This window comes from Dicentrarchus labrax, unplaced genomic scaffold, assembly GCF_905237075.1.
Source record: "Dicentrarchus labrax unplaced genomic scaffold, dlabrax2021, whole genome shotgun sequence".
Lineage (NCBI taxonomy): Eukaryota > Metazoa > Chordata > Actinopteri > Moronidae > Dicentrarchus > Dicentrarchus labrax.
The window spans coordinates 23,441,476-23,686,475 of record NW_026136708.1 but is presented as its reverse complement, the minus strand read 5'-3'; the positions used below and the strand labels follow the sequence as shown (position 1 = coordinate 23,686,475).

Sequence of the window (245,000 nt, the reverse complement as noted above, 5' to 3'; positions counted from 1 at the left end):
CTCATTGCCCCCTACCGGCCCTCACTGCCCCCTACCGGCCCCTACTGCCCCCTACCGGCCCTCACTGCCCCCCTACCGGCCCCTACTGGCCCCTACTGGCCCTCACTGCCCCCCTACCCTACGGCCCTCACTGCCCCCTACTGGCCCTCACTGCCCCCTACTGCCCCCTACTGGCCCTCACTGCCCCCTACTGGCCCCCTACTGGCCCCCTACTGCCCCCTACTAGCCCTCACTGCCCCCCTACTGGCCCCTACTGCCCCCTACTGGCCCTCACTGCCCCCTACTGGCCCCTACTGCCCCCTACTGGCCCCCACTGCCCCCTACTGGCCCTCACTGCCCCCTACTGGCCCCTACTGCCCCCTACCGGCCCTCACTGCCCCCTACCGGCCCTCACTGCCCCCCTACCGGCCCCTACTGCCCCCTACCGGCCCTCATTGCCCCCTACCGGCCCTCACTGCCCCCTACCGGCCCCTACTGCCCCCTACCGGCCCCTACTGCCCCCTACCGGCCCTCACTGCCCCCCTACCGGCCCTCACTGCCCCCTACCGGCCCTCACTGCCCCCTACCGGCCCCTACTGGCCCCTACTGGCCCTCACTGCCCCCTACCGGCCCTCACTGCCCCCTACTGGCCCTCACTGCCCCCTACTAGCCCTCACTGCCCCCTACTGCCCCCTACTGGCCCTCACTGCCCCCACTGAGCTCAGTGTTGATGCTGGGAATGATTTCAGTCTGAACTCAGGCAATATAATAATTAATGGATCTGACTGCACTCAGAGGTCTATTAATGGCCGCCGCTGCTTCCTCCCCCCCGTCCTCCTCTTCCTGTGGGAGTGGACTCAGCTGACCCTGATCACCACTAATGATCTGTGATCTGAGATGTTTATGACAGACGCTGATGTGAGGACTTTCTTGGCTTACTTGTGCATGTGTTCCACTCCGGTCAGGATCATGATGCCGTAGGTGAGTCCACTCTGAACCAGGAAGTGAAGGGCGTACCTGGAAAACAAAATACACTGGAGATTCCCCTTCCAACAACGAACTGCTGACAGACTCTGAGCTCGAGGCAGCAGCGCTCCCGGAGGTCTAACGGTACCGGAGCTGTAAGCATCAGTCCGGGCAGAGTCATTGTAATCTCTGATCTTTAAAGGGATGGATCACCACCTCTGTTATGGTGGAAAGTAAAATGGCCGCCACAAAGTGTTTTTGTGGTTGTTGTTTTCATTTATTTGATCTGGTTTATCATTATGTATTATTTCACACTGACTGACTACAGGTGGAAATTAGCCTTCTGGCTAACTCAGTATTTATTGATATCCACTGTCCCTGAACTGTACAACCGAGTTTCATGCTCAAATAAAAACTAATTCTCATAAATCACCTGGGCTGCTACAATGCTAACAGCGAGCTAACGTCTGTTTATTGAACATTTAATGTTGTAAATTATTAAACAATAAACTGCTAAATGTTGAATCATGTAAACAAGCTACACAAGCTAACGTTAGCAATCCACACTTACAATCTACCATCAAATAAAATTAACTTAATGAATTGTAATTTTCTTCTTCGCTGTTAAACACTCAGAGACCGTTGAGGAGCGTCTCACCAGCCGAAGCAGAAGAGAGCGAAGTACAGTCCCAGTAAAGTGGCCACCACGTGTCTGATGAAGGGACTGGTCTTACTGGGATGAAGGAAGAGACGAAACCAGAAGGCCGACAGCAAAGCACAGAGCTGACACACCACAAAGTTCACCTGCAGACAGAACAGAGGGAGAAATCACACCTGAGGGTCCTCACAGTGCTGCAGCTCAGCTCATGTGACCAGTAGTGTTAGCAGTAGCAATATTAGCAGGGTTAGCAGTGTTAGCGGTAAAGTTAGCGGTGATGGTGGTCATTCAGTGTCAGCAGGTTCCTTACAGAGTACAGTCCTATATATATATATATATATATATATATACACAGCAGAGGTGGGAGTAAGTCACACATGTGCAAGTCTCAAGCAAGTCCGAGTCATTTTTGAGAGAGTCGAGTCGAGTCATAGAAATATAATAAGCTGGATGACAACTGTCTTAAAGTGCTGGACTTTTATTTGCAACAAATATTTCAGTGTAATATCCAATTCCTGACATTACTGCTGTGTACTGATTTAATATCCTACACACAATTATTATTGATATCGTCGCTGTTAGCAGAAACCTCTTATTGGCTAATGTAACTTTTGATTTACTGGTGACCCTTCAAGTGTTATAAGAGGAGAGATATTCCCTTGGGGAACAAGCTGTGCGTAAAATGTGTGTATGTGTGTAAAGTGTGAGTGGACGAGCGAGAGTGAGCGAGCGAGAGAAAGAGAGTGTGTGCGTGCGGATGCAGGAGTGAAATAAAGACCACGCTATCTCAATGTCAACCTGGAGCTCCCGTGTCTGTGTTTATAATTTTGGGAACAGCTGCTGTGTAACCAGCTCCTTCCAGGTCCATCGTCCAGTGCTCCGCTCCGGCCTCTACAACCGCTGCAGTCAGTGATGGTGCGTCACTTGGTTAGATTACAGGTTGCCAGGTTCGCCCACATGCAACAGGAAACATCCGATCAAAATATATATATATATTTTTGATAATTCACATATTAATAAAGGCAGCAGTGACTTGTCGAGTCATTTCATGCAAGTCTAAGTCAAGTCTCAAGTCCTGATTAGCAAGTCAAAGTCAAGTCAAGTCTTTTATCACTGTTAATCAAGCAAGTCTGGCGACTTCTCAGAATCAGAAATACTTTAATAATCCCAGGGGGAAATTACTTTTGTTACAACTCCAAATCTACGTGCAACATATTTACATACAACATATAATCATAATTAAGAACATATCTCTATATAAATATATATATTAATATATCTATATTGAGCTGCAATCATGGGAAAGACAAAAAAGCTTCCACATAGCTGAGAGAGGAGATTATTCCATCACACCTGAAGGGCCTTGGGTATAAGAAGTTTTCCAAATAATGTAATATTCCAAGAGACACCATTGGGAGCATTATAAGGAAGTTTAAAACTTATGGAACAGCTGCAAACCTGCCTGGCTGTGGAAGAAAGCCCAACATTTCATCAAGGGCCCTTAGCAACTGAGTCAGAACAACTCAGAGAAACCCCCGTGTGATTGCGAGACACCTACAGGATGACCTGATGACGGCTGGTCCAAGTGCTTCAGTGGCAACTTTAAGACGTGCACTGAATAAACAATGACTTCATGGCCGGACTCCAAGACCCTCTCTTGACCACAAGGAACATCAAACATCAACTAGAATATACCAGCAGGAATTTGGACCACCGAGTTTACAGAGACAGTTCTATGGACTGATGAAACCACACTGGAGCTGTTTGGACATTTGGACCAGCGGTATGTCTGGCGTGTGAAAGGCCAGGCTTATGACCAGAACAATACCATCCCCACGGTTAAACATGGAGGTGGGTCATTGATGATGTGGGGCTGTTTATCTGCGGCAGGAAGTGGCAATCTTGATCATGTACCTCCATGTACATCATGGATTCCCAGAAATACCTGTCCATTTTAAAGAGGAACGTAATGCCTTCTGTTGACAAATTAAACCTTGGTGATCAGTGGACTTTCCAATAAGACAATGATCTCAGGCACACCTCCAAGTCAACCAAAGCTTGGTTGAGAACAAGATCCTGGAACGTCCGAGAGTGGCCTCAGTCACCAGATTTAAAATCTCTGGTGGGATTCAAAGAAGGCAGTTTCTGTATTGAGCTCGAGACTTTTGCACGTGGAGAATGGACAAAGATTCCGATCGAGAGTCGTAAGAAGCTCATCAGCACTTACCAAAAACAATTGTTAGAAGTTCTAAAAGCTGAAGGATGATCCACAAAGTACTGAAGCTGGGGGTTGAATAATACTGTACGTGTGTCAAAGAGTTACATTCTTCATTTGAACTTCAGTTAAATCAACAATCAGTAACTCAAATATATATCAAATATTTGTTGTTATTCTACTTCGTTTAAGAATGCTTGATTCTGATTGGCTGGGAGGAAGAAATTAACTTAAAAATGCATATTGCCCGCTGACTGAGCCCAGCGTCATCAAATAGTAGATCAATACGCCGCTTGTATTTTTTATCACATACATTTCAAACATGAGGTCCATTGTACAAATACACCTTGTTTTAAAAAATGTCTAAAATGTGTCGGAAATCTATCGCAGGGTCAGTCGATACATAGTTTTGCAAGCGAGATACAATGTAGCAACTAACGTTACGTTATTAAACTAACATTAGTGATCGGATGCAGCCTTGTGTGGTTGCTATAGAAACTAATTAGCTACAGCTGATCTAACGTTATTCACCGTAGTTCTAAAGGGGACTACTTTTTGAGGGAGATGAACTCAGAGTATACATTTAATAAGCATACAATACGAATAAGAAACAGCATTATTATTATTATTATATTAAGTATTTGAATTGTTTTATTAAGTTGGCAAGCAAGAAGTAGAATAAACGGGATAATAACCTCAAGGCAGGGCAATAAACAGCTTGATATGGCCGGTGCGTGGACGGCTTACGTCTCGGGCGGTAACCTTCCACGAGCCGGGCATATCAAACTGTTTATTGCCCTGCCTTGGGGTGATTATCCCTTACTTGTTTAATGAGGTTTTTTCTCATTTATTGTCATTATCTTTCATCCACATCACTATAATGTCTTGTCCTGAGGTGAGGGGGTTGAATATTTCTGATTGCAACTGTATATATACAGTTTTTATATACAGTATATACTGTATGTGTCTTTCAGGTTATTAATATAATGAACAGAATTAACGTCAGCAGTAGTTTGTCTGTGCAGGTTTTCGCAGCAGTGATGAAAAATGGAAGTGATTAATATTTTAATTATTATTATTATTATTATGATCAGAGGTCGCGGAGATAAAAGGAGACGATGAAGACTGAAGAGAAGGCGACCTCCAGCGTAATGAACAACAGGAAAGATGGATGACAAGAGGAGTTTATTATTACTCAGAGTGTTTGTGGAGGACAAACGTCTTCTTCTTATCAAACTCAATTATTCATGTTCACAGTCCTCTGATGTGCGTATTGATCTTTGTTTCTTAACAGCTGATTGATGCTCACTATCTTTAACACTGCAGGAAATATACCACAGTGACTGCTGGAGGAAGTGCAGTGTCACAGCGCACGTTAATTAGTCAGTTACCACCTAGCTCGCTCTCTGTTGCTGCTACAGTACATTTATATACACTCCACCTTTCATTTCATCACGACTTTTGTTCCTGGAAATAGTCTGGTCCCAAATAGCTAACTAGCCTGGATCCACATTCTCGCAGTGGACAGTGAACGTCTCACAGTGGACAGAGGACGATGAACGTCTCACAGTGGACAGAGGACGATGAACGTCTCGCAGTGGTCAGTGAACGTCTCGCAGTGGACAGAGGACGGTGAACGTCTCGCAGTGGACAGTGAAGGTCTCGCAGTGGTCAGTGAACGTCTCGCAGTGGTCAGTGAAGGTCTCTCAGTGGTCAGTGAATGTCTCGCAGTGGTCAGTGAAGGTCTCTCAGTGGTCAGTGAATGTCTCGCAGTGAACGTCCAGCAGTGGACAGTGGACGTCTCATAGTGGACAGAGGACGGTGAACGTCTCGCAGTGGACAGTGAAGGTCTCGCAGTGGTCAGTGAAGGTCTCGCAGTGGACAGTGAACGACTCGCAGTGGACAGTAAAAGTCTCGCCGTGGACAGTAAACGTCTCGCAGTGGACAGAGGACGGTGAACGTCTCGCAGTGGTCAGTGAAAGTCTCGCAGTGGACAGTGGAGGTCTCGCAGTGGTCAGTGAAGGTCTCGCAGTGGACAGTAAACGTCTCGCAGCGGACAGTCAAGGTCTCGCAGTGGTCAGTGAAGGTCTCGCAGTGGTCAGTGAAGGTCTCGCAGTGGACAGTAAACGTCTCGCAGTGGTCAGTGAAAGTCTCGCAGTGGACAGTGGAGGTCTCGCAGTGGTCAGTGAAGGTCTCGCAGTGGACAGTGGAGGTCTCGCCGTGGACAGTAAACGTCTCGCAGCGGACAGTGAAAGTCTCGCAGTGGACAGTGGAGGTCTCGCAGTGGTCAGTGAAGGTCTCGCAGTGGACAGTGGAGGTCTCGCCGTGGACAGTAAACGTCTCGCAGTGGTCAGTGAAAGTCTCGCAGTGGACAGTGGAGGTCTCGCAGTGGTCAGTGAAGGTCTCGCAGTGGACAGTGAAGGTCTCGCAGCGGACAGTGGAGGTCTCGCAGTGGACAGTAAACGTCTCGCAGTGGACAGTGAAGGTCTCGCAGTGGACAGTGAACGACTCGCCGTGGACAGTAAACGTCTCGCAGCGGACAGTCAAGGTCTCGCAGTGGTCAGTGAAGGTCTCGCAGTGGACAGTAAACGTCTCGCAGTGGTCAGTAAACGTCTCGCAGTGGTCAGTCACCATTAACACAGTAACAAGCCATAATTTTAGAAATGTATTAACAGAATTAAACTTAAATTTGACAGTTTAATCAGTATTTTATGATTATTTACAGTTACAGATTTTTCATGTTATTTTACATTAGATGTAAATTCACAGGATATTTGTGTAATTTTATTAATATTTCCATGTATTTAAAAATACAGAGGAAATCTGTAAAATAAACAGATTTGTTTCCTGTTATTTGGCCCAGAGTTTGTGCTGTCAGGCAGTGTGCTGTTGGACGGTGTCTGGCTGTCTGTCAGACGCTGTGTTGTGTTTCAGTCTGACGGCAGCTGACACCGCTGAGCGACTGTGAGCGTAACATCTGATCCGCCTGTGGACAGAAACCGGCGACGCTTGTTGATGTGTCGTTCATTAATAATGAACGCCGTGTAAACTGAGCGATTACAGCCGGACGCTCTGAGGAGAACAACCACTGCCGCTGGTTCCTCCTGCGTCCACCGCCGGCCTTCGTTAAATAACAGACGACACGCTCGCTGTTAGTTAGAAACTGAGCTGTGACTAACGAGGTCAGGGCCGGACGATGGAGGACAAACACACATTATTGTTAATATTATTATTAACATTAATATTATGCTCTTTTTAAGTTGTTCTTGTGTCAGTAATGGACACATTCAACCAACAATCCTCCATGTTGGATTGAAAACTGGCAGTTTTTATGAGTTCAAAACAATCAGCAACCTCTGTGTCTGCAGTTCCTCTACCGGCCACCAGAGGCTCCCGCAGTGAGTCACACTCATTATTAACCTGAATAAACTCGTGCTAACGTCAGTTTACAGAATATAAAAGAGATTCCTCAGGTAACTCGATGAGCTTCGTGTAATCCACTCGTAGAGAGCACAGAGGAGCTCCACGGCTCTGGATCATAGTCCAGCTCCGCGGCTCTGGATCACAGTCCAGCTCCGCGGTTCTGGATCACAGTCCAGCTCCACGGCTCTGGATCACAGTCCAGCTCCGCGGTTCTGGATCACAGTCCAGCTCCGCGGTTCTGGATCACAGTCCAGCTCCACGGTTCTGGATCATAGTCCAGCTCCGCGGTTCTGGATCATATTTCTGACACTATTTTAATGTCTTTAGCCACTAACAAGTAGCTGCCCACAGTGCGCGAGTGGTTGTCAGTTACAGACAATATAATCACTGAATATCAGTAATGTTCAGTTTGGTGTTTGTATGTTTTGATAATGAAACCGAGCCCTTTACGTTCTTTAAAGGAATCTGTGCTGCTGATGAAGCATGTTTGTTATTGTTTGTGTGTGTTATAACTGTATAATAATAATAATAATATAACTGTGTAATAATAATAATAATATAACTGTGTAATAATAATAATATAACTGTGTAATAATAATAATAATATAACTGTGTAATAATAATAATATATTATGTATAATAATAATAATAAATAATAATAATATATTAAGTGTAATAATAATAATAATAATAATAATAATAATATAACTTAATAATAATAAACTTTAATAATAATAATAATACAAAAATAATAATAATACAATAATATTAATATACTTTATAATAATAATAATAATAATAATAATAATATAACTGTGTAATAATAATAATATATTATGTATAATAATAATAATATAACTTTAATAATAATAATAATAATATATTATGTGTAATAATAATAATATAACTGTGTAATAATAATAATAATAATAATAATAATATAACTGTGTAATAATAATAATAATAATAATAATAATAATATATTAAGTGTAATAATAATAATAATAATAATAATAATAATAATAATAATATAACTGTGTAATAATAATAATAATAATAATAATATATTAAATGTAATAATAATAATATATTAAGTGTAATAATAATAATATATTAAGTGTAATAATAATAATAATAATAATAATAATAATAATAATATATTAAGTGTAATAATAATAATATATTAAGTGTAATAATAATAATAATAATAATAATAATATATTAAGTGTAATAATAATAATATATTAAGTGTAATAATAATAATAATAATAATAATAATAATAATAATATATAAGTGTAATAATAATAATAATAATAATAATAATAATAATATATTAAGTGTAATAATAATAATATATTAAGTGTAATAATAATAATATATTAAGTGTAATAATAATAATAATAATAATAATAATAATAATATATTAAGTGTAATAATAATAATAATAATAATAATAATATATTAAGTGTAATAATAATAATATATTAAGTGTAATAATAATAATAATAATAATAATAATAATAATATATTAAGTGTAATAAAGTGTTTCTGATACGATTACTGGAGGAAATAATAATTAGTTGATATAATTAATATGCTGTGTGGCTAACTGACGAAGCTAACGTTAGCATGCTAATATCTGAGCTGAAAGTTAAATAAATTCTGTTTATTATTGTTTAAATCACATTTCACTAAAAATACCTGAAATTACCAACGCTGTGTGAATGAGTGAATAACGTCCGTTAGCTTAGCATATTCAGTCACTTCCTGTTTACACAGCTGGCTGCTCCTGATTGGACGGCGCTACAGATGTTTCCTAGCAACAGATTTACACATTAAAGTCTAAACATTGTGAAGCTTTAATGTTTGAACTACAGAGTTCTGCTTCCTGGCTCTCAGCCAATCAGAGCAGAGGAGCTACCTGATACATCACCTGCTGATCTGTGAGTTTATCGATCATTTCTTACTTCCTTTTATTGATCTGATTTTTATTCTATTTAGTGAATTTGATCAGTTTTAATAGTGACAGGTGAATGTGGGCGGAGCTTAAGATTAAAACGTGAATAATGATCCCAGAATGAAATGTGATGGTATTATTGATCCTGTGGTGAAATATTACAGTGATATTGATCCACTGAGTCCACATATGATCAGATATTGGAGCTCAATAAACACAATCAGTTTATATAATGAATGCTATCTCCATTATGGGGCCTATAAATATAATCAATCAGAGATTAAATGCAATCACACTGAACATCCGGTGTGAGAGCATAAAGACTCCACCGAGCCCCCATCATCAACATGGACCCGGATCAGTGAAGACCTGGACCGATACGAGGCCTCCATCCATTTTGGACCAACCACCGCCTCTCTGTGAGCCTCCTCCGCCCGCTCTCCTCCTCCCTCTCCCCGGCTCTGTGCTGCTCTCTCCGGCCGAGCATGTCGCATTTACCGCGGTGTGTGAACCACCGGCAGCCGGCGGTCTCCGCCCCGGAGCCCGGAGCCCGGAGCCCCGGAGCCCGGAGCCCCGGAGGCTGGTGCGGGTCTTACCTGGTCCAGCGGCAGGTTGGTGATCTCGCTGACCGGCTGCAGGAGGCTGGAGCCGGTGCAGGCCGTGGATCGGCTCTCTTCAGCGGCCATGGCTCCGTGTGTGCGGCCGGGTCTGCTGCTTCTGTGTCCGGCTGCAGCGGCTCAGAGGCGGCGGCGGAGGCTCCGTGATCCGCCGACTGTCTGTCTCTCTGTCTGTCTGCCTGCCTGTCTGTGTGTCTGTCTGTGTGTGTGTCTGTGTGTCCTGCTGCTGATGATGCTCCTTCCTCCTCTTCTTCCTGTTCCTCCTCCTCCTCCTCCTCCTCAGTCTGTCTGTCTCCCCCCTCCTCCCTTTCATGCCCCCTCTTTCTTCACCCCCTCACATCCATCTCTGCTCCTCCTCCCTCTTTATTCTTTTATTCTTCCTCCTTCTCCTCTACCTCCATCCTCTGTTTCTATTCTTCTACCACTGTTTCTCCTCCTCTTCCTCCCTTCAGTATGTAGTGTTTTTACTCCTGATGGATGAGGAGACAATGGGCCCCTCACAGACACTGAGGCCCCCCACCATTAATACATAATCCATTTCTCTCCCTCTGTCCTCCTGCTCCTCCCTCTTTTACTCTCACTTTCTAATCCCTCCTCTTCCTCCTCCTCTCCCTCCTCTCCCTCCTCTATGGAAGCTCATTCAGATTCTGTAAGTTAATAAAATGACAAACTTTCTCCAATAAACACATTTTATCTTCTGTTTCTTCTTTTAGTCCTTTAATCAACAAACTGCTGGTTTGTTTGTTGTTTTTCTATTTGTTTGTTGTCGTGGTTGTTTATATTTGTCTGTGGTATTTGTTTGTGTTTACATATTGAAGCATTGTTTTATCCCAATAAAAACAAAACAAATCAAACTGTAAAAAAAGAGAAAATAATAATAATATAATTTTAAAAATTCACTAAATGAAGTTTGAAGGTTTTTCAGATTTCCTGTTGAAATAATTTTTATTTTCTTTTGTAGAAAACTTCAAACAGTGAACTTTTATTATTTGTGTGTTTGAAAGTTAAATGAAAATCCTTCAATTAAATTATCAATCAAAATATATAGAATTATTAAATACAGATGTTTTAGAGATTCAAGTTTTCCTAAAGAAATATAAATTATTGTTGAAGAGTTTGATTTTAATTCTGAAGGTTTTTTTTTTTTTACAATTCCGGTTAAAAAAACTTTAACAAAAGTAGATTTTATATATATATATTTTTTTTTAATTCATCAGTTGGAAAACAAACAAAGAGCCCAGGTGCATGCTGGTCCTTCACAGAACAACAAAGAAATATTAACTTTGTGTCTGTTTCCAAATAATTTCTACACATTTCCTGCAATCACTTCTCATTAATTAATTAATTAACTCTTAATGAAAGCCAGACGTCACCTGAACACACAGAGACACATTCCTGTCATTCATTTATGTTTGTTAGGCTTTAAAATTTGCTTTTATATGAAAGAATTTCCCCTATAATTAGTTCCATTTTACATAATGTTGCTCAGGAAATAATTTTGGCTAAAATAAATAAATAATATAAATAAATGTAAAAATAAACTAATGTTTACAGTATCTGAATATTTCAGGCTCAGTGCCAGAAGAGAAGATATATTTAATATTACCAACAGTCAGATTAAACTGCTTCCTGTCAACAGTTCTGTTGGTCTGTTTCATATTTAAATTTTATTCTTTTATTCTAATTTTATAGTTTTACTAAATAAAGCACACATCCAAATAAAATGCTCACTAGAAGTAAAAAAAGTAAATGAACAGACAATATTATTATATTATTAATTATAATATTTATAATAATTAAATAATGAAAAACAACAAACATTTAGTTGTTGTGTTGTTTCCAGGACTGCGCTCTCAGTCCGCCCTGCAGGGGGCGCCCCTCAGTCCTCCAGCGCTGTGTCAGCGGACATTCAAACCGTAGAAGAAGAAGGGACTTCCGTGTTTTGGTTGGTTGTCCTGACAGCGGTTAGCTTCAGTTAGCTTCAGTTAGCTTCAGTTAGCTCCAGATAAACATGTCGGCCACTGAAGACGACACCGAGCTGCGGGACCTGCTGATCCAGAACCTGGAGAACAACGGAGTCCTCAACAAGCTCAAGGTCCCGAACTTTAAATCGATCAGTACCGATATCGATCCGGACCGGCTGCTAGCAGTGCTATGCTAACGTTAGCTCAGCAGTGGAAGCAGTCGGTTAAACTAGAACCGGATCCTTCTAGCAGAACCAGAACCAGAACCAGAACCCGTCTACGGATCTTATCTATCATCTTCTATCAGAACTTTATTTTCCCGCCGGTGCCGCTTCGAACCGGATGATGTAATATAGCCGGTAGCTAGCTGTGCTAACCGGCTAATGGAGTTATTATTATTATTATATATAATTATATTATATATATATAATATTATATAATAATTATATAAATTATTATTATATATAATTATTATTATATATAATAATTATATAATATTATATATTATTATATATTATTATATTATATATAATATATAATAATATATAATTATTATTATATATAATAATTATATATAATAATAATTATTATATATAATAATAATTATTATTATATATAATTATTATATATAATAATAATAATTATTATATATAATTATTATTATATATAATAATTATATATAAATATAATATAATTATATATTATTATATATATTATTATATTATTATTATTATATAATAATTATATATATAATAATATAAATAATATAATAATATATAATATAATATTATATTATATATTATTATATATATATAATAATATATAATATAATATTATATTATATATAAATATAATTATATATATATATATATATATATATACAATATAAATATATATAATTATATTGTATATAAAATAATATATTTATATATAATTATATGTAAATATATATAATAATTATATACTCAGCTGTCACACTGGGGAACCCCACTCGGAACCAGAACCAGTTCTCCTTCAGAACCTCCCCACTTCATGTGTATGTGTAACACACACTGATTGATTATTGATCAGCAGTGATCAATAATCGCCTGAGAGTGCAGAGGTCACATCCTGTTCTACAGCAGCACACAATGATACATTCAGTCTGCTTTATACTTTTATTTCACTTGATAGGCTCCTTCACAATAAAAGCCTCTCTCTGCTGGAGCTTATAGACATCCCATAATGTCTGTGTGTGTTTGCTCCTGCAGGCAGAGATGAGGGCTGCAGTCTTCTTGGCGATGGAGGAGCAGGACCGACTGGAGGTAACCCCAGACCCTGTCACTGGTTCCTCTGGTTCCTCTGGTTCCACTGGTTCCACTGGTTCCTCTGGTTCCACTGGTTCCTCTGGTTCCTCTGGTTTCACTGGTTCCACTGGTTTCACTGGTTCCACTGGTTCCTCTGATTCCACTGGTTCCTCTGGTTTCACTGGTTCCACTGGTTCCACTGGTTCCTCTGGTTTCACTGGTTCCACTGGTTTCACTGGTTCCTCTGATTCCACTGGTTCCTCTGGTTTCACTGGTTCCACTGGTTCCACTGGTTCCTCTGGTTCCTCTGGTTTCACTGGTTCCACTGGTTCCTCTGATTCCACTGGTTCCTCTGGTTTCGCTGGTTCCACTGGTTCCTCTGGTTCCTCTGGTTCCACTGGTTCCTCTGGTTCCTCTGGTTTCGCTGGTTCCACTGGTTCCTCTGGTTCCTCTGGTTCCTCTGGTTTCGCTGGTTCCACTGGTTCCTCTGGTTCCTCTGGTTCCTCTGGTTTCGCTGGTTCCTCTGGTTCCTCTGGTTCCACTGGTTCCTCTGGTTCCTCTGGTTCCACTGGTTTCACTGGTTTCACTGGTTCCACTGGTTCCTCTGATTCCACTGGTTCCTCTGGTTTCACTGGTTCCACTGGTTCCACTGGTTCCACTGGTTCCTCTGGTTCCACTGGTTTCACTGGTTCCACTGGTTCCTCTGATTCCACTGGTTCCTCTGGTTTCACTGGTTCCACTGGTTCCACTGGTTCCTCTGGTTCCTCTGGTTTCACTGGTTCCACTGGTTCCTCTGATTCCACTGGTTCCTCTGGTTTCGCTGGTTCCACTGGTTCCTCTGATTCCTCTGGTTCCACTGGTTCCTCTGGTTTCGCTGGTTCCACTGGTTCCTCTGGTTCCTCTGGTTTCGCTGGTTCCACTGGTTCCTCTGGTTCCTCTGATTCCTCTGGTTCCTCTGGTTCCACTGGTTCCTCTGGTTCCTCTGGTTCCACTGGTTTGGCTGGTTCCTCTGGTTCCTCTGGAGCTGACTCTGTTCTCTGTTTCAGAATAAAAGTCCTCTGGTCAATGAAAACCTGAAGAAATGTCTCAACACGAAAGACGGTCAGTTCATCCTGATTGTTATTGACCTGTACTGTCAGCTGCCACCAGGGGGGGGTAGAGAGCCACACACACACACACACACACACACACACACACACACACACACACACACACACACACACACACACACAGAAGACAGACAGACAGACAGACAGACAGACAGACAGACAGACACAGAATTGTATTAATTGCTTTCAGATTCTGAAGGGGGGGAAGCTGCTTTCTTCAACAAATAACTTAATTAAAGAATATTTAAGTTCCAGAGGTAAAATAATGTTTCTATCTATAATGTACTAATGTTAACTAATATAACTTTATATACTGTAGTTTAATAATACCACAATATCATCATCAGACTCTGTTTACTCTGTGCTGTGCTGGTTAAACTTTATACATTATAGACACATATCAGAAATCAATATGTCTGCAATAGACCAATGTATCGGTCGGGTTAATATAAAATACGTCTGTATTAATACATAAGTATAATAAACTATAATACTCTTTCTTATTAATACTGCAGTGATAATATAAACTGTAGAGTTTGTCATTTATTATTAGGTTCCAGTATTTACTCATTACACTGCTGTTATACATATCTATCTATATATGATATCTTATAGTCTATATACTATAGTTTAATGTACATATTATTTACACTGTAGTTTAATGTACATATTATTTATACTATAGTTTAATGTACATATTATTTACACTATAGTTTAATGTACATATTATTTACACTGTAGTTTAATGTACATATTATTTATATTATAGTTTAATGTACATATTATTTATACTATAGTTTAATGTACATATTATTTACACTGTAGTTTAATGTACATATTATTTATACTATAGTTTAATGTACATATTATTTACACTGTAGTTTAATGTACGTATTATTTATACTATAGCTTAATGTATGTATTATTTATACTATAGTTTAATGTACATATTATTTATATTATAGTTTAATGTATGTATTATTTACACTGTAGTTTAATGTACATATTATTTATACTATAGTTTAATGTACGTATTATTTATACTATAGTTTAATGTACATATTATTTACACTGTAGTTTAATGTACGTATTATTTATACTATAGCTTAATGTATGTATTATTTATACTATAGTTTAATGTACATATTATTTATATTATAGTTTAATGTACGTATTATTTACACTGTAGTTTAATGTACATATTATTTATACTATAGTTTAATGTACGTATTATTTATACTATAGTTTAATGTACATATTATTTACACTGTAGTTTAATGTACATATTATTTATACTATAGTTTAATGTACATATTATTTATACTATAGTTTAATGTACGTATTATTTATACTATAGTTTAATGTACGTATTATTTATACTATAGTTTAATGTACGTATTATTTATACTATAGTTTAATGTACATATTATTTATACTATAGTTTAATGTACGTATTATTTATACTATAGTTTAATGTACGTATTATTTATACTATAGTTTAATGTACATATTATTTATACTGTAGTTTAATGTACATATTATTTATACTATAATTTAATGTACATATTATTTACACTGTAGTTTAATGTACATATTATTTATACTATAGTTTAATGTACGTATTATTTATACTATAGTTTAATGTACATATTATCTATACTATAGTTTAATGTACATATTATTTATACTGTAGTTTAATGTACATATTATTTATACTATAATTTAATGTACATATTATTTACACTGTAGTTTAATGTACATATTATTTATACTATAGTTTAATGTACATATTATTTATACTATAGTTTAATGTACATATTATTTATACTATAGTTTAATGTACGTATTATTTATACTATAGTTTAATGTACATATTATTTATACTATAGTTTAATGTACATATTATTTATACTATAGTTTAATGTACGTATTATTTATACTATAGTTTAATGTACGTATTATTTATACTATAGTTTAATGTACGTATTATTTATACTATAGTTTAATGTACGTATTATTTATACTATAGTTTAATGTACATATTATTTATACTGTAGTTTAATGTACATATTATTTATACTATAATTTAATGTACATATTATTTACACTGTAGTTTAATGTACATATTATTTATACTATAGTTTAATGTACATTTTATACTGTAGTTTAATGTACATATTATTTATGCTATAATTTAATGTACATATCATTTATACTGTAGTTTAATGAATATATTTTTACACTTTTATATTATATTTCTATATATTTCAGGGCGTCTGGTGGCCAGTTTGATCATGGACTTCCTGCAGGTCTTTAATCTGGACTTCACCCTTGCCGTGTTCCAGCCAGAGATCAACTCGGTGAGTTCCCAAACTGGTCCCAACAACAACAACAACAACAACAACAACAAGAGTGCACCTAGTGGTGACGGCTGATGATTAATCACACATACCATTGTAGAGATATAAACTATAAACTTCTACATTTTAAAGAGCGCGACCTAGTGGCGATGGCCTGAAATTGTGCACGATGCTTAAGGAAGACATGTGGAACTATGGACCCAAGTTTGATGTCAATCGGACATACCAATGTGGAGAAATGGTCCACTTCCTTTTTTGACAAAAAATCTACAGGAAGTTGGAATTTTATAGCGTGCTTATTTTTTGAAATTTCAAAAATGTTCAAATTACTCTTTTTGCCAGGGCGGTCCCCAGGTGCTAGGTGAAAAATTTCGTGCGAATCGGACAAAGCGTGTAGGAGGAACATGAAAAAGTAGTTTAAGGACATTTCGCGCTCTAACGAAAATAAATTATAGGCGGAAGTGGGCGGGGCCTATATGGGGAGATTCAGCTCCATTCACCGAACACGTGGATATAAGGTTTATGAATGTGCGATAAACTATGCAGAAGTTATTAGCCTAAATGCACTTTTTATGATAATAGCGCCACCTAGTGGCCAACACGAAAGCGATGCATAGAATATCCCCATTTTTACCAGGCCTGACAACTTTGCCAAATAAAATTGACTTTTCGTAAATGTTCAGGGGGGCAAAAATGCAGTCGAAGGGGGCTAAAAATAATAATAATAAGAAGAATAGGTAAGAAATCGAGCAAAAACAATAGGGACCTCCAGCGGTCGCTGGCTCGGTCCCTAATAATCCATCCACCTCACAGGTGTGGCATATCAAGATGCTGATCAGACAGATGGGTATTGCAGAGGTGTGCCTTAGGCTGGCCACAATAAAAGGCCACTCGAAAATGTGCAGTTCCCTCACACAGCACAATGCCACAGATGTCGCAAGTTTTGAGGGAGCGTGCAATTGACATGCTGACTGCAGGAATGTCCACCGGAGCTGTTGCCCGTGAATTGAATGTTCATTTCTCTACCATAAGCCGTCTCCAAAGGCATTTCTTAGAATTTGGCAGTACATCGAACCGGCCTCACAACCGCAGACCACGTGTAACTGCACCAGCCCAGGACCTCCACATCCAGCATCTTCACCTCTAAGATCGTCTGAGACCAGCCATCCGGACAGCTGCTGCAACAATCGGTTTGCATAACCAAAGAATTTCTGCACAAACTGTCAGGAACCGTCTCAGGGAAGCTCATCTGCATGCTCGTCGTCCTCATCAGGGTCTCGACCTGACTGCAGTTCATCATCGTAACTGACTTGAGTGGGCAAATGCTCACATTCGATGGTGTCTGGCACTTCGGAGAGGTGTTCTCTTCATGGATGAATCCCGGTTTTCACTGTACAGGGCAGATGGCAGACAGCGTGTATGGCGTCGTGTGGGTGAGCGGTTTGCTGATGTCAACGTTGTGGATCAAGGGGCCCATGGCGGCGGTGGGGTTATGGTATGGACAGGTGGCGGTGGGGTTATGGTATGGACAGGCGTGTGTTATGGACAATGAAGACAGGTGAATTTTATTGATGGCATTTTGAATGCACAGAGATACTGTGACGAGATCCTGAGGCCCATTGTTGTGCCATTCATCCACGACCATCACCTCATGTTTTTCATTCATCTTCATCCCCTTATCCGGGGTCGGGTCGCAGGGGTAGCAAGTTCAGCAGAGGACCCCAAACTTCCCTTTCCCTGGCCACATCGGCCAACTCTGACTGGGGGATCCCGAGGCGTCCCCAGGCCAGTGTTGAGATATAATCTCTCCACCTGGTCCTCGGTCTGCTCCGTGGCCTCCTCCCAGCTGGACGTGCCAGGAACACCTCCCTCGAACCATCTCAGCTGGCTCCTTTCGACGCAGAGGACAAGCCGCTCTACTCCAAGTCCCTCGCAGATGTCCGAGCTTCTCACCCTATCCCTAAGGGAGACGCTGGCCACCCTCCTGAGGAAACCCATTTTGGTCGCTTGTACCCGGGATCTCGTACTTTCGGTCACGACCCATCTCTCATGACCATAGGTCACCTGTGCAATACCGATGCTGTCTGGTCAGCATGTTGATATGCAACACCTGTGAGGTGGATGGATTATTATATATTATGCTCACTAACACAGATTTTGACAGATTTGTGAACAATATTTGAGAGAAATAGGCCTTTTGTTCACATAGAGAAAGTCTTAGATCTTTGAGTTCAGCTCATGATGAATGGGGACAAAAACAAAAGTGTTGCGTTTATAATTTTGTTCAGTGTATGAATACATAAAAAATGACACACTGACTCACACACACACACACACACACTGACTCACACACACACACGCACTGACTCACACACACACACGCACTGACTCACACTGACTCAGACACACACACACACACTGATTCACACACACACACACTCACTGACTCACACACACACACACACTGACTCACACTGACTCACACACACACACACTGACTCACACTGACTCACACACACACACACACACACACTGACTCACACTGATTCACACACACACACACTGACTCACACTGACTCACACACACACACACTGAGAAATATAAATGGTGTTTCTCTGCAGCTGAACGGTCTGGACAGTCGGGACCTGGTCTGCAGAGACCTGGGTCTGTCAGAGTCCGAGGTGAACAGGAACTCTCCTCTGCTGCTGGAGCTGGTCCGGAGAGGACGACACAAAGCCACCGAGGTGAGACTAACTGACTATCAGCCAATCAGCTGTCAGAGCTGCAATTCCTCTAGCGGCCACCAGGTGCTGCCGTCATTATGTATCAGACTAACACCTGCGGATCGGATTCCTCTTGAAATCAATGAGACGATGGTAGAAATAGTACCGCTCTGTCCACAGCGGGCGCCACAATCAACACGCTGACGGGTCCTTGTTTTAGATAAGGAAGCAAATTCTTGTAATGGATTACTTCAGTACTCTGTAATGATTGTGCAGCTCGTCAGAAAGTTAACTTCTGATTTGTTTCCTCTTGTGTGAACAGACGGACAGAAGTGGAAACATCTGCAAGGTGTGCTGTGTGAGTGTGTGAGCTGTGTGTGTGTGTGTGAGCTTGAGTGTGTGTGTGTGTGTGTGTGTGTGTGTGTGTGTGTGTGTGTGTGTGTGTGTGAGCTGTGTGAGTGTGTGTGTGTGTGTGTGTGTGTGTGTGTGTGTGTGTGTGTGTGTGTGTGTGTGTGGCGCTGTGTGAGTGTGTGTGTGTGTGTGTGTGTGTGTGTGTGTGTGTGTGTGTGTGTGTGTGTGTGTCATGAGGAGGTGTACTTCCTGTTGATCTCAGAGTGGCACACAGTAACAATAATACTTCTCTCTCACTGTCAGTTCAGTGTTGAAAATGATCACTGATCGCTGATTATCCTGAATCTGAGTGTCTTTATATCGTATATCATCCCATCTCTGTTAGCATGCTAAACTAAGAACATGGTAAAACATTAGCGTGTTAGCAGCCTCACAGCTAGCATGTGCTAGCGCTCTGAGCCGTGTTAAGCACTGAGTGTTTGTTTGTTCAGGCTGCCGAGGACTCTGCTGTTCCTGAGGAGAAGATGAGCTCTCCACCCGTCAGTAAGGTACGTCAGAGACCGGCTCTCCCTCAGAGACCGGCTCCTCCCTCCTTCAGAGACCGGCTCACTGTCAGAGACCGGCTCTCCCTCAGAGACCGGCTCCCCGTCAGAGACCGGCTCTCCCTCAGAGACCGGCTCACTGTCAGAGACCGGCTCACTGTCAGAGACCGGCTCTCCCTCAGAGACCGGCTCACTGTCAGAGACCGGCTCACTGTCAGAGACCGGCTCTCCGTCAGAGACCGGCTCTCCGTCAGAGACCGGCTCACTGTCAGAGACCGGCTCTCCCTCAGAGACCGGCTCCCCCTCAGAGACCGGCTCACTGTCAGAGACCGGCTCACTGTCAGAGACCGGCTCTCCCTCAGAGACCGGCTCTCCCTCAGAGACCGGCTCTCCGTCAGAGACCACCTTCTCGGTTTTGCAGACTAACACTATATAGAAAATGAACATGTGATTACCATCAGATGGTGAAAGTGAGTTTATGGCTGATATGATCAGACTGTAAAGGTGTATATTATACAGTGAGACAGAGTTTAAGTTGATAGTGTCCCTGTTCCTGTCGTGCACAGATCCCCAGATATAAAGGCCACAGTCTCAGAGGACAGAGTCAGACAGCAGCCAAGGTATAAAGACACTGCTTCATAATCTGCTTCCTCTGGTCACTAACACTGACGCACACAGACTGACACAGACTGCTTTCACCTCTTTCTGCAACGTCCCAGCAGCCCCAGCAGCCCTCATGGAGGGTTTTATAATGATCCAGTTCATTTAGTCAACATAATCAATAAAGCAGACGAGTGCTGACAGCACCAACGTAAACACTGCCACAGTTTCATCACAAGTAGACCTCATACAATCAGTAGGACAATAACAACGCTATGCTACCAGACAGTGAGCCAACGTTCCGCTAGTAGACGGCGGGCTAACTAACAGTCAGTATAATGTAACGGCGTGGTCAACAATAGAACTAGCAGCTATCCACATTTTGGATGTGGGAGGATCTCTTATAGAAAGTATGAGTGAGTTGAACAGCCAATGGGATGTGAGTATCAGTGCTGTCAGATTTATCACACATTGTTCATTTAGAACGATGAACATCAGGAAGTAATGGACCCCCAGCAGCCAATCAGAGAGCAGGATTCAGCCCGATACATAGATAATAAAAGATTGGGATCCAAAGCTACAGAGGAAGTTTAATTAGCAGATATTTGGGCTGCTGACCTAAATGAAGCGGCTGTGGTGAATCCGTCAGTGTAGTGAGAGCAGAGTGGGAGGATGTTACCGTCACTGTGAGAGCTGCACTTTAATGTTAATACTTCATTTCCCTCAGAAACAGGAAACACAGCCTCCCCAGACAGACACTGGCTGCACTGGAGTCGGTGGAACACACAGGAAGTGATGTCATGATATGGAGGAGTCCCCCTCAGTTTCACTTTGACGTCTCTGCCAGTTAAAGTAGGAGTGGAGACGTGATTTAGCTTTCACACACAGTCTGTGGAGGAAACGTTCCTCCTGAAAGTGAAACGGTTTCAGCAGAATAAACAGCAGAATAAAGTGGAACTGCAGCTCTCCATGAATCCTTCAGTCTGAACCACCGCCACAGTCTCTAACCCAAACAGCAGCATATAAAGCAGCTTTTCTACGGCGACACAAAGGTCTTTATACCTAAACCTGATGTTTGCTGATACTGCAGATTAATGGCAGCTAGCACAGTATGCTACGTAGCTCTGACTTTTAGCTCTAGACTCTGCTGGACACTAACAATAACAGAGTTCCTCCACCAGACCGATACCTTCACACACAACCAGAAACAGTGGATATAGTTGCCAATGTACAGCAGGGCGCAGACGCAAGAGCTGCTGTGATTTGTGTAGACTTCTAAACTGAGTAGATCTGGTTCATTACAGATGGATCCACACTTCCTGTCATCAGTAGAGATCAGATCTCTCTCCCAGGCTTGTTTACTGGATCGGGAGGTTCGAGACGAGTTCAGGGCTCTATAAAGTGATAGGATTAGTTAATGTCCACAATCTTCTTGTCAATACAGCATCAATACAATCCATAAAAATACAGTGTATACTGATCAATATCATCCATACAGATACAGTGTATACTGATCAATACAATCCATAAAAATACAGTGTATACTGATCAATATCATCCATACAGATACAGTGTATACTGATCAATATCATCCATAAAGATACAGTGTATACTGATCAATATCATCCATACAGATACAGTGTATACTGATCAATATCATCTGTAAACACTTACATTAGCACGAGGCTACGTTAGCATGTGAGAACAGCTGCTGCTGACCAGAACAAACTGCTGATGTCATCATCACCTGCCGCACTAACTCACCTGCCGCACTCACTCACCTGCCGCACTCACCTGCCGCACTAACTCACCTGCCGCACTAACTCACCTGCCGCACTCACCTGCCGCACTAACTCACCTGCCGCACTAACTCACCTGCCGCTCTAACTCACCTGCCGCACTCACTCACCTGCCGCACTCAACTCACCTGCCGCACTAACTCACCTGCCGCACTCACCTGCCGCACTCAACTCACCTGCCGCACTAACTCACCTGCCGCACTAACTCACCTGCCGCACTCACTCACCTGCTGCAGTTGTACTTAAAGCCTCAGGTCCTGATGAAGATGATGAAGATGATGAAGATGATCAGAGTCAGTGCAGATCAGCGGCTGTAGTCAAATCATCAATACAATATGTGATTGATTGCTCCCACCTGACTGCCAATGAAATCTATATCAATAACTATTGATTTAATACAAGCCGGTATTTAAATAATGGCTCTTCATAGCCCCGCCCCCTTTCTGCTCTGTGCTCCAATCACAGCTCAGCAAGCCTCGGTCAACTTCCTCCTTTCCTGTATTTATAAATGCTATATGCTAAGCTAATCTATGTTGGAAAGACGACCACATTATGAAGATGGTTCAAAGATAAAAGAGACAAATATATAATCAATAATCAATCTTAAGTTAGCTGTTGACATAAAGGAGTTTGTATAAAATGAATTATTAGTGGATTTAATGAGTATATAAACATATATATATATAAATATAACCCTTTATAGTTTATAACAGATCTATATTTCCTCTTTAATCTTTCACCATCTGTCTGATGTTCTGCTTCCTGTTTCTGTCTGTTGTCATGCCGACGCTCAGGAGTCGGAGCGCGCGTCGTCTCTGGGGAAAGGAGACTTCCAGCAGCCGGTCTCCAGAGCCGACGGGGCGTCCGACAACAGGACCTCCTCGTCCGGTCTGAAGAAGGATCGTTTGGACCTGGACCTGGAGGACGACCCCGACGAGGGAGATTCTTTCTTTGACGACCCGCTGCCCAAACCGCAGAAGACCTACGGCTGGTGAGGAACGCCTGACCTTTCACCTCTCACTGAGAGTTTGATACCTTCAATTCAATTCAATTCAATTCAATTTATTTGTATAGCGCCAATTCATAACAGAAGTTATCTCAGGACACTTTTCAAATAGAGCAGGTCTAGACCGAACTCTTTAACATTACCGACCTTCTGTCTGTACTGCTTAGCTTAGCATAAAGACTGGAAACAGTGGGAAACTGCTAGCCTGGCTTTCTATAAACCACATTACCAAACAACAGATAACGTTTTAAGGTATTTTCAGACGGGGAGCAACTAGCTTTGTATAAACCGTGAGTCTGTTCATTAAGGTACACATAGTGAACTGATATCTGAAGATCTGTCTTTATTGTTGTTGTTGTTGTTGTTGTTTACATTATCACAGGATCAGCATCAGTGCTTTCCTGTCAGTCTTTGTTCAACGTTGAGATATTGTGTGTTCTCTGTCTCTGCTGCCTGTGAAGTTCTTCAGAAAGGAGCAACAGTCAGTAAGTATGAGCGCTCACTGACCCTCTGCAGAGCTCCAGGATCAAACCCTCTCTGGACAGATCATCTCTTGTAAAGATCTCCACAGCAGAGATTCATTCTCCACTTTCAGGACACGTGTCTCTCAGATAAATACCCTCAACTCAAGGTCCACTGTCTTCAGCTGTCTCCTGAGCGTTTGACCACCTCTCAGGGTTCAACGTGAGGCGAGACGCTGTCACTGCAGTTCCTCCAACTGGGGCTAACGACTATTTTCATAATGATCTGATCATTTCCTCCATTAATTGATTATTAGTTTGATCCATCGACCTGTAGAAAGCAGAAAATATCCACTTTCAGAAGCTGCAATCAGAGAATTTGGATCGATTATCCAAACATTAGTTGATTAATAGCTGACAACGAACCAGTTCATCCACTAATCGTTGCAGTCGTTGGTGCTTCAGCTCATGATCTGTTCATTCTCACGAACTGAGCATGTGCAGCTTTCCACAGAGAGGAGACGACGCTTGCTGCCTGCAGATGTTTGTGGATCAGCTGATTATCCAGATAACTGATAATTGGTCAGCTGATTAATGGTTGTGTGATAGTTCGGGAACCGGCGTGAGTTGTATTGAAATGGTAGAAACATTTTGAATCTTTTACAATCGTCTGCTGCAGAAAATCACTAGTTTCCTCCTCCAGTGGAGAGAGCAGGAAGGATTATTCCTCTTTTAATGCCGCTCTGGAGACTTTGACTTTAAGCTTCTTACAGACTCAGACGAGTCTCACAGCTCCATGTTGTCTTCAGCTCTCTGTGCAGATCCCCCCCCTCGTCGTCTGAGGATGCACTGATGATCAACTCACCTGAACGTGTCTCCAAAGAGACAGTGGAGACGTGTGGAGTCCTCAAAGAGTCTACAACATATTAAAGATATTAAAGTGTGAACCATCTATATGTTGTCCAATGATGGTCAAACACAGCACAGTCATTTAGTTCTGTTTAATAATGCTACAGGAACATACAGGAAGTGGAAATCAGTGCATCTTCAGTCTCTGAGCTCGTCCTACCTGTCCTACCTGTCTCTTTTATCTCCTCAAACTGTCTTTATGTCTTAAATGTCCTTGTATCTCTGTTCTACTTCCTGTCTCCTTGCTTACTCCCACCTGTGCGTCCCCCCTGTTGTCTCTCTGAGGGAGGAGGGTCTCTCTGGGCCGGTCGTCCCCCCCATGAGACGAGGCAAAAGCCTCAGCGAGTGAGTCCAGTGCACGGCGTCCCGACTGAGTGAGGAGTGTTTGTGGTCTGAGGACTCGTTCACACAGAGACACTGTGGTCAAACTGATGAGGAGATCCAGTAACAACACACGACCTCCTTAATGTCTGTCTGTGTGTCTGTCTGACTGTGTGTGTCTGTCTGTCTGACTGTGTGTCTGTCTGTCTGTCTGTCTGTCTGTCTGTCTGTGTGTCTGTCTGTGTGTCTGTCTGACTGTGTGTCTGTCTGTCTGTCTGTCTGTCTGTGTGTCTGTCTGTGTGTCTGTCTGACTGTGTGTCTGTCTGCGTGTCTGTCTGACTGTGTGTCTGTCTGTCTGTCTGTCTGACTGTGTGTCTGACTGTGTGTCTGTCTGTGTGTCTGTTTGTCTGTCTGTGTGTGTGTGTGTGTGTCTGTCTGTCTGTCTGTGTGTGTGTCTGCTAGGACACATTCACAGACAAATTCACAGACATATTCAGAGACGGCAGCCAACCAGCTCATACCTCCTGCACCTGCGCGAGAGGTAATAACCCGTCTATAGCAGCAGCAGCAGCTCTGTGGGTGGAGGGTTGCCCGCTCTCGTCCGGGTTCTTCCTCAGAGATGAAGAAGTTCAGATCAGATCCTTTCTGCATGAGCGGTCTCTGAGTGTGTCCTGGTCTTGTGTCTTTGTGAGGACCAGTCTCAGACCTCCAAGCTGACTCTCTCTTCTTTTCCCTCTTCCTCCTCTTCCTCCTCTTCCTCTCTCTGGTCTCAGTTTGTCTGTCCTGTCTGCTGACTCAGAGGGTGAGCGAGATGATCCTCTCTCTGAACGCAGTCAGACCTCTGAGCTCAGGTGAGCCACAGGTGGACCCATCTTAAACCTGCAGTGTCTCTGAGAGCCAGCAGGGGGCAGCTCCACTCTGATTGTATTGAGTCTTATGGAGAAGTTGATTAATGAGCTCAGCAAACAGTTTCCTGATGAGTTTCTGGTCTCAGTCTCTAGTTTCAGTCTTCTTCCATACAGCATGATGTTCATTTAGTAACTGATGGTCCCATTGAGAGTAAAACAGACCATAAAGCAGGGTATGCTTTAGGGCGGGGCTACCTTGTGATTGACAGCTCATTCTCAGTGAGTCCGTCCAGCTCAACCAAACTCAGATCAAACTGTCAGTAGTTTCCCATACATCCTGGAAAATCTGAGAAACCTGTAAATTCAGAGACTAGTTTTCCAGCCATGGACACACCTGAAAATAATCTGTGTTGTCCTGCAAATATTTAATAGTATTGTAGCTCCTCACTCAGATTACGTCACCCTGAGTGTGTATTTAGTCTGTTTGGTTGGATAATCTGCACTCTGTGATAATTCAGTGCTGGTTTACAGACGTTTCTTTCTGTCAGTTGAGACATTTCAACCAGCTGCACTCACACAGCCTGTTATTAAAGATCATTTACATTGTTGTGTAAGTTGATAATTGTTCATTTTACATACAGCGGACACTTTCTTTAATAGACCAATAGGTTAGAAGATAAATAAAGTCAGTTCTATGTGATTGAACAGTTTATGGCAGCCATTGTGAGCGAGTGCTGTCCTGTATATAAGATAGTTGTGTGTACATACGTATAATTCACTGTTAACAGAGACGATCTGACTAAATGTTAGCACATAAAGACCCTGCATGGTTCACGTTTCAGCTCAAAAGTTGGTGGCTCAGTCATTAAATATCCTTTAATGGAGATCCAGATCATGATTCTGTGGAAGAAAAATGTAATGGGCTTCCAAAGAATCCAGATCAGGATCCAGATCTGTGAGTAATCCTCTGACTGTGTACTGTTTGTGTCTCAGGAAGGTGGAGACATCCAGGCCCAGAGAAAGTCCAGCAGGGTCCCTGTCCGAGGCCCAGAGACCAGGAGGAGGAGGAGGAGGAGGAGGAGGAGGAGGAGGAGGAGGAAGCAGTGTGTCAGAGCAGAGCCACAGCAGGAACGGTCAGTACAGTGCCCCCTACAGGCTGCAGACGTCATTACAGTCACTGTCTGAACAGTAGAGCTGAGGGGCGTCCCGTCCTCTGGACAGCAGCGTCAACCTGAAGACTTTTGATTTTCTTCCTGCAGGTGTGTCGAACTCCAGAGAACGAGGCTTCAGAGACTCAAAGGCCCCGAACGATAAAACCGGATCTCTGCATTTAGGTAGGAACTGTCAGAACTTCTGTCCTCCTGCAGGAAACAATCTGTCCCTGTTGGGTTCTCTGTGTTTCACTTCCACTATCGGGGTAATCATTTGTACCATTATGCTGTCATTTGATGTACTGATACCTACAGTAAGTAGGTCCAGTAATCTCACTAGCATCAGGTAAGTGGTTCCCCAAAGGCCTGTTTTGAAGGGGAAGGAGTTCTGAATGAGCCAGTACATCTATACTACAATCAGTATTGATGAAATCCTGACAATCAGGCAGTTTATATTGTTTGTAGTTGGTTAAAAGCAAAATGTTCTTTTTTACAGCAGCATAAAACAGTAAAAATGATAAAAAATAAGTGTAACTTTAGCACCAAATCAAAGAATAGGTATTGTTGCTTGTATTCATAATGTATTGATTGACGCCTTCTGCTTTAAAATATGAAGCTGTCCCTCTAGCGACTGTCAAAGTCAGGTGACGTAGTGTAGAGTCTACATATGGAGTTGGTGGGGTGGAGGTCACTGTTGGTGTCTTAACCAAAAGTTAACATTTCCTTTTAAGTAACTTGCAACCTTTTCCTAACCCTAACCAAACTTTATTCTGAAAGTGTAACTGAACGTTGCATATTTATTATTTGCATCCAGAAGTTTCAACCTTTAAAGGAACATCAAACATTTTAAATAATTAAATTATTTAACAACCAACTGTAAAAGTTTTTTCTTCGAGTGATAAATGTGAATGTCATCTGCAAACATTTCAATAATGTGTCTGGATTTTCTCTTCTGTTGGTTTTTGGTCTGTTCATTTTGGGGGTTGTTGTAGAAAAACTTAATAAAGCTTGTTAAAGAATTCAAATTGTTTAATTTGACTAATTAAAACTTTGTTTCACAGATGACGATGTTGAATATGACGATGACTTTAACAGGTAAGATGGACAACATGTTTCAATTCTTCTACATTATGAGGTTTTCATTCTTTCCAGTTCCTTCAGGCTCAATACTTAGTTTGTTTTTAACTCATAGTTTGTCTAAAGGTTCGGTCACGTTAACTCTTTAAAACCTATTTAACAGCTTCAGTCAGAAAAAAATGCTAGAAACTGTCAGAAACTTGACATTTTTGTTGAAAAGTACGTTTTGTTTAATTCTGACTCCTTCAAAGAGCTGTTTCAGGGTTTTTCCTTCAACCTCCAATAATCAACCGTACAAATGAACAAAGTACATTTGGTTGTTTCTTACATTAAAATTGTTCCCCTGCAGTATCTTCTATCTCAGGTCTTTTACACCAACAGGGAACTGTTCCAGTTCAAACACCTGGTTTTAACCTGTTGCAGCATTTTGACCAAATATTCAGTTTAGTTTTATTTGTATGACACCAGATCATAACAGACATTATCTACAAAAGGAAGTCCTAGAAGTTTGCTTTATGTGGGACTTGTAATTTACATAATTGATTAATTTCATCAGGCTTGATAGATCGATAGATTGATAGATATAACTGGGTATCATCTGCATAACAATGAAAGTTATTGGAGTGATTCCTAATAATGTTGCCTAAGGGAAGCATATATAAAGTGAATAGAATTGGTCCAAGTACAGAACCTTGTGGAACTCCATGACTAACTTTAGTGTTTATGGAGGATTTGGTTTGGAATCCAAAAAGTTGGCTTCAAGAAAGCAACTCTGGAACCAAAGTGGGAGTGTCATACACTACAGGTCGTTGTACAACGCCCTCCACTGATACTTAGTATCCTTGATTAAAGTAGTACTGCTCAAAACTGGTTCACTATAATACCAAGGTTCCAAGAATCGGTTCAAAACCATCCCTGAAACTGTCTCTGCTCTGAACAGAACTGTAGCTTTGACTACATGTAAGGCTTCCTATTAGTGGACTGAGTCTCTGCAGGAGGTTTTGAGTCTGCAGGAGGTTTTGAGTCTCTGTAGGAGGTTTTGAGTCTGCAGAAGGTTTTGAGTCACTGTAGGAGGTTTTGAGTCTCTGCAGGAGGTTTTGAGTCTGCAGGTGGTTTTGAGTCTGTAGGAGGTTTTGAGTCTCTGCAGTAGGTTTTGAGTCTCTGTATGATGTTTTGAGTCTCTGCAGGAGGTGTTGAGTCTCTGTAGGAGGTTTGGAGTCTCTGCAGGTGGTTTTGAGTCTCTGCAGGAGGTTTGGAGTCTTGTAGAAACAAACCGGTCTGAACACTCTGTTTCTGTTGGTCCAGCCATCGGTCCGACCTCTCCAAGAGTGAGCTCAGCATCGGCGAGGAGATTGAGGAAGTTTCCATCGAGGGACCTGACAACAGCGACAAGGTGATCAGACCCTCAGAGTCCTGGTTCAGGTCTTACCCGCTCTGTTCTTTAAATCTTTACCTTCAACCTGTTTGTGTTTGTTCTGCAGTTGGATGAGACCACCCAGGACCTGAGTGTGTCTCAGCTCAGTCAGAGTCACGGAGTCGATTACATGGAGGAAGTGGCCTGACCCTCCCATCACCCAACACCCTCTGCTCTCCCATCGTGCACCTCTTTGTATCGTCAATATTTAAGTCTGTACAGTTTCAATGAGCGAATAAATAAATGGATTTGTATCGAGAGGTTGTTGTATGCAGGGTTTGAGCCTCTGATGTTGTTTAAATGTAAACCACGGCGTCACATATCCAGATATAAAGCATCATCGTTATTCCAGTGTAAGTCCCTGTACACCTCGTTAGCAACCACCTAGTAACCCTTTCAGTATGTTATCCGTCCAGTCGCGGCAGTGTGGATGTTAGCAACCTCCTAGAAAATAATACTGAACGTCTCCGATTCAACATTTAGGACTCTATGACCACTTAGCAAAAGCTTAGCAACCGACAGAAACACCCAATAAAACAGCAGCTCTTTAAAAGTCTCACACACAAACTGACCTCGGAGGACCCAAACCACCAACATCAATAATAAATCAATACACCAATAAATAAGTACAGTCGCTCACTCAGTCGCTTGATCAGCCAATGAAACACCTCCAACAACAGACCCCCTCATTCTCATAATTAATTTTTTAAATTTATTTTACCAGGAAGTCTGATTGAGATCAATAATCTCACAAAAAGCCCAATGAAACATTAAAATACAAATAATATAAAAACTCCAGTGACCACATTCATTATGATGAGGTTCATCAGTGGGCAAAAACTGGGCTAATTTTGCAGATTATTATCCAAAGTGCTTGGTAAGAACTGCAGCTTTTACACTACAGTCACATTCACTCATTCACACTCATTCATTCATCTGCTGTTGTCTGCGAGTGGTCAACGATGTCCAACCAACCGAATCATAAATATGTAATGAAACGGATGTACGTTACGCTACATCCAGGAAACTACACAATAAATTCACAAAGAAATCCAAATGTAAACTGTGGTTGCTTTTTAAAGCTGCAGTAAGTATTTTTAAATCTGAAACTTTGACTGACAGTAGAACGTGAGACAGATAATCTGTGAAACAATCAGGTTCTTCTGGTTCCTCCTACTGCTCCTAACAGGAATTACAAGAATCCACTGGGCCGAACATAAATGACCAATCAGAGCCGAGAAAGATAGAAAGACACTTTGGGTTGGAGGCTTGAAGATATTTGATTGTCTCATTCCCAGGACGTCAGTATGACGAGACTCAACAATCTACTGTCTTTCTCGGCTCTGATTGGTTGTTCGAATTGTGGATGATTTGTTAAAGTGTGACGTCGTATGTGGGAGTTGGTTACAGCGCCACCTGCTGCAGCAGCACGGTGAGACATAGAGATAAAAGGGACAATCACTGATACAGAACCACATAAAAGATCAAATACACACCAGTGACAGAACAGGCATACAAAAACAGTAATCTATTACAGTTACATAAAAAACTTTCATCAGATTACAGTTATATGAAAATCTGGATATTTAGCAGGAGGACAATTTTAAGAGGACAGAATTTATGCTAAAATCTTGTTTTCAAGATTCAAGATTCAAGAAGCTTTATTTATCCCGAGGGAAATTACTGTGCAACAGTTTCAATACAAAGGTCGTAAAGTAAAGTAATACAGGGTCAGAGTAAAAATAAGCTGACATAAAATAAAATAAAACAAAAAAATAAAATAAAGGCTAACATAAAATAAATCAAACAATTAACTAAATGCAACAAAATGTAAGCACTTACAGGTAACATAAGTAGAAAAGAAGAAAACAAGTAACTAAATGTTACAAAGTGCAACCAAAATTGCAGTTAAACGTAGGTACAGTATATACAATATACAACAATACGCACCGTGCAGCTTAGCAGCATAAATTGAAATAAAATAAGCACAAACTAAGTAAGTGATAAGGAGCGATTGGATAAAGTGGTAACAGTGGTAAAAGTGATTTAAAAACTTGTAGCAGCATTTGTTATCAGCATAAATTAACTATGGTACAGTACAACTACATAAAGTGATGAAGTGAAAGTTGGGTAAAAAAAACGGTAAAGTGACATTTGTTCAGGACACAGTGTCTCCACTGTCCCTCTCGCGACCGGAGGTAGATGAGTTATAGAGTCTGATGGCCACAGGAAGAAAAGACTTCCTCTGGCGTTCAGGGTTACATCGGGGGGGATGAGTCTGTTGCTGAAGGTGCTTCTGCTCGAGGTTAGCACCTGGTGGAGAGGGTGAGCGTTGTTGTCCAGGATACTGTGCAACAGAAATTCGCTTTGCATCTGGACTGATGGTCTGTGCTGGAGCAGCTCTCTGCTTCTCCAAACTGAGGGATCGCTGAGCAGCAGCTAATGTAGCTAACACACTGACTATAGATAAGTACTTCATACGACCCCACTTCAAAAAACCCGAACTATCCCTTTAAGGTTGAAGATCGGCAACATTTCCGTTTAATCTTTTGTTTACACTGTAGTTTATTCTATCCGTTATACACCGTTCTTCTGCTGCAAATACTCACTAGCTCACCAAATCCGTAGCTGAAAGTCATCCCATTACAAATACACTGTTTATTTCTGTTTGGGTAACTTTTGCTAGAAACTACAGTGGCCAGCTGTTTTAGGAGTAGTATAGTATATTTTCATGACCTGTTTTCATGACCATACCACATTGTGCCTCATATACTGTAAATGTCAGACCCAGTGACAGGCTGGCATGAAATGGCTTTCATAATACTTAGTAAGGAGGCCATAATATTTTTGACTCATGGCTGAAGTTAAGTTTCTCCAGCTCTCCCCAGGTTGGCAAAAAATGCATCTCAAAATGAATCAGATTGATGCTTTAAAATATGGAATATTCAAAATGTTCTTTTACGGGGGCATGCTCCCCCGGACCCCCCTAGAGGTGTAATATCCTTCTCACCTTTTTCACCCCTGACCCGTTTTCATGCCTGTTACAGTAAGAATCTTTTTCACACATTAATATTTATTTCTAGAAATAAACATTTATTCTTTGAACATCGAAAACTTTCTGCTGTTATTGTGACTTTAAAGAACGTCGCTGAGCGAGGAGACATTTCAAACCACAGACATCAGTGTTTGTGTGAAACCTCGAATTCAGGTCTTCCTCTTTCAGGTCCCTCTCTCTCTCTCTCTCTCTCTCTCTCTCTCTCTTTCTCTCACAGACACATTTCCCTTTTATCAGCGGTGTGTTTTCAGTGTGAGATCGATGCCGTGCAGCCGCCTCCACCATCACCTGTATGAGCGCCAAGCAATAGCAGCAGCAGCAGCCAGTGAGTTTTATTTCTACTTTTATTCTGTTATTTCTGTTCCTCACTCTCTCAGTAAAACCACAGCCCTCCTTCACTTCTTATTTCTTTTTTTTTTCTTATCTCTTTCACTTTTATTTTCTGTCTTTGACAAAACTTCTGTCTTGTGAGTTTGGAAGTTGTGAAGCGAAGGGGGTTGTCTCAGTCCAGATTAAATCTAAACTTTAGGTTTTAATATGGAGCAGCTGGACGGACGGACAGAAACGTGCAGATAAGTAGATTCGGTTCATGTTTCGTTGTCTTTGTTTGGGGAACCTGAGGCAGATGATGTCATATGTCAGATAAGATCACACCGAGTCATTTTTGTGTCATTTTATCATGAAAATCTACAGGATGTGAAAAAAGATGGTGTTTTCCTTCAGGTCAGAGTTGGGTCATATTAAAATACACAGATTAATATCAGTGGACGCTCCTCTGTCTGCATACAGATATATAAATATATACTAACACTAACCAGTTTCAACCACATTCACTCAGAAAATTGGAGTCGGGTTCAGATTTTGTGTCCCGTTATAAAATTAAATTTATTACTAAGTCCAGTTTGGTGACGACTGAACAAACACTAAAGGTAGCAGGATACTCTGATCAGTGTTAGCATGTTTTCCCTTCTCTGAGATTAGTTAACTCTGGGGCTTTGGTTTAACACCACAAGCAAAATGCTGAGAAGGCATTCTGAAAATGTAAATTTCTGATTTATAGCAGGCCCAGTGTTTTCCCTTTGTGTGGCCCCCCAGTGGTGGATTTGAATGAAACTTTCAGGGTGTGTTCAGGGTCCTTATATGGACATATCCTGTGAGTTTTGTAAAGATCGGTTTGATCTGTTTATGTGCTGAGCCATACCCCTCTGAAGCTAATTGATCAATATGTTAAAAACTAAATAAGAGATCAATAAGCTTTATGCAACTATTGATCAGCTCCGTCCGACGATGATCCACAGAACGTTTGGCAGCAGTCAGCTCGACGGTTCAGGAGCAGCCGGCATTTTTCAAAGAATTCAAAATGGTGGACTTGGAGAGGTTTTATCAAGCAAATCTCTTTATTTCCAGTAAATGAGCCAAGTTTCATTTTTGCAGATCACTCCAGCCCACAGCAATTAAAACCGACGCAGCAGACAAATAATAATCATCATAATAAAATAATTATAATAAAGCTGCAAGCAGCGAAGAAGAGCACAACTTTTAATCGTAATGGTCTTTAGATTGCACTGAATCTGAAGTTGATGCCATCAATGCAATAAGTTATTTTACCTACAGAAAAGAAAATGTTGATACAGATTCCATTGAACATTTCAAGAAACACAAACTCAGTTTCGTAAGTGAAAAAAGATTCTTGAGCTTTTTACTCGGGATGTCCCGCCACTGTTTCATGAGGGTTCGAGCGCGTTGTGGCCGTCAAAACTGCAAAAATAGTAATTCCTTCCATTTCAAAGAGCTTTGAAGTTTCTCTTTTAGAAACTTGTGTTTGAAGCAAATTGAATGTGCAGGGTTGATAAGAAGAGAGCAGGTTTATTAGCACAAATGTGTTAATTATGATGTTAGTGATGGAAATATTTCACAATATTGATCTTTCTTGTTGAAGTGGCCCGCAGACAGTGAGAGAGCCCTGCTGTGCAGGCCGGTGGAAGAATAATAATAAAACTAATATTAATAATAATGATAATGATGATATAGCAGTGAAGTACTTCCTATAAAAACAGGATGTTTTTAAATGCAGGTCTCCGGGCAGTAAATCACAGCCTCAGCCGATGGTTTAAGGAAGTCAGGTGATTTAAAGGAAGTCAGGTGAACAAATACCTGTACAGGTGAGTCAGGTCAGCAGAATGCAGCTCAGCAGGTTAATGTGGCTCTCACCTTAGTCCGGCTGCAGACGATCAGACAGACAATCAAACTGGAACTGCTGTTTAATAAAAAGCTGCTTTAAACCAGCGCAGTTTGTTGTTTGTTTAACTTCAGCTGACATTTGAATTACGGGAAGTCCGAGAGTACAAACGGAGCATCTGTCGGCCAGTTTGAAGTCCGCATGGCGTCCATCAAGCAGAAGTAGAGAGCAGGAACACAAGGCGTTTGAGGAACTGTCATCTTTTAATAAAAAACAGTTTATTTCTCCTTTAAGATCTTTGTATAAACACATTGTGTGTAAAATCTTCATCTGCAAAGTAAAAAGTGACGAACCTGAAGGTTCAAGTTCCTCAGGTTGATCCTTGAGTAAAGGTTAGTAAAGAGTCTCGATCTGGTCTCACATCAGAGTCCAGACAATTTTAGAGAATTGAAATGCATATATATTGCCATTGTGACCTTTTCAAAATAAAACTTTTGGTGAATAATTGTGTATATATAAATGTATATTAAAAACAACCAACAACATTAAATGTAAAATGCCCAAAATAATAATGAAAGTCTCAAATATCATTTTTAAACATGTCAAAGTAAATCCAACAGATGGTAGAAATACAGTCAAAATAAAAGAAGTAAGTTAACAAAAATGCAGTCACTTATTCACATCAATTGAACCCAACTCAAAAAAGTAAAAACTGTTTCAAGTGAACTTGAATGTGTGCAGTATTTTAAATGTTAGTGATATAATTCCAGTTTGTTCCACTCCCTTTATATTGACTTTATATCATTACAAAAACACAAGCCCCAAAATTAATTGGCTCCCATTTTGATTTTAATTGATATTATGTTAGCTGTTTTGACAGGTAATATTTTGCTTTAGTGGAAGTAAAATCAGTTTACATTTGTATAAAGAAGATGCTTTAAAGTTAGTCTGACTTTATTAAGATAAATAACACATTTTAAATGAGTTTAGTAAGAGTTTAATATACTTAAGTTCAAATAACTGAATGAAAATGATAAAAATTAACTTAATTTACCCAAGTTACCTTAACAACAAATACTTGAGTTACAAATATTTTTTCATGCCTAAATTGTTGGATTTAATAATAAAAGCTTTTAATGTCATCTTTAAATATATCAAAGTAAATCTTAAATATGGTAGAAATACAGTGAAAATACATTAAAAAGCTTGCTAGCTGGTAAACTAACAATAACTCACCAAGGTAGATAAAAAACTATTTAATATGAGTTCTGGTTCTCTTTGTGGAGTCAAAGTAACGTAAATACCTTAGAATTTAAATTAATATTCTAGCTTTTATTTGAACAGACCTTTAATAATTTCTGCACCAAAATCATGTTCAGCAAAAATGGAAATACTGTCAGATTGTTTATTTAAACTATGAATATTCATCATAATTCATACATCACCAATCATTGATTTGATGATTTGATCACGTGGTTAGTGTAAAATGAAGTGAAGGATTGAATTGTGGAGAACCTGACTGATCTAACGCTGTGTAGCACATCCATATTGACAAAAGTTTAAACAGTAAGAAGGCAGTTATTGTAATTTGGTCTAAAATGTTCCAGTTCTCCGTTCTATGATTGTATAGAAGAAGAAAGCTTTCTCATACAAACTGTAGTAAGTTGGGAGAAACCCAAATCAGAAGACTCTTCTGGTCGAGGCAGACGACCACCCACCTAGAGCCGAAGGATCTGTCCTAGGTTTCTGCCTTTTAACAGGCAGTTTTTCCTTGCCCTTGTCGCCAAGTGCTTGCTCATGGTGCTACTGTTGGGTCTCTGTAAATAATGTTTTAAAGAGTTCGGTCTAGACCTACTCTATTTGAAAAGTGTCCTGAGATAACTTCTGTTATGAATTGGCGCTATACAAATAAAATTTAATTGAAATGAATTGAATTCTGAACATTAAAAGCAGATTGCAGGTCCTCAATCGACCTCGCTAAAGATGAGGCAGAACTATACATAACTCTGTCGTCTGCATAAAAATGTAATGTTGCATTAATGATATAAATTGTAAATAAAATGTGACCCAGTACGGACTCCTGTGGGACACCGTTTCATATATTTAAAAAGCTTAAGAATAAACCAACTTGGACACATAATCATGAAAATTCTTATTTAATGTTTTCAGCGGGGAACAGTCACTCTGATCAAACCAACAATCCTCTGACATAAGTGTGAAACCTGTAAGGAAACCACACATTATACATTAACTGGGTCACTCAGTGTTTCACAGTCAACTGACCTCTTTTTCTGCAAACTTCCTCTGAGTGCTCAGACACCTGAGAACAAACACTGACACAATCAACACCTTAAACGACCACAACTAGAACATCTTCAACCCTTTTTACGAGCAGAACTAAGTCCTACCCCGATTCTTGTGTGCCACTTTCACATCATTTAAATATCTCGAGTTTTATAGTTTTTACATCACGAAACTTGGAGAAAGTCAAAAAGTTGTTTCTGTCCTAAATTAATAAATAAAGTGTGTCACTGATACATGAACAGCTTTTAGAGTTTGAATCACAATGTGAAAATATTTTAAATCTCAATATATGTGTACTTACATTATCCCAAATGTTTACAACAATGTTCGGTCTGTTATTTTATTCATGTAACGCTGCGTTTCACCTGTCGCCTGTCAATGGCGTAATATCCCCTTTGTGCTGAATTAATTGGAGCGTTTTAATGGACTTATTGGGGCAACCTGATAATAAAGAGTTGCAGTTATCCAGCCTTGAAGTAACAAATACATGGATTAGTTTTTTTGCATCTGTCTGTGATAGTATGTTTCTAATTTTTCTAAAGAAGGCAGTCCTAGAGGTCTGCTTTATGTGGGAGTTAAATGACAAATCCTGATCAAAGATAACTCCAAGATTCCTGACAGTGGTGCTAGAGGCCAAGTTAATGCCATCTAGAGTAACTATATCTTTAGACAGTGAGTCTCTAAGGTTTTTTGGGGCCAAGAACAAGAATTTCGTTTTTTTCTGAGTTTAACATCAGAAAATTGCAGGTCATCCAGAATTTTATGTCCTTAAGACATGTTTGTAATTTAGATAATTGATTAATTTCATTGGGCTTGATTGATAGATATAACTGCGTATCATCTGCATTACAGTGAAAGTTAATGGAGTGATTCCTAATAATGTTGCCTAAAGGGAGCATATATAAAGTAAATAGTATTGGTCCAAGTACAGAACCTTGTGGAACTCCATGATTAACTGTAGTATCTATTGAAGATTCATCGTTAACATGTACAAACTGCGAACGATCTGATAAATATGACTTAAACCAGCTTAGTGCGGTTCCTTTAATGCCAATTTGATGCTCAAGTCTCTGTAAAAGAATATTATGGTCAATGGTGTCAAATGCAGCACTAAGATCTAATAATACAAGTACAGAGACAAGTCCATTGTCAGAAGCAGTCAGAAGGTCATTATTAACTTTAACCAGAGCTGTCTCTGTGCTATGATGGACTCTAAATCCTGACCGAAAATCCTCAAATAAACTATTGTTATGTAGAAAGTCACACAACTCTTTGGCGACTACTTTCTCCAGAATCTTAGAGAGGAAGGGGAGGTTAGAAATCGGTCTATAGTTGGCTAAAACCCCTGGGTCAAGAGTGGGCTTTTTAAGAAGGGGTTTAATTACAGCTACTTTAAAGGACTGTGGTACATATCCTGATAATAAAGAAAGATGAATCATATCCAGTAAAGAAGTGCCAATTTCGGGTCTAACAGACAGGTTGATGGCTTCGATGAAGAAATGATTGAAATTAACTGATGAAGATCGATAGAAAACAGTCTAAATATATATCTAAGTTTACAGTGGCAGAAGTCCCTGAACTTGGAGAGCCACTGATAACTGTTGATGGCAGTTGGTGATTAATTTTCTCTCTAATAGTAATAATTTTATTATAGAAGAAGCTCATGAAGTCATTGCTACTTAAGTTTATGGGGATATGTGGCTCAATAGAGCTGTGACTCTCTGTCAGCCTGGCTACAGTGCTGAAGAGGAACCTAGGGTTATTCTTATTTTCTTCTATTAGTGCTGAGTAATAGGCTCCTCTGGCATTACGAAGGGCCTTTCTATAAGTTTTAAGATTATCTTGCCAATTTGAGCGATATTCTGATAATTTGGAAGAGCGCCATTTCCTTTCAGATTTCCTAGCTATTTGTTTTAACTGGCGGGTTTGGTGGTTGTACCACGGTGCTAGTCTCCTATGTTTTAATAATTTCCTTTTTATAGGAGCGATAGAATCTAATGTTCTTCGTAGTGAGCCTGCAGCACTATCGACAAGATTATCAATTTCTGAAGGAATCTCCTCCTTAAATTTAGCTACAGCACTGTCAGATAGACATCTGCTGTAGGAAGTTTTGCCTAATGGCTTATAATCTAATAGTATGAATTCAAAAGTTATTAAATAATGGTCAGATAGGAAACATTATGTGGGAAGACTATTAAATGTTCAATATCAATGCCATATGATAGAACAAGGTCAAGAGTGTGATTAAAACAATGAGTTGGTTTATTTACACTCTGACAGAAGCCAATTGAGTCTATTAATGATATAAATGCATTACTAAGGCTGTCATTGTCAACATCCACATGAATATTAAAATCACCTACAATAATTACTTTATCTGATTTAAGGACTAAACTTGATAAAAACTCTGAGAATTCAGATATAAAATCAGAGTACGGTCCAGGAGCGCGGTACACTATAACAAATAGAACTGGCTGCAGTGTTTTCCAGTTTGGGTGAGAAAGACTAAGAACAAGGCTTTCAAATGAATTATAATTTAGTTTAGGTTTAGGGTCCATTAAAACGCTCGAATCATATATGGCTGCTACTCCACCTCCTCGGCCTGTGCCTCGAGGAATGTGAGTATTTATATGACGGGGGGGGGTGGATTCATTTAGGCTAACATACTCCTCGTGGGACAACCAGGTCTCAGTAAGACAAAGTAAATCAATATAATAATCTGATATTAATTCATTCACTAAAACAGCTTTAGAGGACAGAGACTTGATATTTAACAGCCCACATTTCATTCTCTTATTTTGTGCTACTGAGGAGTTGGTTTTAATTTTTATTAGATTTTTATGTTGAACTCCTCTTGTTTTTATTTCTTTAAATAATTTAGGTGGTCAGGGGACAGACACAGTCTCTATGGGGTTTTGGGTGGGTGACTGTTCTAAAGAAAGCACAGAGAAGTGTTTAAGACAGCAGCTCTGCTTCCTGGTCCTAACTCTGGACTGTCAGGTTTTAGAAATAAACTTCGCCATATTTCTAGATAAGAGAGCCGCTCCATCCAAAGTGGGATGGATGCCGTCTCTCCTAATCAGACCAGGTTTTCCCCAAAAAGGCTTCCAGTTATCAATGAAGCCCACATCGTTTGCTGGACACCACCTCGACAGCCAGCGGTGGAATGACGACATGCGGCTATACATGTCATCACTGGTCACATTGGGGAGGGGTCCAGAGAAAACTACGGAGTCCGACATTGTTTTAGCATAATTACACACCGACTCCACATTAATCTTAGTGACCTCCGATTGGCGTAAACGGGTGTCATTACCGCTGACGTGGATAACAATCTTACTGTATTTACGTTTATCTTTAGCCAGGAGTTTTAAATTTGATTCAGTGTCGCCCGCTCTGGCCCCAGGGATACATTTAACTATGGCCGCTGGCTTCACTAACTTCACGTTTCTGACTATGGAGCTGCCAATAACCGGAGTTGGTTCCTCAGCGGGTGTGTCGCTGAGTGGGGAAAATTATATTAGATTAGATATATTAGAAACATGAATGGGTTGGTGGTGACCTGTGGGCTTCAGTGTTTTAGTCTTCCTTCGCTCAGTCACCCAGCCTCCCTGTTTTCCCGGCTGCTCGGGATCTACTGGGGCAACTACCGGAGGAACTACCGGGGGAACTACCGGGGGAACTACCGGGGGATCTACAGAGCTCACAGAAGCTACCTTCGGTCGGACCGCACCGGCTGCTGGGGGCTGACTAACTATAGCGGCTAAAGATATCTCTGTGGTGCGGTGCCGTTCCTCTAACTCACTAAGCCTCGCCTCCAGCGCAGTAAATAAACTACATTTAATGCAAGAACCATTATCTTTAAAGGATGCAGAGGAATAACTGAACATCTGGCACACTGAGCAGGACAGAGGAGAGGGAGAGGGAGAAGCCATAGCTAACTGCTAATGCTAATGAAGCTAGCGTGTATGAAAAACTTTTGAAAATAGCGAAAAGTCGCTAAAAGTTGTTTAGGTAGAACTAGTATACGTATAATCGTTAAGCTGGAAAATAACCGCTGTAACAAGTAAAACAAATTTATATTTAGCGTTCACTGACAGAGCTACAGCACCAAACAGTGTACACAGAGCAGGAAGTGAACCGGGAATGAGTCAGTACGCTTACCGTAGCACGTAGATCCAACTATCATTTTCACTACCTCATCACACTTCATATTTTCTTATTGTTTGGATGTGAGAGGCCCCCTAGTGGCAGAAACTACAGATTGTACCTTTTAAGGCATTCAGACTAGAGTAGGAGGGTCATCAGTATCCTGGGAAAAAATGGCGAAGCTGCTGGGAAGTAGCAGATCTAATAAATTATGTAGTTTCTGATCATTGCACACTTGCCGATAGCACATTTTAGGCAGAATCGGAACAACTTTAAATATCTGCCTTAATCTTGAATGTCTTCTTCTTTTTAATTCCTGAAAACTTAACATTGAAATCAAACTATGAGTTTAACTTCTCTGTTCTGTCTTTACAGTAAAAGAAGATGAATTACTCACAGGACAACCTGATGTTCACCCAATCAGAATACAACTCAAACACTGATGACTACAACAACTCTGTGACACCGACTCCCGACTATGATGTGTCAGCACCTTGTTATCACCAGAAGAACCAGAGCCTTGGGGAGGTGATCGGTCCGTACGTCCACTCCATCATCTGCATCCTGGGCCTCGTGGGAAACAGCCTGGTAATCGTAACCTATGCCTTCTACAAGAGGACCAAGTCCATGACCGACGTGTACCTGCTCAATGTTGCCATCGCTGACCTGCTGTTCGTGATATCGCTGCCACTTATCGTCTACAATGAGCTGACGTCGTGGTCGATGGGGTTGGTGGCCTGCAAACTGCTGCGCGGCTCCTATAGTGTCAACCTGTACAGCGGCATGTTGCTGCTTGCCTGCATCAGCACTGACCGCTACATCGCCATCGTACAGGCCCGCCGCAGCTTCAGACTGCGCTCGCTGCCGTACAGCCGCCTCATCTGCGCCATTGTCTGGGCCACCGCCTTGCTGCTGTCTGTCCCGACGTTCTACTTCTACAGCCTGTACGAGCCGTCCCACAGCGAGTTCTTTTTCGACCAAGATTACGAACAAGAGACAACTTATAATACGTCTGAGTACGTTTGCGAGTTCTTGTTTAGTGACAACAACACGGCCTGGACGATCAAGGTGGCAGTCCCCAGCACCCAGATCGCCGTGGGCTTCTTCCTGCCACTCCTCATTATGGTCTTCTGCTATACTGCTGTCATCGTCACCCTGCTGAGAGCCAAAAACTTCCAGCGGCACAAGGCGGTGCGTGTGGTGTTTGCTGTGGTGGCAGTGTTCATTGTCTGCCACCTGCCCTACAACCTCACGCTGCTCTACGACACTGCCTACATGTTCGAGCAGCAGTTGTGTGAAGAATCGGACACCCTGCAGGTAGTCAAAACGGTGACGCAGACCATCGCCTACCTGCACTGCTGCCTGAACCCGGTGCTGTACGCCTTCGTCGGGGTGAAGTTCAGGAACCACTTCCGGAGGATCGTCCAGGACCTGTGGTGTCTGGGGAAGAAGTACATCGCCCCGCGCCGCTTCTCCAGGGTCACCTCCGAGATGTACGTGTCCACTCGCCGCTCGGTGGACGGATCCAGTGACAACGGCTCGTCTTTTACCATGTGAGGACACCCGGCGGGTTCGTCTGCAAATCCTGAACCCTGAAGGTCTGAGGAGCTCAGGAAGAGACTTGAGTCTGTAAATCACTGTGCAATCGTGTTGCTTTAAGTTCTGATTCTCAGTTGTCTCAACATAAATCTCAGGGGTTAAGATGATTTAATGATCTGCTGCACCAGTTCTATCCGTCTTTCTTTTCTATCAGTTTTGTTTTAGGGGCTAAACCTGTCGAAACAACCTGAGAAGGAAACGTCGCTCTTTCTCTGAACTGATTGAAAGAGTTCATGAAGTTTGGTTAGCAGCTGTTTTTCAGAAGGACTTTAGGGCCCCTGGTCTGAGATTTGTTCTGCATAACCTCTTAGAAATGATGTCTACATACTAACTGGTTCTGGTTCTGTCTGGATTGGGTTCATGTGTGAATTGAATTTAATCATTCATGAATTATTTAGAGAAACTAGAATCTATTTTTGTTTTTTCTTTTTCCAGCAGTTTCATTGCAAAAAAATCTTAAAAACTGAAAAACTACTACTAAAAAAAACATTTTAGTTTAAAGTCCGGGATGGACTGGCTGATCAGATATTCATATATATATTCAGAGATATGAATATAATAAGGATTCAGTATTTCTGGTTGTGTGGAATGACCTTTAACACGTAATGAAATATAATAAAACATCAAATATTCTAATAATTCAAATTATTTTCAGAAGATATTTTCATTCTTTAAGCATTGAGCTCTTTAACTGCAGCTTCACTTTAATCTGATTAAAACCTGCTGAGTATAAACTTCTGGAGGCGGATCAGTGGATTTAATACTGACCTCTCGGTGACCTCCAGATTCCACTTCCTGTTCCTGTGAGTTTTATTTTATAGGATTGCTGAATGTAATTTTTCTGTACTTACTGGCTGCTTCCTGCTCTGTTTATTATACAATAAATGCCTCCATCCACAATCATTGTTGATTTAATGAAGACGTCTCACTCTGTCACAAAAAAGTTGGTTAAAACTTTAGTTTCAAATTGTGCCATTGTTTATTTTGGTTCCTGAACGCTCCATGGTTGTTTTAACGCTTTTAAAAGATGGTATATATTTATTTTGGTAGTTCCCATGTGAACACAGAAAGGTCCGACATCCTTTCAGTAATTACAGATAAAATGCAGACTGTTCAGTTGCTGCTCTGCTGCCCCCCAGTGGACAAAACACAAATAAATCAATGAATGCAGCTTTAAGTAGATTTGATTTCACCTTCATGGGTTTGAAATACAGCTGCAGTGAACAAATATTATGTTTTATTTTTACAGATTATTATAAAGCTCGGTTTTAGAATATTCTAAGTAGTACAATTCAAGTTTTTAACGATCCTCCAGCCAAAACTATTCATCATAAATGGACATTTTACTGAAACGTACATCCCTGATGTTCTCGCAGAGAGGACACAAAACAAAACCTCACAACAGACAGTCTATCCTACTGTCTCTAATGGTTCCTAAACACAACACTGTCAGACTCATAGGTTCATACGAGTGAACACAACATGAAAGGAGGGAACAATATCAGTCTGTACAGTCAGCATACAGACGGTTAACAACCACACAGTCGTACACTGGTTTCATAAAGATCTTCATACACAGACTACAGAGGACAGCTGACGGTGCTGCAATGTTGGACTCTGCCGCTCACCCACCTGACTCACATGATTCCTCCTGAAGGTTCAATATCCTTATTGAATATTTAACTGTTTACCACCAGGAAACACATTAACACTGTAGTTCTATATTCACCAACAACCTCCTTTAGTGAATAGAAACATAAGCCTGTTTATTATTTACATTATACAATTATATATATATATAATGTCCAACCCTGTTACTGTTCTTTATTAAGCAGCCAGTAGATGTGACGTTGTGAGTTTTACAGTGTTGAGAAGCAGGTTGAGAGTTTCCTAACAGAGAGGAAGGAAACAGTTTAACGTCTGAAGAACCGTCGTCCTCAGACTGAGTCTGAGGATGTAATGTACTGTATGTATATATCTACAATCTATATGTATATATATAGACTGTATACAGGAAACTCTTATTAGAACTGCTGGTGATGAGATTAAAGCTCCAGTGTGTCACATTAATATATTAGGTATGTTTTCATTAGTGTATAATCACCTGGATATAAGACTCGTGTGTTTGTTTCCTTAGAATGAGACGTTTTTATCTACAGAGGGAGCGGCTCCTCTTCTGGTGGAGTCCATGTTTCTACAGTGGCCCAGAAGGGACATGAAGGTGCATATTGATTATAACTTAAAAAACATAAAACAATGGGCGCCCAGTTAGCTCAGTCGGAAGAGCTGGCAACCCATATGCGGAGTTGCTGCAGCGGCCCAGGTTCAAATCCAACCTCTGCTGCGTGTCATCCCCCTCTCTCCACCCCCCCCCGCCCATCCTCAGCTGTCCCTCTCAAACAAAGCAAGACCCCAGCTTCCCCCACCCTTATTTTTTTTTTGTTTCCATCAACAGCTGCAGATAAACTCGATGCAATTATATCACTTTGTTTATTTACGGTGGCTGGAGGACAAAAAAAACAAACACATTAAAATATATGTGTATATATATACATACATAATACATATATATGTATATATATTGTCAAGTAATTACCTATTAAAACACAGACAGCATCTTAAATAACAAAAAACCAAAAGCTGTATAATGATTGAAGTTGAATCTAAGTATAAATGCATAGTAGTAAGATCGAACTATGGAACACAAGGTCAAGAGAGCAAATCATGTTGAAGTGTTGTAACTAGGTGAAAAGGCCTGGTTGCAACCAGACATGTCTGGTACAGAGAGAACGGGGAAGTTGAGCACACACAGCGGACACACATCTTGTTAAGTTGAGCGCACATAGAGGACCATCTTGTGAAGAGCAAAAGAGGAAGTAGCACGGCCCCAAACCGAACACCCTAGGGGGATAAAAGGGGCTACACAAGGAGGATCGTGGTTAGTCTTCGGCCGGCTCTCGGGTTCAAGACTTGCTGATCGATCGGCCACATCGGAGCAACTCATCTTTGAACTAAGAATTTCAACTCAAGAGACAAAGCAACGAACAAGCCATCATCGCAGAAAGAGAAGTCCAACAACATACAGTCGAGACGGGAGCGGCGGGCAGAGGAGGATTAACCAGCTCCACCCGGCTTTAGGTTCCAATTAATCACCAAGAGCAGCATCCAACAGTACGGCAGGCGAGGAAGAACTGTATCGGCCGGTACACCTCTTCCCTCTCTCTCTACAAGCTGGACATTCGAACATTCAGCAACAAGCCTTTTCATCAGGGGTTTGAAATTTAAACAATTACTTACTTAACGTTAGAAACCTAGTTAATCATTATTAGTGAATGTGAACAATCAGTTTTTGAATCAGTTTTCGCTGTATGCTTGCCCTTGGTAAATCTTGCAATAAAAATATCCATTGAAGTTAAAGAATAAATTGTCATTGGATTTATGATATCTCATCAGGCAGTAATTATTAGGTAGTGTGTTCATAAACTTAACGGTTCTAACAGATTACTCTAGCCAAAGAAATTAAACAGACCCTTGGGGCTTACTGTACAAGCCCCTAAAATAATCCTAGCAACTAAGAAGTGCACAGGTCAATAAGAGGAGAGCTGCCGTTAACGAACGTGACTAGTGCAGTATTTGGCCCTAGGGCTATTCGGTCAGGTGCTGCACTAGAGTGAGCAGGGTAGGCGTTCGGAAGAAGGCAGTTAGAAGCTAGGCGTGTCTCCTCACCACCAGCTTAAATAGTCCTTTTAACCTAGTAGGGTAACACTCATAGGTAAGAGGCTCGGACCCTTTATAACGGAGAGCTGGTCCAGTACCACCTATACGGGGGTAACTTGGGATCCAACAATATATACATATATATACATATATATGTATATATATATATATAAACTGACCAGAACAACATAAAATAAAATAAAATAAAAGATAAAAGATTCAATCTCTATTTCTGCTCATATTCATTATTGCTTTATATTTATACGTCGTTTACTGGTGTCGGTGTCTTTACTGGTTTTTAAATGTTCTGTATTACTCAGGTTGTGGTTTCCACGACCCGCCCGGAGGAGCAGATACAGTCGTTGAGTTTAGAGGCCTCCAGCAGAACGACAGTCTCTCCTCCACTTCCTGTTTCCTCAAATCAAACCCACAGAAACATTTGACCATCATCTGCAAATCCATGAACGAGGGACGAGGTTCCACTAAAGCTCTGAGCTCTGATTTCTCCTGCACTGAAACAGCGTTTTAATAATGATAATGTTGTATAATTACATAATAAATACAGATAAATATTATTAGAATAAAGTTGTTTCTCACACTGATTGTGATTGAATTTGTTTTTATTGAATCTTTATGTTCAGTATCAGCTGGACTGACCTGAATGTGTTCACTGTAAACATCTTTTTAAAAACAGCTAATGATCCTGCAGTAGCTGATGCGTTCATTATTATAATAATATAATATAATATAATAATATGTGAATGGTAGCTTTATTATGAAATGTTACTTCCTGTTCTCAGCAGACGGTTTTAGTTGTAGACGAGGAAGAAGATGAAGATGAAGCTGCTGCAGGAAGACAACAGAGGACTCAGTTTGACCTTCAGAGAGAACAGATGGACCTGCTCTGTGTGTGTGTGTGTGTGTGTGTGTGTGTGTGTGTGTGTGTGTGTGTGTGTGGTGTGTTCAGGGACCCAGAGTCACCAGTGAGCAGTTCTCTGTACAGCTGAGTGTTAAAGGAACACTCCTCTGTTTAATGTTAATTATCTTTATTATATTTAATTATTAACTCACTGTAGAATCAATCTGACGGATGTTTTCTTTAATCCGTCTGAGTTTATTATTTGTTTCAGTTCTTTATAACTTCAGATTACAGATGTTTTATTAAGGTATTGAAATATTGTTTTTCTCACAGAACTGCAAAAGTTACGACTAAAATTGGAACTTTATCTGAAAATATTAAAAGTTATTATCAGTAAAATTATGACTTTATATTTTACAGTTTTTTACAGTAAAGTTACAAATTAATTTGTATATATCAACTTTTTCTTGTACATTTACCACTTTATGTAAAAAATATTATAACTTTTGAATTGTCTAAAAGCTAGATTTACAAACTACATGTTTCAGACTTTGTTCCTGTAAAAGTGTAATTTTATCTGCTAATATTTTATTTGGATTCTCTTAATAAACAAATAGTTTCTAATAAATATTTCTTATAAAATATATAACATATGATGCATCGTTATAACTGAACCTCAGCAGTAATAAAGTGGAAGAGTTCTTTTACAGGAAATATTTTTATTACTGAAGTTAAATATTCTGCTCCAAGTTTCCACGGTAACGCTTTCTTTAACAGTTATTTCTGCTTTCTAATGAAAAACATCCCAGAATTCCCGGCGGGCCTGTTTCCTCGGAGGGAACAAAGATCCGGTTGTTGGACAGAAGAATCCGGTTCATGGGACGGAGGTCGTCGCTGCGTCATGCTGCGCTCTCATTGGTCAAATGAACTGTTGATCCTTTAGTTCTGTTTGTACTCTCTGCTGTAATCGGATTACTCTCAGACATACTCACACTGTGTCTGTAAATAATGTCTCACTATCTTCGTCCTCTCTCGTTCCAGAAGCTCGTCAATGAGACGCACTGTTCTTCAGTACCGACACAGACTGACGCTCACTGATACACCAACACACCAAATGATGGATTCATCCACTGCTCAAAGTAGTTCCTATTCACAGTGTTACTCCCAGCTCTCAGGGTTATAATACTTCACTGAAACTCAACTCAACTCAAACTGGGTGAAGATACTAAAACTACACTTTAGAAATATTATTGTGTAATAATCTGTAAAATATACAAATAAACAGGAAATGTCAATTTAGGGTCAAAACAACAAACAATTTTACTGAGTTCATAATTTAATTCCTGAACTTCTTCAATCTGCCCTGAACACAGAAACTTATAAAAACTAAACTGAAACAAACCAACAAACAAACAAACAAACACCATAAACTGAAAACAAAAAAAAAGTATAAAAACATTTGAAGTAAACTTTTGTTTTAAGTTCATTAAATGTAGTTGTTTTAATATAGATATATATATAGAGAGAGATTTAATATCAATGTGAATAATTAAAATAGTATTATGTTAATTATGTTCTTGTTAAATACAATAAAATCAATAAAATATTAAATATTGATGACCTGTGGGCAGGGGGCGGGGCCAGAACAACCTGGACCAGGAGATGATGATGTCATGTGTGTTTGTTTTACCTGGTGATGGAGGTCGGGTGGGCGGGGTTTAAGTTTACACAGCTTTTAACAATGTTTTTGCGTGTGTGTGTGTGTGTGTGTGTGTGTGTGTGTGTGTGTGTGTCTCTCTGTGTGTGTAATAAACTCTGAGCTGCAGGAATCAAAGGTATTTTTACTTAATATATAAACTTAATAACTTAATAAACACACGTTTGTAGTTTTTCCATATTATTTGTGTGACCTCATCAATATAATGTTTGCAGCTTATTAAAGTTGATCTAATCAATAAATTAGAGGTTTAATCTTGCAGCCGTTTATTAATTCCAATAAATCCACTGAATAACTTTTTACAGTAAACAAACAAACAGTTATAGCTGATGACAAACAATGAAACAATAGATATATTGATTAATGTCACAGTCTGTATAACAACGTCATACAATCATTGATTGACAACCAGGATCAATTCTGGGTTATTTAATAGCTATTAACAACATTTTATAACTTTATAGGATAAAACTGATCAAAATAAACTCATTTATTGTAGATCAATTAAATTCATTACAATCAAATGCAACATTTCACTAACTGAATTAAAACGTGTGAACAGAATTGATCTAAAATCACTTTAATAAAAACAGCTGATGAAACCTATAATAATCGATTATTAGAAAGGCAGCCAATTAACTTTCATGTTTGTGATGATGTAAAGTCAACTTAAAGAAAATGAGTCAGTGGAACAAACTGCAATGAATGAATGAATGAATGAACGAATGAATGAATGAATGAATGAAAATAGTGCACAAACTGTTAATTTTGACTTTAATTAATCAGAATGAGACTGAACTGTTGAGTCATTCTGTTTAAGGCTCAGGGAGTAACAGATTACATGTAACTGAGTAATCAGGATACAAAAAAAGGTAACTGTAATCCATTACAGTTGCAGAACTAAAGATGTAATCAGATTACAGTTACATTGTTCTGTCTAATAGAAGAGATCAATACTGATTATTGATTTTTATTCACATATTTGGTGTTGAGGTAATCCAACAGTAACAGGAAGTAATCAAATTACTCTAATATTCTGATACTTGGATTACTGACTGTAACTGTAATCAGATTACATTCCAACCCTGGCAGTTGGTTTTCAATAATCTCAATAATCAATAATCGATAATCTGATTTCATGCAGCAGCAGCAGCAGAAAAGTTTGAAAGAAAAAGGCACCACAGTCTGTGATCTCAGTCCCGGACCCGGACTGGACCCGGACTCTCCCGGGTTGGATCATCAGTCCCGGTCCAGTGAGAGGACGAACGGCTCCAGGGCTCCTCTGGCGTCCGCGGGGGAGGGCAGGACCTCCGGCAGGAACCCCTCCCGGTCCTCCCGGACCTCGAACTGCAGCGTCTGGCTCCGGTTGACGCAATAGATCCGGTCCCCGAGCACCGCGCACCGGAACGGCTGCGGGTTGTGGAGCGGGAAGGACGCGCCGCCGTGCCACACCTTCACCACCGTGTTGTACTTGTACACGCTCACCCCCGCGCGCTCCCGGTCCACGTCGAAGCGGTACACGAGGCTGCGGTGCGCCACCATGTCCGCGGACCGGCGCCGGCTCTCGTTGAACGGACACTCCTCCCACTCGTCCCGGCGGGAGTCGTAGCGCAGCAGCCGGTAGAAGAGCGAGCCTCCGGACACAAACAGCTCCCCGCCGCACGACGTCGCCTCGTGCGCAACCGCGAACGAGCCTTTGGGGAGGGGGGCCACCGGAGACCACCTGTCCGCGCGCGGGTCGTAGCGCTCCACGGTGAACAGACACTCCCCCCCGACGGCGTACAGGTACCCGTCCATGGAGACCAGTCTGAGCTGGCAGCGGGGCTGGCTCAGCGGGCGGATCTGGCTCCAGGCTCCGGTCAGCGGGTTGTAGCAGAAGACCCGGTCCGAGGCTTTGTGCGCCCTCATCCCTCCCGCCACGAACAGGTAGTTGTACAGAGTACACATCCCGGAGCCTTTGGCCGGGATCTGCTCCGGGAGGCTGGTCAGCAGCTCCCACTGCCGGCGCTCCGGGTGGAAGTAGAACACCCGCCGGGGGTTGGCGTCCTCCGGGCCGGGCTGCAGGGGGCTCTGCGGCCGGCTGCTCTCCCGGCTTCCCCCGCGGTCCAACACCTCGCTGCTCTCGGCCACCGCCAGCACCTTCCTGCCCTCCATCCTCCGGGCCAGGATGAGCTCCCGCTCCCCCGCCGTCAGCCGGCCGTACACCCCGGGGGTCCTCAGCACCTGCAGGTAGTTGTGGCTCATGTAGCGGTAGACCCGGTCCCGGTCGCCCTCCGCGCCGCCGCTCTTCGCTGCGCTCAGCAGCTCGTAGCAGTTCTCTGCGCTGATCTGTGGCGGTTCTGCAGCTGGGGATCCGAGCTGTGAACAAAGACCCCCGGAGGATCTGTCGGACTCCGAACCCTCACTGGCCTCCATCTGTTGCGGACTGGTTGCGGATCAGATCGATCCTGGTTCTGTCTGAGAATATTATGCGTCTGCAGATCCAGACCACAATGAACGCCCCTTCCTCCCCTCCTTTATTCTCTGTTGCTTCAAGTTTTCCTTCCTCGTCGTAGACCAGATCCTCCTCTTAGACCAGAACTCGTGTCATAAACGTCCCTTCCGGGCCTCCATCCTCCGCTCCTCCAGCGGGGCGCGGCGGCTGATGAAGCCGGGTTTCACCGCCTGTCGTGTTGGGAGGTTCGCTGCGTCCTCCCGCTGCAGAGCCCGGAGGTGTCTGCGGACACAAAGGCGCTGAGTGGCCGCCGGACCCTCCTCCTCTCTGGGCTCCGTGCTGGAGCCGACGCCCCTCTGACTCCGCAGGAACAACGAGTCTCTGCAGAACCGGAACCAGAACCCTCAGTGGTTCTGGAAGCAGTAAAGGAGCACTGTGAATAATATAAAGTATATGAATGGATTATAATTAATGTGTTCATCACTTTAATGTGGCAACAGGAGCTAATCAATAATAATACATTTATTATTGATTATATATTTTTTTTCTCTCAGAAGTGTTTTTACTGGAGATGAAGGTACAAATATATATAAAATATATATATTATCCACAAACAACAAATATCTTCTTATTTTATATTTAGGGAAAGACAAACACACAAACAAACAAACAAACAACAGAACAACAACAACAACAACATGTATTTGATATATTGATCTCTGAACAGAAAGTGCAGTATCTGAGTTAAAGTACTTAGTTACATTCTACCACCTGCTGTACTTTCCTTCATTAAATGTTAATCAGGGCGGCTGTGACTCAGGAGGTTTCGGGTTCGATTCCCTCCTGCTGCAGGTTGAAGTGCCCTTGAGCAAAATACTGAACCTCAACCCGAGAGAGAGAGAGAGAGAGAGAGAGAGAGAGAGAGAGAGAGAGAGAGAGAGAGAGACAGGGAGAGAGAGACTGTCTCACTATACAGGTTCATTTTGATTGTTTTCTTTTTTGATGCGTTCATTTCATATAAGCTGTTGGAATATTCAGGGTCTCCACTCCTCAACCTTTGAGCTGAAGAGTGGAAATGAGTTCATGAAATCTACACAGTAAATTTGGAAGTGTTAATTCAACTCCCTGGGAGTTAAATTCAACACTTTCAAAGTGTCTATATTGGTCCACTGTAGATCGAGTTAAAACAACACTTTTGAAAGTGTTGAACAGTTAACACTGTGACAGAGTTGGAACAACACTCTCAATAGTTAAAATTTAACACACATCAGTGTTGAATTTACCTAACACTAGTGTGCAGTGTCAAAAGTTAACACTATCAGTGTGTTTTTTAACACTGAATAAGATTCAAATGATATTAACACTGTGGAGATAAATCTTTTATAGTTGATTTCATTTTAAAAATACTACTGGGGGTCAATTAATAATTCCCAATTTCAATACCAAAAACAATACATGCCACTTGAATTTACAAAGAAAAGTTGCAGTCTGAATCAACCTGTATTTCAAACAAGCACACCACATAAAAAACAGCAAAGATGTTGATATCATTGTATTGGAGTCATGGAGTTCCACAAGGTTCTGTACTTGGACCAATATTATTTACTTTATATCCCTTTAGGCAACATTATTAGGGATCACTCCATTAACTTTCACTGTTATGCAGATGATACGCAGTTATATCTATCGATCAAGCCCGATGAAATTAATCAATTATCTAAATTACAAACATGTCATAAACATGTGATCTCAGTCCCGGACATAAAATCCTGGATGAGCTGCAATTTTCTGATGTTAAACTCAGAAAAAAACGAAATTCTTGTTCTTGGCCCCAAAAACCTTAGAGACTCACTGTCTAAAGATATAGTTACTCTAGATGGCATTACCTTGGCCTCTAGCACCACTGTCAGGAATCTTGGAGTTATCTTTGATCAGGATTTGTCTTTTAACTCCCACATGAAGCAAACCTCTAGGACTGCCTTCTTTCATTTACGTAATATTACAAAAATTAGACACATATTATCACAGACAGATGCAGAAAAACTAATCCATGCATTTGTTACTTCAAGGCTGGATTACTGCAACTCCTTATTATCAGGTTGCCCCAATAAGTCCATTAAAACGCTCCAATTAATTCAGAACGCTGCAGCACGAGTACTGACAGGAACTAGAAAAAGAGATCACATCTCTCCTGTACTAGCTTCTCTGCACTGGCTCCCTGTAAAATGTAGAATAGATTTTAAAATCCTCCTCCTCACCTATAAAGCTCTTCATGGTCAGGCCCCTTCATATCTTAAAGAGCTCATAGTACCCTATTACCCCACTAGAACACTACGTTCTCTGAATGCTGGGCTACTTGTGGTTCCTATAGTCTCTAAAAGTAGAACAGGAGCCAGAGCCTTCAGTTACCAAGCTCCTCTCCTGTGGAACCAGCTTCCAGTTGTGGTTCGGGAGGCAGACACCCTCACCACATTCAAGAGTAGGCTTAAGACATTCCTCTTTGATAAAGCTTATAGTTAGGGTGGATCAGGTGAGTCCTGAACCATCCCTTAGTTATCTGCTATAGGCCTAGACTATCGGGGATTTCCCATGGTGCACTGAGTTCCTCTCTTCCTCTCTCTTTCTGCACTCATTCATGTTCCATTAATGCATGTTACTAACTCCACTTCTTCCCCGGAGTTCTTGTGCTTTCTCGTCTCGCAGGTTCTTATCGATCCTGGTGGAGCCTCCTGCCATGGTCCTGCTAGATTGCCATTACCAATACTGCTGTTGCTGTGCACCTGTCTGTCTGTCTGTCTGTCTCTCTCTCTCTCTCTCTCTCTCTCTCTCTGTCTCTCTCTCTCTCACCCCAACTGGTCGAGACAGACGACCACCCACCTAGAGCCGAAGGATCTGTCCTAGGTTTCTGCCTTTTAACAGGCAGTGTTTCCTTGCCCTTGTCGCCAAGGTCTTGCTCATGGTGGTACTGTTGGGTCTCTGTAAATAATGTTATAAATAGTTCGATCTAGACCTACTCTATTTGAAAAGTGTCCTGAGATAACTTCTGTTATGAATTGGTGCTATACAAATGAAATAAATTGAATTGAATTGAATTGAATTGACAGAAACATGGTGTCAAGATGATTTGCTCACTCACTTTCCCCCAGGATATAATGAAGTCATGGTGCCCTCCATAAAACTAAAAAACATGCGTAAGGGCAGAACATCGGGGGGGATTTTGGTGTGGTATAAAGGAGATCTTTGCAATCAGATCTCACCAGTAAAACAGGGTAAATCGCACATTTGGTTGAGGTTAGATCAAACCCTAGGCATAACCGATAGGGATCTATACCTCTGTGCAATTTACATACCCCCAGTGGATTCTCCTTATTTTGAAGAGGACATTTTTGACACCCTAAATTCAGAAATCACCTATTTCCAGGCCCAGGGAAATATACTTCTAACTGGAGATCTGAATGGATGTACAGGAATTGAACCTGATATCATTGACACACAGGGCAACAACCATGTATTCGGTCAGCCCCCGTTTACCACACCAAACGTCACCAGTTGGAATAAACTTGACTCAATATTAAATCAAAGTGGCAGGGAGATCTCTGTCGGGCCTTAGGCCTGTACATAGTTAATGGTAGGTTCAGAGGGGACTCTTTAGGGAGGTTCAGCTCTTGGGTCTAGTGTTGTAGACTATGCAATCACTGACATGGACCCCTCAACTATCAGTGCATTCACTGTCAGACAGCAATCCCCCCTTTCAGACCACAACCAAATTAATGTGTTCTTTAAATTGTCAGGTCAAATTAGTAACACAAAAAGGGAACCCAGTAAGCTGTATAAATTAAATTCTTCTTACAGATGGGCCCCAGACAGTGGAGACAAATTCATCAAGGCTTTAAACTCCCCTGATCTGATGAATTACAAATCAATATATACTCAAAATCAATATGTCCCTACCAGAGATGGGGTAAAAAGGCAGCTATTAGGGCTGACCTCATAAAGCAAAGACGGAGACCTGTTAAAAGGCAAAATACTGACAAATCAAGATCAAGAATGCAAAAAATAAAAATAAAAAATCAGAAAAGAGCTGAGAAAAATAGCAAATGAGAAACATCGCCAACCGAACAACCCAGCCCTGCGCATTCGATACAATGACATTTTAAATACATATAAATACACAATTAGGATAAAAAAAACTACATTATACCCAATTGAAACTTGAAGATACTGAGAATGCCATTAACCAAAATCAATTCTGGGATATGTGGAACAAGTTCAACACAAAGCAACAGCAGACATTACCCATCCAAAACGGTGACATCTGGAGATCACATTTTGAAAATCTGTACAAAGACATACCAATCAATCAAATTCATTCAGATTAGTGTATTATGAAAGAAAAACTCCAAAAATTAGAAGAAACAATTAAAGACAACCAAAACCCCCTTGATTTCGAAATTACTTGGGAAGTAATAACCACACAGACAAAATGTCTGAAGCCAAGGAAAGCTTGTGGTCCAGACAGCATTAGAAACAAAATGCTCAAAAGCAGCACCCCAGAAATGCAGGGTGCCATATTACATTTGTTCAATGTTATACTACAGGCAGGAGGTTTTCCCAACATCTGGTGCAAAGGGCTCATTTCCCCCATTCATAAGAGTGGGGACAAATCAGACCCTAATAACTACCGTGGCATCTGTGTCAGCAGCTGTCTATGTAAACTATTCTGTAGTATTCTTAATACAAGAATACTAGATTTCCTTGAGGAACAGTTAATCTTAAGTAAAAGTCAGATTGGCTTCCTCCCAAAACACCACACCACCGACAGTGTATATACCCTTCATACTTTAATCAACAAACATGTACAACAAACTAAGAATGGAAAAATATTCACCTGCTTTATTGATTTCAAGAAAGCTTTGGACTCTATTTGGCATGAAGGGCTCTATTACAGACTTTTAAACTGTGGTATAGGTGGCAAAATGTCTGATCTGGTTAAATCGATGTATTTGGAAAACGTGTGCTGTTAAAATTGGAGACAAACTAACTGATTTCTTCCCCCAGAGAAGAGGCGTTTGGCAGGGTTGCAAATCTAAGTCCGACTTTATTTAATGTGTATATAAATGAACTGGCTGTTGAGTTAGATAAATGTGCTGCTCCGGGCCTCTCCCTCCTAGATAGAGAGGTAAAGTCTCTGTTTTATGCTGATGACCTTGTTCTACTGTCTCCTACTGAACAAGGACTACAGCTACAGCTGGACGTAGTAGAAAAGTACTGTCAGAACTGGGCCCTGGCAGTAAACATGAAGAAAACCAATGTCATGATCTTTCAAAAACGCCCCAGGTGTCATGAGAACAAACACCAATTTACCATCAATAATCATGTCATTGAACACAGCATGAGTTATACCTACCTTGGTATAACCATAACAGCATCAGGGAGTTTCAACATGGCAGTGAATGCACTAAAAGAAAAAGCTCAAAGAGCTCTATATGCAATTAAGAGAAAATGTTATAATTTCCATATTCCAATAAAAATCTGGCTTAAAATATTTGATAGTGTCATCCAGCCCATTAGGCTGTACGGCAGTGAAGTATGGGGTCCACTCAGTCATCAGAGCTTTACCCGTTGGGACAAACATCCAACAGAATCTCTACATGCAGAATTCTGCAGATACATTTTACACGCACACAGAAACACACCAACAAATGCATGTAGAGCAGAATTAGACAGATACCCACTGATAATTAACATTCAGAAGAGAACGCTCAACTTCTTTAACCACCTGAAATCCAGCCCCAGAGACACCCTCCACTCCAAAGCCCTCCAAACCCAAGAGCTGAGCCCAGAAAAGAGTCCCCTATGTCAGTTGGTACTGAGGCTAACTGCCCCCTCTCAGACACACTCTGACCAGCCTCACAACAACACTGCTCTACAAACAGTAATCAGAGTAAAGCAAATGATAGCACAATGTAAAGAAAGCTATCTGGACCATTGGGAAGAAACAACTAAAAGCCAAAGTAGATTGGAATGTTATCTTGCCCTTAAAAGAGATTATGAATGAGCAGAATATCTCTCTACTGTCAGAGATAGAAAGCAGAGACAGATCCTAACCAAGTACAGGCTCAGTGACCACAAACCGCCAATCCAAACAGGAAGACACAAAACATCATGGCAACCAAAAGAAAACAAAAAATGTGGTCACTGTTGGACAGGTGAGGTTGAGACAGAGATGCACTTTCTCCTACAATGTACAAAATTAAATAATACTAGAAACATTTATTTAAGTTCAGCTCTTTGGTTCCAGATTTCAAAGAGCTGAACGACCTCTCCAAATTAAAAATACTCCTGGAGGAGGAGAGCGGGCACACCTTGCTGCCCAGTATGTATTAACATGCCACAACCTGAGGGACACACACACACACACACACACACACACACACACACACACTGTATATAACTAATATAATGTTCATAATGTTTATATCTTTGATTTATTGTATTGTATTTGATTGTTTGCTTTGGCAGTATTGTTTTTAAAAAAAACAATACTGCCAATAAAGCCCATTTTGAATTTGAATTTGACAGACAGACAGAGAGACAGAGAGAGAGAGAGACAGAGAGAGAGAGAGAGAGAGAGAGAGAGAGAGAGAGAGACAGGGAGAGAGAGAGAGAGAGAGAGAGAGGCTGCAGTATGAAGGAATATATCAGTACAATCTGTTTACATTTATTGGATTTGTATCAAAGTATAAATCTGTTTATTGTTGTATGTTTGTGTTTGTTTTATGACTTTTACAGTTAATATTGATTAATATACTATATGATATTAATCAATATTTACAGAAGACTTTCTCTCATTATAATCAGAAAATGATGATTGATTATCTGCTGCTGAACTTTAATATTTACAGATTGTTTGTCTGAAGAGTTTATTACATAAATAAAGATAAATATGAAATCATATAAAAGAACAGAATAACAAACAGATAATAACAACAAATACAATCAAACAAAAAATTGAAATAAATAACATGATTAAATTTTATTGAATGATTGTTTCAATCAATAATTTATCAAATCAGATCAATAACTGTTCATAAAAACACTCTCTGAGTCAAACACATGAATTTATTAACAAACGGCTCCACCTGCTGTCCAAACCTCACAATCACACCCAGGAGCTTTAGACCAGGACCAGGACCAGAACCAGGACCTGGGGCCTGTTTCAGAAAGCAGGTTCAACAAACTCTGAGTTAAAACCTTAACCCTAGGTTGACCAGCTCTGAGTTTTCAGTTTCAGAACAGGTGATAACACTTAGTTCAATCAACTCTGAGTCAAGGTAACCCTGAGTGAAGCATTAGGATGTAAACAGCCCTCATCAATGGAACACAGATAACATGATTCACCATGGCAACAAGTGATAAAAAGCCTCGATCCTCCTACTTCTCCCCAGTGGAGTTGGAAATATTAATGACCGCGTATTCAGAAAGTGAGCCTATACACACACACAATGTCCATTAGTGTAGCCATAGTCACAACAGTGCCAATTTCTACAAAAGGAAGCAGTGATACATCAGGCGGAGTTGAAACATTTAAAAAAATGACAGTATTTAAGAACCACAGAAGACACTTATGGATTTATCCCAGGTATCCCCATCACTAGCCGAGTCAAATCCTCAGGTAGGTAGTTCAGCAGAGGAGCCCACATTTCATTGAAAGACCACTCGTTACCCCTCGCAAGTCTTTCATGGGGCAGGACCCTGAATATTTCCCTATACCATAATGTGACAGGTGGTTTATCATTGATCCAATTAATTAAAATACATTTTCTAGCCAATAATAGCAATTTGTCACATAGTTTGAACTTTAAATGGGTTAGCGTCACCTCCCTTGAGGGGAGGCCGAGAATGAAAAGGCCTGGGTCTCTCTTAACTTATGCATGAAAGGTGCCACTCAGTTCCTGTGAAATTGTACCCCAAAATCTTTTTATCAATTTACATTGCCAGAAGTAATGATAATATGTTCCAGTGTCTCTATGACACTTGTTACACAGAGGTGAAACCTGACGGTCCATCTTATTTAGTATGTAAGGAGTTATGTGTAGACGGTGTAATATTTTATACTGTGTCTCTCTCAATCTATTACATGTAAAGGTGGATTGAAATACTTCAATGGTCTCCTGCCAGTCATCCTCAATATACTCCGAGCATATATAAAAAAAAAAGCAATACTGTGGCAGCGTCAAAAGAGCGGGAGCTCGCGTGGCAGAAAATTGCTGACCGAGTCAATGCGTGAGTGTTAATTGGAGAAAAAAAGAAATGTTTTGTCTTGAATGTTCCACTTATTCAACAGTTATATTTCATATGTGTGTTTGTGCACACAGGTGCAACCCAACAGGCACCGAACGGACTTGGCAGCAACTAAAGATGAAATATAAAAATGTAGTTCAAACAGGTAAGGTATAATTAAAGTACAAGCAATTGTGATGTTGTTTAGCCTGCCCTCATTAAACAGCATTTACTGGCTACATTCAACATGTGACAGATATATTTAAGTAATTAGGGAAATCTGCTAAACAAAGAAAAATCCCAACACTGCTAGTATTTAATATTGTCTACATGAAAGCAACACCTAAATACCTTTTATACATACAAGTCTCCAAATGTGTGTTTTCTGGATATGTTTAAATTTGACCTCCATTATAGCCAACAGAAAAAAGGCTGAGAAAAACAGGGGACAAAGGCTGAATGTGATGGCCCCCCCCACCCACAGGGGGCCCCTTCCTTTGGGGGGGTCTTGGGGGGGCTCTTCAACCCCCCCCCCCCCCCAGGACACAGGGACCTGCACACTATTGTAATTATTCAAATGAATGGCATGTAAAATCCTAGTGTGGGCTCAGTAATCCACCCTTCTCTTAGACACAACTTGGCACACGTTCTTGTAATCATTCAACTGTCTAATCTTCATTTTAAAGAGTTGTTGCTACCATTTTAAAAAAAAAAATAAAATAGGGGGGGCCTTTTTTTTTCTTTCTTTCAACTGTCTAATCTTCATCTTCTACCAGTTACTGATGGTGTAATCTGTCTCGTGGAGGCTTCTGCCATAACAGACCTCCATGCTGTTGTAAGTACTCTTAATATTCCACAGATTTGTCATAATGGGTAGAATATAACACAATCATTCTGTTTCATTACAGGAGGATGATGAAGACACCTTATCAGCTGCCACAGAGGGAAGATGCAGAGAGGCCTGTTGAGGTTTACACCTTTTTTTTAAAATAACTTTGGTTTCAGTTAATGGTGTTGTTCCACAATACAACTTGCAACTTCTTTCTCTCTAACAGAGCAATGCTGGAAATTACAATGAGGAAGAAGGTCCATCAACCTCCACAGCACAGCTTACCTCAGTAAGATGTTGTTCAGCATTGACCCACAACTTACAATGGTACTGTGAAATTCAACGTCATTTCTGTTCCTATAGCTCCCTGTGAAACAACTCTACAAGGTATATTTACAATCACAAATCACATCTAGAAATGGAACATATAAGGCTGCAGATCACCAAGACAAATGGAAATACAACTGCTGGACCATCAGTTAAAGGTGGGTGACGTGCCCACAGGCGGATGATTTTTAATTGTTTCAACAACAAAGGATTAACAACTGTACAACATTTGTCCTTCTAGGAAATAAAGAAGAGCTCATAAAATGAGAGGCATATTGTCGTTCTTTGACACTGGGGAGGTGATGGGTCAGTTAGAAATGATTGAAGCATATCATGTCTCTAACAGCTCTTCCATCTTGTGCATCAGCGGGGGGGTCAGGATTATTATCTGGATCATTGGGGCAAAGAGTAGGACATTGTTCTCCTCTAATAGTGGCAATGTTATGGAGAACCACACATACCACTATAATGTCACAAGCCCTTTCTGGAGTGACCCTGAGCCTACGAAGGCACTGGAACCGGGCCTTGAGTATCCCGATGGTCAACTCCACTCTGGCTTGTGTCCTGCAGTGAGCTTCTCTTTGAGAAGTCTGGTGGGTCTGTGACTTGGGAACACTACAAACGTGTATAGTGTAGTATAGTATAGTAGCCGTTTCAGTGCAAGTGTCACATTTCAGACAGCCCGACAGACAGTTGCCTCGGACACGAGCTCTGCATCACCGATGTTATACAAAAACCTGCTGTTGGCAAAAAAGTGCAATACAAAGAATTTGCTCGGAACTGAGAGCGTGTCCACGATGTGTCATGTGAACGATGTGAGGGCTGAGAATGTTGTTTAGATAAATTATTGATGATGCAGGATCATCAGGGAATGATAAAACATCCAATCGGGGTCTAATAATCCTCTCCCGACGGACATTTCTGCGGAGTATCTGCACCTCGACATCAACTGGCTCTTCAAGAGAAGGACACGCCATGTCTGCCACTGCCTTCAGTCTGCAGGCTTCAACGTAAGAGCAGGAGAAACTCAGGGTTAGTAGAAGAAGAAGAAAAGGTTAGGTTCACGGAGTATGTTGCCCGGGTTAACTAACTCAGAGTTTTCACTAAACCTGCTTTCTGAAACGGGCCCCAGGTCTTTCTGTGTGTTTTGGTGAATTACAATAAACAAGAATACTAAATACACAATAAAAACATTTATTATTTATTAGTTATGAATAGTAGAGTTATTATAACAAAGAGGGTTGGAGTCAGTGCAGGTCCAGGTCTGGTTGAGTCCAGCTGTGGTCAGTACTGTACAGTGACCTGCAGGGGGCGCTGCAGGACTGACAGAGAACACATGAATTCAATTCAATTCAATTCAATTTTTGTATAGCGCCAATTCATAACTAGACCAAACTCCTTATAACATTATTTACAGAGACCCAACAGTACCACCATGAGCAAGTATACAGCAGCATATACAGTAAAGTACCTGTAATCAGTGTTGGGAGTAACTAAGTAATTAAGTATAACTGCATTACTAACAGCGTTATTTTTTCAGTAACGGAGTAATCTAATTAATTACTTTTCCCATCGTTGTAACGCCGTTACCGTTACTGAGAATGTAAAGTGGCGCGTTACTTGCGTTCCTACAATGTGGTGAATGAAGTGCAGCAGTGTCAGGCTTTCTGACAGCCACACATCAGCTGCCAGCAGAGGGCAGCGTGGTGATGATGACACCGTTGCAAATGCGATGATGATCGGCTGGGTGGGCGGATGTCCTGCTCACGCTGTCTCACTGCACGCTGTCTCACTGCACGCTGTCTCACTGCACGCTCTAACTACTATAAACACAAGACAGAGACAATGGCGACGAGCTAGGGAAATTCAAAGGTAGCGATATCAAACTGGAAGTACCGACACTACTACTCTCTTACTGAAGTTAAAGGAAGAATGTTTAACATGTGTGAATTTTATTTTCAATATTTATTTTGTATATATTTTTATTTCTATGCATATGGCTGGCTGTAATCTATTGAGTTCAAATAAATACCAAATGTTCTAAAATACTTTATATAGTGTTTGTATTCTTTATTCAGTGATTATAAACATCTTTGACGTTATAGAAGATGTTATAGAATGGAATTATAGACCATAAAAAATAACATCACAGTTACTTTGCTGAGTAACTTATTACTTTTACAATGTGGTAACTGAGTTACTAACTTTTTGGGAGAAGTAATTTGTAACTATAACTAATTACTTTATTAAAGTAAGATACCCAACACTGCCTGTAATGCAGTGTAATGTCTCTGACTCTATGGGACTTTATTAGATTATTAATCAATAATCAATAATCAGTGTTGAAGTACTGTATATACAGTTAGCTGTGCCCTCTAACATAGGATGGTGCAGTCAGTGTTTGGTTTGTCCCTTCTGGGCTACTGTAGGAACATGGCGGAGTCCGCCACCAGAGGGTTTGATGATTACACATATTACAGGTGTTTAATGATGAGTTCCATTTGAATTAGACTTAGACTTTTAGACTTTCTTTATTTGTCATTTTGATTTGCATCAAAAATAAAATTTCGTTACAATGGCACATGGCACAACAGGAATAGAGGAGAGGCAGTATGTACAGTCAAAATATATATATATATAAATATCAAACTTTTTAATACCAAAAAAGAGAAGAGAAACCTGTAGATAATATATATTGCACAATTTTAGTTGCCTTTTGTAAAAGAACTCTGTAGAAGGTGGTGAGAATGGGAGCGGGTAGGTGCACTCTCCTCATCCGGCGCAGAAGCAGTGGACTCTGGGGCCCTGGGGGGGACCGGTGCTCAGGGAGATGACACTGGAGACGTTTTTTCCCACCCGCACACACTGAGGTCTGTTGGTGCTGAATCCAAGCTCCCCAGCTGCTCCAACTAGAGTCGCCAACTCCGACCCCTAAATCAAAGATGGCTGCTCTGCACATGGATCAGGTGAAGGTTGTATTAATATTCGGTTCATTAGCACTCAATAAATCAATCTCAGTGTTATGTTGTTCACTGCCAGTGAGGGCTAACGAAGGCTAAGGAAGGCTAACAGCTAACCTGATTAGAACCTGGTTTTTTGACTTTGGCCCTCTGAGGTAACTGGAACCACCTTGAGTCTGATATTTCTCTGCCAGTGTGTGTGAGAGCAGACCGGAATATATGGACATCAGATTTATTCAACATTAAATTAATAAATGAAATCAACTCTGTGATCTCCTCTAAATGCTCAGAATATTGTAGAGTTTTCTGTTAGGCTCATCAGAGGATATTAAACTCTTGTTATTGTTAATATTTAAATGTGAAATCAGGTTTATTTTTCATGTTTTTCATTGTAGGAAGATGGAAGAAGCTGAATTATCTCATAATCAACATACAGATTTATTTCTCCGTGTTCTTGGTTTCATTCATTTATTTCCTTCCTTATTCGAGCTGCTCTCAGCTTCAGTCAGTAATGGAGTCTAATGACCCATCAGAGGCCACTTCCTGCCACTAGGGGGCCTCGTCACTCCAAGAGTTAGTTTCATTTTCCTGTGAGGTTACAAATTAAAAAACTAAATATATCCTGCTACAGATTTATTAATTATTTAATTAAGAAATTGATTCTGAAAGAAAACCAAACAGTTTTTTTTAAGTAAATATTGATTCCAGATTCGTCCAGCAGCAGAAACAAACCAAAATCTCACATTTAATCAGTTTATTTCAATATTTATGTACATTTTATATCACACGTGATTCTGGTGTTGATTCATATATTTATAGAATTATGGTTGTCTGATCAGAATCTGTTAAAACACCATGTTTCCATAAATCCCACGGAAGAGACGACGTCAGCTGATAATATATATATAAAATAAAATAAAATAAAATAGAATAGAATAGAATATAAAATAATATAATATAGGTAATAGGTAAGAATATTCTGGGATGTAACTCCTGACAGTAAAGTTAGTTGTTTACAGTGTTTACAGCATTATATATTTGTTTTTATGTATCTTTTCCTTATTGATGAGTTGATCAGTTTTATTGACCCAGTTGTTCATTAAGTTAAATCCGGTTTGTCCAGAGTCTTCATCAGCTGGACTTCCTTTATGAAACAATCAGCTTTTATTGTGAAATGAAAGAAAAGAGTATTGATCTGATTTCAGTGCTGCATGTTGTGATATTCACAGTCAGCAGGAGGAGAACATTATAAATGTAAATGATTTGGACTCCAGCAGCGGTTTAATAACAATGCAGAGAATCAATTATAGAATCACATCAGGGTTCCTTTCCTTAATCAAACATGGCGGCAGCGAGGAGGAGGTCACCTGCAGGTCGCTTCAGATCCACTGAGGATCTCTGCTGGAAGCACTGATGGAGGACAAAAGCCTGTACACCCTTTACACCATTTCTCTTTTTCCCTGCACACACTGCGCACCTGTACACCTGTACACACTGCACACCTGCACACCTGTACACACTGCACACCTGTACACCTGCACACACTGCACACCTGCACACACTGCACACCTGTACACACTGCACACCTGTACACCTGCACACACTGCACACCTGCACACCTGCACACACTGCACACCTGTACACCTGCACACACTGTACACCTGTACACCTGCACACACTGTACACCTGTACACACTGTACACACTGCACACCTGTACACCTGCACACACTGTACACCTGTACACACTGCGCAACTGTACACACTACACACACTGCACACCTGTACACACTGCACACCTGTACACACTGCACACCTGTACACACTGCACACCCGTACACACTGCGCACTTGTACACACTGCCCACACTGCACATCTGTACACACCGCACACCTGTATACACCGCACACCTGTACACCTGCACACACTTCGCACACTGCACACCTGTACTCACCTGTAAACCTGTACACACTGCACACCTGTACTCACCTGTAAACCTGTACACACTGCACACCTGTACACAAGAGCCACAGACACACTGACCTCTGCAGGGGTTTGTTTAAGGACCCCAGTCTGCAGAAATATTCACACACACGTGTATACCACAGGGAAAAACTACCTGGGATCAGTGTCTGAGACTGGGGGGGTTTCCATAGAACCATTTTCATTCAGATATCTTGAGGTCAGAGGTCAGTGGAACCCTTTGAAAATGGGCATGTCGTTTTTCCATCACCAATATGAAGCCCAACCTTGGAGCGCTATTTATTTACCCCCCTTCCTGATATTATTGGTACTGATGGATGTGTTAGTCCAGTTTCATATGATAGTCTTCATCAGCAACTCTGACGAGAGGAAGACAGAAAACGGACGTCTTGATTGTCTGAAGTCACTCAGAGGAAACAGGAAGTCAGCAGGGAGACGAAGATCAGAGGAGGAGAAGAAGAACTCACCTGCAGAGAGAGAGTTGTTGTTGTTGTTGTTGTTGTTGTTTACCATTTAATTTTTCTTATTTCTTTATGAATCATATGTTTCTTTTTCTTTCTTTATTTCCTAATATTAGCACTTAATAAAGCACATTAGATTAAATAAACATACGGACACGTTTCATTATAAAACACCAACAATGAGTTTCACACTGCAGAGACCTGATACACAGAATATTAATGATTAATTCATTATTAATGTATGAATAATACAGACGTTAACGTTTCATTAGAAATAAAGAGAGAAGGATAAAACATGAGGTAAGATGCTAAGAAATGTATTTTAAATAAAAATATGATTAAATCTGAAGAAATGTCGCCAATATCATCTGTAGAGCCGTCCAATCAGGAGCAACCAGCTGTGTAAACAGGAAGTCAGTCAGTGTTTCAGAGGTAGCACTCATACAGTTTATAATGAGAGGGAAATATCTATTTATGCTAAGCTAACTGATGTTTTTAGTCAAATATGAACATAAAGTTTTGTTATGTTATTCTAGTGACATGTAATTTAAAATCTTCCATTAAATCATTTAACAAGTTTCCGCTCAGATATTAGCATGCTAACGTTAGCTTTGTCAGTTAGCTACCAGCAGTTACAGCTGCGGTTAGTATCGATAACTAATCTCTATGGGAGAACTGTTTGTGAACTGCAACCTGTTTTCATTTAGTGACTAAACATAATGTCAGTCAGATTCCAGTCTCATATTAATGAGATGGATGAGCTGCAATTTTCTGATGTTAAACTCAGAAAAAACAAAATTCTTGTTCTTGGCCCCAAAAACCTTAGAGACTCACTGTCTAAAGATATAGTTACTCTAGATGGCATTAACTTGGCCTCTAGCACCACTGTCAGGAATCTTGGAGTTATCTTTGATCAGGATTTGTCATTTAACTCCCACATAAAGCAGACCTCTAGGACTGCCTTCTTTCATTTACGTAATATTAGAAAAATTAGACACATACTATCACAGACAGATGCAGAAAAACTAATCCATGCATTTGTTACTTCAAGGCTGGATTACTGCAACTCTTTATTATCAGGTTGCCCCAATAAGTCCATTAAAACGCTCCAATTAATTCAGAACGCTGCAGCACGAGTACTGACAGGAACTAGAAAAAGAGATCACATCTCTCCTGTACTAGCTTCTCTGCATTGGCTCCCTGTAAAATGTAGAATTGAATTTAAAATCCTCCTCCTCACCTATAAAGCTCTTCATGGTCAGGCCCCTTCATACCTTAAAGAGCTCATAGTACCCTATTACCCCTCTAGAACACTACGTTCTCTGAATGCTGGGCTACTTGTGGTTCCTATAGTCTCTAAAAAGTAGAACAGGAGCCAGAGCCTTCAGTTACCAAGCTCCTCTCCTGTGGAACCAGCTTCCAGTTGTGGTTCTGGAGGCAGACACCCTGACCACATTCAAGAGTAGGCTTAAGACATTCCTCTTTGATAAAGCTTATAGTTAGGGCTGGATCAGGTGAGTCCTGAACCATCCCTTAGTTATGCTGCTATAGGCCTAGACTATCGGGGGATTTCCCATGGTGCACTGAGCTCCTCTCTTCCTCTCTCTTTCTGCACTCATTCATGTTCCATTAATGCATGTTACTAACTTCACTTCTTCCCCGGAGTTCTTGTGCTTTCTCGTCTCGCAGGTTCTCATGGATCCTGGTGGAGCCTCCTGCCATGGTCCTGCTAGATTGCCATTACCAATACTGTTGTTGCTGTGCACCTGTCTGTCTGTCTGTCTGTCTGTCTCTCTCTCTCTCTCTCTCTCTCTTACCCCAACTGGTCGAGACAGACGACCACCCACCTAGAGCCGGAGGATCTGTCCTAGGTTTCTGCCTTTTAACAGGCAGTGTTTCCTTGCCCTTGTCGCCAAGTGCTTGCTCATGGTGGTACTGTTGGGTCTCTGTAATTAATGTTAAAGAGTTCGGTCTAGACCTGCTCTATTTGAAAAGTGTCCTGAGATAACTTCTGTTATGAATTGGCGCTATACAAATAAAATTGAATTGAATTGAAAATTAATGAAGATATTTTTAATAAAAACAACATGAACAAGTGAAACTGCTGCAGACTGAAGTTGAGCACACGTCAGTTATTGACCGATTTCTGAGCTTCTGTCTGTTTCAACCATCTTTAAATCATTTATTCCAGATAAAGAACAGGTTAGAAACTCATGATAAACACAGACACGTTCCTCAGCTCACTTCCTGTTTTATTTAAAGGGTGACAGTTCAGTTCAGCCAGAGTTCATCTGATCCATCACAGAGAGAAACTTTAATCTGAATCCTGTCGTACGCAGAGAGTCACACCGAGCCTCCGACTGAACACAGACGTCTGGATTAAGAGATCAGAAGTGTTTCTGTCACAGTTCACAGGTCGATGAGAGGAAACAGCTGACAGTTAACTGACGGCGAGCAGGTCAGGTGACAGCGGCTAATTAAGACCTGTCAGACAGAGAGAAGAGGAGAAAGAGGAAGAGGAGGAGGAGGACAGGTTGTTTCCTCCTGAATGAAAACTAGTTTACTCACAAATAAATCAATAAAAGCCTTTTCATCTTGGTGCCCAGAAAGTGCAGTACAAAGAGCAACAGGAACAGTCGGCGGTGACTTTTCCTAAACTGAGGCGAATAAACTAAAGCTTTATTTTGAAAGGGTAACTTGACGAAGGTAAAATGAGTGTTTTTGTCTCTGGAGTCTGGTGGAGAGTGATAGTGATATTACGGCTGTTTGTGGTTAAACTAAAGGTCTATCTCTGTAGGGATCCTTTCCATAATGCTGTCAGACACTGACAATAACAACCTGAGTCTGTCAGTGGAACAAACAACAACTACTGTTAGTGGAACAAACAACAACTACTGTTAGTGGAACAAACAACAACTACTGTTAGTGGAACAAACAACAACTACTGTCAGTGGAACAAACAACAACTACTGTTAGTGGGACAAACAACAACTACTGTTAGTGGAACAAACAACAACTACTGTTAGTGGAACAAACAACAACTACTGTTAGTGGGACAAACAACAACTACTGTTAGTGGGACAAACAACAACTACTGTTAGTGGAACAAACAACAACTACTGTTAGTGGAACAAACAACAACTACTGTTAGTGGAACAAACAACAACTACTGTTAGTGGAACAAACAACAACTACTGTTAGTGGAACAAACAACAACTACTGTTAGTGGGACAAACAACAACAACAACTGTTAGTGGAACAAACAACAACTACTGTTAGTGGAACAAACAACTACTGTCAGTGGAACAAACAACAACAACTGTTAGTGTACACACACACACACACACACACACACACACACACACACACACACACCTTGTTCTTCTGTTCTTGTGGGGACCATCGTTCATTTACCTTTAAGTTGACAAAATGTCCCCACTTTGTAAAAACCTCCCAGTTTGTCCTCGGACGGACAGACAGACACTCTCCTCCAGCCAACAGGTTGCCGTGTTGACCCTGAGCATCCCTCCCCTCGCCTGTTCAGCCTCCATGGCAACAGTTACTATGGCGACTCCCCCTCCTCCATCTCTCTGCTGCGTCCTCTGTGATGTGAGCCGGGAACAAACCTCAGCACTGAGGGTCAAAGGTCACAGGCAGTAATATTTATCATATTCATGTTTGACCAATATTAGATCCCTTTTGATGTAATATTTAAAAAAATTAGATCATAATTATTGTTTCTGAAACATTAAACACAAGCTAACATGAAATAAAAACCTATGAAATGATGAAGACACTAAAATCTTTAATATGAAAAGAAAATGAAAAGAAAAATGTTTTGTTTTATTTACTGTGTTTATGATTATCTGTGATGTAAAATGACTCTGGGTCACTGAGTCTGGTGGGCTGTTTGTTTTTCAGAGTTAGAGTGATGCACCGTTCTTCTAAAGGACTTAAACCAGCGTATGTGTCTGAGGAACCAATAATCTGCTCTCTGTTTGATGTGATGTTGTGCTGTCAATCACTGACCCACCAAACGTCCCTCCTGTCCTTCAGGGGTCTGATATCAGATGTTATTTCCCCCCAGTGTCGGTTTTGGGATGAAACTTTTATCTTCAGTAGTCGTGTGCGTTTCCTGAGTGGATTAAAGCAGCAGACAGACTCGTCTGACATTTACGCTCCGTCAGAGATATCAGTTCATCTCCCGACGAGTCCGCGCTGGAGGATTTTAGGTCTGAACGCTGCTGCTGAGCTCTGAAATCAGATGAGAGGAAGTGAAATGTCAAAAAACAGACAAACATCAGCTGATTGAAGCTGGTTCATCAAAGCCAGCGACGCCCCGGCAGACTGAACCAGCAGCTCACTTCCTGTCCGGGTCCAGATGTTTCACACTCGCTCCAGTTCTTATCTTTGAAACATTTCAAGGTTCATCTTTGTTGTGTACAGTTACCATGGTTACCGTGGGACGCTGATACAACTCATTATGAACTCTATAAACCTAGCATTAGCATTAGCATTAGCACAGCTAGCAGATCCACTTTAGATGATGTGGAACTCTGTGATTGGCTCAGATACATCCAATCAGATATGTTTGTGGGTGGAGTCAGATGACTGTAACCATGGCTGCGTTCAGTCTGATTGAATATACACAACTTATATCTGAATATAATTTACTCCTTATTCTTATTTAATGATTATTTTAATGGCTCAACTTTATTTCAGCGGTTTTGTATTTTGTTACTTCCTGTCAGTAACTGATGGTTAAATGTCCTCGTCTGTGTGTGTTATGAATAAAGTTGCTTTGAACAGTGTACGTACAGACGCCTGAACGTTCACACCAATCACACAGCTCCAATGTTTGTTAAGCAGATCAATAACCTCAGACTGAAGCACAATCAGCCACCGGGAGCTGAAATATTTCCACTTCCTGTTTAAACATTTTTATTTAGAAAATGTCAGAAATGGATTCAGTGTCCTCAACAAACCCAAAACCTCCTTTATTGTCCCAATCAGCCAATCAGCTGCTGAGATATTGTCCATATAGCTGATTATTAATGCTAATGATGCTAATTGTCCAACATATGCAGGTTAGCATCAGTCGGTGTAACACTTGGGAGTAAAATCTGAGGAATAAACATCAGATCTTCATCATGTCTCTGATATAAACAACTAACAATGAAAATCACAGAGTAACTGAACTTTATCTTTATTAACATTTATGATCCACTCGTCTTTCACATCTCGTCTTTTCTTTAGAAATCATTATAAAACTGTACAGTAACAAAACAAATAAAAACAGTCTGAATACATCGTTAAAGGTCAAATATTAAAAACTGTGTTTCTCTTCGTCAACAACTGAACGCAGGACGACAAAAAATGTTTTCATGCACTTCAAAAAGAGCCCGAGGAGGAGGAAGAGGAGGAGGAGGAGGAGGAGGAGAAGGAGAAGGAGGAGGAGGAGGAGGACAGACTCAAAAGGTAAAAAATGGAAATAGAGAAATGTTCTAAAATAAAAAATCCTTTGTCTGCTGACTTTGTTTGAATGAGAAAGAGGAGGAGAAAGAGGAGGAGGAAGAGCGAGCTCCTTTAGGAGATGTTGGAACTCTTCCTCGTATCGCTGCCAGGAGCTCGCTCAGAGCTCTGGTTCCCAACCTGGTTCCTTAAGGAACCTTCTATAGAAAGAAACTCACACAGAAAGAGTCCAGAGCTCCTGATCCTCCACGAGACAGACAGACAGACAGACATTTGTAATCTGAGAGAAAGTCTGAGTCAGTGTTGGTGTCAAAGCCAGCGAATGAATCCAGTATGACGAAGGCAGAGACTGAGGTTTGCAATCTTCCCTCCTTCTTATCACATAAACACAGCGTCTACTCCAAATATCTTCTCTTTGCATAACAGATCTAGTAGTTTCCTTTAAGATCAGCACCATAAAAACAGACATGATAAGTAGAAAAAAACATCATAAATAAGGAAAATAATACTTCAACTTCATCAACGTATTAAATTAGGTATAATAAATATAAAGGCACTTCCAGAGCTTTCATCCTTTTAGAGACCTGTTCCTCATTAATCTGATCCAGGACCAGCAGGGAGTTCCTCCAGACGTCTCCAGAGAGAACAAACATCAAATGAATCCACAAACGTTAGATGTGTCTTCAGAAACTCGTCACCAACGCGTCCTGTCTTTACTTCCTGTGTCCAGAGCTGTTGGATAAAGTGACGTTTTAGAAGAACTGGATACTGCAGGGTGTCCTCTGTTGGTCTGTTGGGATGTTTCACACATTACACAGCCTCCGGTCAGTGAGTGTAATCTGGATGAGCCTCCTGCTCCCTCCTTCAACTCCTGTTTGAATCTTTTGTGTGAAAATAGTAAAAAACGCCGCTAATCTTATAGATGCTAACATGCCAACATCTACATAAAAGGCTATTTGAGAACCAGTATGACAACAGAAACTATTGACCCTTCCTACATCGTTTGGAAGCTGATCCACTTTCTCATTTCGTGTATTTTATTTCCCAGGATGGTGAAGTCACGGCTCTGATTGGCTAACCCTGACCAATCCCACTCCTCATGCCTAAACGGAACCAACCAAACCAACAAAGGCTACGAGTACCAACCAATCAGAGAGTAGGGCTCATCATGACTTCACCATCCTGAGGCAAAAAGTGTGCTTCCTGTAGATATGCTATATGCTAAGCTAATCTGTTATCTGTTGAAAACCACATTTTGAAAAATGTTAAAAGATCAAATAAATACACTACTCACAAAAAGTTAGGGATATTCCACTTTCGGGTGAAATTTAATGAAAATGTAAAAAGTTGATGCTACAGTGATATTATATCATGAAAGTAGGTCATTTAAGTAGAAAGTTAAATTACGATCACCTGGAAAGGTTATAGTGTATTTTATGTACATTCTGAAATTTCATCCGAAAGCCGAATATCCCTAACTTTTTGTGAGTAGTGTATATCACGTAGTCACATCTTAAGTTAGCTAATGTTGGCTAACTAGATTACTAATCAATCAATAGCTAGCTAATAACTAGCAACGTAACTCAATAGCTAATGATTGATGTAGATTCACTAGCTAATTAGCTAGCATTTTGCTAACATTATCTAACTTAAGACGTGAATATATATATGTGTCTTATCTTTTAACCATCTTCAAAATGTGGTTGTCTTTTCAGCGTAAATTAGCTTAGCATATAGCATATCTTGCTCAGCCATGATTGGAGCACAGAGCAGGAAGGGGCGGGGCTTATGAAGGGGTAATTAAAGCCTATCTGGAGAACGAGACCCTGTAAATGCTCCTCAGATGTCTCCCCAGCTGATTCCTGTGACACTGAAGGAAACATGAAGGTTCTGCAGATATAAGAACCGTCTTTTTTCTGTGGATTTATGGTTTATTGATCAGAGATAACGATATCCTCACGGTGATCCGTCCAATTGTTGTTGTAGATATTTCACTGGGATCAACATGGCTCCACACAGATGATACAGACAGTAATCATCGCCACTGTGGACGTCCTGTCAGACTCTTATAACGGCGGTCTGTGGTGGGTCAGGGGAGGGACCGCTGGGGCGGACTCACAGTGGCGGGGCAGTATCCAGCTCTTTTAAGAATCCTCTTACACCTCCACTTCTTGCTGCCCTCCCTGTGTGGCGGTGGTGGCTGTCGTCACGGCGATGTCAAAGCAGGTCTCCATCATGACGCGGGACTTGCAGAGGTTGACGCAGTATTCCAACTCCGCCGTGGCCTGAGCCAGAGCCTCCAGGTACTCCTGGGACTCCCGGTCCAGGTCTTGGTCGACGTCAACTGGAGGGAGGACAGAGACAGGAAGAGATGGGTTAGTGTTCAAAACATTAAAATATCCTGATAAACTGATTTATGATCAATATTGATCTTAAAGGTTCTCTGTGTAACATTAAACTGTAGCTAACAGCGCCACCAGTGGCCGTTCAGTGAACTGCAGTCAGCGTCCTGTTGCATCATCCTGGGCGTCGGCCAACAGTGACAAACACTGAACGCTGTAAAATAACTGTCAATCATATTCAGAATAACGTTACTATCTGCAATGTTCCTATATTTTATTTGGACCGTTAGCTCAATGCTAATAACTACAACCATTTATTATTATTATTATAGAAATAAAAACAAGAGGAGTTCAACATAAAAATCTAATAAAAATTAAAACTAACTCCTCAGTAGCACAAAATAAGAGAATGAAATGTGGACTGTTAAATATCAGGTCTCTGTCCTCTAAAGCTGTTTTAGTGAATGAATTAATATCAGATTATGATATTGATTTACTTTGTCTTACTGAGACCTGGTTGTCCCACGAGGAGTATGTTAGCCTAAATGAATCCACCCCCCCCAGTCATATTAATACTCACATTCCTCGAGGCACAGGCCGAGGAGGTGGAGTAGCAGCTATATATGATTCGAGCGTTTTAATGGACCCTAAACCTAAACTAAATTATAATTCATTTGAAAGCCTTGTTCTTAGTCTTTCTCACCCAAACTGGAAAACACTGCAGCCAGTTCTATTTGTTATAGTGTACCGCGCTCCTGGACCGTACTCTGATTTTATATCTGAATTCTCAGAGTTTCTATCAAGCTTAGTCCTTAAATCAGATAAAGTAATTATTGTAGGTGATTTTAATATTCATGTGGATGTTAACAATGACAGCCTTAGTAATGCATTTATATCATTAATAGACTCAATTGGCTTCTGTCAGAGTGTAAATAAACCAACTCATTGTTTTAATCACACTCTTAGCATCCCTTAGTTATGCTGCTATAGGCCTAGACTATCGGGGGATTTCCCATGGTGCACTGAGCTCCTCTCTTCCTCTCTCTTTCTGCACTCATTCATGTTCCATTAATGCATGTTACTAACTTCACTTCTTCCCCGAAACTCTTGTGCCTTCTAATGTTTTAAAGAGTTCGGTCTAGACCTGCTCTATTTGAAAAGTGTCCTGAGATAACGTCTGTTATGAATTGGCGCTATACAAATAAAATTGAATTGAATTATTAAATTTTGTTATTAAACCACTTTGACGTGGAAGTGATCTGATCTCTCTGTGTCGTTCTTCTCTTTTAGGTTTGAGTGACTGAATGTAAGTTAACGTAAAGTCTGACTGTGTGTGCGTGTGTGTGTGTGTGTGTGTGTGTGTGTGTGTGTGTGTGTGTGTTACTTTGTGTGTGTGTGTGTGTGTGTGTGTGTGTGTGTGTGTGTGTGTGTGTGACTGTGTGTGTTACTGTGTGTGTGTGAGTGTGTACGTGTATGTGTGTTGGTGGACAGTGTACTGTGACTGATGGTGCAGACACTGATGGTGCAGGGCATGCTGGGATACACTGATGAAGGCTGACCAGGACTCTGTATCTGATTTATGAGCTGAGACCAGGAGCCTCTCCACCTGACCCCCATGTGGCTGAGAGGAAATAATGTCTTATTGATCTCGGGACACATTCGGGGCCTCTGCCGACTCTTTCTTTACTTTCTGCAGAGCTGAAGAATCTTTTGTTCGAGGTGACCTGAGAGTTTGTCCCGCTGACAGAAATAATAAAAAGATGTAAATATAATCCTCTCCCTATGGGCTGTTTGTCTTTGCTCCAACACTCTCCTCTCCAAACAGCCCGGAGCACCGCGAGCTGCCTCCTTTTGTTCAGAAGAGCCAGAAATAGAAGCATAATGGAGCGAGTTGAGCTGCAGAGGATGAGGGTTTAACCGGCGAGGCTTCGGGGCCGGCGGCGACACTCAGCTGGAAACACACTCTGTTTGTCCACTCGGCGTGTTCGGGGTCAGGAGCTGCTCAGTGCACTCATTTGCCTTTTGTGCTGCTGATGGAGGAGGCTGCTGCTGTCTCTGGTTCTCTGCAGAGGATCTGGATCCACACACTGAATTAGGATTGTTTGGAGCAGGTTGGAGCTACTCTGGGCTGACAATCAGTCCCTCCAGGGTTCCTCACGGTGTTATTGGGATTGTTTCAGCCTAAATGTCTGATTTCATAGCAGCTTTTCTGAACAGTTGCGACACGTGATGTTTTTAGGCTTTTTTAAAAGAAATTTAAAGAAAGTCTGAAGAATATTTTAGATCAAACTACTTGTTTTTACTGATTAGAAGCAGGGAACTAGACCTGCTCCTTAAACATTTCTTCTGGTCTTCTGGATGCAGTCTGATAAGGGAGAAGATATAGTTGCTGTAAAACCAGAAGCACGTCTCCTTTTACGAGCCTGGACAAATAATAGGTCTCAATTAGAGGCCTGTTCCAAATAAAGGCTAAGTGACTGAAGAAAATAAACTTTTACTGTATATATGGTGACTTATCTTATCTATAAACATATATCTATGTGAGACACAGTGTCAGATTACTTAACCAACGTTAGCAAAAGTAGCACCAAAGTTTTAAGTTACCAACGTTTCTGAGTAATTTTTACATTCGAGAAATAAAATGATGCATTGTAACACATCATGTTTTCCAGAGCTGATAATAATAAAAATAGACCTTTTTCACAGCTGCCATTTCCACATGAAATAGTAGGGCAAACACACTAATGATACTGATTATTAGGTTCCATTCCATTTACTGTCGCAAAGCCTTTCCTGCTATTGAAGTAGCTAACGAGTTAATTTAATGTTAATCAATAAGTAGTTTGGTAACAAACCAACAGTTTATTCAGATTACCTAAAGATCTTATTTTGGCGGTAATCCCTCACTGATATCTTTCTATCACCAAAAACAGATTTATTTATTTATTATTGATTAAAAACATTAAAAGCATTAATATCGTTGGTGAGTCCTTAAAATCTATCAATTGAACTACATGTGGTCATCAAATCTTCGATAATGTTATAATGACTATTATTATTAATATAAATACATTTAATTCATTTAGCTGAAAATGTAGTTAGTTGGTGGAGCCTCCTGCCATGGTCCTGCTAGATTGCCATTGCCAATACTGTTGTTGCTGTGCACCTGTCTGTCTGTCTCTCTCTCCCTCTCTCTCTCTCTCTCTCTCTCTCTCTCTCTCTCTCTCTCTCACCCCAACTGGTCGAGACAGACGACCATCCACCTAGAGCCGGAGGATCTGTCCTAGGTTTCTGCCTTTTAACAGGCAGTGTTTCCTTGCCCTTGTCTCCAAGTGCTTGCTCATGGTGGTACTGTTGGGTCTCTGTAATTAATGTTAAAGAGTTCGGTCTAGACCTGCTCTATTTGAAAAGTGTCCTGAGATAACTTCTGTTATGAATTGGCGCTATACAAATAAAATTGAATTGAATTGAATTGAATTAACAATCTGTACAACCCTCGATCTAAATGAAAAAGAAGTGGAATATACTGGCTTTAAATTAGGAATCAGTGCGCTTTGAATCCCATTTGAGTTGCTGTCTCCGCTCTGTGAGATGATGTCAGGATTATACTCACACTCTCCGCTCCATTTGCTCGGGTCCAGCATCAGCCGGCTCTTGGCTTCCTCCAGCTCCACCTTCAGCCTCTCGTGTTTGCTCTTCAGCTCTCTGATCTGCTGCTGCCTCTTCTCCAGCATCCTCAGCCGGGCGTTAAAGTACAGCAGACCCTGAGGACCAAACAGTCAGTCAGTCAGTCAGTGAGTCCCGACCTGGAGCCTCTGAGGTGTGAGCGGTTTACACAGCCCAGGTGGAGGGTGGTGGAGGGGGATTAGTGGCAGTGGAAAGATGGGCCTCTAACCTGCTCTGAGACTTCAATCTGTGTCCACTGCTGGATTTAATTAGGAGCCAGCTGGAGATAAAATTAGCATGGGCGCTAATCTGCTGGCTGTAGACTTAATCTGCGGGACGAACGAGCGGGGATTAAGGACAGCTGAGGACAAACAGGTGACAGAGAGGTGGATCAGTGTCGCCTCTCAGCTTCACTTAATTACAGGTGTTTAATGGAGGACGTCCCCACTGAATGGAAGCACCTTCTACTCTCATTTATCCATCAAGGCTTTTTATTTATTCATTCTACTCAAACACATAAGGATGAGGTTACAGGTGTGTTTTTTTGGTGTTGTTTTACAGGAAGACAGAATTATCAGATTTTGATATGAAAATTGAAAGAAATTGAGTTTTTTTGCAGAAAATAATCTAGTCAACAAAAGTTATATTATTTTATATATATATATGATACTGACACATTTGGTTCAGCAAGATAATCGTCACTATTGAACTCCACTTTCTGATTTTTGAAGCGTAAATGCGAAATGTTAGCCTATACCTCAAATTAACTAGCTAATGTTAGCGCTGTCTCCAGGCTCTAGCTAGTTAGCCGGCTAGGTATGTAGCATACGCAGCTTTGCTATAAAAGTGAACTCCTATAAAACTGTTGAAATAACATTTTTGTAATAATGAGTTTTTATAATTTCTTAGAAAGTTATTGCTTCATTATATTATATTTGACACAATTTATCTTTTTAAAAATTAAAAATTTATTTATTTATTTAAAATTTAACACATATAAAGACAGTGTTTGTTGTCTCATTTACAATAATCACAATAACATTATGTGATTTACTTTTACTTTTTAAAAGATTTTTATTTGATAAATTATTACGGTATTTATTATTTATTTTAAGATTTTTGTGGATTTAAAATAGTAAAGTATAGTAACACTAATTTGTATTGAAATCAGCTGACGTAACAAACAGAGGAGAGAGAGACACAGATTTGTGCTGATTGGTGATAATATACTGATAAAGTATAACTCACCTTTTCCACGTCATGGAAGGGCTGCTGAGAGAAGACAGAAACACAGAGAGGAAGATAAACTGCAGATCATCGTTCTCTAATTGAAAATAAATCAGATCTCCCTGCAGTGGTTCCTTCCCTCCACACACTGAAGGTTAATGACCCGTTAACACAGAGAGGCGATGGCCGTAAAGAGCAACCAGCCGAGGCCAAACCTTCATCCATCACTGCCTCCTCCTCCTCCTCTTCCAGCCATCACTCACATCTAAACTAATTAAGACTTAAGTGTAATTGACTGAGTGATAAACTCAATTACTGATAGCTCTAACCTCAGTCGAATGCTCCTTTATCATCCAGGTTCAGAATCAAACACAGTCACATTTTACAGGTAATGCAGCTCAGTAACAAGGTGAACTGAAACAGAGCTTTTACACTCCTCAAACTACTCATTCATTACATTTATCTGGAGTCCAGTGAATGTTTGCTGACTTTCTCTGGATACATTTCTGCCTATTTTTTATAATCACATTTTAAACTTTCCTTATTTCACGTATCAGTTTCTCAGCTGTAAGTCAAACCTGCCAGGAACCAAAAATATTGCAGCTGCCTATAAAATGTCAAATCTTTATACACACATAACATATCAAAATCAAACTATGTACAGTCTATTTACATGTAAAGTGGTTTTAACTGAACTGCTTTTTGTGTCTTTTAATTGAAAGTCTATACATAAGTCTGTACTGTACTGACATTACTAATAATTCATATTTATACACACACATTCTTATTTAAATTCTTCAAACAAGTTTGTAGTTGTCTGTTCAAATATTTCCAATGCGATTGTTACACTTTTTTAGGTGTTTTAAGTGTTCTTACAGGATAAGAAGGTTTTTTTTGCTGTGTAATACAGATTTGTGAGTGTTTCAGCATTACGACCTGAAATACCTGAGTTTGTGTTCAAGGCACAAAATATTCATATCTGTGCAAAATAGCCTCGATAACACATGTTACCGCTCGCACTCTCTCTTTACTAATAACAACTATCATTTTTAAAATATTTATTAAAAAGTAATGTTTTATCTGAAACTTACATCAAAGCAGCAACACGTTCATTTAAACCCGACAGGTCACAAAATTAAAAATGAGGTACTGAAACTGAAAGGTGCATAAAAGTACTGATATAGTACATTAAAACTGCAATCATAACTTCTGGAACTGCCTGCTGACAGCGTATGGGAACTACTGAGTGACTTCTGTAGTTTTATATTCATTATTGTTCATCCTCTGTCCCGATAATGTTCAGTTAATTCTGCAGTTTTATGTGTCTTGATGCTGGAAAATCCTTTTTAAGGGTAAAGTGGCCTTACTGAAGGTAACAGTGATTTACTCTTTATATTCAAATCCATCAGCCTGTGAATTTGTAGATTCTTTAATTAGGGACCGAGCCAGCGACCAGTGGAGGTCCCTATTGTTTTTCCTTGATTTCTTACCTATTATTATTATTTTTAGGAACTTTGATTGCGTTTTTGCCCCCCTGAACAAAAAAACGAAAACTCAATTTTATTTGGCAAAGTTGTCAGGCCTGGTGAAATATTTGATATTCTATGCATCACTTATGGGTCGGCCACTAGGTGGCGCTACTATTAAGGAAATAGCGATTACTTTTTTGATACTTAATAACTCCCACATCGTTTGTCGCACATTCAAAACTCAATCTCCCCATATAGGCCCCGCCCACTGCCGCCCTAATTTTTCTTCGCTACAGTGCGAAATGTCCGTGAACTACTTTTTCGTGTTCCTCCTACGCGCTTTGTCTGATTTGCACAAATTTTTTCACCTAGCACCCAATTTTGAAATTTCTAAAAATAAGCACGCTATAAAATTAAGACTTCCTGTAGATTTTTCGTCAAAAAAGGAAGTGGAGTATTTCTCCACATTGGTATGTGCGATTGACACCAAACTTCGGTCCATAGTTCCACATGTCTTCCTTAGGCATTGTGCACAGTCTTGAACAATTTGATGCCACCACCACAAGGTGGCGCTCTTTAAAAGTAAAACGTTTATATCTCTGCATAGGTATGTATGATTAAGATGAAACTTGGTACGATGCTTCCCCATGGCTCCCTGAGGCTCACTTAAAAAGGACAAAAAAAATACGCCACTAGGTGGTGATCTTTTGGCATGATAAATCCCTGTGCGGAGACCGTAATAGTTATGAATATGAAATTCCCAGGGCACGTGTAGAGTAGTGCCTGAAGCTCACAAACAAAAAATCGTGTTTGTCGTGTGTGTAGCACCCGCTACAGGATAAAAAAACAGCAGCCCCGGCGCCACGTTTTACCGATATGTACGAAACTCGGTAGGCACGTGTAACATGCCGGGACATACAAAAAAGCCTCTTGGACCCATACCCAAAACCCCACAGGAAGTCGGCTATTTTGATTTAAAGTTTCACTTTCGGCAAACTTTTCGCGTTGTATTTGAACAAACTCCTCCTAGGGAATTTATCAGATCTACTTCAAAATTGGTCAGTACAGTCAAAAAATGGTGCTGATTAAAAGTTGTGCTATTTGTGCATGTACGTTGAACGGCGTGTCCGTGGCATGCCCTCAAAGTTGGCCAGGTTGAATCGAATGTCAAATTGTGATGCTATTTCCAGCATTTAAGGGCTTCTGTTTTAACTAACTCCTCCTACAGATTTGATCAGATTGACTTCAAATTCGATCACTTCAATCTACACACATTGGTTATCAAAAGTTGTGCTATTTGTGACTGTATGTTTAACCGTGTGCCCGTGACGACGTGTCGAATTCCACCGATTGGCCATCAAACAGATAGTACTCATATCTTCAGTGTACAGTCCCACCCTGAACACGTCCTCATAACTTCAGCGTACATGATCCAATCTCAATGAAACTTCACGTGTTAGATAACAGTCCCACCCTGAACACGTCTACATGACAATATTCAGACATAGTGATAGCGCCACACACTGTTAACAGAGTTAACACAAAACACATTGTTGATGATATGTGTTGACTATGGTGAGGGGGCGTGTCTGTGGGGTGGCAGGAAATTTTGATGGACCGCCACAAAACACGAATTCGCTATAACTTGAGTGTACATTGTCCAATCGGCTCCACACTTCAAATGTTTGATAACAGTACCGCCCTGAACACGTGTACAGGACAATATTCAGACATAGTGATAGCGCCACCTACTGGCAACAGGAAGTAAGCGCTGCGTGCCGATTTTGAACTGATTAACGGCAGATTTTCATGTTGTGGTCCACACGTGTTACGACGGCACGCGACGCGGCTGCAGCATGCCCCGAGTTGCGTGGAGTGCGAGGTCCCGCCCAACGCTGCTTGCAGCTTTAATTTATTTATAATAATTGCTGAAGAATTAGACATGGTTGCACCTTTTTTCAAAAGTCAGAACATATAAACTGAATAGTTTTCAGAATCTATCCACACAAATCCCTCCTTAAGCTCCACAGCCTATTAAATATCATTCTATGCCGATGATACACTCATTTATTTGGCAGATGTTCAGAATTCACTTGTGCGACTCAGTCAGAACTAACATAATGTTTCTTTCTGGGTTTCAATGTAAACAGCGTTACTTACTCAGAGACGCAAATCAGCAGTTAAGCTCTACTCACTACGATCATTAATTTTGAAGATTATATGAAATCATAGAAAAACCTTAGCCGAGCTGATAAATATCTAGTTATAAAAAATAATATTTTATCCTCCATAAACTGTTCAGTACTCCGTTGATTCTCAGCATTAGATTAGATTTAACTCGACGGGTGAATATGTGTGAAATCTACAATTATGACTTATTTTGTGTTGCTGTTGAAAAATGTATGAAAAATTCTTCCACTGAGTTTGCAAACATTACTGCACCATAACAACTGAATTCATTCAAAAGTGACTCACTCAACCTCTAACTGAACGTTTTGAAGCAGTTCAGGGTCTTGTTGTTTCAGAAAGTGATTTTTAGAAACAATGCAGTCATTAAACATCCTCCTGAACAGAAATCTGAGCAGATGGAGTCCGCCTCACCTCTGACCCCGTCATCACCTCCCTCCTCCTCTGCAGGCGCTCCACGTCGTCGATCTCGTACACCTTTATCTCGAAGGGCTCCTTCAGGGAGCCGCCCAGCGGTGGCAGGTCCACCCACTGACCCCCCACCTTCCTGCCCAGAGAGGAGGTGTCCGGGAGGGGAGCTGGAATCAGACGCCGCCGCTGGAAACCTGATGAAAGTCAAATGAATTAATTGATAAAACAGATGTTTTGTCCTGGCGGATATTTGAATGAAGCTTTATTGAGTTCCTGATATCAGCAGATACACAGACAGCTCATTATTTTTAATTATAGCCTCATCTTTTCACTCGGTTTAGTGCTACCAATACCACTGTTCTGTGTCAACAACCATTTGCGCTGCTGATAAGCTTTTAACACCTCCGCCGTCAACCTAAAGACCTCTATCTTATTTTTAATGACTTTGTACACATGGCTGTCAGATTGCTGCTGTTCAAATTAATTTCATGATTAACTGCAAAGAGTGAAACCAGAAGCAACGGCACAAAGAAAAAGCTATTACTGATTTATTAAAAACATTGTGGATCGCTGGGAGAGGACTCAGAAATAGTGACAGATTGAGGAGGAGAGTGTGTGGGTGTGTATGCTTTGGAGTGGTGTGTAGTGGATGGGGAGGGAGGGTGTGTGGGTGATAATTGGAGTTGGATATGTACACCGGGAATTGCCGCGGCTTCATGAAATATTCATGAGGCAGAAACGAGCCAAGATCCACAGACTGATGGCAGGCAGATCACACAAGTGCTGATTCCATATGCATCAGGCTGCCTGACCTGTGTGTCGCTGCCGCCAACAAGCTGCATGAATCACAGTCAGCTGCTGTGAGGCTCAATACACTACAACATCGTCCCAGATAACGTGCACGCATGTAGATTTTACGATAATGCTGGGCGGAGAGATAAATTCATGCAGTGAAGTATGAGGGAGGAGAGCAGCCTTTGATAGATGCTCCCACAGCAATAATACCTGTTCTCCACAGTGTGCTCAGCATTCATGAAAATATTATATAGAACAGCACAAATTGTGACGGATGGGAGCACATTTTGGAAAAAGTCATAAATATGTTAATTTCTGGATGTAGCTTCCAGACGAGTTTTATGGCTCTTTCACTTTCTGGATCAATACATTGAGAAAAAGCTGTTGAATGTCAAATCTGAGTATTAAACTTTGAGGATATAAAAGCTCATTTCAATAATAATTGGATAAGAAGAACAAGTGCCACAGCCTTGCCTTTTGAGTATTCACTTTTACATTCCTCTACATTAGCTGCTCACAGACTTTTAATGCCAGCAAGTTATAATATATCTAAAGAAAAACAAATGATGCTACACATAGAATTTGCTACTATAGTTACATCAGATACTACTGACTACATTTATCTAAAGCAGTGGTTCTCAAACCTTTTTCCATCGGTGTCCGTTTTATTAACCAGAACACTTAAACCAGGCGGCAGGGTGAAGTGACTGCGGCAGTTTTTTATTAAAATAATATGTATTGATTTAACAATGCAATAGTTTCAGAAAGGCTAAATAACAACAACATAAGGCTACTGTTTCAAAATGAAAGAATTCATTATTAATCAGAGTACCCACTGGCAGAGCGCTGAATATGTCTTGAATTTATGAGGGGTATAAAAGGACAGCTGACCTTCACTTCCCTGTCGTTTCTCTTCCATCTGTAGATTATTACAATGGGACAGTTAGGAAAAGTTCTGTTTATAACCACGAAAAGCAGGTGAACAGGTAGAGATCTCCTCCTCTATTGTACTATGGACGGCGCGGCCAGATCATTTTGTTGTTTTAGTCTTTTTTATAGACAGAAAGCGTAAACAGAGGGGCAACAAATAAAACTGAGGAGGCAACAAATAAAACTGAGTGGGCTAAACCCCCTTTAGCCCGCTCGTGGTGCCAGGCCAGACTTAAATGCTATATTTCAAATTTATAGAATCCATCACTAAATTTATGGCAAACCACATTTTTGTCATCATGCAATGACATGACAGTATTGTAGTTGCATTGTCTTTGTCATAAGTTGCACGTACAATTTAATGAGAAACACAAGTTTCACTGAGGATCTCTGTCGTTCTCTGTGGCTGGAAACTGCAGTGAAATGTAGTTTATCTAACTTATACTGACATTTTTTATTTAACTTGTTATAATATAATTTCTTTTATGCAATTATGCATGACTAATAATTTTTAAATTAACCTTTAAAAAAAAAAAATTCTCTAGTACCCCTAGGGGTAGGCGTTCCTCCATTTCAGGAACACTGATCTAAAGTATAACTATATTATGACACAATAGCAGTAGTGTATAATGTAAGAGCAGATTTAACATGTTTTTTTTTTTTTTTTTATAACTTAACATCTGTAAGCTAAAATGCTCATAAGAACAAAAGATAATTAAAATCTAATGTACTCATGATGTCCTGAATCCCTGCTGCCTTGAGAATGAACCCTCTTAGATTTTAATGACCCCATTACTTTTCCTCTAATGCCACATTTTAGCTCCATAATTGGTAAGACTAATTGAAAATATTCAATTTTGAGGTAAAACTTGTGGCGTATGTCGGGGTTTTCAGGGGCAGAGAGACGGAGCTGCTGCTGACCACAGACAGCTGCTTCAATTCAGGTAGCGCTGCAGTAGAGAGCCGGGGCAGAGCCAAAGCTTCTGGAGGAATAAACATCTGTAGTCACACCGGATTCTGCTCTCATCTTATTTTTAAAACTTTTGGGATTAAAATGTGGATTTATCTTCACTCTCTTTTCTCAATCTGTCTGCTGAGACAAAAACCAAATAATCGGTGCCACCTTTTTCTATCTTTTGCAAAGTGGACTCACCATTTCCTCTCTTCTTGGGCGATTTAGAAACTCTGCTTCTATTGGACGAGGACACTCCACTCTCGCTCATGGAGTCATGAGCTGATGAAGTGCTGCCAGTGGTCTCACTGTCTCGGATCATGCTCTCATAGCCGCTGCTCCCCCCACTGTGGTAAAACAAGGCAGTGCGACCCATGGCGGGGGGCAGCTCCCCACTGAGGATGCTGCTGTTGTCACTGCCGTGCCCACTGCTGTAACGCTGTGGCCTTCGAGGCGCAGTGATCTTGCTGTAAGGTGATGGTAGTGGCGTGTTGATTGGCGACCCGCTGACACTACTCATCCCACTGTCAGTGCCATCATTTCCTGTTGCTCCGGGCCCCCTGCTGACCTGCTTCCTCGGGCTCCCGGTGGCTAGCTCACTAACGCGGCTGTTAGCCGCCCTGCTGATGGCCTGCTTTGTGCCCATGATGGTGCCTCTTCCCATCTTGGCTCCAGTCCCTGACCGAGCTGGAGACTTACTAGTTGGAGGTAGGCTGGTGTTGCGACCAACTACATTATCAAGAGGTTTAGAGGAGGTGCTCAGGCTCTTGGAACTACTGGTAGACAGGGTCCGAACTTTTGATCCACCAGATACTGCTGCTCGCGAGCTGCTGTTGCCTTTGACCTGCCCTAGTTTGCTTGTAGTTGCAAAGACACCAGGAGAAACTTGGGAAGAAGCAGCAGCAGATGTGGAGGCTGATGCTGGAAGCCCCAGTCGTGGCACTGATCGGTTGCACCTGCTGTTACCTCCTAAAGTAGCACCACTGTTCTCCCTGAACAGCTCATGCTTGGACCCAGCTAAAGTTTGACTCTCACATCTTTCCAGAGACGTCAGACTGCCATAGTACCTGGAGGACTCTGCTTTGGCCCCACGAATCTTTAGGCTAGAAGTTGTCCTGGCAGAGCCATGTTCAGGTTTTACACTTGATGTCCTGTGGCTGAAAGAATCTGCCTGCAGCCTGATGTTGAATTCTTCCTCTGAGGTTGATGTTTTAGGAAACGAGGACTTTCCAATGTCGCTGCTTGTTTTTAAGGCACTTGGAGATAGTGCAGTCCTTGTCTTTTGTTCTTGGCTTGGTTGTCTGACAGGTGGAGCAGGAGGAGAGATGTTTCCAGATCCAGACTTGGAGATCACGATGCTTTTATGCTCGTTTGACTTTTTTCCCAAGGACGAAAACCTCAGGGTACCCATCACTGAAGTGCCCTCATGACCCCATTTTGATTCAGAACTCTGAGGAATGGAAACAGTTCCTAGAGTCGTTGCACCTCGGGTGAGTCGTGGCAGCTTGATGAGAGTGTCTCCTCTCCTGCTGCTGAACCTCTCACAACCATCCACAATCCTCTGAGCTGAAGATGACCCTTGTGCCTTTGGAGGTCGAGGTACACTGTTACTGTTTCCTCTGGGCCTCTTAAAGGAAACACTACTCATGCCACTTCTTGGTGGCTTACCTGCAGAGAGAAACTCAACCTCTCTGGGATCAAAGTCACTGCTTCCCTGAAGCAAAAAGTCATCATGTCTGCCTTCCTGTCTGCTGCAGCTCACAGTTGCAGATGAGGTAGGCTTGGTTTTTCTGGGAAGACTGGAATGGGCGGTGTGATGGGGGTTCTGGGCTGAAGTGTTTAGAGTATTGGCTCTCATCTTGAGAGAGCCTTTGAGAGAGGCTTTGGTTGAGTCAGGGGAGGGAGGACACTTGGTAAAGAAAGGTTTGTTCGGAGTAGCGTGGTTACTGTCCAGCTCTGAGAAACAGCCACTATCATTCAGGGAGCTCTTGATGCCATGCTGCAAAAATGGCTGTTTAAGAAATATACTTGGCGAGGTCAGCGTTGATGCATTCTCTGCTGACATGTTTTTGTCCCTCAAGTAAAGGCTTCTTATTGAATGAATGCTTTCACTTTCAGATGATTCAGCACTCACTTCCCTGGGCCAAGAGCCAACAGCTGACTGCTTGTTGCCATGTTGGGAAACCAGCCTTTCCTGGCAGGCGGTGCCAACCTCAGCCCTGGGTCCCACAGCTCCTTGCTGAGATGTGTAAGCATCATACTCGTCGTTAATACTGCTGATGATGCTTACAGGGCGGGAGCCAGAGGCTACTGCCTGCTGAGAGCAGTCACTGTTGAAGCTGAGTAGGTTGGAGGGGCGGCCATTGTCGGGGATGAGGCCATGAGGAAGTTCCTCTACAACTGTAAACACCAGCTCATCCTCCCCATTCAGCTCCACAGGCTGCTGCAGTGTAACTGTCGTCCTCAGGAAATTCCTGTCGAGGCATCTTCCTAACAGAGTTGCCCGAAGATCGTTCACCTCCACGGAGCTTCTGCTTGTATGAGGGACCCTTTCCGGGTTAGGGGACCCCACTGGTTGGTCGTGCCTCAGTGCTTGTTGACTCATACCCACAGGGGGAGTCCTGCCGACAACCTCCCTAGGCTGAGATGCAGCCCTGAATGTCCTGGGTAGGGATGGTGAGGCCGACGGCTTAGGTACACCTCCTTTGAGGTAGACCTTCTCTCGCACAACAGGTTCTAATTCCTGGGAAAAAAATCCACTGGACATCACCACACATGGCTGAAAGGGGGCTGATAGTTTCTCCCCATCTGCACTAGTTCGTTTGGAAGTGTCCATGAGGCCACCGGCTGAAGGTAATTTGGATTTTTCCTGATCTGGTATATTTGTGCTTGTTGTTGGTGTACTTTCTAAGAACCCGTGGGAGGAGTTCTTATCAGATTTGGGTGGAGAAGTTGCCTCTGTGGGTTTAGTGGCTCCAGTCTGAGTCCTGAGCGCTGCTGCTTGTGGTGCTTTGCCTTCTGTGCCGAACACAGCTGGGCCCTCGCTGCCATCTATGCAGTCAAGTCTCTCCTGCAGCTCTGCAAATGTGTTACACTTGAAGTGATCCCCATCAGACCTGGGTGCATCTTTGACTTGCTTTTTATTCAGGGAGGGGATGATGGGAACAAAGGACGGTGGTCCCTCGTTGTCGCTTAATTCTCGGTCTGAGATGGCCGTTCCTCCAGGCCCAACGTAGATGACGGTGTCGCAGGAGTGTTCACTGCTGGAGGAATAGTCCGGGTCGCTGGAGAGCAGCAGAGGCGTGTCCGGGTCGAGGGCCACGGTCCGTGGGTGGAAAGGTCGCAGATGAGGAGGTCGATGGGACGGGCCTTCCTCACAGGAACTCTCCCCTCCGGATGAGCTGGAGGCATACTGCAGAGAGAGAAATACTAGTATTAACATACTAAAAGAGACCTAAACTATACAGCAGTCAACCTGAAGGCAAATCCAATTCTGGAGCGTCCTCTGTCGATACAGTGTGAGGTTAAAAGTGCACACTGTGGACTAGATTCACATTAATGTCAATGAGATGTAGAAGGTGTTTCCATATGGCTTTTTCAATCTATATAACACAAATACAGCCTCTAATTAGGGTGAAAGCCTTTTCATCTCACCGCAGAGACTACAGTCCCCCTAGAAACAGTGATATTGATTATCTGTCATATCATTGCAGAAAGACTCACTGAATTATGACTGTATGACTCTGACTCAATTACACAGATTTACATTATGGATTTGAAGGTTTTTACTGTCACCAGCCTCAGGAAATTAGCTCCAACTCATTCAGAGATCAAAACCTTTGTATCTCCCAAAGAATAATCGGAACATTTTGAAGAAACCTCTTAAATCTTTTTATTATCTTTAAATTTAAAGTAACTTCAATGTCAGAAATGTCATCTATAGTTTCTGTATATTTGATAATAAAGGCCAGTGCACCATTTTTTTTTTACGCTCCATTCACATTTCCCTGTTATTTAGTCACATTACATGTATCGTGGTATCTAAGCAGGGAGGACATCAGTTGTATCACTCCAGAGATCTTGTAACAAAATTGTAACAACTAAACTAAATAAAATAAATAAACTTTTGTAAAGTCCCACAGTGCCCTTCACGTGGACATATTTTAGGGTTTTCTTCCCACAAAGGAAAACAATCCATGAAGAATTGAAGAAAGACTGACTCATGTTGGATTTCTGAAAACAGTATTGATTATTTAGTATTTACATTTCTGATCAATCCCTTGTATATATACATATATAGATATGTTTTTTTTTTTTTTTTCTTGAAATTGTGTGAATGAAGCTGAAAAGGAAGTGTAACAAATAAAAATCATCCAGTTAAATACTGTTGGGACTAGATTTTCACAAAAAAAAATTTGGGACAAATCTACACAGACAATAAAAGTGTCTTTTGCGTTCTTAATGGAATTCACTGGCAAATAAATCAACAACCTGTTTGGTTTTGTCGATAAATATCAGCAAACCAATAATCAGTCAGTCGATCCTCGACGGCAGTGAGCCGGAGAAATAAAACCTGAAGTACCTTGGACTTCTTCTTCCTCATGCGGTGGATGCGGGAGGCAAGCTGCACCGTGGTCAGCGTCTCCATGTAGTTCGCCGGGGAGTCTGAGATGTGGGCTATCATGGTGGTTTGACAGTTGATGTTTCCCAGGGATTCACTGAGCAGCATGGTGAGCTTACTGTCCCTGAATAATACATCAAGAAACCCCTCGTTAGCCAAAAAAAAGGCCTGAGAAACCCCGCAGGATCCCAGGAACCATTCATTACCCTGACAGCAACAGTTGTGCACAAAAAGGAATAGAAATGATCTCTCATCTCACATTAATGAAGCCCACTTTGAACTACACACCACATGTGATCTGCAGTGAGAAATCCTGCCTTTGAAAAAACCTGATCACACACTGAATCTACATACTGCAATCTAAGCATCTTTATTCACTACTTATTCACTACGTTTTCCTTGCCTCTTCCGGATCAACCAAACAACTTCCACAATAAGTTTCTATTCAAGTTATGCACATTTGTGAAATTCTAGAAAATGTACTCTCAATCAGTGTTTACAACGTTTATATGAAAACAATTAAAATGATGGTTGAGATATGATATGAAGCGATATCATTAATTGAAGACAAATGAAAACATCCCTAACCCTTTTCTGTGTTTTTATCCTTTTCAAGCCTTTTGCATTAAGCTAGCTTCACATAGAGACACAGTTGTTTAGGAGAACCTAACCAGCTAGGCCGTACGAAGGGGTTTAGATATACCAAGTTCCAAAAACTGAACTTCTATTGTCTACCAATCAGAAAGACTATCAAAGTCCAGACCCTGACGACCTCGGTACATGCTCTCCAGAGGTGGTGGGACTCAATTACAAGTCAGGGTAGTGAGTGGACAATAATCTGAAATTCTGGCACCATTTTCTATGGTAACCTGTCCGTGGAGGTCTGCCACTGTGTGCTCAGCGAGGCGGATTTTAGAGGTAGTGCGATTGAAATACGAAGTCATACAATTAATGTGAAAATGTTTCAACTCCCAAAAAAATTTCTTTGTGATTTGAAAATCTGTTTAAAAAATGATCAAGTTTGTGTGTTCCTCTTATTCACAAGTTAAAGAAGAAAAAGAAGAAAACAAAACCCAATCTTATTTTGTCTGCCTCAGACTTTCTGGCATCTTTACTGCACAAACAGTAAATGAGCATAAAATCAGATGGAAACGAATCGAATGAATCAACAACACCCTAAAAACAGCTTAAAACCCATAGGGAGACATAAGTGAGGCACTGAGCCAGACAAAATGCCAAAATACAAAAATACAATCCTGAGAATAAAGACAGAGCTGCAGAAAGCAATCAGGCTGCATAACAAACACCCTGAGGACTGAACACGTCCATCAGCATTACACAGTGATTTATTCATCAGTCTAATCAACCATTCAACCGACTGAAAACCCATTAAAACAGAATGACTTCACTCCCCTCTGTCCTCACTGGGATCTCTGGTCCATCTGTTGTTTGGTCACTGTGACCTCTGACCCCTGATGGGTTCATTAAAATGCCCAGAGTGTGAGTCCCTACCTGTAGGGAACATGCTTGGCTCCGTTGGCGAGGGCGAGGATGACGTTTCCCAGCGCGGACAGAGACAGACACTGACCTCCGCCTCCCTCTCTGGTCCTGCTGATGTCCGTCTCACAGCTTCCCAGATCCAGGAGGTGGAGACGGCTCCGACCAGACACTGAGAGACACAATACAGCCTGTTTAACTGCTTGTCAACGATTGGTTGCTTAAATCACTGCTCAGTTCATTGATTTGGTTATTGACAGAATCTTACAAACAGTGAAGGAATATTCACTGCTGTTGTTTTACATTTCACTTAAAACATAAAAAATGTCTATGGACCCTGGTCTGTATGGGAACTGGAGCAGAGACTTCAGTGATTCTGCTCGGTGGATTTCTGTGAGCAAACATCGTCCCTGCAGGAGTAAATAAAAAATTACAGTTCTAGTATCAGAGGGGATGAGGTCTACAGAGGAAGGCATCAGAGACCCGAACAAGAGTACAGATGGAACACACATCATCAATGATAATATCAGTTTACCGACCAGAGCTCAGAGGTTACAGGTTTCATAAGTCCCATATCAGGCTCCAAGTCATGCGCCAGCCTAGTCCCGTTTCAGTCAATTTACAAGTTTGATGTCTCAAATCAAGGAAGGTAATCCCAAATCAAGGCAGGTAAGTCCCAAGTGAAGACCAACAAGTCCCAAGTTGAGTCCTCAATCAAGGTAGGCCTGGCTACAAGTCGGGTCCAGACTAAAGTGCACATTAAGGTACTACATTTTCAAGTCAAGCTCAAAGTCAACACCAAGTCCCAAATCAAGTCCTGACTCAGTTTAGAGGTCAAGGCCAGCAAGTCTGAAGTAAAGTCCCAAATCAAGGTTAGCAAGTTCAAAGTCAAGACCAGCCAGTCCCAAGTAAAGCTCCAAGTCATGACGGGAAAGTCAGAAGTCTCCAATCAAGGTAGGAAAGACCACAAGTCAAGTCCAGAGGTGCCACATTAAGGTTGGTCTACCTTAAGTTTTTTAAAAGGCTGAAGTCACTGGTTTTAAAGTCATAGTTCAAAGTCTTCTTGGATTATGATTATTAGATTCTCCTAAATATTAATATGCAAACCCATAAATAAATTTTTGCATTAGATGTTTAAAATATCTCATTTGAATCATTTTAAAAACATCTGTTTTTGTCACGATACAGGACTCTGACTCAGACAGATCAGCCTGATGTCTCTGTGCTCATTTTAACTGCCTGTTAATTTCATTAAGTCAGAGAAATGATGGTGTGAATGATCAACCACCCGCATCAGCAAGATTTAGAAACTGCTGAGAGTGGCTGAGTGTACAGTTTTATATCCGGTGGTCTATAAACACTGCAGGACACAGAGGACTCAGGCCTCATTAGCCATGCAGATTTATTCCAGCTGTGGATGGAGATGCAGAGAAACAGTAATAATTGTGGAAATGTCTCTGCTGTGACAGGTAGATGGGGGCAGAGGTGGCGTTAGCGTAGACCTTTCTGCTTGTTAATGTTGCTGTTGAGCAAGTCTGCACCTCCAAATGAAGCTTATTAGCGGCTACGTGTTTGTAAATGAGCCGCAGAGGGAAGAAGAGACTAACGGCTGGTGTGATTTCTAACATAAAACATTGGTACTCAACATTTCCAGGTTCTCAATGGGGCTGGAAAATAGACTAATACCCAAGATCCTCGGCTGCTGGTGCTATCGGACGTGTGAATCAGAGCGGCAGTGAATCCATCCAAAACTGACCCACAATAAAGGCATTAGTTTTCTCCACAGTGGGATTTAGCTTCAGCTCGCCGTTGGTTTGAAGCTCTGAGATTGGATGTTTGTTGGTGAAATGTTCCTTGGGAGTTGTAGTCGACTTCTGTCCTTCAGTTTTTATCTTCATTGATCTTCTATATTTGATTAGAACAACTCCACTTACAGACAAACCGACCTGCTGCCTTGTTGCTCTTGTCCAGCCTCTCCTGGTAGAGGTGCAGGGTGAACAGGAAGTGCGAGTTCCTCCGAGCCTCCTGGTCACTCGGCGCCCGGCTGCTCCTCCTCGCTGCCAAGGCGGCGTCCAGGAAAAACGCAGCTCGCTCTGCGTTGGTCGCCCGCAGCTCCGTCTGGTTCTGCAGCTGATGGAGGGAGAGATAATGAGACACGGCAAAGGTAGAAGCAACCCAGAGGGAACCGAGGATAATGAATCGTATTAAAATAAAAATGGTGCTGTGGACGAGGGTGAGAGGTAGACATATTTTAGTCTGTAGACTGGAGGTTTGCAAAGTCCGCCCCCTCAGAAACAACCCCCATAATTCATGGGCTGTAAACAGGAAGTGCTGCCATCAAGTCAATACAGGCGAGTCCAAAGTAAAGTTTATTAAAGTTATGGAGACGTCTCTTCTACAATGAAAAATGACGTGACTGAGAAAAACCGAGAGAACGATAACGGCTGAAATGAGACAGAATGAGGTTTGATAGGGAGAAAAAAAAAGTCTGTGTGAAGGAGAAAAATGTGGAGACAGAAAAAGAAAATTAAAGTGAGAGGAGATAAAAAAAAAATGTGGCAGACAGAAGGAGCCCGAGGGAGATAAAAGCGACTGAACAAGAATAAAAGGAAAGAGGTCAGAACTAATTGGACAGTTGTGGGCAGAGATGAAGTCTCTGGGGTGGAGGTCAGAGAGGAGGAGAGGAAGGGAGGACACAGTGAGATAAAGAGAATTTTCAGCAAACTGGTTTCTGGATCATGGGAGTTGTTGTCTTCACCACCATTGCTGTCATTTTATTTTGAAAATCTAATCACTGTGCTGCTACTCCCTCCTCCAGTAATGAGGTGGAGGGATGAAATATGGGGAGGAGGTGAAAGAATGAATGGAGGAGGTTTTCTCTACCTGAGATCCACAGAGGGGGTCTTCCTGCAGTGAGACCACAGGCCCCGAGGCCTCCTGGTGGCCCCCAGCTGAGGAGGAGGAGGGTTCAGCCAGGAGGTCGGTGAGCGTCTCCTCCCGACCGGAAATCTCCACGGCGGACACTCGGACAGAGAAACGAGCTCCACACTTTTCCCTCCGCTCCTCGATCACCTTGAACAGCCAGGAGACGGCTGTGGGAGCCACGCCCAGACTCTGGGTGGAGCAGTCCCGACCAATCATGGTGTACGTCTTACCTGGGGAGGGCGGAGCCAACGCAACAGTCACGTGACTTGTTCAAAAGTGTGTGTGTGTGTGTGTGTGTGTGTGTGTGTGTGTAGTTACCCAGGTTAGCGTGTCCGAAGCAGAAGATGCAGCCGTCCGCTCCGTTAACCACCGACTGGATGACCTCAGCCACCGTCCCCGAACACACCTCAGCCTATCAGGATCAAGGTCCAGTTAGTGTCGTCCAATCATGTTAGAGACCCAGAGAGGTTAAATACAGACTGTTTATTAAGATACAGTAAATAATAAAATGATAGTTAATGTTACATTAACATAAAACTCTCTAAATTAGCTTGAATTAGATTAAATTAGATTAACGTAATCTCATATATTTAAGTTATGATCCAGTAATTTAAAATGCTCGACTCAGGCTAGAAAAAAGGGCGCCGGTGCAGAAAGTTGTGAAGCATTTATGATGAAACATCTTCAGGGCCAGGGTTAGCATCACGAGGGCACTTCTGCAGCACTAACTAACTAATGAATAACATAAATTAGATAGCTAGTTCGGTAGCATTTTGCTAACATTAGCTAACGTAAGATGTGACTATATGTTTATCTCTTTATCTTTAAATCATCTTTAAAATGTGACTGTCTTTTCAACATAGATTAGCTTAGCATATAGCTATAGCATCTCTAAGCACAGGAAAGGAGGAAGTTGACCAAGGCTTGCTCAACTGTAATTGGAGCACAGAGCAAAAAAAGGGGAGGGGCTTACAATTGTGATGTATTTGGTCCGTAATAAGAGGATATAATAGAGTAAGAATACAACTTTGGATTCAGAATGAGAAGACACAACTCACAGAATAATTCTTTATTTTTTTCATTTTTTCATTGCCTTTATTTGAGGACAGCTGAAGACAGAGAGGAAAGGGGGGCAGAGAGAGAGAGGGGATGACACACAGCAAAGGGCCGCAGGTCTGATTCGAACCCTGGGCCGCTGCAGCAAGGTCTCAGCCTCGGTACATGGGTCGCCACCTCTACCCACTGAGCTAACCGGGCACCCCACAGAATGGTGTGATCATTTATCACATCCAGTCTGAACTCTGCAGGCGTCTGTTTCTCTTTTCTGTCACTGAGTTTTTTTTAAATAATTCTAATGTTTACATCTTCAATCTGCTTCCTCCTGACGTTAACCCAGTCTGATCTATATCCTCCTGTCGTCTGTGGCTAAACAGTGCTGCAGAGGTCACATCCCTGATGAAGAGCTCAGACGTTATTCAACAGATTCTCAGATTGGAAAGTTGCTACAGACTGATTATTGATCACATCCATGAGCTTTTTAAAATCAATCTGACATGTCTTCTTCGTTCAAAAGTGAAGCAGACCCAGTCCCATCTCACCTGTGAAGCATCCTGGGAGAAGACAGCGTCGAACATGAAGGTCTTTGGAGCAGAGGTCGAGGAGCGCCTCGGGGCAGCGGCGGAGAGTCCGCTGGCGGACGTCTCGCAGAGAGTCAGCTGCTTCTTCCTGCCGTCCACTTTGAGCGGGGACATGGACTCTGAGGACTCACTGCTGCGCACCGAACAGATCCGGACCATCACTCGGACCTGGACACGGACAGGAAGTCACCGTCTTTAATATCTCTGGCAGCAGTTAACGTGAAAATTAAATAACAGGACAATATAATAAATAAATAATTTGAAATGGAAACAAAAAGAAAACCTGCTGCTGGTCGAAGAGGAACTACAAAAAAAAAGTACCTTCTAAGAACCGGTTTGCTTTTCCACAAGCTAGAGAATCACAGCATTACGTCACTGTACGTCTCCGATGTTAGCGATTGTTACTGAGGCTATGCTAGCTGGCTAACTAGCTAGCATCTGATGTAACATTAAAGTTATGAACAAAACACTGATGTGAGAAATTAGTAGCTATGCTAGTTTGGATAATTTTAGCTAGCTGATTAGGCCCTCAACAAAAATAACTTTATCAATGTACAAAAACACAACTTTATTATGGCTGTACAGAAACACCACAACAGCTCTCTGCATTGTTTCATGAGGACTTCCGCTTGCTGTGTTGTGACTCTCTGATGGGTTTTTATTGGTCTGTCACAGAGCTGCTGAGTCTGCGCTTCGTGGCGGCGAGGAGGTCAAGTTTAAAGCCAATAACAATCTGAGACGCAGCAGTTTTTAAATGATGTGTCGCTATGAGTCAGCGGAGCGAATCATCACCTCCTCAGTGGCTGCAGCTGCAGACAGGAAGCAGCTGATCTCCAGTCAGTAAAATACACGCTGAACTTTAAATCCAGAAATGGTCTTTAATATATGACCCAAAGCTTGTGAACAAGAAACAGTACAGAATGTGAACTGTTACACCAAAGGAAGGCCTGTGTTTTAGTTCAGTTTTAGTTAATTAAAGAAAGAAAGAAAGAACAAAAATATTGATTTTGTTTCAGTCAATTCAAACACAACAGTGTAGAGTATCCTAGTACGCAGTGAGAAGTATATCTGGCTTTAGTGCGCTTTGTGGAGATAAATCAGAGGAAGCTGTTTGTACGAGTGACCGTTCAGACGACAGCGTCACAATGAGCAGCTATACAATCTGATCTCAGAGCAGCAGAAACCTCTGAGATATCTGAGCTGCACCAGGAATAGATCATTCTCATTAAAATGCTCTTTCATTTTTCTCTGCCGTTCAGGACCAGAGGTCCGATTAGGGGAGTTGGGGGACATCTAAACGTTGACTCCTGCAGATGCTAGTTGGATCAGAGTTGAAGAAGAATCAGGCTGATCAGATCCTGAAGATCTTTTCATGAAGACTTTGAAGCTGAACTACAGACGGGGAGTTATTAGAGGCTGCAGATGGCAGCAGGAGGGAGGTGAGGGAAAATGTTTCATCTTAAAGACCTGCCACTGACTTCAGTTACAGTTACAGGATGAAGAGTCCAGAGTGTCCAGAGAAGATCTGACATTATTGGGAATAACAGTCCAATAATAGAAAGTAAAGACAGTTTGAGAGAAACCTGGTTCCAGACCTCTGCACCACCATCATCTTCCTGCAGCCTTAGACATGTTGAATATCTGTGATGGAACCAGCAGCCATAAAGAACATGTAGATCTTTGGTTTGGATAAGGGCTGAGATTACAGAGTTATATATATAAAATAAATATTTGAAATCTGGTTGTATAGAAGGAGAAACTTTTCTTCTTCCCTCTAATGTCAAACAGTCACACACTACAGGATGTATTATTATTATAAGGTTTTTCTTACGTTCGCTGCCATCTTTCTCCATTTGGCGCCAGAGTCTGTGCAGTAGTGATCAGGGTTGGAAAATGATCTTGGTGAGCGGGTCTGGAGGTTAAAAATGGATCAGTAAACCCTCACATTACCAGATAAACTGTCCTGAACACGCCCTGCTGCAAGTAATCAGCACTGAGGCGAAGGAGGGAAGATCTTGGACATCTTTACCTTTAGATTTGTTAGTGTAAACTGAGCAGTCTGCTATAAATTGACCTCAGTTCACTGGTACAAAGAGAATTTATTGCCAGAGTGGGAACTATTTGGAAGCTGTAGATGGGCAGCCGAAATCTACCCACATATTGCCAGATTAAATACAAATATATTTGAATTTATGGGGTCTGGAGCTGTCAGGAGGTTGAGTGTGTCAGGTGATGTGGTTCTCTGAGCCACATGTGGGTCCAGGCGTCGGGTGTTGAACCTCTGCGGGTTCATCACTGAGCAGACGGCAGCAGATCTGGCAACAAGATCGACTGTGACAGCCGAGTGTCTGATCTGCAGCCAGCAGCAGAGTGCGAGTCTGTAAACACATTACATAATGTCAGCACACACCAGACTGATGCTGCCAGCGCCCCCCAGAGGCTGCAGAGCTCATCACAGTCTGAACTGTTCCTCCTCTGGAGAGCAGGAAGAAGATCAGATTTCATTAGTTAAAAAGCAGACGGTCTGACGCATTAATGGCAAAGGAAAGGAGGGTTAGTAAAAAGATTCCGGTTTATCTTCTGGGGGATCCGTACTGGGGGTCGGGATCTGGTCTGTATAAGACATTCAGCCATAGACAGAGACTGTGATTGTGTCCTCGCTATCAGCTCCTTCATCCCCACAACCCTGTGACCTCTCTCTGCCCACCAACCCCCAACCACCACAGACGGTTCCCACAACCTGCCGCCCTGCTGACGTATCAGACAGGATTCATGAGATTCCAGCAGCCTGAGAGCCAGCTGATCTACATCTACTGCACGGCATTCTGGGTAACAACGCAACAGCTCACCTTCCCCATCCCCGGCGCGTCCTTGACCTTTGACCCGGCCCGGAGGAGGCATGGTGGGACTGCGGGCGGGGAGAGCTGCAGGGCGCCGCTAAAGCCACCAGTGTAGACCAGGGGCCCCGGGGCCTCACTGGGTGGAGAGGCGGGGCCCGGCTGGGACTTCTTCCTGCGGGACAGACTGAGCTTCTGAGCCGCCCTGAAGATAAAAGACAAAGAGTCAGTCAGAGAGTTCAGAACCAACAAGTTTCTGATCGTTTCACCTCCATGTCTTATTACTATCGTTATTATATAATACTGATTCTCCTGTTTAAAGTTAGACAAGAGAAACTCATCACAGTGAATTTAGGATTTATTTAAACCAAAACAGAGTTGGAGATTGTTGAAAGACTAACAAAGACGGTTCTGATGAGTTTTAAGATCTGTGAGGTAAAATCAGTCGTTTTGTCTATGGTGGATTTTCAGTCATCTCAACAGTTTCCTCTTCAGCCTCCACCTGCCATCAGATAGGATGTTTGTTAGTGAAATGCACCATGGGAGTCGTAGTTAACGTATAACTCAAAATGTGTGTTCATGTTCACAAGCCTCTCCTATCTTTGACTTCTCACTGAAGAAGCAGATATTTTCTAACACATCTTCATCCAAAGTATAGAAGAGAGAGAACTGTGAACATCTGAAAGACCTCCTCCTGTTCCTGACTCTACACGGCCGATTTTATCCTGAAAGAACTGGAGCTGAGCTGAGGCTCTGATCAGGTTCAGAACACACACGGGAGGAAGAGGAGGATGAGGAGGAGGAGGAGGATGATGAGAAGAAGATGTGATCTCCTCCTCCTCCTCCTCACTGGGTCCAATCAGAGTTCAGAGGCTCTAATTACAGAGAGAGCCTCTGGGAATACACAGTGTGTGTGTGTGTGTGTGTGTGTGTGTGTGTGTGTGTGTGTGAACATTTATCACACACTAACTGAGGAAACAAACTGCAGCGCTGCAAGGTGAACGTGTGCTGACATTTACACTTCATCAATGGCAACCTGGAGAGTTGATTTAAGCTCCTGCCTCCTCTCTTCTTCTGTGGTGCTCATTGTATATTGTTCTGTGTTCACAGCTCTCGAGGTGGTCAGCCTCAATGCTAACCTTATAGTCACCAAGTGCTGAGCAAGTGTGGGTGGAATATTTAAGGCTTTTAAAGTAACTTCAACTTTGTGTCATTTCACATAAGCAAAAGTTCGGTTTCTGTTTTCTGCCATCTGTCACAGGATTATGGATTCACATGTAGCAGGTCTGTTGTAGGTTCATTGTACAGTTTAGTGTGAGGATCTGATCCACTTTGACAAGAACCACATTGTGATGGACGACTGGGTCAGAGCATCTCCAAACCTGCAGCTCTTGTGGGGGGTTCCCGGTCTGCAGAGGTCAGTACCTATAAAAAGTGGTCCAAGGAAGGAACAGAACCAGAGACAGGGTGATGGGGGGCTGAGGCTCATTGATGCAGGTGGGGAGTGAAGGTTGGCCCATGTGGTCTGATCCAACAGACGAGCTACTGTAGCCCAAACTGCTGAAACAGTTAATGCTGGTTCTGATAGAAAGGGCTCAGAACACACAGTGCAGAGCAGTCTGTTGGTCTGGGACCAGTCAGGGAGTCCAGTGCTCACAGTGTTTGGTGTATGAACAGACGCAGCGTGTAGCTCCTTCAAATTTCCTACGTTATTGTTTGAATCTGTTTTGGCTTTTTTGTTGAAACTCTGACAGAAATTATCTCCAGTCATCAGAAAAAGGAAGCGTGGAGTTTGGATTTCTTGATAATGTGAAATATCCATAAAGTGTCACTTTATCAGTTTACTCAATAACAGAAAAGGACTTCTTTAAGGGAAAATCTTGGAAACCAGTTGCCTAATAGAAGAAGCCATCAGTGAATGCAGTATTGTGCAACAGCAGCCCAAACTGCTGTACATTTTCCGAAATGATCAGCTGAAAACAAACTTTAACACGTTTATAAAGGAGGATTTACTGTTGGATTAAACTTAATCAGCTCAGTGGTTAGTGAGTATATAAATACTGTATATATAGTGTGTGAGGGCTGTTTCCACTTTATCGTCTACTGTACATCCAAGTTGAAGCGTTCAGTTGTTAAGAAAAAGCAAAAATTGAGCAGAAAAGAGCAGAAAGTGATTTATTGTTATAATGTGTTATTAGAGGGCAGATTAACTGGTTTCAACGATGCAGCAGGAGACAAATGGAAGAAAAATTATCTTTCTGTTAAACTCCGGTGCTGTTTCCTGTGAGGGTCTCAGAGGGTTAATAATGTGACTGTAATAGACAGCCTCCAACAGAAACAGCCCTCAGAGACCAATGAAAAGGGCAGTGACTTGTTTTTAAGAGCGATTCAAGTTTAAGATGACAGAATGTTATTTTATAACCTGACATTAAAGCTAACGCTGCCTATGATCTGTGAATTAACTCTCTTTATGGTTCAATCTTTATTTTTTACTCTCCACAGTATTTCTGTTCCTCTGAACCCACAATCCCTTAAATCTCAAGCTTGTTTGAAACCTTTAAAAATAAAGATTCCTCATATAACGGTGTTAAGTATCTCTCAAAAATACAAGAAATAGTTCAAATGAGACGAGATTTGTGGTGTGATACTCACAGTTCCTTCCAATCCATTATCTGCTCAAAGTTCTTCTCCTTGAAGAGGAACCAGGTCCAAACTCGTCCTCATTCACCATCGTAAAACAACCAGATTTAATCCAACAAGAACGGAGAATCACAACTCTACAGGAAGGAAACCTGATGAATACCATCGAGGCTGAGCGGCAACAGCGATGAAAGTTGTGTTTGATTGTGCAACATGGCAGCATGTGGAGCCAGAGCTGGATCGGAAAATTAAGATTTTCAGGATAAAACAAGTCAGAGATGAAGCGTTATCCAGTGAAAAGAAACTCAGACAGCTTCACAAAGGTTCAAGGAGCATTTTAGGAGGTTTAGACCAGTTTTTCAATCCAAAATCTGAAACAATGTTTCATAGCAACAAGTATCCAAAGGAATCCTGTCAGAATCTGATTGAATTAGTTGTTCCAGGACAGATTTTGATGGTGATCCGTATTTCTTTCTTTTCAAATAACTTATTTTTAATATATGATTTGTTTATCTTGATGTATCTTTGTGTTCTCACCAAAAATCTTCTCAATCAAATCTATGTCTTCAACAACAAACATCCAGTAGGATAATATCTTTAATCTGTCCATGCATCCAGTGAGGAAGTCTAAATCATTACATTGTCTCACCAAGGAATTTCCTTAAAATATTCCAACAGGTTTCAGTCTCACAAACATCAGAGGGTATCGATTCACTCTTAATGTATCAGTAAACTGAGCTCCCATCCATCAATAACTTCATCTGTAAAGTGATGTCTTGGTTATTCGAGTCTATGTCACCAAATTACTGAGGAAATCTGGGAGTGTGCCAAGACTTTTCTTTGTTCAGCAATCCAAACTACTTATAACCCTTAAACTTTTATGTATCGGTAAGCAGTTTCTGCAGCTGTATCCTTATTTCAGTTTCATTCTCACCAAAAAGAGAATTTAGAGTTTTCCGCAATTCAAAACCAACCAACGGTCCAAATGTATCCTTAAAATATCTCTAAACTGTACTATCTTCCTCATCCAAGACCTATGGGCATATGGGAGTTTTGCTCATTTCATCAACCAAATTTATTTGTACGTCTGCCAACAAACGTCCTATATTGATTTATCCGTAAAAGATCAGTGAACTCTACATCCGTCCACCAGTAACCTCTGAAATGCACAGTAAAGTCCTGTCTTAGTGACTGAAGTCATTCCTGACCAAAGCCTTCAGGAAATTCCTCCAAGACATCATTTGGTTGTCAATTAAAATTACTCGAATCACTTAAATTTTAACGTATCCGTAAAGCTTATTTTCAGAATTTGGGAGTTTTCCAAGACTTTCCTCAGTCCGTCAATCAAAAATACATCCAACAGCCCAAATCTGCCTTTAAAATATCTCCGTCCTCCCATCAGTGACTCCTTTGATCATCTGTAAAGTCTCTGACCAGAGTTCTTCCCACCAAACCTCTCAGGGAATTTGTTGCTAATATTCCAACAGGTTTCAGTCCATTCGTCAATAAAAACAACGTCCGTCTCGCTTCATTCTTCACACGTCAGTAAACTTTCCATTTCTGTCCGTCTGCGTCCTCGTGTTTCATCTCTGACAGGAAGTCTGCTGGATCGGAGTCGGTCCGACCAGCTGGAAGTTTTCAGGGAAAAACGAGTTGAGTTCCTGTTGAAACATCATCCACAAAGAAACGGAGGGAAGTCCTTCAGAGGATTGTGGATGTTTAGTTCAGTTTGTATCCGACTGCATCCTCAAGCCAAACGCTGCACCAGATCTCCACCAGAAAACCCCAAATATAGATCCCTGCATCCGTTCTTGCTCCGGTTTTCTTTCTATTCTTCACTTTGTCTACCTCTTTTTCATCCTCCCAGTCCTTTATTCCTTATTCCTCCTGCTGTTTTCCTGTCATTTGATCTTTTTCCCTCCCTTCCACCTCTTTTTTCTACCTTTACTTTAATCTTTTCTTCTATCTTAACCTCTTTCCTCTTCCTTTATCCCCCCTTTTCCTCTCACTTCACCTAATCTTGTCTCTTTTTTCCATCCTTTATTTGTCCTCCTTTTGTCCATTCTACCTCTCTTCTTCCTTTCTGATTTTCTCCTCCTCCTTCCTCCTCTCCCTCTCTTCTCTCCTGTAGCTCCTCAGTCTGTTCCTGCAGTATCGCAATGCTTTCCCTCCCCACCCCTTCCTCCTCCCTCCTTCCTCCTCCTCCTCCTCCTCCTCCTCCTCCTCCTCTAACTCTGAGAGAGAGAGAGAGAGAGAGAGAGAGAGAGAGAGAGGGGATGAAGGGAAGCAGCAGCAGAGGAGGAATAAAGGATTAGAGGTAGAAATAAACGAGTGAATGAAGAGCGGGTGGATTCCTGCCTCTCGTTGCCGTTGTTGCCGGGAAACACTGGCGATGCTCCAACCTCTCTCCCCTCCTCCCCTCCCCTCCCTCCTTGCGTCCGTCCGTCCGTCTGCCTCGCTCACCTTCCCTCCCTCTCCTCCCCCCTCTCTCTCTCTTCACAGCCCTGCCTCCTCGCCGTGTCGACACACAACAGCCATGAAAACACACACACACACGCACACACGCACACACGCACACACCACAAAAAAACACACACACACACACACACACACAGACACACGCATACTTGACATGCTACATGAATACTTCATGAGATGACAGACACCCCCATCACTCCCCCATCACTCCCCCCACTACCGGACTTCAAAGACTAAGTGTGTGTATGTGTGTGTGTGTGTGTGTGTGTGTGTGTGTGTGTGTGTGTGTGTGTGTGAGCAAATTGAAGAATGGAAATAAATAAAATGTTTGTGTTTATTTTTAAGTTTCCCGTTTTATGGATAAAACTTGCTCTCTTATCAGACTCTGCTCAACATAAATATTATTATTATTTATTATTATATACAACAGTTATTATTATTTTATCATCTGATCAGAATCAGAAATACTTTATTGATCCCGGAGGAAGATTTGTTTATTTTCAGTTGCTCTCAATACATATAAGAACGGTAAAATATGTTTTATATTACAATATCCAACAACTATATATAGAAAATATTAAAATAGAAAACTACACTCAGAGTCTGACGTTTGTTCATTATAATAAAATATATAGAAGATAGGAATATGCTACAGTACAGACAGAAGAGCTGGATAAAGAAATGCAGTATTAGTGACAGAGTTACAGAGAGCAAAAAACCCTAGAAAGGAAATTTATACTAAATTATTTTCATACAATCCAACATGAAGTGTCTTAAACCTGTATTCTATGTAATAAGGCCAGCAGGGGGAGCTCCACTCTGATACAATTCAGTCTTATGGAGAATGAGACGAGTTCTCAGTTGATTTATGAGCTCAGTAAACAGTTTCCTGATGAGTTTCTGGTCTCAGTCTCTAGTTTCAGTCTTCTTCCATACAGCATGATGTTCATTTAGTAACTGATGGTCCCATTTAGAGTAAAAACAGACCATAAAGCAGGGTATGCTTTAGGGCGGGGCTACCTTGTGATTGACAGCTCATTCTCAGTGAGTCCACAAACCAATGGGTGACGATTGGGACAATGACAGGGAATAATGGTTCATTCTGTCGAATCAGGTCCATACATTCATTTTCCAGCACTGTTTGTCAGTCTCAGGTAATCGCTCTTATTTTGGGGAAAACATGAAACGTAGCCACATTAGCAACAATGCTAATAGCATGAGAACACTGAGCACTAAAACTGAAATGCTCTTTACATCATAATTGTGTCTTTATTCTTGAGAACGCCGACGTTGGCCCTAATTATATATGATAATTAATGAAATGGTAAAACTGGTGGAACGACTGGTCCTGAGTCAGTTTTCTTTCATTCTGACTGCAGCTGATCATCAGCTCTCTGCAGGCTAACTCTGACAGATTCCCTCAGGCTGCTCACCTCGTATTGATCGGTGTCTGGTTCAGAGTATTGATCGGGACTGGACTGGATATGGATCTGTGGATCCTGGCTGATTGATCGGCTCAGGATACTTTCACTCTCTCTCTCTCTCTCTGCAGATATCTCTCTAAAGTTTTTCTTGCAGCATTGATCTGCTCCTCTGATCTCTCATCATCTGTCCAATCATACTGATTTATTGATTTTCTTTATCACCCCTGAACCTGTTTACTCACAGACCCACAGTCCGGGGGAAATGAGGGAATGTGAAGCTAAATGTTTATTTTCAATGTGAGCATCACATCTGAATGTACGTTGACTGCATAACAAGGTGAGTTAGGTCAACCAGTAACGGCCGAAACCAAAAACTGCCTCCAAGAGATGCAACTCTACCACAAACAGACATAAAACCGTCACAAAGAGACATAAAGAGACATAAAGAGACACAAAAAGACGCTGTGGATGCTGACAGTCTTGAGTTACGAGCTTTAGAGTCACTGCTGATGATAAAACATGTCAGTGGATTCTTCTGATTGGACAGAAGTTACATTTTTAGAGTGAAGCTCGCTGTGATTTATATGGGGCTTGAACTGTGATTAAAACCATACATATAGTTGCAGTTTGCGGAGGTGGGTGTGGTTTACAGTCCGCTGCAGGAGAGAGAGATGGTGCTCAGTGAGTTATCACTCTCTCTCTCTTAATGCAACAGTGTGTGAGTTGGCCGCCACACACAGACCAGAGAGGGATGGGGGATGAAGAGGGCTAAAGAAGCCTCAGAAACAGTCAGAAAGCTGAGTATTTGTGTTTAGGTTGTGTGCGGCAGAGGAAATAATACATTTGTGTTAATGAATTGATCAGTGGTGCTTGATAGTTTTCTGGGGGAACCTATGGTTGCAGAGAGACCTGCTGCACAGTTTAACAGAATGTAAATCACACTGTAAACAGTCTAATTGTGAAAATAAAGGACGTCTCTGACGGCAGTTCAGGCCTCGTTAGCCTGGACAGCCGTTAGCTTGTCGGCAGCTCTGCACCATCAGACTTCACCCTCCTGCTAATTATCCTGCCACATAACAGACACTCTGCACGTCTAAACTTAGACTCTCTGTCCTCCACCTTCTGCTGTCTGCTGACGAAGCTGCGCTGACAGAGCGAGGGTTCAGTTCCCACAGAGATGTGTGAGCGAGCAAGGCACCAACAACTCGACAACGACAATGTTCACATTATTGTGTCCAGCTCCATCTACATTTTCTTACATTAACATATATACTTTAAAAAGAATGGTGTGTGCATTGTGCAGAATATGCATGGAGAAAAAGTAATTATCAAAGAGGGAAATTTTATTGATTGTAAGAATTGGTATTCAGCAGACATTCCTCCACTTTTAAAATAAAGCACAATCTAATTCAGGAGGTCTGACCGAGCAGAGACTCAGATGGATGTTTCAGCCTGAGGAGCTCTGCTGGGAATCGAACCCTCAACCCTGAGACCATGTTAATACATCACTGCAGTGAGAGGTCAGTGGGCTGCCTGGGGGGGGGGGGGTTTGCTGAAGAGTAATGTGACCCACATCCAGAAAAAGCCTCAGTAAGCGGGGCATCCTGCTGAGACAAACCTGGATGTTTGATTTCAGGAAGCAGCTTTAATCCACCTGAAGATGACTTTTCCAGCTTGGCGTCTCGGAATGAGCTTCATTCTCTCTCACTGAACCTCATCTGGTTGTACAAAGTACAAAGTTTAAAATCATTGGACCCTGAAAACGAAAATGAAAATTGCAATAGCCAGTTTGGACCAGTAGAGTCGGTTGCTGTGCATGTTTATGGCATGATATGTAGAATTCAAATATTTTACACTAAAATCTCAAAATCAACACGACTGAATTGTAGTATTTAAGAACTTACAGATTTAATTTATAGAGCTTTGCTGTGCTGTTCATCAGTTTCTTTCACAGGTCACAGCCTTCGACCCCCACGTACCACCAAAACAAATCCCCCCTAACTCTTCTTTACAAGGTCACGTCGCTGTGTCCTGAGATCAGCGCCGTCCAAGACAATTGTGATTGGTTTAAAGAAATACAAATACAGCAGAATGATAATGGGTCCATCCAGCGCTGACCAGGGCTCCAACAATGTGTGGAGACCACAAGGAGACGTGGATGTCAGGACAGTGTTTGTGGCCCCTGAGGCTGGATCGCAGAGGGAAATAAATGAGATCCCACTAAAAGTTATCTGTGCCTTCAGATTCCTCTGAATGATTCCTCTTCAACGTCTCATTTAAGCAGCACTGGATCAATCAATGCGTCTTCAGTAAAACAAGCACATATCCGAACTGACTGATGGTAGACAGACAGAGTAAAAGACAAATGAAGGGACTATTGGGAGGGAGTTCTGTGCTGAACTCAGTGGGCAGCAGCTCGTGGAGTCAGACCCTGTGTGGTTAATAATCCTCCTGGTTGTTTTCAGGAGGTGTTTTGGTGCATTGCTGCTGCAGCGGTAGTGATGCAGTGAGTCTCACACATTCAGCAGAGAGGCTCTTCAGTCCAGGATGTCGATACAGAAACTCGGGCCGGAAGCCAGAAAGCCACTTTGGGGAACTCGAACCTCCTCAGTGGGGATCTGGAATTAATGTGCAGTTCATTTGGGGAAATATTCTTGTTTTAATCACACAGGGCAACAACGAGCTCAAAGATCTGCTTGATGAAAACACTCTCTGACCTCTGACCTGACCCACAACTTCTGTCTCCAGACCTCCGCACAAACCACAGCGAGCTCTCCCTCCATCCTCTGAATAATGGACGAATTCATCTTCATCTCTTTGCTCCTTTTGAAGGAGTTTGAAGCTGAATGTGGGATGAGCTTCGTCGTGGGGAGTCTGTGTTTCATGTGAGACGACATTCAACTTTAATGTTTTCATGATCTCAGAGAACTCTTCCTCTCTTCTGTTCAAAGGCACCCCATCCTCCTCTTCGTCCTCTGTGCTCTCTGTACCATGAACAGCAGCTAATGCATACCATATCAGCTAGGGGAGGAGGGGGGGAGGGTCTGACTGGTGACTTTGACACTGTGGGGGTTTGTCACCGATAATTACAACTGAAGCGTTTAAACAGAGACGTGGTGAAATCAGCCAAACCTCCTGGACCAGCCGACACCTCCAAACACCCCCAGAAACCCCTGACCCTCGAAGCCCGGAAAAATGCCAAAGACAGCAATTTATATGTAAGGATGTGTGGAGCCCATTGCTGTGGTAAGAGTTAGGATCGTAAAGATTCACTGATACCAGTCAGAAATCAGTACGTGGACCCCTGGATCGAGCTAAATGTACCATGAACCAGTCGATTGTTCACTTCTAAAGTCATGAATCTGTTGATGAAGCTTTGCTGCTAACAGCGTCTCAGCGTCATCTAAAGTTCTAAATACAAACAACAACACGCAACATATCAAACAGTGTATAAAACAGAGAGCATTATAAAATGAGCCTAATATTGTTCACAGAGAGGATTGTGGGATTTCTCTGCTGACTGACAGATGGAGTGAAGCCGTCGCTGGCTGCCATATTGTAATGACCCGCAGTCGTCTGGTAGCGTTTTCATATTGCTTCATGTTAATGCGGTCGTCCCCTGTTGAACCTCCAACTGTCTGTTGGCAGAAAGCCTGAAATCATTTCTGTGTCTCTGGAATCTGTCCAGACTCAACATTCATCAGTTTCTGCTGCACAGAGACTGAATTCATCTCTTTATTTTCATTCATTCTGGAGTCCAGTTCAGTTGGACCTTTCAGACCTGAACCAATGGAACACCAAGAGACATGAACCTGGACCTGACCACCAACTGACCTGACCACCAACTGACCTCTGCCAACTGACCTCCACACTGAATCACTGCTGCACACAATCAACACAATCATATGGACTGAAAACAGAAAACTGCTTTAAACGAGTGTGTGTGTGTGTGTGTGTGTGTGTGTGTGTGTGTGTGTGTGTGTGTGTGTGTGTTTGTTTGTGTGTGTGCAGGAAGCTGCAGGCTAATCAAGCCTTCAAAGATCTTCAGTTAAAAGCAGAGTGACTCTCTGCTGCCTCCCCTCAGCCTTCAGCACCCTCTGACAGATGCATGCTGGGAAGTCTTTGTAGTGAACGCTGGGTAATACCATCCCACAGACTCGTCTTCAGCAGAGCTCAGGTGTTTGAACAGGATGGAGCGTCTGCTGTATGTCAGAGATGCATTTATACAGCGTAGATATTTAAAGCTGCAACAACCTCCTCCTGAATGAGCTGATTTCAGGAAGAACTACGTCCCCGTTAAGTCGTTTTAATATCAAACTTTAAGTCTTCATTGTACACTGAACCCTGTAAACTTTACATACTGCGATGGATACAGAGCGCTGAGCAATGGGTTTGTTTTTTGGGCTGAACTTCACATTCAGTGTCTCGGTTCAATAATGTCAGCCGGTGGACTCTGACAGCCTGTTTAGTTTGACCTCTTTCATTCTGTCTCACTGCAGCTGGATAGAAATGTTGTGTCTCATTTGTTTATCAGACTCAGACAACACGCTGCCTCTGTTCGATCAGCTGATCAGGACCAATAAATCAGCAGACAAACCCTCCTGAACCCTGAAGCCCTCGCTGCTCCGCTGCTCTCTGACAGCTCCAACCACTCAAACCGGATAAAAATAGTAAATCTGCCAATTAGATTCTGTGTGGAGGGAAGAGCCAGCGTTTGACTTCTGAAGCACAACCGAATCTGGATCGGGAACGGTGGGATGAAATTCTATGAAACTTTTTTATTGATCCCTGAGGGTGAATTCATGAGATTCAGTCTGTGAAACTGCAGGAAGGAAATATCCTGAGAATAGACTCAAGTTCTGTTGGAAACGAGCTTCTAAATTTCCCTCGCAGTCAAAGTACCTTTACATCCAAACTTTAATCATTGAAGACGTTGAAGTAGAAACGATATGATACGATACGATTCAAATGATGTCACAGTTTATTTTATTCACTCCTTACATTTAATGGTTGTGCAGATTTGTTTTCCTTATTATAGCCTGAGGATTAACCACATCAGTGTGGCATTCACTGACCTGATGAAGAAGGCAGCTGCAGCAGACGGTGTTTGGCTGGTTTGGGTGGCGATGCTGTGAGTCGAACTCTTAATGGTCACGTAAACTCCATCTGAACCCTGGCGGACGAGACACAAAGGAGACTGAAAACTCTTTTCTGTGCAATAAAATAAGCAACAATAAAAATGTTATGTCTGGTTAGACTTTCAAAAAAAAGCTTGTGTGGTTAACACTGTGAAATGGTCACAGTTTGGTTAAGATTAGGCAAAAAAACGACTTGTTTAGGTTTAGGAAAGATGTAACGTGCCTGATTAAACAGTACTTTAAACAAAACTTATACATTAGGATATGTTTATAATAACTCACAGACGTTTTGGAGAACATTGACTTGATGATTTGTTACTTTAGTGTTAATCTCTGTAAACTCTGTATATTAGAGTGGCTATCTGCTGAAGCCCTGCAGCGTTGGCCGTCACCCCCAGAAACTAAATTATTGTCGACGTAACTACATGCACATTTATTCCCATAAATAAATCTCTCTCTCTGTTCTCGGCTTCTGATTTCTGCAGATTAACGTCCTCTAACGGGGACCGGGCAGATCCCAGAGGAGAGGTTGCAGCAGGAAAACATGGCCGCCCCTGCCAGTGGTTGGTTAGCTTGACACTCCATTAGCAGGAGGAGGAAGCTCTGGTCTGGATGAGGAGGTCATTAAGTAATTAGCTCTGGTCATTAGCCTGCTCGCTGGCATCCAAACTTCCCATTCTGCTCAATCACAACATGGCCGCTCAGTCAAGAACTGAAGGCTTTTTTCCGGCTCACTGTAGCTAATGGCTAATCCTGCTGGGCAGTGCTAATGACCAGACAGCACTGAAGGCTTGCTGTTGGACTGATAGCACAGCTCTGATATTTAGTGACATTTGACAGTATATCTTTGAGCTTTTATGATCAGTTTGAATCTGATCAGTTTACATTAGAATTCACATAAAAATAAAAACACCTACACAACTGTTAGTATTATTAACTGTATCCAGGAGCAGATAATCAGGTTCTAAATCCTGTTTTCAAAGGTTGTGGTTGCATCTGTCCTCGTTCTGTCAGGGCACAAGCTCTTTCCAATCTTCTCTGTTTTTTTCTGTTCATCTCTGGGCTCAGATCCGCGGCCTGGTTACGGTGGATTACTGTGGTAACAGGAAGCGGTAAACGGGGGGAGTCCATTATTCAGCTGTTGGACTGGGACACACTCTGCCAGATAACAGGATTACACAGAGAGCTGCCGGCAGGACAGAAACACAAACCTGAGCCGAGGAACAACACGGACACATTTGGTCTGGTTTTAATTTGGTGACAGAAATGGTTTTGGTTCAGTTAGTTGGATTTGGTTGGTTTGTTTTGTCGTTATATAGTTTTGGTATAAGGAAATGTTTGTGACAGCATCGAATAAGGTTTATTTCATTTGTTTTATTTCCCTTTAGTTTGGTTATAGTGTTTTTTGGGGGGGTTAAGTTTGACTAAGTATGTTTGATGTTGTTTAGCCTGGTCAATCCTGGAAAACCTGGAAATTTAGAGACTCCAGACATGGAAACAAATGGAAATTGATTAAAATGAGCAAATATCCTGAAAATAAATTATGTTGTCCGAGTAGTTGTATTTTAGCCCCTTACTCGGATCGCCTCTGTAAACCAAAGTATTACCACGAAACAGACTTTCAGCGCACCTTTCGGCATCAAGTGTAATGACAAATTTTTTTTTAGCTGTAAACAAAATTCTCAGCCTTTTAGCAAACACCTTCACTTTCTAGAATATTAATTTCTGTAAAGAATTAGAGAAAACTGTCAGTTCACTAGAGATCGCTCCACTGAGACTGCAGCTGTGGTGAGAACAGCCAAGTGCGACACTAAACCAAGCTAATGCAGAGTTAACGCAGAGGTTTACCACCTCCGAGGGCTACCGGTAAATTATATGACCGTTTGTGAGTGAGTGCTGTCCAGTATAATCAGGAAAACTCCTGGAGAATGATTTCTTTAAAAAGTGGGAACCCTGATTTAGTTTTAGTAAGGTTGGGTCATTATAGTGCGATAAAGTTTGGTTGTTTTAGGGTTTAGTTTAGTTAAGTTTGGTTTTGTTTGGTGATAGTTTTTGATTTAGTTTAGCTTAGTTGGTGTAATTTGGGTTAATTTACTTAGGTATGTTTGGTTTGCTTTAATCCAGCTCAGTTAATAATGTTGTTTAGTTTATCTAGTTTGGGTTTGATTTAGTCTGGTTTGTTGGGTTCATCTACAGTTTAGTTTGGTATAGATTTCTTCAGCTTGGTTCATGTTTTGGTTCAGTTTAGGTTGTAGTTCTGTTCTGTTTGATTGGTCTTTGATTTAGCTTGGTTTGGCATTCCTTGTTTTATTTTTTGTAGTTCAGTGTTTCTCAAACTTTTTACAGCGTGTAGCCGCTCAGAAAATACCAGTCTCTACCAGTACCCCCGTTATTATTTATTCAGCTACAGACGGCTCACACAGGAGGCAGATTTATTCCTAATAAGAAGATTATTGGTTGTTGAATCCTGAACTGGAGTACACTTGGTGGAGAAGGGGTCCTCCTGGTCCATGCTTCTCTTCCCAATAATTCCGGTTTGGAGCCACAATTGACTTTTTAACCATTCATTTGACCTCCACCCACTATCTTACAATCACAGTTTAGCTCTGTACTAACTGTGGATGTATGAGCGCTACGTTCATGAACGTGACTGTATCAGGCTGATACTGAAACTAAATATTAAAGGAAATGTAAAACAGGTTTGTAGCAGAAGTCGTGTGTTTGTTGTGAAGCAGTAGGTTTCTATTTTGGTCCTGGAGAGAGAGTTTTGTGGAGGATTAGAGTTTTGTGGAGGATCAGAGTTTTGTGGAGGATCAGACTCGACTGCTGTGGTGTCTTCCAGCATGCTGATGGGGAATAATGAGGTGGATAATGAAGATGTGGCTTCCTGCAGCGGTTGGAGGCTTTTTTTTTTTTTTTTTTAAACTAAAAAAAAAATTTTTTTTTTTTTTTTTCCCCCAAAAAATTTTTTTTTTTTTTTTTTAAATTTTTTTTTTTTTTTTTTTTTTTTTTTTTTCCCCCCTCCCCCTTTTTTTTTTTTTTTTTTTTTTTTTTTTTTTTTTTTTTTTTTTTTTACCTCCCACAAAAACCAGCCCTTTTGTTTTTTTTTTTTTTTTTTTTTTATTTTTAAAATTTTTTTTTTCATATTAACAAAAAAAGATGAAAAAATATTTTTTTTTTTTTTTTTTTTTTTTTGTTTTTTTTTTTTTTTTTTTTTTTTTGTTTTCCCCAAATTATTTAATTAAACCCTCTTATTTTTTAAGAGCGGGGCCACGGGTACTGAAAGGAAAGAGAAAAAGAGGTCACATCTCTCCTGTACTAGCTTCTCTGCATTGGCTCCCTATAAAATGTAGAATTGAATTTAAAGCCGGCCCTACCCCCCTCCCACTTTCTGTGGAGAGTGCAGATGCTGCCGTCTCACCCCACATTAACAGCTGCTCCGGGAGTCCTAAACCATCCCTTTTTTTTTGTCCTTTATGTTTCCATGAGTCTGCAGAGCTGAGACTCCACAGGATTTTTTAGTAAGATCTCATTTTCTCTGAGTTCACCTGTTGAAACACTAAACTCTGGGAAATTAAAAAGTCAGCTGAGTGTAAAGAAATGGTGTTCATTTTCTCTGAGTTCACCTGGAAACACTAAACTCTGGGAAATTAAAAAGTCAGCTGAGTGTATAAAAAATGGTGTTAATTGGTGTTAATTGGACTGCAGGGGATGCTGTGACAACCCTCTAAATCTACATTTCAGACTTAGTTTCAGTGACAGAAATGTGAATATTGGTACACATACTGAACGTATTTACAGAATGTGACATGAAGTCATCTTGGAAAAATCTGAAATTAAACAAAATAACCAAAACTTTCATCCTTGTAAATCCTTTCATCTTATTAGCTTAAATAGGTAGAAACAGCCTGGCTCTGCCCTTACAGTTACAAAATCCACCTTCCAGCCGCTCTAAAGCGTTTAATAAGTGAAAAGTTAAACTTCTTCTTAATTTCCAGATTCATTAAACCTCAAAAAAAGAATCAAATCAAAGAGGATTTCTCTTATATTATTAACACGTGCTACAAATGTCCATCTACGGGGGTCACATAGTGCAGCGGGGGTTTCAGACTGATGGCCCATTTATAATGATGTCATGGCGCTCGGGGTGGAAGGACGGGTCGATCGTGTCAGGAACACGGTCGCTGTGATGAATCCATACGGAGACTTATGAATTATGTAACAAACTGCTGGAGGTCGACATAGTCAGACAGAAATAAACAGCAGCTCTCCACGAATCCATTACAGTCCCTCCAAACCAGAGATTCACTGAATCAGGTTGAACAAATGACTCAGATAATAAAGACTTTAATATGTAAATCTGTTGCTAGGAAACATTTGTACCACCATCCAATCATGAGCAATCTGCTGTGTAAACAGGAAGTCCCTGTAGCATCACAACTCTGTTTTAAAAATGTTTTTTCTACTTTTGTTAGAGCATTATTGATAAAAAGCAATAACCAATAACAATTTCATAATGTTTAATTTGCACAGGTTGATATAGTTTTATTATGATTATTGTTTTTTTCACAAAGAACCCCTGATGTCATTACGTCATTCAACTTCTCTCTCAATAAAACATTAAGTTTTAGTTCCTGCAGGGTGAATTAATGGTTCACTGGCAACTGAAACCTGAAGAAATCCTAAAAACAGCAGTCACGTAAAGTACAAACAATGTGGAGTTACAATAAGACGACCTGAAGAGTGTTCACCCCCCTGATCAGGTGTCTGATAAATAACCTCTGCAGTGACCTCAGATGATATTTACATCTGTAATCAGGTCTCATTGATCTCACAGCGTCAGTCGGCTGAATGTGAATCTAAAACGCAGACGAGTGGAGACGAACATCATCGACTGTAAGACACTGCGAGCACTGGACTCCCTGACTGGTCCCAGACCAACAGACTGGCTGTGGGCTGCTTAGTGGAGGACTGCAGCCTGGCTGTAGGTGAGGCAGTGGGCTATGACAGTATTACGGTGGTGGTTGTTCTGGACAGCACAGACAAAGTAAATCAGCTGCTGGAAAGCAGAATAGTGATAAAAGGTACTTTCACCCAGGTGTCATCACTAGGTAATCCTGCCAAAAAAGTGATTATTATTGATGATTATTGATGATGATGATTATTATTATTAGTGCCGCTGGTGTCCCCTGTGAAAATGATCCCCATCAGTTGCAAGCCTCCTCTCCTGAAACATGTCGTGTCTTTAAGGAGACAGGTTTTCATGGTCCTTAAAAAGAGTGATGAGGAGCTGAACTTAGTGTTCAGATTCAGGGTGGATGATTACGATTATATTGTGCACGTGACCTCAGACACAATGAAATGTTTCGGGTGTGGAATTGAGGGGCACTTGATTCGTTCGTTTCTGGAGAGAGCTGGCAGAGCCTCTGTACCGGCTGAGCCGCAGAGGAACACGCAGGATCCTCAGGGGGAAAACAGGGCTGACAGTGATCAGGACGGCAAGGTCATGGCATGTAGCAGACCTGCAGGTAAATATCAGTCACACCGCGACCCGAGTGGCAGAGTCTGTGTTATATGATGAGGAAGTTATGATTGATGATGACGTTTCCAAACTGTCAACCAATAGAAAAGTTCAGAAAGCAAACCCAACAGTGAACAGGCTTCTAAAGTGTCAAAGACAACCCCGGTGTGTTCCTCCTCTCAGTCAGAGGACAGTCTGGTGAGCACACAGGACAGTGTAGGGGATCTCACTGGGAGCTCACAGCTGGAGGTGCAGAGTGTTTACTCCTTCACCAGAATTCGCTCTTTCTTAAAGGACACAAAAGGTATGAGACTAGTTAAAATGGAGGAGTTTTTCCCAGATCTACAGCTGTTCCTTGACTCAGTTAAATATTTCTCAAAAAACGCAGGCCGTTTACTGACCAAGAGGTGTTAAGAGTTTGGTCGCAAATTGCTCATGAATGACTTTTTACTGTTGTCCTCCTCCTTTCTGCTGTTCCTATCTGCCTTGTTTGGATGCAGTCTTTCCATCACAATGTGTGACATAAAGCTGGGCTCTTTAAACATTAATGGTGCCAGAGGACGTAAAGAGAGCTTCTCTATTCAGTTTGTTCACGGTTGGAAAATTAGATGTAATTTTTTGCAAGAGACTCACAGCACAGCTAAGAATGAACCTGCATGGAGGAGGGGGTGGGATGGAGAAGTCTTCCTCAGCCATAAGAGCAGTAACAGTGGAGGAGTTGCTGTCCTGTTTAGAGGCTTTTTACCCAGTTCTTGTGTTACTGAAGAAATTATTGAGTGTCGTTTGTTGAAAATACAAGCTGTGTTTGAAAATGTGAAAATGACCTTCATTAATGTTTACGCTCCAACCGTAGGCACAGAAAGGGTGTTTTTTTTTAGACATTTTAAACACTGTTGTTAACAACTGTAGTGGGGAAGGTTACATGTTCCTGGGTGGTGATTTTAACTGTACTGAAAATGCAACTCTTGACAGGAACCATCCAGAACCACATGGAGCCTCCAAGATTTGTCTTATTAAGTTAATTGAAGAAAATAATTTATGTGACACTTGGAGGGTTTTTCACGCCACACAGCGCCAGTATACTTGGGTCCATGCTAGAGATAACTCTCTATCTATGGCCAGGCTTGACAGAGTTTGCTTTCTTTTTGTTTTAGAAAAACTACACAGAGACAAAACCTGAATACTCTTCGTTACAACAGTGGTGGGATATAGGGAAGGGTAAAATAAAACATCTGTGCCTACAGTAAACTCTCAATGTCACAAGGGACATGACCAGGTCTAGAAGCGCCACAGAGAGTGGCAGCTTGACGCAACAGCTCCCACTCCGCCTCTTTATTTTTTCGCCTTAAATCTTATACTTCTTTATTCCTTCTTAAATAGCACTGTGTTTATTGTTGTAAACAGACCTCCAGTGTTGGTAGTTAATTTTTTACTTTTTTAGCCGTAGTTGAACTATTTTTTTTATATATAAACAATGTGTAGGAATGTGGACACAACAACCACCACACAACAAAACACCAAAGGTTATTCACGTGAGGACTTCCTACGGTATCGGGATTTACGTGTCACATGCCCGAGGGAGATCCCGGTGGAGTTAAGGAGACGAAGGAGAGGAACCAGAGCAGGCACGTTGGTGAGGACCAAGAAGACAGAGAGGCGATGGAGATACAAGCCATGTCTTCCCTCGGTTGTCATGGGAAACGTACGCTCGCTGAAGAACAAGATGGACGAGCTCTCAGCCCTGGTCAACGGACAGCGAGAGTATCGGGAGTACAGCATATTATGTCTGACGGAGATATGGCTGAATGACATTACACCAGACTGTTCAGTGGAACTGGCCGGTTTTCCACTAGTTCAGGCAGACAGGAAGAAACAGAGCGGTAGAAAGTCTGGAGGAGGGCTCGCTGTCTTTGTGAACTCTAAATGGTGTAACCCTGGACATGTTGTCAAGAAGGCAGAAATCTGCAAACCTGATATTGAACTGCTGGCCATAGGGTTAAGGCCATACTATCTGCCCCGTGAGTTTACGGCCACTATTGTCGTCACTGTTTACATTCCTCTATCGGCAGCAGCGGCGCACGCCTGTGACGTCATCCACTCCACCGTTGCAGATCTGCAGACACGTCATCCCAGGGAAGCTGAAAGCCATCATGGACAACCCCACTCATCCTCTCCACGCTGAACTGAGGCAGCTCAGGAGCATCTTCAGCTTCAGACTGACCCAGCCCCGAGCCTCAAAGCAGTTTGGAGGCTCCTTTGTACCATCAGCCATCAGACTCCACAACGCCACAGCACCCAGTTCCTCCAACCCCAGCAGATAAAGACTGGTTTAGAACTCCTACCTACAACACACTAACCTATTGCACTATTTATATTCAATTTCCACTTTGGTAGTTTATTAGTTTTAGTTTAGTTTTAGTTTTTTAGTTTTAGTCAAGTTTAATTTTCTGCTCATATTTTGGGCTCCAGGTCCTACTTGAACAATGCATAGTGTATATACTTTAATTTATAGTTTTTATATCTTCTAATATTAATAATATCTGCAATATTTTTTACTGTGATATTCTTTGTTTTCTGTTTTTGCTCTGCTTTGCCCTATTGCTGCTGTGTCAACCAGAATTTCTCCTTAGGGGGATAAATAAAGGAATTATCTATCTATCTATCTATCTATCTATCTATCTATCTATCTATCTATCTATCTATGAAAGCTCTGGAGAGAGAAATAGTGGAGCTGCAGGATTTAGCAGCTTCCACAAGAGAAAGAGAACATATTAAAGTTCTCAAAAGAAAAAAGTCAGCTCTAAAAATGGATGCTCCCTCTCACTTTTTCTTTGGCCTTGAACGTAAGAATGGACAAAAAAGACTCATGCATTCCCTGCGGTCCGACACAGGGCAGCTGCTGCAGGAGTCAGGAGAGATATGGAGCTGTGCAGTTGTCTTCTACAAGGAGCTCTTCAAAGAGGAGTTCCAGGAGAGATCGGAGGTGGCGAAGTCTTTCCCTGTCTTGGGTCTACCCAAGGTTCCCGTGTAGGCCAATGCTGAGCTGGACGCACAGATCTCTGTGGCTGAACTAGCTGCGGCCCTGCAGAGCCTGAATAGCGGGAAAGCTCCAGGGATTGATGGTCTTCCTGCAGATTTTTACAAGGTTTTCTGGCCTGTAATTGGCCAAGACTTGTTACTTGTTCTCAGAGACAGTTTTAACAAAGGACGGTTACCTCTGAGCTGCAGGAGAGCGGTCCTCACCCTCCTCCCCAAGAAAGGGGATCTACAGCTGATAAAGAACTGGATTTCTTCTGGGACCGTCTGCACTGGGTCCCACAGAGCGTGCTGTTTCTGCCCAAGGAGGATGGAGGTTTGGGTCTTGCTGAGCCTCTGTTTCTGATGGACCTGAGTGCTCACAAACTATGCAACCTTCCAAAGTTGTATAATGGACTGTTTACTGTGGGGGGCAGGAGCAGAGTCTGGCCAACTGTGTTTCCTTGTTTTGGCTTTTGAAAGAGCCAGTGGTGTACAGGACCCGCTTCAACGTAGAGCGCACAGCAGGACCTTCTGTGCTGCAGCTGCTTCGCTCGGCGGGGGTCATCACGCTGGGACACGTGGTGCAACTATGCGGACCACGACTGATCAACGCTGCAGCTCTGGCCTCTCGTGTGGGAGTCAGGTCTGTCAGGTTCATAACAGAACTGCTCAACACCTGGAGGTGTGAGCTGACACGGGCTGAACTCTCCTTGTTAACAGCTCACTGTAACGGACACCGTCAGCCAAACAGTTATGATCCCTTCCCTGCAATGACACTTGTTCCTGATTTTAAAGACTGCACTGGTCGACTGCTGGAGTCCAGCAACACTCCACCTAACAGGTTAAATGTTATGACAGGAAAAACTATGTACAAACTGTTGGTTCAGGTTCTGAACTAGGACAAGCTCAGTGGTCGGACTGACACCCCTTGGAGAGCTTATCTAGGGCTTAATGGTGAGGTCAGACCTGCGTGGGGAGTACTCTATAAACCACCGTTTACAAAAAGGGTGGAAGATCTGCAGTGGAGAATTCTTCACAGGATTGTAGCTGTGAATGCTTTTGTTTCTGTGATCAACCCAAATGTAAGTGAGAAGTGTTATTTCTGCTCGCAGAGAGAAACAGTGTTTCACTGCTTCATGGACTGTGGCAGGCTGGACTCCTTGTTTCAGCTGCTGGAGCGAATGTTCAGGATGCTTGGAGACACTTTTTCTATGGAAATGTTCATTTTAGGTTCTACTTACTCACAGAAGAGGAGACTGAAATGTCAGTTGTTGAATTTTATTTTGGGCCAAGCTAAAATGGCGATCTACCTCAGTAGAAGGAATAAGTTGGAAATTTCTTTGGATGTTGATGCACCTACGTTGTTTGTTAGAATGGTGAAGGCCAGATTACATGTCGACTTCAGTTTTTACAGAACCACAAATAATGTGGAAGAGTTCTCAAACATATGGAGCCTTAACAATGTTTTATGTTCTGTTGTAAAGAATGAGTTGATATTTGGACTCGTTTTGAATTAATTTATGCTTATTTTGTTGTTGTTTATTTATTCATTCATTTTTATTTTATTAACTATTTTTGTTTTGAAAATGCAATATTATTGTATTTACAAATTGTGTTAAGCAAATAAAGAGGTTTTGAAAATTAAAAAAAAATTCTCTCCCTCCATGCTGTCTCTCTCTCTTGCCATACTGTCTCTCTCTCTCTCTCTCTCTCTCTCTCTCTCTCTCTCCACCATACTGTCTCTCTCTCTCTCTCTCTCTCTCTCTCTCTCTCTCCATACTGTCTCTCTCTTCATACTGTCTCTCTCTCTATACTGTCTCTCTCTCCATGCTCTCTCTCTCTCTCTCTCTCTCTCACACCATACTGTCTCTCTCTCTCTCTCTCTCTCTCTCTCTCTCTCTCTCTCTACTGTCTCTCTCTCTCTACTGTCTCTCTCTCCATGCTCTCTCTCTCTCTCCTTCACACCATACTGTCTCTCTCTCCATGCTGTCTCTCTCTCTCCATACTGTCTCTCTCTCTATACTGTCTCTCTCTCTCTCTCTCTCTCTCTCTCTCTCTCTCTCTCCATACTGTCTCTCTCTCCATGCTGTTTCTCTCTCTCGCCATACTCCCTCTCTCTCTCCATACTGTCTCTCTCTCTCTCTCTCTCTCCATACTGTCTCTCTCTACACACTGTCTCTCTCTCTCCATGCTGTCTCTCTCTCCCTCTCTCCATACTGTCCGTCTCTCTATACTGTCTCTCTCTCTACATACTGTCTCTCTCTCTCTCCATACTGTCTCTCTCTCCATACTGTCTCTCAGGTACAGTCAGACAGTTTGTCCCTCCTTACTTACCGTACTGTGTTGTTGGTGTTCAGCTGTGCGGCAGGAGACCCTCCACACCCCCTCCAGGTAGTGCTGTGCGTTCAGGGGGAGGGGCGTGACTGTGGCGAGCCCCTTGACTCCGCCCCCGCCCAGGTATGTGCTCTGAACTCCGCCCCATCCCCACGGAGCCCCGCCCCCCTGCTGCTCCTCATAGGACCATTTCTGCTGCTTCACCGGCAGCTCCTCGCCCCCCCAGCTGGTGGAGGTGGCAGCGGCAGTGGGTACAGCTGGGCCGGCTGGGCGAGGAGTCATCTCCCTGCCGAGGCCCAGAGCTCGACGCAGAGCCAGGCGTCTCAGCTGGTGGAAGGAGGCGCCACAGACGTCACAGTGGGTGTCGAGCGAAGCATGGCGGCCACGGCGAGGCCACTGGAGGCGCTGGAGCTTATCGAACAGGAAGGAGGCGTAGGCCGGGTCCTGAAGGGAGACGATGGGATTGGTCAGTTTAAGGATCATTCAACATTTCCAAGGATTCAGATTGAACAACAACCTTTAAAGGAGATTTCATCTTGTCCCAGAGCCTGATGAGGTCTGTTACACACACTGTAACACACACTGTAACACACAGTAACACACAGTAACACACACTGTAACACACACTAATACACACAGTAACACACAGTAACACACACTGTAACACACAGTAACACACAGTAACACACACTGTAACACACACTGTAACACACAGTAACACACAGTAACACACACTGTAACACACACTAATACACACAGTAACACACAGTAACACACACTGTAACACACAGTAACACACTGTAACACACAGTAACACACACTGTAACACACACTAATACACACAGTAACACACAGTAACACACACTGTAACACACAGTAACACACTGTAACACACAGTAACACACACTGTAACACACACTAATACACACAGTAACACACAGTAACACACACTGTAACACACACTAATACACACAGTAACACACTGTAACACACAGTAACACACAGTAACACACAGTAACACACACTGTAACACACAGTAACACACAGTAACACACACTGTAACACACAGTAACACACACTGTAACACACAGTAACACACATTGTAACACACACTTACACACAGTAACACACACTGTAACACACAGTAACACACTGTAACACACACTAACACACAGTAACACACTGTAACACACACTGTAACACACACTAATACACACAGTAACACACAGTAACACACAGTAACACACACTGTAACACAGTAACACACAGTAACACACACTGTAACACACACTAATACACACAGTAACACACAGTAACACACACTGTAACACACACACACAGTAACACACACACACACACACACACACACACACACACAAAGTAACACACACACACACTTATACACACAGAGTTGTACATTATGTGGTTGTTGTTGGACTGAATGCTGCAGTGACAGTGAACGTTGTATTTAACTGTTAATAATAGAATATAATGTTAGCTGATATATTAATGTTTATATGTGAACGTCGTATTTAACTGTTAATAATAGAATATAATGTTAGCTGATATATTAATGTTTATATGTGAACGTCGTATTTAACTGTTAATAATAGAATATAATGTTAGCTGATATATTAATGTTTATATGTGAACGTCGTATTTAACTGTTAATAATAGAATATAATGTTAGCTGATATATTAATGTTTATATGTGAACGTTGTATTTAACTGTTAATAATAGAATATAATGTTAGCTGATATATTAATGTTTATATGTGAACGTCGTATTTAACTGTTAATAATAGAATATAATGTTAGCTGATATATTAATGTTTATATGTGAACGTCGTATTTAACTGTTAATATTTCTGCTACATTCAGATGGAAACGTGTTTAAAGTGATATTATACACATTTCACCAGTCTGTGAGGGCAGAGTGAAACTGCTCTCAGGTCAGTTTCAGTGTGAAACAAGCTGCTCCACTCAGACTTTTACGGCTCCTTTGTTTGACCTTTGACCTCTCATCTTTCTGCAGCAGAGCAGCTGGCGGAAGGTCAAAGAGCAACAATTCAACAATTCAACAGGGAAAACTGCGTCAGACTTCTGTTCCGAATATTTCCTGACGTTAAAGGAGGAAGGAAGGAAGGAAGGAAGGAAGAAAGGAAGTAAAGGAGAAGAAACAAAAGAAGCAAAGAAATCAGCTTTCTTAATCAATAGAATCCTTCTGAAATATAAATTATGTTTCTTTTGGTAATGAAAGTTCATACACAGTCAATCAGTCCCTCACAGATCAGTTAACTCACATCCAAACATACAGATCTTATTCCCACAGGCATTTTTCCCAAAATGCCTTTTTTTAAATGATTAGAATAAAATTGTAATGTTTTTCTAACTTTAAGTAATGTTTTTCTTTCTTTCGCAATTTCAGTGCAAAAAAAGTCTAAAAATGTCGCAACAGGAATCGAAATGTTAGAAAAAAGCTCAAACTTTGTTTCATCCTGTTCAAAGTGCTTCACACTGTCAAGATCATAATGGAGGAATAATGAAGTAAACATCTCATTTTAAGGTGTAACAACAGTAATAAGGTAAGTAATTTAAGGTGTAACAACAAAATAAAATAAAATTAGAAAACAGACAGAAATAACAAACAAATAAAAACAAACAGGATATATATATATATATATTAAAGTGGGAACCAGCTCAGAGTCAGCGAACACAAACCTTATTCAGAACTAACCTGATGAATCTAAACAGCTCTCAGAGTCTGGACGAGTCCTTTAGGATCCTGAAGCTGCTTCAGCACTGAGCGTCTGAGCTCAGAGCTGCAGTCTGTTTCTGTCCTCAGACTTCAGTAAATCTCTGTCTCTATTCAGGTTGTGACAGCGAGGCGTCACAGCAGCTGCACGCAGAGACAACTTCTGTCCTCAATCCAACAAACACTCTCAGCAACACTCATCTGTTCCTGAGCGGGAAATAAAAACTCACCAAACCGTCTCTGTTAGTGTTTCCAACAATCACCAACTCTGGTTTGGTGGAAATAAATCCTTAATCCTTTCAATCCTTCAATCGGAGCAGACCGGCTATGGAAACAAACCACAGAGAGGCTGCGATGTCAAATGTTCTGAGTTAAGGACATGTTGGGATTGAGTGAGTAGGTAGGGGGCGGGGTGCGAGTGTGACAGGGATGAGGGCTGTGCGAGTGCGCGTGTGTGTGTGTGAGTGAGCCTGAGGTGAGCGCTAAGGACAGGTAGAGGGAGTTACGGCTAACTTTATGTTTTGGTTGTTTTGCCGTGGTTACGGCCGACAGTGACCTGTACTGTTCCAGCAATAAATGTTGGCTTGCTGAATAACTTTGTCATCTTTTTCAACACGTCCTGGCGGACGCTACATTTGGTGTCAGAAGTAAAACACCCGAGTCTTCCCTGCTAATCTCCGTTAGCCGCGGCTAACTCTGCCCCGACAGCCTGCAGACATGGCGGCACAGCGTGACCGGACCGGCGCTCATCCGAAAGTCAAGGAAGAGGTGATGGACAGTCTTCATGCTGGTACGCTTGGGCGTGAGGGGGAGTTTGGCCGTACTTCAGAGCATGTGGCTCACCTAAAGCAACCGGCCAGGGAGCTAGCCGCTCGCTTTGACTCGCCGAACTCGGAGGTGCGCACCGGGAGTGCCGCACGGCCGGATGGGAACAAAGACTGCAGCCGCCAGTGTGACCAGCTCCAAGTGAAAATGCCGAAGTACTCCGGTAAGGCAGACTGGGAAGCCTTCCATGCTCAATTTGAACTGTTAGGGCAGGCTGCAGGCTGGTCTGAGGACACTAAGGCACTCCAGCTGGCTCTATGCCTTTCAGAAGAAGCAGTAACATGTTTGCTGCTGCTCAGTCCAGCCGAAAGAGCTAACTATTATGGGGCTTTAGTTGGGGCTCTACAGCGGAGGTTTGGACAATGCAGCCAGCCTGGCGTCCTGCGTTCAGAACTGTCAAGCAGGCAGAGACAGCCCGGTGAGCCGCTCCGTGTATTGGCTAATGACATTGAGGCCCTGGCAAGGAGAGCATACGCTCACATGCCCCCTGACGTGCAGAGCGAGCTAGCCAGGGACCAGTTCATCCGGGCCATAACCCCTAGGGAGCTGCACATCCAGACACAACTGGCACACCCCCGCAGGAGGCACTGGAGCTGGCCTTGGAGAGAGAGGTCGTGGGAGGAGCGGCAGAGAGCGACCATGCCGGGGGCAGCCCTGTTGTGAGAACTGTGGTACAGGAGGGCCCGGGGCAAGAGAAGCCGGCATGGGCGGCTGAGTTGACTGAACTGATCCGTGCTGTGTCACTGCAATCACCGCACAGCAGCACCCGTCCTCACCGAAGCCCTCCTGTGTGTTGGGTGTGTGGCCAGGCTGGCCATATCAGCGTGAGGTGCCCCAAGCGTGCTGGTGTTCAGGGAAACGCCCCGGGGTCTGTGTAAATGGGACGACGCAGACCCCCACCCCCGTGTCCCACCCTGCCTTGCCCCTGGTGGACGGAGCCCAGCTGCATGGACGGGGGAGCGGGGCTCCACTCCCCCCAGAAGCAGATAACACCGCTGAGTCCGCGAGAGTGGTGGGTTGGACCCACGCAGGAGATTTTTGCCATGTCCCTGTCATCCTGGCAGGGGCTCCATGCACAGCCCTTGTTGACACTGGCTCCACCGCTACACTGTTGAGACCAGACCTGATCCCGGCGGGGACACAGTTGAAACCTACAGTAGTGAAGCTGAGAACTGTGACTGGTGAGTTAGCCCCTATGCTTGGAAGAGGGGTGGTGGTCATATGGGTGGGGGGGCTGGCAGTGAACTTTAAGGTGTGGGTTGCAGCGGTGCAGGACCCCTGCATATTGGGACTGGACTTCCTGCGGGCCGCCCGCTGTGTGTTAGACCTGGGGAGGAACACGCTGGCCTTTCCGGGGGGTCCCACAGTTGAAATGGTGCACCCGTCACAAGCCGCAAAACCACATCTGCCAACCTTGAGAGCAGCAGAGGCGCATCATGAGTCAAATCCCCCACTCCAGGCTTCCCCCTCTGCACCTGTGGCCCCCATCCCCCATGCCCCAGCTGATGTGCAGCCCCCTGCCCTGGACCAGCAGCCCACAGCAGGAGGACAGGTGGACAGACTGGCAGCAGTAAGAGAGGTGTGGAAACGCAGCTGCGATGACTTGGAACACGAGCAGCAGGAGGAGCTGTGGCAAGTGTTGGTGGAATTTAATGACATTTTTGCACTGACAGAAGAGGAAGTGGGCCTGACACATCTGGTGCAGCATGAGATCGACACTGGGGATGCACGGCCCATCAAGACACGCCCCCGCCGCCTTCCCCTGGCGCATCAGGCAGCTGCAGACAGAGCGATTGATGAGATGTTGATGGCTGGCATCATCGAGCCCTCAGACAGCCCCTGGGCCTCGGGGGTTGTGATGGTCAATAAAAAGAAAAGTCCGAAGATGAGGTTCTGCGTCGATTACAGACCACTAAACAGCGTGACCAAGAAAGACTCATACCCACTGCCCCGCATCGATGAGTCTCTGGACTTAGTGTCTGGCTCGTCCTGGTTCCCCTCTTTAGACCTACGCAACGGGTATTGGCAGGTGCCCCTCAGCCAGACCAAAGACAGCTTTCTGTACCGGCAGAGGGTTGTGGCAGTTTCGAGTTCTCTCCTTTGGCCTGTGCAACGCGCCGGCCACGTTCGAACGGCTGATGGAAAAGGTGTTAGCCGACATTCCCCGAAAGGAATGTCTGGTCTACCTGGACGATATCCTGGTCCACGGGAGCTCCTTCCAGGCAGCCTTAGAGGCCCTGCGGCGGGTTCTACAGAGGATAGCAGTGGCAGGTCTGAAGCTCCACCCTGGCAAGTGCTGCTTCATGAGGAAAGAGCTGGAGTTTCTGGGACACAGAGTTGGGGGAGAGGGCATCAGCACGTTGGAGGAAAAAGTGCGAGCAGTGAAGAACTGGCCAGCCCCCACCAACTTGCGAGAGCTGAAGAGCTTCATTGGACTGGCGTCCTACTACAGGCGGTTTGTGCGTGGCTTCTCTTGTATAGCTGCACCTCTGTTCCGCCTGCAGCAGAAAGACTGTGATTTTACCTGGACTCCTGAATGTGAGCGGGCCTTCAGCTCTTTGAAGAAGGCCTTGACAGAGTCTCCCATCCTCACCCCCCCCCCTCACAATAAGCCACTTCAAGTATTACCTCTGCGGCCTGCCCTTCACGGTCCGAACTGACCATGCAGCCCTCCAGTGGTTGATGTCCTTCAAGGAGCCAGAAGGGCAAATTGCACACTGGCTGGAAGAACTGGCGCCGTACGTCTTCAAAGTGGAGTACAGGGCTGGAGCTCGCCATACCAATGCTGACGCCATGTCTCGGCGCCCCTGTGCTCACAGCGGCTGCCGATACTGTGAAAAGAGAGAGGCCCGGGAGGAAGAGCTCCGTATGGAGGAGGAACGAGATCTCATGCATAATGGAGACGGGCCGGTCTGCACAGGGGCACAGATTGTCGACTCACCCAAATAGAGAGCGCAGCAGGAACAGGATGCTGAGCTACAACCAGTGCTACAGTGGGTGGAGTCAGGACAAAAGCCACAGTGGAATGAGGTTGCGGGGTGCTCTCCGGGTGAAGGATGGAGTGCTCCAGAGAGCCTGGAAAGAGCCAGCTACAGGGGAGGAGAGGTGGCAGGTGGTGGTCCCCAGAGCACTGAGAGAGTCAGTGCTAAAGGCCTCTCCCTCTTGAGGGCCAGAGGGGGGGACTTCAAGGCCAGGGACCTGGTGTGGGTGCATAGTCCAAGGAGAAAGAAGGGCGTAGTGTAGCGACCCTGCAGTAATGTTCTGTTATATTGTCAAATGTTCTGAGTTAATGACATGTTGGGATTGAGTGAGTAGGTAGGGGGCGGGGTGCGAGTGTGACGGGGATGAGGGCTGTGCGAGTGCGCGTGTGTGTGTGTGAGTGAGCCTGAGGTGAGCGCTAAGGACAGGTAGAGGGAGTTACGGCTAACTTTATGTTTTGGTTGTTTTGCCGTGGTTACGGCCGACAGTGACCTGTACTGATCCAGCAATAAATGTTGGCTTGCTGAATAACTTTGTCATCTTTTTCAACACGTCCTGGCGGACGCTACATTTGGTGTCAGAAGTGAAACACCGGAGTCTTCCCTGCTAATCTCCGTTAGCCGTGGCTAACTCTGCTCCGACAGCCTGCAGACATGGCTTTGTCATCTTTTTCAACACGTCCTGGCGGACGCTACATTATGTGTATAGAGAGAGAGAGAGAATATAATGTTAGCTGATATATTAATGTTTATATATAGAGAGAATATAATGTTAGCTGATATATTAATGTTTATATATAGAGAGAATATAATGTTAGCTGATATATTAATGTTTATATATAGAGAGAATATAATGTTTGCTGATATATTAATGTTTATATATATATAGAGAATATAATGTTAGATGATATATAAATGTTTATATATAGAGAGAATATAATGTTAGATGATAAATTAATGTTTATATATAGAGAGAATATAATGTTAGATGATATATAAATGTTTATATATAGAGAGAATATAATGTTAGATGATAATGTTTATATATAGAGAGAATATAATGTTAGATGATAATGTTTATATATAGAGAGAATATAATGTTAGACGATATATTAATGTTTATATATAGAGAGAATATAATGTTAGACGATATATTAATGTTTATATATAGAGAGAGAATATAATGTTAGACGATATATTAATGTTTATATATAGAGAGAATATAATGTTAGACGATATATTAATGTTTATATATAGAGAGAATATAATGTTAGATGATATATTAATGTTTATATATAGAGAGAATATGACGTTAGATGATATATTAATGTTTATATATAGAGAGAATATAATGTTAGATGATATATTAATGCTCTAAAAGAACCTGTAACTTCCCTCCATTAGGCTCTAAGTGCTGCTTTATATTCTATATTTACAGTATTCAGTCTGCAGTGAAGCAGTGGGACTGGGTTCCTGCTGTCTGTGCTGTTGTGGAGGTTCAGGTTCAGTGATGTGAGTCAGTGGTGATCAGCTGACTGACCTCCGCTGACAGACAGCAACAGTAATTAAAGTGAACAGAGACAGTAATGAAGTGTCCAGCAGCTCGTCACAGTCTCAATTAACAATGTTCACGTTTCATCAACCGTCAGTGGTTGCAGGATGAAGACGAGACCACCACCAAGGCTGCCCCCCCCCTCACCAGACTGACCAGCTGAGACTGGATGAAAAAGATATGGAAATAAAGCAATGTATTGATTTCTAATGCCGCCTTTAGATATTTCTATTCGGTACTAATGTACCACAATAATGTTTCTGAGATCAAATATCTTCATTTGGGGGCTTTTCCAAGCAAATATTCATATGTGATTATTTGCAGCCCCCAACAGTCTCTATGAACATCTCTCTACATTCGCTCTGTTGTCAGAGGAAACGGAGAGTGGTCCCATCCTAATAGAGAAGAAAGAAAATGATTAATATTATATATTTTATTAGTAAATCTCCAAAATCAAAAGGTGTAAATTGTTTCAAAATACATTCAGGTTTTGTTTCCATCTTCATGTCCATTATGTTGTAAACCAGAGTTTCTCCTGAACCAGGAGCATTTAAACACAAGTTGAAACAATTTTTTTTACTTCATAAGAAACAAAAGCATCATAATTTAAAAAGTGATTTATTGTACAAAAAAGATTTTGGGATGAGATTTATTTACCAGCAGTCATTGTATCGTGTTAAAAGACAAACGGATCCTAAACACTGTTTTTATATTCAGTAGGTTCTGATTGTAGAAGTAATGATTATAACAACACCCTTAAGATGGTTCTCCATAAAGAACATTAAAGTCTGTCTGAACTGGACATAAAATAAAATATCATTAACCTGCTTTTCAACAGGTCTTTTTGGTTCACTGTGGCTTTAATTGTCCTGTTTGAGTTGTAAATGATCTTATTTCTAATTGAGTGTTTGCCCTGATGACTAACAGAAGGAGTCTATTTGTCTTTGGCCTCTTCTGGGCTTTGTTCATACAAACTCTAACAGGCTGTGAAACAGAAATAACTAACTTCTTACTCTACAGAGATTATTTTCACTCTGCACTTTCAGAGAAAATAGATTTTTCCACTCAATTCATTTCACCCGACAGTCGCATTAATCAACACAGTAATTCCCCTCTCTGGATATGAGAGACTTTTGAATGCTAATTACTCTTTTAACGCGTGTTTGATGTTTCTGAAAGTAAAAGCTGAACTCGCTGCGTCGCCTCCCTCGGCTCTAATTATCTCATTAATCATGAGGGCTGCTGGGAAAACGTCTCCTTACTGACGTTTGTTTTACTTGACGGTGGAACCTGCAGTCAGCAGAACGGAGAACACGTTGGAAATCACAGGTTCTGTCAACTGTTCACTAAACAACAAAATCAATTTTAGATGAATTATAAACTCAGTGTGTCACCTGGGGGTCAGCAGACAGCAGCTTCACGGCTGCTGATCATCAGGTTCAGTCTTGTTTCTATTCAACAGGTTTCCACTCTGAACTCGGTTATACGGTCACTGGGTCGGTGGCTGTAGGAATCCTCTAAACAAAACCTTCTTACAGCTGTTTATTAATGTAAATGGTAAATGGACCTGTACTTGTGTAGTTTCCTTTCTAGTCTTCTGACCACTCAAAGCGCTTTTACACTACAGACACATTCACCCTTTCACACACATTCACCCTTTCACACACATTCACCCTTTCACACACATTCATCCTTTCACACACATTCACCCTTTCACACACACTCACACACACTCACACACGGCATCAGGAGCAATTCAGGGTTCAGTATCTTGCTCAAGGATACTTCGACATGTGGCACCAGGAGCCGGGGATCAAACCCACAACCTTCCGATTAGGGGATGACCCGATCAGCCTCTGAGCCACAGCCGCCCCTCATGTGCACTGTCCCTTTAAATAAACAAACAAACAAACGGCATTATGGGATAAAAACATCAGTCACAGTGGAGGGGGGGTGTTCAGTGGTGAGAACATCATATCTACTAAAACGCAAACGTCTGACTGACTCCAGCATCAAACTCTGACACTGTATGTGTGAGTCTGTGTGTGTGTGTGTGTGTGTGTGTGTGTGTGTGTGTGTGTGTGTGTGTGTGTGTGTGTGTGTGTTTGTGTGTGAGTCTGTGTGTGTGTGTGTGTGTGTGTGTGTGTGTGTGTGTGTGTGTGTTTGTGTGTGAGTCTGTGTGTGTGTGTGTGTGTGTGTGTGTGTGTGTGTGTGTGTGTGTGTGTGTGTGTGTGTGTGTGTGTGTGTGTGTGTGTGTGTGTGTGTGTGTGTGTGTGTGTGTGTGTGTGTGTGTGTGTGTGTGTGAGAGTGTGTGTGTGTGTGTGTGTGAGTGTGTGTGTGTGTGTGTGTTCTCCAGGGAAACTTCCCCTGGATTCACTTCAGCCACCTTGGCCAAGGACCTCTCTTCCTCCTCCTCCTCCTCCTCCTCCTCCTCCTCTTCCTCCTCCCGATCAACCCGACTCATTCAGAGATTAATAATGGAATAAGATCCTGTTGAAGAGACATTCTGACCTCAGGTAGCAGAGATCTGGAGGTTTTCCCTCTTTTTAATGTCTGTATTGATTTCCTCTCAGTCTGTTGTTAGCAGTGAGGTGTGGGGGGTGGCCCGGACTGGGGCCGGTGCCGGGGCCCCTGGGGACAGATTTACTGCTGTGAGGAGCCTCAGAGGACGCTGACTCTGCACTGATAAACAGTCTGTCTCACACACACAGACACACACACACACACACACACACACACAAACACACACACACTCGTGTTGTACATTCAGTCATTTCTCCGTCCTGTGAAGTCGAACCTTGAGGACTTGTTGTACCGACGCTCTCTGAGGCAGATTGGGATTGATGATGATAAAACGTCGTCTCAACCCGGAACTCCAGCAGCCGTTAATATAAAGTGAGAACTGTAATGAGTCAATGGAGCCGCTTTAATTCAGTTGATTAGAGGTCTGATATGATCGTCTGTCGTCGTCCATGCGGAGCTCGTTTCCAACCCTCCAGGCTCTGAGCTCCTCTGATGCTTGTTAGCGTAGCGAGGAGCGACTCTGTGCTCCAGACTCGTCCTCATGAGCTGCTCGGCGGCCATGTTGAAGGTGATGTGTGGTGACAGAGCGAGGTGAGGACAGATATCTGAGTCTGACCTCACTGATATAGTTGTAGTGAACCTGTATGGAAGCCTGTAGGGGACTATTTGATTCCAGTTTACACTGGACAATATTCAAATGTTGTAATATTAAAAATTTGAGGATGAAATGTAAACAATGTAACCTGAAGCAACATATAATTCAAAATGAAAATGTTATTTTCTAACAATTTGAAAATGAAAAAGACATAAATCTGATTTTCAGACTTAAAGCTCCAGTATGTAACATTAATATAATATTCATAGGTATGTTTGCATTAGTGTATAAATAAGAATCGTGTAACTACAGTGGGAGCGGGTCCTCTGCTGGCGGAGTCCGCCATGTTGAACCAATATGTTTCTACAGTAGCCCAGAACGGACAAACCAAACTCTGGCTCTAGATGTGTTTTTATGTTTTTCACGAGTTTCGCAGCAACCTCAGTTTCTCCTACAAACTTCACAGCTTGTCATTCCAAGATCGTCAAATACTGACGCGAGCGGTGTTCAGTTGGTTGCAATCTGCAACTTTACCACTAGATGCCACTAAATCCTAGAGACTGGTCCCTTAGTGGACAATATTCAAATGCAGTAAACAGCGCCCCCTTGTCCAATCACATTGTGACATGTTGATGGTCTCTAATCCTGTAATATCAGTGGTTGTTCCCTCTGCACAGAACGCTCTGTGGGATTCACTGACGGGGAACTGAGGCTGTTATATCCTCTATGTTCTCCTCTAAGCTCACAGAAACTCTCAGTTTACTTCCAGAACGCAGCAATTTCTGCTCTACCGATGCCTCCATAAGTTTGTTTCTGTGACTTTGGAGTTTTAAAGTGTTAATACATCATAACGGACGGGACCCAATAAATGCAACCTTTCTCTCTGCAAGTTGTTCGGTGCTGTAGTGTTTTTTTAACTTTTACTATTTGTTGTTGTTGTTGTTGCTGTCAATATTTGTGTTACCATGTCATGTTTCATATGTCTTCCTGTCTTACTGTTAAGTATCTGGCACTATCAATATTACATACCAGGTTCTAAAATAAAAACAACAAAATATGTCACACATTTTATATTATTAATCTTAGTCTAATAAATATTACATGTTTTTTTGCTATAAAACATTTCAATGATAAATTCAGTTTTGATTATTTAGTCACAGGAATGTTTTCTGCTTTAACACTTAACATGTATTATATGTCTGTGACAAACTGAACCAAAGGAACAATCTGAGTCTGCAGTCCAGAGTTCACTCTCAGTCGTGCTCTCCGTTGTTCTCTTCAGAGGACGTGGTCGCTGTGTTCCAGCAGGCTGAAGGATGGGGTTGGTGTTCAGGTCCTGCAGTGAGCAGTGATCATCAGTCTCACTTACAAACAGCTTCGTTTGGACTCCATTTGTCGCCTCAAACAGATCTGGGGCTTCATCTGTCCTCAAACACAGAGTCATTTATCTTCAGCAGGACCCTGAGCCTCACGCAGTATTATGATACTGTATGTAGTTCAAGTTTTAAACTGTTAGTGCTCCAGTTCCTGTCAGCACAACGAGCTGCTGCACCACAACACGTTGGCATGTTTATGTTTGTTTGGTATGAATCATTTTTATCGTGTATGGCATTATTGCTAAGATTGTGAATACTTCCAGCCATGGCTGTGTTAGAGGTGCAGGACTTAAATATTGCAGTAAAATACCCAAAGTGAGTAAACATACGACGGCAGCACAATAAACTGCTCGGGGTTCAGAGGGTTAACTTCTAGTGACGGGAAGTTTGGCTCATTATAGAGAACCAGATCATTTAGTTCCACTTCTGGCTTTTATAATTCATCTAATTTAGGAATATTTGGACTTATGATTGATTGGTATACGTGCACATATATCACTTAAATTATTCAGTCTAATTATACTAAATCCTAAAATGTCTATAATTTACCCAGGGGCCTGAGCAGCGACCACTGCAGACCCTAACGGTCTCGGACATCGGCGCAGTAGAATGGCTTTACAGTGTCTTTGCCGATATGTATGAAAATTCGACGTTTTGCAGAAAGTTGTTGTTGTCATAATCACAGCGCCACCTACTAGAAACAGGAAGTAAGTCTTTGTAGTTTATAGACATTTTCACGTTGTGGTCTACACATGGTGTCCTGGCACGCAACCATAGTGCCACCACATGCTGACTGTGACAGTTCATCAACTTTAATTTTACACTTGATATAATTACCTTTAATAAAAACATAATCAGTGAAACATTCCTGTTTCAAATACGTGATAGGATCTTTGCATTATTCTGTCGTATATTAATGTGATTAGTAAAAAAGGAGAAAGAAAGAAAGAAAGAAAGAAAGACAGGATTCAACTCATTCATGAACGTCAGTCTCTATTACAAATTAATGTGTGTCCACTATTATAGTGCACACCTGGATTCAAACCTGCAACTATCTACAACAAACAGTCCAACAGAGTGTGTGCGTGTGTGTGTGTGTGTGTGTGCAGCAGAGCGAAGAACTGAGTGAGAGACCGAGCGGGCGAGCGAGCACAAGAAAGAATGACATGAAAAGAGAAAGAGGCAGCAAAATCAGATCATCGGGCAAATCGGAGCCAACCAGAGAGAGAGAGAGAGAGAGAGAGAGAGAGAGAGAGAGAGAGTTAACACCATAGAAAGTGAAGCTCTCTCGCCCCATCAGAGCTGCACTCATGTCCTCGCTTTGTTATAAAAACCTGACAGACAAGCTCAATGTCAAACTAACTTCTCTGAACACGTCTGAACCGAGGCCTCCACACTTCACTAGCTCTGAGAACTCACAGCAACAGGAAGATTCACACACTGCTCCTTTAAAGGAGTGTGTGTCCTCTTTAAACTGACGTCCTGTTTTCTTTCTCTGAAAGCAGAAATAATAGTGAACCTGTATGGAAGCCTGTAGGGGACTATTTGATTCCAGTTTACACTGGACAATATTCAAATGTTGTAATATTAAAAATTTGAAGATGAAATGTAAACAATGTAACCTGAAGCAACATATAATTCAAAATGAAAATGTTATTTTCTAACAATTTGAAAATGAGAAAGAAATCTGATTTTCAGACTTAAAGCTCCAGTATGTAACATTAATATAATATTCATATATCAGATCATTCACACACTGCTCCTTTAAAGGAGTGTGTGTCCTCTTTAAACCGACGTCCTGTTTTCTTTCTCTGAAAGCAGAAATAATGACGTCTACCTGCAATATAATCACTTTCTATGGAGGGAAATCAGCTTTGTGAGACTTCATTTTCACTGTCATGAGCTCTGTTTGGTCCCGCCCCTCTCCTGTCCCTAGCTTACATCATCATTTAAACATTTAGTGTTCCCGACCTTCAGAGCGGCGCTGTCGGCCAGAGCGGCAGCTTGTCTGTTCAGCTGTGACGTCATGATGTGGCAGCGCTGACACAGCCTCTGCAGCTCCTCCCCCTCCTCCTCCGGCTTGCCGTAGCGGCTCAGTTCGCTGGCCGACAGTGAACCTTCCGGGTTCGGCCGGGACGCGCAGCTTATCGTCTCCTCACCATCCTCTCCTGCGGAACGAAGGCGCTTCCTGCGACACGTCGAGCCCAGAGGAAGAGGAGTCTCGCCCTCCACCACCTGCAGGCAGACAGAAACAACCTGTTGACCTTTTGACCTTCGGCACATTACATCAGTGACAGTTTCTGTTTCTATGATCGACAGCAGATTCAAGACTTTTAACTTCAGACTGCTTTCAGACTGTATAAACATAACAGGTTAACATGCATCAAGCACAACAGAGCGAGACATGAAAACCTTCAAAATAAAGATATATATATATAATGGCTATAATTTACAGTAAGGCTGAGCACAGCACAGATTGGTAAAATGAGATAAAATGTGCAAACTCAATCAATAAACACTGAAATGTCAGCGGAATTTTTCCTCTAGTAGATCCCTAATTTACTCGACTGACTTTCATAATAATGGTTTTAATTTGAAAGTTAGGTCTAGTCTGTTTTTCTTTGTAACTTTTATTTATTTAACACATATAGTAAACATACATTTCATTACATGAAATCTGATGCTTTCAAACCAGTGGGAACTCAGGATTAGATCTAAATGCAAAACAGCACAGGCAGCAGGATGACTTCAGTGATTTCATGTAATAATTAATCTTACAGACAGGTACACAAACAGATGCAGCTCCAGGTAAAGCAAAAAGTAAAATAAACAGCAGAGAAACACAAGGACAAAACAACCAGGATTAACTGACAGAAACTGATGGAACAAGGGAACACAAAGACTAAACGCACAGGTAAGGGAAAGGTGGAATAATCAGGGCGGGGCAAACAATCAAAAATGGAGTGAAAAGTGATAAAGACAGCATATATATTACATACAACAGGCATCATATTATATTATATTATATGAACATAGTCACAGGATGCTTTAAAGAACAGTTTAGTTTTCTATGAAGAGAATAAAGTGATACTCACTGTGTATCTCCTGTAGTCCGGTCTGTGTCCCCGAGCTGTGTTCCAGTACTGTGAGTACATCCCTCTTAATAAACTCTATTATTTAAATAAAACACTCTGATTATTTAATAATTCTCTTTCCTACATTTGCTGTCAGAGACGCAGCTTCAGTCTCGGTGAGCCGGTGGAAGTGAGTGTGTGAACTGAATGATGCCACTGAAGCGTGAACCTTCAGACTACAGGACAGGAAGTGAAGGCTGAGATTAGATCCTCTGCTCTGACACTCTGTTACATAACTGCTGTATGTATACTGAGTTAATAATTACTAAACATTATTTGGTACAAAATCCTGTTCTGAGGTACTTGAACTTTCATTCACTTTGTATTTCTACTCCACTACATTATTTTATACCTTTAGTTACTTTACAGATTAAGATTATTATTATAGTCAGTTAAGATCAGACTTTTTTGATCCTAGTGTTCAGCATTTACCAGCAGCACCATTAACATAATGAACACATTAATGCATCAATAATAATAATAATAATCCAATAATAATAATAATAATATATTATTCTGAAATGATAATAGTTCAACAGATGGTTCTACAGGTGCATCTCAATAAATTAGAATATCACGACAAAGTTAATTTATTTCAGTAATTCAATTCAAAAAGTGAAACTCATATATAGATTCATTACACACAGACTGAAATATTTCAAGCCTTTATTTCTTTTAATTTTGATGATTATGGCTTACAGCTAACAAAACCAAAAATTCAGTATCTCAGAAATTTGAATATTTCATAAGACCAATACATTTTAATACAGCAATGTCGGCCTACTCACAAGTATGTTCATATATATGCACTCAATACTTGGTCGGGGCTCCTTTGCATGAATTACTGCATCAGTGCAGCGTGGCATGGAGGCAATCAGCCTGTGGCACTGCCGAGGTGTTATGGAAGTCCAGGTTGCTTTGATAGCGGCCTTCAGGTCATCTGCATTGTTGGGTCTGGTGTCTCTCACATTCCTCTTGACAATAGCCCATAGATTCTCTATGGGGTTCAGGTCAGGTGAGATTGCTGGCCAATCAAGCACAGTAAAACCATAGTCATTGAACCAGGTATTGGTACTTTTGGCAGTCTGGGCAGGTGCCAAGTCCTGCTGGGAAATGAAATCAGCATCTCCATTATGCTTATCAGCAAAAGGAAGCATGAAGTGTTCTAAAATGTCCTGGTAGATGGCCGTGTTGACTTTGGACTTGATAAAACACAGTGGACAAACACCAGCAGATCCCCAAATCATCACTGACTGTGGAAACTTCACACTGGACTAAAAGCAACTTGGATTCTTTTCCACTCTTCCTCCAGACTTTGGAGGAAGACCTCAATTCCCAAATGAAATGCAAACTTCACTTTCATCTGAAAAGGGGACTTTGGACCACTGAGCAACAGTCCAGTCCTTTTTCTCCTTAGCCCAGGTAAGACCCTTCTGACAGTTGTAGCCCATGTCCTGGATACATCTGTGTGTGGTGGCTCTTGATGCACTGACTCCAGGTTTTCATTAGCTGTAAACCATAATCATCAAAATTAAAAGAAATAAAGGCTTGAAATATTATAAAATCTATATATTAGTTTCACTTTTTTAATTGAATTACTTAAATAAATTAACGCTACCATGATATTCTAATTTATTGAGATGCACTCGTATATAATTTTTTTTTTAAATTTTATATATGTATTTAATGTGAATTTAAATAATATAGGTCCATTCTCAATCTGCTTTGTATATTTACAGATAAACCATTTAATGGTCCAATTCTAAAGTCATGAATCTGTTGACTGCAGTCTCCACTCTCCTGAGTGTAACAAGAATAAAACTTAATAATTACCACATCTTTAAATATGATTTCTGCCTTAGTCATGATACACGCCCTAAGGTCTGCTAAAGGATTTTTAGCAGCAGACCAGACCTGGCCTTATCCCCAATGTTGAGGATGCTTGGTCTTATTTTAAAAACTTGTTCCCTTCCAACCTCAGAATCAGAATCAGGATCAGAATTTATTGCCAGGTAGGTTTTTATACACACTTTGTCTTGGTGCAATGGTACTTAAAATATACAATCACACAAAAATATACAAATCACACACACAAGAATAAAGTACTTTTAAAAATATAAATAAATAAAGATAAGAAAGATGAGAGAAGATAAGAAAACTGTACAGAAGATGGGAGTGCATTAATGTAATGCATATATACAGAGTGGGTACGAGAGTCAGTGACAGTGGGGGGTCTGGGCCTTTGTTAATGAGGCCAGCTGCAGATGGAAAGAAACTGTTTTTAACAAACCATAACCCTGAACAGACATACTCCTACAAATACAAAACATACTGTATATATCAAAAACTGCTATATCCTTGTTTTCATACTGGATTGTCTGAGCCTATCCATCAAAAACATCTGCTCTGCAATGAACACATCTGACTGAGAATCCTTTTGAGAAATAAGGAACAAATGCCCCCATTCAACCAGCAAGGCAAAATCAAATTACTGTAAACAACAATTCCTTAAGACTGTTAAAATCATAAGAACAAAATAACATAACATCCTCTCAATCTCTTACTGCAATCCAAACAGAAGACATTGTTATATCGGATAAAGTCAAAATGGTGAACTATTTCAATAAGCATTTTCTTTAAGGTTGGTTGTGCCTTTGAATCTTACTCCTGTCAACCTGCTAGCTCAGTTTCAGGCACTGGTCCTCTATCCATCTCGCTTTACCTCTCGGAAGTATTTGAGAAATTGGTCAACAAACAATTCACTCCAACCCAGCAGTCTGTGATGACCCCTCCCACTCTGGTTGTTCTGTGTCTCTTCCCCTTTTTCCTTGGCAAGAGACAGAGTGGCAGAGGGTGTTGCTAGTAGATGTCTCAGGACACTTTTCAAATAGAGCAGGTCAGAGAGACAGACAGACAGACAGACAGAGACAGACAGACAGACAGACAGACAGGTACACAGCAACAACAGTATTGGTAATGGCAATCTAGCAGGACCATGGCAGGAGGCTCCACCAGGATCGATAAGAACCTGCGAGACGAAAAAGGACAAGAACTCCGGGGAAGAAGTGAAGTTAGTAACATGCATTAATGGAACATGAATGAGTGCAGAAAGAGAGAGGAAGAGAGGAGCTCAGTGCACCATGGGAAATCCCCCGATAGTCTAGGCCTATAGCAGCATAACTAAGGGATGGTTCAGGACTCACCTGATCCAGCCCTAACTATAAGCTTTATCAAAGAGGAATGTCTTAAGCCTACTCTTGAATGTGGTGAGGGTGTCTGCCTCCAGAACCACAACTGGAAGCTGGTTCCACAGGAGAGGAGCTTGGTAACTGAAGGCTCTGGCTCCTGTTCTACTTTTAGAGACTATAGGAACCACAAGTAGCCCAGCATTCAGAGAACGTAGTGTTCTAGAGGGGTAATAGGGTACTATGAGTTCTTTAAGATATGAAGGGGCCTGACCATGAAGAGCTTTGTAGGTGAGGAGGAGAATTTTAAAATCTATTCTAAATTTTATAGGGAGCCAATGCAGAGAAGCTAGTACAGGAGAGATGTGATCTCTTTTTCTAGTTCCTGTCAGTACTCGTGCTGCAGCGTTCTGAATTAATTGGAGTGTTTTAATGGACTTATTGGGGCAACCTGATAATAAAGAGTTGCAGTAATCCAGCCTTGAAGTAACAAATGCATGGATTAGTTTTTCTGCATCTGTCTGTGATAGGATGTGTCTAATTTTTGTAATATTACATAAATGAAAGAAGGCAGTCCTAGAGGTCTGCTTTATGTGGGAGTTAAATGACAAATCCTGATCAAAGATAACTCCAAGATTCCTGACAGTGGTGCTAGAGGCCAAGTTAATGCCATAGAGTAACCATATCTTTAGACAATGAGTCTCTAAGATTTTTGGGGCCAAGTACAAGAATTTCGTTTTTTCTGAGTTTAACATCAGAAAATTGCAGCTCATCCAGGATTTTATGTCCTAAAGACATGTTTGTAATTTAGATAATTGATTAATTTCATCGGGCTTGATTGATAGATATAACTGCGTATCATCTGCACAACAGTGAAAGGTAATGGAGTGATTCCTAATAATTTTGCCTAAAGGGAGCATATATAGAGTAAATAGTATTGGTCCAAGTACAGAACCTTGTGGAACTCCATGACTAACTGTAGTATTTTTTAAAGATTCATCGTTAACATATTCATTGTTTTTTTAAGTAGGCTTTCACATAAAGCCTCCGTATATTGGTCCTTAACAATAAACACGGGACAAGGGAAACAAAAAGCATATATAGAAAAATAGAAAATTAAATGAACAAATATAATAAAGGCAATAATAGATACGGTGGAAGATGTACAGTTTGTGCAGGAATGTGCAAAAGATAACAGTTTTAAAGAATATTTGCAATGCACAGTAGTAGATTTGTAGGCCTATTAAACACATTGTGACTGGTAGCCTTTTTTAAATTTAAATTCCAACCTTGGCAATGAAGTCATATTTTTTACTGGTTGTCTGCGTGTATATCGACTACATCAAACAACATGGTAAGAGTTCAGGTGTAAAGAATCTGAAATGTGCTTTTCATAGTGCATTTTCAGAACGTTCACCACAGCAGACACTCATTAAAACATACTTTTACATAAATATGATATTACATTTCTGCCAATAGAGCCTCCTAAATGTTACACACTGGAGCTTTAATGGGTTTAATTGGATGATATATTAAAATGTATATTAAAGTAGATTGTCCCCTATTCTCACAAGTAAATTATCACCATAATTGACAGTAACAATTGTTGTCCACCTACACATTGTTGCAGACCTAATTACCAAATACTTCTGTACGTATACACATAGACTCAATTCAATTCAATTAAATTCAGTTTTTGTCTCATAACATTTATTGAAGAAGATATCCAAACATCACAATGTTGATATAATTTAGATTTGGTCTAAATGTTGTATATGCTGAACAGTAATACACATGTGATTCAGCAGATATCAGCTTTAGAATAAATCAAACACTTCCAAACAATGAATCTTTTCTGAGCTTGTTTCCGAAATAAGAACTTAAAACAAAGATTAACAACTCAATGAAGATTGGCTAATTTACTTGATGCAGTTTGTTAAAATCAAAGATAAAAAAAAAAATCAGATGATTGAGATGATTACACAGATGTTAATAAAAATACAAAAAACATATATTTGTGTTTCTGAGAAGCTCGAACAAAGTGACTGAACACTGGATTTATAATATAAAACGGAAAAATGTTGAATAAAAACCACTGTTTACGTGTGTTAACTCAAAATATGAATGAAAATAAGAAGGAACTGCAAATTGTCAGTCCGTTACACATTCTTGTGGTGTATAACAATACATTTCCGTGATTCCTTCATACAAATAAAACTTTGATCACTGAGAAGTAGCAGTGGTTAAAGCAGGATAATCTATTATTTTTGATAACAACATGGCTCATTGTGGATGGCGATATGGTGATGTCTGCAACTTGACCAATCAGCAGCCTCATCAGCAGACCGTTGACGTCAGAGCTGAAGTGCGTTAAACTGCATTTCCTCTAATGTCCACTGGATATTGCACTAAGGTGACCTGAAACATTTGGGACAGCCCATCCTATCCTGAACCAGTGAGAGTAATAGATTAGTGACACTAATATTAAAAAATATTGCAGTGTACTATTATGTATTTTGGAGCAATGCCAAATTGTCATTAATAATTATCGCATATGGGTGAGATGAGCAACAATCTGTTGTTGTCACCAGAAGGAAAGACTTCAAACGAGAAAACTCTCAATCAATTTGTTTGTTTGTCTGGTGTTTTTACAGGGAGTTTCACTCATTCTCATCTGGTCACCCTAAACTGTTCTATATTGAGTTTAATTATGTTTTTCGTCTTTTCATCTTTTGTAATATAGAAAAAGCAAATGTTATTTTGATATTGTAAAACAAAGTGATGCTCCATCCAGTACCAAAATTTAAATCAAATTATTGGAATCTGTTATAAGTCCCAAATGGATTGACAGGTCTTTAAATACTATGACTTAATACCACATAAGCAGCCATCTTTAGTCAGCAGTATGAGAGTTTTTCTACAGAGGAGACTCTCTAACCTAGAGAACACAGAAACACTGAGGAGTCAAATGTGCGAAACCCAAACCCAGGATAAAGAGATTCAGTGAATGTGGTGTAGAAGGTGTGGAGGTGGATCAGTGTGTCAGAGGAGACTCTGTAGAAGGACAGAGTCCCAGCAGGACAGTCCACATACACTGCTACTCTACCGGAGGAAGAAGAGGAAGGATGAAGGTCTGTTCTTCTACTATTGTGAAAAACAGAGTAACCATCACCAAAGCAACCCAGACTCCAGGAGAGATCATTCCTTCCAAACCTGCTGCCCTTGCTGTTTCCTCTTTTGCTGATTCTTCTGTAAGTCACTGCTACATGAACTTCCCCTTCCCACTCAACCTCCCAGTAACAGCGACCAGTCAGACCATTGCTACACAGCAGGTGACAGGAGTCATCAAATCTCTCTGGATGATCAGGATATGACTGACACTCTCTCATCCGAGTCACCTTCATGTTGTTGTCAGACAGTTTAAGGAATCTGTTCACTGTGTTTGGGTCCACCGTGAGTTCACAGAAATCTGATGGAGACACACACACAACAGCAGCCGGTTATTTGTTGAGTTTGTTTGTTTATTTACTACTTGATTTATTGTACATTTGAAACAGATTCATGATCAGACTTGTAGAGTAACATTACATGTATCAGAATACATCAGATTACAGTTACATTTAGTAAAGATGAGATGACACTGAGCAGAGTACACCTTTTAAATGGAAAACAAATCTTGGTTTCCATTTTCTTTTCTAAAGTTACAATGTTCCTATCGATATTTCTTTCAACTGTTGTTGCATATTTGGTATTGACTTAATCCAAAAGTAAAAAAGTGAAAAAAAGAGAAATTGACAGTGTGCCGTTTTTATGTCATGAATTAAACAAAATCTACACTTACACTTTCTCAGTCCAGGTTTGAGCCTGTGTTCTCCACCGTTGTCCACCCTGGAGGAGTCAGGACACAGTCAGACCAGCATTTTGTCTCTGATTGAATTGTCATTTTTCAAACAAGAAAACACAATTACATGGTCTGTACATATTTTGTTGTTTTGGAATTTGTATTAGTGTGATGTACTGACCAACTATAATAACAACTGTTTGCCCAGTTTTCCTCCCACATGGTAAAACCCTTCTGAATGTGTTGTACCTTACAATAAACTGTTTCAGCAAGATTCACATTGGAACATCAAGGCATTTACTGCCTTTAATATGATAGGACAGGATAGCTGTAGAGTGATAGCAAAAGGGGAGAGAGAGAGAGAGAGAGAGAGAGAGAGAGAGAGAGAGAGAGAGAGAAAGCAAGGGAGAGCTCACTGCTGAAGGCTGCAGTGATAATGTAGTCAAAAACATTGAACATTGCACAGGCCAGCACAGGGACACAGTGGAGATGCCAAAACAGAGGCTCCAACAAAAAAAAAAACACAGCGTCATCTGGCTGAACCAGTGTACTGCGAAGGCCAAACCTTCATGCAAGCATACATTTCCTGATACTTTAGCTTGTATTTGTATTTGTACTTTATGTGTACTTTTTTACCTGAGGTATTCTAGTGTTGACCTGATATCACTCTCGTCTAGACTAAAGTCACAGCTCTATTGAGCCACGTATCCACATAACCTTAAGTAGCAACAACTTCATGAGCTTCTTTTATAATACAATTATTACTATAAGAGACAAAATTAATCACCAAATGCCCTCACTGGCTCTCCAAGTTCAGGAACATTAACTAATGTAAAATCAGATATATATTTAGACAGTTTTTTCATCGATCTTCATCAGTTAACTTTCTTCATCGAAGCCATCAACTAGGCTGCTAAAAGAAGTCGTACCTTTAATTGGCACTTCTTTACTAGATATGATCAGTCTTTCCTTATTGTCAGGATATGTACCACAGTCCTTTAAAATAGCTGTAATTAAACCTTTTAAAAAGCCCACTCTTGACCCACGGGTTTTAGCCAACTATAGACCCATTTTAACCTCCCCTTTACAAAGGTCACAGAAAAACTGCTTGGATCACATAGGTAATTCACAGGGCAGTTGTCAGACTTACCAAGAAAGCAAAAATTATTACAGTTCCCAACAGTGCTGGCAGTAAAGGAAGAAAATAGATCAAATCCCAAAACCAACCCCTTTAGCAGATGACTCAAACTGTGGATGGAGTGTTGAGAATCATCCGGAGATCATCAGCAGACATGTCCTAGGAATAATTTAATGTCTTACATTGTTGGTAAGACATGGATATGGATATGGATACGTGGAGTCAATAGAATTGCATCTAGTGTTTAACAAACAGTAGGTGTGTAATTGGCTGACAACAGCAGTCTTTTGGTTCTGTCTGGAAGGGGCTCAGACAGATTACCAATCACAAACCTAAAACCCCCCACTCCATCAACGAATTGCGCCTAGCAAACGATCTGAATGAGTTCTACTGTCGCTTTGACAGACAAAGAGACAGTCCTGACAACATCCCCCCGTGACACCCCTCATCAGCTCCACCTCACCAGTCCCATCAAGCTCTAGACACCTCCCTCATTGGGCTCATCTACAGATGGGAGATTGACCATCTGGTGACCTGGTGCAGCCAGAACAACCTGGAGCTAATTGCTCTAAAAACCAATGATATGGTTGTGGACTTCATGAAGAACCCAGCCCCGCCCGCCCCCATCATCCTGTGTGACTTCCCGGTTGACTCTATGGAGTCCTTCCGCTTCCTGGGTATCATCATTACCCAGGACCTCAAGTGGGAGCTGAACATCAGCCGCAGCTGAGGAAGTTCAACCTGCCAAAGACGATGATGGTGCACTTCTACACCGCCACCGAGTCCATCCTCACCTCTTCCATCACCATCTGGTATGCTGCTGCCACTGCCAAGGATAAGGGCAGACTGCAGCGAATCATTCGATCTGCTCAGAAGGTGATCAACTGCAATCTGCCATCCCTCCAGGACCTGTACGCCTCTAGGACCCTGAGGCATGCAGGCAAGATTGTGGCTGACCCCTCCCACCCTGGCCACAAACTCTTTGAAACACTTCCCTCTGGTAGGAAGCTGCGGTCTGAATTGTTTAACTTGCAATATTTGACTTTAGTATATCTCTTATAGTCAACAAATAAACAGCCTGGATGAAAACCCTTTTTTTTCCAATTTGGTATGGTATTGTATTTGCCTTTCTTCCAAACTATACATGAATGTTTACGGAGGGAAGAATATTTTCACTGAAAGGGTGTCTGTCCAATAGAAGATGTCAGACATTCCTAAGCCACATTGCTTTCACAAGCAGAATTACAGTATTTAAGAAATCATTCCTGATGGTAAACCCCATTAATTTCTGGCCCACCATCAGTAACAAAAAGCAAAAAATGTCTGTCCATACCTCAGAGTGTCCAGTCTCCAGTGTGGATCATCCAGTCCAGCAGACAGCAGTTTCACTCCTGAGTCTCCTGGATGGTTATAGCTCAGGTCCAGCTCTCTCAGATGGGAGGGGTTGGAACTCAGAGCTGAGGCCAGAGAAACACAGCCTTCCTCTGTGATCAGACAGCCTGAGAGACTGAAAATATTATCCACAATGAAATTCAGAATGACAGTATATTATACTGCAAATAACATAAATTGATCATCTCACTGAAATTCAATGATAACAGTTAATAAAAACCAGCTTATCATTTACATTCTGACCTGAGAGTTTCTAATACACAGTGTGGACTCTTCAGTCCAGCAGAGAGAAGCTTCACTCCTGAATCCTGCAGGTCGTTGTTACTCAGGTCCAGCTCTCTCAGACTAGAGGACTGGGAGCTGAGAACTGAGGACAGAGCTTCACAGCTTCTCCATGACAGTTTACAAAGACTCAGCCTGGGGAAGAAATATCAATGAAGCAAGACATGATTTGTTTATTATTGGTAACTTATTAAGCATTTTTACTATTAATACACTTTTTGTTTATGTTTCCACCTACAAAGATTTGTTGGAAGCTTTGACCACTGGCAGCAGCCTCAGAAGAGCCTCCTCTGAAGCAGAGTATTTCTTCAGGTCAAACATGTCCAGATCTTTTTCTGATGACAGTAAGATGAAGACCAGAGCTGACCACTGAGCAGGAGAGAGTTTAGCTGTGTAGAGACTTCCTGATTTCAGGTACCACTGAATCTCATTCACTAGAGAACGGTCCTTCAGTTCATTTAGACAGTGGAACAGATTGATGCTTCTCTCTGGTGAGAAATTCTCAGTGGTTTTCTTCTTGATGTACTGGATTGTTTCCCGAGTGGTCTGTGAGCAATTTCTTGTCGGTGTCAGCAGACCTCTTAGGAGGGCCTGATTAGTTTCTAGTGAAAGACCCAGAAGGAAGCGGAGGAACAAGTCCAGGTGTCCATTTGGACTCTGTAAGGCCTTGTCCACAGCAGTCTGATAGAGATTTGTTGGTTCATGTTTGTTCGTCTGTACCTCAGCCCCACAGGACTTTGCTTCTGCCAGCAGATTGACTCCAGAGTTGATGAATGTCAGATGGACATGAAGAGCAGCCAGAAACTCCTGAACACTCAGATGGATGAAGCAGAAGACCTTGTCCTGGTACAGTCCACTCTCCTCTTTAAAGATCTGTGTGAACACTCCTGAGTACACTGAGGCTGCTCTGATATCGATGCCACACTCTGTCAGGTCTGATTCATAGAAGATCAGGTTGCCTTTCTGCAGCTGCTCAAAAGCCAGTTTTCCCAGAGACTCAATCATGTTCCTGCTCTCTGGACTCCAATGTGGATCCGTCTCTGTTCTTTTATCATATTTGACGTTCTTCAGTTTGAAGTGAACCACCAGGAAGTGGATGAACATCTCAGTCAGGGTCTTGGGCAGCTCTCCCCCCTCTCTGGTCTTCAACACTTTCTCCAGAACTGTAGCAGTGATCCAGCAGAAGACTGGGATGTGGCACATGATGTGAACACTTCGTGAGGTCTTGATGTGGGAGATGATTCTGCTGGCCTGCTTCTCATCTGTGAACCTCTTCCTGAAGTACTCCTCCTTCTGTGGGTCAGTGAACCCTCTTAACTCTGTCACCATGTCAACACACTCAGGAGGGATCTGATTGGCTGCTGCAGGTCGAGAGGTTATCCAGAGGCGAGCAGAGGGAAGCAGGTTCCCCCTGATGAGGTTTGTCAGCAGCACATCCACTGAGGTAGACTCTGTAACATCAGTCAGGATCTCAGTGTTGTGGAAGTCTAGAGGAAGTCGACACTCATCCAGACCGTCAAAGATGAACACAACCTGGAACTCTTCAAACCTGCAGATTCCTGCTTCTTTGGTTTCAGTAAAGAAGTGATGAACAAGTTCCACCAAGCTGTACTTTTTCTCTCTCAGCACATTCAGCTCTCTGAAAGTGAATGGAAATGTGAACTGTATGTCCTGGTTGGCTTTGTCTTCAGCCCAGTCCAGAGTGAACTTCTGTGTTAAGACTGTTTTCCCAATGCCAGCCACTCCCTTTGTCATCACTGTTCTGATTGGTTCATCTCTTCCAGGTGAGGCTTTAAAGATGTCTTCTTGTCTGATTGTTGTTTCTGGTCTGTCTGGTTTCCTGGATGCTGTTTCAATCTGTCTGACCTCATGTTCCATGTTGACCTCTCCAGTCTCTTCCATTGTAACGTGGATCTCTGTATAGATCTTATTTAGAAGAGTTGAATTTCTTGATTGTGTGATTTTTTCGAAAGCATATTGATACTTCTTCCGTAATTTAGATTTTAATTTTTGCTGGCACTCAACAGGAATCTCTGAAGAACAAACAAATGCATAAACTAATTGACTATAAACAACTGTACACATTTCTGTATTCATTTCATTCATTCTATTCAGCTCATTTGACAACTCAGTCGTGAATAGGGAAAATTTTAATCATAGAATGTATTAATATTGTCCTAGCAGTATCTTACAATGGTACTGGTGTTGAAGCGTGAACATTCTACCAGTAGAGGCAAAAAAAGCAGAACTGACTTTGTTAGGTCACTTTTTGTTCTCAGATACACTTTTGAAATGTTTTTCTCTGGTGAATGTTTTTTAAGCCAACGTGCAACAATATATCTGTCCTTCTTTTTAGGTAAGAGAAGGACATTAGCTGAAAAGTAAGTTTAAAGTAAGTAAGATGCAAGTTTGCTCTATGTTACATCCATTTTCTATTTATTTATTTCATACCATGACTTACCTGTGGGTTTTGAGGTCGGTATTGACAATTTCTCTGCAAGATCATTCAGATTCATCTCCCGTAAAACCATTGTGGTCACTTTAATAGTGTTTATACAGTAGGCCTGCACCATCTGATCCACTGTGTCCTCTCTGTCTGCATTCTCCAATTGACTCTTTTTGATGGCTGGGAAGCTTTCCAGAACCCCTTGCAGGTACCACTTGAATTTTCTAAACTCCTCGGTGCCCAAATGCTCCAAAGTTGCAAGAAGGACCCTTTTAGATGCTGCCATCTTTCCTCCCTGAGGATACCCACAGAAAATCAATTACACAATTGACCATTTACTAAGCCCTGATCACTTGCACCATCTGTAAAGCTTTGCATTTTAACTGTTTACAATTGTAATGTTGACCAGAGGTGTGGACTTGAGTCACATGACTTGGTACTCGAGTCAGACTTGAGTCAACTCACTTTGATAAAATCAAAAAGACTTGCATCTCGATTTGGACTTTAATACCAATGACTTTACTTGGACTTGTGTCTTTTGACTTGAAAAGACTTGATACTTTCCCCCAAAGGCAAATATTAAGAAGTAGACTATGTTATCACTTTATCAAAACATGGAAAATAAAGGCCTAAGCTTTGTATTTTAGATCCTTAATTTGTCATCAACAACTCAAATTGGAAATATGCATTGTAACATTGAGAGCTGTGATATTTTTCTGCTGGATTCCACTCAGTTTCCACCTGTAAATCAAAAAGTCATAAGGGCCTGTCTTGTAAGATTGTTTTATGAGACAGATCTTTACTCACAGTGCATCCTGGAACATGACAAAGGCATTGTGAACGTTTTTGTTTTTTTTTTCAAAATCACATCACATAATCACGATCAGCAAACAGCAGGACCCACCTGGCTCTCACTCCCGGAGAAGGATGCTGTTTTTTGGGGGCACGGCACCTCGAAGACTTGATTCTTCTCTTATAAATTGCCAAAGAATCTGCAACACTATTGTGAAAAAAACAGTGAGAGTTAAGTTTTTCTGGTCAAAATCACATAATCAATGTCAGTAAACAGCAGGACTTACAAATTGCCAAAGACACTATCTACTAACTCATTACTGTTGTTTTTTATTTAATCTAAATGTATTTCATCATAGTTATAACAGATTTAGTACTATTAGTTGTTTTGTCTGGTGTGTTTTTAAATGTGTTAGGGTGTAAATGTCAGGGTGGAAGGTGGACATGCTCTTATTTTGACACAAACACAACAGCCCTTGAACAATGTGGAACCTGCATTAAATATACCAGAGCTTATCTAAAGTGCTTTACTGATTATGTATGACGGACATCTGCACATTGACATCATGGACTTTGTAATGAACATAGTGGCAGGCTTAGGGTAAGGGTATTATATTTTATTTTATTATGTTAATGATGTCTTGTCAGCATGTTTTTAATCAGCATTAGATGATAAGGATTTTAATTCTAAAGCTTTGATTTTCTAGGTTGAATAAAACTTTGAACCTGGATGGTGCACATTAACAACCTACAATAAAAATATATGCTGAATATGCACATTTTCAAACTCCTCTCGTATTTTAAACTTCAAACTTATTTGCATACTTGTCTAATGTATATAGTATTTGATCATATGTTTATATTCTCTATTTTATTCTATCTATCTATCTATCTATCTATATATATATATAAAGTACCAAATTAGATTATACATGTAAAATCTGTCAGGATCAACCTGAACTTTAAAGTTCAATATTATATTACTAGAAACTGATTTTTTTTTGGATTATGACAGAGATTCACCTTCAAATTTGTATTATAACTGATTTCGTGCTGCTGCTCTTTACGACATCAGATGTTTTTATTAATATAATAATAATAATAAGAAGAAGAAGAAGAAGAAGAATATAGAGTATAGAGATAGTAGATTCAGCTAACATGGTTATAGTATAGTTTTTGCCTAATCTTGATCTAGCTTTTTTATGAAGATTAGTGACTATATCAAAAACAGAACCATCAACAATTGATTAGGGTGTTAATATTTCAGCCTGGATAAAGTATCATCATCCCAGCTGGTGAACATTTGGAAGTGTATGTATGTCTGTTGAAGGCTTTGAAGGCCAGGGGAGACAAACATTTTAAATACCTTGTACTTTAAGAGCAAGACCATAATGTACAGTACTCAAAATTCTGTATAATATGGGCTTAACAATGATATCATGTAATCTCAATTAATTACACTGGTAATTTAAGACTGAGCCTGGGAAACAAATTTCTTCACAACTAAAAAACTCCACTGCTGAATTCTGCATTAACCCCTTAATTTTGTCTGTAGAGACCTAGGAGTCAACTGATTTCGAACAGGGGGAACAGTAAAGGATCGGATTATGCCTTTATAAAGAAGCAGCAGAAAGAGCTTTGAATTTGTAGATGGCAGAGAGTCTTTAGCTTTTGTGAATGTCTTTGCTGTGTTGTTCAAAACTCAGTTTATTGTCCAAATCCACTTGAGGTTTGGTCATTGTTATCCAAAGACGACCATGATTAAAAGTTGTTATTGTTTTTTATGTTATTTAAGATTTTTTGTCGAAAGATTCAATTCAATTCAATTCAGTTTTATTTGTATAGCGCCAATTCATAACAGAAGATATCTCAGGACACTTTTCAAATAGAGCAGGTCTAGACCGAACTCCTTATAACATTATTTACAGAGACCCAACAGTACCACCATGAGCAAGACCTTGGAGACAAGGGCAAGGAAAAACTGCCTGTTAAAAGGCAGAAACCTAGGACAGATCCTTCGGCTCTAGGTGGGTTGTCGTCTGTCTCGACCAGTTGGGGTGAGAGAGAGAGAGAGAGAGAGAGAGAGAGAGAGAGAGAGAGAGAGAGAGAGAGAGAGAGAGAAGAGAGAGAGAGAGAGAGACAGACAGACAGACAGACAGACAGGTTCACAGCAACAACAGTATTGACAATGGCAATCTAGCAGGACCATGGCAGGAGGCTCCACCAGGATCGATAAGAACCTGCGAGACGAGAAAGTACAAGAACTCCGGGGAAGAAGTGGAGTTAGTAACATGCATTAATGGAACATGAATGAGTGCAGAAAGAGAGAGGAAGAGAGGAGCTCAGAGCACCATGGGAAATCCCCCGATAGTCTAGGCCTATAGCAGCATAACTAAGGGATGGTTCAGGACTCACCTGATCCAGCCCTAACTATAAGCTTTATCAAAGAGGAATGTCTTAGGCCTACTCTTGAATGTGGAGAGGGTGTCTGCCTCCCGAACCACAACTGGAAGCTGGTTCCACAGGAGAGGAGCTTGGTAACTGAAGGCTCTGGCTCCTGTTCTACTTTTAGAGACTATAGGAACCACAAGTAGCCCAGCATTCAGAGAACGTAGTGTTCTAGAGGGGTAATAGGGTACTATGAGCTCTTTAAGATATGAAGGGGCCTGACCATGAAGAGCTTTATAGGTGAGGAGGAGGATTTTAAATTCTATTCTACATTTTATAGGGAGCCAATGCAGAGAAGCTAGTACAGGAGAGATGTGATCTCTTTTTCTAGTTCCTGTCAGTACTCGTGCTGCAGCGTTCTGAATTAATTGGAGCGTTTTAATGGACTTATTGGGGCAACCTGATAATAAAGAGTTGCAGTAATCCAGCCTAGAAGTAACAAATGCATGGATTAGTTTTTCTGCATCTGTCTGTGATAGGATGTGTCTAATTTTTGTAATATTGTGTAAATGAAAAAAGGCAGTCCTAGAGGTCTGCTTTATGTGGGAGTTAAATGACAAATCCTGATCAAAGATAACTCCAAGATTCCTGACATTGGTGCTAGAGGCCAAGGTAATGCCATCTAAAGTAACTATATCTTTAGACAGTGTGTCTCTAAGGTTTTTGGGGCCAAGAACAAGAATTTCGTTTTTTCTGAGTTTAACATCAAAAAATTGCAGGTCATCCAGGATTTTATGTCCTTAAGAGAAATTTAGATAATTGATTAATTTCATTGGGCTTAATCGATAGATATAACTGCGTATCATCTGCATAACAGTGAAAGTTAATGGAGTGATTCCTAATAATGTTGTCTAAAGGGAGCATATATAAAGTAAATAGTATTGGTCCAAGTACAGAACCTTGTGGAACTCCATGACTAACTGTAGTATTTATTGAAGATTCATCGTTAACTTGTACAAACTGCGAACAATCTGATAAATATGACTTAAACCAGCTTAGTGCGGTTCCTTTTAATGCCAATTTGATGCTCAAGTCTTTGTAAAAGAATATTATGGTCAATGGTGTCAAATGCAGCACTAAGATCTAATGATACAAGTACAGAGTCTCTGTGCTATGATGAACTCTAAATCCTGACTGAAAATCCTCAAATAAACTATTGTTATGTAGAAAGTCACACAACTCTTTGGCGACTACTTTCTCCAGAATCTTAGAGAGGAAGGGGAGGTTAGAAATCGGTCTATAGTTGGCTAAAACCCCTGGGTCAAGAGTGGACTTTTTAAGAAGGGGTTTAATTACAGCTACTTTAAAGGACTGTGGTACATATCCTGATAATAAAGAAAGATTAATCATATCCAGTAAAGAAGTGCCAATTAAGGGAACAACTTCTTTAAGCAGCCTAGTCGGGATCGGGTCTAACAGACAGGTTGATGGCTTCGATGAAGAAATTATAAAGTTAACTGATGAAGATTGATAGCAGAGAAACAGTCTAAATATATATCTGAGTTTACATTAGTAAAAGTCCCTGAACTTGGAGAGCCACTGATAACTGTTGATGGCAGTTGGTGATTAATTTTCTCTCTAATAGTAATAATTTTATTATAGAAGAAGCTCATAAAGTCGTTGCTACTTAAGTTTATGGGGATATGTGGCTCAATAGAGCTGTGACTCTCTGTCAGCCTGGCTACAGTGCTGAAGAGGAACCTAGGGTTATTCTTATTTTCTTCTATTAGTGCTGAGTAATAGGCTCCTCTGGCATTACGGAGGGCCTTTCTATAAATTTTAAGATTATCTTGCCAATTTGAGCGATATTCTGATAATTTGGAAGAGCGCCATTTCCTTTCAGATTTCCTAGCTATTTGCTTTAACTGGCGGGTTTGGTGGTTATACCAAGGTGCTAGTCTCCTATGTTTTAATAATTTCTTTTTATAGGAGCGATAGAGTCTAATGTTGATCGTAGTGAGCCTGTAGCAGTATCGACAAGATTATCAATTTCAGAGGGACTAAAGTTGTTATAGGACTCTGTTAAATTCAGACATGGCATTGAATTAAACACTGAAGGAATCTCCTCCTTAAATTTAGCTACAGCACTGTCAGATAGACATCTGCTGTAGGAAGTTTTGCCTAATGGCTTATAATCTAATAGTATGAATTCAAAAGTTACTAAATAATGGTCAGATAGGAAAGGATTATGTGGGAAGACTATTAAATGTTCAATATCAATGCCATATGATAGAACAAGGTCAAGAGTGTGATTAAAACAATGAGTTGGTTTATTTACACTCTGACAGAAGCCAATTGAGTCTATTAATGATATAAATGCATTACTAAGGCTGTCATTGTCAACATCCACATGAATATTAAAATCACCTACAATAATTACTTTATCTGATTTAAGGACTAAGCTTGATAAAAACTCTGAGAATTCAGATATAAAATCAGAGTATGGTCCAGGAGCGCGGTACACTATAACAAATAGAACTGGCTGCAGTGTTTTCCAGTTTGGGTGAGAAAGACTAAGAACAAGGCTTTCAAATGAATTATAATTTAGTTTAGGTTTAGGGTCCATTAAAACGCTCGAATCATATATGGCTGCTACTCCACCTCCTCGGCCTGTGCCTCGAGGAATGTGAGTATTAATATGACTGGGGGGGTGGATTCATTTAGGCTAACATACTCCTCGTGGGACAACCAGGTCTCAGTAAGACAAAGTAAATCAATATCATAATCTGATATTAATTCATTCACTAAAACAGCTTTAGAGGACAGAGACCTGATATTTAACAGCCCACATTTCATTCTCTTATTTTGTGCTACTGAGGAGTTGGTTTTAATTTTTATTAGATTTTTATGTTGAACTCCTCTTGTTTTTATTTCTTTAAATAATTTAGGTGGTCAGGGGACAGACACAGTCTCTATGGGGTTTTGGGTGGGTGACTGTTCTAAAGAAAGAGCAGAGAAGTGTGTAAGACAGCAGCTCTGCTTCCTGGTCCTAACTCTGGACTGTCAGGTTTTAGAAATAAACTTCGCCATATTTCTAGATAAGAGAGCCGCTCCATCCAAAGTGGGATGGATGCCGTCTCTCCTAATCAGACCAGGTTTTCCCCAAAAAGGCTTCCAGTTATCAATGAAGCCCACATCGTTTGCTGGACACCACCTCGACAGCCAGCGGTGGAATGACGACATGCGGCTATACATGTCATCACTGGTCACATTGGGCAGGGGTCCAGAGAAAACTACGGTGTCCGACATTGTCTTAGCATAGTTACACACCGACTCCACATTAATCTTAGTGACCTCCGATTGGCGTAAACGGGTGTCGTTACCGCCGACGTGGATAACAATCTTACTGTATTTACGTTTATCTTTAGCCAGCAGTTTTAAATTTGATTCAATGTCGCCCGCTCTGGCCCCAGGGATACATTTAACTATGGCCGCTGGCTTCACTAACTTCACGTTTCTGACTATGGAGCTGCCAATAACCAGAGTTGGTTCCTCAGCGGGTGTATCGCTGAGTGGGGAAAATGTATTAGAAACATGAATGGGTTGGTGGTGAACTGTGGGCTTCAGTGTTTTAGTCTTCCTTCGCTCAGTCACCCAGCCTCCCTGTCTGCCCGGCTGCTCGGGAACTACTGGGGGAACTACCAGGGGATCTACCGGAGGATATACCGGGGGAACTACCGGGTAAATAACCGCTGTAACGAGTAAAACTAATGTATATTTAGCGTTCACTGACAGAGCTACAGCACCAAACAGTGTACACAGAGCAGGAAGTGAACCGGGAATGAGTCTGTACGCTTACCGTAGCACGTCACACAGAGCTAGCTGATGACAGTAGAAAGATGTGTCTGTGGCGAATATATATGTTTAAATGATTATATTAATATGAACAGTGTTTGATGGCCAGTCAACTATTGGGTTGCATTAACTTCCTAGTTAACTTGAGTCAACTAGGAAAATGTTTAGTTGAGGACCAGACTAATAGTATTATTGTTCATTTGACTGGAAGTTGCCTTCATGGCATATTTGCCATGAAATATTTGACACTTTAGGAGTAAGAACATGTTGTATTGGCACATAATCTTATTGACATGCTACTACAACTGAGACTAATAAAACATTAATGATGCTAAATATGCAAAAACTATAGATTGCAGATCATTTATCACCATTGATGAACCTGACAGGGGATTACAGTGTTTTGCCCTAAAAATCACAAATGTCTGGTAGTTTTTGCTTTATTCTTTGCATTACATTTACAATGTTCAAATCTCAGCCGGCAAGCAGAAGTTGGAACAACACCACTGACTGAGCACTAAAATGCTGTTTGGCAGGAGGACAGTTACCAGTGCTAAAGTGCACGTGTTATTACATATAGTAAAGCACATGTCAAGCATGGCAATTTCTCCCATTCTTTACAGTAAAACTTGCAAGGAAAGACTGAAAATAAAACATAATTCCAAAGGTAGTACAGTCCTGATTCAATGTTCAACAAAGCAACATAACACATCCAGTATCACTATTACTGTTAGCAGATCAGTTTAACACTGACACTCACTGACAGTAACATCATGAAAAGTTGTTGGCTACGTTACCTATTAAAGGTGAAAATAATCTGCCCGAAGCTGATGAGTGAAGATGAGACCAACCAGAGAGAATAAACATGCAACTCTCAGGCGGAGGTATTTAAAGGTCTGACAATTCAGATAAACAGTTCAACCTCTCATTAAAAGAAGATAACAGATCAGCTGTGATTTACAGAATGAACCTTGAACAGTTTAAGTCAACAGTTCAAATCTTTATGAGTTTGACCATAAAGCTCAGATAATGTAGTTTTAGGCGTAGGTACCACATGATCGTGTACCTTTTTGGTGCTGAGTCACTCAGCTGTGCAAACTATGCAAACTATAAAGCTGAGGATAACAGAAAACACTTAAAACACCTAATCCAATTCAATTCAGTTTTATTTGTATAGCTCCAATTCATAACAGAAGTTATCTCAGGACACTTTTCAAATAGAGCAGGTCTAGACTGAACTCCTTATAACATCATTTACAGAAACCCAACAGTTCCACCATGAGCAAGAGCTTGAAGACAGTGCCAAGGAAAAGCTTCCTTTTAAGAGGCAGAAACCTCAGACAGTAGACAATAATAACAATAATATCAGTGATATTAGCAGTGGGAGTCAAGCAGGACCATGGCAGCAGGCAGCACCAGGATCCATGAGAACCTGCATGTTGTGGGGTTCTATTTCAAACACCTAATAAACTCAGGTGTAGTCTGAAGATATGGTTGGTGTAATTTAAGGTAAAAAAAAAATGTAAAGGTGATAATATTTACAGAAAGTTTGAAAAAGGATAAACAAATGCTATTTACAATGTTTCAAAAATAAATAAATACATAAAACTATCACAACAAGTACTTCTTCAATTATTCATTATTGCGGTCTCTGCTGCCGCTCTCCTCATCTTAAACTTTTCCACGTAGGCACGTGGAAGGGCAAGGAGGTCCCAGAACAGAGCCATACCACCAAATGTAATATTCTGCTCTGGACATAGAAGTTCTTTTGACAAAAGTGGTCCTGACTGAACAAGTTATTATGGCAAGAATTAATATTACAAACAACACATCACACTATGAGAAAGCACAAGAACTCCGGGGAAGAAGTGAAGTTAGTAACATGCATTAATGGGACATGAATGAGTGCAGAAAGAGAGAGGAAGAGAGGAGCTCAGTGCACCATGGGAAATCCCCCGATAGTCTAGGCCTATAGCAGCATAACTAAGGGATGGTTCAGGACTCACCTGATCCAGCCCTAACTATAAGCTTTATCAAAGAAATGTAGTAGAAATGAGAGGTAGTTTGGAAGCTTTAACAATAGCGCTTTATGAATGAATAACAGAAGATGGTGATTTCTTCTTGACTGTAGGGAAGTCCTTGTGTCATGAACCTGCTCTAGGCTCATGACAAAGTAGGGAGAGCACACAGAGAATTTAAATGTTTTAAACTGTAATGGAAAATTTTAATACACTATAATACACTATATGTAACCTCGTGCTTATGAACTACTGTGTGTGCAAAATGTAAATCTGTTCCAAGGTTGCTCTCAGCACCTGTTAATTTTCCCACACGATAAAGACTAACAGTCAACCTGTGGTTACAATGTCTCTGTTATTGAGGGAGGAGAGGATGAACCCGGTGGAGACTGGCTCCAGGCATCTCCTATGAATACAAGGTCATGATGCTCGTTAGCATGACTAGCTGTTATCTACTTTGTGCCTCCTGTTTTTACTCTTCAATAAATAAGGGTGCAGCCCTGAGAAGGGAGACCTTCTCAGGGCTGAGAGAGAGAGAGAGAGAGAGAGAGAGATTACTGATCAGCCATTTATAAAGACCAGCAATCAGAACACACCAGGTGTAGCCCATCTGGTGGCCACACCCTCTGCCACTCTGTCTCCTGTAAAGAAGGGAAAAAGACCCAGACCAACCAGAGGGGGGAGGGGTCATCACACTTGCAACCCTTTGATACAGAGAACAGTGGTGGGTACGAAATATGTCATTGGTTGTAAAGCTTAATGCACTGTGATATTTAGGTGGCTGCACCCCAGATTGCTCCTGATGCTGTGCATTGGTGATGGATGGATGTGTATGAATGAGTTAGTTCAGTCTGATGGGCTTTGCCAGAGTTTTGAGTGGTCAGAAGACTAGCACTATACAAGTACAGTCCATTTAACAAACACAGTTTAACTGCTGAAGTGTTGATAGGGTTGGTGAGCACCATCTAGTGGACAGATTATAGAATTGTATAATCTGATGTGTGTATTTCTGAGGTTAGACCGGTTCTGACGTCACTCTGGTGTTTGTTAGACTTAGACTGTGAAGTTTTGAGGCGTCCTCAGATCAAATGCACACAGACACCAGGACTGACGAAGAAGAAAGGAACAGCTTCTTCTCTCCCAGTGTTTCCTCCACACATGAAGGTAGAAAGTGTCTGTAAATTGACCTGAAGTGAGTTCAGCAGGTGAGAATCCTACCAGAGAAATGTGTAAATGTTTGATCATCAGGATGACTTTGATCACATTGTGCTGTATTTCTGACGCTTCATGGATGCTTCAAAATATGAATATGGATGAATTTGTTGAATGTGTAAATATTTCTTATTATTATTCTTGACTCTTTACTTGAGTTCTGGTAAGTTAAAGATCGATGATTTGAGGATTATTTTCAGATTTCACTTTTAATGGCTCACAGGAAATGATCAGTGAAAAATGCGGAGCTGACAGGTCAGAGAGCTGCCCTACAACATGTTATTCATGTGGTTTCTGTGGTCTCTGTTCTAGTGCATGTCAGTCATCAAGGTAGCCAACAAACAGGATGTCTACGTTCTCTACCTCCCGAATGAAGCTTACACGCTATATTATGGTTTCATAATGTATTTATAAATATACCTATTTTTTCTCACCAAGCATCACACAATTTCCATTCCAGTTCAGTAGAATCAGGTAACTACACGAACTGGCTGCTAAGAGACAAAATGGTGGTGCAATACCACACAAATAATTATTGAACACCACCATGGTAGATTTAGTGATAAACATAATATATGAATTATTAAAATGTTTTCTAAGCAAGAACAAATTGAATAAATATAAAGAAATAGTGCTGCCACATTAAATTATGGGACAAATTTTGGAATTATAACAAAACTAAAGTTTTAAAGAAGGATGAGAAGAATTTTATTTCTAAGAAATTAATTTTGGGGCTGCCATAAATATGTTGCTAAGAAAAGACAATCATGGGGTTGCTGTTCCAAAGTATCTACTTTTCTAATTTAGTTTAATTTATTTTACCAGGATAATCCACTCAATCAATACGGATTACCAAATTATGGATATAAAAAAGTAATTTGGGCATTATATATTATAAATGTGTGGGTCTGTCCTGAGATCTGAAGATAAACAGTAGAAACAGATATCCAAAAGTACTGGATAAATGGTGGCATGACAGCACAGAACCGTAATCAGTAACAGACATGAAGGTTGACTACACAATCGCTTTACGGTTGGATGAAGACAGACATCCTTTAGTTCTGTACAAGAAGCCCAGTTTTAGTTTACATTTTTGAGTCAGCTGCTGAATATGGGTCTGGCCTACCAGGGATATAAAATCATACATTGGCAAAGAAAAACAGAATGTTAAAGCACTGATTGAGAATAATTATGTTATTTATATATAAGGTAAACAGAAAAGGGCCATGGATAGACCCCTGTAGAATCCCAGCTCTGGTGGTAAAATGTCATCAGCAAAAACAGTCTGAGCTCTGCAGGTAAGAGTGGAGTCAGTTAAGCACAGTGTCATCTAGACTTATAGACTGTAGTTGGTGGAGTAGGATTTTATGTTTAACTATGTCAGATGCTTTAGAAAGATCATGAAAAGGGCAGCACAGAATAGTTTTTATCCAGGGAGGAAACAGTGTTATCAGTGACTGAAGGTGCAGCTGTTAAACCAGACTGCTGTGGCTGAAGTAGGTTTAGTCAGTCAATAATAGTTGTAAGTTGACCAGTGCTAGTTTGGATATTGGGTGGTAATCGTTAAGATCAGATACATCACCAGTTTGGTTTACTATGGCACTTTTCTATGAAGCTGGGATCATGCCTGTTAAAAAGGTTAGATTAACAATATGTGGATCTGGTAGAGCGTGGAGGTTCTGTTCCAATCCTGCAATCTCGTCAGCAAGATGAGCTCAGCTGACAGAGCCGGAGGGAGTCATGGATTGTGGTGGGGTGGCTGGGAGGCCAGTACAAAGGCTACAGAAGAGTGTGAACAATGCAATTGACCAGTTGTGGGGGGTAGAAACCGTTGACGGGGAGGGCTCTGGCACTTACACAATGGACCCTCGGACCTAGCACTGGAATAAATGTGCAAAAATCCAGAAAGATCCAAGGTGCTGATACATTTGTATCCAGACAGAAGATTAGAGAGTGGATCTTGGACAGATTTTATTTTTATATGATGTAATATCATATAATATGATATGATGTACAGATCTGTACTTAATACAGATCCATAAACTGTAAAGCATTGGATCTTTCTGGATACAAGTTGTTTTTGTCCAGTGCGGTGTGGAAGTGGGTCGCCCAGAGCGATGACATGGTTGCAGCAGAAGTGATCCAAAGACAGAACATCAAGCAGGGAAAACTAACCAACACAGGCTCAACAAGTTGGCTGCTGCAGAAACAGGCTTCAGCTGGTGGTATGTAGTGTCTTGACAGCCAGTATAAGTGGTCCTAATTGGCTATCTTAAATTCCAGGTCTGATGACTCAAATCCTTTATCAAGTTAAAATGTATAGTTAAAACCCACCAAGATCAAGAAACTGGATAAATAGTGCATTTATGTCAGGGCCTCTGACAGGTAGACATGCTCCAGTGCACTGTAAATAATTCAATTCAATTCAATTCAATTTTATTTGTATAGCGCCAATTCATAACAGAAGTTATCTCAGGACACTTTTCAAATAGAGCAGGTCTAGACCGAACTCTTTATAACATTAATTACAGAGACCCAACAGTACCACCATGAGCAAGCACTTGGAGACAAGGGCAAGGAAAAACTGCCTGTTAAAAGGCAGAAACCTAGGACAGATCCTCCGGCTCTAGGTGGGTGGTCGTCTGTCTCGACCAGTTGGGGTGAGAGAGAGAGAGAGAGAGAGAGAGAGAGAGAGAGAGAGAGAGAGAGAGAGAGAGAGAGAGAGAGAGAGAGAGAGAGAGAGAGAGAGAGGTGCACAGCAAATACTGGTGTAGGAACCTTGTGCATGTTGTACTGGTTGCAAGTGGAACAATTAAACCAAGGGGTTAACATTCGTGCAGCTGTGTAGTTCCTCTGTGTATCTAATTTCTGTGTACCTATAGACAACTGATCACTTTGATCACACATGTTACTTCATACTGTACACTCAGGGTGTATCAGGAGGTTGAAAATGTTAACCGTGTTTGGAGTTTTTGTCATAGTTTTATTATTTAAATGTCCAAGTTTGATGAGATCATAAGATACAAAAACTGTTGGTGTGGTGGAATACATTTGGGAAACTTTACTTTGTCTGCTGCTGCATTCAATCTTTCAGTGCTGATCTTTATTTTATTAGAGGGTTAGTTAGCACCATCTAGTGGACAGATTATAGAACTGTATAATCTGATGTGTGTCTTTCTGAGGTTAGACTGGTTCTGACGTCACTCTGGTGTTTGTTAGACTTAGACTGTGAAGTTTTGAGGGTGTGACGGCGTCCTCAGATCAAATGCACACAGACACCAGGACTGACGAGGAAGGAAGGAGCAGCTTATTCTCTCCCAGTATTTCCTCCACACATGAAGGTATAAAGTGTCTGTAAATTGACCTGAAGTGAGTTCAGCGGGTGGGAATCCTACCAGAGTAGGTAAATGTAAATGTTTGATCATCAGGATGACTTTGATCACATTGTGCTGTATTTCTGACGCTTCATGGATGCTTCAAAATATGAATATGGATGAATTTGTTGAGTGTAAATATTCTTGATTCTTTACGTGAGTTCTGTTAGAGTTGATGATTTGAGGATTATTTTCATGTATCACTTTTAATGGCTCACAGGAAATGATCAGTAAAAAATGCAGAGTTGACAGGTTGGAGAGCTGCCCCAGAACATGTTTTTAATGTGGTTACTGTGGTCTCTGTTCTAGTGCATGTCAGTCATCAAAGTAGTCAACAAACAGGATGTCTACGTTCTCTACCTTCCGAATGAAGCAGTTACACGCTGCTATGGTTTCATAATATATAACTACACTAACTGGCTGCTAAGGGACAAAATGGTGGTGCAATACCACAAAAATAATTATTGAATGCCACCATGGTAGATTTAGTGATAAAAATAGAATATATGAATTATTAAAATGTTTTCTGAGCAAGAACAAATTGAATAAATATAAAGAAATAGTGCTGCCATGTTAAATTATGGGACACAATTTGGAATTATAACAAAACCAAAGTTTTAAAGAAGGATGAGAAGAATTTTATTTCTAAGAAATTAATTTTGGGGCTGCCATAAATATGTTGCTAAGAAAAGACAATCATGGGGTTGCTGTTCCAAAGTATCTACTTTTCTAATTTAGTTTACTTTATTTTACCAGGATAATCCACTCAATCAATACGGATTACCAAATTATGGATATAAAAAAGTAATTTGGGCATTATAAATTAGAAATGTGGGGGTCTGTCCTAAAATCTGAAGATAAACAGTAAAAACAGATCCAAAAGTACTGGATAAATGGTGGCATGACACCACAGAACCATAATCAATAACAGACATGAAGGTTGACTGCTACTTTATGGTTGGATGAAGACAGACATCCTTTAATTCTGTACAAGAAGACAAAACTAAAATAGTAAAAATAGTTGCGAATTTCTTTTGTATAATAAAAAAAAGATCAAAGACAGAAGAAGCTCCAGTAATTTGTAATGTATGAAGGGATGTGGAACATTTCTAAGATTCCTATTGTAAGGTCTACTACCACTACTCTTTGGTACCAGTATCAGTAGAAGTAGCAGTACTAACAGTAGTTGTATCAATAGAAATAGAAGTAAAGTGTTACACACACGTGAAGTGTGGTTTTATGTACAACATTCCCAAATTTGGTTGCAATCAATACAGAATTAAAGAATTATGTCCCGTTAAGTGCATCAGGTCATGCCTTTAAATGTTCAATAACCAATTACAGACAAACAATAAGTGATACCCAAACACAAACCTATAAGTCTTCTTTGATTGCATCAATATATACTGTGTTTACATTTTGGTGAATATTAGATGAAATATTTGCAAAAAGAAGCTAAAAATGTTTTCATTAAAAAATCCAAAAAGGCACAATATTTTTACAGTGTGAATGGGCGTGGCCTATATTCGCATAATCCAACGGAGGGCACTGTACAAAAATTATTCTACTCCTTATGGGTTCATGAGTTATTAGCAAAAACGTAAAAAATTCTTAATAACCGACCACATGGTGTCAAGCATTTGTCAAATACTTTGGTGACATTTAATCAGACACTTTCTACTGTGCGTACAGTACTAATAACATTAAGACATTTACAGTAACTGTGGACTCACTGAGAAAATGTGCATATTTTGAAAACTATAGAGATGTTGAGCAGACCATAAGCTGCAGTGAGGTAAACTTTGTTCACAATTAAGTTAACGTGTTAAAAAAAACTCCAGCTCTGTAGGACGTACGGGTGAATTTATTTTGGTTTGTGTTTCTATGTTCTGGCACTATTGAATACATGCTTTAATATGTTTAGCACATCTTTATGGGGTGTACCAGGGTTGATAATTAAGCATGTACAGTTTTTCAGATTTTGATGCATACATGGTAAATGGATTGTACTCTTATAGTCTTTCTAGTCTTTTTGACCAGTATTCAAAACCTTGTTGTAATAAAAGTCCATCCTCATTACTTGCTTTTGGGACCAGTTGGGTTTTGGGTTACTGTTTAGAACTTTTATTTTTTCTGTTGACATTTGTAGATATTTTGGGCTCACACATCCAACCAATAGTATCTTATAACAATATATTGTTGTATCTTTATAGGGAAGGCAGATGGGGACACCTAAACAGGTCGTCTTGGGAACTTTGGAGGATTTGGGAGCCGAGGACTTAAAAATATTCAAGTGGTACCTGCAGCAGTCAGAGGTCCTGGCAGGCTTCCCAGCAATCCCAAAGAGTCGACTGGAGAATGCAGACAGGGTGGACACAGTGGATCAGATGGTGCAGACCTACTGTATAAACACTATCAAAGTGACCAGAATGGTTCTGGAGAAGATGAATCTAAATAATATGGTTGAGAATTTATCAAACACCATCACAAAACCTACAGGTAGGTCATTAAAAAGGATCTGCTAAAGTAAGAAGGTGAATATTACATAATGTGTGCATAAGTAAGGTAATTGACAATTGACAGTGACAGGGCTGTCTAGACTATTGGAAGAACACACATATTTTTTAAATTGATGCTATATGACCCGAGAAAACAGAGAAAAGGGGTTGTGGTATTCCCTTTTGCTCAAAAGGTATAAATGCTACAATAATTGAACTTGACTGGGCCACAACTGTCATGATTTAAGGTTAAACCAGACTTTGCTGCCAGACAACTGTGAATGTTGAAATGGTGAAGGGGAATTATCCAGGGAAGGCTTGGCAGAGAGAATCCAGGGAATGAGGGCTGGCTGACGGCAGATGGTGATAGTTTCTGTTAGGCAGTGGTGATTGATGGCAGGCAGGTGTGCAGAGAGGAGGATCCTGGAGCCTGAGAGAGGGAAGAGACCAATCCCCACACACAATGTCATGTTTCCCTTTAAAGAGGAGCAACTCTGGGAGCAATCTACAAAAAAGCAACGAGATACAGTGTCCTGATTCAAGGCAATTTAAATGAACATAGAAATGTGCTTATCGTTTTTAGATGACTCCCATTTACTGCAACATCCTCTCAACTATGACATCTCATTTTTATTCATTCAGATATTCTTTCGGAGTGTCAGCATAAACTCAAATCCAACCTGAAGAAAAAGTTTCAATATGTTTTCGAGAAAATCACAAAAGCAAGGAAGGAAATGCAAGGAAATTCAAAACATCTACATGACATCTACACTGAGATCTACATCATGATGGAAGAAACTGGAGAGGTCAACATGGAGCATGAGGTCAGAAAAATTGAAACAGCATCCTGGAAACCAGATAGACCAGAAACAACAATCAGACAAGAAGACATCTTTAAACCCTCACCTGGAAGAGATGAACCAATCAGAACAGTGATGACAAAGGGAGTGGCTGGCATTGGGAAAACAGTCTTAACACAGAAGTTCACTCTGGACTGGGCTGAAGACAAAGCCAACCAGGACATACAGTTCATATTTCCATTCACTTTCAGAGAGCTGAATGTGCTGAAAGAGAAAAAGTACAGCTTGGTAGAACTTGTTCATCTCTTCTTTACTGAAACCAAAGAAGCAGGAATCTACAGGTTTGAAGAGTTCCAGGTTGTGTTCATCTTTGACGGTCTGGATGAGTGTCGACTTCCTCTGGACTTCCACAACACTGAGATCCTGACTGATGTTACAGAGTCTACCTCAGTGGATGTGCTGCTGACAAACCTCATCAGGGGGAAACTGCTTCCCTCTGCTCGCCTCTGGCTAACCTCACGACCTGCAGCAGCCAATCAGATCCCTCCTGAGTGTGTTGACATGGTGACAGAGGTCAGAGGGTTCACTGACCCACAGAAGGAAGAGTACTTCAGGAAGAGGTTCAGAGATCAGGAGCAGGCCAGCAGAATCATCTCTCACATCAAGACATCACGAAGCGTCCACATCATGTGCCACATCCCAGTCTTCTGCTGGATCACTGCTACAGTTCTGGAGGATGTGTTGAAGACCAGAGAGGGAGGAGAGCTGCCTAAGACCCTGACTGAGATGTACATCTACTTCCTGGTGGTTCTGTACAAACTGAAGAACATCAAGTATGATGGAGGAACTGAGACAGATCCACACTGGAGTCCAGATAACAGGAAGATGATTGAGTCTCTGGGAAAACTGGCTTTTGAGCAGCTGCAGAAAGGCAACCTGATCTTCTATGAATCAGACCTGACAGAGTGTGGCATCGATATCAGCGCAGCCTTAGTGTACTCAGGAGTGTTCACACAGATCTTTAAAGAGGAGAGAGGACTGTTCCAGGACAAGGTCTTCTGCTTCATCCATCTGAGTGTTCAGGAGTTTCTGGCTGCTCTTCATGTCCATCTGACATTCATCAACTCTGGAGTCAATCTGCTGGCAGAACAACAAACAACATCCTGGTGGGGACTGTTTCTATTTAGCAACAAACCTGAACCAACAAATCTCTACCAGAGTGCTGTGGACAAGGCCTTACAGAGTCAAAATGGACACCTGGACTTGTTCCTCCGCTTCCTCCTGGGTCTTTCACTGCAGACCAATCAGACTCTCCTACGAGGTCTGCTGACACAGATAGGAAGTAGCTCACAGACCAATCAGGAAACAGTTGGGTACATCAAGGAAAAGATCAATGACAATATTTCCCCAGAGAGAAGCATCAATCTGTTCCACTGTCTGAATGAACTGAATGATCGTTCTCTAGTGGAGGAGATCCAACAGTCCCTGAGTTCAGGAAGTCTCTCTACAGATAAACTGTCTCCTGCTCAGTGGTCAGCTCTGGGCTTCATCTTACTGTCATCAGGAAAAGATCTGGATGTGTTTGACCTAAAGAAATACTCTGCTTCAGAGGAGGCTCTTCTGAGACTGCTGCCAGTGGTCAAAGCCTCCAGCAAAGCTCTGTAAGTGGATTGGTAATAGATAAATTAACTGAGTAAAATGTACTACATGCATTTGATGAAAAATAAAACTTTTTCATCTATTAATTTTTCTTAAGGCTGACCAGCTGTAACCTCTCAGAGAGAAGCTGTAAAGCTCTGTCCTCAGTTCTCAGCTCCCAGTCCTCTAGTCTGAGAGAGCTGGACCTGAGTAACAACGACCTGCATGATTCAGGAGTGAAGCTTCTCTCTGCTGGACTGGAGAGTCCACACTGTAAACTGGGAACTCTGAGGTCAGGATTCAACAGTTTGTTACACGGATTACTGTTGCATAGCTTTAAATTAGCTGTTTTACCAATTCTTTGCAACTTTTGTTCCTAGGAATAGCTTTTCCCTAGTGTATTGCTTTATTTCCCTTAATTTGATGTTCAGTCCTTGGAAGCAATTTCTGGAGCCAATTGAGGGAAAACTTTTAAATTAAACATATAGCAACTCAGGTCAACCATTTTTATTGGTATCATCTGACTGAATTTTGACGACTAATTCCAGGTTGTCAGGCTGTCTGATCACAGACGAAGGCTGTTGTTCTCTGGCCTCAGCTCTGAGATCCAACCCCTCCCATCTGAGAGAGCTGGACCTGAGCTACAACCATCCAGGAGACTCAGGAGTCAAGTTGCTGTGTGCTGGACTGGGGAATCCAGACTGGAGACTGGACACTCTCAGGTACAACTAACACTGTTTCTTGGTTACACTGACAAACTAAGGAACACTGATTCATGTTGAACAGCATTTAACATGAGTATTGGATGGAGAATCACTCAGTAATTCATAATCCAAGAGAATATTCTGGTTTGACTGGGTTTCTTCCTCCAGGGTGGACCATGGTGGAGAACAGAGACTGAAATCTGGTCTGAAGAAGTGTAAGTGCAGATTCAGTTTGACTACTGAGAACAGAACAGAATTTACTAATTAAAACTATATTATTAAATAAACAATAAACAAAGCTAAGCATGGAATTAGATGATAAACTGCTGTGTTGTGTCTTTTTCTCTCCATCAGATTTCTGTGAACTCACAGTGGACCCAAACACAGTGAACAGAAAGCTCAGACTGTCTGACAACAACAGGAAGGTGACACTGGAGCAGAAATATCAGTCATATCCTGATCATCCAGAGAGATTTGACTACTGGTATCAGCTGCTGTGTAGAAATGGTCTGACTGGTTGCTGTTACTGGGAGGTCGAGTGGGAAGGAGAGGTTTGTGTAGCAGTGACTTACAGAGGAATCAGCAGGAGAGGAAACAGTGATTACAGCAGGTTTGGAGGAAATGATCAGTCCTGGACTCTGACGTGCTCTGAGGATGGATACACCGTCTGGCACAATAACAGAGAAACTGTCATCTGTCTCTCCTCCTCCTTCTTCTCCTCTGTCTCTAACAGAGTAGCAGTGTATGTGGACTGTCCTGCTGGCACTCTGTCCTTCTACAGAGTCTCCTCTGACACACTGATCCACCTCCACACCTTCAACACCACATTCACTAAACCTCTGTATCCTGGGTTTCTGTTCTGGTCGTATGACTCCTCAGTGTCTCTGTGTTCTCTGTAGGAGGGAAACAACCTCACAATATTATAATAAACCTGTGCACTTTTCACTTCAAGGCCACCGTACTTGTGTTCAAACTGACTGTGTTCATCTTTAAGTTTCATGTGTTTTGTCTGCAATGAGGAGGAGCCTGTGTACAGGTGTGTGTTTGTGAGGAGGATCCTGTGTACAGGTGTGTGTTTGTGAGGAGGATCCTGTGTACAGGTGTGTGTTTGTGAGGAGGATCCTGTGTACAGGTGTGTGTTTGTGAGGAGGAGCCTGTGTACAGGTGTGTGTGTGTTTGTGAGGAGGAGCCTGTGTACAGGTGTGTGTGTGTGTTAGTAAGGCGGAGCCTGTGTACAGGTGTGTGTGTGTTAGTAAGGCGGAGCCTGTGTACAGGTGTGTGTTAATAAGGAGGAGCCTGTGTACAGGTGTGTGTTTGTGAGGAGGAGCCTGTGTACAGGTGTGTGTTAGTAAGGCAGAGCCTGTGTACAGGTGTGTGTTTGTGAGGAGGAGCCTGTGTACAGGTGTGTGTTTGTGAGGAGGAGCCTGTGTACAGGTGTGTGTTTGAGGAGGAGCCTGTGTACAGGTGTGTGTTTGTGAGGAGGAGCCTGTGTACAGGTGTGTGTTAGTGAGGAGGAGCCTGAGTACAGGTGTGTGTTAGTAAGGAGGAGACTGAGCTGAGCCTGTGTCAGTGTTAGGGTTATAGGAGGAAGTTAAGTACAGATACCTTAAGAAAGTACTGAAGTAGAGTGAGGAAGTATTTGTACTTCATTACTTCCCTCTGTGGCTGTACACGGTGGCGGATCAGTGAACAGGGTCCCGAGAGGGCAGACTGTTGGTTAAAACTGAAAGAGGAACTGAACAATAATGAAGTCACATATTGGTGAAGCAGAAGAAAATGCTGCAGTTAGATTGAGATGGCGAAGCAGCGAGGGATCATGGGATTTGTTGTCTTCACCACCAGCTTCTCTTGTCATTGTGCATGCTGGCTCACTGGAAAGGCTCTGATACACTAAATGGAACAGAGCCTTAATTATTATCATTGACGCGTTTTAAAGCTTTTTTCCTTCATTATTTTCCCATATTTTCAGTCAAGAACCTCCTGAACACAGCTGCTGTGCTCAGTTCAGCATAAATATCTGTCTCATTTATTTCCTTTATTTCTTTATTTATATTTTTACCTTTTCAGAATACACTGTAAAAAATAAATCTTTACCGTTTTTACATTTAATAATAATAATAATAATAATACAATAATTATTTGTTGTGTAATTTTACATAGATTTGTTTGTTAATGAGAAATATCTTGTATAATAAATAATATATAATATAATAATGTTTTCACAACAGAAACATTGAATTCATGTTGTTTATCAGTGTATAAGCATTGGTAAACTGTCAAAATACAGTTTTTGTCAGTGTAAACAGCAATAAAAATAAGAAAAATGCAAGTTTTTACAGGCTCAAGAAAAATAAATTACAAAAGATTTTATGTCAAAGTAAAGTTAAGCTTTTAAACTGTATAAGTGTGTATAAGTGTGTATATATTCTCAAAATGTATTTATTATTTCTTCCTTTGTTTCTTTTGGGTGTTTTATGTTATTTTAAGTAAAGTTGATGAACGCTGTATTTATGTTGAAATTAGGTTTATTAGTCTTTATTAGTCTCTTATGTAAAGGCTGAGATTCTCTGAAATGTAACCTCTGAACCTCAGTACAGTACAGGAGGCGGTTCCACAGAAACAAACAGTGAAATATAAGTGGGTTTAATCAGACTGTACTGTGTCAGTAATGAGGAGGGAGAGACAGCAGCCATCTTGGACTGAGCATCTTATAAAGGCTGCAACCAGGTGGGTTAATAATAATGTTTTATTGATGATGAAATACTTTATTAACAGAACATTCACATTACAGCACATACAGCAGTACAGAGACAGCACAGGGACAAATACATCCACTCATACATAATCAGACAGAACAAACAGATGAATGAAAACAGAGGACTGAATGTGATGAAGGACGGCTCAGTTCCACTAACTGTAACAGTGACAGAGAACCTCCCCTAAATGGAATGCAGCCATCATTGATACACCTGTCAGTTTCCTGCTGGGACACGTCAAAGCCTTTTTATGTATTATATATATATATTTACATTATAGTTCAGTAGAGTTTGTTTAGGGATCAGTCTGTTATCATCAGAGTCATTAATACTGAATTTATCCGACGATTTCATGTCAGTGGCTGCTGTGAAAAAGGTCCTGATCCTCCTTCAGCTGTAGGACATCAACACAAAGCTGCACAACAACAACAACAACAACAACAACAACAGACTGAAGATCTGGAGTGTATCGGCCCACCTCTTCTTCCTGAAGGAGGTCTGGTTGTTGTCCAGGTGAGTCCTCTTTCTGAAGGAGGTCCGAGTGTTGTCCAGATGAGTCCTCCTGCTCGGACCCAGTGGTCCTAAACATTTCACAAACTGATTCACTTCTGTTGAAGTATCAAGAACCACTGGACCAGAGAGGATCCTCAGAGTCCGCCAGGCAGTGACGCTCTGATCCACGTCCTCAGACCTTTATACCCTGAACCTGGTCCCTGACGTCAGACCTGTCTGACAGGGGCAGTACCTGCCGGGCCGGTCCTTCAGGGTACACCTGAGCTGTGGACTCACCTGCTCCACCTGTTAGTTCACCATCGAACCCTCCAGAGTCCTGGTCTGGTATCAGTCAGACTCTCTGAGGAGGATTCTTGTTGTTATTGATCTGACTAATTATTATTGATTATTACTGATTATTGATGAGGAATCAGACAGACAGACAGACAGACAGACAGACAGACAGACAGAGTGATCAAGAGAGTTTTCAGGTGAACAGGAAGTAAAACAGGTGGTTCGGCTGCATTCCTCCTGATGATTATCAGCAGCAGGTGAGTCGCTGTCCAACCAAAAACACTCAAACTTAAAAACTACAGAAGTTAAAATATAAAGTTCAGTGTTTGATAACCAGCTGTTACACTCTTTCAGCAGGTTGAACAGAGAGAGAGAGAGAGAGAGAGAGAGAGAGAGAGAGAGAGAGAGAGAGAGAGAGAGTGTGTGTGTGTGTGTGTGTGTGTGTGTGTGTAGAATCAGTGTTTGTGTCTCCAGGAAATCAATGTTTGTGTTTAATGACCTGAAACAGAACTCAGTAAACTCTAGAGCTATGTTCTATATGAAGCTGATTCAATCAATAATCTATAATCAATAAACAGTGTATAAACTCTAGAGCTATGTTCTATATGAAGCTGATTCAATCAATAATCTATAATCAATAAACAGTGTATAAACTCTAGAGCTATGTTCTATATGAAGCTGATTCAATCAATAATCTATAATCAATAAACAGTGTATAAACTCTAGAGCTATGTTCTATATAGAGCTGATTCAATCAATAATCAATAAATCACTTAATAAACACAGTTAGTGAGAGTTTTATTTATTTATAAATATTTATTTATTATAATCTTTAGTTTACTTTAAAGTACAATTATCATAAAAATACTGTTTTATTTTAGAATATAATATAGAACTGAGATCAGATCTGTGTCTGAACCAGCTGACTCACAGTCACGTTATTATTATTATTATTATTATTATTATTATTAAAAAGCCTTTGTGTCCCCAAACAGGAAGCAGCTGTAGGGGGATATGTGTGTTCACCAGAAGGTGTCAGTAGAGGCTTTGGTGTGACTGATCCAGCTGATGGTGGATCTCTGATGGATCTCTGATGGATCTCTGATGGTGGATCTCAGGTGATGTTTCCCACAACCTGTGTCACAGTTTATTTCAGGGCTCAGAGGTAGAGCGGGTTGTCCACTAATCAGAAGGTTGTTGGTTCGATCCCCGGCTCCTCCAGCTGCATGTTAAAGTATCCTTGAGCAAGACACTGAACCCCAAACTGCTCCTGATGCTGGACTACTGTGTGAATGTGAATGAATGAGTTAGTTTCTGTTCAATGTGCCATCCCTGTGTGAAAGGGTGAATGTGGCTGTAGTGTAAAAGCACCAGGAAGGTCCTATACAAGTGTTTAATGTGAGAACTCAGATTGTGTAAAACTGAAGGTAATTGATTGATCTGATTGATCCTCACAGTATTCAGAACCATGAAGGTATCAGTGGATTACTGAACTCTCAGTTATCATGAAGTCATAAATCATACTTTGTTGTTGTTGTTTCCTCCCTGTTTCAGTAAATAAAAGCAACTGAAGCTAACTGCTGTCTGTTCTTACTGCTGATCTACTGCTTTCTGTAATGGGTGCACAATATTGGATCCAATCACAGCTTTTAAACAGCTGTACACTACACTAAAACTGAAATCAAAGATCTAAGCTCAGAGTTAAACCTACCACCTTTGGGTCAGTGTTTGACCTGCAGAGGTCAGTGTTTGACCGGCAGGGGTCAGTGTTTGACCCGCAGAGGTCAGTGTTTGACCCGCAAGGGTCAGTGCTTGACCGGCAAGGGTCAGTGTTTGACCCGCAGAGGTCAGTGTTTGACCAGCAGGGGTCAGTGTTTGACCCGCAGAGGTCAGTGTTTGACCAGCAGAGGTCAGTGTTTGACCCGCAGAGGTCAGTGTGTGACCGGCAGGGGTCAGTGTGTGACCGGCAGAGGTCAGTGTTTGACCCGCAGAGGTCAGACTGACTCTATGAACAATCACAACTTCACATTGTTATTCTCATCAGAAACAGACCTGCAGCAGCAACTCCTACATCTCCTGCAATGCTGCTGAATAGTTAGTTGAAGCCTCACTGCCTTCTGCTCAGAGAGAAGAAACATCTTATTGATTGATCTTTATTGAGTCAGTAGATAAAGACAGAACAGATGAATAAAGTAAAAACACACACAAGGCAAAAGAAGAGAAGAAATGTTTCTTTATCATCATTCATCATAAGTAAATAGCATATACATTAATGTTGATGGACTGATTCTCTGCCTACCCACAGAGGTTTGTTAGAGCTCTCCCAGGTCTTTGTTGGGTTTGTATAACGAGAAACAAGAAGACACACGTGTGCACCTGTTTCTACCTGAGGAAGGAAAGGACACACACTAAGTGTGACTCAGAGGGGCTGGGTTTCCTTCAGGGCCGCGCTCACTCTGACTGTACTGAATTGTACAGTGTGACACTAATGGGCCACCGACTGTACAGGACACCGTCTGAGGGCAGTCCTGTCCAACACACTGCTGTAAAATCAGACACCAGTCCTCTCAGCACTGCACTCGTCTCCTTCATGGAAAACTGTCCAGGAAGGACATTTAGGACATTTAGGACATCATTTAATTGACTATTAGACGGCAGCACAGAACAAATAGTTCCCGAGTTCAACAACAATGAAACCAAATGCAGGGAGTCGTAGTTGACCGTTCCAGTAACTGTGAAGAGCTGCACACAGTGTGGAGGAAATGACATGTAACTGATCTCAGGCCAGATGAGGAAGAGTATCATCAGTGTGGTGGTATGATGAAGGCTGGATGTTGAAGTGTCCACACAAACTAATCAGACACCAGAATATCTTCATCAGACGGATCAATAAAGGAGTTAAACCATAAAGTCATAAACTGAATTCTTGCACTGACGAGAACCCACACTCCTTCCTCCTCCTGCGTCTCCTCCTCCTCCCTGACAGACTGGAATCTGATTGGCTGAAAGCCGTGTGGGACCTCCCTCCTCCTCCCCCTCCTGTTTGACCTTTGACCTCCCTCTGCTGCCTGCGTGGTTCCTCTGCTGGTTCCATTCAGTTCTCTCACACACACGCTGATAACCTGTGTCGCAACAAACACTCATGTATGGAAGCTCATTAGTGCCAAAAACACCTGAAAGTAAATCCAATGTGTCCTTCCTGCAGTGTGTCCAATGACAATAATCAGTTTCCCCTTTAATTAATCAGAAATTGTGACGCTGTGACAAATACACACTTTTTATACTTTCAATAGATTTTACTATTATCCTACTCATTATTACTGTTATTACTCATTAATAATGCAGTAAAATCACACAACATATTGTTTCTGTTATTATTATGGACAATTTCTATCTGTATTTTGCACATCCATTTGCACTCTTTTACTGTTTGCACCGATTATTGTAGCTACTGTTAACTTTATGTATTATATATATATATATATATATATATATATATAGATAGAGAGAGAGAGAGAGAGAGAGAGAGAGAGAGAGAGAGAGAGAGAAATGTTCCCGATATTAAATTTTTTAGTGAATATCGGCCCTCCGATATTATCGGCCGATATTCACAAAAAAATTGAATATCAGGAATTATCGGTATCGGGTTTTTATAACCGATGTTTGTTCTGTAGGCTTCAGCATTTCCGATCCTGCATGAACGCAGCATGGGACGCTTACCAGCGCGCGCTAGATGACGTAACAACAACAACTACAGCTAGACTTGTTGGTTGCTAACAGTGGCTAACAAGCAAACAATTTAAAGCTGAATGATTTTAATATTAACACAAAATAAGTGCAATGCACCTTAAATATTTGACCCTGCTCTGAGCTGTTCCTTAACCAAACTATCAATTGGCTTAGAATTTACATTAGCACTCCTTCAGGTGAATAATACAATTAAACACATTAACCAAAGCTAGTGCTTAGCTAGCGATTAGCGTTAGCGCTCTTTTCAGTATTAATACAATGAAAGTTGAAGTTGTTCTCTTATTTTGCACAGACAGTGTTTACATTTGGAAAGCCATGTTGCATTTATGTATGCATCCAGTGGGGCATCACAATAAAATGAGTCACAATGTGTTAATTCCACAATAGCAGATATGTTATGTTGTTACAGTTTCGGTGTAAAAAGCCTGCAGATATCGGTATCGGGTGATATCGGTATCGGAAATTGAGAGTTGGACAATATCGGCAGAAAAGCCAATATCGAGCATCCCTAGTTATATATAATACTTTATATTTTATCTTCTATTTTATTTTTAATTCTATTCTTAAGGTTAGGGATTTTAATTTTAGTCTAATGTATGTTTAATGTATGTTTTGTATTTTGTATGCTACTGGATACTTGAATTTCCCTCGGGATAAATAAAGTATCTATCTATAATTAATGTTGTCTGAGCAATCTGTAATCAGAAATAAATAGTCAGGGTTACTTTAGAAATCTCATCAACGGGGTTGTCACTTTTTCCAAAAATCACGTTTGAACTAATTTCAAAAGACACAATTTGTTGGAATTACTTTACCACGAAGACTACAGGAGCTTCCCTCCAGTGGGACACTGTTGCTCTCTAATCGGTGATGGCAACAGGACGCTCTGCTCGTCTGTGGTTCAAGCTAACGTTAGCAGTGAGTCACAGATTTGTTGTGGATGTAGAGTTACCCTGAAATTCCACCGGGCTCTTTATAATCCTGTCTCGTCTGCACCGCTGGTTTGCTCCATGATCCACGTGTATTCAAATCCCCCCCCGCAGGGAGCTTGTTCAGACCGCGTTCAGAGCGTGTTCCCTGCCATTCATTGTTTAATTGTGTCTTACGGTGTCTTTCTCTGCTTCAGATCTCCTCTGACTGACTGACTTCCTGTCTGGTGCCACTATGTTGATGTTGTAAAATTGGATCTGCAGTCTGCATGCAGTATTTTATTTTATTTTGTTTCTGACTTCCTGTCAGTGGACAACAGAAAAGTTTATTGATAAAAAAAAACTGATGTGTTTCTGCTAATAATCCCTTATCCATCCAAATGTAACTGTAATCTGATTACTCTCTTCTTCTGTCACTGTAACAGACTACAGTTACCTTTTGTAAGCAAAAGTATCCTGATTATGTAACTCAGTTACATGTAATCCATTACTCCCCAAGCCTGTAAATCAGGGTTCAAACTTGTTTATTCCAGAGTTCCTGGGAAAAATAGATATAAATAATCCACAAACAACAACAATCACACAGCAAACATTAAAAAAGGAGCTTTGTGAATATCTGTTTGAACACAGATCGGCTGTTGTTCTTCACTCACATGTTTATCATCATTAAAGTATTTTGTCATTAATGAGCTTCCGTAGCTTGGGAGCACTTCCCACGGAGACGCCCACAGAGCGAACAAACATTAACTCTGCACCAGCAGTCAGTCTCTCTCCCTCTCTCAGGTAAGTTGTTGCTGTTGTTGTTTCTCATTAAATCTGACTCTTGAATGTGTCCTCATCTGTCTGCAGCTGCACAGAGGAATCATGGGAAACTTTCAGGCTGCTGCTTGTTAACGTGGCGAAGAACCGCAGCTGGAGACAGATGTTGGACTCTCCAATCATTGACACGTTTAATGAACACACTGAGCACGCTCAGACTCACAGAACTTTATTTAAACAGCCTGAGCAGACGAGCAGAGGGAACCAACGGCGCTCACATGGATCAGAAAACTGAATGAAAACCAGTTCATCACTGACTGGATCCAGTTGCTGTTTAAACAGTGAAACTATATTTCTACAACCTCCAACTGACCTTCCATTGATGATATTTATCAGTCATTTTCATTTTTATTGGATGACGTGTGTCATCTTTCTGCTTCCTGGCAGCTTTCTGCACACACTGTCTGTATTAAAGCAGATCCAGACCAGGATCCAGACCAGGATCCTGGTCTGGATCCTGGTCTGGATCCTGAGCATAGAGCTGCAGTCGCTGCCAGCTGATCCTGCATCCTATTATTTTCCAATATGATGCCAGTAAACATGCTGACTACCAGCAGCTCCTCTTTATGTTAATAGGAACTTAATTATTATTGTTAATATGTTTCCTTTGAATATATTGTTGTTGTTGTTGTTGTTGTTGTAGATACATTTCTGGCAGACAGATGGTATGTGGGGGGAACGTCTGACTGTCCACTTACTTTTGGCCGTGTAGATCAGAAACAAAAGAGTCTGAACAGATGACTAAACCATATATAGACCCACTACAGGCTCTCTGACATAAATCAATAATAAAACAGGAAGTGTGATGAGGTGGTGAAGCATTGAGGGATCATGGGAGTTGTTGTCTTCACCACCATTGGCGTCATTGCAGTCAGCTTCTCCCGGTTAGGATTCCTTCAGTGTTCATGGTTCAGGAGGTTTCTACCGGGAGCCCAATGATCCACAGAGGTCTCCTCCTCTCCAACATATGGAAGCCAATTCAAAATCTTTATAGATTATAGATTTAAATCTCTCTCTCTCTGTCTCTCTCTCTCTCTCTCTGTCTCTCTCCCTCTCTCACTCTCTCTCTCTCTGTCTCTGTCTCTGTCTCTCTCTCTCCCTCTCTCACTCTCTCTCTCTCTCTCTGTCTCTCACTCTCTCTCTCTCTCTCTGTCTCTCTCTCTCTCTCTCTCTCTCTCTCTCTCAGTCATGTTGTCCTTGGCCGCCCTCTCGCTCCGTCTCGGGGTCTCCGGTTTCCAAGGAAGCAGTCGCTCCATAGCAACCATCGTCTCCGGCATCAAGACGTCCAAGTGAGTCTGCACACATCCCAGTTTGTCCCAGTTTGTCCCAGTTTGTCCCAGTCAGACCAGTATGAGGAAGGACAGATGGGACCATCAGCTTTCAACCTGTCTGACCTTTGACCTTTGTGTGTGTGTGTGTGTGTGTGTGTGTGTGTGTGTCTGTGAGCAGGTTGGTGAGGGAAAGGCTGAGGATGGAGGTGGAGAAGATGAAGAGTCACTTCTCAGGGTTCAGACCAGGTCTGGTTGTCTTACAGGTCAGAACCTCAACTACAAACACACAACTGTATTATCACATAACGTAGCTGCTGTAAGCTAACTGCTAATGTAGCTGCAGTCAAACTGTCCTCCGTCAGCATCAGACGCTGCATTCAGTCCCGGTCTGGACCTGCTGTTCACTGGGAGCTTCCAGTCCAACAGAGTCCACTAATGGATCCACTACAGCTGCTGGACTGGGGGGGGACGTAGGACACAGCGCTGCTAGCGACAGCGACAGGTCCCTAACTGCCGGTTTCATGCTTTATGTCGATTAAACTCTTCAGCAGATCCAGCTGCTTAAATCCAACACCAGAACATACAGGGTTGTATGAAGATGAATGTTCACTGCTGACTGTGACTCTGTAGAGTCAAACTGGTCTCAGTCAGACCGGTCTCAGTCAGACCGGTCTCAGTCAGACTGGTGTGGACCGGCTGTGTTTACTGCAGCTGCTCTTCCTCTCAGGAACTCTGATAACAGACCTTCAACCCTCCAAACCAAAACCTGAACCAGCAGAGTCAGGGTCAAAGAGAGGACCGATGACGATCATAACAGTAGAGCTGCCAAACACAGAACAGAGACGGACATTCAGGGTTGGAATATCTCCACAAACGTCACTGCTTTTGTCTTCCAGCAGTCTCACAAACAGTTTCTGAACTTTGTCCTGTGAATCCGGTTGAGAACTCGTTCTGTACACACTGCTGTGACCTCTGTTGTGTGCACGGTGTGGTTGGCGCCCTCTGGTGTACCTTTCCGGGTAATACTCGCAGTCTCCTTTGGTTGCAGCTTTCTCCTCCACAGTGTCTAAAGGCTTGTGTGAACATGTTTCAATTGAGGTGTGGGATGTAATGAGCCCACATGTGACACACTGTTGGGTTTATCTCATCTTCAGCGTTAACATGTTCACAGCACTCAGACGTTTTATGTGCAGTCTTTGCTTCATCAATCAACATTTGGTATTCAGTGAAGTTACTTTTCATTTCTGCTTCATAACCATAAACCTTGAACTGTTTGTTTTAAGTGGAATCTCTTATTTTCCAGAGCTGCTGTAGTAAGTTGCTCATTGTCAGTGTGAGTCTCAGACTGTCCCCGTTGTTTTCAACCACACTAAAACAGTTTTCATTCAAATATAAAACCAAAAATAAAGTGTATAACCAATATATTATATATATTCCTTTATGTGAACCTTTAACCGACATTGTCTTTTATTTAAAGTGTTTAATATAAAAATGTCTCCAACACTAACAAAGCAAACACAGAGACGGACGGTCAGCCTGAGGCCGAAGCATCAGAGCCAGTGAAATAAAGTCGCTGTCTGAAGGTGTTTCTGTGTTTCAGGTGGGAGACAGAGACGACTCCAACCTGTACATCAGCTCCAAACTGAAGGCGGCAGCAGAGGTCAGAAAACGTCGCTACATGAACCATCTGATTCATCACTGAGACTAAATATGGATGTTGTCTTTATCACACACCGTAGGATCTGTGACGCCCACTAGCTTGTGCCATTAGCATGTGCAGCTAACATTAGCTGGTTCAGCCACCGGGTGCCGGGAGCCAAACCTCGGTCCTTTATTCCCTGCAGTCAAACTGTCCTCCGTCAGCATCAGACGCTGCATTCAGTCCCGGTCTGGACCTGCTGTTCACTGGGAGCTTCCAGTCCAACAGAGTCCACTAATGGATCCACTACAGCTGCTGGACTGGGGGGGGGTAGCACACAGCGCTATTAGCTACAGCGACAGGCCCCTCCCTGCCTGTGGATATGAGGAAGTAAACACACTGCTTCCTGTTTAAAATGAGCCTCGTTCTCTGTATTCTGCTCACCCAGAACAGCAGTGGCTGAGGCTGCGTCAGTTAATCTGCTGATATAATATTGATATGATATCGATCGATTGGCTTTAATAACACATTCAGTTTCTCGTCTGCAGATTGGAATCGATGCCAAACACGTGCGGCTGCCAAACACAGTGACGCAGGACGAGGTGGGTGACAATCCTCCAGCTGATGGCGTCATCCAGCAGCGATGGCGGCTGCAGCTCTGACTGTTTCCTGTTTCCTGTGGTCCCACAGGTCCTGCAGAGCATCATGTCCGTCAACGAGAACCCGTCGGTCCACGGTCTCATCGTCCAGCTGCCTCTGGACTCCGTCAACCCCATCGACACTGAACTCGTCACCAACGCCGTCTCTCCGCAGAAAGACGTGGACGGGTGAGTCGCCACAGGAAGTGACCTACAGGAAGTCTCTTCTTCTTTTATAAAAACTTGTTTCTTCAGAACTGATCATCTTTATTGTGTGTGTGTGTGTGTGTGTGTGTGTGTGCAGTCTGAGCTGTATTAATGCAGGGAAGTTGTCTCGAGGAGATCTGAATGATTGTTTCATCCCCTGCACCCCCAACGGCTGCATGGAGCTAATCAGACAGACAGGTCTCTCTCTCACACACACACACACACACACACACACACACACACACACACACAAATATTTCACCTGTGACTTCCTGTTCCTGTGTAGGCGTGTCTGTGGGGGGGAAACACGCGGTGGTGATTGGTCGCAGTAAGATTGTTGGAGCACCGATGCACGACCTGCTGCTGTGGAACCACGCTACTGTGACCACCTGTCACTCAAAGACACCTGACCTACCTGAGCAGGTGACGTCACGTCTGTACTGATTATTATTATTACACATTTATTGATAATGTGAAAGTCCTCACAAACTCTGGAGTCTCTGTGTGTCTGATGATGCGTTTCCTGTAGGTGGGCCGGGCTGATATCCTGGTGGTAGGGGCAGGGAGAGCGGAGATGGTGAAAGGACAGTGGGTGAAGGCAGGAGCAGTGGTCATCGACTGTGGAATCAACCACATACCAGGTACACACTGATATATATATATGTAACACATTATAACACATTATAACGCATTATAACACATTAAAAGGCATTATAACGCATTAAAACCCATTATAACATATTATAACACATTATAACGCATTAAAACACATTATAACCCATTATAACACATTATAACTTATTATAACGCATTAAAACACATTATAACACATTATAACACATTAAAACCCATTATAACACATTATAACACATTATAACGCATTAAAACACATTATAACACATTAAAACCCATTATAACAGATTATAACACATTATAACATATTGAAACGCATTATAACAGATTAAAACCCATTATAACAGATTATAACACATTATAACACATTATAACACATTATAACAGATTAAAATGCATTATAACAGATTAAAACCCATTATAACACATTATAACATATTATAACACATTATAACAGATTAAAATGCATTATAACAGATTAAAACCCATTATAACACATTAAAACCCATTATAACAGATTATAACCCATTATAACACATTAAAACCCATTATAACAGATTATAACCCATTATAACACATTATAAAGCATTAAAACCCATTATAACAGATTAAAACCCATTATAACACATTATAACATATTATAACACATTATAACAGATTAAAATGCATTATAACAGATTAAAACCCATTATAACACATTAAAACCCATTATAACAGATTAAAACCCATTATAACACATTAAAACCCATTATAACAGATTATAACCCATTATAACACATTATAAAGCATTAAAACCCATTATAACAGATTAAAACCCATTATAACTGATTAAAACCCATTAGAACACATTATAATACATTAAAACCTATTATAACAGACTATAACCCATTATAACACATTATAACCCATTACAACAGATCAAAACCCATTATAACACATTCAATCTTATCGTTCCTGGTGGAGCCTCCTGCCATGGTCCTGCTAGATTGCCATTACCAATACTGTTGTTGCTGTGCACCTGTCTGTCTCTCTCTCTCTCTCTCTCTCTTTCTCTCTGTCTCTGTCTGTCTGTCTGTCTGTCTGTCTGTCTCTTTCTCTGTGTCTCTCTCTCTCTCTCTCCCTCTCTCTCACCCCAACTGGTTGAGACAGACGACCACCCACCTAGAGCCGGAGGATCTGTCCTAGGTTTCTGCCTTTTAACAGGCAGTGTTTCCTTGCCCTTGTCTCCAAGGTCTTGCTCATGGTGGTACTGTTGGGTCTTTGTAAATAATGTTAAAAGGAGTTCGGTCTAGACCTGCTCTATTTGGAAAGTGTCCTGAGATAACTTCTGTTATGAATTGGCGCTATACAAATAAAATTGAATAACACATTATAACAGATTAAAACCCAGTATAACACATTAAAAGGCATTATAAGCAAACAGTGTGTATAGCAATGTATCACTGTCTGTTAATAATAATAATAATAACTTTGACCTCTGTGTGGTCGTCTCTGACAGATGAGACGAAGGCGAGTGGTAAACGGGTCGTCGGAGACGTCCACTACACGTCAGCCAATCAGAGAGCAGGATTCATCACACCTGTTCCAGGGGGGGTGGGGCCAATGACGGTGGCGATGCTCATGGAGGTCATTCAATCAATTTTATTGTATTTTATTTTACAGTGTGGTTTAAATAATCTCTTTGTTGAATAATGTGAACACACATTTCAAATGAACTCTCTCCACGCCGTTTCCCAGCATCCTTTGTGCTCACAGGGGAACTGCCACCCAGCTACAGCTATTCAACAGCTATACAGCTGATTCTGCTGTTGTGTGTGAAGTTCTTCTGATAATTCCACTGCTTTTATTGATCCTGTCCTGTTGTTGTTGTTTTGTTTAGAACACGGTACAGAGCGCTCAGCGGTTCCTCCTGAAGAACCAGCCCAGGAAGTGAACGTGCAGGAAATACTGGAAGGTAAAACATTCTCTAAATATCTTCAATCACCTGATGTTGTTTTTCTTTAATATTAAATTCTACTGCGCTTTTATTGTGTTCTATTTTTCTTTGTTTATTTTGTCGCCTAAAGCAAAAAGTATCTCAGTAAACACTCAGTTTTACTTTTCTACTGTTATTTGTTCAAGTTTACTTCCTCTTCTCCCCACAGAGATCAATACAGTGTCATTTTATCTTCAGTCTGATCCAAACCCACCAAGAGAACAAACATTCAACGTTCACAGAAAAAGAAACAACAAGAGGATTATAGTCAACATGTTACCTGTCAGTCTGAGCTCAGGGTTAAATCTCTGTCTAATGATGTCTGTCAGTCTGAGCTCAGGGTTAACTCTCTGTCTAATGCTGCCTGTCAGTCTGAGCTCAGGGTTCACTCTCTGTCTAATGCTGCCTGTCAGTCTGAGCTCAGGGTTCACTCTCTGACTAATGCTGCCTGTCAGTCTGAGCTCAGGGTTCACTCTCTGTCTAATGCTGCCTGTCAGTCTGAGCTCAGGGTTCACTCTTTGTCTAATTCTGCCTGTCAGTCTGAGCTCAGGGTTCACTCTCTGTCTAATGCTGCCTGTCAGTCTGAGCTCAGGGTTCACTCTCTGTCTAATGCTGCCTGTCAGTCTGAGCTCAGGGTTCACTCTCTGTCTAATGCTGCCTGTCAGTCTGAGCTCAGGGTTCACTCTCTGTCTAATGCTGCCTGTCAGTCTGAGCTCAGGGTTCACTCTCTGTCTAATGCTGCCTGTCAGTCTGAGCTCAGGGTTCACTCTCTGTCTAATGCTGCCTGTCAGTCTGAGCTCAGGGTTCACTCTCTGTCTAATGCTGCCTGTCAGTCTGAGCTCAGGGTTCACTCTCTGTCTAATGCTGCCTGTCAGTCTGAGCTCAGGGTTCACTCTCTGTCTAATGCTGCCTGTCAGTCTGAGCTCAGGGTTCACTCTCTGTCTAATGCTGCCTGTCAGTCTGAGCTCAGGGTTCATTCTCTGTCTAATGATGCCTGTCAGTCTGAGCTCAGGGTTCATTCTCTGTCTAATGATGCCTGTCAGTCTGAGCTCAGGGTTCACTCTTTGTCTAATGATGCCTGTCAGTCTGAGCTCAGGGTTCATTCTGTTCAATCTTTGACCTTTAAACTGGACTGAAGCTGTTTGTTCAGGGGTCAGAGGTTGTTGCCGTGGAAACAGAGATGTAGTAGCTGTTTCCTGCTGGGGGTTGAAGTCAACATGAAGAAACCAAATATCTGATCAATGTATTGATTATTGACAAAAACCTGTTTAATGAGTTTTAATTTGTTGCACAAATCATTGATACAGTATAAATAATAACAATAATAATGTAAACAATAACAATTATAATGTAAATAATAATAATATAATTTAACTTTAAGATTTCTCTTCGTCTGTCTGTTCTTCTCCAACATGTAAATCAATAAAGTTTCATTACATCTGAACATTTTATTAATTGTGTTTTTATTTAAAAGGTTGAAACATTCGAGAAATAAAAGAGAAAAATAAAAATATTTTTTTGTCCTTTTATTCAACGTTTGAGACTCGAAGCTCATTTATTCACATTTTATCTCCTCTTTTATTTTCTTGTTCTGTGGTCGCCCTGCGGCTCGTCTGTATGAACAGAAGCAAGAGATCAATAAACACATAGATATATTTATTATGTATTTATTGTTTTTATGCATTTGGATTTTACTTTAACGAGTTTAATGTTGATGAATATTCTCTTTATTCTCAGAACATAAAATTATTATATCAAACACATCATATTTGTTTTAAAATGTATGTTTTAAAACATACATTTTAAATGTACAGAAACTGAAGTTATTAAGATAATAACATTTATTATATTTATTAAACTTATTGATTAATACAAATGAACTGAACTCATTTAAGGAGCAGATTTAAGCAGCTACAGTCGCCCTGAGCTGTGACTGTCAGGCAGAAGTTACAAACAGCTGAAACTGATCACCAATCAATCACTCTGAACTTTGACCAATGAGATGACAGCTGGTTTCATGTGTTTGTTTTCTTCTTCTGTGGTGGAGGTTGGTTGTGATTCACCTGCAAGCTGCCACTCGTTAAACTGATGATGTCATAGCGTCGACGTTTGCCGCTCTTCCTCGCTTCAGGCGTGATCTCTGCAGCCCTGCGGCTCCCTGTGAACGCAGGCCGAGTCACTCTGCTGTTCTCTGGTCAGCTGATCCACAGCGGCGTTCATGGCGGCTCGGACCAGAGAGCGAGCCGTCTGAAGCAGCTGCCGCTCGCCGTGCTCAGAGGCGAGGAGGAGGAGGAGGAGGTGGTTGTGGTTCCCCGAGGAGGAGCTGCCCTCCCAACACTCCTCCTCTCCATCCTCCTGAGCGTCGTCGTCCGGGGGAACCAGCTCGATCCGGATGCAGGGTCCGTTAGTGGACAGCTGAAGGGGCGAGGTGGTTTCGTCCGTCCTCTCCTCACAGGGAACCTCGGAGGACTCCTGGGACGCCGTCGAGGTCGAAAGCTGAATGTCAGCGTCCAAAACCTCGTCTTTCTCTGGAGACTCAACCTCTGATATGATGTTTGTGTCCGCGGGGCCTTCGAAGACCTCACTGCCGGTTCCGGTTCTTACAGTGTCCATCAAAACCTCGTCCTCATCAGGACGCTCTGCTGGAGCTCCCTCCTCCGTCATCTGGACTCTCATCTCAGCCGCCACCGCCACGACTTCCAAGCTCTGAGCAGTTGCACCATTGTAGAGTCCGGTAGGTCTGTCTTCCTTCAAGTCCTCGAGCTCCACCCTGTCCTCGAGCTCCACCGTGTCCTCGAGCTCCACCGTGTCCTCGAGCTCCACCGTGTCCTCGAGCTCCACCCTGTCCTCGAGCTCCACCGTGTCCTCGAGCTTTACCGTGTCCTCGAGCTCCACCCCTGTCCTCGAGCTCCACCCTGTCCTCGAGCTCCACCGTGTCCTCGAGCTCCACCGTGTCCTCGAGCTCCACCGTGTCCTCGAGCTCCACCCTGTCCTCGAGCTCCACCGTGTCCTCGAGCCTCTGTCCTCGAGCTCCACCGTGTCCTCGAGCTCCACCGTGTCCTCGAGCTCCACCCTGTCCTCGAGCTCCACCGTGTCCTCGAGCTTTACCGTGTCCTCGAGCTCCACCCTGTCCTCGAGCTCCACCCTGTCCTCGAGCTCCACCGTGTCCTCGACCTCCACCCTGTCCTCGAGCTCCACCCTGTCCTCGAGCTCCACCCTGTCCTTGAGCTCCACCGTGTCCTCGAGCTCCACCGTGTCCTCGAGCTCCACTGTTTCCTCCAGCTGTCCCGACCGGCTTGTTCGTCCTCTGAAAAACGTGCACATTGTTTCTCGGAAGGTCATCGAAGGTTCTCTTTTCTTCTGCTCCCGGGTTTGTCGAATGGACACAGTGAGGAACCTTTTGAACGCCGGCCACGTCCTCACATTAAACGCCCTCTTCCTGTTTTCTTCTGTGGTGTTCAGACAGGCAGCCTCCTGCAGCGCCCCCTCTGGTGGAACACAACTGTCATTCTTCTGCTCCTCTAAACTCTCCTCCGACTTTTGCTTCCTGTTGCAAACGACAGCCGGTGAGAATCTTCTCCACCACCTGGGTCGGTTCACCTTCCTGTTTCTGATGTCATCGCCCCGGCCTGCAGCTCCACGGCGCCCCCTGCAGCTCTCTGCATTCACCTCAGATAAAACGCCTTCGTCCATGTCTGCAGTTTCTGTCAGCTCAACAGTTTTGCTCTTCGATGAGGATTCGTCTCCGCCGGCAGTCTTGTTTTTGTCTGTCCGAGCTTCAGGTCTGTCCTCCCCCACGCTCCTGGTCCTGGTTTTCCCCAGCAGCAGCCTCGGAGGACCCGTCAGCTTCCTCTTTAAAGTGGCTTTCTCTGCTCGCTGAACGTCCTCTCCGTCCGCTGTCGCCATGGTTTCGTCTCCACGGTGAAGCTAAATGGTTTTTATACTTCCTGGAGGCGTTTGAGCTCTTCTGTCCACAATGAGCCGCTGATGAAGCGTCTGCTGCGCTCTCACTGTGATTAAACACCTGGGAACCTGCAGAGCACAGAACCACAGACACACGGCTCATATTATATAATATTTATAACTGCCAACACAAGAAATAAGAGACAACAAACAACAACAAAGACACACAAAACAACCACAGAGAGACACTAAACAGTAAAGTTATGATCAACATATCTGATCATTTCCAGACAAACATTAAATATTCTTTTTTATGTTTCAGGACAGTTTTTTTTTAATTTAGTCCAAATTATCCTCGTGGGGCTTTATAATCTGTCCCCAGGACATCAGTGTGAGGAAAAACTTCATTATACAACAAAACAATCACAATAAAAGTGTTGATCAGTTTGATCCCTGTGAGTTTGGGACCGCGACGTCACTCCTGCGCAGACTCTGTTTAAGATGGTGGCGACCGTAACCGAGATATCTGGCTTTATTTCAGTACAGTGGGAGGAAGTGGAGACACGTCATCCATCTTTGTATACAGTCAGAAATAATGTAGGCTGTGAAATATAAATGAGTACGGAGACAGTGTGAAGAGGTTCGGCAGTGAAGAGAAGTAAAGCAACATATTTCAGACACAAAAAAGCAAAAAGAAAAGTTGTTTAAATGATTGATTCAGGTAAAAAGTGTAAAATGATTAAAAACAGCAAGAGGATATTAAGTCCAGCTGTGAAACAATAATAACTCTATAAACATATTTATATTTATTTCCAGCTGCTGTGGGGATCAAACTGCTGAACAGAGCTCAGATACAGAAAGTTAACTAAGATCATTTCACACCTACACAGACGGATTAAAGACCTGGTTCCGGTTTATCCTGACTCCTCTGGGAACTGTCTGACCCACCAAAACTGTCTCACAGCATCTGTCAGAACCACCATCATCATCATCATCATCAGAGGAAGATATCAGCTCATATTCAGAGAGACCACATCAGACCACATCAGACCAGCATTAAGTTTCAGACCTCACCTGAACGTGGACCTCCTTCCTGTCTGAGGACCAGATCTGTTTCTGTGAGAGACGAAACAACCAGCTCATCTTGCTCTCTCATCCACCCCAGTTTCCATAGCAACCACACTGATTGGCGGTTTGTTTTATAGAAATTGCTTCTCCGATAAGGAGGGGGGAGGGGTCGATGTCCCCGGGGGGGGACCAGGAGGAGGACCAGGAGGAAGGGCAGGAGGAGGACCAGGAGGACCAGGAGGAGGGCTAGGAGGAGGACCAGGAGGACCAGGAGGAGGACCAGAAGGACCAGGAGGAAGACCAGGAGGAGGACCAGGAGGACCAGGATGGGGACCAGGATGGGGACCAGGAGGACCAGGAGGAGAACCAGGAGGAGGGCCAGGAGGAGGACCAGGATGGGGACCAGGATGGGGACCAGGAGGAGGACCAGGAGGAAGGGCAGGAGGAGGACCAGGAGGACCAGGAGGAGGGCCAGGAGGAGGACCAGGAGGAGGACCAGGAGGAGGACCAGAAGGACCAGGAGGAGGACCAGGAGGAGGACCAGGAGGACCAGGATGGGGACCAGGATGGGGACCAGGAAGAGGACCAGGAGGAGGACCAGGAGGAGGGCCAGGAGGACCAGGAGGAGGACCAGGAGGAAGACCAGGAGGAGGGCCAGGAGGAGGACCAGGAGGAAGACCAGGAGGAGGGCCAGGAGGAGGACCAGGAGGACCAGGAGGAGGACCAGGAGGAGAACCTGGAGGAGGACCAGGAGGACAGAAACAGTGATAATAACAACAGTGGACAAGTTTCACATCAGAAGTGAGTGTTAATATTTCAGGTTGGAAATTCAATCAAATGATAAAGAAACAAAACAACAACAACAAAGAAACAAAACAACAACAACAATAAACAAAACAACAACAACAAGTTTGGCTCTTTCAGTCTGATCGTCTGTAAATTTAAAACGTTTTGTAGATGAGAATTTACTTACGTACTTTTGTTGTAGAGTAATGGGATTACTTTTTCAATGAGTAATGTGTGAAAAAGGTAAACTTTCTGTTACTTCGATTGATCAATATATTGGGTATTGATTAATAAATAGTTGACGTTATTGTGGATTCAGGTTCAGGGGCGTCAGCTCCACCTTCTGCTGGACGGAGGAACGAACCGCTGGCTGTGATGTATTGATCAGTAATCGGTTATTGATCTGCTGCAGCACGCTCTGTGCTCTCTGGTGTCGTCGTCTATTTTTAAAGGTGTGAAGAAGAAGCTCAGCAGCTTTTGTTTCTATAGCGATGGAGGTAAAAATACATCCGTCTGTCCCTAAGCAACAGCAGAGCGACCAATCACGACCTCCAACAGGTGAGAGCAGCAAAACGTCACCTTTCTACAACACGCTGGTCTCCAGTCTGCAGGAACATTTATTTATTTATTTATTTATTTATTATTATTCATTATTCTACAGCTTGAAATATACATATCAAATGTTTATTATATTTGGGGGATTTTTACCCTTTAAAAGCCAATATGTTTACACAACTCCGCTGTTGTGGAAAGTCTCAGAGTTTGTTTGAGACCACATTATTTTTCTGTTTTTTTAAGTCCATTTTGCTGCTGCTTCATCAATTTCATCTTCAGATGAGTCAGGGCTAGACACCAGACATCTCTACCTCTGAGGCCTCCTCCGTGGAGGAATTAGAGTCCTCGGATAGGATATATAGGATACTATATACTATATAGTATCTATATATATACTATATAGTATAACCAGCTGCATCAACAGCCGGAACAGGAACCAAATTTTTTTTTTTTTTTTTTTTAAAAAAAAACACAGACACACACACACACACACACACACACACACACACACACACCACACACACACACACACACACACACACACACACACACACACACACACACACACACTCACACACACACACACACACACACACACACACACACACACACACACACACACACACACACACACACACACACACTCACACACACACACACACACACACACACACACACACACACACACACACACACACACACACACACAATACACACACACACACACACACACACACACACACACACACACACACACACACACACACACACACACACACACACACACACACACTCACACACACACACACACACACACACACACACACACACACACACACACACACACACACACACACACACACACACACTCACACACACACACACACACACACACACAAATACACTGTAACAAATATATTTTATTTTTCCCACATAAACAATGTACACAGTGAACATCCCAACCATCACAACGTTCCACATACAAAACAACAGAAGAATTTACTGGATACAGTTACAGTAAAATAAACTATGCTGCATCCTCTCTTCTGTTTGGGTCTGGCCACAGCACCTCATCCACATCACAAGCAATGTTTTCCCTGGCCAAGCAGCGGGGGAAATATCGCCTAGCATGGCGAATCCAGCCATGAAAAGCATCAACTGCTATATCTAACCCTAACCTGTTGCTCTTTATGCTAAAGCTCTGATTGCTAATTGTAAAACTGTGTGACAGGTGTTTGCCCGTGTGATGAGCCAGTAGTTGTAGTGTTTTGAAAAAAGTGTGTTTAAGAACTGCAATTTGAGTGTAAATCAGGAATTGTGCTTGTAGTTTAGCAGAATTGGTTCAGGGGCTTGGTGCATGAGTTACATGTTGTGGTCATTGTGTCTCAAGTACCAGTAATTGTGTGTGAACAATTGAGAAAAACTGTAATGTTTCCACTTTATTCTCATCATATTTATACATTTCCTTCTAATTGTACAGAATCTACCAGTGAAGAAAGCAACGTGTCCATCGAGGGGGTTGATGTGGAGGTGGTCAATACCTATAAATATTTGGGGCTTCAGCTGGATGACAAGCTGGACTGGACAGCAAATATGGATGCTTTACACAGGAAAGGGCAGAGCCGTCTGTACTTCCTGAGAAGGCTGGGGTCCTTCAACATCTGCAAAAAACTGCTGCAGATGTTTTACCAGTCTGTGGTGGCCAGCGTGCTCTTTTCTGCTGTGGTTTGCTGGGGAGGAAGCAGCAAGAGGAGCGACACCGGTCGACTGGACAGACTGGTGAGGAGAGCTGGCTCAGTAGCTGGCACAGAGCTGGACTCTCTGGTGACAGTGGCAGAGAGAGGGACCCTGGACAAACTGCTGTCCATACTGGACAACACCCACCACCCTCTGCACAACACCTTCACCAGGCAGAGGAGTGTGTTCAGTGGCAGACTGCTGTCCCAGTCCAGCTCCACCAACAGACTCAAAAACTCTTTCGTCCCCCATCAGACTGTACAACAGCTCTCAGTAAAGGCAGGGAGGACAACAGACAACAGGACAATCTCCTCCTCCATTTGCACTGCCTCTGCTAAATGCTGTGACTTTCATTCATTGGTCAACAGCCTAATTTTAAATTTATAAAAGCTATTTTATTTCTACTGTTACTTTTTGTATAGTTTTCTATTTTAATGTATGTTTAATGTATGTTTGTATGCTTCTACTGGATGCTTGAATTTCCCTCAGGATAAATAAAGTATCTATCTATCTATCTATCTATCTATCTATCTATCATATTTATCTTCTGAAGGACTCAGTTTCCCAGAATGCCTCTGGTCAGCTCGGTGCCCTGCTCTCTGCTGACGTCTGCTGGATGCGACCGGTAACTGCAGAGAGTCTGAACAGGAAACAGTTTGAACTAATGAATCAGTTGTTTTTATTTGTTTCAGAAATGTTTTAAATAAAGTTTTGGGCTTTGAAACCATCTGACACTGAAAGTTTATTAATTAGATAAATTATTTTTCGTTGCTGTGCTCTGATTGGTGAAAAAAAGAAATTTATTTACAAAACTTTATTGTTCCATCAATGAAAAACAGACGTTTATGTACAAAACATGTAAACACAAAACTTCCTGTTTGGATTTTTTTTACAGTGAAACACAGAATGAAAACATTCACCAGTCAATAATCAATAGAGAGAATAGAGAGGACCATAAGACTGCTTTTAATCCAACCCTTTCAAAATAAAGTCACATCCTGTGATCAGCAGTTCATTTTAATATTTATGATGTCAGATTGTTTATAAAGTCAGAAATATCAAAAATAAAAACTGTAAATATTTAACGTGTGACCAGACCAGCAGGTTGCAGACCCGCGTTATTTAGGATGGTTATTATTTATTTATGTATTGTAAACATTTTAATGAGGGCTTGTTTCTGTGCTTGTTTATTATCACATTCCTGTGAGCTGGAATTAAACTCCAATAACAGGAACTGATGAGTCCAATCGGCCCGATGGTGGCGCTGTTAAACCCAAAAATACAGTATTGTAAAGGCAACGCCCCCTCACACAGCGCCCGGCTCAATGTGCTTGGACTGCTGCCAAACCTTCTGTGGATCATCATCGGATGGAGCTGATCAATAGTTGCATAAAGCTTATTGATCTCTAATTTAGAGTTCAACATATTGACCAATGAGCTTCAGAGGGGGCGTGGCTCAGCACATAAACAGACAGAAGTCAACAACTGTTGGGCCAATCATCACAAAACTCACAGGATATGTCCATATAAGGACCCTGAAGCCTTTGCGCCACAAAGGCAAAAAAGGGCGTGGCATAACTCAGTCGGTGAAAATGACGTAAACTGCAGAATGATCAAAAACAGAGTTATGATCCTTTAATTACATTTTTATTATCAGCTCAGAGAAAAACAACAAAGTGTCTGGAAGTCTAACTAAGCTTCAGTTGTGTAACAACATCTGAAGGTTCTTCTGGGTTCTAAAAAAGGAACAAACCTTTTACTCAGATTGTCATGAAGCCTTGATTTCAGGGTGGAGACGACACGAAGGCACTGCTGCTGCTTCTAAAGACACGACCACGGTTCACTGTCCGCTGGTGAGCGTGGAAGATCAGGATTCAACATCGCAGTTAGAAACAAACACAGACCGATGAAATGAAAACGATCAGCAGGACAGAACTCAAGCTAACGATTATTCTCATTACGGATCAGTACGCTGATTAGTTTCTGATTAATTGATTAATCGTGTTCAAACTTTTTTCGATTGCAGAAGAAAACAAATATTCTGTCCACGAATTGATCAATGAATCAGGTCCAGGACCATCAGACAGCAGCAGAGACCTCAGAGTCCCGTCCTGGTTCCACACAGAACCACCTGTGCATTCAGTCCGGCCCCCTTGTGGCCAAACACCTGATGACATCACTCCACGGGCACGCCGTCCACACTCTCCTGGGAGATCTCAGAGTCCAGGGAGTAGCAGGAGCTGCCGTTGTCCTGAGTGTCCCTGTTGGCCTCCTCAGAGAGCGCGGCAGTGCCGGCCGAGGCCCCGCCCCCTCCCCCATGCTCCGCGGCGCCCTCGCAGAAGTGGGCGGAGGCCTGGAAGAGCTGGCTGCAGAGGCGGTTGTAGCGGTGGTAGCGGGACGGTTTGCCGGTGTGGGTGTACATGTGCTCCTGCAGCTGGCTCTTGTGGGAGAAGCGCAGGCTGCAGACGGCACAGGCGATCTTACGTTTACGTGAGTGCAAGATGGCGGCAGGGGTGGGGCTGCTCCTGCCTCCGCCACCCCCTCCTCCTCCCCCTCGGCTCCTCCTCAGCTCTGCAGCCAGCTGGTTGGCGAGCGCCTGGCTCTGCCTCAGCGCCTCCTCCAGGCAGCCCGCGTCCAGCTGCTCCTGGCCCCCCGGCGGCCCCTCCTCCACGCCGGCGTCCAGCTCGCCGCCATGCGACAGTCCCTCCATCAGACGGGTGGGGTCGAGGGCGTGGCTGAACAGGTGCTCACGCAGACCCTCGGGGGAGGAGCAGCGCTCTCCACAACGAGGACACAGTAGGACCAGGGGCCGGTCTTTGAACAGGAGGCTCTGACTGGGACTGCTACCCTGAGCTGGAGACGGAGACCCCGCCCCCTGCCCTTCCTCGCCGTCCTCCTCCTCCTCCAACCGCTCCTGCTTGATGCGGGTTGAGATGTCGGAGTCGTCTCCGGACGCCACAGAGCAGACGTTGCGTAGCGCCGAGGCCTGGCGGTCTGACGGGACCCCCTCCAGTCCAACAGCGAGCGACAGCTGGGAGTGGGACCTCCCCCCCCGGCCGGAAGAGCGTCCGTCGTCGGGGGCGCCGCACGACACCGTGGTGGACTTGGGGACTCCGGACGCCTCTTTGTTGGCCAGCTGGGAGGAGATCTGGATGCCGTAGAGGTTGGACATGCGGACCACGTCGGTGGCGGCGTCGGCGGCGCCCTCGCCGGGTTTGCGGCACAGCTGGTAGGCGTGGAGGAACTTAATGCCTTCCTGCAGACGGCTCTGATCCACCGGCTGTTTAGGACACATCCCCGTGTACATGATGTGGAGCAGGTAGCTGAACACGTCCGGCTGGATGTCTGTGGGCTGGATCTTTATACACTCACTGAGAGACAGACAGACAGACAGACAGAGAGAGAGACAGACAGAGAGACAGACAGACAGAGAGACAGACAGACAGTCAGTCAGACAGACAGACAGCGTCAACCATCAGGCTGAGAATCAATGTTTCATCTGCAAAGAACTGAACCAGGCTCGACTTTTGCTGAAACACCAGAACCACCAGAACCACCGTGTGCAGCAGGTTTTGATCGTCTGTCTGATGAGGAACTACTGTTAGCTGTGAGCTACCGGCTCACTGACCTGGACTGGTGGATGAAGATCATCTTGAAGTAGTTGGAGAAGGCGGCGAGGACGGCTCGGTGAGCTTTAAAGTACACGTTACCGATGGCGACGGTGCAGTCACACAGGAAGCCGAACTCTCTCTGAACGTTGAGCTGCTGCAGCAGGAAGAGGCTGTGAGAGGACACCTCCATGACCCCGCCTGAGAGAGACAGACACAGAGAGAGAGAGACAGACACATAGAGAGACAGACACATAGAGAGAGAGACACAAAGAGAGAGAGACACATAGAGAGAGACAGATAGAGACAGACACATAGAGAGAGAGAGAGACACATAGAGATAGACACATAGAGAGAGACACAGAGAGACAGACACATAGAGAGAGAGAGAGACAGACACAAAGAGAGACACAGAGAGAGGGACTGTGAGTGATCGAAGCACAGGCACACCAGTGTATATTATATATAATAATATATGTATATAATATAATGTTCAAGATTCAAGATTCAAGAACTTTATTTGCCATTTGTGCTTGCACACACATAGGAACTCTTGTGCGGTTGTTGTTCAGAGAGTCAAGTTTAAAAAGACACACAAGGAAGACATAAATCTATCTATGAAACATATACATTATAAATTGCACAAAACCATTCATAATGTATATATCTTTCATATTGTGTATTGTCTGAATATTTGGACTTGTATTTTATTTTGATACTCTGCTTTGGCAATATTGTTTTTTAAAAAAAAACTTTCATGCCAATAAAGTCCATTTTGAACTGAATTGAGAGACACATAGAGATAGACAGATAGACAGACACATAGAGAGAGAACAGATAGACAGACACATAGAGAGAGACAGATAGACAGACACATAGAGAGAGAGACAGATAGACAGACACATAGAGAGAGAGACACATAGAGAGAGACAGATAGCGACAGACATATAGAGAGAGAGACACATAGAGAGAGACAGATAGAGACAGACACATAGAGACAATTTGTTTGCCTAGAATAAAACAATTTATGATTCAGATAGAATTGTATAAACCCGTCCCTGGAGCTTCACAAGGTCCGTCTGTGTCGGTCTGGGTCGGTCTGTGTCTGTGTCTGTGTCTGGGTCGCTCTGTGTCTGTGTCGGTCTGGGTCTGGGTCGGTCTGGGTCTGTGTCAGTCTGTGTCTGTGTCGGTCTAGGTCTGGGTCGCTCTGGGTCTGTGTCGGTCTGTGTCTGTGTCGGTCTGGGTCGGTCTGTGTCAGTCTGTGTCTGTGTCGGTCTGTGTCGGTCTGGGTCTGTGTCGGTCTGTGTCGGTCTGTGTCGGTCTGGGTCGGTCTGTGTCTGGGTCGATCTGTGTCTGTGTCGGTCTGGGTCTGTGTCGGTCTGTGTCAGTCTGTGTCAGTCTGTGTCTGTGTCGGTCTGGGTCTGGGTCTGTGTCGGTCTGGGTCTGTGTCGGTGTGGGTCTGTGTCGGTCTGTGTCAGTCTGGGTCTGTCTCGGTCTGGGTCGGTCTGGGTCTGTGTCGGTCTGGGTCGGTCTGTGTCGGTCTGTGTTGGTCTGGGTCTGTGTCGGTCTGGATCTGTGTCGGTCTGGGTCGGTCTGTGTCGGTCTGGGTCTGGGTCGGTCTGTGTCGGTCTGGGTCTGAGTCTCTGTCGGTCTGTGTCTGTGTCTGGGTCTCTGTCGGTCTGTGTCTGTGTCCGGGTCTCTGTCGGTCTGTGTCTGTGTCTGGGTCTCTGTCGGTCTGTGTCTGTGTCCGGGTCTCTGTCGGTCTGTGTCGGTCTGTGTCGGTCTGGGTCTCTGTCAGTCTGTGTCGGTCTGGGTCGGTCTGGGTCTCTGTCGGTCTCTGTCGGTCTGTGTCGGTCTGGGTCGGTCTGGGTCGGTCTGGGTCTCTGTCGGTCTGTGTCGGTCTCTGTCGGTCTGGGTCGGTCTGTGTCTGGGTCTGGGTCTCTGTCGGTCTCTGTCGGACTGGGTCGGTCTGGGTCGGTCTGGGTCTCTGTCGGTCTGTGTCTGTGTCTGGGTCTCTGTCGGTCTGTGTCTGTGTCCGGGTCTCTGTCGGCCTGTGTCGGTCTGGGTCTCTGTCAGTCTGTGTCGGTCTGGGTCGGTCTGGGTCTCTGTCGGTCTGTGTCGGTCTGGGTCGGTCTGGGTCGGTCTGGGTCTCTGTCGGTCTGTGTCTGGGTCTCTGTCGGTCTCTGTCGGTCTGGGTCGGTCTGTGTCTGGGTCTGGGTCTCTGTCGGTCTCTGTCGGTCTGGGTCGGTCTGGGTCGGTCTGGGTCTCTGTCGGTCTGTGTCGGTCTGGGTCGGTCTGGGTCTCTGTCGGTCTCTGTCGGTCTGTGTCTGGGTCTGGGTCTCTGTCGGTCTGTGTCTGTGTCTGGGTCTCTGTCGGTCTGTGTCTGTGTCCGGGTCTCTGTCGGTCTGTGTCGGTCTGGGTCTCTGTCAGTCTGTGTCGGTCTGGGTCGGTCTGGGTCTCTGTCGGTCTGTGTCTGGGTCTCTGTCGGTCTCTGTCGGTCTGGGTCGGTCTGTGTCTGGGTCTGGGTCTCTGTCGGTCTCTGTCGGTCTGGGTCGGTCTGGGTCTCTGTCGGTCTGTGTCGGTCTGGGTCTCTGTCGGTCTCTGTCGGTCTGTGTCTGGGTCTGGGTCTCTGTCGGTCTCTGTCGGTCTGTGTCTGGGTCTGGGTCTCTGTCGGTCTCTGTCGGTCTCTGTCGGTCTGTGTCTGGGTCTGGGTCTCTGTCGGTCTCTGTCGGTCTGGGTCGGTCTGTGTCTGGGTCTGGGTCTCTGTCGGTCTCTGTCGGTCTGGGTCGGTCTGGGTCGGTCTGGGTCTCTGTCGGTCTGTGTCTGTGTCTGGGTCTCTGTCGGTCTGTGTCTGTGTCCGGGTCTCTGTCGGCCTGTGTCGGTCTGGGTCTGTGTCAGTCTGTGTCGGTCTGGGTCGGTCTGGGTCTCTGTCGGTCTCTGTCGGTCTGTGTCGGTCTGGTCTGGGTCTCTGTCGGTCTGTGTCTGGGTCCTTGTCGGTCTCTGTCGGTCTGGGTCTGTCTGTGTCTGGGTCTGGGTCTCTGTCGGTCTCTGTCGGTCTGGGTCGGTCTGGGTCGGTCTGGGTCTCTGTCGGTCTGTGTCGGTCTGGGTCGGTCTGGGTCTCTGTCGGTCTCTGTCGGTCTGTGTCTGGGTCTGGGTCTCTGTCGGTCTGTGTCTGTGTCTGGGTCTCTGTCGGTCTGTGTCTGGGTCTCTGTCGGTCTGTGTCGGTCTGGGTCTCTGTCAGTCTGTGTCAGTCTGGGTCGGTCTGGGTCTCTGTCGGTCTGTGTCTGGGTCTCTGTCGGTCTCTGTCGGTCTGGGTCGGTCTGTGTCTGGGTCTGGGTCTCTGTCGGTCTCTGTCGGTCTGGGTCGGTCTGGGTCTCTGTCGGTCTGTGTCGGTCTGGGTCGGTCTGGGTCTCTGTCGGTCTCTGTCGGTCTGTGTCTGGGTCTGGGTCTCTGTCGGTCTCTGTCGGTCTGTGTCTGGGTCTGGGTCTCTGTCGGTCTCTGTCGGTCTCTGTCGGTCTGTGTCTGGGTCTGGGTCTCTGTCGGTCTCTGTCGGTCTGGGTCGGTCTGTGTCTGGGTCTGGGTCTCTGTCGGTCTCTGTCGGTCTGGGTCTCTGTCGGTCTGGGTCGGTCTGGGTCACAGTGGATCTGGACTGGGGATACGGAACCAGCAGGTAGAATATCTCAGGACGGGAGGAAGCTGACCGAGGCTCGCTCAACTGTGATTGGAGCACAGAGCAAAAGGGGGCGGGGCTTAAGAAGGCAGCCGGATGGCACTGAACCCGAGTGGTCCTTTCCAAACACGTCTCCATGGTTACTGAACTCAACCTCTGATTGGATGTCTGCTGGTGAAATGCACCATGGGAGTCTTTATTGTTATATTATTATTATCTTTGTTGTGATTGGATCAGTAATCAATAACACATAATCAATGATTGGATTGGAGCTTTATTGACAACATCATCAGCAGGTGGTCTACCACCTCTCACCAGCTGACCTGTGACCTCACTGAAGGTCACACACACACACACACACAGACCGGAAACCGGACACCCGCGCGACCAAACAACAGCTCCTGCTCCGCGCGTGCATGTCGCGTCGCGCCCGCGCGCCTGCAGCCTCCTCCATCCTCTCTGTGTCATTCACATCCCGCAGCACGCACGTTGCTCACTCACCCACACGCACACGGGCGCGTGCCGCACGCCCATCCGACCCCACACGCACCCTGTGGCTGTCCGCCGCGTGCACGCGCTCCCGTTAATCGGTGTCTTACCGCAGAAACCCGCAGATTGTTTCAGGATCCGGAGCCGATTTGTTGCTGCAGAGGATCTCGCAAGAAGACGCGTCACGTCTCGCGAGATGAAGGGTCAAAGGGGCTGGTCACGTGATCCGCCTGTGTCACCTACCGATGTGTGATCAGTGATCAATACCGGACTGATCGATCCGTTCTGATCGATTTCAACACAATAAATACAGAAATAATACAAATACAAATTGAAGCTTTATTGTTATTAAATAATGTGATTATTATTATTATTGTTATTGTATTATTATTATTGTTTTTATTAATAAATAATGTTACTATTATTGTTTATTATTATTATTCTATTATTGTTGTTGTTTTTATTGTTTTTATTGTTATTATTATTATTGTTTATGATGTTTTAAGATTGTTTGGTTATTATAATGAGAATATTATTTATTATATAAGTTTTAATACAAATTATTTGTAGTAAAAAGTCATCGATCAGTTTGATGATGATCAGCAGGTTCTGTTATCAGTTATTGATCAGTTATTGATCGTTATTACAGTTTATCTCTATAATAATAAACAGAACATAGAAGACTTTAATGATATATATTACAAACAGCAGTGTAATAAAAACACTAATAATGCTGAATATGGATATTAAAGTATAAAATGTACAAGAGCAAAAGAAACGACGCTTTTATTTTTATTTTGAAGGCCAGCATTTTGACCGGAAGTGTTTTATTTTGTATTCTGTGTGTTTCCTCAGTGCATCCGGCTTCACGCAGCGGCAGTGTGTGCGGAAGTTCTTTCATCCTGCAGGAGAAGAAGAAGAGTCTTCTCCTTCGTCTCAACTGTCCGTCCGAACCCGTCCGACCTCCGGATAGAACCGCTCCAGAACCGCTCCAGAACCCGGGAACACCGCACACCCGCCGCCGACAGCAGCAGCTCCTCCGCCGGCCTCCGGTATCCACGGTGAGTCGACAGCTTTGTGTCCGGCCCTCGGAGCCTCCTGGACGGGAAAACTACCGAGAAGTCCCCGCGGCCTGCTGCTCTCGGTGCTAGCTGAGTGCGGGTGGCAGTGCGGGGGTGGCGGGACTGTTTGCGGGAGAGCTATCAGTACATCGTCACTTCCGCAGCATTTACAACTGCTACATCCGCTTTGGCGTTTCAAAATAAAGGTCGTTAAGACTAAATGAACAGCTTAAGGCGTCTTTACATGAACGCCCAGAGCTTAGTTCTTATCAACACGTTAATACATCTGTTGTTATTTAGTCTGTGTCCGTTTAAGAAGTCAATACAACAACAACATCAACCGATTACTACTTCTCACGTTGTATCCGTTTTATTTTGAAGCTGTACTCTCGGTAACTTCCGGTGTAACCGACGCTAGCCGCTGTTAGCTTGACGCAGCTAACCACCAGAACTGTAATCTCCATTTTAGCTCTTCGGAGCGGCCGACCTCTCCCTTCTGCCCGCTCCTCACGGCTCATTGTCGGCTCAGTAAAGGCGGGTTACTCGCTGACTGACAGCCGGTCAATGCGTGAATGTCCCCCCGCACTGCCCCCGCGGGAGTGCGGGGGGACCAGTGCGGGGGCGGGCGGGGACTGAGAGCGGCTCAGTTACTGTAAACCAACAACAGAGTCTGGTTCCAGTTCAGCCTGCAGCAGTGAGACAGGATACAGCAGTGAGACAGGATACAGCCTGTCTGCTGTCCCCGATCGGGACCCTGTGTTTGCTTTGTCCCTTCAGGGTTACCGTAGAAACATGGCGGACTCCGCCAGCAGTGGACCCGCTGTAGATAAAAACATCTCATTAACACAATGATCCTTATATTCAGCAATCTTTACATTATATTATATTATATTATATAAAATTATATTATATTATATTATATTATATTATATTATATTACATTATATTACATTATATTATATTGTATTAAATTATATAAAATTATATTATATTACATTATATTACATTATATTATATTATATTATATTGTATTAAATTATATAAAATTATATTATATTATATTACATTATATTACATTATATTATATTGTATTAAATTATATAAAATTATATTATATTATATTAAATTATATTATATTATATAAAATTATATTATATTATATTACATTATATTATACTATATTATATTACATTATATTATATTATATTACATTATATTATATAATATTATATAAAATTATATCATTATATTATATTATATTACATTACATTATATTACATTATATTATATTATATTACATTATATTATATTATATAATATTATATAAAATTATATTATATGACATATTACATTATATTATATTATATTACATTATATTATATTATATAAAATTATATTATATGACATTATATTACATTATATTATATTATATTATATTACATTATATTATATTATATAAAATTATATTATATGACATTATATAAAATTATATTATATTATATTACATTATATTATATTATATTACATTATATTATATTATATTACATTATATTATATGACATTATATTACATTATATTATATTATATTACATTATATTATATGATATAAAATTATATTATATGACATTATATTACATTATATTATATTACATTATATTATATTACATTATATTATATTATATCATTATATTACATTATATTATATTGTATTAAATTATATAAAATTATATTATATTACATTATATTATATTATATCATATTACATTATATCATATTAAATTATATTATATTATATCTATCATTAATAGACGGACTCAGATTTTATAGATATTTCAAACAGTGAACTCTTTGTGTGAGACGAGTTTATCTGGATGATATTGAATTCACTTTGTATAAATGATATTTGATGGTTCAGATAACTAACAATAGGATTGTTTTCTTACAGGATATATATAGACTTAGACTTAGACTTCTCTTTATTGATCCTTCCGCAAGGAAATTGAATTTCCAGCAGCTTACAAAACAGTGAAAAATTATATAAATAAATAGATAAAATTCACGGAAAATAAAATGAAATAAGATAAATGTAGAGAACTGTATAGAGGATGAATATAGATAAATAAAGATCAATATATAGGACTGTATATGGCATTGTATTATTATACAGTGGATAAATGACATTAGCATAAATTAGCAGTTAAATTAAATTATTGCACTTAAGTGGTGGATCAAGTTATTGCAAGAAAAAAAGAAGGAAGAGTGTCCAGGTATGTATGAGTAGATCATTATTGCACAGTGAGTGGCTACCACTCCTTCCCTTCTGTCCTCTTTACCCTATTTCCTCCTCCCCCTGAGTGAGGAGTTGTAGAGTGTGATGGCATGAGGGACAAAGGAGTTCTTGAGTCTGTTGGTCCTACACTTGGGGAGGATTTATAAATATATCTCTATAAATTATAAATATAGAAAGGAGATTGTAATAAAGTGTTAGACGTTGGCTGTCTGTCTGCCTGAGAACCGACTGCAGTTCATTGGAGGTGAACAGTAAAGTGAGTTGAGGTTTCAGGTCTCGGTGTGACTAACAGTGGATGCAGTCGGTGTCGTTATCAGTAACATGTGGTTTCCATCGTCTGCAGGATGTCACACACTCATTCTGAGAGGACTTTAAAAACTAATCTGTGTCATCTTGAGGTTTGTGTTGTAATATGATTATTAAATAGTGTCAGACGTTATTATTGGAGCCACTTCTGTGTGTAATATATAATAATATATATATTCAGAGAGTTAAACCATAAAACAAACTGATTCAGATCAGCTTGTAAAACCCAGATGAGGAGAGATAATGGGAACTTTACATTGTTATAAATGATCAGGATCAATACATAAATCATCAGTTGACGTGAATAATAAACGATGGATCTGATTTATTAATCTATGAAAGTCAAATTCTGTGTTTTAATGAAGTTAAACAGAATAAATGAACCATTTGTTGTTTGTTAATTATCCTCCTTTATAAAATACAATATTATCTGTTACCTTACTGGTATCAGTGTGAGAAGCAGCTAAATATCTAATGTAATATATAGTATAATATCTAATATAATATATAGTATAATATAATATCTAATATAATATATAGTATAATATAATATCTAATATAATACATAGTTTAATATAATATCTAATATAATATATAGTATAATATAATATCTAATATAATATATAGTATAATATAATATCTAATATAATACATAGTATAATATAATATCTAATATAATATATAGTATAATATAATATCTAATATAATACATAGTTTAATATAATATCTAATATAATATATAGTATAATATAATATCTAATATAATACATAGTTTAATATAATATCTAATATAATATATAGTATAATATAATATCTAATATAATACATAGTTTAATATAATATCTAATATAATATATAGTATAATATAATATCTAATATAATACATAGTTTAATATAATATCTAATATAATATATAGTATAATATAATATCTAATATAATACATAGTTTAATATAATATCTAATATAATACATAGTTTAATATAATATCTAATATAATATATAGTATAATATAATATCTAATATAATATATAGTATAATATAATATCTAATATAATACATAGTTTAATATAATATCTAATATAATATATAGTATAATATAATATCTAATATAATACATAGTTTAATATAATATATAGTAGAGTATATAGAGAGTTGAGTGTCTGAGATGTTTTCTTTATTTCGGATGAAACAGGATCTAAATGTCTTCATTATTCTCGTCTGACGTTGATGAGTCATAGAAGAACTGAGAGGTGGTTCTGACTCGCTGAGCTCAACCAGACGACCTCACCGTTTACTGTCTCCTGTCTTCCTCTGTTGTCTGCAGGGAGATGGCGAGGCCGAGCCACAGTGATCATGTCCTCCAGCAGCTCAACAACCAGCGGGAGTGGGGCTTCCTGTGCGACTGCCTCATCGCCATCGGGGACATCTACTTCAGGGCGCACAAGGCGGTCCTGGCGGCCTGCAGCTCCTACTTCAGGATGATGTTTATCCGGGACCAGCAGGGGGCGGGTCGTCTGGACCTCAGCAACATGCAGATCAGCGCGGAGTGCTTCGACCTCATCCTGCAGCTCATGTACCTCGGACGCATCGTCGTGGGCAGCTACGAGTTTGAAGAGCTCAAGGCCTCCATGGCGTACCTGCAGATGTACTACATCCCCGACTCGCTGGAGGATCTCAGGGACATCAGGAGCTCCAATCTCACCCCGTCCTCCTCAGCGTCCTCCTCCTCGTCCAGTTCCTCCACTGGCCCCGCTGCTGGGAAAATGATGTTTGGAGTCCGCATGTACGAGCAGCAAAGGCCCGCTGCACCGGAAGCAGAGCGCTTACCGAAACCTGTCAGCAGCTCCGCCGGGCGTCCAGCTGTTCCTGCAACCGTCAGCAGACCGGTGGTGGTGGAGGAAGTGGTGAACACTCCTCTGATAGTGGCACCGCCGGTGGTAGACGGAGGAGTCGAGCAGCCATGTGATTTAAGAAAGAGGTCCAGTGGCAGAAGTTCAGCTCTCAAAGACCGTCCTCGGTTTGGCCGCACCTACACCTGCGACGACTGCGGTTTCGTCTTTAGCTGCGAGAAGCTTTTAATAGAACACATCCTGACATGCACCAACCGGAAGGCCTTTCATCAGCCGAGAGGTAACGCTGAAGGGGACAACGACTCCAGTAAAGCTGAGAGCTCTGCCTCTGAGAGCATAGAGGAACACAGGGTCATCTGTAAAGGTGAGGACGACTGGCCCGAGGCCAAGGCCGACTCTGACCTCACCATCAGGTCGGTGGCGGCCGGGACAGACGGCGAGCCTGGGTCGACTAGGAGCATCTCAATCAAGACAGAACCAGAAGAAGTCATATTCCCTGAGATAGAGGTGGTCCGGGTTGGCGAGCACGCCAACAGAGACTGTAGCACAAGGTTCAGTGACACCACGCATAAAGATTTACGGAGGGAGAAAACTGGTTCAGACCGTGAACCAGAACCCGGTGTCTCAGGAATGGATAACAGCAGTGAGCCTTTCGAAGGCCACATGTCCAGCAGTGAAGATTCAGGAATCCCTGTGAAGCTCCGTAAGGTCAAAGACGAGAAGCAGGACGCCGATTGTGCCCCCTGTGAACTGTGTGGTGCTCTGTTAACCGAGGAGGACAAGTCAGCCCACTACCTGTCCAACCACATGGGCCATATATGTGCCTGTGGGAGGTGTGGCCAGGTGCTGATCAAAGGCCGCCAGCTCCAGGAGCACGCAGAGCGCTGCGGCGAATCCCAAGGTGGTGAGTCAGACTCCCATGGGGAGGACGAGGCGTCCCTGCTGGAGGAGCCACAGGGGATGGAGGAGGGCCTGCTGGAGGCGGCCGACCTGGCCTGCTCTCACTGCGGTCTGCTGTTCCAGAACGAGAGCCTGGCCCTGGAGCACGCCTTGTCCTGCCACGACCAGGAGCTGTTCCGCCCGGTGCTGCTGGAGGAGGGCACTGAACCCGATCACCGCCGCAAACACTTCTGCAGCATTTGCGGCAAAGGCTTCTATCAGCGCTGCCACCTGAGGGAGCACTACACCGTCCACACCAAGGAGAAGCAGTTCACCTGCCAGACCTGCGGGAAGCAGTTCCTACGGGAGCGCCAGCTCAGGCTGCACACCGACATGCACAAAGGCATGGCGCGCTACGTGTGCCCGGTATGTGACCAGGGAACCTTCCTCAAACACGACCACGTCCGACACATGATCTCCCACCTGTCAGCCGGGGAAACCATCTGCCAGGTGTGTTTCCAGATCTTCCCTGGTGGAGAACAGCTGGAGAAACACATGGACGTACACCTGTACATCTGCGGCGTCTGTGGAGAGAAGTTCCGCCTCCGTAAAGACATGAGGAGCCACTATAACTCCAAACACACCAAGAGATTATAGGAACCAAACCGTCCTCTGCATTTATACTAGTTTGTTACTAAAAAAAAGCCATAAATGTGAGAACAAATGTATGCACTTGAACACCAAAAAGAAAACTTTTTAATCTGCACTTTTAAAGTATATGCATAACCTAAATGGGCGTTCACACTGCGAGCAGCGGGGCCAATTACTGGTCGCCCTGTTACGACCCCGATGGCAACAGTCGGCAGTCTCTGTGCGACTTTGGTTAGACAAGACATTTTCACGGTTTACAATCAGGATTCTGTCGATGAAAATTATCACAAAGTTTAGAAATCTTGGCTAACTGTCCTCAGTGATGGATGGATCACCAGCTAAATAGCTAACTAAATGTATATTACAATTTAAAATATTTATAAAGAAGCTGGGATTTGATATACAGCATTATATATATGTGATATTTGCATTTCAGGTAAATCAAACAGTAACAAATGTCCAAGCTCACAGAGTCTAAAATGATACTTTAAGCTGTCCAAAAACCCAAAGAAACTAAACTAACACTGAAAAACAGGAAAATGAGCAGTTGGAACCAGTTAGCAAATTGTTAACAATTAATGTTCCGTCAAGTAACTAATCACTTAATCAATGAATCGTTTTAGCACTAGAATGTACCAAAGTCAGGATGGACGAATCATCAGATGAACTCTGGATTTAAGAGACTTTGTGATTTTTGTTGATGAGAAAAGCCCCGCCTTGCCTCGCCATTGGTTTGGTTCGTGATTGTGTTGCTCACAGTGTGAACGCATGGTACGACCGGCAGTCGACTCCAGGAGAAATCAGACCTGGTGCGTCCTCACAGTCGTACACTCGCCGCTGGGAGGAGCTTCACAAATAGATCACAGCTACTATAACGAGAGTGGGGGATGGAGGAACCGTTAGAGGACGCCCGGTTCAGGTTCTGTTTGGAGAGAATTGTCTGGCGTCGTGTGGCTGCGATGCCTCAAGCTTTGGGTCAACATTTTCTAGCTTTGATGTCAGTTTATTTTGTTGAATACTAAAGTCTCTGAAAACGAAACACGCTGAGTTTTTCATGTTCTAGTTTGTGAGCAAAGTCGGTGGAAAAAGACTGAATTCTGCTTTCTGATTCTTTGTTTAGTGAGTTTGATAGCACACTGATTCATACTCTGCCTCCCCTTTCACTCAGTTCTAGTTCAGCTTTACGTTCACTGTGTCACACTGACCACGTTTACATGCACACTAATTTTCCACTACTATCCTGAAGATGTTCCAGATGGAGCATTTTCCTTTTCAGACGTGAAACCGGCCAGTGTCATTCAGGTTTTAATCTGCTGCACGCTGTCATTAGGATTAACAACAGTATGTGAGGACAAACCAAAAGTCCACATTTCTACTTTTAAACATTATGAAAGACTCAGATATCAACAGGTTTCTGGTTATGAGGAAATATCACAAAGTTTTCCAGAACTGGTTGAAAGACTGAAAGAGGGAGGCTGTGCTCAACACTTATAAAAACCCTCCTTTGATGCAGACAAAATGTCTCCAGCTCCACTTTTACCACGAGGGCAACATGACTGCCGTCAGGAGGACGGGCAGTAATCAGAGTAAACCTTAGTTAACAGCTCATTATATATTGTATTTGTAAAAACTGTATTGCTTTGTGCATGTAAACGCAGTCAGAAACTCGCTGTCCAACATGCTCTGTGATTGGTGCCTTTACTGTAACGGTGGTGCACACTAGCGACAGATGTCTCCGTCCTTTTCCTTCCTGTGTTCTGCACAGTGATGCATTCTGGGGGATGGACAGGCACAAGTAAGGACCCCGTTTCAAAGTGAATATTTAAGGATTGTGTAAGAGTTGAACAACAGAACACTAGAAGTGGTCGGCTCATTGAAACCAGTGTTGGGTCCGGTTGAATGGGGTTCAGTTGGGACGAGAGGTCTGGTCACAAAATAATTCTGGAGCAGTTTGTTTGAGCCGACCTAAAGCACAAGGCGAACTCTGCAGGTTGGAGCTCCCGCCCCCCAGACACTTCTAACCAATGAGAGAACATCTGGCTTTCGGTGAATGCAGCCACTGGTCTTCAGTCTTCTGAAAGGAGTTCACACTTTCCCTGTTGCCTTATGAGTCGTGTAAAGTAGCTTTCGTTGCAGTTGTACTCTGCCCGTTCTCCTAACACACCACATATGTTTGTAACCAACCCAAACGTCCCAGACCGGGCCGACACTTCTGAACTAAACTGAAGTTCAGAACCAAACTGAACCTTTCAAAACCACTTCAGAATTTACCTAAACCATTTCAATGTCAACCTAAATCAGTTCTGAATAAAACAGCTATAGAGTGAACAGTAACATCGCAAAACCACCTTAAACAAGATCCAAACCAACCAAAACCAGTTCAGAACCAACTACACCACATTATAGTTGGAGGTTAATTGCAAACAAGTTCTGAATCAATTTGAGCTAGTTTAGAGCCTAAACCAGTTCAGAACCAGCCCAGACCAGTTCTCACCCTTTAGTTTCTGCAGTTACAGAGTTAGAGCGCCTTCCCCTCGTCCGCCGGTGTTCAGACAATCAACGTTTTGATGAGAAGTTGCTGTCTCGTTATCGACTGTTTTTATTGGTCGGATTTACAATCAAAGTCCATTCGATTCATGAGAGAAACTGCAGACAGTCGAACACACGTCTCCACTGTTTAATGCTGCCTTAAACCAGTTCAGAATCAAACTAAACCAGTTTAAAGAAAGGTCACTGTAAAGCTTCAGTGTGTAACATTAATATAATATTCATCGGTATGTTTTCATCATAATCAGCTGAAAATAAGAAGCGTGTTTTTGTTACCTCAGAATGAGCAATGGGGTTGCAAAATGCAACTACACCACTAGATGGCACCAAATCCTACACACTGGACCTTCAGAACCAGCTGAAATTTATACAGTTCAGAACCAACTGGAACCAGTTTAAAGCCTGTCCTGAATGATCTAAATGATGCTGTCAGTCTATCGCCTGGCGGGCTGAAACGTCAACGGTGTTCAGTTGTTTGGGGTCGCAGTTCAGCTTTCCTTCCTGTGTTCGGGTGGTTTTGTTGCTCTGAAGCTTTTGTCACTGATGTTGAATAAACTCAAGCCTTTCTTAAGCTCTTAATAAACCAAGTGAATCTGTTTGTCAGCAAATGGCTCTGGATGTCTTTATTGAACAGTCGACCTGCAGCAGCGTGGACCCAGAACTGTACCAGAGTCTCATGTTAGAAACATTCAGTCACGGTTCTCCAGCCGTTACACATGCTAACATGCATTGGACAATTGTATTAATCAGATCAATAACCTCAGAATGAATCACAATCAGAAATGGATTGAGCGTCCTCAATAACCCGCAAACCCAACTCATCCAATCAGCTGCTGAGATATCGTCCATATAGCTGATCATTAATGCTAATGATGCTAATTGTCCTACATATGCAAGTAAGTATCAGGCAGTGTAACAGCTGGAGACCCAGACTGAACAGTTCTAACAGAAACCTTCAGGTTCTGAGCAGTTCTAACAGAAACCTTCAGGTACTGAGCAGTTCTAACAGAAACCTTCAGGTTCTGAACAGTTCTAGTTCAAGTGGAACTAAATGTTCTTTGTTTATGATGCATTAAAGTTTCATAGTAAGTTAGAGAACAGGGGTATTGCACAAAAGTAGAATAAAGACATCCAGGATAATTGAGCAAGCACGGCTTGCCTTAGCCTGCTCGGCGCATCCTGGCTTAATCGGTTGCACGTTTGCCGAGCCAGGATGAAAAGGCGCGGCTATGTCAAGCCAGGTGTAGATAGTTGAGATAGGTGCGTGTTCACGGCATACTGAACTAGACCTCGCAATCGCTCACAGAATCACCGATAGGAACGTGGATAAGAGTCGCGCTTCATATTTCACGGCCGCTGAACAACAGCTCCTGATGGAGTTCTATGAAGAGGTGGAAGATATAAGAAACAAAGGCAATACCAATGCCATAATTAAAGAAAGAGAGAAAGCCTGGCAGACAATAGCGGACCGGCTTAATGCTTAAGTAGTCCAAAACTGTACAATGAATAAACAGTGCTCCTCTGGAACTGTCATCATTAGGCTCCAATTAAAGGACTAAAGGAGTTACTTTAAGTCCACTAATCAACTGTTGTACACTTTGCTTTAAATGTGGCAAGTAGAGGTGCATGTTACTTAAATGTAGAGTATGATTAAGTGCAAACAATTATCCACAATGTGTGTCATTTAATCTATTTTTATCTATTTTATCTTTCTATCCTTCATAAAGAACAAACTTGTCTGGCCATAAAAGGACCTGGCAGCAAGTTAAAGTTAAATACAAGAACATTTTGCAGGCTGGTCAGTGACTTTAAAGTAGATAACAGTGAATAAATGAGGTGAATAGATTAGGTATCTGCTGACATGTTGAATGTCTGTATGATTGTAGCAGTTAAAAAAAAGCCCATAGAACTGGCACAGGGGGCCCACCAAGCCAGGATATGTGCTGCCAATGGTTCCTTTATTGAGGTTCTCTGCATCCCCAACAGAATAAAGGAAGCTCCCACTTGCAGAACATCTCAATGTAACACAGACCATCTGTGGTACAGTGAGAGCATGGCTTCCTGCCGTCTGGTGCTGTATTTTTGGACCCAGCAGCCTACATAAATATCTTAGTCCATCACCTGAGAATCTGTATCTCTCAATGAGATAGTCCTCTCCAACGGCCAATGGGTCTGACCTGTCACAGAAGACTCTTTCATGACTAAATGCTCGTCTGAGGATTAGGGCTTCCTCATCCAGTACATCCTCCAAGAAAGGGCAAGCCATTATGAAGAGGGAACAGGTGAATGGAAGATAGATAGATAGATAGATAGATAGATAGATAGATAGATAGATAGATAGATAGATAGATAGATAGATAGATATTCCTTTATTTTTCCCACAATGGGGAAATTCCAATGTAACCGCAGCAAAGTGGATAGAGAGAAAACAGTATAAATAAACAGTAAGAGTAGGGAAATAATAAAAAACACTAGACGTATATTGCCCTTGTCACAGATTTCATTGAAAACACCTTTGCAACTTCATCAGCTGTGTTTTGTAATCTCAATTACTGCAATAAACACATATTTATGCAATTTGACAAGCAGTCTTCATTAGCATAGCAATATAACACTTGTCCTGAGTAATAATACTACCACTTGAATCAATATAAAAAGACTGTTGCAATTACAAACAGCCAACAGATTTAAATGAAATGAGAAATGACAATATATATGTAATATTTTAATGCAGGATAATTAAAATGATGCAACATCCTTGGAAAGACCATGGACATGCTGTAAAACACATTAATTCCTCACAGGATTGACGGTGGAAATACAGGAGAATCGCTAGGATTAATGTTAGCCTGGCTGTTAGCCTGAGGGGTATTGCACAAAACCAAGATAAGGGATTAAGCCAGGATATTTTATGAATTTAGCCTCAAGTCGGTTGCATGAAAGCACGTTAAACTTATCCCGGCCAAGTTACTATGGTGATTTATTCTCTGCAGTTAGCCTGCTCCAGACCAGGCTAACAGCCAAGCTAAGATTAATCCTAGTGATTCACCTGTATTTCCACCGTCAGTCCTGTGAGGAATTAATGTGTTTTACAGCATGTCCATGGTCTTTCCAAGGATGTTGCATCATTTTAATTATCCTGCATTAAAATATTACATATATATTGTCATTTCTTAGAGCCGGAGGATCTGTCCTAGGTTTCTGCCTAAGTTTTTCCTTGCCCTTGTCTCCAAGGTCTTGCTCATGGTGGTACTGTTGGGTCTCTGTAAATAATGTTATAAGGAGTTCGGTCTAGACCTGCTCTATTTGAAAAGTGTCCTGAGATAACTTCTGTTATGAATTGGCGCTATACAAATAAAATTGAATTGAATTGAGGCTAGGAAATCTGAAAGGAAATGGCGCTCTTCCAAATTATCAGAACATCGCTCAATTTGGCAAGATAATCTTAAAACTTATAGAAAGGCCCTCCGTAATGCCAGAGGAGCCTATTACTCAGCACTAATAGAAGAAAATAAGAATAACCCTAGGTTCCTCTTCAGCACTGTAGCCAGGCTGACAGAGAGTCACAGCTCTATTGAGCCACATATCCCCATAAACTTAAGTAGCAATGACTTCATGAGCTTCTTCTATAATAAAATTATTACTATTAGAGAGAAAATTAATCACCAACTGCCATCAACAGTTACCAGTGGCTCTCCAAGTTCAGGGACTTCTGTCAATGTAAACTTAGATGTATATTTAGACTGTTTTTCTGCCATTGATCTTCATCAATTAACTTCAATCATTTCTTCATCAAAGCCATCAACCTGTCTGTTAGACCCGATCCCAACTAGGCTGCTTAAAGAAGTTGTTCCCTTAATTGGCACTTCTTTACTGGATATGATTAATCTTTCTTTATTATCAGGATATGTACCACAGTCCTTTAAAGTAGCTGTAATTAAACCCCTTCTTAAAAAGCCCACTCTTGACCCAGGGGTTTTAGCCAACTATAGACCGATTTCTAACCTCGCCTTCCTCTCTAAGATTCTGGAGAAAGTAGTCGCCAAACAGTTGTGTGACTTTCTACATAACAATAGTTTATTTGAGGATTTTCAGTCAGGATTTAGAGTTCATCATAGCACAGAGACAGCTCTGGTTAAAGTTAATAATGACCTTCTGACTGCTTCTGACAATGGACTTGTCTCTGTACTTGTATTATTAGATCTTAGTGCTGCATTTGACACCATTGACCATGATATTCTTTTACAGAGACTTGAGCATCAAATTGATATTAAAGGAACTGCCCTAAGCTGGTTTAAGTCATACTTATCAGATCGTTCTCAGTTTGTACATGTTAACGATGAATCCTCCATAAATACTACAGTTAGTCATGGAGTTCCACAAGGTTCTGTACTTGGACCAATACTATTTACTTTATATATGCTCCCTTTAGGCAACATTATTAGGAATCACTCCATTAACTTTCACTGTTATGCAGATGATACGCAGTTATATCTATCAATCAAACCCAATGAAATTAATCAATTATCTAAATTACAAACATGTCTTAAGGACATAAAATCCTGGATGACCTGCAATTTTCTGATGTTAAACTCAGAAAAAAATGAAATTCTTGTTCTTGGCCCCAAAAACCTTAGAGACTCACTGTCTACAGATATAGTTACTCTATATGGCATTACCTTGGCCTCTAGCACCACTGTCAGGAGTCTTGGAGTTATCTTTGATCAGGATTTGTCTTTTAACTCCCACATGAAGCAAACCTCTAGGACTGCGTTCTTTCTTTAAAATTAGACACATCCTATCACAGACAGATGCAGAAAAAACTTATCCATGCATTTGTTACTTGAAGGCTGGATTACTGCAACTCTTTATTATCAGGTTGCCCCAATAAGTCCAAAAAAAAAAAGAGATCACATCTCTCCTGTACTAGCTTCTCTGCATTGGCTCCCTGTAAAATGTAGAATAGAATTTAAAATCCTCCTCCTCACCTATGAAGCTCTTCATGGTCAGGCCCCTTCATATCTTAAAGAGCTCATAGTACCCTATTACCCCTCTAGAACACTACGTTCTCTGAATGCTGGGCTACTTGTGGTTCCTATAGTCTTTAAAAGTAGAACAGGAGCCAGAGCCTTCAGTTACCAAGCTCCTCTCCTGTGGAACCAGCTTCCAGTTGTGGTTCTGGAGGCAGACACCCTCACCACATTCAAGAGTAGGCTTGAGACATTCCTCTTTGATAAAGTTTATAGTTAGGGCTGGATCAGGTGAGTCCTGAACCATCCCTTAGTTATGCTGCTATAGGCCTAGACTATCGGGGGATTTTCCATGGTGCACTGAGCTCCTCTCTTCCTCTCTCTTTCTGCACTCATTCATGTCCCATTAATGCATGTTACTAACTTCACTTCTTCCCCGGAGTTCTTGTGCTTTCTCGTCTCGCAGGTTCTTATCGATCCTGGTGGAGCCTCCTGCCATGGTCCTGCTTGACTGCCATTGCCAATACTGTTGTTGCTGTGCACCTGTCTGTCTGTCTGTCTGTCTGTCTGTCTCTCTCTGCCTCTCATGAATTGGCGCTATACAAATAAAATTGAATTGAATTGAATTGAATTACAGATATCAAACCAAAAACATGTAAATTCCTCCTCCAGCTCTCAGAATATAGATTCAAACTGATTAAAATGTTCCTCTGACTCTGTCTGCTGGGACAGAGCGACGGATCATTTATCAATAATAAGTTTAATCTACCTTCCTTTAGCTCTGTCCCTCCAATAATCGATCAATATACATATTTCAATCAGCATTCAATTATCTGTGGATGACATTACAGAAATAAAGCCACAGTTCACAGCCTTTATCATCTATGATGTAAATGAATCATACATTTGACTGCTTTAATAAGGAGGTTATTATTGTTGTTGTTGTTGTTGTTGTTGCTGTTGTTGTTGTTGTTGTTATGTCTGACTGAGTTTGGTGTAGGATGATATTTTAGTGTTGAGCCTGCTGTTCACTGTGTGTCCACATGAGGGAGCTGCAGGATGTTTTAGAATAAACCACAGAGACAAACCAACATGGATCTCAGAAGTCAAACAGACATCAACAAACTTTATTTCTTTAAGCTTCTCAGACTGACAGTCAACCCACCGGATGTTTCCTGTTTAACATTTCAAAATAAAAGTGGTTATTAGTTTGTCTTATTACTACGAACTGAAGATTGAGACTTTGTTAAACTCAATGTTTAACAATAACAATCAAACTGCCTCTCACTGTCGAGCTTCTGCTTCATATCTGCCTGCTGTTTCTCAGAGGAAATACTGAGTGAAGATCAGATCTCTTTTTGGCTCCACCTACAGGGGGAAGACGAGGAAACCGCTGAAGGTGCTGAGCCGCCCGTGATCGAAGATGCTGTTCCCGGTCCAAAGGGTGACCGAGAGCTGGTCCCCCTGTTCCAGGGCCAGCGTCATGCCATTGGAGGCACTGCTATGCATTTGTTGGTTGTCTTTGACAGCGAACATGTTGACCCCGTTCTTCATCACCGCTATGTTCATCCCTGAGTTTGCGGCGCAGCCGGTAATCCGGGTGTAGTAGAGTCCCTTCACGGGGGCTGTGAAGATGCCTGCAGTCAAAGAACAGGGAGAAACAGCTCAGAAGCACAGTTCTACGTCCAGCTCACTGTGGCCTCCTGAACAGGTGAGTCGTACCTGTTAAGGGGTTGTATGCATTTCCGATGTTGGTCCTCACCCTCTTGAATATCAGCGTGGTGTTGGTGTCGAAAGGCCCCAAAGTAACCTCGCCTTCAGGCTCGACGAGGGACGCCGAGAACGCCACCTTAAATTTATCTGCAGGAAGACAGACAGATTTCATTAAAGGGAATTTACTGTGCTCTCTCTATATAAACTGTCTGAAACAAGCCTCATCCTCCCTTAAAGCCCACTGTCTTCTGATTGGCCAACTGAAGCCTGCTGAGGGGCCCAGTCTTTCACCGATTACTGTATGAAAGCAAAACTTTATAACTGTATTCGGTGATTTTGGTGAAACTGGATCAGTTTTCCTTCTGACGCTCTCCGGCTGCTCAGTTTCGACTGTAACTTCCTCTTACCCGCAGTTTGCACCGGTTGAAGACGGGCTAGAGAGGACTGAGTAGTGCAAGTAAAGAAGGTTTACAGAAAGAAAAAGGCTGATATTCAGTTGACACTGAACCCTGTCTGATCAAATATTGTACATTTGTGATACGGAGTCATACATATGGAGTCAGGGAGTCGGAACGTCACACAATGAAAAGATCTAACATTAACAACTCCTCACAAACCACTGCAAGGCCCCCACAGCGGCCTGTGGACCTCGAGGCATTGGCCCTTTTCCAGGCACATCTCCACTATAACAGGGCTACCCACTTGAAGGTGTGTCTTGGTAGAATGAGGAGGATTTGTGGGTTGCTGTTGGCTGTTCTTCCCTGGCTCAACAAGCTAAAGGGTGAATGAAGAGAGGGAGCAAGAACAAAGCAGTGAATCAGACAGAGTAAACGTTACTGTCTGATTGTTTAACACGTTGTTGGACCCATTGTTCATCTTGTCCTCCGTCTCTGCTCTGTAGCTCAGCCCTCAGACAGACACACAGACCTGAGATCAAAAGATCTCTGTTTGTTCTAATGTTTGGTCTGTTTAGGATCAAAGCGTCAGTTTTAGTCAGTACCACGACCTTCCTCTGGAGCCGCATGACAACAAAATATCTGCACACTGACAGGACAATTCCATTTTTGTTGTTTTAGGTCAACTTTGGACACCAGGTTGGAACAAACAAAGTCTCCAGTGGAGTCCAGCAGTCTTACCTCTGTCTTGAAGCTCTTTCTCCAACTTCTGCACTCTGACTGTCAGCTGCTCCAGGACTCCATCTTGTGCATCCCCAGTGGGAATCTGAGCACTGATCACACCACAGACCACCAACACAACCACAGACCAACCGGACATCATCTCAACTCAGCTGTACTGACAGCAGGAGAGGAAACACTCAGGTTATTTATGGGCGCTCGTGTCTGACCCCTGCACACAGAGTCTGTTGGACTTTAAACAGAAAGATAGAATTATTAACCAGTTCAATGATGATAAAAGGATATTGATCAAAACCAGAACTAAAGCTGTGGGCGGCACTCTCTACAGGGCAAGGTTGCTCTGAAACCTGTTCCAATAAAAGTTACCTGAAGATCAGCCATATCATTATGACCACCTGCTTGTACTGTGGCACCAACAGCAGCAGATCCTGTACGTTGAGAGGGGGGGCCTCCATGGATCGGACCGTGACAAAGTGTAGTGAAGAAGACCGTACTATATATTATTACTATAATGTCTGACAGATGTGGAATATTTGAGTCTGAATGGATTTTCTGGATGAAAGTATGAATGAGTCCATTTAAATATGAATATACTGAATATTTCTGAATAAGTATGAAGATATCGAATATAAAGATGGAAGCAATAATGTCGTCATTGAGCTGAATCTTTTGATGTTTGAATACTACATTGATAGTTGATCATGTAGAAGAACAGACGGTTTAAGCTTTCACACCATGTAATAAAAGTGTGAACAGAAGAACATGAGAGGTACAGATGGACTCTTCAGTAGAAACAGGAAGTGAAGGTCAGTGAGGATAGAGATTTAGTTTTTCAGCCGTTTCAGGAACTGTCGGCTTAAAAATAAACAATCAATCAGAGAGGAGTTGAGGAGATGATCCTCTGACAGGATTAACACGAGCCGCAGTCAGAAACATTACGCTGATGGACCCTGCAATGTTTCCACCTTCTCTCATTCATTCTCTCCTTTTATTGATTCATGTGACCGAGGGAACCGTACAGGGGTCTAAGCCTCTTGGTCACATCCTTACTTTTGCAGATTAAAGCCAGCAGCTCTCAGATTAACACCTGACTGATTACTGGACGATAGAAGTGCAGCTGAGGACACTGTCGGGACATTAAATCCTTTCATCTGATGCTGGTTGAGTTGTAGTTGAGAGAATAAGCAGTGAATGGGGTTGATTGAGGTAAGAGTTGTGTAACCCGCCTCAGCTCTACCTGTTAATGGTTAAGACTGGGGGATACAGGTATGTTTATTTATTAGTGCATTAATTACCTTGTGGACCAGAAAATCAGAAGTCTAGATCGCTACAGGAGAAAGGGGTATTAGCAATATTGCATTGAGTGAGAGTAAAGGATTCACACAACCAACAGGTAAGTTTTAAGTATGTTACATTGTGTTGAGTAAAGAAATAAAATTGAGAATAAGAAAAAACAAATTTAAATTGTCCACATAACATGAGATATCAACACAGTTCTCAATAAACTCAATCACTGAATAATCACAGTCTCTGTTTGGGCGGCTCGCCACTACCACTGAGGTTCCCCTCTACCTCTAAAGAATGGGGGAAATCCCAGCGGAAGAAGAAGAAGTCATCTTCATGCAGATCTCAACCCAGGAATCCAACCAAAGAAAATAAGACCCGGCCTATAAAGGCCAAAAGAGGGTTATTTAAATATTCATATAAAGAAAATATCCTTTTAAATGTAAATAAATGCATATGAACACATATTTATACATATATATTGTAACATTGTTCCCTGATAATAATTTTAACTACTCTTTACTGTGCATTAAATGAACTGAACACATTTCTCATTATTAACATGAGACAAAATGCTTAACATTTCTTTCTCCCCGCCACTCACTCTCAGAGAAACAGAGTGGGGGTAAACAAAACACCGTAATATAAAACACAGAAACATATTTCTGACACAACATACATGAAATTAATGCCTCGTTAATTCCTATTAACATTAGCAATTGCACCTTCCAACTCCATTTATCAGTCTAACTTCAGTAAAGTTTACTCACCAGAGGCTCAAGCATCACATATACACACACTCCGGGTACAAGGCAGAACACAGCTCTCATCAGTCCAGGTTTCACTTTTTGAAGAGACAGGGACACGGGAGTTCAGTAACGTATAACCTCAAAACAGAATTTAGCGGAGTAAATGTGGCTAATAGCACGGGCTAGCGCCATGCTGCTAATAAACACAACTCACGTTCTCCTTCGTCTGTCACAAAACACACGGTCCGCTAATCAAGAAGAAAAGCTTCGCTCTCTGCACCGACGATAAAATTAACGTTGGGAAGACGTTGGAATATTTGGCTCTCTTACACAAAACAGTGATATCTGCAGCAACAGGTTAGCATGACGCCACCTTGACGTTGGTCCGGCAGAGAGAGAGAAAAACACGACAGCACGCACACCTTGACGGCGTCTCCTTGGTAACGCTACGTTACATCACGTGAACTCCCAATGTCACCCGAATCTTTCACACTTTCAGAAAGGCACATTCACCACACTTTAAATAAACAAAATATTATTTGTAAACAGACATGAATAACCCGTTTATATTAATTTCTTATAATCTATTAATTTATTTATTGACATATTTAAGATTTTAATCCTAAATCCTATTTATTCACTTCGTGTAAGATTATTTTAAATCAAACTCTATGTATTTATCTGTCACATAGAAAATATGAATTTATTAATTTTTTGATCTAATCAACTAACTGATAGACTGGACTTCTAATAAGGGCCTAGTAACCTGGGTTACACCCTCCCCTTCTAAAGGTGTGTATGTCCCATTACACCCACATGACTATGAGTTGGCCTTGGGGTTACTTGGGGGATATCTGCATAGCCATGATTCTGGAGTGCGTCAGCAAAGGCAAGGTTGAGGCCTTGGAAGAGTGATTGGACTATAGACAGCAAGGGATTTCCCAGTTGACCATACTGTAGTCTTTCAGGTTGTTCTCTATGCCTCTGAGAACGTCTGGGAACATTGTCACCATCACTCCCTCCCATGATGACTGGAGAGGTTCTTCTTCCAGATGTCCCAGCTACTATTGCCTCATTGGTCCTGTCGACTGACACATCCTCACAAGGTTTATTGACAAAGCATCCTTCATCCTTGCTGGTATCACTGAATGACAGGTCTGAGAAAACAGGAAGACTTTCGTCCAGAATGTTTGGTTCTGAGGGAGACTCCCACATGCTCAGCTGGATGGGTAAGGTCTCATCCTCTTGTCTTGAACTGTCAGAGGGGGTGTCCTGAGAGTTTCCAAACAGAGCTCTTCTCACTTTGGGGGAATCAGCTTCTCTGTGCCTTGAGGTGACCTCAGCCTCCTGATCAACAACTGCTGAGGTTCCTTTACATTCAGAACAGTTTGGTCGGTCAGAACTTGGCTCATTTGAGGTATCATCCCCGGAAACTGGAGGTTTCTCTGATTGGGATGGAATGATCCCCACAGGTATCTGCTGTATTGTCTCTCTTTCAGGTCCATGTCTTTTTTCTCTGTTCTGTTCCTCAATGATTGATGTCTCTGTCTTTCCTTCCAAATTGACAGGAGCAGGAAGCCAACCAACTGAAGACAGGGTTGGTTGCTTTGTCTCTCCAGCATTTCTCTCCCTATCAGGTACTGTCTCTGGCAGGGTCGGAACCCGTGTCTCAATAAGGTCAGTGTTCAGTGCCTCTCCAGGTAAGTAGCAATAGTAGTCACTGTCTTCTGACTCTGAATCACCATCTGCCACTTCAGATCCGGCTGTGACTTCCATTCTCGACTGTCTCCTTGTTCTGGGTTTGCTGATAGTCTGCTTTGGAGATTGTTCGGACACAGCCACAGGTAAGAATCCACACGGCAGCAAGAGGTCACGGTGTAAAGTGCGAAGTGGTCCATCTTTCCCTTCTGATTTAACAGTGTACACAGGTAGGTCACCAGCACGTTTAACCACTATGTGAACGTCTGGTTCCCATTTATCGGCCAACTTGTGTTTCCCCCTTATTCGAACATTCCTCACAAGGACACGATCTCCTGTTTCAAGAGTGGACTCAACAACTCTCCTGTCAAACCGCTGTTTGTTACGCTCAGCTGTCTTTGAGGCATTCTCTGTGGCGACTCGGTAGCTTTCCTCTAGGCGGCCCTTTAAGTCATGCACATATTGGGAATGTGACTTGGGTTCACGGCTGGAAGGTAGACCAAACGCCAAATCAACTGGAAGCCGGGGTTGTCTGCCGAACATTAGTTCGTAGGGACTGAATCCGGTCACGTCATTCCGTGTGCAGTTATAAGCATGCACCAGAGGCTTGACAAACTCCCTCCAATGAGACTTGTCCTTATTTTCCAGAGTGCCCAACATCTGGAGTAGGGTCCTATTGAATCTCTCCACTGGATTCCCCCTGGGGTGGTAAGGGGTAGTCCTGACTTTTTGAATGCCAGCGATGGAGCACAGTTCTTTTATGGTGCGAGATTCAAAATCTGGACCCTGGTCACTCAGAAGCTTTTCCGGAAACCCATAATGCACCAGAAAGTTTTCCCATAAACACTTAGCCACAGTCTGCGCCTTTTGGTTTCGAGTTGGAATGGCGACTGCGTACTTAGTGAAATGGTCTGTCAGTACCAATATGTCTTTTGTGTTGCTCCGATCAGGCTCCACTGATAGAAAGTCCATGCAGACCAGCTCCAAGGGCCTGCTGGCCTTGATGTTACACAAGGGAGCTGCTCTCTCGTTTGGAGTCTTTCGGCGCACACAACGTTCACACGTCTTGATCTTTTGCTCTACATAAGTTGACATTCTAGGCCAGTAGAATCGTGACCTCACAAGGTCGAGGGTCCGCTCCATGCCTAGATGACCTAGATCATCATGTAAGCCTTTCAGTGCTGTGGCTATAAGTTCAGCTGGTAGAACAAGCTGATGTGTGACTCGTCCATTTTCTTGCCGTGCCCTGTATAACACTCCATCTCTCAGCTCTAGGCGCTTCCACTCTCGGAGCCACAAAACAAGCTCTGGAAACTCTTGTCTCAGGGTGGGTGAGGGCATGTCTCCAGACTCCTTGTGCTCGATGACCACTCTGAGATCAGGATCGGCTCGTTGCTTTGTATGTTGTATGTTGACAGAGCGGACAGCCACCTGTAACTTGTGGCATCCAACTTTGCGGAGGTCAGGATGTAGGTTAAGGGATTACTGTCAGTGACAACAGTGAAGTCAGTACCGTACAAGTAATCACTAAACTTAGCAGTGACAGCCCACTTTAAAGCGAGAAATTCCAGTTTATGGGCAGGGTATTTCGCCTCACTCTTCGTCAATCCTCTGCTTGCGAAAGCAATAGCCCTCATCCGTCCGTCTTGTTCTTGATACAAGGCTGCACCAAGCCCTGTCGTACTTGCGTCAGTATGAAGGACGTATGGGAGTTTGGGGTCTGCAAATCCTAAGACAGGTGCGGTGGTGAGCTTGTCAATGACCTCCTCGAACGCTCTTTGACAATCTGAAGTCCACCTCTTCCCAAAGGATTCCTTCGGATGGAAGTACAGGTGAGTTTTTTCTCTTCCTTGACTGTTTTTCCTGAGAGGTGGGTACCCTGCTGTGAGGTCGTTTAGAGGTTTGGTGATCTTTGAATAGTCTTTCACAAACCGTCTATAGTACCCAGAAAAGCCCAGGAAGGAGCGCAGCTGCTTGAGATTCTCGGGTACTGGCCAGGTCTTTAAGGCTTCAATCTTCTGTGGGTCTGTCTCAACTCCATGCTGGGAGACAATATGACCAAGATACTTAACGGAGGTTTGGAAAAATTTACATTTTTCTGGTGATAGTTTTAACCCATACTCTTTAATACGGTTAAGGACCTGTAGTAATCTTGATTCATGTTGTTCCAGGGTGTCTGAAAAGATTATGAGATCGTCGATGAAGACCAGGGCCTCTTTGCGGTTGAGATCTCCCACACATCTCTCCATCAGTCGCTGGAACGTACTTGGCGCGTTAGTAACCCCCTGTGGCATTCTATTAAATTCCCAGAAGCCCAGGGGGCACACAAACGCAGTCTTCTGTTTATCAGCCTCTTCCATTTCGACTTGGTAATAGCCCGATTTTAAATCAAGGACTGAGAACCATTTTGAGCCAGTCAAGAGGGAGAACACTTCCTCCAAGTTTGGCAGGGCATAAGCATCTCTTATGGTTTGTGAGTTGAGTTTCCTGAAGTCGATGCACAGCCTCACAGAACCATTTTTCTTCCGCACGACAACAATGGGAGATGCAAAGGGGGACTCAGACTCACGTATGACGCCAGAATCTAGCAGCTCTTGAAGATGTTTCTTAACTGCATCTACATCGTGTGGATGGATGGGTCTGGGTCGGTGCTTGAAAGGAGTGTTGTCACTCAGCTTGATGTGATGTTTTACTTTGTTGGTATGACCAAAGTCCATGTCATGCTGAGAAAAGACTTCAGGCATGTTATTGAGCAGCCTTGTGATTTGCTCTTTCCACTCTGGTGATAAAGGGGAATCCCCAAAATCAAACTCCATCCCTTTGGTTTCAGGAGCGGTCAAATCAGTGGAGGGCTCCTTTCCCATCACCTGTTGAACGGCGTGAATCTCAGCCAACACTGTCCTCGGAGGGATGGTAATGTCATGTTGAGTCTCATTCCTCAGCAGAATTGACATTGAGCAAGGGCGCTTGACAGGTAAGGTGCACAGGGAGCTAGCAACCAGCAATCCGCCAGGAAGGGAAGACACAGATGCGGCCTCTACAACTGCCCACTTATCCTGGTGAGCACCACTCATGTGGACATGCCCTTCCACAACGACTGTGCTGCCCGCTGGCACCACTTCGGGGTTGTTGCTTCGCGCCTTGATCAGCCCAAGAGCTCCAGTACTTGCCTGCTTTTCCCGTACTTCCAGGATTTTCAAAACTACTCTGTAGCCAGGAAGGAATGACTGAGGACGACAATCATACTTTTCAACATAGCTGGAGTAGAGGACGTCTAGTGAATTGGTGCCGATGAGGATTTGAGGCACACTGTTCACATCAGGGACAACCAACACTAACGTAGGGACTTCAGTCTCTTTTCCCAAAAACTCCTCTGGAAACAACAGGTTGAGTTCTACGTACCCAAGGTAAGGCACAGCCTCTCCGTTGGCTCCCTCTACTTGCAGCTCTACATCCAAAAGATCGTCCAAGGATTTCAAAGGATGATGGGACAGGTGAGTCTGGAAAAATGACAGTGGGATAGTGGTCACCTGAGATCCCGTGTCTAGTAGACAGTTAACTTTGTGGCCTTCAATAGTGACTTGAGCAGTGCATTTTGTTCCGACCAGCTTGGGCGGCAGTATGGTGGAGGTGGTGTTAGCTTTACCACACTTGCTGGCCACTTGCTTTGGATTTCTAGGGCGTTTAGTTGGTCTTTTAGTCCCTGTTTGCCCTGCAACAGGGGCTTCTAGTAGTTTAACTGCTGGATGCCAGGACTGCCACTTTGCTGATCCCATTGCCGTTGTTTCTCTCTGAGCAGCTGTCTCTTTTCCTCGACGAGAAGGGGATTAGGTTCACTCTCACAGTTGACTGCCAGGTGAGCGTCTCCACCGCAGCGGAAGCAGTACCATGGACGGGGCCTACTGTGTGCTGGGGGCCCTGAACTGGACTGTCCACTCACTCTCTTGTTGGGTGACTGGTGTCGAGCTGTCATGGAGAAGTCTCTTGAGAATGCAGGCGATGGTATCTGATGACTCTGAGCTTGGGGTGGGCTCATCTGTGCTTGAAGAAAGGCAAGCTGACGTTTCGATGCCTTAACCTCTGTTGCTTCTAGGTGGTCGCTTTTAGTATCATGAGTTGCTTTCCTCATATCAACTACCTGTGCTTGAATCTCAGCAATCTGTCTTTTCAATGAGTCAATTTCAGTTGTGTCAGGACTGCTGATCTTGGCTTTACGTGGAGTTGCTGTCTGCATGACAGCAACCTGGGCGTGTATCTCGTTAAGCTGTTTCTTGAAGATGTCAGCATCAATTACTTCTTTCTCAGGTGTGGCACAACTGCATGCGGCTAACTGTTGTGCTGCAGCTCTGAACTTTGGGGCAGCAGGACTTGGCTTGAGTAGTCCAAGGTGTTTTTTCATACGGTTACGTTTGCTTGCCTGTCTGTCTTCCTCTGTTCTGATCAGAAGCACCAGTTCAGCAAACGAGGGCGGTGTATTTGCTCTCCGCTCCAGTTGGAGATCAGCGATCAATCCATCATTCCAGCAGCCTCGACAGAACTGCTTCAGGAGGTAACGATTTCGTTCACTCTCTGCGATACCACCTCGCCTGACCACAGCACTCAGAGCAACTTGCAAGCGGTTCAGATAGTCAGAAGGCTTCTCGTCATTGTTCTGCAGTGTCCCCATAAACTTGGCCAATAGCTCATCTCCATCCTCCACAGAGCCATAGACTGAGTCCAGTAGCTGAAGATACACTGATGGCAAAGCCTGAGGGCTGACATGCTTGATAACATCAGTAGCTGGAGGCAATAAGCTGTCCAAGATCTTGCGTGTTCTGTGCAGGTCAGACATGGAGGGATCTGCCAAGAATAAGTCAACATTTGCTCTCCAGGTATCAAAGTCAAGTTCACTGTTTGGACGAGGAACCTTCCCAGAGAAGGGTCTGAGGCGGAATGAAGAGTGCATGGGAGACATAGCTTCATTAGTTCTCATGACATGTTCAACAACAACCCGTTGTACAGCAGGAGGATTAACATCATTCATGGTGAGTACCGAAGGTGTCACTGTAGCACTGTCATTACCACTGGCTTTGATGGACAGGGACGCTGGGTGTTGAGTGCCCAAGTTAGCAGCCATGCTAGGCGATGGAGCGGCTGTCAACACGGCAGGCTGCGACTGACCATTTACACTGGTAGGTAAGGATGTTACCTGTGGACTCCGAGTAGCGGCCTCAAGCCTTTGCACAGCTGGTGTTGATGCTGCTTGGACATCGCCTCTCAATCCACACGGACTACGCCTGGGTGAAGGAGATGGTGGGAATACAGCTGGTAAGTTCCTGACTATCTCAGGGGAGACAGATCCAAGCAGAAGAGAGGGCTGTTGCATGACCTGGGGTGGTGCTTTAATATTCTCACTCTCCCAACCAGTTGCATCAGAAGTGTTTAATATAGAGTCTTTGACTGGTGCAGTGTCAGCGGGGAGGTTCGCACTTTTCCCTGCACTTATCTTCATCAGTTCCTCTTGGAGTACACTTTCCAATGACTTGCCACTTTTATCAGCAATGGCCTGCAGTTCTTCAAGATACCCCTTGGTGGCGCTACTGCTAGCAGTGCTAGTGTAAACACTATCCAGGGAGAGCACCTTAAAGGTAACATTTGCATTAGCTGAGCTCTGATACTCTTTTGGCAATATAGGTCTAAATGTATGCATTGCGGAGCTACTTGCAAATTCCACAATGGAGCAGAGATGATACTCCGATTTTGGATCATCAATAACTAGCACTCTGTTGATAGAGCCATAGCGTTTTAGGTGTCCCTCAAGCTCCTCATCTAATTCAGTTTGAGTTAACCCATTAACAATAACTGAATTACGAACATTTATCTTTTCACCTTCCACTATATCCATTATACTATATTGCTTCTTACCCTTCTACTCTTGTCACTCAATAATACTCCACTTTCTCCTGGCTGGCTCTAACTGTTAATGGTTAAGACTGGGGGATACAGGTATGTTTATTTATTAGTGCATTAATTACCTTGTGGACCAGAAAATCAGAAGTCTAGATCGCTACAGGAGAAAGGGGTATTAGCAATATTGCATTGAGTGAGAGTAAAGGATTCACACAACCAACAGGTAAGTTTTAAGTATGTTACATTGTGTTGAGTAAAGAAATAAAATTGAGAATAAGAAAAAACAAATTTAAATTGTCCACATAACATGAGATATCAACACAGTTCTCAATAAACTCAATCACTGAATAATCACAGTCTCTGTTTGGGCGGCTCGCCACTACCACTGAGGTTCCCCTCTACCTCTAAAGAATGGGGGAAATCCCAGCGGAAGAAGAAGTCATCTTCATGCAGATCTCAACCCAGGAATCCAACCAAAGAAAATAAGACCCGGCCTATAAAGGCCAAAAGAGGGTTATTTAAATATTCATATAAAGAAAATATCCTTTTAAATGTAAATAAATGCATATGAACACATATTTATACATATATATTGTAACATTGTTCCCTGATAATAATTTTAACTACTCTTTACTGTGCATTAAATGAACTGAACACATTTCTCATTATTAACATGAGACAAAATGCTTAACATTTCTTTCTCCCCGCCACTCACTCTCAGAGAAACAGAGTGGGGGTAAACAAAACACCGTAATATAAAACACAGAAACATATTTCTGACACAACATACATGAAATTAATGCCTCGTTAATTCCTATTAACATTAGCAATTGCACCTTCCAACTCCGTTTATCAGTCTAACTTCAGTAAAGTTTACTCACCAGAGGCTCAAGCATCACATATACACACACTCCGGGTACAAGGCAGAACACAGCTCTCATCAGTCCAGGTTTCACTTTTTGAAGAGACAGGGACACGGGAGTTCAGTAACGTATAACCTCAAAACAGAATTTAGCGGAGTAAATGTGGCTAATAGCACGGGCTAGCGCCATGCTGCTAATAAACACAACTCACGTTCTCCTTCGTCTGTCACAAAACACACGGTCCGCTAATCAAGAAGAAAAGCTTCGCTCTCTGCACCGACGATAAAATTAACGTTGGGAAGACGTTGGAATATTTGGCTCTCTTACACAAAACAGTGATATCTGCAGCAACAGGTTAGCATGACGCCACCTTGACGTTGGTCCGGCAGAGAGAGAGAAAAACACGACAGCACGCACACCTTGACGGCGTCTCCTTGGTAACGCTACGTTACATCACGTGAACTCCCAATGTCACCCGAATCTTTCACACTTTCAGAAAGGCACATTCACCACACTTTAAATAAACAAAATATTATTTGTAAACAGACATGAATAACCCGTTTATATTAATTTCTTATAATCTATTAATTTATTTATTGACATATTTAAGATTTTAATCCTAAATCCTATTTATTCACTTCGTGTAAGATTATTTTAAATCAAACTCTATGTATTTATCTGTCACATAGAAAATATGAATTTATTAATTTTTTGATCTAATCAACTAACTGATAGACTGGACTTCTAATAAGGGCCTAGTAACCTGGGTTACACCCTCCCCTTCTAAAGGTGTGTATGTCCCATTACACCCACATGACTATGAGTTGGCCTTGGGGTTACTTGGGGGATATCTGCATAGCCATGATTCTGGAGTGCGTCAGCAAAGGCAAGGTTGAGGCCTTGGAAGAGTGATTGGACTATAGACAGCAAGGGATTTCCCAGTTGACCATACTGTAGTCTTTCAGGTTGTTCTCTATGCCTCTGAGAACGTCTGGGAACATTGTCACCATCACTCCCTCCCATGATGACTGGAGAGGTTCTTCTTCCAGATGTCCCAGCTACTATTGCCTCATTGGTCCTGTCGACTGACACATCCTCACAAGGTTTATTGACAAAGCATCCTTCGTCCTTGCTGGTATCACTGAATGACAGGTCTGAGAAAACAGGAAGACTTTCGTCCAGAATGTTTTGGGAGACTCCCACATGCTCAGCTGGATGGGTAAGGTCTCATCCTCTTGTCTTGAACTGTCAGAGGGGGTGTCCTGAGAGTTTCCAAACAGAGCTCTTCTCACTTTGGGGGAATCAGCTTCTCTGTGCCTTGAGGTGACCTCAGCCTCCTGATCAACAACTGCTGAGGTTCCTTTACATTCAGAACAGTTTGGTCGGTCAGAACTTGGCTCATTTGAGGTATCATCCCCGGAAACTGGAGGTTTCTCTGATTGGGATGGAATGATCCCCACAGGTATCTGCTGTATTGTCTCTCTTTCAGGTCCATGTCTTTTTTCTCTGTTCTGTTCCTCAATGATTGATGTCTCTGTCTTTCCTTCCAAATTGACAGGAGCAGGAAGCCAACCAACTGAAGACAGGGTTGGTTGCTTTGTCTCTCCAGCATTTCTCTCCCTATCAGGTACTGTCTCTGGCAGGGTCAGAACCCGTGTCTCAATAAGGTCAGTGTTCAGTGCCTCTCCAGGTAAGTAGCAATAGTAGTCACTGTCTTCTGACTCTGAATCACCATCTGCCACTTCAGATCCGGCTGTGACTTCCATTCTCGACTGTCTCCTTGTTCTGGGTTTGCTGATAGTCTGCTTTGGAGATTGTTCGGACACAGCCACAGGTAAGAATCCACACGGCAGCAAGAGGTCACGGTGTAAAGTGCGAAGTGGTCCATCTTTCCCTTCTGATTTAACAGTGTACACAGGTAGGTCACCAGCACGTTTAACCACTATGTGAACGTCTGGTTCCCATTTATCGGCCAACTTGTGTTTCCCCCTTATTCGAACATTCCTCACAAGGACACGATCTCCTGTTTCAAGAGTGGACTCAACAACTCTCCTGTCAAACCGCTGTTTGTTACGCTCAGCTGTCTTTGAGGCATTCTCTGTGGCGACTCGGTAGCTTTCCTCTAGGCGGCCCTTTAAGTCATGCACATATTGGGAATGTGACTTGGGTTCACGGCTGGAAGGTAGACCAAACGCCAAATCAACTGGAAGCCGGGGTTGTCTGCCGAACATTAGTTCGTAGGGACTGAATCCGGTCACGTCATTCCGTGTGCAGTTATAAGCATGCACCAGAGGCTTGACAAACTCCCTCCAATGAGACTTGTCCTTATTTTCCAGAGTGCCCAACATCTGGAGTAGGGTCCTATTGAATCTCTCCACTGGATTCCCCCTGGGGTGGTAAGGGGTAGTCCTGACTTTTTGAATGCCAGCGATGGAGCACAGTTCTTTTATGGTGCGAGATTCAAAATCTGGACCCTGGTCACTCAGAAGCTTTTCCGGAAACCCATAATGCACCAGAAAGTTTTCCCATAAACACTTAGCCACAGTCTGCGCCTTTTGGTTTCGAGTTGGAATGGCGACTGCGTACTTAGTGAAATGGTCTGTCAGTACCAATATGTCTTTTGTGTTGCTCCGATCAGGCTCCACTGATAGAAAGTCCATGCAGACCAGCTCCAAGGGCCTGCTGGCCTTGATGTTACACAAGGGAGCTGCTCTCTCGTTTGGAGTCTTTCGGCGCACACAACGTTCACACGTCTTGATCTTTTGCTCTACATACGTTGATATTCTAGGCCAGTAGAATCGTGACCTCACAAGGTCGAGGGTCCGCTCCATGCCTAGATGACCTAGATCATCATGTAAGCCTTTCAGTGCTGTGGCTATAAGTTCAGCTGGTAGAACAAGCTGATGTGTGACTCGTCCATTTTCTTGCCGTGCCCTGTATAACACTCCATCTCTCAGCTCTAGGCGCTTCCACTCTCGGAGCCACAAAACAAGCTCTGGAAACTCTTGTCTCAGGGTGGGTGAGGGCATGTCTCCAGACTCCTTGTGCTCGATGACCACTCTGAGATCAGGATCGGCTCGTTGCTTTGCCCTCATCTCCTCTTCAGTCCAATGACCAATTACAGGGAGTCCATGATCATCTTCCTGCTGGAAACCACTGGGCAGAGCATCAGAATGGATGGCAAGAGACTCAACAAGTGTGACTGATGGACATGTGGAGGTTTTGTGAGACCACTCAACATCATGTCTCTCACATATGGCCTTCACTGCATCTGGAAGAACAACATCTGGAGTCTCCTGATCCTTCAGGTAGTGTAGAGTGAACTGTTCAATCCTTTCACGTTCTTTCCTTGACACAGCATCATCCTGGAGCTCCCCATGTGGTCGACGAGAGAGTCCATCTGCATCTTGATTCTGAGTTCCTGCCCTATACTGGAGCTTGAAGTTGTATGTTGACAGAGCGGACAGCCACCTGTAACTTGTGGCATCCAACTTTGCGGAGGTCAGGATGTAGGTTAAGGGATTACTGTCAGTGACAACAGTGAAGTCAGTACCGTACAAGTAATCACTAAACTTAGCAGTGACAGCCCACTTTAAAGCGAGAAATTCCAGTTTATGGGCAGGGTATTTTGCCTCACTCTTCGTCAATCCTCTGCTTGCGAAAGCAATAGCCCTCATCCGTCCGTCTTGTTCTTGATACAAGGCTGCACCAAGCCCTGTCGTACTTGCGTCAGTATGAAGGACGTATGGGAGTTTGGGGTCTGCAAATCCTAAGACAGGTGCGGTGGTGAGCTTGTCAATGACCTCCTCGAACGCTCTTTGACAATCTGAAGTCCACCTCTTCCCAAAGGATTCCTTCGGATGGAAGTACAGGTGAGTTTTTTCTCTTCCTTGACTGTTTTTCCTGAGAGGTGGGTACCCTGCTGTGAGGTCGTTTAGAGGTTTGGTGATCTTTGAATAGTCTTTCACAAACCGTCTATAGTACCCAGAAAAGCCCAGGAAGGAGCGCAGCTGCTTGAGATTCTCGGGTACTGGCCAGGTCTTTAAGGCTTCAATCTTCTGTGGGTCTGTCTCAACTCCATGCTGGGAGACAATATGACCAAGATACTTAACGGAGGTTTGGAAAAATTTACATTTTTCTGGTGATAGTTTTAACCCATACTCTTTAATACGGTTAAGGACCTGTAGTAATCTTGATTCATGTTGTTCCAGGGTGTCTGAAAAGATTATGAGATCGTCGATGAAGACCAGGGCCTCTTTGCGGTTGAGATCTCCCACACATCTCTCCATCAGTCGCTGGAACGTACTTGGCGCGTTAGTAACCCCCCTGTGGCATTCTATTAAATTCCCAGAAGCCCAGGGGGCACACAAACGCAGTCTTCTGTTTATCAGCCTCTTCCATTTCGACTTGGTAATAGCCCGATTTTAAATCAAGGACTGAGAACCATTTTGAGCCAGTCAAGAGGGAGAACACTTCCTCCAAGTTTGGCAGGGCATAAGCATCTCTTATGGTTTGTGAGTTGAGTTTCCTGAAGTCGATGCACAGCCTCACAGAACCATTTTTCTTCCGCACGACAACAATGGGAGATGCAAAGGGGGACTCAGACTCACGTATGACGCCAGAATCTAGCAGCTCTTGAAGATGTTTCTTAACTGCATCTACATCGTGTGGATGGATGGGTCTGGGTCGGTGCTTGAAAGGAGTGTTGTCACTCAGCTTGATGTGATGTTTTACTTTGTTGGTATGACCAAAGTCCATGTCATGCTGAGAAAAGACTTCAGGCATGTTATTGAGCAGCCTTGTGATTTGCTCTTTCCACTCTGGTGATAAAGGGAATCCCCAAAATCAAACTCCATCCCTTTGGTTTCAGGAGCGGTCAAATCAGTGGAGGGCTCCTTTCCCATCACCTGTTGAACGGCGTGAATCTCAGCCAACACTGTCCTCGGAGGGATGGTAATGTCATGTTGAGTCTCATTCCTCAGCAGAATTGACATTGAGCAAGGGCGCTTGACAGGTAAGGTGCACAGGGAGCTAGCAACCAGCAATCCGCCAGGAAGGGAAGACACAGATGCGGCCTCTACAACTGCCCACTTATCCTGGTGAGCACCACTCATGTGGACATGCCCTTCCACAACGACTGTGCTGCCCGCTGGCACCACTTTGGGGTTGTTGCTTCGCGCCTTGATCAGCCCAAGAGCTCCAGTACTTGCCTGCTTTTCCCGTACTTCCAGGATTTTCAAAACTACTCTGTAGCCAGGAAGGAATGACTGAGGACGACAATCATACTTTTCAACATAGCTGGAGTAGAGGACGTCTAGTGAATTGGTGCCGATGAGGATTTGAGGCACACTGTTCACATCAGGGACAACCAACACTAACGTAGGGACTTCAGTCTCTTTTCCCAAAAACTCCTCTGGAAACAACAGGTTGAGTTCTACGTACCCAAGGTAAGGCACAGCCTCTCCGTTGGCTCCCTCTACTTGCAGCTCTACATCCAAAAGATCGTCCAAGGATTTCAAAGGATGATGGGACAGGTGAGTCTGGAAAAATGACAGTGGGATAGTGGTCACCTGAGATCCCGTGTCTAGTAGACAGTTAACTTTGTGGCCTTCAATAGTGACTTGAGCAGTGCATTTTGTTCCGACCAGCTTGGGCGGCAGTATGGTGGAGGTGGTGTTAGCTTTACCACACTTGCTGGCCACTTGCTTTGGATTTCTAGGGCGTTTAGTTGGTCTTTTAGTCCCTGTTTGCCCTGCAACAGGGGCTTCTAGTAGTTTAACTGCTGGATGCCAGGACTGCCACTTTGCTGATCCCATTGCCGTTGTTTCTCTCTGAGCAGCTGTCTCTTTTCCTCGACGAGAAGGGGATTAGGTTCACTCTCACAGTTGACTGCCAGGTGAGCGTCTCCACCGCAGCGGAAGCAGTACCATGGACGGGGCCTACTGTGTGCTGGTGGCCCTGAACTGAGTTAGTTTGAGTTAACCCATTAACAATAACTGAATTACGAACATTTATCTTTTCACCTTCCACTATATCCATTATACTATATTGCTTCTTACCCTTCTACTCTTGTCACTCAATAATACTCCACTTTCTCCTGGCTGGCTCGCCAAATTTCTGTAACCCGCCTCAGCTCTAACTGTTAATGGTTAAGACTGGGGGATACAGGTATGTTTATTTATTAGTGCATTAATTACCTTGTGGACCAGAAAATCAGAAGTCTAGATCGCTACAGGAGAAAGGGGTATTAGCAATATTGCATTGAGTGAGAGTAAAGGATTCACACAACCAACAGGTAAGTTTTAAGTATGTTACATTGTGTTGAGTAAAGAAATAAAATTGAGAATAAGAAAAAACAAATTTAAATTGTCCACATAACATGAGATATCAACACAGTTCTCAATAAACTCAATCACTGAATAATCACAGTCTCTGTTTGGGCGGCTCGCCACTACCACTGAGGTTCCCCTCTACCTCTAAAGAATGGGGGAAATCCCAGCGGAAGAAGAAGAAGTCATCTTCATGCAGATCTCAACCCAGGAATCCAACCAAAGAAAATAAGACCCGGCCTATAAAGGCCAAAAGAGGGTTATTTAAATATTCATATAAAGAAAATATCCTTTTAAATGTAAATAAATGCATATGAACACATATTTATACATATATATTGTAACATTGTTCCCTGATAATAATTTTAACTACTCTTTACTGTGCATTAAATGAACTGAACACATTTCTCATTATTAACATGAGACAAAATGCTTAACATTTCTTTCTCCCCGCCACTCACTCTCAGAGAAACAGAGTGGGGGTAAACAAAACACCGTAATATAAAACACAGAAACATATTTCTGACACAACATACATGAAATTAATGCCTCGTTAATTCCTATTAACATTAGCAATTGCACCTTCCAACTCCGTTTATCAGTCTAACTTCAGTAAAGTTTACTCACCAGAGGCTCAAGCATCACATATACACACACTCCGGGTACAAGGCAGAACACAGCTCTCATCAGTCCAGGTTTCACTTTTTGAAGAGACAGGGACACGGGAGTTCAGTAACGTATAACCTCAAAACAGAATTTAGCGGAGTAAATGTGGCTAATAGCACGGGCTAGCGCCATGCTGCTAATAAACACAACTCACGTTCTCCTTCGTCTGTCACAAAACACACGGTCCGCTAATCAAGAAGAAAAGCTTCGCTCTCTGCACCGACGATAAAATTAACGTTGGGAAGACGTTGGAATATTTGGCTCTCTTACACAAAACAGTGATATCTGCAGCAACAGGTTAGCATGACGCCACCTTGACGTTGGTCCGGCAGAGAGAGAGAAAAACACGACAGCACGCACACCTTGACGGCGTCTCCTTGGTAACGCTACGTTACATCACGTGAACTCCCAATGTCACCCGAATCTTTCACACTTTCAGAAAGGCACATTCACCACACTTTAAATAAACAAAATATTATTTGTAAACAGACATGAATAACCCGTTTATATTAATTTCTTATAATCTATTAATTTATTTATTGACATATTTAAGATTTTAATCCTAAATCCTATTTATTCACTTCGTGTAAGATTATTTTAAATCAAACTCTATGTATTTATCTGTCACATAGAAAATATGAATTTATTAATTTTTTGATCTAATCAACTAACTGATAGACTGGACTTCTAATAAGGGCCTAGTAACCTGGGTTACAGTTGGGATCAGTGTCCTCTGGTGTTCCAGTCAGTGTGATCACATTCTGCAGATAAAAAGAACAAACAAAGTTTAAAGTTCATTAAACTGGTTGTTCAAACAGTCTTCAGTCCAGGGGTCAGACTGGTACGTGAGCGTCCTTTAGTCTTTAAGTCTCCGCTGAAGAGTGGACCCATCATGGGCCCTTCGAGGCCGCCACCACGCTGATCTTCAAGAGGGTAACGACAAACATCGGCGATGGATACGACTTAAACACAGGTTGGACTCACCTTCAGGTCACTGAGCGTCCGCAGGGTCTCACATCCTGAGCTGTTTCTCCCTGTTCTTTGACTGCAGACATCTTCACAGCCCCCGTGAAGGGACTCTACTACATCCGGTTCACCGGCTGCGTCGGAGACTCTGGGTCCCTGAACGCAGCGGTGATGTAGAACGGCTCCAACGGCATGACCCTGGTCCTGGAGCAGGGGGACCAGATCTCGGTCACCATCTGGACCGGGAACAGCATCTTCGATCAGAGCCGACTCAGCACCTTCAGCAGCTTCCTCGTCTTCCTCTGGAGACCTTCAGATCTTTATTAAATCATTAATAATAATAACATCAAAATAAAGCTCAAAGAAATTAAAGATGTTGACGTCTGTGATTATATTATTGATCTTTGATCAATCACAAACTGATTGTGTGGCTTTAATCTTTAATCAGTTGTTGTATTTTCAGATACACAAAAAAATTGAAGGAAAATACCTGTTACAGTATTTAATTATTATACTTATTATAGTTATATATATAGTATATATAGTTAATAATGTTCTTTATGAAATATAAGTTATTAAATATAAGTTATGAAATATAAGTAATTGATATACTTTAATAAATATAAGTTATTAAATATTCAATTTCAATTCAATTCAATTCAATTTTATTTGTATAGCGCCAATTCATAACAGAAGTTATCTCAGGACACTTTTCAAATAGAGCAGGTCTAGACCGAACTCTTTAACATTAATTACAGAGACCCAACAGTACCACCATGAGCAAGACCTTGGCGACAAGGGCAAGGAAAAACTGCCTGTTAAAAGGCAGAAACCTAGGACAGATCCTCCGGCTCTAGGTGGGTGGTCGTCTGTCTCGACCAGTTGGGGTGAGAGAGAGAGAGAGAGAGAGAGGCAGAGAGACAGAGAGAGAGAGAGGCAGAGAGAGAGAGAGCGAGAGACAGACAGACAGACAGGTGCACAAAACATGGCAGGAGGCTCCACCAGGATCGACAAGAACCTGCGAGACGAGAAAGCACAAGAACTCCAGGGAAGAAGTGAAGTTAGTAACATGCATTAATGGAACATGAATGAGTGCAGAAAGAGAGAGGAAGGGAGGAGCTCAGTGCACCATGGGAAATCCCCCGATAGTCTAGGCCTATAGCAGCATAACTAAGGGATGGTTCAGGACTCACCTGATCCAGCCCTAACTATAAGCTTTATCAAAGAGGAATGTCTTAAGCCTACTCTTGAATGTGGAGAGGGTGTCTGCCTCCCGAACCACAAATGGAAGCTGGTTCCACAGGAGAGGAGCTTGGTAACTGAAGGCTCTGGCTCCTGTTCTACTTTTAGAGACTATAGGAACCACAAGTAGCCCAGCATTCAGAGAACGTAGTGTTCTAGAGGGGTAATAGGGTACTATGAGCTCTTTAAGATATGAAGGGGCCTGACCATGAAGAGCTTTATAGGTGAGGAGGAGGATTTTAAATTCTATTCTACATTTTACAGGGAGCCAATGCAGAGAAGCTAGTACAGGAGAGATGTGATCTCTTTTTCTAGTTCCTGTCAGTACTCGTGCTGCAGCGTTCTGAATTAATTGGAGCGTTTTAATGGACTTATTGGGGCAACCTGATAATAAAGAGTTGCAGTAATCCAGCCTTGAAGTAACAAATGCATGGATTAGTTTTTCTGCATCTGTCTGTGATAGGATGTGTCTAATTTTTCTAATATTACATAAATGAAAGAAGGCAGTCCTAGAGGTCTGCTTTATGTGGGAGTTAAATGACAAATCCTGATCAAAGATAACTCCAAGATTCCTGACAGTGGTGCTAGAGGCCAAGTTAATGCCATCTAGAGTAACTATATCTTTAGACAGTGAGTCTCTAAGGTTTTTGGGGCCAAGAACATACTAATAAATAAACAAATGAATGAATCTTTAAGCTTCAACACATTTCAGTATGAACACTTTTCCCAGCATTCATTGCGGCGTTCAAGCTCAGAGCAGAAACAGACAACAGCAGGACGTATTTTACAGTCTCAGTATTTAAGTTCTCTGAGGTTAGAGTTCAGAGACTAAAACAGGAACTGTTGACTGATTTTCTTTCGTTGTAAAGAATCTAATGTTTGATTACAGATATCAAATCAAAAACATGTAAATTCCTCCTCCAGCTCTCAGAATATAGATTTAAACTGATTAAAATGTTCCTCTGACTCTGTCTGCTTGGACAGAGCAACGGATCATTTATCAATAATAAGTTTAATCTACCTTCCTTTAGCTCTGTCCCTCCAATAATCGATCAATATACATATTTCAATCAGCATTCAATTATCTGTGGATGACATTACAGAAATAAAGCCACAGTTCACAGCCTTTATCATCTATGATGTAAATGAATCATATATTTGACTGCTTTAATAAGGAGGTTATTATTATTGTTGTTGTTGTTGTTGTTGTTGTTGTTGTTATGTCTGACTGAGTTTGGTGTAGGATGATATTTTAGTGTTGAGCCTGCTGTTCACTGTGTGTCCACATGAGGGAGCTGCAGGATGTTTTAGAATAAACCACAGAGACAAACCAACATGGATCTCAGAAGTCAAACAGACATCAACAAACTTTATTTCTTTAAGCTTCTCAGACTGACAGTCAACCCACCGGATGTTTCCTGTTTAACATTTCAAAATAAAAGTGGTTATTAGTTTGTCTTATTACTACGAACTGAAGATTGAGACTTTGTTAAACTCAATGTTTAACAATAACAATCAAACTGCCTCTCACTGTCGAGCTTCTGCTTCATATCTGCCTGCTGTTTCTCAGAGGAAATACTGAGTGAAGATCAGATCTCTTTTTGGCTCCACCTACAGGGGGAAGACGAGGAAACCGCTGAAGGTGCTGAGCCGCCCGTGATCGAAGATGCTGTTCCCGGTCCAAAGGGTGACCGAGAGCTGGTCCCCCTGTTCCAGGGCCAGCGTCATGCCATTGGAGGCACTGCTATGCATTTGTTGGTTGTCTTTGACAGCGAACATGTTGACCCCGTTCTTCATCACCGCTATGTTCATCCCTGAGTTTGCGGCGCAGCCGGTAATCCGGGTGTAGTAGAGTCCCTTCACGGGGGCTGTGAAGATGCCTGCAGTCAAAGAACAGGGAGAAACAGCTCAGAAGCACAGTTCTACGTCCAGCTCACTGTGGCCTCCTGAACAGGTGAGTCGTACCTGTTAAGGGGTTGTATGCATTGCCGATGTTGGTCCTCACCCTCTTGAATATCAGCGTGGTGTTGGTGTCGAAAGGCCCCAAAGTAACCTCGCCTTCAGGCTCGACGAGGGACGCCGAGAACGCCACCTTAAATTTATCTGCAGGAAGACAGACAGATTTCATTAAAGGGAATTTACTGTGCTCTCTCTATATAAACTGTCTTAAACAAGCCTCATCCTCCCTTAAAGCCCACTGTCTTCTGATTGGCCAACTGAAGCCTGCTGAGGGGCCCAGTCTTTCACCGATTACTGTATGAAAGCAAAACTTTATAACTGTATTCGGTGATTTTGGTGAAACTGGATCAGTTTTCCTTCTGACGCTCTCCGGCTGCTCAGCTTCGACTGTAACTTCCTCTTACCCGCAGTTTGCACCGGTTGAAGACGGGCTAGAGAGGACTGAGTAGTGCAAGTAAAGAAGGTTTACAGAAAGAAAAAGGCTGATATTCAGTTGACACTGAACCCTGTCTGATCAAATATTGTACATTTGTGATACGGAGTCATACATATGGAGTCAGGGAGTCGGAACGTCACACAATGAAAAGATCTAACATTAACAACTCCTCACAAACCACTGCAAGGCCCCCCACAGCGGCCTGTGGACCTCGAGGCATTGGCCCTTTTCCAGGCACATCTCCACTATAACAGGGCTACCCACTTGAAGGTGTGTCTTGGTAGAATGAGGAGGATTTGTGGGTTGCTGTTGGCTGTTCTTCCCTGGCTCAACGAGCTAAAGGGTGAATGAAGAGAGGGAGCAAGAACAAAGCAGTGAATCAGACAGAGTAAACGTTACTGTCTGATTGTTTAACACGTTGTTGGACCCATTGTTCATCTTGTCCTCCGTCTCTGCTCTGTAGCTCAGCCTTCAGACAGACACACAGACCTGAGATCAAAAGATCTCTGTTTGTTCTAATGTTTGGTCTGTTTAGGATCAAAGCGTCAGTTTTAGTCAGTACCACGACCTTCCTCTGGAGCCGCATGACAACAAAATATCTGCACACTGACAGGACAATTCAATTTTTGTTGTTTTAGGTCAACTTTGGACACCAGGTTGGAACAAACAAAGTCTCCAGTGGAGTCCAGCAGTCTTACCTCTGTCTTGAAGCTCTTTCTCCAACTTCTGCACTCTGACTGTCAGCTGCTCCAGGACTCCATCTTGTGCATCCCCAGTGGGAATCTGAGCACTGATCACACCACAGACCACCAACACAACCACAGACCAACCGGACATCATCTCAACTCAGCTGTACTGACAGCAGGAGAGGAAACACTCAGGTTATTTATGGGCGCTCGTGTCTGACCCCTGCACACAGAGTCTGTTGGACTTTAAACAGAAAGATAGAATTATTAACCAGTTCAATGATGATAAAAGGATATTGATCAAAACCAGAACTAAAGCTGTGGGCGGCACTCTCTACAGGGCAAGGTTGCTCTGAAACCTGTTCCAATAAAAGTTACCTGAAGATCAGCCATATCATTATGACCACCTGCTTGTACTGTGGCACCAACAGCAGCAGATCCTGTACGTTGAGAGGGGGGACCTCCATGGATCGGACCGTGACAAAGTGTAGTGAAGAAGACCGTACTATATATTATTACTATAATGTCTGACAGATGTGGAATATTTGAGTCTGAATGGATTTTCTGGATGAAAGTATGAATGAGTCCATTTAAATATGAATATACTGAATATTTATGAATAAGTATGAAGATATCGAATATAAAGATGGAAGCAATAATGTCGTCATTGAGCTGAATCTTTTGATGTTTGAATACTACATTGATAGTTGATCATGTAGAAGAACAGACGGTTTAAGCTTTCACACCACGTAATAAAAGTGTGAACAGAAGAACATGAGAGGTACAGATGGACTCTTCAGTAGAAACAGGAAGTGAAGGTCAGTGAGGATAGAGATTTAGTTTTTCAGCCGTTTCAGGAACTGTCGGCTTAAAAATAAACAATCAATCAGAGAGGAGTTGAGGAGATGATCTTCTGAGTCAGAAACATCATGCTGATGGACCCTTCCAATGTTTCCACCTTCTCTCATTCATTCTCTCCTTTTATTGATTAATGTGACTGAGGGAACCGTACAGGGGTCTAAGCCTCTTGGTCTCATCCTTACGTTACTTACCTTACTTTAAAGCCAGCAGCTCTCAGATTAACACCTGACTGATTACTGGACGATAGAAGTGCAGCTGAGGACACTGTCGGGACATTAAATCCCTTCATCTGATGCTGGTTGAGTTGTAGTTGAGAGAATCAGCAGTGAATGGGGTTGATTGAGGTAAGGGTTTGGATCAGTGTCCTCTGGTGTTCCAGTCAGTGTGATCACATTCTGCAGATAAAAAGAACAAACACTGTAAAGTTTAAAGTTTATTAAACTCATTGTTCAAACAGTCTTCAGTCCAGGGGTCGGACGCATACGTGAGTGCCCTTTAGTCCAGTGTGTCAGTCCTGTTGTCAGTCCCTTTTGTCAGTCGTGTTGAGAAGATGTCAGCTCGGTCTCTGTTCCTGCTGGTGGTCTGTGGGGTGGTCAGGGCTCAGGTTCTGATAGCCGGGAATGAAGATGCTGAGATTCTGAATCCTGAGAAGACAACAGAAGAAGATCTGAGAGTCCTGGTGCAGCAGCTGATGGCCAGAGTGCAGAAACTGGAGTCAGAGCGAGAGGACAGAGGTCAGTCTGCTGGACTTACTGACGTTACTCTGCTCCAACCTGCTGCACTTTATTGTGAAGGTTCCCAGAAGGAAGTTCATGTTGTCAACAGAGGCTTTTATTTTGGTTCTACGTGTTCCTCAATAACTGTCTGTCTGTCCTCCTGCAACCGTCTATCTGTCCTCCTGCAACAGTCTGTCTGTCCTCCTGCAACCGTCTGTCTGTTCTCCTGCAACTGTCTGTCTGTCTGTCCTCCTACAACTGTCTGTCTGTCCTCCTACAACCGTCTATCTGTCCTCCTGCAACAGTCTGTCCTCCTACAACCGTCTGTCTGTCCTCCTACAACTGTCTATCTGCAACCGTCTGTCTGTCTGTCCTCCTGTAACCGTCTGTCTGTCCTCCTGCAGGTCAACCTCAGGTGGCGTTCTCAGCCTCCCTCTTCACTGCTGCAGAGTGGACCCATCATGGGCCCTTCGAGGCCGCCACCACGCTGATCTTCAAAAGGGTGATGACAAACATTGGCGATGGATACGACTCAAACACAGGTTGGACTCACCTTCAGGTCACTGAGCGTCTGCAGGGTCTCACATCCTGAGCTGTTTCTCCCTGTTCTTTGACTGCAGGCATCTTCACAGCCCCCGTGAAGGGACTCTACTACATCCGGTTCACCGGCTGCGTCGGAGACTCGGGGTCCCTGAACGCAGCGGTGTTGAAGAACGGGGTCAACATGTTCGCCATCTATGACACCAGGGGCACGCACGGCAGCGGCTCCAACGGCATGACCCTGGTCCTGGAGCAGGGGGACCAGATCTCGGTCACCCTCTGGACCGGGAACAGCATCTTCGATCAGAGCCGACTCAGCACCTTCAGCGGCTTCCTCGTCTTCCCCCTGTAGGTGGAGACGGAGACCGCTGGAGACCTTCAGATCTTTATGAAATCATTAATAATAACTACATCAAAATAAAGCTCAAAGAAATAAAAGATGTTGACGTCTGTTATTATATTATTGATCTTTGATCAATCACACACTAACTGTGTTGCTTTAATCTTTAGTCAGTTGTTGTATTTTCAGATACACAAAAACATTAAAGGAAAATATCTGTTACAGTATTTAATTATTGCACTTAAATATAAATGTAAATATAAGTTATGAAATAAAAGTTAGTAATGTTCTTTATCAAATATAAGTTATGAAATATAAGTTATGTATATACTTTAATACATATAAGTTATGAAATATAAGTTATGTATATACTTTAATACATATAAGTTATGAAATATAAGTTATGTATATACTTTAATACATATAAGTTATGAAATATAAGTTATGTATATACTTTAATAAATATAAGTTATGAAATATAAGTTATTAAATGTACTTTGGTTCCACTTTGAACTATTTTGGTCAACAGGATGTTCAGGAAGTTCTGATTAGATTAACGAGATTCTCTGAGGACACAAACTGGATCTCAATCAGGTTTCTGTTCCAGACTTCAAACCTGAAACAACACAGAACCGATCCACTCCTATTGATTATTGGATTATTGGATTATATTCTCTTTCTGCATTAAAGAGTCAAACGTTAAATTATTTTATAGTTAGTTTATTTTCTTTAACACAACAAACACACAAACAATCCGACAAACTACACAATCATCAGAACAACAACTATATATAAAAATATAAAAATACTGTTTCTGTTTAAATAAAAACATAAAACAACAGAAAACTCAGCAGTAAGAGTTTACAGCAGCACTGAATGTCCACTGTTACACCAACACAACAATAGTGAATACAAATGTATACATAAAAATAATAATAATAATAATGATAATAATAATAGTCCTAATAATAATAATAATGCATAAAAATATAATATAAATAACACATGTAAACTAATCAAATAATACTGTTTACTATTACTGCAACACAACAACAAAAAGAGATTTATTGTTGACAATGGTCAACATAAACCTGGTTCTGGTCCTGGTCCTGGTCCAGTTCATAAAATCATAAGGTGGCATATTATTTTGAAAGAGTCATTAGTATCCTGGTCTCGGAACTGACCTCCGGGTCCTGTCCCCCCGCGGTGGCCCGGTGAGTCGGTAGGTTGGACGGATCCTCCGCCGTTACAGCGGGCGGCTCCGCGGAGGTCAGAGCCGGGGAGGATGAGCTCTGAGCGGCTGCTGCGGTGGAGGAGACTCCGGGAGAGGGTCCCGGTGGACCGGAACCGGAGACTTTATTCATATTAATGTTATTGAGACATTTACTCTGATCCGGATCAGTCACATTCATACCGGTCCTGGAGGTCGCGGCTGCCGGTTCCCCGGTGCGGGTCAGTGCGGGTCCGGGTGTGGGTTTCCAGATGAGACTGTAGTACACAGCCAGAACCACCGCGGCCAGGGACACGGACAGGACGTAGACCACCACGGTGGTCAGTCGGACCCACTTCTTGTTGGCTTTGGCCACCAGCTGCGCCTTCTTCTCCCCGGTGTAGGTGGCGGGTCTGCCCCGCTCCAACGGCCCCAGTGCGGGGGTCCACGTCCGAGGGTCCCGCATGATGCAGCCGCCGGGTCAGGATCCGGGTCAGGACCGGGCTGGAGGAGGCGGTGTGTGAGCTCA

The 245,000-nt window shown here is 42.3% G+C and overlaps 17 protein-coding genes and 4 long non-coding RNA genes across 55 annotated transcripts in view; 9 read left to right on the top strand and 12 right to left on the bottom strand.

Moving 5' to 3' along the window:
* mboat2b (membrane bound O-acyltransferase domain containing 2b) overlaps positions 1 to 10,482 on the bottom strand; it is a 20,047-nt gene extending 9,565 nt beyond the window's left edge. The window contains exons 1-3 of the mRNA XM_051409159.1: positions 9,796 to 10,482; positions 1,604 to 1,749; positions 919 to 996 (exon numbers count right to left, since the gene is read on the bottom strand). Coding sequence (XP_051265119.1) covers positions 919 to 996; positions 1,604 to 1,749; positions 9,796 to 9,885 — 314 coding nt within the window. The 5' untranslated portion in view covers positions 9,886 to 10,482. The remainder of the gene's footprint in view (positions 1 to 918; positions 997 to 1,603; positions 1,750 to 9,795) is intronic.
* LOC127368443 (uncharacterized) lies at positions 5,339 to 6,346 on the top strand. 3 transcript variants are annotated; one of them, XR_007885829.1, is made up of 3 exons: positions 5,339 to 5,456; positions 5,989 to 6,030; positions 6,094 to 6,346. It is a non-coding gene; the product is annotated as an uncharacterized LOC127368443 (long non-coding RNA). The 3 variants fall into 3 exon arrangements; XR_007885830.1 differs by having other exon boundaries at positions 5,989 to 6,051; positions 6,136 to 6,346; XR_007885831.1 differs by lacking the exon at positions 5,339 to 5,456 and adding an exon at positions 5,792 to 5,925.
* A 1,256-nt stretch (positions 10,483 to 11,738) lies between the features above and the next one.
* Positions 11,739 to 29,998, top strand: cep43 (centrosomal protein 43). Of its 6 annotated transcripts, XM_051409173.1 has the most exons (16): positions 11,739 to 11,911; positions 13,031 to 13,084; positions 14,113 to 14,167; positions 16,447 to 16,535; positions 19,158 to 19,280; positions 20,102 to 20,158; positions 20,719 to 20,772; positions 23,346 to 23,542; positions 24,019 to 24,042; positions 25,213 to 25,272; positions 26,022 to 26,099; positions 27,090 to 27,229; positions 27,356 to 27,430; positions 28,309 to 28,342; positions 29,630 to 29,717; positions 29,806 to 29,998. In XM_051409173.1, the coding sequence occupies exons 1-16, from the start codon at positions 11,828 to 11,830 to the stop codon at positions 29,884 to 29,886; spliced, it is 1,293 nt and encodes a 430-aa protein (XP_051265133.1). In that variant the 5' UTR covers positions 11,739 to 11,827; the 3' UTR covers positions 29,887 to 29,998. The 6 variants fall into 6 exon arrangements, with proteins under 6 accessions (XP_051265133.1, XP_051265135.1, XP_051265134.1 ...); XM_051409175.1 differs by lacking the exon at positions 25,213 to 25,272; XM_051409174.1 differs by lacking the exon at positions 20,719 to 20,772 and having other exon boundaries at positions 11,740 to 11,911.
* LOC127368439 (uncharacterized) lies at positions 22,439 to 22,889 on the bottom strand. Of its 4 annotated transcripts, XR_007885824.1 has the most exons (4): positions 22,779 to 22,863; positions 22,728 to 22,744; positions 22,581 to 22,627; positions 22,439 to 22,516 (listed from the first exon to the last, which is right to left on the bottom strand). It is a non-coding gene; the product is annotated as an uncharacterized LOC127368439 (long non-coding RNA). The 4 variants fall into 4 exon arrangements; XR_007885823.1 differs by lacking the exon at positions 22,728 to 22,744 and having other exon boundaries at positions 22,779 to 22,889; XR_007885822.1 differs by lacking the exon at positions 22,728 to 22,744 and having other exon boundaries at positions 22,581 to 22,709; positions 22,762 to 22,836.
* Positions 29,999 to 30,126: 128 nt separating the features above from the next.
* On the top strand, positions 30,127 to 43,924 carry ccr6a (chemokine (C-C motif) receptor 6a). Its single transcript, XM_051409188.1, has 2 exons — positions 30,127 to 33,118; positions 41,801 to 43,924. The coding sequence occupies exon 2, from the start codon at positions 41,810 to 41,812 to the stop codon at positions 42,980 to 42,982; it is 1,173 nt and encodes a 390-aa protein (XP_051265148.1). The 5' UTR covers positions 30,127 to 33,118; positions 41,801 to 41,809; the 3' UTR covers positions 42,983 to 43,924.
* A 5,642-nt stretch (positions 43,925 to 49,566) lies between these two features.
* Positions 49,567 to 52,183, bottom strand: LOC127368376 (kelch repeat and BTB domain-containing protein 11-like). Its single transcript, XM_051409187.1, has one exon. It carries the CDS (start codon positions 51,730 to 51,732, stop codon positions 50,557 to 50,559), a length of 1,176 nt encoding a protein of 391 aa, XP_051265147.1. The 5' UTR covers positions 51,733 to 52,183; the 3' UTR covers positions 49,567 to 50,556.
* A 15,708-nt stretch (positions 52,184 to 67,891) lies between these two features.
* On the top strand, positions 67,892 to 77,878 carry LOC127368430 (uncharacterized). The gene is made up of 2 exons (XR_007885784.1): positions 67,892 to 68,463; positions 77,694 to 77,878. It is a non-coding gene; the product is annotated as an uncharacterized LOC127368430 (long non-coding RNA).
* Positions 71,783 to 137,881, bottom strand: kif26aa (kinesin family member 26Aa). 8 transcript variants are annotated; one of them, XM_051408958.1, is made up of 16 exons: positions 137,813 to 137,881; positions 136,689 to 136,952; positions 122,114 to 122,557; positions 111,178 to 111,275; positions 99,573 to 99,765; positions 96,685 to 96,891; positions 95,405 to 95,498; positions 95,045 to 95,316; positions 94,096 to 94,291; positions 92,177 to 92,333; positions 90,626 to 90,788; positions 86,245 to 89,455; positions 83,370 to 83,560; positions 79,321 to 79,344; positions 78,020 to 78,170; positions 71,783 to 74,408 (listed from the first exon to the last, which is right to left on the bottom strand). In XM_051408958.1, the coding sequence occupies exons 1-16, from the start codon at positions 137,870 to 137,872 to the stop codon at positions 74,221 to 74,223; spliced, it is 5,913 nt and encodes a 1,970-aa protein (XP_051264918.1). In that variant the 5' UTR covers positions 137,873 to 137,881; the 3' UTR covers positions 71,783 to 74,220. The 8 variants fall into 8 exon arrangements, with proteins under 8 accessions (XP_051264918.1, XP_051264919.1, XP_051264920.1 ...); XM_051408959.1 differs by having other exon boundaries at positions 79,321 to 79,341; XM_051408960.1 differs by having other exon boundaries at positions 94,108 to 94,291.
* A 4,843-nt stretch (positions 137,882 to 142,724) lies between these two features.
* LOC127368343 (NACHT, LRR and PYD domains-containing protein 14-like) lies at positions 142,725 to 151,784 on the bottom strand. Of its 2 annotated transcripts, XM_051409039.1 has the most exons (7): positions 151,040 to 151,784; positions 150,151 to 150,430; positions 147,928 to 149,722; positions 147,651 to 147,824; positions 147,349 to 147,522; positions 144,878 to 144,924; positions 142,725 to 144,505 (listed from the first exon to the last, which is right to left on the bottom strand). In XM_051409039.1, exons 2-7 carry the CDS (start codon positions 150,419 to 150,421, stop codon positions 143,970 to 143,972), a joined length of 2,997 nt encoding a protein of 998 aa, XP_051264999.1. In that variant the 5' UTR covers positions 150,422 to 150,430; positions 151,040 to 151,784; the 3' UTR covers positions 142,725 to 143,969. The 2 variants fall into 2 exon arrangements, with proteins under 2 accessions (XP_051264999.1, XP_051265000.1); XM_051409040.1 differs by lacking the exons at positions 142,725 to 144,505; positions 144,878 to 144,924 and adding an exon at positions 144,930 to 144,963 and having other exon boundaries at positions 151,040 to 151,775.
* A 4,503-nt stretch (positions 151,785 to 156,287) lies between these two features.
* LOC127368341 (NACHT, LRR and PYD domains-containing protein 3) lies at positions 156,288 to 170,370 on the top strand. Of its 6 annotated transcripts, none has more exons than XM_051409027.1 (7): positions 156,288 to 157,056; positions 165,988 to 166,273; positions 166,915 to 168,733; positions 168,829 to 169,002; positions 169,259 to 169,432; positions 169,583 to 169,629; positions 169,769 to 170,370. In XM_051409027.1, the coding sequence occupies exons 1-7, from the start codon at positions 156,910 to 156,912 to the stop codon at positions 170,311 to 170,313; spliced, it is 3,192 nt and encodes a 1,063-aa protein (XP_051264987.1). In that variant the 5' UTR covers positions 156,288 to 156,909; the 3' UTR covers positions 170,314 to 170,370. The 6 variants fall into 6 exon arrangements, with proteins under 6 accessions (XP_051264987.1, XP_051264992.1, XP_051264990.1 ...); XM_051409032.1 differs by lacking the exon at positions 156,288 to 157,056 and adding an exon at positions 160,264 to 160,393; XM_051409030.1 differs by lacking the exon at positions 156,288 to 157,056 and adding an exon at positions 160,333 to 160,352.
* Positions 170,371 to 172,975: 2,605 nt separating this feature from the next.
* mthfd1a (methylenetetrahydrofolate dehydrogenase (NADP+ dependent) 1a, methenyltetrahydrofolate cyclohydrolase, formyltetrahydrofolate synthetase) lies at positions 172,976 to 186,261 on the top strand. 2 transcript variants are annotated; one of them, XM_051409226.1, is made up of 13 exons: positions 172,976 to 173,213; positions 173,952 to 174,074; positions 179,641 to 179,743; positions 179,904 to 179,988; positions 181,326 to 181,385; positions 181,913 to 181,966; positions 182,055 to 182,191; positions 182,307 to 182,407; positions 182,496 to 182,632; positions 182,739 to 182,850; positions 184,341 to 184,468; positions 184,722 to 184,796; positions 184,987 to 186,261. In XM_051409226.1, exons 3-12 carry the CDS (start codon positions 179,643 to 179,645, stop codon positions 184,773 to 184,775), a joined length of 969 nt encoding a protein of 322 aa, XP_051265186.1. In that variant the 5' UTR covers positions 172,976 to 173,213; positions 173,952 to 174,074; positions 179,641 to 179,642; the 3' UTR covers positions 184,776 to 184,796; positions 184,987 to 186,261. The 2 variants fall into 2 exon arrangements, with proteins under 2 accessions (XP_051265186.1, XP_051265187.1); XM_051409227.1 differs by lacking the exons at positions 172,976 to 173,213; positions 173,952 to 174,074 and adding an exon at positions 177,862 to 178,418.
* si:dkey-1h6.8 (uncharacterized) lies at positions 186,064 to 190,123 on the bottom strand. 6 transcript variants are annotated; one of them, XM_051409161.1, is made up of 3 exons: positions 189,624 to 190,123; positions 187,992 to 188,849; positions 186,064 to 187,706 (listed from the first exon to the last, which is right to left on the bottom strand). In XM_051409161.1, exons 2-3 carry the CDS (start codon positions 188,721 to 188,723, stop codon positions 186,945 to 186,947), a joined length of 1,494 nt encoding a protein of 497 aa, XP_051265121.1. In that variant the 5' UTR covers positions 188,724 to 188,849; positions 189,624 to 190,123; the 3' UTR covers positions 186,064 to 186,944. The 6 variants fall into 6 exon arrangements, with proteins under 6 accessions (XP_051265121.1, XP_051265120.1, XP_051265122.1 ...); XM_051409160.1 differs by having other exon boundaries at positions 189,795 to 190,123; XM_051409162.1 differs by having other exon boundaries at positions 186,064 to 187,688; positions 189,795 to 190,123.
* A 3,542-nt stretch (positions 190,124 to 193,665) lies between these two features.
* zbtb25 (zinc finger and BTB domain containing 25) lies at positions 193,666 to 201,271 on the bottom strand. Of its 3 annotated transcripts, none has more exons than XM_051409167.1 (3): positions 200,646 to 201,271; positions 196,495 to 196,675; positions 193,666 to 196,237 (listed from the first exon to the last, which is right to left on the bottom strand). In XM_051409167.1, the coding sequence occupies exons 2-3, from the start codon at positions 196,665 to 196,667 to the stop codon at positions 195,043 to 195,045; spliced, it is 1,368 nt and encodes a 455-aa protein (XP_051265127.1). In that variant the 5' UTR covers positions 196,668 to 196,675; positions 200,646 to 201,271; the 3' UTR covers positions 193,666 to 195,042. The 3 variants fall into 3 exon arrangements, with proteins under 3 accessions (XP_051265127.1, XP_051265129.1, XP_051265126.1); XM_051409169.1 differs by having other exon boundaries at positions 200,744 to 201,271; XM_051409166.1 differs by lacking the exon at positions 200,646 to 201,271 and having other exon boundaries at positions 196,495 to 197,301.
* Positions 201,272 to 201,554: 283 nt separating this feature from the next.
* On the top strand, positions 201,555 to 210,826 carry zbtb1 (zinc finger and BTB domain containing 1). Its single transcript, XM_051409084.1, has 2 exons — positions 201,555 to 201,694; positions 205,616 to 210,826. Exon 2 carries the CDS (start codon positions 205,620 to 205,622, stop codon positions 207,675 to 207,677), a length of 2,058 nt encoding a protein of 685 aa, XP_051265044.1. The 5' UTR covers positions 201,555 to 201,694; positions 205,616 to 205,619; the 3' UTR covers positions 207,678 to 210,826.
* Positions 210,827 to 216,281: 5,455 nt separating this feature from the next.
* LOC127368403 (cerebellin-2) lies at positions 216,282 to 218,216 on the bottom strand. The gene is made up of 3 exons (XM_051409235.1): positions 218,038 to 218,216; positions 216,911 to 217,048; positions 216,282 to 216,825 (listed from the first exon to the last, which is right to left on the bottom strand). Exons 1-3 carry the CDS (start codon positions 218,177 to 218,179, stop codon positions 216,557 to 216,559), a joined length of 549 nt encoding a protein of 182 aa, XP_051265195.1. The 5' UTR covers positions 218,180 to 218,216; the 3' UTR covers positions 216,282 to 216,556.
* Positions 218,151 to 223,961, bottom strand: LOC127368350 (uncharacterized). Of its 4 annotated transcripts, XM_051409082.1 has the most exons (3): positions 220,092 to 223,961; positions 219,610 to 219,704; positions 218,151 to 218,269 (listed from the first exon to the last, which is right to left on the bottom strand). In XM_051409082.1, the coding sequence occupies exon 1, from the start codon at positions 223,107 to 223,109 to the stop codon at positions 220,857 to 220,859; it is 2,253 nt and encodes a 750-aa protein (XP_051265042.1). In that variant the 5' UTR covers positions 223,110 to 223,961; the 3' UTR covers positions 218,151 to 218,269; positions 219,610 to 219,704; positions 220,092 to 220,856. The 4 variants fall into 4 exon arrangements, with proteins under 4 accessions (XP_051265042.1, XP_051265041.1, XP_051265043.1 ...); XM_051409081.1 differs by having other exon boundaries at positions 219,610 to 223,961; XM_051409083.1 differs by lacking the exon at positions 219,610 to 219,704.
* A 10,722-nt stretch (positions 223,962 to 234,683) lies between these two features.
* Positions 234,684 to 236,225, bottom strand: LOC127368420 (uncharacterized). Its single transcript, XR_007885718.1, has 2 exons — positions 235,477 to 236,225; positions 234,684 to 235,089 (listed from the first exon to the last, which is right to left on the bottom strand). It is a non-coding gene; the product is annotated as an uncharacterized LOC127368420 (long non-coding RNA).
* Positions 236,226 to 236,388: 163 nt separating this feature from the next.
* Positions 236,389 to 236,853, top strand: LOC127367957 (complement C1q tumor necrosis factor-related protein 3-like; the record flags this gene model as incomplete). Its single annotated transcript, XM_051408279.1, is given in 2 exon segments — positions 236,389 to 236,488; positions 236,567 to 236,853. Coding segments are annotated over 2 exon segments (342 nt in total), but the record flags the coding sequence as incomplete, so codon positions are not given.
* Positions 236,854 to 239,059: 2,206 nt separating this feature from the next.
* Positions 239,060 to 240,995, bottom strand: LOC127368402 (cerebellin-2). The gene is made up of 3 exons (XM_051409234.1): positions 240,817 to 240,995; positions 239,689 to 239,826; positions 239,060 to 239,603 (listed from the first exon to the last, which is right to left on the bottom strand). The coding sequence occupies exons 1-3, from the start codon at positions 240,956 to 240,958 to the stop codon at positions 239,335 to 239,337; spliced, it is 549 nt and encodes a 182-aa protein (XP_051265194.1). The 5' UTR covers positions 240,959 to 240,995; the 3' UTR covers positions 239,060 to 239,334.
* Positions 240,996 to 242,178: 1,183 nt separating this feature from the next.
* On the top strand, positions 242,179 to 243,359 carry LOC127368400 (cerebellin-2-like). Its single transcript, XM_051409232.1, has 3 exons — positions 242,179 to 242,399; positions 242,786 to 242,923; positions 243,002 to 243,359. The coding sequence occupies exons 1-3, from the start codon at positions 242,216 to 242,218 to the stop codon at positions 243,271 to 243,273; spliced, it is 594 nt and encodes a 197-aa protein (XP_051265192.1). The 5' UTR covers positions 242,179 to 242,215; the 3' UTR covers positions 243,274 to 243,359.
* Positions 243,360 to 243,871: 512 nt separating this feature from the next.
* On the bottom strand, positions 243,872 to 244,937 carry LOC127367956 (putative transmembrane protein INAFM2). Its single transcript, XM_051408278.1, has 2 exons — positions 244,446 to 244,937; positions 243,872 to 243,877 (listed from the first exon to the last, which is right to left on the bottom strand). The coding sequence occupies exons 1-2, from the start codon at positions 244,935 to 244,937 to the stop codon at positions 243,872 to 243,874; spliced, it is 498 nt and encodes a 165-aa protein (XP_051264238.1).
* Positions 244,938 to 245,000: the final 63 nt, after the last annotated feature.

Coding starts and splice junctions, on each gene's coding strand:
- cep43 (XM_051409173.1), top strand. CDS start 11,828: ATGTCGGCCACTGAAGACGACACCGAGCTGCGGGACCTGCTGATCCAG. Junction 20,159..20,718: donor GCTCTCCACCCGTCAGTAAG/GTACGTCAGAGA, acceptor TGTCGTGCACAG/ATCCCCAGATATAAAGGCCA. Junction 27,230..27,355: donor GCAGAGCCACAGCAGGAACG/GTCAGTACAGTG, acceptor TTCTTCCTGCAG/GTGTGTCGAACTCCAGAGAA.
- ccr6a (XM_051409188.1), top strand. CDS start 41,810: ATGAATTACTCACAGGACAACCTGATGTTCACCCAATCAGAATACAAC.
- LOC127368376 (XM_051409187.1), bottom strand. CDS start 51,732: ATGGAGGCCAGTGAGGGTTCGGAGTCCGACAGATCCTCCGGGGGTCTT.
- kif26aa (XM_051408958.1), bottom strand. CDS start 137,872: ATGTACTCACAGTACTGGAACACAGCTCGGGGACACAGACCGGACTAC. Junction 96,892..99,572: donor ACGCGCCGGGGATGGGGAAG/GTGAGCTGTTGC, acceptor GTCCGTGTCCAG/GTCCGAGTGATGGTCCGGAT. Junction 92,334..94,095: donor GGCAGCAGGTCGGTTTGTCT/GTAAGTGGAGTT, acceptor TGTGTCTCTCAG/TGTCTGGTCGGAGCCGTCTC.
- LOC127368343 (XM_051409039.1), bottom strand. CDS start 150,421: ATGGCAGCATCTAAAAGGGTCCTTCTTGCAACTTTGGAGCATTTGGGC. Junction 147,825..147,927: donor AAAGCTTCCAACAAATCTTT/GTAGGTGGAAAC, acceptor TTTCTTCCCCAG/GCTGAGTCTTTGTAAACTGT. Junction 147,523..147,650: donor TGTGTATTAGAAACTCTCAG/GTCAGAATGTAA, acceptor TAATATTTTCAG/TCTCTCAGGCTGTCTGATCA.
- LOC127368341 (XM_051409027.1), top strand. CDS start 156,910: ATGAATGGGTTGGTGGTGAACTGTGGGCTTCAGTGTTTTAGTCTTCCT. Junction 157,057..165,987: donor TATACCGGGGGAACTACCGG/GTAAATAACCGC, acceptor GTATCTTTATAG/GGAAGGCAGATGGGGACACC. Junction 169,630..169,768: donor GAAATCTGGTCTGAAGAAGT/GTAAGTGCAGAT, acceptor TCTCTCCATCAG/ATTTCTGTGAACTCACAGTG.
- mthfd1a (XM_051409226.1), top strand. CDS start 179,643: ATGTTGTCCTTGGCCGCCCTCTCGCTCCGTCTCGGGGTCTCCGGTTTC. Junction 181,386..181,912: donor AACTGAAGGCGGCAGCAGAG/GTCAGAAAACGT, acceptor TCTCGTCTGCAG/ATTGGAATCGATGCCAAACA. Junction 184,469..184,721: donor CGGTGGCGATGCTCATGGAG/GTCATTCAATCA, acceptor TGTTTTGTTTAG/AACACGGTACAGAGCGCTCA.
- si:dkey-1h6.8 (XM_051409161.1), bottom strand. CDS start 188,723: ATGGCGACAGCGGACGGAGAGGACGTTCAGCGAGCAGAGAAAGCCACT. Junction 187,707..187,991: donor AGCTCGAGGACAGGGTGGAG/GTCGAGGACACG, acceptor ACAGGGGTGGAG/CTCGAGGACACGGTAAAGCT.
- zbtb25 (XM_051409166.1), bottom strand. CDS start 196,790: ATGTGTCTGTCTCTATCTGTCTCTCTCTATGTGTCTCTCTCTCTTTGT. Junction 196,238..196,494: donor ATCTTCATCCACCAGTCCAG/GTCAGTGAGCCG, acceptor TCTGTCTCTCAG/TGAGTGTATAAAGATCCAGC.
- zbtb1 (XM_051409084.1), top strand. CDS start 205,620: ATGGCGAGGCCGAGCCACAGTGATCATGTCCTCCAGCAGCTCAACAAC.
- LOC127368403 (XM_051409235.1), bottom strand. CDS start 218,179: ATGATGTCCGGTTGGTCTGTGGTTGTGTTGGTGGTCTGTGGTGTGATC. Junction 217,049..218,037: donor GAAAGAGCTTCAAGACAGAG/GTAAGACTGCTG, acceptor GTCTTCCTGCAG/ATAAATTTAAGGTGGCGTTC. Junction 216,826..216,910: donor TGCATACAACCCCTTAACAG/GTACGACTCACC, acceptor CTTTGACTGCAG/GCATCTTCACAGCCCCCGTG.
- LOC127368350 (XM_051409081.1), bottom strand. CDS start 223,109: ATGCCCTCACCCACCCTGAGACAAGAGTTTCCAGAGCTTGTTTTGTGG.
- LOC127368402 (XM_051409234.1), bottom strand. CDS start 240,958: ATGATGTCCGGTTGGTCTGTGGTTGTGTTGGTGGTCTGTGGTGTGATC. Junction 239,827..240,816: donor GAAAGAGCTTCAAGACAGAG/GTAAGACTGCTG, acceptor GTCTTCCTGCAG/ATAAATTTAAGGTGGCGTTC. Junction 239,604..239,688: donor TGCATACAACCCCTTAACAG/GTACGACTCACC, acceptor CTTTGACTGCAG/GCATCTTCACAGCCCCCGTG.
- LOC127368400 (XM_051409232.1), top strand. CDS start 242,216: ATGTCAGCTCGGTCTCTGTTCCTGCTGGTGGTCTGTGGGGTGGTCAGG. Junction 242,400..242,785: donor GTCAGAGCGAGAGGACAGAG/GTCAGTCTGCTG, acceptor GTCCTCCTGCAG/GTCAACCTCAGGTGGCGTTC. Junction 242,924..243,001: donor TGGATACGACTCAAACACAG/GTTGGACTCACC, acceptor CTTTGACTGCAG/GCATCTTCACAGCCCCCGTG.
- LOC127367956 (XM_051408278.1), bottom strand. CDS start 244,937: ATGCGGGACCCTCGGACGTGGACCCCCGCACTGGGGCCGTTGGAGCGG.